This window comes from Podarcis cretensis, assembly GCF_951804945.1.
Source record: "Podarcis cretensis genome assembly, chromosome: 3".
NCBI lineage: Eukaryota > Metazoa > Chordata > Lepidosauria > Squamata > Lacertidae > Podarcis > Podarcis cretensis.
This window is the reverse complement of record NC_137172.1, coordinates 37487883-37721524: the sequence shown is the minus strand read 5'-3', so window position 1 is coordinate 37721524 and position 233642 is coordinate 37487883. Positions and strand designations below refer to the sequence as shown.

At 43.2% G+C, this 233642-nt stretch overlaps 1 protein-coding gene across 6 annotated transcripts; it reads left to right on the top strand.

Annotated features, from left to right (window-relative positions):
• The first annotated feature begins 9945 nt into the window (after positions 1-9945).
• DAAM2 (dishevelled associated activator of morphogenesis 2) lies at positions 9946-227022 on the top strand. Of its 6 annotated transcripts, none has more exons than XM_079969176.1 (27): positions 9946-10123; positions 27429-27565; positions 100381-100586; positions 128426-128515; positions 141611-141685; positions 146626-146720; positions 154090-154423; positions 160551-160661; positions 162045-162148; positions 163442-163508; positions 165189-165306; positions 166718-166856; positions 167155-167213; positions 168284-168468; positions 170955-171272; positions 178161-178268; positions 181459-181494; positions 182330-182436; positions 194771-194855; positions 196942-197048; positions 197808-197896; positions 198481-198649; positions 198938-199045; positions 201373-201433; positions 208209-208340; positions 218175-218345; positions 221470-227022. In XM_079969176.1, the coding sequence occupies exons 3-27, from the start codon at positions 100413-100415 to the stop codon at positions 221686-221688; spliced, it is 3261 nt and encodes a 1086-aa protein (XP_079825302.1). In that variant the 5' UTR covers positions 9946-10123; positions 27429-27565; positions 100381-100412; the 3' UTR covers positions 221689-227022. The 6 variants fall into 6 exon arrangements, with proteins under 6 accessions (XP_079825302.1, XP_079825306.1, XP_079825307.1 ...); XM_079969179.1 differs by lacking the exon at positions 9946-10123 and adding an exon at positions 11512-11643; XM_079969178.1 differs by lacking the exon at positions 9946-10123 and adding an exon at positions 11859-12003.
• Positions 227023-233642: the final 6620 nt, after the last annotated feature.

Sequence of the window (233642 nt, the reverse complement as noted above, 5' to 3'; positions counted from 1 at the left end):
CAGATGGTATGAGAAAAATTCCTCAGGTAAGGGGGGAAAATATTTTTTTACATTCTCTTTACATTCCTACAGCTGTTTTGTTAGAGCAGGGCTCACCGAATTTATGCAAATTGTAGAAAGTGCCTTAACATTTAAATGCAACGGCAAATAGAATGTATGATTAAAATAATGCGACATTCATGTGTATGAATAAAGTGTTATTACCTGCTGTTCAAGCTATTATAAGGGTTATAAGGCTTATTTCAAACCAGAATTTGCTTCAAAGTGGTTCTTTTTTCTTGGTGTTGTGAGTGGTTTGGACATGTGTGGTTTATTACTGAAGCAGGCAACATCTTTCTTGGCCCATAAAAATAATGCTTACCATACATCCACAGAAGACCTAGAGCACAGGTCGGCAAACTAAGGCCCAGGGGCTGGATCCGGCCCAATTGCCTTCTGGATCCGGCCCACAGATGGTCCGGGAATTACCGTGTGGATCTGCGTCAATCTGATTCTGATTGTTCAGGCTGTGCCATCCCCCCCCCCACACCCCACTGCTGCACCTCCTCCCTCCCTCTTCCTGGCTTCTCCCTGCCCTGAGGAGGAAAGGAGCTGGGATTTGATTGGTGCCAATAGCAGCAGTGTGATCACTCGAGCAGCCATCATTTAAAGGAGCCCCTCTGCGGAGCCCTTTCGTGCACCGCGCATCGTCCCTCCACTGCCACTGTCCAGCCCCCCACAAGGTCTGAGGGATAGTGGACCGGCCCCCTGCTGAAAAATTTTGCTGACCCCTGACCTAGAGGAATATTGGCACCATAGACACAAGAAAGTTAAGAATTGATCTTGAAAACTGCTTAACAAAGGTTTTTTTAAAATAATAATAATGTAAAGAGGTTTAATTAACACCACACTGCTTGATGTGTCAAGTAAATTACTTTTTTTTAAAAAGCAACAACTTCCCATCCCAATGACTGGACATCAAGCTTTGTTATATAGCAGCTTCTGATTTATTTATTTTCGCTTAGAATCAAAAAAGACATTGAGATGCCAGGGTTGCTTATCCTGCACAGATACACAGGCATAACAGCTTTCATTGGGCATTCAAAACTGAGGTTTCTCTGGTTGAATCCTGACTATTGGGAGCTATGCAGGAGATGCTTATCTCATAAGGTATGGCGGTCTGAAGCTCGGGGGGGGGGGGAGCAGTTTCACCTCCAGACTTCTAGATGGGCAGAGGTAGCCACTTGGAATCCCATCTAAAAATCCACCCACAAATTATCCTCTTCTAAAATTAATCCCACTGTTCCATGTTTGAATATAAGGATCCCATTCATATTTTTTACCATAACTAGCAGCCACCAATAGATTTATGTACTATAAATTTGTCTGTCTCGACCCTTTTTTAAAGTGACCTTTTGACAGAAGCTATACCTTGTGCCTGTTGCTACTCCATGTGACAAGTCTGATTGTGTTGAGGGAAATTAATGTCTCTCGTTTCAGTCTCAGTTTTCAGTTTCCACGATTCCTTTTTTAAATGCTTTTATTGTCTGACTAAAAGCTTATTTCAAAACGGAAATGATCCAGCCTCTGATCATTTTAGCTGCCCTTTTATATATGTTCCCCTGTATCACAGTATCATTTTTGAGAAGGGGACCAGAACTGTAAAGAGTAATCTGAATGTGGTCACACCATAGATTTATGTGACTTTATATAATACTCCTGTTAACATCCATAAGTCTCCACGTGGCATATATTACACCATAATTCTTTCTCCAATGGATATAAAACTACTTAATGAAGACTGGCTTGAAGGCTTATTGTCTTTGTGTCCAATTCCCAATCCTACTTAACTTGCCTTTTCCTGGGCTTCTTGCCATATCCCCCTTTCCCTATCCTGATGTTATATGGAGTTGAAACATCTACAGTTCATAAATGAATCAAATAAACTGTTGTGTTCACTTGTTATTAATGGGCAGTAAATGCAAGCATGAGCGAGTAAGCAGCAAAGGAATAAACACATCCAAGCCAGGAAAAAATTCCCAGGGAAATAATTTAGAGTTTTGTCAAACAACCTTTTCTTTGCAAAAGAATGATGATTTCCTAAAGCGGCATTGTATATTCTGGCACAGCAAGCTTTTTATATAATAGTTTTAAGTTTTAGTAACTTGTCTAATGATCTGAAAGTGATATGGCAAAGATAAGAAAATCAAGCTTAGAGCACCCCTATGAGGTCAAGAAACTGGATGAAACAATCTGTTTCCATTAGTGGGTCCAAGGTTTGTTTCTCCCATCCTAGTAGCATCCAACAACACTTTTGTAAGCACTAAGAAGTAACAAATCTGGTAGAACAAGGACAAATTGAGACAGCCCCAGTTATGTTTTCTTCCTTTGTAACCTGCCTGTGTGGAGCAGCAGGATTATTGGATCACCTGGAAAGAAGCAAAACGCATTTACTTATAGTCTCCAATACTAGGAGCATTCATTCTTTTCCTATTTGTTGGCAAATGTTTAGGAACTACTGATAGCAAGTAATCAATTATTTGATAGACTTCCCTACCAGTATAAAACAAAAGCTGGTACAGTATTTCTATTAATGGGTTAGGTAACCTCATACTTACAAAAGGATTACTTCCTTGCAGGTAAAATTGGGGTTGTTATAGTTCTTTATCAGAAAAAAATATCTCATTGAGAATGGGATGTTGAACAAAACTGTGTCATCTTCAGAAGTCACGCTGACCATAATTTTGCATGACATAAAAAATCTGCAGAGAGCTTTGGACTATATACTTCTGCCACTCACCTCTGCTTCTCTAGGGCAGCTTGATTTAAAACAAACCATATTTAACATTAACCACAGCCCATAATTTCAAACAACACAGCAAAATGTAGTAAAGAAAAAAGAAAAAGCTGATGAACTCCTTGCAGCCATGCTGGGAGAGGAGTTCTCAAGCTCACCAATAATCTTGTTCACAAGTTGCTGTTTCTGGTTCTAAGAAAGTTTATTGCATTTGTATTTTGATGTAACTGATTGTTCACCATCCCAAAATCCCCCGAAGAGCCGCACACATGCTCCACGCTGCTCTTTAAAGGGAGCGCTGAGCTGATCAGCCAGAAGGACGTTGATGGATAATGCAGTACTACGTAAGTGCTCTGTGGACTATGTAAGTGCTCTGTGGACCCGCCTGCATTCGCTCCATAAGACGCACACACATTTCCCCTTACTTTTTAGGAGGGGGAAAGTGCATCTTATAGAGCAAAAAATACGGTAAATAAAGGAACAAAATAGAGTTGACAGTTCTGTTGACACATAGTGTCAACGCTAGATAAGCACTAAAATCTATTTCACCCCAAAAATATAGTTCCACTGTCATTATTGACACTGCAATAGTTCTTAATTCTGATTTGCAGATCTGTGTACATCACCCAACAGCCTCATAATTCGGTTACTTGATATGCAGTAGCTTCCAATTGAGTTTGTACACTGGATCCACTGAGAAATATTGTAAGCTAGGTAATGTCCTATGATATAAAGTCTGTATTTGAGCTGATGTTTTGCACATTCAAGCCCACACTGGATGTTGTGGTAATGTGATGGATAATCATGTGTGAACTTGCCTCTTGATGTTTCAGAGATGTCTAGTACATCAACTGGGTAATAACAATTCATCCATGAGTAGGATGGCAGATTACATACATCTCCTGAAAACAAACTTTTATGGAAAACATACCAAATGTCACTAGTGCATGACCTTTCCATGTGCCTTGGTCAGGTGAAATCCATCATCTTAGAGGGCTAAATATTATTTTAGTGCCTTCCATGCTGGGTTCTGTAGCACTGTTGAGGCATTATGTAAAGAGGTTCCACAGAGCACTTACATAGTACTGCATTATCCATCAATGTCCTTCAGGCTGATCAGCATCCTTCAATTATCTTTATCCAGAAGCAAGTCCTAGTCAGCAGTGGTCTTCCCTTCTGACATTGATCAAAAGCTTCCTGTTGCAAGTTCTGTCCCTTTCATCCCCGCTTTTAAGTGTTCCCTGAGAATTACTGATGTATAACTTGTTAATTGTCCCTTGAACAGCCTCTGTTGATTTCTACTTAGTGTCAGTTCCTATTTGATTTAATTACATGTTCCTATTTAATTTAGTTACAGGCTTTAATTACATGTTTCCCTTCATTTTCTGCTTTTAAAAATTTATTCAATAGAATTGTTTTCTTTTGTTATATAAAAATGAGAGGAAATGTAATTAACCCCTTACCCCATGAACTGCGCAAACATTGATGGCCAGTTAAGAAAAGTGATTCTGCTAACAATTAATATATTATTCCTCTGTTATCTCACTGCCATGCTCAACAGGAAGCAATAAAAGGGGTAGAACCAGTGAACAGGAAGCTTTTAATTAAAGACACATGCACCCTGAAGTTTCAATAGTGTTGTCCATATTGAACTTCCTCACTAGCTTCCTTTCACATTCCACATCTGCTTCAAGCTTCAGATCCTCAATTTCTAATGTTCCACTCATTATCCAGCAGCAAACTCAGATTTGCCACTCACTGTGGTTTCATTTAGAGAGCTGCAGTCAGTCCCAACTTCTAGACAGGTTTAGTACATAAAGAAGAGAGCACTTTAAAGCTATCCATTCCATTGACTTTCTGCTAGTCCTCCCTTTTAACACTTCTACATTTTTCTCTCCCTTTGCCCTCCGAAAGCTCATCTACTACTTCATTTTCTCATTCCTATTTCTTTGACATTGCACCCTCCATATGGAAGGTATCTAGCCTCCCACTTTCCTCCAACTGTTTCACTCTCCTCCATAAGATCCAGTGTTTTAGGAAATAATTCTCCAAACCACCATGCATGCTTCTTCACAGCTATCTTGTTCTTTTCCACCTTAAGGTAAAGGTAAAGGTACCCCTGCCCGTACGGGCTAGTCTTGACAGACTCTGGGGTTGTGCGCCCATCTCACTCAAGAGGCCAGGGGCCAGCGCTGTCCGGAGACACTTCCGGGTCACGTGGCCAGCATGACATCGCTGCTCTGGCGAGCCAGAGCCGCACACGGAAACGCCGTTTACCTTCCCGCTGGTAAGCGGTCCCTATTTATCTACTTGCACCCGGAGGTGCTTTCGAACTGCTAGGTTGGCAGGCGCTGGGACCGAGCAGCGGGAGCGCACCCCGCCGCAGGGATTCGAACCACCGACCTTTCGATCGGCAAGCCCTAGGCGCTGAGGCTTTAACCCACAGCGCCACCTGCGTCCTCTTTTCCACCTTAGTCCAAGAAATAATTTATCAATCCCTGATTACTTCCTCCTCCTATCCATCTGTCCAGCATACATTGTGGCCCTCCCTGCAAGGGAGTATTTAATAAATGCTAAATAACGGTAGTATCCTCAGTACCCAAGCACAAAATGAAATGTTATTATAGGCTCCATAAACCTCCTGTTTGGTTTTTCAGATATTTGGGCTTTGAGTCAGTTTCTGAATTAGATTATATACATCAGTAATTTATGCAGGTATTCTAGACAGACCAAGAATTCCAGCATTTGAGGCTTTACATTTATGGTAGAAATTGACCAGCCAAGTGGATGAAGAAGGCGTTTTTCCCTACCCACCATCACACTCCATTTGTGAATGTTCCATCAAAAACTTGCCAGGTGCTTCATGTTTTCTGTTCTGTTTGCTTTGAATCACTGAGTATTTAACTACTGCTGGAGGCAGCATACCAGAGAAGGGATATCTACAATGGTATGACTGTAGGTTTTGTGGTTTCATTTCCTTTTTAGGAAGTGAAGGTAAGACAATAGATTCTTATGGTAGTTCCATCAGGACACACTTTCAACCTGTAAAACTCCCCACTTACAAAGTCTGTAAGACTCCTGGTTTACATAGCCAGCTCCAACAGTTTCAAGGCATTTTTTAATCTTAGTCGGAAGGGTGGTTTCCCCCCAATTAATGTATTGTTTTAAATGTTAATGTAGATGGGAGCTACCTTGCTTATTTAGTGGACAGATCATTCAATATTTACACGTGGAACAAGGAACTTGTGAGTCAAACTGTCTTTGTTCTTTGGTTATTGCATTCAGACTTTAAAGTAAGCCATGTTTTAGGTTTCATGCAATGAAGTATAAACTTGAGTCTAATTCAGAAGCTTTCTGTAGCATGTTTGCCTTCTCAGAGGCGGAGAGCTTTGGTGCGAAGGCCACATGTGAAGCAGCACCAGTGTGATTTAGCTAATTTTAACTATGCCACTGAAATAACCTTTAAATGCATGTTCCCTAGTGAAGACAGACTTGACGCCAGTTACATGGGGTGATTGGGTGCTTCTACAAAGTGATGCTCAGGATTTTCAGCACCAAAACTATCTTCCCTCTCTGTAGCACCAAGGTCATAAATTTAACTTGTGGATCAAGTCTTAATAGCCACACAGCTAGCCAAATAATGTTAGTTTCACACACAGCTTAGTATTCTGTGCACCTTCAGGCAATTATATAGCTATTAATGGAGTACTAACTAAGGAGCTTCTCAGACTGCAGTTCCTCCGGTAGTCAAAGTTTGCCCTAAAACAGCACAATGGCTGTGTGGATTCATTGACCCTTATTGCGAAAAAAATAGATAACCCAACAGGCAGCAATTGGTTTTGTCAAAATAACTTCGAAATAAGGAAGCAAAGTTTGTAAGCAAGGCCTGTGCAAAAATTGGTCACACAGATTAGTGTGTTCATTCCTTGTGATTCGACAGTTTCACCCCTCCTCCAGCTCCTAGGGACTGGGAACGGCATGTTTTACAAATTAATCTGAGGGAATTATGCATGAGTCATTGTGGACATTTCTCTTGTTTCCAGCTTTAAACAATGCTCTTTATTGTTTGTGTACTTATATTGAATATATGAGGAGCTGGTTCAAAAGGTAATATAAATAATTGCTCTGTTACCTAGCCATGCATGGATGTTCTCCTGAAGACAACATCTGAGATTTGTAGTCAAATCCATAGTTATTTACATATAATCTGTGCATACCCTGTTGGATTATCAACAGACAACCTTTGGTGTGTCATACAAGCATTTTGAAGCAGTGATCAACTTCTGGTCTCCAAAGACAAAACTAGAGATGACAAACTGGGGTACAAAATAGAATTGAAGCCCCAAGGAATTCACTCATATGGTAAAACTGCAAAATGTATAGTTATTTATAGCAAGCAGCTCTCTTAACTGGAATTTGTAAGATAGTGCTTGTTTGTTTCCTTGAATATCTCTAAGGGGAACGGCCTTGGCAAAAGTTCCTTGTTGTAGAACCAGCTTGTAGATTCCATGTGCTCACTTGGCTTAACAACGTTTGAGAATTTTTCCATTCAGTGCTGCTGTCCTGAATGAAGAAAAGCCTCATTCAGAATATCAGTCTTTTGGGTACCACTGCAATGTTTTACTTTTATTATATTTATATCCTGCCTATATTCCATGATGGAACTCAGGGTACCCACATGATCCACCATACACTGACAACTCAGACCCAGTTATCCTTAGATTCGGCAAAGTTTCTGTATGATGAATCAAGGTTGCTACTCTCAGACCATACTCTTACTGACAATAAAGGTTTTTACAGTCATTCCAGGAGACTTGCCCAGGACACATGAGGAATATACTATGACAACCTCCATTGTTTTAGTGTCTGATTCATATGTCAACAGGGTTGTGTAAGGTATTTTCACAAGGTCTGCTTTGCACTGATAATTTCTGTCAAGAGGAACCAGGCAGGTAGTGCAAATTAGGTGGGTCCTTCCTTCATCAATGTCACTGGGTGCCAAGAGCTCTGAGAAACACCCATACAATTTGTCCGATCTATGTGTGGCACGGGATCAAATCATGCAAAATTATCTCCACTGGAACTGTTCTATATGAGTCAGGCTTGATAAATGTGTTGGAAGTTGAAACAACAGGTCTTCTCAGATATGCTAATTGACTTCTACAGTTCCATCCCTAATGGAACTCTGATAAAAGTGTATAAAAACATAGTCAAAGTATTTGTGGCCTGGGGATAGTGGATAAAGAAAGGTTTTCCTCCCTCTCATATAAAACTAGAACTTGTGGACATCCAGTTAAGCTGAATGTTGAAGGTTTCAGGACAGACAAAAGAATACTTTTCCACACAGACATAGTTAAACTATGGAATTCGCTCCCCAAGGAGGAAGTGATGGCCACCAGCTTAAAAGAGAATTAGGCAGATTCATGAAGGATGTGGCTGTCATTGACTACTAGCCTCAAAGGATATGCTCTGCCACCACAGTCAGGCAGCATGCTTCTGAATACCAGTTGCTGGAAACCAAAGGAGGGGAGAGTGTGCTTCTGCTTGGCTTCTGCTTGGGGGCTTCCCATAGGCATCTGGTTGGCCACTGTGAGAACAGGATGATGGACTAGATGGGCAATTGGCCACCCAGCAGGGTTCTTCTTGCATTCCTAACCTTCAAGGCAATAAGCAACAATAATAAATAAGGTACCAGTGAACCATACAAACAATAAAGGCATAGACCAAATAAGGAAGAGCAGCAATACTAAATCTATAAAGAGTCATCACATCCCAAGAGATTACTCATTTGAAATGTTGGTCTGAACAATATTGTTTTTGTTTGGGCTCCCTCGGACGGTGGTGGACTCTCCTTCCTTGGAGGCTTGTAAGCAGAGGTTGGATGGCCATCTGTTATGGATGCCTTAGTTGAAATTCCTGCATTTCAGGGGGTTGGACTAGATGACCCTCGGTGTCCTTTCCAACTCTACAATTCTGTGATTCAAGATACGTTTTAAGGTGAAGTATGGCACTGCTTTTGTACAAGGGTTTAGGGTCAAATTACACTTGACATTTTTCTTACCTTCCTCCAGTACAAAAGTTCTTTTTAAAAACATGAAAGTTTTGAAACATGGTAGGAATATTCCAAATGTGTAATCTGGCAACATATTAACACACATATGCACACTTTCAGGCCAGGGATAGTTGTTGTTCCATCTCGCAAATGCCAGAGTTCTGCTTTGTATCCAAAGACAGGTTTGCAACCAGCCAGCCAAAAATAAGTATTTACATTTATAACTATATTTTAAGTGTACAGTTTAGTACGGTTTGTTTTTTATAGGATTTTTTCCCCCTGGTACCGAAAGCAGGAAAAAACCTGGAGACCTTCCTGTTATTAAGCAGAGACAATTTATTGAGTTACCGAAACTCAGGAAGCATCCAGTTCAAAACTATATAACTTGTGCAGTGATGGCTATTTGGAAATATAGATTAGCTTAAGTTACAAATTGGTGCTATCAGGGGGCTGATCCTAATCCAAGGAACAGAAAGCATGGAGGAAGCAGAAGTCTGGCTGTGCATGATGAGTTCAAGCCGAGGGGCCAATCCGTTCATTCTTACTTAAGTCTTATCAGATGTTTGGAGCAGTTCTGGGGTGTTCTAGCAGCACAGGGTGTGGGGTGTGCTAAAGAGGAACATTGGTTGCATGTGGCGGAGGCACTTTACATGCGCCCTCTGGAAGAAGTGGCTTTTGTTGCAGTCTGAAACGCCATGCTTACTGCGTTGCCCCAGCCTCACTCCCTGTACAAAGACAGCAATCCCCTAGCCTAGGGAAGGGGCGTGGCTCAGTGACAGAGCATCTGCTCTGCATACAGAAGGTCCCAGGTTCAATCCCTGGTTCCTCCAATTGGTCTGGAAACGGCTCCTGGAGACTAGCTGCCAGTCAGTGTGGAAAATACTAAGCTAGATAGTCCAAGGCACTGACTGTACAAGGCAGCTTTCTGTATTGCTATATTGCATTTGGAAAAACCTTCTCACATGAAAGCACGAAAGACGAAGATTCCCAAGGAGCTGCGATCCAAGCTTTTACCTAGTGAAACTTTAGCCCTTTTAAGCCATAAATATCTTGTAGAGGCTTCCTGACGTCACAGGCTCTTGCAGAGGGAGGCTGGTCTGAAAGTGAAAACGGCAGCAGTTCCACTCGGAGGACAGCATAGGCAGTGAAAGGAAAGCAGGGCGAGCAGTGCTCAGTGTGTGGACTTACAGGACTGCAGGAAAAGGAGGAATGACACAGAGACAAGGGGGTTGCATCTTAAGAGTGGCTGGTGCAGCAGCTCTTCTGGTCCCTGGCTGGGAGGAAAAAGAGAGAGGGTAAGCTCTATTTTCTTTTCTGAAGCAATCAAAGAGCAATCAGAGGATTTAGGTTTGGAACATAGGTTCTTAGTTTCTCTGAAATGCTACACACACACAAGCCGACAGCAAGTGGGTGCATGTTTGGGAGATTTGCGTGTGTATAAAACTAAAGCACAGATGCATGGATTGTATGCTTATCTTGAGTCCTCATCCAGACTTGGGTGCAAGAGGGGGGAAAGATTATGGCAGTGTTGCTTGTTCTTTCTCTACAGCATGTGAACCATTACAAAATCCCTAAAGATTTGATTTGGCAAGTGCAGCCACATTCCTGAGTGCACAACCAGTAGCCCAATTGGATCCAAATTCTACAGATTTCTGAGCTATGTGTGGTTTATTTTTAAATCCCTTCATCTGACACCTCCTCCAAGTGAAACTGTGGTGGCATAGCAGTGCTGTTAGAAAGTTTCTTTTTGTCCTATCATGTGTATTAGGCTCAAAAGGGAGAGGGCTGTGCTAAAGGGCTTGTTGGAGAAAAGGGTCCACAACCCTCACTGTCATTCTCAACCCTTGTCGTGTTGTTGGTTCTCTGGAGGGACTGAGAATTACACAAGAGGAAGACACTCAGAACTGCTTTTGGGTATTAAGAGTTGGATGCTTAGCAGGACTTGCGGAAGGGAGGCAAGCCAGTAAGAATAGTCAGAATGTTTGTTTGCATTGTTGTTTGGTGTTTTTTTTTAAGTGTGCACATCATTTGCAATAATGTAGAAGGGGACTAAGGATTTTCAACTCAGAAGGGCAAGATCAGCTCAATGAAGTAACATTTTCTGCTTCTGAAAATAAAATAAAGTATTTAACATCAAGGGCAGCCTTCGTCAACCTGATCCCCCCCAGCCCAGATGTTTTGAACTATGGCTCTCATCATCCTTGACTGCTGGCCATCTTGGCTGGGGCTGAAGAGTGTTGGGAGTCCCAACAACATCTGGAGGGCACCAGGTTGGTGGGAACTCATTTCGGGCTTCACAGATGAATTACTTCAGTTCAACCTTGTTTCCATCTTGGTCACAAGCCAGAACTGGAATGCAATAATAACAGAACCTGTCTCCTTGCAGATGGCTACAATGGGCAAGAAGCAGGTCATCCAAAATTAGTTCTCTCGCAACAAGCAAAGCAGCAGAACACAGTTTAATTATGAGAGATGCAATAGCAGCACATGATTAAAAGGACTTTCAGTGTCAGAAATAATAAAATGACATTAAAGATGGTTAAGAATGGAAGCAGGATCCTGCTGTTTGTCATGTCTCCCTCGCGTAGCAGGGGCCACTTAGTTCCATCATAACCCTTTAAATTGGATTAATCTTGTCATTCATGTTACAAATCAGATTAAAAGGAAAACAATAGCGGAGGCACCGTTGTTAATTCCTTGGGAAAGGAAAAAAAACAATTTGGCCATTAATTTTTCACCGTAGCATGACTGAGAAACAAGAAGAAGACGTGCACATTTCACATGGGAGGCTATGAATAACTCTTCTGAAGAGCAGGTCTGAAGTAGCTCTGTTTTATTATCTCCTTTCTTTTGGTTTACAGGCAGGGCTTCTGATCTCCTGCTCCCTCCGCCCTCCCCTCCCTCCTTCCCTTTTTCTCTCTGCATCTAAAAGCAATGCTTTTCTCTTTTCTTTTTTGGCATGCTTCATGATCTTGGATTGCCTTAGCTGGCTAGGTTTTTATTTATTTATTTGAAAAGCCTGTGTAAAACCTAAGGCAGTTTGGACACTACATTTGCTCCAGAAAAGCCAACACAACTTAATGAGTGGGCATAAAGGATAACTGAGCTGGAACAGGGATGAAGAGCAGGGGTGAGCAGGGGTGAGCTGCTTCATGCACTAGCAACCCTGAAAGAGGTGTTTTCAAGGCTGTGTTTCTGCTTTTATAATTCTACAAGGCTGCAGATATCATGTGTGTGTATATAAGCTGTTGACAAGGGAGAAAAGAATTAGATGGAAGCGGAGTGATGTTATATTGAAATAACTGATTACAGAACTTAATCATGTAGGCGAATGTAAGTTATTTATAGCTCTTGGAATCTCCTTCTGTATTGATGTGTGTAGTGTAATGTCCTCGCTGGCTGATGAAGCTGGCTAATGCTTTAATGGACAGATGTTCAACAGCTAATCTAAGACGACTTGCAATACAAGCTTGCATTGCTGAAGGAAAATAAGTTGCTGAAAAGGAGTGTGTGTGTGCATGCATGTGTGATTACCCTTGTGCACTTTGGTCCAAAAGTTTTGCCTGGCACTGCTATAATTGCATCTGGATTTGCAAAAGAGTAACACAGCGGTTATTATTCAGGGCTTCTTTCTCAGTGGGGTTTATTTCCAGTAAGTAGGCAGCAGCTTTTCCTAGAAGCACTGCTTCATAATAGACTAATTGAACAGGGCTGGCTAGTACCTCAAAGAGAAACATATTGTTAGGTACCAACCATATTTTCCATAATAAGAGGCTGAAATGCTAGATGATGTTTATTTACTGCATTTTTTTGCCCCACTTGTCGGTGCCCTCAAGGTGTTTGGCATCATTACAGGAGCTCGGTAGGAGAATTTCAACTGAGCCATGGAGTGGGAGGAAGCAGCCTGGCACCATATTGGTCTTAGATCCCATTCACACCATGCTTCTAAAGCAGTATCCCACCACTTTAAACAGTCATGGTTTCCCCCCAAGAATCCCAGGAACTGTTCTTTGTTAAGGATGCTGAGAGTTTTTAGGAAGAAGAAGAAGAAGAGTTTGGATTTGATATCCCACTTTATCACTACCCTAAGGAGTCTCAAAGCAGCTAACAATCTCACTTCCCTTCCTCCCCCACAACAAACACTCTGTGAGGTGAGTGAGGCCGAGAGACTTCAGAGAAGTGTGACCAGCCCAAGGTCACCCAGCAGCTGCGTGTGGAGGAGCGGGGAAGCAAACCCGGTACACCAGATTAGGAGTCCACTACTCTTAACCACTACACCACACTAGCTCCATTCCCCTTTCAGAGCTACTATTCCCAGAGTTCCCTGGGAGATGAGATTGACTCTCTGGGAAGCACCTTATGAATTTTTAAAATCAATAAAGCAATTCCATATGATGTGCAAAGGGAGCATGATGTGAGTGAGCATGCATTTGAAGGCTGAATCCTGAAACCTCTGGCCTGAGCCTTGGGAATAAGCCAGGTTCCAGAGGTGGAGCTGGATTCAAATTAATGCATGAAGGATGTCAGGTGCAAGAATAATATTTTTTCAGTTGAATTTCAGCACTCTCATAACTTCACCAGATCTGTTGGCTACTGCTATTTGCCAAATTTCTAAAATGAGCCCATTGAAAGGAGAAAGGAGCTGACAGCAAATACAATGCACAGGGACATTGTTTTGGCTCCTGCTAACTTCACTGACTTCACTTTGTTCATTATAAAATGAAAAATGGGCCAAAGTTGGCAAAGTGGCTGTGCTGGCTGCAGTAGAAAGGTGTGCTGCTCCTGCTAGAAGCTTTCAGTACACAGTACATACACAGTCACTCCAACCCTGGTTTTGTAGATTGGGGTGTGTGTTGCTTTTTAAAGGTGCTAGGCACTGTCGCTCTGTGCAGACTAAACTACAGTTCCCAGGGTTCTTTGGAGGAAGCCATCTGCTTTAAATGTATGGGGTGCACGCAGGCACAGTGGGGAACTGCAAGCTGGCTGGTAACACACCTATGACAATGTGACAGCTGTAATCATGAGGAAAGTCCCATTATTACTGTGTCCCCAGGTTTTAGTTGTTTATGTGTGGGGTGGTAGTGCTAACTGTGTTCATTGCATGGTAGAAGTTTCTTTTATCAGGAATCTTGCAATTTGGGGCTTTAAACCTACCCCTTTACCCCACCCCATTGTTAAAAAGGGGGTGGTAGGAATGAGCATGAGTAATTTGGATATGTTCTTGGTGAAAAAAGAGAGATTTGTGAGTCTGATATTTACCTGCCCAGAATGGGTATGTGCTTTGGTTATAATCTCATGATCCCCTCCTGGATCAAAACTCTGCCAACAAGGGAGCTGGGCATGTTTAGCCTGGAGAAGAGGAGGTTAAGGGGTGATATGATAGCCATGTTCAAATATATAAAAGGATGTCACATAGAGGAGGGAGAAAGGTTGTTTTCTGCTGCTCCAGAGAAGCGGACACGGAGCAATGGTTCCAAACTACAAGAAAGAAGATTCCACCTAAACATTAGGAAGAACTTCCTGACAGTAAGAGCTGTTCGACAGTGGAATTTGCTGCCAAGGAGTGTGGTGGAGTCTCCTTCTTTGGAGGTCTTTAAGCAGAGGCTTGACAACCATATGTCAGGAGTGCTCTGATGGTGTTTCCTGCTTGGCAGGGGGTTGGACTCAATGGCCCTTGTGGTCTCTTCCAATTCTATGATTCTATGATTCTATGATTCTAAGTAGCCAACCAGTGCTTATTTTCCTGCTGACATTGATCTTAAAGTGGAGAGAGAAAAGTTGGGTTATATTATTTGCTGACAGTGTGGCATTGGTTTGTTTGGAGGGAAGTCTGTCCTTAAAGATGTGGTGTCAATCTTGGAGTTTTTAAATGGCACTCTTGTATCTCACTTGTGAGCCAGTGTGGTAAAGTGTTGGGCTAGAACATGGGAAGCCAGAGTTCAAATCCCCACTCAAGCAAGTTCACTGGGTGACCTTGGGTCAGATACTGTATCTCACGGGGTTCTTCCCAATCAGAAGGTCAGCAGTTTGAATCCCTGCGATGGGGTGAGCTCCCATTGCTCTCTCCCAGCTCCTGCCAACCTAGCAGTTTGAAAGCATACCAGTGCAAGTAGATAAATAGGTACTGCTGCGGCAGGAAGGTAAGTGGCATTTCCATGCACTCTGATTTCCATCACGTTGTTCCATTGCACCAGAAGTGGTTTAGTCATGCTGGCCACATGACTCAGAAAGCTGTCTGTGGACAAACACCGGCTCACTCGGTCTGAAAGCGAAATGAGTGCTGCACACCATAGTTGCCTTTGACTGCACTAAACTGACCAGGGGTCCTTTACCTTTACCTTTTCACCTGTAAGTATAAAATAGGAAGGGGAAGAACCATGTCCACCACCTTGAGCAGCCTGAAGGAAAAGTAGAGTGTAAAGATAATAAGAAATAAATAATAAAGCAGTTAAATCACTGAATACGTTTGTATGGCTTATGCTTACTGGTGTCACAACCACAGGACCTTTTGACTTAATCATCTTTAAATCATGAGTAGATATACCCCCTTGGAAGTAGGGGTCAAATATACCCCCCATCTCAGCTGATCAATACCAGGGGACAATAATTGCATCTGTAGTAGATTTCTCTTTACTCTACTTTTTATTGTTTAAGACAGTGGGATACCACTAGATTTGCACAGCCACACATAGACATCTTCCAGATGTGTCATGACTCTGCTGCTCTGCTGACCAGGATTGCTGGATAACTTCCAGAGGCTCCCAGGGAGTTCCAGAAGAATATAAAGTCATTTCAGGGCAATTACGGATTGTTGAGAAATCGGAGGTTGCCATTTCCTGACAGAAGGAACAAGAGGTTGAGTTGGAACTGTCGTTCCCAAACCTTACATAAATGCGAGTTCTCAAACCCTGGGTCAGAAGTATTAGGACATGACCCATCTGGACTAGAACAAAATGTCCCCAATCCCAGTAAATAAAAAAGCCATGAAGCCTCTCTATCAAATGAAATACTTTGCATGAATGCAAGAACATAAGAGGAACCTGCTAGATCAGGACAGCAACCCATCTAGTTGAGCATCTTGCTCACACTGTGGCCAACCAGATGCAATAGGGAAACCCACTAACGGGACCTGCACTCAAGAGCTTGCTCTCCTCTTGTGGTTTCCATCAACTGGTATTCAGCTTGAGAGGGGAGGTTACTCTTGGATTTGAAATGGGCACCAGAAGCCCAGGCGGCTTCAGTGGTTTGGAATGCCTTTCCCAGCTGCAGCTAGTTAGCCAGCTGTTTCTGCTCCTTTGACTGAGATAGCTTGGCCATTCTCATTCATACCCTGGCAACCTCAGGTGTGGACTATTGCAATGCAATCTATGGAGGGTAAACCCTGAAGACTGCCCAGAAGCTGCATCCAGTGCAGACTATGGAAGTCAGATTGCTGTACAGGGAAATAATATGACTCCTGCACAGGCTGCCTATATGCAACTGGGCCCAATTTTAAGGTTTCAACATTAGAATATCAAGCCTTAAACAGCTTGGGACACAGATACTTGTTGGTGGTCCTGCCTATGATGAAGATACATTTGGGATAAGGCCCTTTTCCAGTTTGATGGGCTGTTCAATCATCCCCCTCATTGGTGACCTTTTGACATTAGTTGAAAACATTTTAATTTATTCATACTTTGGGGGACTTAATAAGGTGAACCATACTGGGCATCGGAATGCTATGGGGTTAGGATTTTGCTTGCTGTTTATATTTTGTTAATTTTAGATTTTGTTGTTGTTGACTAAAGTAGTATTTTATGAAAAGCTGTATTTGATTGATTTGTATTGTAATCTTCCCTGTGATCTGTTCTACAAAAGGCAGGGTAGAAACAAAAATAGACAAAGTATGTGAGGTTATCTTCTTTTCATCCTCACAACAACTTTGTTTGGTATGTTTGGGTGAGGGAGTATGACTGGCCTAATGTCACACAGAGACATTTATGGCTGTGCAGACCTTTGAAATTAGGTCTTCCAGGTCCACAGTGTATACCCAATTAATTATGGCACACTACTTACCTCCATTGTGACACCGCTGACTGGTGCTGGATTACATCTGGTTTTCAGATTCTTTAACTTTGGAATGCTAAAATGAACTGTGTGCTTCAAATATTATTGTGCCATGTTCTTAAGAACATAGGAAAAGTCTTGCTGGGTCAGACCAAAGGCCTATTTAGTCCAGAATCTGTTTTCCACAGTGGCTAGCCAAATATCTCTGGGAAGCCCAAAAGCAGGAAATGAGGACAATAGCCCTTGCCTGCTTTTGTTCTCCAGCTACTGGTACTCACTGACATAGTGCCTCTGAACCCAGAAATAAGGTACAGCCATCATAAGCAGTAGCCAGCAATAACCTTGTTTTCCATTTGTTTGTCTAATTTCCTTATAAAGGTCTCTAAATTAGTAGCTTTCAGCAAGTCTTGTGGCAGCAAATTCCCCCAAAAAATCTTGTGACAGGAAATTTCATAAATTTACTATGCATGTACTGTTAATTTCCTTGCAGTCCACCAGCTGAGTTGTCACTCTGTCATCTCCAATTTTGAAAAATGGCACAAGAAACAGGGGCTCATAAAACCCTAACCGCCTATAGGGTTTCTCTCCCAACATACATGGCACTTACTGTAGGTTTACAGAAGCAGAATTTCCTCTGCCCCAGAATTTAAAGTCTGTTTTTTAACAGTGTCCTGCAGCTCAGTTTTCCAAGTTGGGAAGACACATAATGGCTGCTGTACCAGTGTGGTATCATGACTGTGCTGTAAGCCGGCACTGCATGGCATTATGAACTGCCCAAGATATATTGACGATGCCTCAGTGTGAGTCAGCATACATCAATAGCTGGCTTCCTTGCCAGATGTAGCATAGTGGTACTAGCAGACAATGAAGAATGAAGCAGAGAAAGGGTGAGACAGGGCAGTGATTCACTTACAAAACTTCTTAATAGATCATCCAGGTGCCCCTCAGCCAGCCATTTAAGTGTGCACGCACTAATACCCAGCACAAAAGCTCTTACAATGCGAGTTCTACCATCAGGCAGCATAGAAGGCTGCACATGCCCACTGGCCAGGCCCTGGATGGAAGGCAAATTGCATTCTTAAAGTTACTCATATCTGCAGCCTTGGAGTATAAGGCAAATATGTAAGGTATGTTTGTGTGATACTTCTTTGGTATTTACTATGATGTGTTGTCATTAAGATGTGTATGTGTATGTGTAAGATCAGTGTTGTGTGATCTCCACAATCAGGACATAGCTGACTTCCTATGGCAAGCATAAGGTTGTTTCTCTATATTTTGTTTTATGCCACGTTCTCCATGATAGCCATTTTGTAGTATGTTCCATGACAGCCATATTGTGACTGGCACCCCTAGCCTTCTCCCCAAATTTGAAATGTGCCCTCTGGTCCCAAAAGGCAATGCCTGACATAGAGGAATGTGTCACCACCAGTGCTTTTTTTCAGGGGATATTCAAGGGTACAAGTACCCACACCTCTTTTTGTTGTTGTTAAAATGTGTGGCACTTACTGTAACAACTTCATGGTGAGTACTGGCACCTATTTTTCTAGAAAAAAAGCACCGGTCACCACAAATCGATAGGTCCCTGTAATTCTTCTGGATTGACTTGTTCTGATAAATTTACTTCCATATCATGAAATGGAGTTATAACCATGCCAAATCCTTCCTCTGCATATTAAAAGTGCTGCATCCATGGTGATATAATGAGAGTAACTATTTATAAATACAGGCAAAAGATACATGACTATATGACTTTCTAACCCCATTGTGGCACTTATTAAGACTACTTTCCATCCACTCATTCCCTACAGAATCATAACATGCCTAGTGCTACACCACCTCAGCAGCTGATAAAGAAACAATTGGCACACACACCCTCACATAGTGAAGTTTAGTGCTCATAAATCACAGCAAACTGTTGAAAACTAACTTTTTGCCCCATGTTGATAGATGCCATCTCTCCTTACTTTAGCATGCATACAAACAAAATATTCACTGTGCAAAACTGGCATGGGAAAGGTAGAGGAGGACTTTGGGCTCTCACATATCAGTGGCACCCTGTGTGACACTAAAATTGGTACCCTCTGCCTCCTGTGCTCTGTTCTACATTGTTATTGTGATGTCCTCCAGCACCCAGTGTGGCTAGACCAGTTGCACTACCCTAAAGCTGCCTCTCACCACAGAGTAGTTTTGCCACAATGAAAAGTAACACAAGAATAAGGCCTTAATGCTGGAGGTCCCTACCGACCCCTTCAGCTTAATACTTAGAGACAAGGCACTCAGTGAACTTCCAATTTTGTGTTGGAGAGTGGGGTTTCATAAAAGCACTTAGAAGCCCAGTAGTCCCCCCCCCCAAAAAAAAAAAACCCTCTGAGGCTTTTTAGGGATAAAAAGAAGGACCTAAAGGGACTTTCCCCCAGATGACAGGAATGATCAAAGAGAGGGCATGACAGGGTTGCAAAGGAGGAGGGAAGTGGGTGTAAACACCGAATCAATATCTGGGGGTCTGTCACATAGTAGCATCAAAGAAGGAGTCTTTGCTTACTTCCTTACTTTCCAAATTTGGAAACCTTAAAGCAATAACCCTGCCTCTAGGCTAACATTTCTGTTCATAGACTTTGAAGCTGACATTTGTTTTTGTTCAAGTTCTTTTTCTTTTTTCTTCACTGTGTCCCAAGATGACTCAAAGGCAGACGACATATTCCTTAGTCACTGAAGCCTTTCCAAGACCATTTGAATCAGGTGTTGGTCACATTTTGAGCCCCACTGTTTCCTATATTATTTAACGGCCTTTTGTGGATTTTCTTTTCTTTCAATAGTAAACTCTTTCCCCTCAGTTATCATGCCTGTATCTCCTATTCCAACCCCCCCCCCCTTTCATTTTGCTTGGAAAGAAGGGGAAAAATGCTTTTAGTCGTGTGATGACTGCTTTTATAGCCCTCAAGCTCCTGACAGGATAAAATTTACACAAAACCTAATGAGGGAAGCTATTAGCCTCTTTGAGGCCCATCGTCAGATACAATTTCTTTTTTAAGACTTGGGCTGAGGGCACATCCCCAACACATGTAATCAATTAAACAGATACACACACTTGCTGTTCCCTTCACAGGCAATCTGCAGAAACAGAAGTGGGGCAGCAACCAAAGGTCTATATGAAGTATAAACAAAGAGGCAAGACTTAAATATTTAAGTTACAGAGCAGCAGGCGGAGGCCTGAGGCCCAAATTCATACCTCCTAAGAAAAACCGACGGTCATGCTCCAACGGTTGCCCTCAGGGGCAAGGTTCCCAGTAGGCATAAGCTTCTCACCAAAGGACTCACCAAGCTTGCTGGTGCAGTGCAGTCCAAACAAGCCAAGCTCAAGCACAGGGAATCAGTCTAGGACTAAATACAATCCAGCGCAATATGAGGAAACAGTCTGAGGTCGGCATATAGGGAGTTCAGCAAACTACAGCACAGCCAGGAAGAGAAACCAAACAAGAAGGCAGAAACTTGTGCTGTTGTGCCAGCAACCAGGAGGCTCATGAGGGAGATTTTATATAGGTCGACCTCCTGGACCACACACTGACCATAGATCTTGGTTGTAAATGGGATTCAGGGATTGTTTACTTGCAAGCAGACTCTTTGCTCCCAAATGGACTTTGTCATGAATAGCACAACAACCCCTGGATCTGTACACACAGGCTATGCAGCCACTCTGCAGATCTTCTTCATTGGAAGTTTTGAAGTCCAAAGAGGTTTTTAAGGTGGGATAGACAGCTGTCATGGCTACTTTAGCTGAGATACCTGCATTGCAGGGATTTGGACTAAATGACCCAACTCTATGAGTCTATGTGAGGTGGGGAGTTCTGCCTGCTTGTTTGGTTGAAAGTTGCTTTGGGTTTCCCTGGGCAAGATAAAATGACTAACAAATTTAATTAATAATAATGACACCCAACTGCGACGATAGGGTTTGCTAGCAGTTCACTTTGGGCAGAGAAAATAGACGGGACAGCCCTTCTATTAGGCAAAATGAGGCACCCGCCTTGGGTGGCAAATCCTGGGAGACAAGGAGTAGCAGCAGAGATTGATCTGTGTGTACCACATGGTCCTGCCTTGCATGCCCTAAGCCAGCCTACTAACTTCAGATGTAGTAAAGGGTCCCACCATGGGTGTTAGGGGTAGAATTAAGCTCCAATCCAAGCTGCTTCTGTACATGGAAAGGGAGCAACAACATCATGTCCGTTGCCTCAGGCAGCAACATGTATTGGGCCATCTCTGAAGGTAAAGGCAAACTCACAATGATGGCTGCAGACCTGTGTGTCAAAATTAGGTCATTGCTGATTTCCTGTGAAGTGAGGGAAGAAATTCAAAGAGCAGCATGTATGGATTTGCTAGGGACCTTTTCCTCCTCTGCATAAACAAAACAAAAAATCTTGCTTCTCACACAGCCATTTTCTTCTGGTGGTGCTCTGGAACAAGAAGTAATTCTCACCCAGGAGAAAAACAGCTGTAGAGAAACATGGCTCCACTCTTACCTACTCCTGCTATGCTATACTTTACATTGTTACCCACTCCACACAATAGGAAATTGACATGGCCTGGGTTCTGACATACAGTGGTACCTCAGGTTAAGTACTTAATTCGTTCCAGAGGTCCGTACTTAACCTGAAACTGTTCTTAACCTGAAGACCACTTTAGCTAATGGGGCCTCCTGCTGCCACCGCGCCGCTGGAGCACAATTTCTGTTCTCATCCTGAAGCAAAGTTCTTAACCTGAAGCACTATTTCTGGGTTAGCGGATTCTGTAACCTGAAGCGTATGTAACCTGAAGCGTATGTAACCTGAGGTACCACTGTATAGGTTGCCACCTCATTTCCATTTTAACCATGCTTTGAATTTAAAGTGGTAGCCAAACTGTGCAAGGTTTATCCCTTCTTGGCTCAGTTCCCGTTGCTGGGTTAACTGCCTAATGATAGTGAGAGTCAGCGACGAGGACTGATAGCAACCATTTCATTCATTTCTTAATTGATAACATGAATTGTGTAATGTGTGAACCCAGCCTTTTCAAAGATTCCAGCAGCAGGAGGTATTTCCTGTGGAGGGAGAGCTACCTTATTTCAGTCTGATGATTCAAGGCTGATGAATCACAGTAGACCATCGAATCTTTGCTCGAATTCAACCAGTCCCAACCCTGGTTCCACTCCAAAAAGGAAACATCACTGAGCTGTTGAGGTTTTTTTTAGGGAGGAGGAAAGCCCCATTTAGGGGGGTTAAAGGCAAGGGGCAAAGGAGCCAAGTTACTCACAAAAAGATCGTTATGGATCAGAACAGCAGCAGAGAGAAAGCTCCGTCTTCCCTTACAGCAGGGGTAGGCAACCTAAGGCCCATGGGCTGGATGTGGCCCAATTGTCTTCTCAATCTGACCCATGGATGGTCCAGGAATCAGCGTGTTTTTACATGAGTAGAATGTGTCCTTTTATTTAAAATGCATCTCTGGGTTATTTGTGGGGCCTGCCTGGTGTTTTTACAGGAGTAGAATGTGTGCTTTTATTTAAAATGCATCTCTGGGTTATTTGTGGGGCATAGGAATTGGTTCATTCCCCCCCCCCCAAAAAAAAAATATAGTCTGGCCCACCACATGGTCTGAGGGACAGTGGACCGGCCCACAGCTGAAAAAGGTTGCTGGCCCCTGGGTTAAGGACATAAGAATAGCCCAAGGATTCATTTAGTCTGGTGTTCTTTCTGCACAGTGGTCAGCCCGAGGCCTATGGAAAGCTCAGAAGGCAAGAGTACAATAACACAGCCCACTGAAACCAATGAGCTATACAAGGACACAAAGTCAATATGTTGTCCCTTTAAACTCCTAAATAAGTATAAAGCTTTTGGACATCCAGGAAAAGGCTTGGAAGGTGTTTCGGTTTTTTGTTTGTTTTGTCCACCCTGAACTTCTTCTGTAGAAATGAAAGCAATAAGAAAACGTTATTACCTGACCCTCCCAAAGGCATTTGGTTCCAGCTCAGGCTGAATTTTGCACTATGCCTCTCATCTGTTTTTAGTTTATTCAAGCACCTTCCTCCATCTCAAAAAAGTTGTCCGTAACCGTTTGTGTCAACTTCTCTGTGGCCAAACACAGAGTGTGCAGGCCCTATCCTTTAAAATCCTTGGAATTTACATAACCCTCAATTGTAGCAATGTGAAATGTGGCTCTGGTTACAATAACAAGGGTTTAGGGAATGCGGAGAGAGATTTTTTAACTGCAAAAGCACAAAAGCAAAACAAAACAAAACCCCGCATACTGTTTTCATTTTCAATAGCCACGTGAGGACCGTCCTCTGGTCTTCAGCTATAAATAAATCACTGCTGTCATAGGAAGATGGAAAACAATTCACATTACTCTTTATCCCATTTTTCTTAAAGGTTACTTTTGCCCCCCGCTTTCCTTCATAAAGTAAAAGTGAGAGCTCATAAAGCAAATGGTGCCCATGCAGAAAAGGGTAAGGAAATAATTGTGACATTGGTTATTCCTTCTCCAGACAAATGCTGTTAAGTGCAGAGTTTGTGGTGTACAAACAATGCACTTCTAGATTTTGTGTTAGAACAAGGAATGAAAGCAGCTTCTAAAGTTTGGCTAATAAAGCAAATGTTTGCAGTACTTTGCTATAATTCTCTGCTCCTCCCCAGTTTACAGTTGATCCAGACTAGCATTAGAGCCACTTTCTCCAACCTAGTGCCTCCCAGAGGTTTTAGAGTGCAATTGCCTTTAGCCCCAGCCACCTAGGCCAGTGATGATGGGAATTTGAGTCCTAAACACCTGGAGGGCACCAGGTTGAGGAAGGATGCACTGGAGCATCTAATCCAGGAGCAGGCAGATGTCAGGCTTGCAGGATCTACTTTCTGTTTAAGTAAAACCCCTGATCCGCTGGCCACAGACTGATGCAAAAGATATTCATTTAGTATTAAAGAATTCTAAGCCCATCAATACCAGTACTGAATGGAGTTTGTTGTCCTTCCACAGAAAAATCCACTCCTGGTTATCCCAAAACATTCTTCACTTCAGTGGTATAATTTAGGGAAGACAGAGCTCATTGTGCTGTTTCTGCTGTCGAACAATTGGGAGTCATAAATCCTTGCCCATCAATGGCAAAACACTCTGGCCTCTGTCATAAAGGTTTATGCATCCCTTTTTTAAGGCCCATTACAAAGTTTCAATATGGCCTCCTTCCCTCAAAGATACCGCAGTCACATCCCATACATAGAATCTCAAGAGTCGCGAAAAAACAGTATCCATTTAAATTCTGAAATTACATTTTCTGCATGTCTGAAAAGAGATTGTGGCCAACATCCTCCTTCCTTTTGCTATTTTTGTTTAATATATCACCCAGCCTGAAGAACAACCCCATAAACCTAGCTAACTGTTTTGTAACTTTTCAGCTGGTTCTAATAAAGGTTTTATCCTGTCAGTATTTTGACAAGATAATAAAAAATGGGGCTATTTTAAAAACTCAAAATTATTGGTTCTTGTTTGTTATGTTTCATACAAGCAAATTGCTCTCATAATCTTTTTTTAAATCCGTCCCCCCATGACCATAAAGAAAACAATAACAATCTTTATATATATAAAATCTTTTGAGTGTTGTTGTTGTTATTGTTCTAATGGATCAACATGACTTCAAACATTTTATAAATAGACCAGTTCACTTTAAAGCTTTGCGTTTTTATGGTGTTTCTCATTGCAAATTCATAAATTGTTTCCCTGAAGCCAGTTTTTCTTTCAGGGTCACAACAAGCAAAATAGCTAGATAGTATAAGCATTCTTTGCTCTCTAGCAAAATGCATGCAGTTTTTGACGACTGTAGGCTATAAATCCTACCAGCAGCACTACTGGCTCCCACTGTCCCTGAGATCAATGACCCTGATTGTTATGGTAACGTTGCCCCTCCTCCCAGCTGGCCTTCTTTTCTCTCCCTGCATTTGGAACACTGGGACTGATAGGTCTTGAGAGAACCTGTCACATAAGGATGCTGGATTAGATGGACCATTGACCTGATCCAGCAGACACTTAGTATATTCTTATCTCTGTCCTCCGCCATTCCCCCCCCACACTCCACTTTTTCATTTTTTAAGTTCTTATAGAATCAGAGAATTGTAGAGTTGGAAGTTTTTTGTAAGCCCAATGGCAACCTCCCCGCCCCCCTCTCTATTGATGTGAGCCACGTTGAGAGAAAATCATTGAGCTAAAATATGGTAAGCAAATCTTTCCTGGCAACCTGGAGCTGTGGCGCAGAACATTTGCATTACACGCAGAAGGTCCCAGATTCAATCTCTGACAGACCATGGGAGACTGGAAAATCACACTGCCAATCTGTGTGGACAGTATGGAGCTTGATGTCCAATGGTCAGACTCAGTATAAGGCAGCTTTACTGTGTCGTTACCCCTTCATTCTGTACCCTCATTCTGTTGAATGGCTCTAGACTAACTCAGTCAAAAGACGGTTGTTCTTAAAGAGTAATGTGAAGCCAATTGTTTTAAAAGGAATTACTCAGTCTATTCGAGTCTGAAAAGAAAAAAAGGAGGACGACGAATGTGTAGGATGCAGTTCAGTTTTATTTAAAAGTATAAAAACCTTTTACAACAGTGTGATGGTTAATAGCAAGTGTATTAAGGGCTATCCCAACTAACATTATGTTTGAGATGACCACAATGCTTGTAAGTGGACAAACTTGTCTGACTTATGCAGATCATCACGGCTACACGTCAAAGTTCTTCCAGAGAACAATGCCTTGTCTTAGATGCTATTTAGTTTTGTTTGTCTTTTCATTCTGCTCACTTTACAAAGCTAACTGCTATGGGGAAAAAATACCACTGGAAAGAGTTAGCACACATGTGCAGAGGGGATGATAAAGAGACTAATGCTGTTTTACATCCATGGTTAAAAAGAGAAGAAAGCAGAGGGTTAGATTACTCAGATGTTCAAGTGCTGCTATCATCAGATGGCATAAAGGAACAGTGTTGGATTCTGATATCACAACATACACCAAGGACGGTCTGTGGAAATCAGTAGCTTTCCTTGAGAACCTAACGACATTGTATTATATTTCATGCATATCCCACCTTTCTCCAAGGAGCTGAAGGTGGATGCATGGCTTTCTTGCCTCTCCCCATTTGTCCTCTGGGAATTTGTGCTAAGAGGCAGAGACTGGCCCCAGGGACACCCATTGAACTTCAGGGCTCCATGGTGATAATGAACCCTGTTCTCCCAGCTCCTAGTCCAACATTCTAAATAGTATTCACACGCTCAGGCCATTTTCCAAATTCAGGTATGTCTATGTAGGATTTCATACAGCCACGAGCAAGACTTCTCCTAAGCAATGATAGAAGACATGTTGCTCATTTTATAAAGCAGAAGAGAGAAGAATCAAATTCTATTGAGCAAAATTTTAAACAGAGCCCATGTATGAACAATACTAGATATACAGAAAAACGGTGTTTACTAGATGATTTGGTAAATGCTTTTGCAAACATGATGCTTATTTTAGTACTTAAAGGGAAGTTGAACTATTGCGAAACAGCAGCCTTTTGTTTTATGATAGCTTCGTGAACATTTGATTAATTATGGAATATGTGAAGAAATGCACATGGGAACGGATTCCTATTGACTTTTCCCATGGTGAACTGAAAAGCCCTGGACCCAAGGAGGAGGTCACCGTGGGGAGTTTATTTCATGACAGCAATCCAGTTGGGGAATGTCTCCCAGCAGAGTTGTTTGGGTTTCTTTTCAAAATAGAAATAGTTCATTAGAAGTAAATGATTTGTAGCAGTGATTCTGGAGGAACAGACGTTACACAATCTGTCCAAAATTTTACTGTGGTTAATCGCAAGGACAGAATCATAAAGCAAAGAGCATTGCCAGTTGGTGTTTGGGAAGTGGTCAACAAGAGTATTTGCAGAACCGGATCTGAAGAAGTGGCTAGATAAAACTTGGACAAGGAAGATGGTGGCTGGATTTTACTTTAAGCCAAGCAGTGGGATTATGTCCTCCAATAGACCTATAGCATAGTTATAGCGGGTGGGCAGGCAAGGCCATGTGGCATACACAATTCTAACCTCCAACAGAAAGGTGTGGCAAGGAGGCTCAGGAGAAATTCCTTTGGTGAAGGCTGCCATCATTGTGCCCCCAGCAACTGCTGTCAGAGACAATTGCCTCATTCTGCCTAATAATAGAGGAGGTAACCACTAACCATGATGTCCATGCTTTGTCAGAGGCAGTATGTCTCTGAATACAAATTGCTGGGAATCACAGGTGGGTAGAATTCTGCTGCACTCTGGTCCTGCTTTCAGGATTCCCACAGGCATCTGATTGGTCAATTTGAGAAGAGGATGCTGCTCTAGATGGGACATTGACCTGACACAGCAGGCTCATCTCATATTCTTAAGTTCTTGTAAGTCGCAAAACATATCAAACGCCGAACAGTTGTCTTAATTTGGGGCCTTCTTCATATCCACAAGCACATTGTATGAAAATATACAAACAACCTTTGCACTGCTGTATACCATGTGTGTCAATTTCTCCAACAGATCATCTCAAGTGTCATAAAAGCTTCGGTCACTCACTGATGGGCATTGCCCGCCATCACGCCTTCGATATCTGAATGCATAAGGACCTAACCAGAAGGAGAGAAGAGAAGGAAACAAGGACTCTTCCCATCACACAGGTTAGTACTGAGAAGGATCATGCAGACCTGAGTTGGGGAGCCTGTGGCCCTCCAGATATTGTTGGACTTTGTCTCTACCAATGGCACTACTGACTGAGACTCATGGGAGTGGGAGGGCCTCACAGATTTTCCATCCATTTTTGTAGGCATTAATGGTGATGGCAAGTTGTGTGAATACTTTTAAAAGTATTTATTCTGTTAAAACTGTTGTGTTTTTATCTGGGCTGGAGACCTCCTGACTCACCACATAAGGAAAAATCATTACTGGTAGGCTTGACTCTGGATTTACAACATTAAAAACAAAACAAAAAAGCAACCATACAGGATAAAGACAAGGTGTCAGAAATATGAGTCAATGCTATTTCCTTACCTCTTTGCACACTGCTGGGGATATGGGCTAAAAATAGATGGATATATAGTAATATCATAATTTCTTGCAAAAGGGGAAGGGACGACACCCAACCTGAGATGAATACAGAAATAAGCTGTGTCCAGGGAAGCAATCCGTTACATGTTCACATTCAGTGAACATTTCAACCTGGGGAAAAGATTAGGAAGACGAGATATGGAGGAAATTACGGGTTTATGAGAATTTCCACATATCATATGACGTGTTAATGACTATATACAGCAGATGGAGAAGCTGCAGTCCTCCAGGTGCTTTGGACTACAACTCCCATCATCCCTGGTCATGTTGGCTGGGGCTGATGGGAGTTGGAGCCCAACAACATTGGGAGCACTGCAGGGTCCTCACAGGACCACAGGAAGCTACCTTGCACTCAGACCATTGGTCCATCTAACTTGGTATGGTCTACACTGACTGGCACTCCAGGGTTTCAGGTAGGAGTCTCGCCCAACCCTACCTGGAGATGCCAGAGATTGAACCTGGGACCTTCTGCATGCAAGGCAGATGCTCTTGAGTTACAGCCCTTTCCTCATCCCTGTTATATATATTCCAAGAAAGAAATGTATAAAGAGAGTTGCTCCCTTTACGCAAAGGCTGTGTGCTCTCCTGCAATGGCCATTCATTTCAGTGGGGAGTTTTCTGGATGGGTGAGCTCATGTTTAAGATCACCACCAGCCTCTTGCTCAGATCTGTGCTGCTTATATACCGTACTATTAAATGTTTGGGGGAGGGCAGGGGGAAGCAACCACTACCCCTCCTGCTTTGTCTTCCCACCTGTCCTGATGCACATTATCCTTCTTGGGAAGAGTCCAGTGGAGGATGGGGAAAGGACTTGTAGGTGCTGCCTTCTGTCTCAGTGCCTCAGATGCTGTTAAGTTAAAGGCAGTCCTTCTTAGCTTCATAATAAAAATATAATAATAATAATTTATTATTTATAGCCCGCCCATCTGGCTGGGTTTCCCCAGCCACTCTGGGCGGCTACCAATTCTTCTTTTTTCATCTATTATGGACATCTATTATGGACAGGGTCTTGAACAATAGGGACAGCAAGAAGGGGAGAATATTCCCACAGTACTTTGGATGTTATAATCTACTAGTAGGACCCGCAACAACAACAACAACAATTTTATTATTTATATGCTGCTCCAGCCACTCTGAGCAGCTCCCAACAGAATATTAAAAACACAATAAAACATCAAACATTAAAAACTTCCCTAAACAGGGCTGCCTTCAGATTTTTTCCTAAAAGTCAGGTAGTTGTTTATTTCCTTGACATCTGATGGGAAGGCATTCCACAGGGTGGGCACCACTACCGATAAGGCCCTCTGCCTTGTTCCTTGTAAACTCACTTCTCACAGTGAGGGAACCGCCAGAAGGCCCCTGGCACTGGACCTCAGTGTCTGAGCTGAATGATGAGGGTGGAGATGCTTCTTTAGGTAAAATGGGCCAAGGCCGTTTAACTGATGTTCCTTTTTTCATATGTCAATGATGCTTTCAAACTGTCACAATTTTGGAGGGGGGGTGCGCACGCACAATTCAATAACATACCAGTAAATTCAGGTTGTGCAATTATAGTTGACAGGGGGGCCACCAGTAACCAAAAGATCAGACCTTTTGCTATAAGAAAATTGATGGGAACACGCACAGGAAAGTTTTGGATCACACTTCTTTCAACATAGTGCCACCTAACTTTTCAGCAAAGGAATCATAAAAATACTCATGGAGTTTTAGCTTTTTCTCTGTTGATGCTGGTTTTACTGTCTGTGTTATTTATTGCTGGTTGTAAGTTGCAACTAATAAGTTTGATAAATAAAAAATAAATAAATCATGATGTGTGCTCATTAAATAGCCAGCATCATCTAATCTTCCTGCAAATAAATCAAGATGAATACAGGTCATTTGGCACTGCCCTAAGTTTATTTCATATGAGTTTAGGAAGCATATATGGTAAAGGGTCTAGAAACGAAGCCTTATGAGGAGCGCTTGAAGGAGTTGGGTATGCTTAGCCTGGAAAAGAGGTGACTGAGAGGAGATATGATAGCCATCTTCATATATCCAAAGGGCTGTCGTGTGGAAGATGGAGCAAGCTTGTTTTCTGCTGCTCCAGAGGGTAGGACTTAAACCAATGGATTCAAACAAATGCAGATGACAAGAAAGGAAATTCTACCTCAACGTTAAGAATAACTTTCTGACAGTAAGAGCTTTTTCGGCAATGGAATGGATTCAGAAGGTGGTGGACTCTCCTTCAATGGAGGTTTTCGCAGAGGCTGGATGGGCATCTGTCAGGGATTCCTGATTTGCAGGGGCTGGACTAGATGACTCACTCAACCCAGAATTCTGAAATGTTGATTCTATGAAAGGCAGAACTATATATTATCTTAGCTGCCCATTCATTCTCATATATATATATATATATATATATATATATATATATATGATAACTAACTAACTAAGAAGTAATAAACATATTTCCTAAACATGTCTGCAGTTAACATTAACCACACAGGGAGTGTTTGTAGGGGAAACTGACAAGTATGTGTTTGGGGGAGTGGTGTTGGTGGTATTATTTCTTCCGGTGCTAGCTAATTGTTCCCTGAAAATGTTTCCCTGAACTGTTTTTCCTAACACCAGCTTCTTCTAAAGGAGAAAAATTGTTTTAAAAAAGAAAAAGAAAAACAGAAGGAAGGAAGGCAAATAAGTGGGGGAAGCCCCCTTATGAGCCTGCCTATTTCCCCTTTGAAATGTTCTCAGTACTTTCAGAGGGGAGCCACAGAAACTCACATTTCCCTACTAACAGGTAGTTCTGCTCTCCCCGCCCCCCCCCAAGCATTCCATGTTTTAAAAGCAGGCAAACATGTTTTCTTTAGACCTCTGTCAACTCCCTGGAAATCTTAACTATAGAGGAATTCCTGTAAGTAAAGCCACATTGTGTGCCACACGCTAGCTAGGACCGTTTTCTCTACAATAGGATGGCAGGTATTTTCCGGGAAAACCGGAGTGGGATACAAATGGTTTTGGAGCCAAAACAAAACAATGGTCTGTGAAGTACAAGGCATGAATCAGGGTTAGCAGCCCACAATCTGCTATATAAAGACTTTGGGTAACAAAATAATTTATAAGTAAAGGTAGCAGTGTTGGCCTACAGGGGGTGGGAAATGTTTCTTTTCCCATTCATGCCTTGTTGAATTTTGGAACTTTCATGGCACCTATCCAAAGCACATTTGAATGTCTGATACCTTCTCCCTCTCTTTGTCTCAAAAGTCAGTGTGGGAGAGAGAGAGAACCAGCATGGTGCAGTGATTTTAGTATTGGATTAAGACCAGAGTGTTGGTATTGGATACCAGAGTTCAAATCACCACTCAGCCATGAAGCTTACTGGGTGACCCTGGGCCAGTCCCTGCTTCTTAGCCTAACCTACCTCACAGGGTTGTTGCGAGGATTAAATTGGGGCGGGGGGAGAAGCGTGCATGCCGCCTCAAGCTTCTTGCAGGGTCTTTGCTCCCGCCCTCTTTTCTACGGCTTTGTTTGCCACCTAGCTTGATGAAGAGTTCTGCAGAACATGAAAGCTTGCACACTATGAGAAGACCCTTGTTGGATCAGGTCAATGGCCCACTTAGCCGAACATCCTGTTCTCACAATGGTCACTCAGACGCTTATGGGAAACCTGCAAGAGGGACCTGACGGTGGTCGCAATCTCCCCATTTGTGATTTCTGGCAATTGGCAATCACAGGATACCTGCCTTTGAGAGCTGAGGTGTAGAACACTGTTATTGACCTAATAATGGTATTATTTGGAGGGAAAATTAAATCTCCCTCCTGGTTTCCACATTTAGGGTTTCACTCTCCTCCACACCTCCTCTTCCATTGGGCCTGTATAAATGCTTTTTATAGTGGGAAAAAATAATTTTAAAAAGAATCACGTTACGAACGTGTAATTTATTTGCCTACATTACCGGGTGCCCAAGATGACACACAAAGCGTATGTATGGCCCCAAAGGACAACGGTTCCTCCATCCTCATCAGCTCTTACTTTTGAGATGGTTCCTTTCAGTCTTACTTCGGTTTCCACTGTCAACTTCAGAAATGTGGAGAGTTGAGAGAAGAAACTCGCTAAATGAAAACAGATCTACTGGAAATGAGCACAAACTGATTGGGAAAGAGGAAGCAGGACTGAGCCAGGATTGGAAGTGGAATTGCTCGCTGAATCCAGATTCCAGCAACATTGTGCAGTGATATTTTTTCTTCTTCTGTAATGTTCTGTGGTGTTGGGGGGAATTCTAGAATATGGAACATCCTTTGAAACAAAATGGGGGGGGGGAGGCGGATGTCTGGTGTTTCTAAGTGGAGAACAAAGAAAGCAAAGAAACTGATCAGGTGTGATCAAGAGGGGGGAGCATGCTAAGCACTTTAGAAAAGGGACATGATGTGCCTCCACATAGGATTTACGCCCCCCCCCCCATTTGTAGTGGTAGGGTTGGGTTTGAATGTGATTCAGATCCCTGCTCAGCCATGAAGCTCGCTGGGTGGCCCTGGCAAATTGCAACCCTGCAGCACTATTATGAGGATAAGATGTGAGTTACTGTAAGCTGCTTTGAGCACTTGCTGGTAACACTGGCTATCAGCCGAATCAGCTGATGGATCCCAGAAATCTGAGCACAAAGATTGGCTCCAGATTCTCTAAGTGCCTAACGTCCCATACAGTCAGTTCAAGTCCACCATCTTTGAAACAGTTTGCTCTTTGGATAGGAATTTGCAGGTGCAGCTCATAACTGGGTATTTTAATGGAGTTTTCCCTCAGGAAAAAAACACATTTTATTTTGAAACGGATTGCTCTAATTAATTATGCCTACTTTGGTGCTATCCGGTCTGATTTTTTAAACAGAGATTTTAAAAGACATAATAGTGTATTTTCAACTCTTGATGAAGCATTTCTCAGTCATCCTGCCAGCACCTCCCGGACAATAGGGGATTATTGTCCCCATTTTGCAGATGAGGAAACTGAGACGAACAATAGTGACTCAACAGATTCACCAGGTGAACCAATGGCTGATGTGGGACATGATTCCAGGTCCCACATGAACATGCTGTGTATCAGCTGACAGTGTTTGCCAGGCGTAGCTCTCAAGTCAAATTTCTTTGACATCAGAAGTCACCCCATCCCTTCAGAGCAGGGATGCAGCCGCAGTGTGTCAGATGTAAGAGACACTTATGCCTTGTAATAACAATGTGTTGGCTATTGCTCACAGTTCAGTTCCCCCATCCACACAACATGGTGCTTAAGCCCTTTGTCAGAGGGAGCAGGCAGCCTGCCACAGAAAGTCCATCTACAATAGTTACCTTTGTCCTCAGTTTAACAATACTCAGATTCCTTTGTTTTGACAACTGATCTAACAAACGATTTAGACCAAAGGCTGATACAGAAGCTTTTGCAGAACACTTGGTGCAGAAAACAATTCCCTTTTATGGCATAATCTCGCTTTTGGAAATGTCCTGCTCTTGGGTTTTTGCACCCCTATTCTTCAAGCCAGATACATTTATATCCATCAGGTTCTTTGTGTGACCATTGCACTTCAAGGCACGCATGAGGGGATCGTTTCACTTCAAAGCATGAGTGAATATTTCTCTTTCTGAATCATGAAACCTGGCTTCCAAAGGAATCTTTGTAATGTTTTAAAAACTTGGTATTCTTTTGCAAAGGAACAGAACTATCACTAAATTATCTAAGAGACTATCATAGACTGCACATTTTCTTATCTTCAAGCTACACGTACAGTACAATGTAGGAAGTACATTGTGGGTTGTTGTTATTATTAAATAAAAGATCATTCCTTAATTCTCTTAATTCGCCCAGTGCTTTAGATATACATAAGTGCTTATTTCCACATACTGTCCTGAAACACAGAGTACAGTTAAGTATTTCCAAATCTGGACTTTGATAACTGTGGCTTTTTTGTCTGTAGCTAAGGTCACAGCCGCACCACACATTTAAAACATCCCTCAAAGAATCCTGGGAGCTGTAGTTTAGCCCTCAGAGAACTATACTTCCCAGAACCATGAGCAAACTTCCCTGATTCTTTGTTGGGGAAGCCATGTGCTTTAAATGTATGGCATGGATGTGATCTAAGTTTCTACATGTACCCAATACCTGATGTACCCAATGTTTCTACATGTACCCAATGTCCTGATCAGCGTTCAAGGGACTGAGCGTCAATCAAAGTCCTACTCTTCCCATTCCAAATGGCAGCTGCCAAGCTCTATTGCCACAGAAGCCTTCCTCCCCATCTCTCTTCTGCCTCTAGCACTAACAAATGTTGTGTCAAATGTTTTATTTATTTATTTTTGTAAACTGCTTAGAGGGTCTATTTACAAGCAAGGGGCATATCCATTTTGTATAAATAAAATCTTTGTAGACACGTCCTGGGAGCACCAGAATCAACGCCAAGTTACCATGGTTGTTCAGTAGAGTAGAGAAAACAGTGCCGTATTGTGATTGGCCTGCATTGCCACTTATTTGGCCAATATGTACCTTTTCTGTGGTTAGTTGGGCATCTATTCTAGACCAGTGCCAGTCTGCCATCTGTTTCCTTTTGGTCTAGGGAGGCAATTTCTGCTGTTGGATGGGAAACTCTCTTTTTTGTGCAAGAGTCAACAGAATATTGCCTTGTGGGTAGCAAGATGATATTTTCTCCTGTTTCTTCTGGGTGAGAGAGACTCTGAGAATGGCATCTTCCCCACAGCAGGAAGAGCAGGATTCTCACCCCTGCAGCCATTTCCCTCTTGGTGTTGCAGAAAGTGAGAAGGAAATTCTTTGGTCTCCTCTAGACTGTCAGTATTTTGCAAGAAGGATTCAACCACTTGCCGGAAATTAAATCGCTCTGTAGAAACAAATCCACTTAAAGACAAAGCAAGGTTGCTGGTTGGTTTTCATTTTGTTTTTTTGCAACTAGGAAAGTGATGGGGAAATGCACTAAAAAGTGGAGAATAGATGATTGATTGATGGGGAGATGTGTAAACTCTGTGCAAGCAAATTGGGATGAATGCTCACTATCATATTACCTCCCTACAAGCCAATCAGGATGCATCCTATAACTTTAAAGCACATTCAAAACTCTTTCCTTTTCTCAAGGTATTGTGGGTACTGTAGTTTGCTCCTCAGAGTTACAATTCCTAGCAACCCTCAGCAAACTATAGTGCCCAGAATTCTTTGAGGGAAACAATGTGCTTTGAATGTGCTTTAAAGGTACAGGGTGTACACAGCCATAACCGAACCCCTGGGTAAGCATTGCACAAGGAAATCAGGATGAATGCTCAACAAACAGGAGGCTTTCAATCTTTAACTGGGCCTAGCTTCCAGGGTGGAGGCATTCATCCATGTGTTGTTGAGTGCTTGTGGAGAATGAGCCTTGAGGCCTTTCCCCTCCTGCAATGGCACAGAGAATAGTTGTGAGCTGAAGAGCAGGGAGGTATGGAATCTTCCAGTGGCCCTCTTTGGGCTTCTGGTTGTGCGAGAACCTTCTGGGATGAATTGTTTCCGTAGGATGGGAGAAGAAGAACCCAGCTTCATAGAGTTGGAAGGGCTCCCATTTAGTCCAACCCTCTGCAGTGCAGGAATCACAGCTATAGAGTCCCTGACCATCCAAACTCTGTTTTGAAAACCTCCAATGAAGGAGAGTCCACCACCTTCTGAGGGAGACTGTTCCACTGTCAAACAGCTCTGTCAGAAAGTTCTTCCTAATGTTTAGGCCGAATCTCCTTTCTTGCAATTTGATTAAAAATTATTATTCATCAGTCACTTTTTTCCAAAAATGAAACTCAAAGCAACTTACACAAATGAACATTAAAAACAAATATAAAAAGAGGCTAGAACATCCTAAAATGCACAAATAATAGAAAAACAGATCTACACCACTAAAATTAAGATCCAAAGACGTGGGTGAATAAGAATGTTCTTGCCTAAAAATGCTACTGATGGTGCCAGGCGAGTCTCCCTGGAGAGAGCTTATCATAAAGTTGAGGAAGCTGTCTTACACTAATTCAGACTGCTGGTCCATCTGGGCTGGGGGTGGCTAATCTGTGGCTCTCCAGATGCTGGATGCCAGCTCCTACCAGCCTCAGTCAGGAGGGCCAATAGCCAGGAATGATGGATGTTGTTGTTGAGCAACATCCAGACAAGTTCCCCATCCCTGATCTACAGAGACTGCTAGTGGCTTTCCAGAGTTTCTGGCAGGAAGCTTTCCCAGCACTGGAGATACTGGGGATTGAGCCTGGGAATCTTTTGCAGGGAAAGCATGTCTGTACCACTGAGCTCTGACCCTGCCCACTCTACCATTGTCACATATTTTGGAAGCAAATTCCATACCTGAGCTGTGCTCTGTGTGACAAAGCATTTCTATCTGTCTTGCCCTTAATCTTCATTTAGCCTAATGACTGTGAGATCTAGTATGGTGGGAGGGAGAGAAACTGCAAACTTGAGGATCACTTGATTGACAAGGGGGCTATAAATCTGAAAGCTAGTAAGCCAACCAAATACATATAATATGAAGCAGGGTTGGAGTGGAGCATAGTCTTCTGATTCTTTCCTGTGCTTCATGCTAATGAATTAGCAGCTGCACTGAGACAATCCTCAAAGCCCCATGGCTACCTCTACCAACATGACTCTAACTCAGGGCATACAGAATATTGTCAGTGGTCCATTGAGAGATCACAAATGTGCGATTTGCAATAGTTTTTTTCCCCCAAGAAGCAGAGAGAGAGAGAGAGAGAGAGAGAGAACGAACCTCTGGCTTGTGGGTCTCACTAGGCCTCACCATTTTGGCCCAAAAGGTGCTTTCAGTCAAATTATGTCCACCTGCCTACACTTGATGTCATCTACAATGTCAGCTGTGGGGCAGTTAAAGGTGCCTGCTATGTCCCTTCCCCAGTGCTTCCTAAACCTATCAGTTGACCTATTGGTCTTTGGACACTTTACACAACATTCTGACCAGCTGCACAAAGTTTGTGGGGAGTTCATTCAACGCTATTTATCAAACAATCATTCGGATTTGTTTTCTTGGGTCAGAGCCATTGATCTCCCACACTACCCAGCGCCTTTCTGCATCACTTTCCTTACTGCGAAAAGATCTCCACCCCCCCCCCCAACCACACACTCCCGACGTAGCTTTGTGGCACAAAAGTGCCAAGTCTGTTTTGAGTGCCCCACCTGCGCTGACCTCTGCATCCCACCAGCAGAATAGCAGCAGATCGGGAGGGCGTCCCTCAGATTAAGCACGCGCCGCCGCGTGAAGACAGGGCTCCCTTCCCGCGGCAGCGCCCGGGCGCTTCTTCTCCTGCGCGCCCCGTCGGGGCTGTGGCCCCTTTAAGAGCGCGTAGCGCAGGAGCGCCTAGCTGAGCTTGCGGCGCTCGTAAAGCGGCCGCTGGCTGGACGAGGAAGCGGCGCCTGCTCTTTAGGCGAAGGCGAAGACGCCGCTGCAGCGCCAGCAGCAGCAGCAGCCCGCAGGCTCCGCCGCCCCTTTCCCTTGCCTGGTGCACTTGGGCGTCCAGGGGGCTTGGCTGGCGGACGCGGGATGGCCGCGCAGGAGCCCTGAGCTCAGCCGTTTGCGGTGAAAGCCAAGTCCGGAGATGAAAAAAAGCGCTGCTTGAGCTTCTGGGTAAGTCCAACCCAAGTGATCGTAGCTTTTTAGGGCGCTCTTTATTTTTAAAAAAAACATTCTCCGCAGGCTACATTTATGGTCTCTCCTGAGCAGAGCAGCTGCAAAAACACAAGGGAGAGAGCCGAGATGGGAAAGGAGAGGCTCTCGAGCGTTTGCAGCCCTTCTCTAAAATCAAAAAGCCCTTTCCCACGTTAGCTCTTGGGCGAAGGCAAGCCTGCCAGCCTGCTGGCAAAAAGCGGTGGATTAGAGGACAGGCAGAAGTCGGTGAGAAGAAGCCTTTTTGTTTCTATTTTTGCACGGAATAGGGAGATTATTAACAGTGCAATGCTGTGCATGTCTATTCTGAACTCATTGGGTACATGCAATATGACCACGGGGTTTTCTTAAGGAGACTTGTCATTTATATTTTAGTGCAGAATTGCACGTCGAGCATTTTTTTCTTTCTTGAGGCGGCCGGAAATTGTATTGGGAAGAGGTAAATCTCTAAAATGAAAGCGAAGTGGGGGTTGTTTTGAAGTGCCTGCAGATTTCTGAGTCGCAATCGTCGCCTGTAATTGAAATGGGCAGAAGCGAAGGCGCTGGGCAGCGTCCCTGGGTACAGTTCCCGCGTGGGTCGGGTAGAGGGCGCTGCTGCGACGCCTGGCGATAATCCGCCGTAAAACATCCAGGGAAGTTGGTAAAACTCAGTTAAGTGAATAATTCAGTGGTGATAATCTGGTAGAAAGGGAGTGGTGATTCATCAGGGCAGCGAGCACCGCAGTGCAGCATCGGGGAAGCAAACCCATTCATGATTTTGAGTAGATGAGTAGAGTTAGTCACGTGACGTGTTTTAAGAATGAAGCTTTGGCCAATCGGAATTAAGAACATAGTATTAGGAATTCTTGACACACCTTCCTGAAAGTTCATCCCTTTGATGCCCATAGGTACTACGGAGGGATATGCAGAGCAGCTTAAAACTTTGTGTTCTGTTGTTGGCAGTGCAGTGATGCATCTGGCTGGATCCTGGTTAAGGAACAAATTTGTGGATCTTCCCAAATAAACATACATTGAAAGTAGCTGTGCTAATTTATTTGGGGTAGAGGATCCAAAAATAACACAAAGCTAATAGTCATATTTTTATTAGGACCAGCTAAATGTTTAAAAGTTATGAGTAATCTGTCAGGCCCCCAAACTCTTCTTCTGTCTGAATGTTATGCAAAAAACAAAATGGGGAGGAGGGGAGAGAACCTCTCCAAATAAATAATGGTGCTTTTTTGGCCTGTTTTTGGGGTGGGTGTGTTAGCATCCAACCTTAAGAAGAGCTCAGAGGCAATTAAAAACACTTGCTCATTACTTTGTGACATTTTACTTCTAATAAAGGGATTGTCCTCCTGTTACTTTTGGACATTGGGATGTTTCAATAAATGTTTCCTCAAAGGGTTGTATTCTGAACAGGAAGAGAACCATGACAGGATGTGGTGTTGTCAGACATACGGTCCATTTCTACTGGCTATGTCAAACTGGATAGCAGTGGCTCTTGAGCTGATTTCTAATGCAGATGTGTGAGATTTCTTAACACACGGACCTGTGTTCTTACCCCGTAACTGTGCACCAACTATGGTCAAGTGCAGATGACAGTGAACTTGAAGCAAAAGAAACCTCACATTCATGTTCCTTGCTTTTTTGCTGATGTTGTAATGTTCCATGTCCTTGCTTTTCTTCGCTTTTGCATTACGTATAGTAATGCTCATTATTTGGACCCTAGCTCCTAAAGATGCACTTACTTGTGCATCGCATTGAAGACTCAGACAAAATGAACCTTTGAGATTTGTTCCTGTGGTATTGATACTGTTGTTCTGCTGGTGGGAGAGGACAGCCTGAGTGGCAGGTTGTTTTAAAAATACAAGGTCATCAGCAGTTGATTGTATCTTTAGGATATATCTGAGACTAGCTGAGCTAGGCCATTATAAATGCATTATTACCCACCCCTTTTTTTGGGGGGGGGGCTAAACCCTGTAAATTTAAAGTTACAAAGCTGGGAGACAATTTACTGATTTACTGCTGACAACATGAGCTGGTTGCATCTAATTCTTGGAAAAGCTGATGAAAACATGTTATGAAATCTGCTCATTCAGATCCTTGACATTTACAATTCATTGAGATTCCCCACCCCCACCCTCAGCTCGCGTTTATGGGTACTGACTGGTTTATTTATGTACATAAGAGTTGTGTGTGGGAAATTTAAGAAGATGCATGTGTTTTCAGACATACCCAGTCTTCTTAGAGGTATATCAGGGCCATGTTTTTTCTTCATCTTTATTTCATACTTGTGTCTTAAAGACAGAGGAGGGAAAGTATTGTTGAAAATTGAGAGAGCGGTTTTGGAATCCTAAGAAGTTGATTAGGCTTGTAAGGGAGAGAAGATGTACTCTTGCTTCTGTCAGGTTTTTCAATTGATCCATAGTCAATAACACTTTCCTCAAGCTGGGATTCTTCTTGTATAGATTGCTTATATTCACTTTGGAATGGAAGCATCATTTTTTTGGTTCAAATTTTGTCATGCGGACCTGCAAAGGAAAAAAAGGTGCAGAGAGTTTTAGGTTCTAGGAGGGTATAACTACTGTGGCCAAGGAAGTGACAATACTATCCCTTCCTTTCTGATGGTCACCAGGTGTTCCTTCCAGGAATGAAGACGGCTTGGGCAGCTTTCAGTTGCATGGCAAATGTAGTTTGTATCACAGGGCATAACATTACTTCACCAAATATCTGATTGACTGGGATGTGAAGCAAGACCTTTTCTGTAGTGGCACCCTAGTGATGGAATTCCCTTTCTCAAGGGGCCCAATTGACCCATTTGCTATTTGGACAGGCTGTTAAGTCATTCACACACACACCCCAAAAATGTTTGTCCTATTTTGCAAAGTATTGTTTTTGCTCTCACTTGGTTTGAGCGTACATTACCAATTGCTTTAGTTTCTGTAGTGAGCCACAGAAAAAGGTTGGAGAAAAATATTTGAAATCAATAAAATAGGGGGTGAATATTCCCCAGATACCCGCTCCCCCCACCCTCTTCTGCTGCATGGCAGGGTGTGTGGGAGCAATGAGCACCTATCAAATCCTGGCTAGGGAGAAGGCTTGTATCTCCCTTAACAGGCAATTCTGTTTTGGAGATCTATGGCTTTTATTCAGTACACCAGACTATTCCAACCTGATGCCCTTCTGATATTTGGAACTGCAGTTCCCAACGGAAACTGTTGGGACTGGGTGGGGCTGCTGGGAGCTGTAGTGCAGAACATTTGGCGAGCCTTAGGTTGGCAAAGGCCAGGCTACACCAACCTCCTTCAGGGACAACTGAAGGTGGCGTCAAAAGGGGGGGGGTACTTGTTTAGCATATTCACTAATATTTTAAAAAAATCATTGAATGAGTAAGTGCTGGGAAACCTTGCTTGAACTGTTTAGTACAAACATGACACTGCTTTCTGTCTTGGATTGATTTAAAAAAATATACAATTTCTTGGCTTCTGACATTTTTTTTCCCTGGGTGGTACACTGCATTTCTGTTGACACATGACCCCGAAGTCTCCAAAGCCTTTGAGTGAATTTGCCTCCTGCTGACCGTGGTCTTAGCAAGCTGACTGTCCCTCCGCTGCAGGATATCTACAACTTGTTTCTTGACAGGATGCCCTGCTAAAATGACCTACTTTTTGCACCCTGCCACCTGTTTTCTGCACTGGCATGCTGCTCATTCTGGTATGTGTGCATAATTGCAATCTGGTCCTTTTAAATGCTGTTTTATGCTTAGCAAGTGCAGTGACTGAAATCTTCTGTTCATGGAATGGCTGCGTTCCGGACAGAGCAATAGAGAGGGAAGGGCAATAGCTCAGGGGCAGAGCATCAGTGCTGCATGCAGGAGGTCCCAGGTTCAATCCTCAGCTTCTCCAGGTAGGGGTGGGAGAGAACCTGACCTGGAAATCATGGAGAGCTGCTGCCAATCAGTGTAGACAGTACTGTGCTAGATGGATCAATGGTCTGACTCTGTATAAGGCAGCTTCCTCTGTTCCTATTCCAGCTCTTTTGTATTAAATTAGAGGATCCTGTATCTCCCCACCATTCTTCTTTTTTTGCAATTTGCCTGTTGATACTACAGTAACAGATACTTTAGTGCTTATTACTGTAGTAACAAATGCTATCCAGCAAGTATCCAGTAGTCTGTAAGGGTACAGCAATAGAAAGTTCCTGCTGGATACCCCTGGTAAGTACTTCTGAAGTACCATTTTAACAGGCAATTTTATATGCCACCCTACAGTACCATGACTCCCAGGGCAGCATATAATTTTAAAAACAGAGACGTTAAAATCATAAAAACAAGACACCAGAAGAGTCACGGAAGCAAAACCACTAAAACCCAGCATGTCTAAAACCAGCTATAAAGCACATTTGAATGTCTGGTCACATTTCTTTGCTTGGTGATGTGAAAGGACATATTTGAGGTGCTGGGACTGGAAAGGCCCTCATTTCTCATGGTCATCACTTGCCTCATTTTGGAGGGTGGAGGGACGTGGCGGAGGCTTTGCATTTACTGAGTTTATTTAAACCATTTTTACCCTGCTCCTTCAGTCAAAAGATTTCCCAGAGTGACTTAAATAAGATCAATACACGGGTGTGTGTGTGTGTGTGTGTCGGAATTCCTGTCTTCAGGTTTATATTCTATATGGTCCAACACAAAAGGCGGGGGAAGGAATGAGGAGAGAAGAGGAAAATGACCTGACTTGTGTATTAGGTCTTAAAGTCACATAGTACGTCTAACAGGGATGGGGAACGTTTTTCAGCCAGAGTACACCTTCCAAAGGCTACATACAAGTAGTGGGCAGTGACAGAGGTGCCAGGAGGGTGGAAGATGTGACTCTTAACCTACGGGACCGCCTCTCCTGGTATGCCCCACAGAGGAACTTACGATCTTCAAATAAAAACACCTTGAGGGTCCCAGGCCTCAGAGAGGTTAGGCTGGCCTCAACTAGAGCCAGGGCTTTTTCGGCTGCGGCTCCAACCTGGTGGAACGCTCTGTCACAAGAGACAAGGGCCCTGCAGGACTTGACATCTTTCCGCAGGGCCTGCAAGACAGAGCTGTTCCACCTGGCATTTGGTCAGGGCGCAGCCTGACCCCCTCCTCTGGCAATCTTTACAAAGCTTTAGTTTATGGTTGCCATCAATTTTGATTTTAATTCATTTTTATAATGTTTTATAATGTCATACTGTTTTAATGTTGTTAGCCGCCCTGAGCCTGGCTTCGGCTGGGGAGGGCGGGATATAAATAAAATTTATTATTATTATTATTATTATTCGTTCTGTAGGCTATAGCCTCTTGTGGGAGAATTCTAAGGTTTTGCGTTGCTGGCATTTGACACTAGCGTTCTCAAAAATGCTCCCTTCATGCTTGTACATCTCATGTGACCACAGCTGAATTCCTTTAATTCCTTTTCATAGGAACTGAATTCCTTTTCATAGGATGGTTTAGACGATGCTCTGAACTTGGGCACTTCTGGGAAGACCACCCTCTTCCTTGAAGAGGGTGTGTGTCTGCTGCTCAGTTAAAGCCAAAATGGCACGTTTAGCGGTATAATAATGTACTCTGGGACTTTAGAGTGTATGTGAGGGATTACATCTTTAAACTAGCGCTGGGGCTTCTTTCACCCAAGGGCCACCTTCCATCATGAACAACCTTCTGGGGCTCTCTGTGAGTGGTGTTTGTATCCATGGGCAAAAGAGGGTGGAGCAATGGATGTGACTTCATCTTTGTTTAGTAGGCTACAAAGGCAGACAACCACCCACACCTATATTTGCCCTTGCATTCAGTCACAGTTCAAGAAGAAATTCCAGCCAGGCAACAGCACTCAAAAAGGATATGGAGGAGGGATAGTGAGGAGTATGGTCAAGTGAGAGGGGTGTGGCCTGAGGGAGTCCCAAGGAACAGATAAAGAAGCTTTGAGAGCCATATTTGGCTTCTGGGCCTGGGTTTCTCAGCCCTTCTTTAAATACTCCCCAGAAGCCAAAATCCCTTGCTCATGGAAAGCGGACAAGTCAGTTAGAAGTGTTCTGCAGAGATCATGCCAGGACAGAGAAGATCAGCATCCATATTCTAGCATGCCACTTTGCTGTTTGGAAGAAGAAGAAGAAGAGTTTGGATTTGATACCCCGCTTTATCACCACCCTGAGGAGTCTCAAAGCGGCTAACAACCTCCTTTCCCCTCCTCCCCCACAACAAACACTCTGTGAGGTGAGTGGGGCTGAGAGACTTCAGAGAAGTGTGACCAGCCCAAGGTCACCCAGCAGCTGCATATGGAGGAGCAGGGAAGCGAACCCGGTTCACCAGATTATGAGTCTACTGCTCTTAACCACTACACCACACTGGCTCTAGTGTCTAGACACTAGCCCAGGACCTAGAAGTATATTTTGTTCCCCAGCTGGTTTCAGCAGTCCTCAATCAGTTGCTGGTGAGTTCTCTTAATTTCTTAAATATCTGTTTCTTCTTCAGGCTTCCCCCTTACTTCTTGGAACCGACTGTGTTAAGATCCTTGAGCCAGATGGTTGTTTCTAAAATAGCTTGGCATAGTCTTGAAACAGGTTTTATTTGCTGTGTCTGTTTTTATAGGATTGGCTCAACAGCCTTAATCTTTTGCTCAAATAATATTTTAAGAATGCAAATGGGAGTTTGCGTTGCCAGGGATTTTAACTGTTTCCTTTTTTAAAAAACAAACAAACCCTGCACTCCAAACACAACAAAGTGTTACAAATGTCCATAATTTATTTATTTAGTTCTGCTGACGAAAAGATTGAAATGATGGTCTGCTTCTTTTACAAACCACATTTAGCTAACCATCTTAGTGATAAATGTGAAGGTTGGTGATGTGTCTCCTGCAGTTCCACAATCCAGCACCCACCTCCGTTCTCATGGTATATGTCTCGATATCTTCCCAAGTCCCCAAATGAATGAGACTTGCAGCATGCAAGACATTTTTAAAAGCCATATATTTGTATGGTGGTAGTGCAGCTGCTGTGAACGGGTAATGGGTCCCAAGCCACTCATTGAAGGCCAGTGATCTGACTGACCCTGAGGATGGCGTTCATATCCTGAGTGTAGCCCAATTAAAAACAACAACAACAAACTTGTTCTTGACAAGTGCAGGCCATGTCTGTTCCAGAGGAAGTGTGAGATTCCCCCACCTCTGTCATCTTACCCAACCCTACTCATCCTTCTAGGATTCTGGTATTCCATCGAGAGCAGCTCCATTCATGAACTTCAAAAAGATCCGAACTTCTTTGGCTGCTCATTAGGAGGAGCGGTTTTGACATTTTTTTTTTTAGCTCAGACATACCTTCCTGTCTTGATGGCCTGCGTATTATTATTTAAGGTGGCTCTAGCAGAACTGCTGACTTGTAAAGAGGAGCTTATAGGAAATGAAATGGATGCCAGAGCCATTCTTCTTGAACACATCGTTTCCCCACTTCCTGGCCTTTCCCTCCGGGGTCTCGTATTTGGTCTTTGGCAGGTTTGAGATGTGTAGGTGGTTGAAAGGTTGTCCAATCTCAGGATGATCTTGCCTGCTATAATTGCTGGTGCCTAATGCAATATCCATGCAGAGGAAGGTGGGCTGAGGACAGGCTGGAAGAAACCACCTCTGGCTTTTATGGTTTGGTCTCATTGGTGTTGTTTGCATGGCTCAAATGTGGCATTTTGTGGCTTCACAAATATACAATGTGGGTGCCATGTAGCAAAATTTGGCGGGGCGTGTTGAAGACGTCTGCAGCTCTGTGGCCAGTAATGTTACCTAGATTTGGCTACTATGCAGTGCGATTGTATGGCTGTGTTTATTTTGAAATCTGCTGAAATAACTGTAACTTCAGCTCTTGGAGCAGAATTTTTCCAGCAGTTGATGAAGCTGGAGGGCTCCCCAAATGGAAATGCTCTTGTGTTATCATTTTCAGTTAATTAAGAAAATAAACGGCTGAATCCTGATAGAGGTAGTTTTACAAATTCTGTGTATGTTGCTTCAACTCTGTGCTGGCTGCCCTTTCCTTTGAGAGAATCGGTTGCCAGAGTCCTGAAGCAGAACTGAGGGAGAGAGAGAGAGAGAGAGAGAGAGAGAGAGAAAGAAAGAGAAATACTGTAACTCATTTCTCTTCTAGGTTTATTAAGCGTGTGTTTGACTAAAGCTTTAAAAAGTGCCCAGAGAGCATGAACTGGAAACTCTTAGCCTCTGAGTGAGTTTTTGATGGAAACATTTTAAAGGATCAATTTTATCTGCTGGTACGGAAGCAAAACATTTTTGTAGCAACCCGATAATGTCAGTAAAATGACTTTGGATTGAATTGGCTGTGCCAAATTTTCGTAACAAGTAGAAAATGATACAGTTCCCTCTGTAAAGGAAAGGCAAATAAGAAATGGGATCAGGGCATTTTTCTTGGTACTCAAACGTCACATCCATTTTAAAAAATGTATCTTTTGTGCTCAGTTTATCTGAAGCTGCCACCACCTAAAAAGGTTTTAGATGCATAATTGCTAATGAATTAAAATCCTAACTTGTTCCTGTTAGTATGTATTGGAAAGGTGGGAAAAATCTCTTGCCACTGATTATTCTGATTTGAAGTGGTGCTGTTCCTTATCTACATTGAACACACTCTGTCTCCAATTAACTGAACATACTTTTTAGTATGATGTTCTTTTAGGGAAGCTTCCCAGCTTCCCAAGTGTGCTTAAGATGTGTGCCAGCACTGGATTTTTGGTCCTAATATATCCTATCACGTGGATGCCAGCCAAAGCATAATTTCAAGCCAGCAACTATCTCCATGATTGTGTTTGTATTTCCTCCAGTGGCCGCAAATCCAGAGGTGTCTGCCAGGTTGCTGCGATCTATGACATGGTTTACACTGATCTTTATCCGTAAGGTACCCTGCCCTTCTGCCCTGGCCATTTGGAGCACTTACCATTGCAAAAGGCAGACAAAAATGGTGATAGAACCTTCTTTTCCTCTTAAATCTCTACATTTCTGCACCTGTTTCATTTATAAACAGAGTTGTGAGACTCAGCAAATGGTCTTATCACTCCCATAATACTGTTTGATGCTGGCTGGACAAATAAGGCTGTGGCCAAAAATATGTTTGTGCAGTATTGGAGAGAAATTCAAAGCAGTGCCCAGGTGATCCCTTGTTTCAGCACAAGCATCTCTGCTTGCCTGACCAAACAATATCCCCACTCCTCCCCCTGTACTCTTCTGGGGGTTCTCCTGACTCTCCCCTTCAGAGCCAGTGAGGGTGGGGAAAGGAAGGGACACAAAGGGGAGGAGATAGGGTAAAAGACACCATGCACTAGCAGAAGCACATGGGCAGCTGAATAGCTGTTGATCTGACCCTTGGCATTGACACATAGGGATGTGATGGTGCATGGAACAGTGTTTTTTAGGACCACGGACAAATGATACATGTGGAAATTCACTGTATGTGGTTCACTGACCTTATTCATGGAATAAAAAAAATAAAAAAATTGTCCAGTAGCACCTTAGAGACCAACTAAAGTTGTTCTGGGTATAAACTTTCATGTGCATGCACACTTCTTCAGATACCGTAAGCTTATACCCAGAACAAACTTAGTTGGTCTCTAAGGTGCTACTGAACAATTTAAATTTTTTATTTATTTATTTCAACTGCGACAGACCAACACAGCTGCCTACCTGAATCCATATTCATGGAAGACAATCTTGCTCGGCTACGAGCGATTGCCAAAGAGAAGAAACTGAGCCCTTATCTTAGAATTGTGAGAATTGTGATTTGTTGTGCTGCAGCGTGATCTGGGGTAGATCTGCAGGTCAGTGTCGCTGGCTCTCTCAATCCCTTGCTGATTGTTGCGGAGATGTTGTGTGATGTGGTACAGATCACAATCATGTGTTTGAGATCAGGGTGGACATGCGACTTAGATATTATACACTGTATACAGTTTTGTGTTTTCATGTGTGTATGTTTAAAAGATAGCAACACACATTCCACCCCCCTTATTGTGTTTGATTCATTTCAACAGACTGGGATTTCTCTGAACCATGCTTTTATTTATTTATTTATTCATTCATTCATTCATTCATTCATTCATGAATTTAGATACTGCTTAATGCCGGAATAGGCCTCTGAGCAGTTTACAAGTGTAAAAACCAATTACACAGACATTAAAATCGAAGCATCCACCCTTAGAATATGCAATAAAACAATCTCAATAAAATAAAGCAATAATTAAAATAGGAAAATCTTGGTAAGAGATTTAGGAAATGCCCGTATGAAACAGGTGTGTCCTCAAAAGCCTCCGGAATGCCAATACTGATGGAGGTCTCTCATATTTCCGCGGGGAGTACCTTCCGTAACATGGGTACCACCAATGAAAAGGTCTGTGTCAGTGCTGCCACAAGCTGATAAAATGGTACCTTGGGTTATAAACACTTTGGGTTACAAACTGTGCTAACCCGGAAGTAGTACCTCAGGTTGAGAACTTTGCCCCAGGATGAGAACGGAAATTGCACGCTGGCAGCGTGGCGGCAGCAGGAGGCCCCATTAGCGAAAGCGCGCCTCATGTTAAGAACAGTTTCGGGTTAAGAACGGACCTCCGGAACAAATTAAGTTCGTAACCCAAGGTACCACTGTACTCAGTAAGCCATGGCACAATTAACTAGATTCCGTTTCTTAATCTTAATGCCTTTACAGAATTGCATAGTTTAAAAATTCCCAGAAGTGTGTTGGTAGGCGAGCACTTCTAATAATTCTTCAGGGGGGTAATGTAAAACTTTTTGGAGGCTCATAGATCTATGTTTGATGTTTTCCTAGCGATTTTTCCCGTAACGCCAAGAAAGAACTTGCAGTCGAACCTAAGTAAGGAACCCTTTGCAATTTTAATTTCTTGCGGGGGAATGTGTCTAGTTAGGGTCTGAACGAATGACATCTCTATTGATTTCTTTTTGTGGATAGGAGTTACTCAGCAGTCTACCGACTGCCTTGTTTCTCTCAGCAGGCAGAGAAAAGCTTTGCCCAGAGTACTGCCAAGAATAGAAGTGCCTTCATTTAAAAGTGAATATGGCTGCCATGGGGGAAGAAAATTGCACAGTTTCTTTTCTTGGAGCTGAGAAATATGTAACTCTTTACAGTTTGTTTCTGTCTCTTTGAGAGCTGATCAGATACGACACTTTTTCACCCTCTCAAAAGGCAAGAAAGTGAAGACAGATTCCTAGAGGATAAGGCTTATTGATGGCTACTAACCACAGTGGCTATGTTCTATCTCCTCTGTCAGAAGCAATAAGCCTCTTACTACCACTTGCTGAGAACCAGAAGTGGGGAAAGCACTGTTGCACGCATGCCCTGCTTGCAGGCTTTCTATAGGCATCTGGTGGGTCATCCTGGTGACAGCAGGATGTTGGACTAGAGGGGTCTTTAGCCTGATCCAATGTGGTTCTTCTTACATTCTTATAAGGGGATTAGAAGACATGTCTCTGCTTGAAGTTGGGAAGGGAAAGGTATGTCAAGCTGATTGAGCTGTGAGTTTCATACCAAGAGGCCAGGGATGACTTCCCAGTTCTGCTGCTAGATACAGTGGCGTAGCGTGGGGGGTGCAGGGGGGGCCGGCCGCACCGGGCGCAACATCTGGGGGGCGCTCTCGCTCTTGCACTCGCACTAATCTAGTGGAAGAGACTCGAGTGCTAAAATCCACGGGTTAGGGGGCGCAAATTACTTGCCTTGCCCCGGGTGCTGACAACCCACGCTACGCCACTGGCTAGATATTCATCTGGGGAACTTGTTTTCTGCTGGCATCTGTCCTGCCAAGTGCTATAAGTTTTAGAGAAAAGATGGAAACAGTTTGTTATGATTGGAGGTTGTGTACAGTATATATCTTTTTGTTATATCCTCCACCAGTGAGATCGCGAAAGATGCAAGGGATACTGAATTCTTTTTGGAGTTTTCCCTTTGGCCCTGCAGCCTCAATTGTGCTGCCTCAGTGTCAAAAGCTGTCTATGGAGGGAATGTGGGATTTCGTACAAGGGTCAGGATCCAGGCAAAAGCAAGTCATGGCTTTTCTGGTATCTAGCATCCTAACTGCCAGTAAGGGCTGTAATATATCAAATATGACTGGACCAAATTATGCTCCCTGCCCAATATTTTCTATTTCTCATTGATCTTTAGAAATGCTGTCTGTCCTCTGGATAAATAGGCAACAAATGTATTTCAGGTACGCAGATGAATTTACCTCAGGTAAATCCCATGCAAAGCTTTCAAATTCACTAGAAATCTCCGAAAACACAAACCATTCAGGAGAAGGAAGGGAACAGCCTGTTAAACTAGTCAGAGGCGGATGAACTTCTGTGCATTCTCCTTCCTCTGTTTAATTGATATCTTTATTCCCATGTAGCTTTTGGCCTTTTGCCTTTTTAAGGCTCAGGGCTTTCTGTGCTTCATGCTCTGAAACTGAAGGAGTAGGGTAAACTTGAACACCAAGTAATTTAGTGAAGCTCTTCCCACCCCCAGCCCCGCTCCACCCTTTAAGCCTGACTTTGCCTGATATGATCCCTCCTTTCATTAAATTATGTGCTCACTCAGATCTGATTCTGCCAGAAGTAAAACAAAATGTCTTAATAGAATCCCAGACAAGTGGAAACCTTTTGCCCCATAATTTCTGTCCCATTGGGTAATACAGCATACAACAAAAGCTTGTAGGAGGAAGTTTTGTTTCTCAGTGAATTTGGATGAAGCTCAGCAAGGCTCACATTGAATCAAGCGGGGGTCAACTCTAGAGCCCAGAGTTTGCAAACATGCTCCAAATCTGAAAACATGTTGAAGGAATGGCAGTGGCATCTTGCTTGAACTGCAAATTTATTTTGCCTTTCAGAGCAGCTAGCAGCTGCGTACGTTCTTATGATTTGAACATAGTAATGGAAAAATAGGGACGCGGGTGGCGCTGTGGGTAAAAGCCTCAGCGCCTAGGGCTTGCCGATCGAAAGGTCGGCGGTTCGAATCCCCGCGGCGGGGTGCGCTCCCGCTGCTCGGTCCCAGCGCCTGCCAACCTAGCAGTTCGAAAGCACCCCCGGGTGCAAGTAGATAAATAGGGACCACTTACTGGTGGGAAGGTAAACGGCGTTTCCGTGTGCTGCGCTGGCTCGCCAGATGCAGCTTTGTCACGCTGGCCACGTGACCCGGAAGTGTCTCCGGACAGCGCTGGCCCCCGGCCTCTTGAGTGAGATGGGCGCACAACCCCAGAGTCTGTTAAGACTGGCCCGTACGGGCAGGGGTACCTTTACCTTTACCTTTTCCTTAATGGAAAAATACAGTGGTACCTCGGGTTACAAACACTTCAGGTTACAAACTCCATTAACCCGGAAGTAGTACCTCGGCTTGCAAACTTTACCCCAGGATGACAACTGAAATCGCTCGGCTTGGCGGCAGCGGGAGGCCCCATTAGCAAAAGTGCCCCTCAGGTTAAGAATGGTTTCGGGTTAAAAATGGACCTCCGGAACAAATGAAGCTCGTGATCCGAGGTACCACTGTATGTCAATTTCAGTTACTCCAAGTTTCTCATTTTTCCAATCTTAATCTCTGTTCTTCACATTTCTACATCAATTTGCATTAAAAAAAGGTTCTCAAATTCATTTGCTTTAGTGAAGATTTCTCCTAACATGCATATTTTAGTGTGCAGTTTTGCCCTATGTATGCATATTTGCAAACATTTTCCCCCTTTATATCATGCATTTTTATGTATACTTTCCCTAATATGTGCATTTTAGTATACATTTCTGGGTTGGTGAACTGCATTGGAAAATTAGGAGAAGGGTGAATTTCGAAGGATAGTATTGTTTTGGTTCACATGTTACTAGGAAATGTGTTAGGCTTATATTAGAATGTGAACCAAACAGATTTCCTCAATCCCTAGTTATGGCCAACTGTGAGATCTGCATCTCAGTGGAAGGGCTGCAAGGTTTTTCTTCTCTTTAGCCATGTCCTGAGGTTTAACGCACACTTCTTTCTTTCTTATATTGCAATAATTCTGCAATTCAGACCATTATTTCTTCCCAAAGTGTGTAAAATCATTAAAAATAAATAAATAGAAACAGGCTCTGCATGAGGCTTATGCAGACAAGCTAAGAAGACACAGCACATGAGGAAAGGAAGAGTGGAGGCAAAGGGCTGAAGAAGAAGGTCAGTTCTTCATGGCCACAACAAAGCGGCATACATAGTCTACAAGCATTTATATTTAGTCCATGCCAGGTTGACTTTCTCTTGCTGATGGCCTTGCTTGAAGAGTGCTTGGTGACTCTTGCTCCTTTGGCCAATGGTTGGGGCTAGCATGTCCTTTCCCTTAGTCTGGCAGTCACAGGGCTGAATTCTACCAACGGCAAATGTTCCAGCCTATGTTTTCTTTGCCCATCTTCTCTCCTCCGCCATCATCCCATCTCCCAAAGCATCCCATTCCTCTTATTTGAGCTGAGCACAAGCCCATCTGTTCTTAACCACACTGCTGCTTTCAGCTGGGAGGGGGTTAGTTGTTCTGTCTAGACGTGATGATGGAAAAAAGCAGAGCTGATTTTCATTAGCATATTGATGTTTTCAAAATGTGTTGAAGGATACAGGATAATGATTCCCCGGGCTTCCGCTGTATGAAAAGTTTTTGAGCGGCAAAACATAATTTGCAGCCTTGCATTCTGTCGACACTCAGTAGGGAGTTGGGACTTGCTTGTGGATTGATGAGGCCAATGCTCGTCTGTGTAATGAAAGCCTTTTAAAACAACTGGAGGACTCATTAGGAAGAAGCAACAACAACAACAACAACAGAGAACTACATGCTCAGAATCGCTTACTGTCCCTTCAGTTCTCCAAACCTTTACATTATTGCAGCATTCACCCTCCAGGCAACATTATGCACAAACTTGATTTAACAGGGCAGTCCCGTGATCTTATGTCAGGAAGCTTCTATGCCGTGGTCACACTGGCAAAATGGTCTCAGTTACGTGCATAGTCCCATTTAAGCATTCCCAGCAATCGGGGTTCACACAGAACTGTAAACATGGTTGTGGGGTGTGTGTATAAAAAAAAAGATTTAAAGAGCTAGGAGAATTCTCACCAGTTTCCCAAAATCCAACTCCTAGGAAGTCATGAAATTTGGTAGTACAAATATGTATTGAGCAATATAAATATTATAACAAGAATTGGGGAAGGGCTGTTGATCAGTGGTAGAGTATCAGCTTTGAATTCAAAAGGCCCCAAATTCAATGCAACAGAAGTTGACTGGCTGGGGAAACCCAGCCAGATGGGCAGGGTATAATAATAATAATAATAATAATAATAATAATATTGATTGATTGGCAGGGACCTACCCTGCCTGTCAGATGCTGTTGTGGTTGCTCGAGAGTAACCAGGCAGGACTCCAACCTGTCTTTTACAGGCTTTATTTTGGTGCAAACTATTTACAGTGCAGAGCGTCATAAGTTCATGTCTGGCTCAATCGCTAGCAGAATCCTGGAGTCTGTTCTTGTACCTCCCCCAACATAAAAGTTTCGTCACCCCCAGCCTTTTCCGCCCCTCCCTGCGCCTCAAGCTACTGCGCATGATGCTTTGCAAGATTTTTGGAGGCTCCCTGTAACACAGTTTCCCCTCTATCTCTCACCTCTGTGCAGATGGCAGTTCCCTGACACTGCCCCACACAAATAGAACCTCTTGGCTTTCAAGCTTTAATCTCCATTTCTAAGTAAAACATGTGAAGATTGTTGCAGATATAACCACATAGAAAACTGCCATCCATCTGTGGATTTTGATGTCCATATCAGTGCCATTGGCAGTCAGATATTGTGGCCTTTGTTTTTTGGTCCAGTTAGGGTTATTTTGGGAGCTCTCTGGGCACTATCTGAATCCTGTTCATCACTGTGGGCCTTATTTATTATTGGTCTCTCTCCCCCTCCCCCCCACCCCCAGTTTTATGTATAATTTCTCATGAGCCAGCTCTTTAAAGTGGTATAAACCCCCAGAGTTTTTCAGCCTGTTATTTTCCCTTAATTCCTACAGCACTGACTATTAATCAGAACAACTTATGACAGTCGCTCTTACATCAGAAGACGAGCTAACATGGAATATGAGACTCTGTGGTCTTCATAAATTGAAAGAGGCAATTATCCACCCGTGTGGCTTTCCCCCAGACTAGTCCAGCATTTTCTATCTGCTGTAGAAAAGTTAACAGGACTGATGGGAAAAGCTGGTCTCAAAAATAGCGCTGCCTGTATAGTTCATTTTCCCCCTCCTTCCCCTTCTGCTCTCACACATTGCCCACATTCTTCACAGTCCTTGGGGTTCACAGTAATTGGAGAGCTGATTTTTCTATTGGAGCCCATATGAAAATTCAGCAAAGGGCTGCCTACTCAAGAGATTGCCTGGAAGATATGAGTGTTTCTGCTTTTGTTGTTATGTATTTATATCCCACTCTTCTGCCCTTAGAGCACTCAGAGCAGATTACAATTTAACATGCAGTGCAATGAATACAAGATAGTTCCCGAAACATTTTATAACCATATAATAATAACAACCATAAGCACCATAAGAACTACAAATAATTAGTCTAGGAATCAATATCAGAGCAACAAGGAGTTAAGCATTATAATGCCTGTTCAGTTTCAGTCTAAACAGGCCTGATTCTCTTTACCGGGGCGGGGGGGGGGGGAGAGAGTATTTTCGAGCCATGGCAACACCACTGAGAAGGTCTTGCCTCTCATCCTCACTTTCCCAGTGGTCTGAGGTGAAAGCATAGAAATAAACTTCTATAAAACCACACACAAGGGTAATGATGGTGATGGGCTCTACCTCTGGTGAGTGAGTGAGGTGATAATAAGGCTTTCAAGTCCTACTGAAAGTGTTTTTCCTCAACGCAATGGATTAAATACCAATGAAGAAACGGAAATGAGAGAGGGCGAAGAAGAGAAGCAGAGGCACGATGCTTTGCATATCTTGTTTGTTTGATGAGGATGATTAGTAGTATATGATGAGGGTGACTTGGTTTTGTTCTCCTGTGGTTTGATATGTGAAGAGGGGTATTCCTTGCATGTGGAACAGCTTCTGCTTGTACAAAGAGATCTTGCCCACCCCGTCATCTCCGCCACCAGTCTTAGATAATTAAGATCAGTATTTTCCTGCCCCAAAATCTACGTTCCGAGTTTCGTACCACGAAGAACAACAACAATGTAAATGTTATTTATGCCTGTGTGTGAAAATATTTTCTTTTAACGGCTCCCCATTGTATCTGCTGAGACAGTAGGTATTGAGCTCTTTTAATGTATTTGCTGTTTTATTGTAGCTATTTAAAAGAAAGCTATACTACTTGCCATTAGAAATAAATCTTGAGGTGGTTTACTTGATGACTCGGTTACTTGGTGGTCGGTAAGAACTAGAGTGATGGCACACTTATTTCTTGCTGAATGTAGAGGAAAGACTGATTGACTGGTATCAAGAGATACTTCCTTCGATAGTGGTCTGGAGAGAGTTAGGATCCAGCACTGAAAGCCGAAGGATAACCCAGAGAACAAGAGAAGAATTGGGGCCAAGGAGCAAGGCACACTAGATTTCAGGTAAACCCTGCTATTCAAGAATGGTTTAGATGGAAAAGAAAGTCCTTTACACTCTTCCAATGGCCAGTGGAGGAAGATGGAGTGAAGCCAGATCTGGTTCATATCTGAGAGACTGCCATTTTATATGACTCATCAGATGGGGCAGTAGTCAGCAGTCCTTGACAGTTTGAAACAAGGCATTCCCATCGTTATCACTTACTGTCTTAAGTCTGTGACTTGTGGTGCTGAGTGCCTTCTGAATTAGAGAGGGGAATAGCAATCTCATTTTTCAGAGAAGTGTGTTGATGGCTGGTGATGAAGGCACGGCCCATCTCATTTCAAATTTATTTCAAGATGCTTGATAGGAAGTGGGCCTTTAACGAGCAGAGGCTTTGTGGCTGTGGAGTTTCCAATTCTTGATTTTAATAGATGGCCTCAGTTTTATTAGAGGACTCCAATATATAATTTATGCCAGTGCAGAAAGGAAGGAGTTATCACCAGGGGTAAGGGAGGCTGGTTTTGGTTCCAACCTAGGGAGCCAGTAGCTTAAGAACACAGGGGAGCTATCCAAGACCCACAGCGTTGCTTCAAAGCTCCATTTAATACTGTCATATACGATGAAATGTGCATAATCCCCTTCTGTTTTTATCAGAAAATGACTGGCTTGCATTATGAATTTCAAAAGTCCCAGGTTATTAATGCAGCAGAGGCAAACTGGATGAAAGCCTGCCAAAGGCAGTCTTCTTCCACAGTTAACAAATGACCTCATTGTGGTTTTGATCTGTTGGAGTTCACGAGACCACCGATTTCCAAGATTTCTCTTGGAGGATGTTCACCCCACGATTAGGCATTTATATTCCTCTCCGTGTGCCTGGCTTTTATGGTATAAGCATATTTTGGTGCCTTTCCATTGAAGAAAGTGAATCAAGAGCTGTGTTCTGGAATGGGCTACGAATGCATGCCTGTGCAATGTGCCAATATTTGTGTGAAATGGAAGTAGCTGAAGGGAGGAAATGGCTTGCAGAAGTCTGGAGCTGTTGGTCCTTGATGGGCTACTGAGCCTCCCTAGATCTCGTTGCACTAGGTCCTTCCCTCTATTGCTGGTGTTGGTTGTCAGCATCCTAGTCTTGACTGCTGTGGTTTCTTAAGATACTGTGTGTGTGTGTGTGTGTGTGTGTGTGTGTGTGTGAATATGGACGGAAAATGTTTTGTAACTTGTAGCCTCTGTTGCTGGTAAATTCATAGGTTGAACCAGAGATTCTAGAACTGTGTGTGTGGATTGGCCCTTCACATTTAGCCCAGTGTGGACATGATGCTAAAAGCCATAGTCTGGACTATGTGACTGAAACTGGGCAAGCCTGTTGCTCAAGTGTTCCCCCACACCTCTTCTGCTTCCATGTTTAAATAAGACTTGGTTTGTTGTCAATGCCTGACAAGGGCAAGCTGTGATTAGTTTAAACAATGGTTTATTGAAACAAACCAAATTCAAATCACAATCTCTGATTCTGGCTTGTTTTTTTATCCCATGATTTAAACTAACCACTGTACCTGGTTTGAATGTAGTGATGGGTTGTCTTTTTTAAATTTTAAACCAGGAAATGGATACTTCCAATCTCCTCCTCTTTAGCTGCGCTGAAAGCAGCCATGGTGGCCAGGCATTATGCATTCAAATACTGATAAATATTTTGTTGTGCCCAGAAACATTTTGGGATGCAGAAGTTGCACACTTGTGCAGCTGATTTAATATGCAGAGGCGCTCCTTTTCTGACTGGGGATTTATGAACTCATGGCAAACACAGACCTGCATGTCATGTCTCAGCAGATTTAATGTGTTAAGTGTTAGAAAATACTCTGATTATATGTTTCTTCTCCCTCTCACTCCACTCTCCCACATCACATTGAATCAGCCATTCCAATCTATTTTGAAATTTAGCTGTGCAGTGGTGTCCTGGCTTAGATGTGTCAGTGTTCCCTTCAAAGCCGCCTTGAGATTTGGCTTTGCTTTGGATGCATACTGTACATGGCGTCAGTGTGAACTGGGGATGCAGAACAGAGTCTTCAGGAACTACATTCTTTCTTTTGGGCCATGTGGGGTAGCTGAGGTTTTTTGTTTCTCTGTGGGTTTTGGTTTCTTTAATACAGATAGGATGCTGTCAGCTCTTGTTCTTAAAAACATTGATTAGTGGGTTCTTCTGCATCAGAGGAGCAATCCAGGAGTTCTGATCCTGTGTGTGCTGGGGAACGTTCGGTCCGTGTGATGCAGAAATATCTCTGTGTGTGCAGATCATCTCTTTCCTAGAAAAGAACAGGATGTCTGTGAGTGGGGGGGGGGGGCTTTGGATCACAACCCAGAAGTCCATATCTGTGATCACTGAGCTCTTAAGTTGGAGTGTTTCAGCAGGCCTGATCTAAACTTCTTGTGGCTTCTAGATAATGGACGCTTAATCCTTTCGCACTTTATTTTATGGGAAATGAAATCTAGGGGCCTTAGCCTCTTACACTGGAGCTAAAGGATCTTCCCAGTGGCGTAGCGTGGGTTGTCAGCACCCGGGGCAAGGCAAGTAATTTGTGCCCCCTAACCCGTGGATTTGCGCCCCCTAACCCGTGGATTTGTGCCCCCTAACCCTAACCCCCAGATGTTGTGCCCGGTGCGGCCGGCCCCCCCTGCACCCCCCACGCTACGCCACTGGATCTTCCATCCAGTTTAACCTTTGAGTGCTGAGTAATTAACTGTTTTTTATTCCCCTCAGTTTCTTGAGATGATTCTGTTCCATAATCCTGTCTCCCTAAGTGTCTCTTTTCCTCATTAAGCGTTGTGGATGTAGCAATTGTAAAAATGTAGCACCCTGCTTGTGGTTAACGCTTAGCTGGAATGAAATATTCAACGCAGCAATAGAGAAATTAAAATAATAATTTATTTGTCAGACAAATAAATGAGAGGCACAGTGGTATATGGTTACCAAGCTCTGGCCTGCCCTCCTGCCATTCTGGCCAGCACTTATATTTCCTTAACCCAGCCCCCTTGCTCCTCCTGTGGCTGCCTCTGTCCAATCAGCCTGGTTGAAATTCCTATTGGCTGTTTGCTAGAACCAATCACAAAAGATACACCCATTTCTTTTTGCCCTTTTATGGGAAACAAAAAGCTATATATTCTTCTATCTATAAATGACAAATAAGTAGTAATATATCTTACATGTGTCTCAACAAGGAACCTTAATTACCAGCTCACCTCTTGCCCTCCTTGCCCTATTGCCCTCCAAAACAAATGGTTAATCTTAAATTTTTATCTTAAACAGATGTCAAGGATCTTGAGTTCACATCATCATTGAAAGATCTCCTTCTTTTGGAGGTCTTTAAACAAAGGCCTGACAACCATATGTGTGCTCTAATGATGTTTCCTGCTTGGCAGGGGGGCTGGGCTGATGGCCCCTGTGATCTCTTTCAACTATATGAAATAAGAATCTAGCATAAGGATTTAACATTTCTTAGTTTCTAAATCCTTTGCATAATTACATTTAAGCCAATATATTTAATACATAACATAAATAACCTTTTAAAAGGAAAAGAAATCTTAAAAGGATCTCAGTTTAAGAAAGAAACAACTTTAGAAAAAGACTTCCCAAAATACTCTCTTCCTTTCTGCCAGCCAGATGCTCTTGGCCTTTTAACCTTAGGAAAATATGGCTCAAGTTTAATGGGAGGCACATGGTTTTATTTTACTATTTACCAACTCTTAATTTAACCACTCTTTACAGTTTAATTGTACTTTGCAACATGCAAGGTCAGTGTCCTCGCTCTCAGCCTGTAATTCCCTTTTTACGACTTTGAGAATTGTTTTCTGCTATAAATCAGGGGGCCCCCTTGTCCAGGAGAATAAACATTGCCAAGGTTCTTAGGCAGCTGGTCTTCTGCCTGGCATGAAACATTTGAAAATCTTTAAGCTCATCTTAATATACAGGCCTTAATCAAAAATATAAGCTTTGATAAAAATGCAGGCTTATGATTAGATGCCTCAATACTACTACAGTGCTCATCATCCCCCAGCCAACATGCCCGGTGGGCAGTGATGATGAGAGTTGAAGTCCTGTAGCATTTGGGGGGACATAAGTTTGCCACCTTGGCCATAAAGTCACTAATGCACAAAGAGAAAGAGGGTATGTGTCCCTCCTTTGGAATGATCAGTAGCTAAATGTGAACAAACCCCCAGCTCCCCCCAAAACTATGTTAAACTTGAAATAAGTCTGTTTAATCATTATCTATTAAACTTGCTCCTATTTAGTCAGGATCTTGGAGACATCACCTGGAAATCAAGCCATCAGTTTATCTGTGGCACCTGCTGTTTCCCTTTTCTGTTTTGTTGTTGCATCTGGCTGATGGGCTGTGCCTAAGATTGCCAACCAGCATTAATCCTCCTTCTCTCCATTTCCACCTGCCACATCTCAGATGCCACTGAGATATATGGCTCAGCATTCATCTCAGATGGTACCTGGGGGAAATCCTTAATACAGGGATGGGGAACCCCACCTCTGGGGACCAAATGTGGTGCTGCTGGCCTCTCTATCAGGCCCTTGGGAGTCTTCCTAGGCTATACCCTTTGCTGACTCTATTGCCACCTCCATGTGTTTTTGCTTGGCTGGAATGGGTCCTTGTACTTTGAAAATGTTCCTTGCTTTCCGGGGTGGAGGGCAGAGAATGTGCGTAGGAATTAGCTTGCTGTGCGAAAGTAAAATTTGCATGTGTTGCTCTGTTCACTGGCATTTGTCCCTGGGAAGATTTCCCAGAAGGGAATTTGGCCCTCAGGCTGAAGCTTCCCCACCCCTGCCTTAATGCATAGGCAGGTTGGTAAGGGAACAGGTCCTTCTTTTGGCTAGGAGAAGTGAATGCCCAAGACCCAACTTGGAATCTTTGACCAGGTGTCTTAAATGGAGTGAGGTGTATGGAGACACATATACATGCTCCTCAGGTGTGTACTCCACACACAGAAAGGAGAAGGCATGCAGTGTATACCAGAATACGCTGTGCTGCCTTGCTGGTTCCAACTGTCCTGTTTTAATGCATCCCTCCCTTACACTTCACTTCATTCTGCTTTGTTGACACTCTTCAATTATTTTTTTGGAATGCCCTGTAAACAATAGTCTCCCCCCCCCCCAAAAAAAAAAAAGGAAGGAAGAAAGAAAGTTGTTTGCAGCTCAAGCCCACAACCACATATTCTGAACTGGAGGCTCCAGTGTAATCCATACATGCCACAAAATATGGTGGTAGAATCCGAGTGGACTGTACCAATTCATGTTGCTGGTTTTGGGATGCTCTCCAATGTACAAAAAATCCTGCGAGTTAAAAAATAGCGCCCTGGAGAGAAAAGGATCGTGCTCAGCCTGCTCCCTGCTGTGCTACTTAGCAGGGATTTTTTCTTCCTATGCTATGTTTGTTTTCCTGTGTTTGAGGGCATTAAATGTTCCAAGGTGGCAAAATATAGTCTCCCATCCACATCCTGAAGCCATACAAATCCATTTTACTTCACTAAGTGTGTAGACCAGGCTTCTGCCCTCTTGACATGAAATATATGAGAGACGGTTACAGAATCTCAGCACTGTGGGGAAAATCACACTGTAGATGCTCAGATGCAAGTCTACTCGACTGCCTCATATGCCATGGAATTTGACCTAGATTTCTAAGATGGTACCCTGGCTCCCATGAAGCTTTGTTCTTTAGTGCCACGTACACATAATTAAGGTGTGTCTTTTATCCTGTTGAGACCAAGCAGGTCAGAATGGAAGGGTGGGGAGGACAGAGGTCACTTAAGCCCGTTGGATGCTTTAAGGATGATGTGAGAAGGATCCTTAAGAAGCAAAATGCTTCTGAAGATACAGGCTGATCCAGTAGAATCCTAGTAGTTTGATGAAATCTACTGATTCCTTTTTATTAGGCCCGAATATGTGCTTAGAGAAAAGCATGTCCCTCTCCCAGCAACTGGTGGGGCCACTCCAGGGAGCCCAGCTGTAAACTTTGAGGACATCGCCTAGAGGTTTATTGGTCCTAGCCAACAGCTCAGATTCCTAAGTAGTTCTGTCATTCTTTTTTAAATGGTGGCTTAAGGGGGGAAATTTTATTTTGCTTGCTTAAATGTCTACATTTCAGTCTGTCTGATTACTGTGAAATGTATTATTTTCTGTTGAGTCTTACGCTGTGGTTAGCACCTACATACAAGGTTGTTGCTTGGATGCCAGAGTCAAAGGTGAACCTCCAAAAGCAGTGACCAGTCCTTCTCTGCTTCTACATTTCCTTTTGCTCCCTATGTCATGTGAAAGGCTAAATAAATAAAAATCACATGCTAAACATACACTGCATTGCATTAGTTTTCCAAAAGTGACTTTTACATCATGTGAAAGCTGAAATACAATGCAGAAATTAATGGGTAGGGAAACATTGGGGGGAATGGAGTAAACTGCCATGTGAATGCAGCCTACGTCCCATAACATGAAAATTAGCTGAGAAATGCACCCCATCTCTGAGCAGCAAAAGACTCTGGGGTTTCTGCATTTACCCAGGGCTAAGTTTCCTTTGAGTGGAGGTCAGCAGAGACACTGGTGTCTTTAGGATATATGGTGTTATTTACACATATGTGCAACTTGAGCATAGGATGGAGGGACTCACAGCACTGGCATTCCCATACATTTTGCTTTTCCTTGGGTTTCCAGGGGAGCCCCAAAGTCCAGCACAGAACAAAACATGTCTCTGTGTTTCCAGTTTCCAGCCTGCTTTCATCTCACTCACACATAACTCCAGCTAGCACTCTTCCCCCCATGAAAGGCCCACCCATTGATTTCTATGGCAACCTCTTTGGACTCATAAATCGTGGTACTTAACTAGCCAGCCAAAGCCATTACCTTGACAAAGGAATTGGTTTGGCAAGCTTTCCCTTGTTGTACTTTCTACCCTCACAGATACGGGATCACAGGTTCTGGAAGGGGACTCCATCCATACTGACACCCTCCCCCAAGCACATAACCATATTTTCAGCAGATTGTTGCTTTCTCATATTGTTTGTGCTATTTCTATAAACCCCTTCACATGTTATTTTTTTAGATATGTCCCTCAGATGAAGACTGCTTGTTATTCAATGGAGACTTGTGGCACACCTGGTCTCTGTGTGATAGTGTGAAACAGTGTTGTCTTACACACTATGCTGGGCAGAATTATAGCTGGGTCTGATGCTATACAGCCGTTGCTGGGGGTTTTGAATCCGTGTTGCTCCAACTCCATAATAATAATAATAATAATAATAATAATAATAATAATTTATTATTTGTACCCTGCCCATCTGGCTGGGTTTCCCCAGCCACTCTGGGCGGCTTCCAACAAAGATTAAAAATACATTAAAATGTCAAACATTGGAAACTTTCCTTTTTTTTAAAAAAAAACAAACATATTTTTTAAAAAACATATTTTATTAAATTTTAAAAAGGACAACAAACATAAGAAAAAACAAGAACAAATACACAAAAATACAAACAGGGCTTCCCTAAACAATAGGTTTACATAGATCTGTGGATGGGGAGAGGGCAAAGCTGTTGCCCTCACATTCAAAACCATGAAGCTTTCCTTGTGACAATAATTTGATGCTCCAAACCAGAGTAGTAGGAGCTGTTGTGTTTGTGCTGTTGTATCAGTTCTATATGCTTTCTTCTTTAGTCAGTTTTTATAAAGTGAAGTCATGCAAATGCATATATTTAAATGCCTGGCTGGATGAACAATTCAGTTTGACTTTATATGGTTACAAAGAACAGAGTTTGCCCTGCGTTTAATAATGGAGAAACTGTAAGCTCCCCATTCTCTAGCAGTGCCCTGTTTTCCTCATTGAGCAGCTTTATTACTCTGGGTAATCCAGAACAATTCTTGCGAGGCTGCATTTCCTTGTTATTTGTACCGCCAAGTACAGTGTTCTTACCTGCGGTTTCTTTAACCCCTCTCTGTTTTCCATTTGTATTTTCCTTCATTTCTTTCTGTGGTTAGACCTGGCATTGCTGCATGTCTGGGGGCAACTGAAACAGAGATCCTTGCAAAGCCAGTACCAGAGAGAGGAGCCAAGCTACAGAGGGATAGCTTGAGTAACGCAGGCACTGCCAGAGCCAGGAAAGGGCCAGTGGCTCCTTTTATCTCTTCAAAGAGCCCAGTACCAGAAATATTCTTTTATTTACCCAAGATAATACTGCTATCATACATAGGCTGCTTCTTAGCAGGCGTATATTGTGGGACCAGTGCACCTCATAAATGCCCTCACTGATAGATCACATGCATTGTGTGCTGTGAGCTGCCTACATGGGTGCAGTGGCGTAGCGTGGGTTATCAGCACCCGGGGCAAGGCAAGTAATTTGCGCCCCCTAACCCATGAATTTGCGCCCCCTAACCGGTGGATTTGCGCCCCCTAACCCGTGGATTTCCCTAACCCCCAGATGTTGCGCCCAGTGCGGCCGGCCCCCCCTGCACCCCCCACGCTACGCCACTGCATGGGTGGAATATTTTCCAGTTATGGTGACCTTCTTGTAAACAGATGCTCTCCTGCCTCATTAAAAAGGTAAAGGTACCCCTGCCCGTATGGGCCAGTCTTGACAGACTCTGGGGTTGTGCGCCCATCTCACTTAAGAGGCCAGGGGCCAGCGCTGTCTGGAGACACTTCCGGGTCACGTGGCCAGCGTGACATCGCTGCTCTGGCGAGCCAGAGCCGCACACGGAAACGCCGTTTACCTTCCCGCTGGTAAGCGGTCCCTATTTATCTACTTGCACCCGGAGGTGCTTTCGAACTGCTAGGTTGGCAGGCGCTGGGACCGAGCAGCGGGAGCGCACCCCGCCGCAGGGATTCGAACCGCCGACCTTTCGATCGGCAAGCCCTAGGCGCTGAGGCTTTAACCCACAGCGCCACCTGCGTCCCTCATTAACTTCTCCCAATTCACTTGTTCTTTCATACTGCAACTGCAAGTAGCACCATGGTATTGTCGTGGATATATGTTGGGGTTTCTACGACTGTCAGAAATGTATTTGTTTTAAGTTTAGATGCATAGAATTGTAGTCTTGGAAGGGGACTTTGAGGGTCAAATCCCCTGTAATGATCTCAACTAGATCATACATGACAGATGGCCATCCAACCTCTGCTAAAAAAAAAAAAAAAACCCAAGGAAGGAGAGTCCACCACTTCTCATAGAAGTCTGTTTAGATGCTCCACTGTTGCAGCTGAAGTTACTGGGCTTTGCATCCACCTCCTTCTATTATTGGGGAGTTCCTTCAATAAGTCAACTTCTTCTTCTGGCTTGCTGATGCTGCAGCCTTGAGCTAGTAGTTCATGTGTTACTGAGGCAACCTGAAAGCACAGAAGCTTCTCTGTGGCGTTTCATATAGTCATCGTGGGAAGCTCCAATCACTTTAAGCAGCCCTAATGATTTCCCAGTTTCCTAGGCCAAAGAAAAGGGTGAAGCATTCAGTCATCAAGACTGCAGAAGCTGACATGGGAAGCAGTGAGTGTAGCTTCTGAACTAAACTGCATCAATGTGGAAATGGACACTGTGTGACATACAGGTTTCACCTTTGAGAATAGTTCATGTGATTGCAGCACAGAGCTGATTTAAAAATTAGCATTGTAAGGAAATCCTCCTTAAAAATTTCCTTGTGGGAACCTTGTTGTTAAATAATGCATAAATAGGAAGTCTTCATTTTTCTTTCTTAACTGTTCTAATGCAAATACCCAGTTCTCAGGGGAAGGGAAGTGGCCCACAAGAGCACACACTCTTGTCTTTTAGGAACTAGTTTCAGCGGTAAATAGATATACCACATTTTCCTGAAGCTGGATGCCTTCCACTCCTTGTGTTTCAGAGCCAGATTCCTGGAGATGAGAGTTTCATTTGGTGTGAGTTGTGACCATGTTATTTTTAATGCTAATATTGCAACATACCACCATAGTGCTTGTGAACTTTTTTGGCTACTAATCTGCTCCTAGCCAACATGGATTTGCTTGCCTGCTTGCCTGTGTGTGTGTGTGTGTGTGTGTGTGTCTGGAACAAGTGGAATATGGCATCACCTTGGGTGGGTCATGTTTGGGGTGTTGCAGAAAAGTGTTGCTATGGTAATGTGATCACAATGGGCGAGGTTGGGTTCAAAGGCAAATTAATCCTTCAGAGCCAAGCAACTGCTGTAACTGAGCCCCACAGAGAGAGTACAAGAGAGTATATTTAGGGTCAATGTACATCTGATATGCTGTCCGAGCTTCGTTTCTGAGTAAGAGAAGAATGTGGTTGTGCAGAGGCACTTTTATTGTTGGTTATCAGGCTCTGACTAGTAGGGTGATTATTGGGATACAAAGGACGATCCAGTTGCTGCTGCCGGGCAAACCTTTGACAAGCATGTTCAATGGGGTGACCAATGGCTAGCCCACAGGCAGACTTTTCCACATATGGACAACTCCCAGCTCTGTCCCCAGCTATTAGGCATTCCTGTAAGCTGCAGAAGCCAAACTCAAATGAAGCACGAATAGCATCAAACTGGAATGTGCAACTGCCCATGGTATGGCATGCAGAGATGAGAATGGCTTCAGCCGTGGCAATGTGTCACTGTGCTTTGCAATGATGAGGCTCATGGTTTAGTGTTGATGTTTTGTTGCTTAAAAATCTCTCTCTCTGTTTGTTAGGGAGGATTTGATATGCAGCAGTGACTCAAGACAAAAATACTTTGGATTAGAGTAAATAGTTCAAAACGTTGCTAATTGTGTGGTGTGTGTGTGTGTGAGTGCACGCGCACACACAAACCCTTCCATGTCTTGAAAAAATGTGTGGATGGGGCTGCATGGGTTGCTCTGCCTGATGCCATTGTTATTCATTGCTGTCGTGCTCTCCTGACACATGCCTGGCCAATCAGCGGCCTTCCTTGTGTGTGCAGATATTTCTTTCTAATGAGTGCCCAGCAGGTATTCGGAGGAGCACGGTGGGCAGGTCTAGCCCACGTGCCCTGTAACTCCCCAACCCTTCAGATATACAGTGGTACTTCAGGTTAAGTACTTAATTCATTCCGCAGGTCCGTTCTTAACCTGAAACTGTTCTTAACCTGAAGCACCACTTTAGCTAATGGGGCCTCCTGCTGCTGCTGCGCCGCCGGAGCACGATTTCTGTTCTCATCCTGAAGCAAAGTTTTTAACCTGAAGCACTATTTCTGGGTTAGTGGAGTCTGTAACCTGAAGCGTATGTAATCTGAAGCATATGTAACCCAAGGTACCACTGTACCTTCACAACAAAGATTCTTCTTGAGGTCCAGTCCCTTGGACATACCCTTTGCCTACCTTCTGACACTGTGTGTATCTCACAATAGAACTATATCCTATTTGTAATTTTAATGGCGTTCATTTAACTGTGATTATACTTCAGACTTCCTTTTTATCTGATTTTCTGTTAGGAGCTTTCAATGAGAGGTAATGAAAATGACCAGAAGCAGAAAAGGGTTAAGTGCATCATTTTCAAGAGCCATTGGGGTTTCATCACACACCCTTGTATGTAAAGTGTGGCTTGGGCTGCTAGTAGTGAGGTCTGCAGACTATGAGCAATTCAGTTCATGGGTTGGAAAGATTTCACCTGAGAACCAGGATCTTTAGTTTTGGAACCAATATTAACAAGCGGACACATGAATAGGTTGCTACTCTATCTTGGCATTCAGCATTTTGCCCAAAGGCCTTTCTTATGCCCAGTTTCATTCCTCCTGTGTTTCTACAACATGCTGATTTGTGGCAGTAGAAATGCAATCAAATAGTGGCTGTTTCACCGGAATTGGTGACGCTGGACTACTTTACGACTGCAGCTCTTCCAGAACAAGGCGGCATAAATGAGAAAAGAACCCTGTATTTGCTTGTGTTTAGCCATTACCTGTGCAAGAGCCATATTAATCCTGCTGTTAACCTGGGATTCTGCTGGGGATTTTCCTCTGCAGTTTATTCCGCAGTAAAACAAAGGAAAGAATGCTAACAACAGATGCCTATTTAGACAGCTGTGGGGCTTGCTTCTGTTCTGCACATGAGGATAAACCAGGGCTCTTCCAGAACTTGCTGAGACAAAATCCATGTGCTCTGTATAGACAGTGAAGAATTACATTATGGCTTGTGTCTTCCTGACCAAAGGGGAATCTGAGGGCAGGATTTACGTCTCAGATTCATGTTGTTTTGCCTTAAATGTTATGTTTCAATCCCAGTGGATTTATCTGTAATAACATCCAAACTTAGTACAATAGACATTTTGAAAAGCTATTCTGCCACCATCACTCATAGATAGCTTTAATTGCCCAGGTCAGAAATTGAAAGCTGTTTGAACAGCACAGAGGGTAGCTATTTGTCCTACTTTACAGAAGAAAGCCATCTAATTGAAGGGCTGTCCAGTCCAAGATTGCTCCAAGATCTCTGGACTCCCTTCTTATAGTTTTTAAAGTTGCCTGTTGACAGTGAGCACCTGGGCAGCAGATCTGAGCAGGCTGAGTGGATTTGTTGATGTCTCTGATAGGAAGACGTGTATTGGTACATATGCCAAGCCTTTCTGGCAATGCTTTGTGTGTGTATCTAAAGCCCTGACATTTCTGAGGTAGAATTGCTTGGTTGTGCTCTCATGGGGTGGAAGGGGGCTGTACAGGGCCTGTGTGCAGAGAAATTGCACATATTCTCCAAATGAGCCTGCTGCCCCACCCACCTCTGGAGGCCTTGCATCATGATGACCTTTCCTGCTCTCTTTCTTGTAGAGTGGCACAAACAAAGCTAATGATTATTATTTTCGGTTATTACCCAGGCTCCGTTTGCAAAAACCGAGCCCTGTGCCCCATGAAAGAATGTTCCATCCCAAAATCTGTTTCGACTCTTAAATGGCAGACTGCTGCAAGCCAAATTTAAATGCAGATTGCTTTAATTATGGCAACTCCCAGGAGTTGGGAGGAAGCTCTGAGGATACCAGTTCCAATTCTTCTTCACTCTGGCAGGAATAATTAAATGTAGAAAAATACATTTATCTACATTTTCATCTCCTTCCTCAGAACAAAGGCTTCTGAGGGGGTCCTTTGAGTGACAGAACATCTGGGTGTTCTCAAGACCACCAGCAGCTGGTGCCACGGCCATCTCCACTGTGCATGAGCCATCAATGAGGTGATTTAGAAGGTGGAGGAGAGTTTCCCTGAAGATGTTGGTGGTTTCCCTCAGTGCTGCACTATAATATTTGTTTATCTGTGGATGTGTTCTCAGAGGTCCTTCACCAATTATGGAAACTGTGAGGCTACCAGGAAGCTACGCCCACTTTCCCAACTTGACCCTGTATCTCCGAGGTCCAAACGAGAGGTTAAGAAGATCCTTGCTGCATCAAACCAAAGCCTCACCTAACTCAACATCCTGTTGTCACAACCAGATGTCACTTAGAAGCCCACAAAGTGAACCTGAATGCAACAACCCACTCCCCACTTTAGATCCCCAGCAGCTGGTATTCACTGCCTCTGGCAGTGGAGGTGGAGCTTATATTATCTTGCTATCTGTGGGAGGATTGGTGGGAAAGAGGGAAAGGTGCTTAACTTGTCTTCCACCCATAAATTCTCTGCAAATGCCTGCCCCATGGCACCCTGCCCCCAACCTGGGCTGGCTTCTGAGACTGAGGCCTGTCTGGGGGTAGGGCTTGGGGCAGCTTCTGCAACCTTACAAAGAAAACCAGCCATTAGAGTAAGAGGCAAGTGTCTCCTACCACTAACCGATCCTTCCTGAAGTCCCCATTTTTCCGTGACATGGAAGACATGGGCTTGGATGCCACCTTTTCTTAAGTGGTGTGCGCCACAATTATGTGGTCCAAGGAGATGCACCGTGCCTAATTGTCACACTTTGAGTCTCTTGTCCAAGCTTGGGGCTTGGACTAGTTTTCCCACCACCATGCTTATTTCATGGACTAGCATTCAACACTCTCCCCTCAACATCTTGGCCGTAGCTTCTGGATATGTGTTATATTTCAGTTTTGTTTATGAAAATACCTCCTAATCTGGGAAGGTCAAACATTTTAACATGATTTTTTAATGCAGCCTTCTGCATAACAAAAGTCACAAGAAAAGTTATTCAAGTCTTGTTATTTCAACCTCATCTTATTAGGAACCTCCATCAATGTTTTTCTCCTTTGACAGCACAGAATCCTTCCCTGGCATTTGCTCCAGGCAGCTGGAATATGTTTGCTATTGTAGTATCTCCAAAGTTCTCAGCATGTGGGGACAAGGGATCTGCTACAATGTCTTTTCTCCAGGTGTTCCAGAAAGCAGGCTGGTGTGTGTGTTGAGGTCTCAGTGCTGTGCATCTGCTGGATGAGTTTAGGCCCAGCTCTCTTCCCCACCCCAAGCTTCCATTAGGCAAGCTAGATGAAAACCAGAAGCCATAGGGTAAATAGGAAAAATGTGTAGCAGAGGAAACTCTTTGTGATTAGGGAGCCGTTAACCAGTTATTTCACGTCCGGTTTGCTGTGTATTTTTTAAAAATTGTGCTCTTTAGTTGCATGAATTACTATAAATGGTGTCTCCGTTTGCAGTTTTTCCACATAAAGATTCCCCCACCTTCATTTTGTGTGTGTTTAATTTGGGCCTTGTTATAGTGATTCATAGGAAATAATTTTGTGTTTGTAAAAATCAAGTGGTAGGCCAGATGGGGTCTGTCTGGTGATCAGACAAGCCAATTTTCTAGACGACACCTTTTTCTGATTGGGGAAACCTGTGGCTCTCTAGGTGTTGCTGAAATACCAATCCCATTCTCCCTGACCATTGACTATTTTGGCTAGGGCTGATGTGAGTTAGAGTCCGTGAATGTCTATCCCCTGAAACACATTTACAGAATCCCTGCTGTAAACCTGATGATTGAAGTTTTAACATATATACTGACTTGCGTGTCATGGTTCCTTCATGGGAATATTTTGTATTAGTAGATTGTTCAGATGGCCAGGGATTTCCAACAGAATTCTCAGCCTGTCCCCAAGCTACATATCCCCGGGATTCCCTGGGTGGAAGGCATAAGTTTTAAGCATAGAGGAGAGGTTACCCTCATTTTATATTTTCGTTCTCTTCATGGCCATTCTTGTTAAAGCATCTGACAGATGCTGATTATTACCAGCTGTCGAGCGAATCACAGTAAGGATTGTGAGACCTGAAATGCAACATACATGCTTTGCATTAATCACAAACATCTGTGGCATGACAGCAGGCACTTATGAAGCATCCTTCTAGATACTGAAGTGTTGCACATGGTTTAGGTCAAGTGTAAGTGACATTTTCCCATAGACAGAGAGCGTTTGCATTGCAGTATCTTTTTTACTCTGAACACAGCACGTGCTGTTTAAATGACAGACTGAGAAAACCCAGCCCCTGGGCAACACGACAGAGATTCCTCTGCTGCCATTCACTGCAAACACTTGGGCCCCAGCTACACGATACATTTTAAACAGTATCATATCACTGTAGGCAGCCGTGGCTTCTCCAAAAGAATTCTGGGAACTGTAGTTTAAGGGTCCTGAGAGGAGAACCTGCATCCTCCTCACAGAGCCACAAGTTGCTGTTTTTTTTTCCTTTTTGTGTGTGCAGATCATGCAATGTTATATATTTAAATGTATTTTATTTGTAGTCTGCCAGTTCCTGAAACCTCAGGTGGGGTAAGGATATATTTTAGCCAAAAGCCTCATTATAGCTGTTGCAAAACCAGAGCTTTATACCTGAATTCTTCAGAAAGGTCATGTCATCCTAAGAGCACTGGAGATCTAAACCCCCTTTTTAGTTAGCATTTAAAGGTAAAGGGACCCCTGGCCCTTAGGTGCAGTCGTGGCCGACTCTGGGGTTGTGACGCTCATCTCGCTTTATTGGCTGAGGGAGCTGGCGTACAGCTTCCAGGTCATGTGGCCAGCATGACTAAGCCGCTTCTGGCAAACCAGAGCAGCGCATGGAAACACCGTTTACCTTCCTGCTGGAGCGGTACCTATTTATCTACTTGCACTTTGACGTGCTTTCAAACTGCTAGGTTGGCAGGAGCTGGGACTGAGCAATGGGAGCTCACCCCGTCGCGGGGATTTGAATCGCCAGCCTTCTGATCGGCAAGTCCTAGGCTCTGTGGTTTAACCCACAGCACCACCCGCACATTTAGTTTCATCATAAGAACTATGAGATTTTCGGAAATTGTGTCTCCTCCCACATGTTTCCATTTCTTGCTTTTCTTGCTAGTATGACACCCCCCAAAATCCTAGTAGTACACTAAGAGTGCAAAAAGCTTTGCAGTTTTGCAAAACGGATCCTGGTGACATGATGCTGGCAGGGATGCAGCACGAGGAATGAAAGTACTCTAGGCTGCGCTTTTCTACAAATGCCCTTCACATTTTACGTGTGGATTGAGGGCAATATTGAGGAAAGCCTAACTTTTTCAGGTTCAGCTGGAGAAAGTATAATGGAAACAGAATTGGGTTGCTCTCCCCTGAACATATTTACTAGGTACAGATAGGTAGCCGTGTTGGTCTGCCATAGTCAAAACAAAAAAAATTCCTTCCAGTAGCACCTTAAAGACCAACTAAGTTAGTTCTTGGTATGAGCTTTCGTGTGCATGCACACTTCTTCAGATACACTGAAACAGAAGTTTCCAGACCCTTCTATATAGTGAGGTGGGGAGGGGTATTACTCAGAAGGGTGGTGGGAATGGGTGATTGGCAGATAGCTGTGATGAGCCTGTTGACGACTCTTAACGACTGCCAACTTTGCTGCCACATACACCCGGACAACACCATTACTGGCCCCAACAACATCACACATACCATCTCGGGACTATTTAATTGTTCATCGTCTAACATTGTGTATGCAATCAAATGCCAACAGTGTCCTTCAGCTCTCTATATTGGACAAACAGGCCAGACCTTACGCCAAAGAATAAACGGACATAAATCAGACATCAGGAATCACAAGACAGAGAAACCAGTAGGAGAACACTTCAATCTCCCAGGACATTCTATACAAGATCTCAAAGTAGCTGTTTTACTACAAAGGAATTTCAGAAATAGACTGGAAAGAGAAGCTGCTGAATTGCAACTTATCACCAAACTTAAAACCATGGAGAGTCCTGGTCTGAACAAAGACCTTGGATTCTTATCTCATTATACATGACAAAGCCATTTTTCACCTTCTCACCCCTTGCTTTTTCCTGTAAGACCTATTGCAGTCGTTAAGAGTCGTCAACAGGCTCATCACAGCTATCTGCCAATCACCCATTCCCACCACCCTTCTGAGTAATACCCCTCCCCACCTCACTATATAGAAGGGTCTGGAAACTTCTGTTTCAGTGTATCTGAAGAAGTGTGCATGCACACGAAAGCTCATACCAAGAACTAACTTAGTTGGTCTTTAAGGTGCTACTGGAAGGAATTTTTTTATATTTACTAGGGAGTAAGTTCCATTGAACACAATGGGACTTACTTAAGTGAATAGGATTGTGCTGTGAGTATCCCTGGGTTGATCAGGGAGAAGTGATTGATACGGCAAGGGCCAGAAGCTTCACAACTGGCCCTCATTATGAGTGAATTCACTGGCACCTAGCTTGGGTTGATTAAACCAGTTAAAATTGCTGCTTTCAAAAATTAAACATCACTAGCCCTTTGTCAAATATTCTTAATGTGTGGGTGTTGCAGGTGATGCATGGAAGGAGAGAAGAATCGGAAGGCCCTGTTCCTGAATTCCTTACTGTGATGGTTTACTTATGCACAGAGCCAGTCCGTGCAAATTATGTGCACTTAGGTGCTCTCCATGCAAAATATAGAATACCACTTGGCATATACAAAGCCTGTGTAGGTACACCTGGTGTACACACACAGAGAGGAAACTGTATGCATAAAGGACTGATCAGTCTGTAGAGGGTTGGGGTTTTGTGATCCTAACCTCCCCCCAACCATGTTGATTATAGTAGTCCCATTAAACATAGCTGAATAGGGTAACTGTTAGCATCCAATGGCTATTTAGTCTTAAAAATTTAGTCTACTCATCACCTTTGTGATTATATATATATGTATATGCTACAGTGGTACCTCGGGTTAAGAATTTAATTTGTTCTGGAGCTCCTTTCTTAACCTGAAACTGTTCTTAACCTGAGGTACCACTTTAACTAAAGGGGCCTCCTGCTGCCACCGCACCACTACCACACGATTTCTGTTCTCATCCTGAAGCAAAGTTCTTAACCTGAGGTACTATTTCTGGGTTAGCGGAGTCTGTAACCTGAAGCGCCTGTAACCCAAGTTACCACTGTATTTTAAATTACCCTGAAGGTAGATCATACTTGTGAAGAGCCACTGTACCCAGATGGGCGATTCCCTCTGTTCCAGTGCAGATACATGAAAACGTTTATGGTGATATGGAGAAAATAATCTCTACCGCGCAGTAAACTACTACATGTGTGTGGCATACCTTGTGATAAAACCTACCATTTGGAACAGTTTTAATTATGTTGCCGCACGGAAATTCTGACATGCAGACTAGCCTATTTATTTTTCCATTACAAAGTATCCTCTAGGTTTTCACAGATACGGCTGATCCGGAAAGGTAGCAATCGGTAAAATTGCAAACCCCAAAGCAAATAATTCAACTCATTGCGAGGGGATTGTGCACAGCCAAGGGGGTTCTTTCACACTTGGAACTGATACAATAAAAAAGGAACATTAACCATTTTCTTCACGCAGAGTTTAAGCACAGGGTTATTGATCATACTCTAGTAAAGGGGTTGTAGAAGTGAAAATGTAAAGCAGAGGAGAGTAGGAAGGCAAAGAAATAAATAAGAGTTTGTTCAGTATTTTAGTCCTGCTGGCGGAATATCCTGACTTCATAGTGTTTATTTCCACCATACCTCCAAAATATAAACAGGACATCTTTGGGATGGTAATCTTGAAACACAGGAAATAGTTAGGAATTCTGAACATTTGTACTGTTGGTGAGACACGAGATGTTAGGCTTAAAGAGCGACAGAGCCTGGCGACAGAGCCTGCTACACAGGTGTCAGAATATCTCTGAAGCGGAATATAGGAAGTCCTGCTCAGAACCATTGTGATCTAATGAACACTCGGCTACCAGCCTGGTTATGAATACAGTGGAAAGGCTCTGAGTACGACATCAGACACCAATACTGTACAGTGAATATATATTTAAATGCTCTGCATAGACTGGAATGCTCTGCCTTGAATTCCCCAAATTACTTTTGAACAGACAGTAGCTACTCAGTGGTGAGGGGGGCGGGGAGGGAAAGCATCTTGCAAATGCTTGGATCAAATGCATTATTTTGATTGGTCTTCTGTTCCAGGGGGAAGAGTACCGGCACTGAAAATAGCTTCTAGGGCTGAACCCTCCAAAGCCCTGGTTCAAGTTAAGCTCTGCTAATTTAACTTGGTTACTAAACCACAACAACATGGAAGTGGAAAGTGTGCGTTTAATCTGTCATTCGACTCCTCTAAAAAGACCCATAATAGTCTTCCTCTGGTCTGGATTGGAGCAGAATTTGCTTTGCAGTGGTGGTTGTCGACAGTCTTTAGGAGACAGCTTTAGCTTCTTCCATTGTATAATGTAGAAAAGAGGAAGACACGAAAGCAGGGGAAGTGGCTCACTGGATCTTTGCAGCTTCTTTTTGCATACCGTTTCTGTTGAAGCAATCTGCCTTGTTATATAAACTGTTAAATATTTGGGGAGGTAAGTGCCACTTAAGTGGAAAATCATTTCTATCCCTTGTCTTTCATTCAGCAGGCTCATTAAGGACTCTGCCAAATGTACTGTTCTTGGACATCGCAGCTGCGAAGGGTGGTACCCTCTTTGCTGCAGTCATTGGGTGTTCCACATCAGCGCTGGACACATCTGGTTTCCAAGTTCTGGACCTGAAAAAGTGTTCCGAGGTCACAGATTGGGAGACACATTATCAGCTTTTTTGAGGCATTCCAATGTCCCTTTCTTCTTTAGCTATTTTATACGGGGATGAGTGAATTGAGGTGGGCCTGGAATGGATTCTGGGAAAACTGGAAATGGGCCTTATTTTGAAATTGGCTGTTATCTGTGATGCTCTACTAATTTCTTAGCAATGTGGAGTTCTTGGCCACCTAGATGTGGAAAAGCCCTATGTGACTAAAAAAGAAAAGAAAATCATAAATGTTTTGCCATCTCTGTTACACTGCAGCCAATACCAGCTGTGTAGACGCTTCTAAGTGATTCACTGGATTGCCATATGCAATGTCCATCACAACACTACTACTTTCCATTTTCTTTGTCAGTTACGTTTCCTAATATGCCTAGTTAAAATGCACAAAAAGCAGTACCCACATATATCAGTAAGAAAGAAGGATGATGATTTTTCTGACCATCTCTTTTAATGGGTAGAAATAATTTGCCAAGGTCAGATTCTGGATGTTGATGTTTAGCATATTAAAGTCACCAAGAGCAACCTTATATCATCATCATCATCATCATCATCATGTGGCATACCTTTTTTGAGAGTTTATCTCCATTTGGTGATATTTGGTGTATTTGTTACATTCTAGTGGCAATACTATTATCATTATTTTTAATAACATACACACAACTTGTGTAAGAAAATATTCGGAAGAACAGATTTCAACACCAGAACATTTTCCTTAAAAAATAAAGATTTAGGCTCTAAAATCCTGTTGAAAGATATGGGAGTGACTTCTATGTATGACCACCAGGAATTTTCATTGCAGTAAGTCTGGGGCTTCAAGAATACAGTACTGGGTTTGCCTCCCCATGACCAAGTTCAATAGCTGCTCTTGCAGCAACATAGGGAATATAGGAAGCTGCCTTCTACTGAGTCAGACCAGCAGATTACCAGTTGATCCATCTATCACAGAATCATAGAACTATAGAGTTGGAAGAGACCCAATGGGTCATCTGGCTCAACTCTCTGTAATGCAGCTAAAAATCTTTGACAGGCAGACATCCAACCTTACTTTAAAAAACTTCCAGCGAAGGAGAGTCCACCACCTTCCAAGGTAGACTACTCCACAGCTGTACAGTTCTTCCTAATGTTTAGTCAGATTATTCTTTCTTGTAATTTGAATCCTGATTTGGGTCCTACCTTCTGAAGGAGCAGAAAACAGCCCTTTTCCATCTTCCACATGACAGCCCTTCAGATATTTGAAGGTGACTATTGTATCACCTCTCTGTCTTTTCTTCTCCAGGCTGAACATAATTCTATAGCTCTCTCGTCCTAACTGGAGAAGCTGGGGATCAAACAATGGACCTCCTGTATGCAAAACAGATGCCCCACTGCTGTGCTACAACCCTTCCCAACATCACCTTGTGCTTTCTAGGGATTGGTGTCTCTCTCTGTACCACTCATGGGCATGTGCTAACTAGGTTGAGTAACCAGAAGGCTTTTGCAAGGCTACTGCTTGGATCGTGTTCTGCCTCCCCATCCTCTAGTATTCTCCTTCTCTGTTATGTGGTTGTGTGAGCTCCTGTTCAAAACTAAGAGCTCCAGGCAGCTAGGACACAGAAATATTTAGGTTCCAATAACCATTCCCCATTCTGCATGCTTATGCCCTACACATGAGTAATGGGTGATTAGGGCTTGTGACAGCTGCATCAATAGGAGTATAGCATCTAGATCAAGGGAAGTAATAGTGCCACTGTATTCTGCTCTGGTCAGACCTCATCTGGAGTACTGTGTCCAGTTCTGGGCACCACAGTTCAAGAAGGACACTGACAAACTGGAACGTGTCCAGAGGAGGGCAACCAAAATGGTCAAAGGCCTGGAAACGATGCCTTATGAGGAACGGCTAAGGGAGCTGGGCATGTTTAGCCTGGAGAAGAGGAGGTTAAGGGGTGATATGATAGCCATGTTCAAATATATAAAAGGATGTCACATAGAGGAGGGAGAAAGGTTGTTTTCTGCTGCTCCAGAGAAGCGGACACGGAGCAATGGTTCCAAACTACAAGAAAGAAGATTCCACCTAAACATTAGGAAGAACTTCCTGACAGTAAGAGCTGTTCGACAGTGGAATTTGCTGCCAAGGAGTGTGGTGGAGTCTCCTTCTTTGGAGGTCTTTAAGCAGAGGCTTGACAGCCATATGTCAGGAGTGCTCTGATGGTGTTTCCTGCATGGCAGGGGGTTGGACTCGATGGCCCTTGTGGTCTCTTCCAACTCTATGATTCTATGATTCTATGATTCTATAACACAAGCTATGGAATATTTTTAATGCTGATGGAAATGCCAGCACCATTGTGATAGTTGTTCATGCCATTCTACTACTATTCACTAGGCCTGGGCAATATATCAATATATCACCCAGGACCGGTTTGAGGAGCAGACCGCTGTGTTGGTTTCACTCAGCTGTTTATCACTGGTGAAACCACCACCACTCCTGAGTGGCGGTATATCGCCAGTCTGTGATGTTTGGCTGGTGATACACCGCGATGTTGAAAAGCTGATATCGCCCAGCCCTACTATTCACCTCCAAAGGGCACAGGAGTATAAACAATTTGCTTCAGACTTGCCAAGCCTCTTTGACATAAAGCTTGGTTGTTATTAAGGAAAACCAGCAGCAGAAATATCTATATGTGTGGGGTATATGTGTGTGTACACACACATTACATGCTATCTGTGAACCCTAGAGATTTAGGGGGAAAATGTTTCCTCACTCAGCATTAATCTAAAGTTCTTTTGTTTACTGATAAGAAAATGGAGAGCATTCCCAGTGCGACCTCCTTAGCCTAAATATTTGAAGATCTGATTGCAAAGGCATGAGATCATTTCCTGATTTGTACTACAGGGTAGCTGACCCATTGGCTTTCCTTCCACACCAGGGAGGGACAACAAGAAGCCTGGCTGTAATATCCCCACAGAGCCCAGCAGTTCAGAAAACTGATCTTCCCTCATTGCCCTCTGCTCCAGTCCCCCATGATTAATGGTTTTGCTGTTCAAACAATTTAGTAAGTTGAGCTCAACCTCATTCCTTTGAGACACTTGTCCTGATTTGGACAAATTGTTTGCTTTGGGTAGGAGCAATCATTTTAAAGCTTTGGAGAGATGTCACTGCCAAGTGTCGCCAAGGTTGGCTTCCCTGATATTAAATGGAAATGTCAGGACTAGGAGGGCTTTGCAGCAGCCGTAGAGCTCCTTTGTCCTGTTAATCATTTGCTCTGCCCCACATCCCTTTACCAAAACAGCTTCTTAGATTTAGAATGGGACATCATATTCTGGCAAAACTCATAAAGGATCACACTCAAAAGCAAGTGTTCAGGAAATGCTTTGGGTTTTATTAAGTGGATATTGGATTGGAAACTGGTTAGATGATTTGGGCAGCGTACACACTGTACATTTGAGGACATTTGAAACACATCCCCTCCTCAAAGCATTCTGGGCACTGTAATTTGTTGTTATATTATTAGAGATTTACTTATAGTCTGCCTTTTTCCCCTGATGGGACTCAAGGCATCTAACAGATAAAGTTTGTTAGGGGTTGCTGGGAATTATAACTCTGAGGGGTAAACTATAGTGCCCAAAATTCTTTATGAGAAAGAATGTGCTTTGAATATGCTTTAAAGGTCTAGTGTCTATGCAGCCTTGCATATTCTGTATTATAGTCATAGAAGCTGAGAGAGCTAGCAGAAGCCTTTGCTGTCAAAAGCAGACATTATGGAAGCTGCCTCATTAGTTAGTGGCCTTTTAGCTTGTTGCAGGCTATTCAACTATACAATAATGATTCCTTCAAAAAGTAATAATTAATGGGAACTTCCCATGCTAAACTGTTTATAAACAATGAGCTCAAGGCTGTGTATTTCAGCACAGGTAAAATACAACAGTGGAAAAAACCCCATACCTGATTGAAAATAATCCCTTGAAGATGATCATGGATTAAAACTACAAAGAAAAAGGTGCGGAAACCAATTTGTGTGGTAAAGAACTTCAGTTCAGGAAGAATGAATTGGCAGTTTCTTTTTGGAACCTCAGGGAGGAATTGTTGATCTAAGGTACCATTACAGATTAGATATTAGAGAGCAAATCAGCAAAACCTGATGGAAAAGGGCAGAAGCCAAGGAAGGCACTTTATGGGGATACTGTAAATATAGCCTGTTGTACCAGCAAGTCCTTTGCTAATCCACAAGGGTGGAGGGCCAAAACCCTTATCTACATTTTCAGTCCAGTCTGGTAGACACACGGGAGCAAAGTGAAGGATGCCAGTTGGCCTTAGAAAAAAGAGCTATGCAGCCTAATCCTGCACATGTTTACTTGGAAATGAGTCCACCAAATTCAATAGGGCTCACTCCCAAGTGAATGTGCTTGCAGCCATAATTTGCTGCCCAGCAAACAAAAAAAAAAATTTTTGTTGGACGCTTCTTAAAAATATACACACAAAGCAAGCCGAAATCTATCAGGCGGGACTCCTGCCAGCCAGCAATTCTTCACCGACTATTTAGGTTAAAAGTTCAATGGTTACACCAAGTTTCTGGCTTAAAGTCCAAACTTGCTTGCGTAATATTGAGGTTTTAGGGTCACTGAACCCAGATTATCCCTTGTCCAAAATGCTGAATGAAAACAAAAACAGTGCAATGAAATACTGTGCTTAACCTTTTGTTAATAGTTGAATTTGCAACGGGAATGCAGAATTGGGCCCAGAGAGTTTGGCAGTTCTGGAAGCTGCCAAGTTTCCTAGTTTTAAAGAGTATATTTGTACATGAATGCTTGGCATGTTGCTTTGCCCTTGATATAAACACCATACCTTTCACTAGAGTTCACAGGATTTTTTGGGGGGAGGAGAATGTCATTTAAATGTATGGTGTGTACCCAGTCATACAGAAACAACTTCTGGTATTTTCTTGAGGAAATACCTTTAGATTGGCCACAGCATTTAATCCTTGGTGTTTCTGCCTAAATCATTACAAACAAGTTTTTAAGCAGTACCCTTCAAGGTGATGAGTTTTGTATATTCACTTTCAAATGGCTATTAGAAATGGCTGAGCTGTAATAATAATAATTCATTATTATGGTCGGAGACCAGCTTGTGAAACACAAGTGTGACTACCATCCCAAAAGCAAAACCAACATTTAAAACAATATACAGCAATGGACACAGGTGGCGCTGAGGGTTAAACCATAGAGCCTAGGACTTGCCAATCAGAAGGTCGGCGGTTCGAATCCCCGCGACGGGGTTAGCTCCCGTTGCTCGGTCCCTGCTCCTGCCAACCTAGCAGTTCGAAAGCATGTCAAGTGCAAGTAGATAAATAGGTACCACTCCGGCGGGAAGGAAAACGGTGTTTCCGTGCGCTGCTCTGGTTCACCAGAAGTGGCTTAGTCATGCTGGCCACATGACCTGGAAGCTGTATGCTGGCTCCCTCGGCCAATAAAGTGAGATGAGCGCCGCAACCCCAAAGTCGGTCACGACTGGACCTAATGGTCAGGGGTCCCTTTACCTTTACAGCAATGGATTTAAAGTTTAAAAATGCAATAGGCGTATAAACCCTTAAAAACTTTAAGATAAACTACCATAGAGAAATGACCCAGAGTTGCCCATGGATCTGAGTTTGGGGATTTTCTTAACAAACTATTTTGAATCGGGGGATGGTCTGTGCCTACAGATCTGTGCGCAGAATCTGGCGACCGTCCAGGTCGTCTTGTGATCTTTGCCTAACTGGAGAAGATCGAAGTTTTGCTTTTCCGGGAGGTCACAAGCCTCACTAGCAGGGGGTCAATAGTACCTCTATATGCTTCATATGTGTTCAGAGCTTCCTATATCCCCCAATGGGCAGGCACAAAGTCTCTGGGCATATGGGAGTTTTTTAAAAGATCCTTCCAAGACCGGCAAGGGCAGAGCCGAGCTTCTGGCAAGTGTAAACGCCCTTCTTGCATTTTTGGATACGAGAAAAAAGAGATATGCTCCCAGTGCAGCTATATCTCTCTCGATTTCTACAGTTTTGTAGTCGGGGCACCTTAAGCAGTCCTCTTGTCTCTCAGTGTCTATAATTCTTTGCCTAACCATAGCTTTTGCTTGGCCCAAGCCCAGACTTAGAAGGGCTTGAGGGGCAAAACCCAGTTTCTGAAGAGTGTTCAGAACTGCTGTCTTCCAGCCTGACTGGAACTGGTCGCAAAGGATCAGTGGGGCTATACCATGGGGCAGCAGTTTCTGTGCCAGCCATTTACAGACTGATGTTAGGCTGATATGAGCCTCCACTCTCATCATCCCTGTTTCTAGTCTGACCCATGTGTTTGATACGCATCTGGGGACTTGTAGAAGGGCTCTAAGGAGTTTGGATTGAACTCTCTCTCGGGGGGAGAAAGCAGAGGATGGCGGGCCCAGAAAGGATCCACAAAGGAGCTGTGCCAACATTTTGGCCTTGTATAATTTTAGGGCTGCGGGGATGAAAAAGCCCCCTTGGGTTCTAAAAAATTTGAGGATACAATTTGCTGTCCCCCCCCCCCAGAGCTCCCAATAGAATTTATGTGTAGTTTGTTGGATCCTGAGGCCTGAACCACCATTCCTAAATACTTATAGTTTGAGACTTGTTCTAGTTTATGGCCTAGGAGTTCCCAGCTTCTGAGCTTTGGTTTTTCCCGAGAATCTTGGTCTAAATGGCTGAGCTATGCTGCAGCTTGCCTGTGTAAGCGAGGGAACGTAAGGACACAAATGCTTTTTTTCCACCCAAACCCTGTAAGATATTAGTTGTCCGAAAATAGTATGTTCTCAGAAGGGAAGGATAAACAAACAGAACCCCCATCCTTTGCTTTAAGTATTGGCTTGATTTTGTTGGTAACTACTGAAGTGAGTGGGACTGAGATCAGGAATTTTCTGGTCGCTGGTGGTGTGCCACTCCCAAATGCAGAACTGAGGGGGTCGGAAGAGTGTCTCCAACATGGCCACATCCCTAGGCAGCCTGTTTGGCTTCCCAGTGATGTGGCCTGTCTAGAAATACTTCCAGATTACACCCGACTCCTCTCTTAGACAACTGCTAAGGGGACAAGCTGCCTAGAAAAGGCCCACCCTGCCACAGTCTATATCTGCAGTCTTGTTTTAGAAAAAAAATTGAAGCCTCATTTAGGAAGCTGTTTGGAGAGATTATTTTGCTATTGTACTTAACCTTGGAACTTAATCTGCTTGGTAACCTTGCTTATTATGGAGCCGAGAAATCTATTCACTTTTTTGGATTACTTGTTTTAGGCTGCAATCCTATAAACCCGCCTTCCTCACCCTGGCGCTCTTCAGTCAGCAAGGAATGATGAGAGTTGTAGCTTACACTATCTGTAGTGCAGCAGGTTGGGGAAGGGCTGCTAGGAATCTGGGATCACCTTTCCTGTGAGTAAGTCTCACTGAAGTTGGTGAGACTTTACTTCTGAGTAGACATGTGTAGGGTTGCACTGTTAGTGTTAAGATCATGCTCAAATATTTAAATCAGGGATGGGGAACTTAATGGCCATCCCATACGTTCTTGGGCTACAACTCCCATCAACTTCGGGATGATTGGAATTGCCGTACAAAACATCAGGAGGACTGCAGCTCACTCTCTCTTTTTTTTCCAGTGGTGAGGGATGTGCAAGTCTCACAGATAAATGTTTTTCTGATCTAATGGTGGTCAGCTGGGATGTAACTTGAGATGTGTTGGTAGCTGGTGATGGTGTCTTACCTTTATCCCTTTAGAATAGTGGTTCCCAACCGTTTTGGTATGGTGACTCTCAAGTCCAAATTTACCTATTATAGTGACATTTTGATTTATTGTCACATACTGTATTTTTCCGTCTATAAGACGCCCCATGTATAAAGGTTGTTTTCTGCTGCTCCAGAGAAGCGGACACGGAGCAATGGTTCCAAACTACAAGAAAAAAGATTCCACCTAAACATTAGGAAGAACTTCCTGACAGTAAGAGCTGTTCGACAGTGGAATTTGCTGCCAAGGAGTGTGGTGGAGTCTCCTTCTTTGGAGGTCTTTAAGCAGAGGCTTGACAACCATATGTCAGGAGTGCTCTGATGGTGTTTCCTGCTTGGCAGGGGGTTGGACTCAATGGCCCTTGTGGTCTCTTCGAACTCTATGATTCTATGATTCTATAAGACGCCCCCTATTTCGGGGGACTCAGATTTAAGAAAATGGCCTCGGCACTATCCATGTATAAGACGCCCCCTATTTTTCGACATATGATAATTTATTAAAGGGGAAAACCTAGTCTTATACACGGAAAAATACAGTATATTTTGTACCATTGGCCTTTGGCAGCTGCTGGCTTCATGGATTTTAACTGCAAGTTTGCTTATTCCATGCAACACCCAAGCAAAAAATTACTTAATGACTCTATCAATATGGAATTTGTGAAATATTTATAGTACTCACAAAGTTATTTACAGCTTTGTTTATGGTGTGGATGCTTCTTTAGGAACACTTATCAGTCAAGGAGAGCAATTTTAAAAATATCAGCCCCTTCTCTAATAAAGTCAGTAAGATGAGAGGCAAATATTTTATTCTGCTCAACAGTTTTGCCCAGTGGTGTTGTACCCCTTTTCTCTAATCCTAGTTATTCAGGGGCTGAATATTATTCCACAACAGCAAGAGCAATGAAGCTACACATGCTCAAAAACACTCTTTGTACACATTTCTAAGACTTGCCTTCTGCTTAAGAAAAGAAGTTCAGGACCTGAACCTTAGCTCAGATTAAGCCCTGATTTTCAATACATGTTGGTTAGACTTTGGCTAGCAGTCCGCTTTCGCAATTGCCCTTCTGCTTAGAACTGGAATGATGGGATGATCATACGGATTTCATTGGATGGTTACTAGGAACTGTAAAATAAGACCATGCCTTGAATCTGCCAGTTCATTTTCCAACATCCAGCTTGCCAAAAGTAGCTAATGTGGTTTGGTTCATTCACATCATAACTCCCGAGGCAGAAAAGGTTTTGTTCTATTTTGTCCTACTTTGTCTGAGTGTGTGTTTTTGTTTTCATATTTTGCTGGTAAGAGCTGATCTCTGTGCTCTGGAAGACAACTTCCTGGCAAAAGCTCTGTTTGCTATTCACACCACTGGTTCCAGTGAGAAAGAGGGCTATACCCTGTGCCCAACTAACATGCTATCAGAGAAAAATGAAGAGAAGGCCATTGTTCTTGCTCTTACCCTGCCATGCTGTTTAAGACTGTGATAATCTGAGCCAGCAACTCATTGCAAGTACTGTAATAACACTGAGGAATGGACCAAGTGGTGGTGATTTATACAAGAGCATTCAACAACCAGAACAGTTGCTCTGTTTGGATTCCCATACAGCAAGTTACACTGAATAAATGAGGAGTGATTTAATCTTTGGGAAATGCAGAAATGGTGCAATTCACAAATCTGTTGTGCATAGGATTGCAGCCTTACAGCATAGTCATATATATGTGTTCACTTAGAAAGAGTAACTCTCACTGTTTTCAATGGGATATATTCCTTAGTAAGGCTGGAATCACAACCCCACTGGGAGTAAACCTTATTGGATTCAGTAGGGCCTATTTCTGAGCAGACATGGTTAGGGCTGCATTTTGGATGTGTTAGGTGTTTTTAGGGTGGCAGTTTGACTGTGCAATCCTACACGAATGTCTACTCAGCAGTAAGTTCCATTGAGTTCAGTTGGAGACCCTTGCAGGTAAGTGTATATAGGACCGCAGCACTAATAGACTACAGTCTTAAACTGGATTATCATCACTTCCCCAAGGCCCCTGGCCCCTTTTCCTTCCTTCTCCATCTCTCCCATGCCAGCCCCTAGAAAGCTTTCTCTGCATTTCTTTCCCAGAGCTGCTCTGGCAAGGAAAGAAAGGGGACATGAGACATGGCTGCCCTGCAGAGTTGTACTATCTTCTCCAGTTGGGTGTAAACACTTTAACTAATAATGTATAGTGGATAATGAAGCTATGGTTGCTTTTTGTGCCCATGTGTGTAAGATCTGTAGTGGTTTGTGTCTGTTTGCCTCCAGATCGCTTGCCCTGAGTCAAATGTTGTATATCTCTCTGGAGAGTGTCTGCAGTGACACGACTTCTCAAAGAGACTTGGATTATCCTGGGTTTCGATTGGCCATTGGGCAGCATTCATAGGATCTGCAGAGGTAGTGGTGGTCCTCTCCCTTGTTTGTTTTTTCCGTCCTTGGTTCTCTCTCAATCATAGAGGCCCCTGCAGGGAGAACAGCATCCACGCGCAACGGGCGCCTGCTCTCCAAATTAATGGCTCTGCGTATGTGGCCATGAGAACCCTAGCATAAATTCCTTTCCTTCGCAAAGCATAAAACTATCCATTTCCAGCCATTATGTAAACTGACTTTACATTGAACTTGCGGAGGATGCAGTTAATCTGTGCCTTTCACAATCACGTCATTGTATGGGTGTGAGCCCCAATGGCCTGGCTGAGTTTCACTCTGGGTGATTGTATTTGGATAGCCTACTGTTGTGTAGTACTGTTGGTGATGATGCAACATTAGGACTCTGCATGGCATTGTGGTCTAAATCTGAAAGCTACAAAAATATAGCAGAGATCCCTTATTTGGTTGGCTTGTGACTTGAAAGCATATATACATTGATTGTGTGTGTGTGTTTAAAACAGTCAACCCAGATTATTTCAAACCATTTATTCCTCTTTTCTTCACCTTTGTATGACCAACACACACACACACACACCACCAACTGAGCATCAGGCTTCATACACCTTTGCCCTAGCCTTTGCCCCTGTATCTATTTGGACCCACTCTAGATGCAATTGTAATTTATTTTAAACTTTTTACAATACTGCATTTTATATTGCTGCCCCAGGATCTTCTGGTGAAGGCTGAGGAGTAGTAGTAGAAATAATACTAATAGTAACAGCAATAATCTGAAGTGAGCGCTCTAAGCCACAAAACCTTATGCTACAGCGAATGGCCGTGCCAGTTTGTAAGGTGGCAAAGCCCTCCTTGTTGCTGTTTTACAGGCTATGATGTTGTCTTCACAAACAGACTCCATTAATGGGTGGAATTTAAGAATTATTTCTAAAAGGAAAGGAAGCAATAGTCTTACAAGTGGCTTATGATGCTAGTCCTAGGAATGGATGCAGAGAACTTTTCTGAGTAATTTAGCTTGTCTTTTCAAAATGATTTCTGCCTTCAGTTTCTTGGATGTTGCTCCCAAGCAATAACCTCCGGCTGGGCTAGTCCAACTAGGTACTGAGCAGCTCTTCAGGATTTTCAAAAAAATGACTATAAGTTGTAGAAAGAAGAGTTCATTGGGTGCATGCTGTGCATTAATTAAAAAAAAAACTTAAAGAATGGGATCTCCATTCCCTTCCCCTCTGTGTATTTCTCACATGAGCAGTCAGGTTGATTTCAAAAGGGATAAACTTGGAATTCCAGAAACTGAATGAAAAAGTTACATAGGTAACATTATCAGTATAAAAACGGTCACCTTCTGTTTTCTTCACTGCGCTAATGACACTGAATAGTGAGTGACAAATGTGCTTGACCCAAAACACTTTGTAATGTCACTTGAAATCATCTGAATGTTTGACTTTGGAAAGGTTCCAGTCCCTGGTTCTTTCTTTAACAATCAGCTAAATGTTCTTTTTGTGAGCTGGACTGGACCTGAATGTATTTCTCAGTGTTCTATGGGTTCATTTCTGTTTTGACAGTAAAGACCACTGCAGAATGAATGTAGCTTTTTTTAGAGGATTAAGAGGGTGATTTAAGCATCACCTTTCAAAAGTAGCCTCTTACAATCTTTCTACAGCTCTTCCTCACTTGTGAGCCAGCATTAGGAGGCATTACGAGGGTAATTTCAGTTATGCTGTTTGTTTCCATGAAGAAAGGATTTTAGAAGGTTTTGTAGGAACTTAGGATGGTGGAATTATCTTTTTTCCACAGCCAAGTCTTCTAGCACTCTGTGGTGTTTTTCCACCTTAAGAAGAGAAAATCCTATTTAGGCACTGATTCTGGAGAATAATGGTCAAATAAAGTACATTTGTGGTCTTATCTTTTGTAGTGCTTTAACTGCAATGCTTTCCTCCAGAGAATCCTGGTAATGGTATCTTGGTGACATGCCATGCTGATAATTATCTATAAAAGAGACATAGTACTTTCCCTTTTAAAATGAATTTCCCCAAGATTTCCTGGGGAAATGGAATGGATGCGAAGCCAGTCTTAAGTTGAGTTGAACATGTCAAAACTTCATTTCTCAACCTTTTGGTGGGCAGTTGTGAAACTAACCTCTCTGAAAGATGGGGCGATTGCTGTGGGGTTGTTTTTTTTGGGGGGGGGAGAGGGGTGTTTCTCCTTATCTTATTTACCCTTATGAGGTAGCTAAGGACTTTCCTCCCCCCAACTTTCCTGTTTAAACTACATTGCTGTGGGTGGTACAAGGCTGTTCCACAACTTTCACCAGCTGCCCTTTGTGGAATGCCACTGGAGTGATGATGCCACATTACATTCTAGGATGCCCAAAGCATTCCAGGAAGCGTGATCATTAGGAAATAGTACAGGTCTTTCTCCACAGCTTCCCAATTGCCACAATTCCTGGAATGCCTTGGGAACTATGCTGTGTGATGTAATGTGGTGTGGCATTGATCTCAAGACACTCCCAGAGGTGTCTGGTCACTGCAGAAAGAAGGATGCTGGACTAGATGAATCCTTCAGGTGATCCAGCAGGACTTTTCTTATGTCTTTCAGTGAGCTCTTGAATTCCAACCTTGCCACTCTTCTATATGTCACAATCCATGTCAATGGCTCTTCCATCTTGTTATTTAATGAGGGAAAGGAAGCTGAAGCTCCATATAAATTTTGATATTGAGGGATATAGTAAAGAGAGTGTGGGGCTAGGGAAGGGTGTACATAGAAAATGTTGGATTAAATCTGTTACGAAACTGTGGATTAGGACTTGATCATATCTATAGTGCTGGGCTTTTTGTGAATTTATGTATAATTCCTTTCTAGTCTAAAATCTGGGATTCTAACTGGTTGTAGTTAAAAGGTTTCCTGTTGGCCAACATCCACAAGGCTTTGCATTCATCAGTTGGTGTTTGCTGTTTGGTTTAGCCCTTTTCTGACCCCTTTTCTGACTGCTTATGCTGCTGATTTCTTCTAGTGTCTGCCTTAGTTGCCTGTTAAGTCTTTGCAACCTCTGGCTCTGCTTTCCAGCTGAAAACAGGTAGCTTCCTACAGTGTTATACCTGCAACTCATTTTCTGCTCCTTACTACTGAGACCTGTGACCTTCAAGCATATGATGCATTATCCATTTATGAAATGTGGGAAACACATTATTCTGACTGTTCACTCAGCCTTTCCATTTTTTTTTATTCATATCCTCTTGGAGCAGCTTTGCAACATAAAAACAAGGAGTAAAGTGCATATTTAAAAAGCAATGATCTGTCATTAAGTTAATTGGCAAATAAAATCAATCTGAAGGGCATACAGGGTGTATCACAGAATGATCCCAAAAGGGAGCTTGTGAGTTTAAACTGTACTATTCATGTTATTATGCCATGCTCCCAACTTGTAAGCTGAGACACACTGAGAGAGAGATACCTAAAATCACCTACTTGTTAAGTGGAAGTCTGAATCCCAATTTTCAGCACCAAAAAACTTGGCTTCAAGCCTATGTGTTGTAAGGAACTACACAGCAAATATTCTGGAAAAACCCTCAAAGGTTCAGTGTTTGATGCTCATCATATCCAGTTAAAGGAAAAAAGGTAGTAGAGGTTTCTGAATGAAACCCTAGTTGGAGCCTGTGGAGCCTGGTCCATTAGGGTAAGGGGAGCACCAATGTCATTCTGCCCTCCACCAGTCCCTACCTGCCCTACTTCCAGTCTAGCAGCTGATACTGGGCAACAGCTTATTCCTCCTTTGTCTTAGTGTTGTCTTTGCAGAACTCAACAGGAAGGTGGGTGGGGGAAAAACTGGACTCTCCTTGACTCTGGTTCTCCTTACTGTTGGCCCCTCACACTTATGCTGCACCACTCCAGTGAGCACCAGCAACCACCGGAATAGACAACGCTTTGATAGATGAACAAATAGTCTGACCTCATATGAGGCAACTTCCTATGTTCCCAAGACTTGAGCTGTGATATTCACCATGGGACTGATACGGTTGCAGCTAGCCTTGTTCCAGGGACACTATCTCCTTCATATAAGATATTCCCTGATTATGTACATTTGTCATGTACATGTACATTTGTCAAAAGCTGTACCATTCATCCCTTCATCCCTTCATTTTATCGGCAAGCCACTTTCCCATACACAACACATACACACACACACACACACACACACACACTGCTCAAAGTGACTTGCAACAAAGAAACAGGGATGCATTTCAAGCAAACAATATAAAAACAATTCCATAAAAACACAGCAAAACCAAAATATAATGACCGCTCCCTACATCAAATGGGGGGAGCCTTTTGCATGGTTGTGCGCAGCCCCCCGGATCCCATGTGGCTTCTGGTAGTATGGGCTGGCTTCGCCCTCCCCAGGCTGGATACCTGGAGGTCTCCACCTACCTCAGTCAATCGCCCAATCCTGCATGGGGAGGCGTTGCCAGGGGATTGGCCAGGTAAGGAGAGGGGCCGCCCAGCCCACACAAAAATGGGTGAATCTTACCTGCAAAGTGTCAGTTGGCTCCAGAGCTTCTCCCACCCTGTCCTCCCTCAGTTAAGCCTTCTTTTGCGGGTTAACCTCTTCTCCACAGGTACGCGGGCGCTGCTATATCATGGTCGCTGTTGAAGGGCCAGAAATGAATTTTCCTGCATTGGCAGGTTTTGCCTTCCCCATAGCAAAATGTCACAACTTTGGCGGTTTCAGGCCTTGGGCGGAATCTTTCCTAAATAGGGGGGGGCGTGAAGCGGTGACCCCCCCTTGTGGTGGTGATTCCAGGGTTCCCCATTAAAGGGGTCTTGAGGGGAAGCATTGGCCATTCGCTGAGAGGTGGTCATTGCTCTCTCTTGCGACGGCGACAAAATGGGGGGCAGGCTCTCTGCTTGAACATATGTTCTCCAGAGCCAGCCCAATCCCCACACATTCTGGATAACCCTGATCCCTGGCTGGGGGCTGGGAAGGATAAACGCCCAATGCCTGAGCCAAGGTCTCCCTACATCCGAAACTTAATAAAGTTGTGGCCAATTTTAATCCCATAGCACGTTGTCTTGAGGCATTATTCCACTCTGGAGTCACCTGGGGTTGGGGGGACTCCGCCTGTCCACGCAATAACATAAGAAACACATTTCAATGCTATAAATATAACAAGATTACATGCGGCATCCAATAGCAAAAATAGTAAGGAAGCTACACAGTTTCACCTTAGTCCTAGAAACAACCTTCTCATGATGTTGCTCAATGTTCCTCTCATACAGCAGCAGCAGCTTATAAGGCTTCCAAGGGCAAAGGATGGGGTATCTGGGAACACCCCTCCCATGAAGTAATAGTGCCACTGTATTCTGCTCTGGTCAGACCTCACCTGGAGTACTGTGTCCAGTTCTGGGCACCACAGTTCAAGAAGGACACTGACAAACTGGAACGTGCCCAGAGGAGGGCAACCAAAATGGTCAAAGGCCTGGAAACGATGCCTTATGAGGAACGGCTAAGGGAGCTGGGCATGTTTAGCCTGGAGAAGAGGAGGTTAAGGGGTGATATGATAGCCATGTTCAAATATATATATAAATATATAAAAGGATGTCACATAGAGGAGGGAGAAAGGTTGTTTTCTGCTGCTCCAGAGAAGCGGACACGGAGCAATGGTTCCAAACTACAAGAAAGAAGATTCCACCTAAACATTAGGAAGAACTTCCTGACAGTAAGAGCTGTTCAACAGTGGAATTTGCTGCCAAGGAGTGTGGTGGAGTCTCCTTCTTTGGAGGTCTTTAAGCAGAGGCTTGACACCCATATGTCAGGAGTGCTCTGATGGTGTTTCCTGCTTGGCAGGGGGTTGGACTCGATGGCCCTTGTGGTCTCTTCCAACTATGATTCTGTGATTCTATGATGTTACTCATTTCAATTAAGGGAGACACTTTGCACGTGCAAAGGAACACATATAAACAGCTGCAGTGACATTGACCTCATTGCTTTTATTTTTTGAAAAAAGATATCCTGGAAATATATTTGGACAGCCGCTAAAGCAACCAAAATACACTACCCTGCTGCACGTGTTTCTCCCCCCAGCCCCACATGGATATCTGAGACAGGGAAGCCTACTCGCATGGACCTTTATTGGTCCTGGAACCCTGCATGTAGAGGCCCATGTGTGAAGGCTTCCCTGCCTCAAACATCCACTCTAAAGTAGGAAGTAGAGCTGGGGTGAGCCACACATAATCCGAGGTTCTGCCCTATGTCTTAAGGGACATAGTATGTTTATCATGCAGGGACTATGATGAGCATTATTTGCAGAAAATCTCTTATAGTAGCTCACATGTTATGAATTGTTGGAACCTCTAGTTCAGGACCTCTAGTTCAGGGCTAGCTAACATGGTAGCTTCCCACGTTGTTGGAATACAACTCCCATCAGCCCCCGCTAGCTTGGCACTGAAGTTGAACTTAGTGTGGACTCCTGATCGGCATAGCCCACAGTACGCTCTAAATTAAGTGGAGTTGTACATTGATGCCTGTGTCTGGCCTCCCTTTCTTGGGGATAACGTGTCCATTCAAGGAAGAATTGGGAAGTTTTCTTTGAGTTATCAAACAGCACATGGTTAAGAATGATGGACATTGTCATTTAAAACATTTGTAGGGTACCGTGTTGACAGCCTGTGCATCAGTATGTGGAATGGGAATTCTGAGAAATGAGTTTTTCCCCCTGGTTCAGCTTTCCTACCCTAGCCAATGAAACAGAGAATGTAGAGACAGTGTGAGGGGAGGGGAGTTGCCCTGTTCTTATGAGCGTTTGGAGTAGATCTCCAGATATGTAGCTAATTGTGTTTGGTCGCTGGGCCAAGTGGATTAGAAATGAACACGTACTCCCTGTCAGAGGAAGAGGACATTGTTATAATTAGATCTCCCGGCAGAGATCCAGGCCTCTGCGCCTGAGCTGGTCCAGCCCATAGCCCTGGCTGAGTGGGAAATATCAGATTAAGGAAGGGTGGAAACGCTGGTTCAAGTGGCAGGGAACTGCTGTGTTGTTTGTAGAAAACACCAAGAATACAGAGCCAAGAACAGCTCAAAAGAAGAACTGCGTATAAACAGACATCTCTAGAGGGAATTCCCATTGATTATCTTTGTACACAACTTCTAAGAAGTACAAAGTCTTCAGTGCTTTATGACCATATTGCTCCCATGTCTCTGAATAAGTTTCTAAAATTATGCCTGGCATGGAGAAAGTGAATACAGAATTGTTTTTCTCAGTCTCTCATAATTCTAGAAATTGGGAGCATCCAATAAAGTTGAATGTTGGAAGATAAAAGGAAATACTTGCTCATGCAGTGCAGAGTGAAACTACAGTATGGAGGGGTGGCCACCAGTTTAGATCGCTTTAAAAGAGAATTTGACAGATTCATGGAGGGGAGGGCTGTTGAAGGCTACTAGCCATGATGGCTACTACCACAACTGAGTGCAGCGTTGCTTCTGCACACCAGTTGCTGGAAACCACAGGAGGGAAGAGTTCCCACAGGTCTCTGGTTGGCCATTGTGAGAACAGGATGCTGGACTAGATGGGCCATTGGCCTGATCTAGTGGGCTCTTTTTAGGTTATTAAGAATGCAAGTTTACTATCCTATCCTAACAGACAACTATAAACAGTAGGGTTTGGTGGGGGTGGGAATGCTGCCAGACTTTTAATTTGCTGGAATTATTACCCCCCCCTAAAAAATTGCTTGCTTTATATTTATTGTAATATAAGCAATTTAAAATACTTCACATAACCAAATGCAGCAGCGTTTTGGTTCCAATATTTTTTTCCTGTCCTGAAATTTGTGCAAGTAGCCCACAGAAATAATAAGACTAGAGTTGCCATCCTTTGGGGGCCAGTAAGCACATTTGGAATTTCGAGCCAGTGCTGTGGGTGTACCATTCCTAAAATGGCTGCCATATCTGAAAGAGTGGTTGACAAAACAGGTTCACAAAATGGTGCAGGTAATGACCCCCATCAGCCACTTCATTAAAGGGAGGGAAAAGGCACCTATATCAGCCACTGCTGCACTTCCTCACAAAAAGAAGCTCATTTCAGAACGTACATTTAGTTATTCTCTCTCTCTTTAATTTTAAGGCTTCAGGACACATAGCTATATTCAGACCTTGCTATCTCTGTTTTGTGTGTGGGTGCATACATGCGTGTATATGTGCAGTGCTTTTTTCCTGGGGTGACGCAGGGGTACACATACCCTTAAACAGTTCGTGAATTTAAGTTTGGCCTCATTGAGGGGCAGTATTTCAATATGAGTAGGAAAATGAGAGTACCTCTAAACATTTCTTTTAAGAAAAAAAAACACTGTGTGTATATACACATGTTGATGCTTTCATACCCCCGCCCCGCAACTTCTCAAACTTTTATATCTTTTTTTGGAACTGTGTATTATAAGCTCTGCAGCCCTACACAATCTGTCTCAGTTTATAAATTTCCAGTAATGCACTCCACCCTGTGATTCCTCCAGTGGTCTGTGTTTTTAAAACCTCCAGACACTCTTATGTGCCTACGCTTTACAACAGTCAAGAGGTTACAGTTTTCCCTTCATAGCGAGTGCTGACTCCAAGTGTGGTGGTGGGCTGGGTGCTGGAAAATGTTAGTGCTTCTAAATATAGATTATGTAACGGAGAAGGATGCTATAAAGCTTTTACTACCTTGCTTTTGGGGTAACTGTGCTACTTGTGTGAGCTCTATAACCCCCCCCCCCATCAGCCAGCCATGAAAACACAGAAGCTAAACTAGATAGCTGCCTGATGTCTCTTTATTGGGTTTCCCACTGGGTTCCATGCACATGTTCTTCTATGTTTAGGCATGGCGTCTACCAAGAAGCCCTGTATTGGGGAGCTTTGTGGAATATTCTGTAGCAATAGGGTCTAGAGTAGTGAAGGCTGGCTCATTAAGGTCTACCAGCTTTCATCTGCCCTCAGCCTGCACCCACCTGTCTGTCTTTTCACTTGAGATACCATCTTATCAGGAGGTCTGATCCACACATTGTATGAATCAGGCGTTTAGTGTTGTGGCACCTACTCTTTGGCACCTACTTTTTGAATATTAGATGGGTGCCATCTCTGTTGCCTTTTCAGACCTACTGTGGGCCTTCCTCTTTCAACAAGCCTTTGAAGTTGAAATCTTTTGAAATATTTATTGATTTACTACTTGTTGTTTGTCTCCCTGGGCTCCTTTGGGAGGAAGAGTGGGATGCTAATGTAAAAAATAAATATAATAATAAATACAACCATTCCAAGGCATTGGCTTTCACCCTTCTCCTCTTTAGTCTCAGTGTTGCCCTTGTAGAGCTCAGCATGGAGGATGATGGAGACAAAACTAGAAGGAGTTTGCCCTGCCTCTCATTGGCTGTGGCTCTGCTTACTGTTGAGCTTCCCGACTTCTGCCCCACCAGCCACCACTGGTCTATAGTTGTTAAGTCAAGGCCTGATCATTGACCCACCTTGAGCAATAGAGCATTGAATGGAATTGAGATCCCAGGACAGGCAGGTTATCTAGGCTGGAGCTGCCTTGACCTCACCACTACCAGGTGGCCAAAAGGGAACCAGGCAGACATAGCTTCACTTTGGGGTGTTTTGAGTCAGTCAGTGCTCCTGTGGCCCAAATGAATCTTTGGAACTCAACCAATCAGCAGAACCCTTGTATCATTTTTCATAGCTCAGGAAGCTGGACAGATAGCAGTTTGATTGGGTCACATCAACCAATGCACAGAACCAATCTGTACTTTCATTTAAGTTGTGCTGAACATATGATCCAGAAACTATACAGCTTGCTAATTCAGGGGAGGACCAGTTAATCTCTTCAACAAATCTGAAACCGTACATTGTTATTTGCTGCCTACAATGCGTATGAGTATATGATAGAATGTATGCTGCTCACCTGGGGTACTGACCATGGTACTACTTGAACATTTGATTCGCCAGAGTAGAATAGAAAGGAGGGTATCAGCTTTAAAAATGTTTCAACCTGCTTTCTTTCTGTTAGTCATCTAAGTATATTGGAGCTTTGAAGCAAGTGCAAAGATATTTGATATGTTATATGTCATCGGTGGGTGTAATTGCTGTGACCGCAGTAGAGCAGAGTCTTATTTACTTTGCGGTAGAGCAGCCTTCCCCAACCTGATGCCCTCCAGATGTTGTTGAACTACAATTCCCCATTCTCCCTGGTCATTGGCAATGCTGGCTGGGGCTGGTGGGAGTTGTGATCAAAAACATCTGGAGGGTGGCCAGCTGGGGAAGGCTTCAGCAGACAGCTTGAACACAATTAGCAGGTGTTTGTCTTGAAGATAACCGTAATAATGTAAAAGAGTAATGAATGCAGTTTGGTGGGGGAAAGCCCCCTGAAGCTAGTTTTGGGTTCTCTTTTCAAGAAGGTCCACTGGCAACCTAGAAGGACACAAAGCTAGCTACCGGTTGTGGTCTGAAAGAAACAATATTCTCTTTTGCTACTTGTTCTCCCAGCCGCACACGTACAGCATTGCATAATAATAACAGAGGCATTATGGCTTACTTCTGCGTGGGTGGCTTGGAGACGCCTGATCCCACACTAAACTGGCTTTTGACTTTTTGCACTTCAATTCCTACATTTGTAAGAATGTGCCTTGGAAGCCAGTGCTAAGGCTCTGAACGCCAGTCCTGCCTTGATGCTAGTATCCAGGAAAGCTGGGCTTCCTTTAGTTTGGGCTGCTTTCCTGCCATCTGCTAAATGGATTGGCAGATCATCATGGAGGAGTAAAGGAAGCACAAAACACATTCAGTCTTAAGTTATGTAGTGAAGGGTCCTGAGGAGTTGAGACAAATGAGGACATGGTATGTTAGTTTTGCTGCTACCACTGCGAAGTTAATTTTTCAGCCCGTGTGCTTGGCCTCTGCAAGAGGACAAGGCAGCCTTGTTCAGGCAAATAAATAAGACAGTGTGTCCCGGGGCAGGTTAGGGTGAACCAATAGCAGCACCCTGCCTGACAAAACTCAGCTGTGTTGCTGTTGCTTTGAGTGACTCTGCTCACCTGCCATCTCCTGCCTTTCCTCCCTTGCGCCCAGAGGAGCCAGACTCTTGAAGGAGCACTTTTAATTATTTACTCTCAAAATAATGGTTTATTCTGCAGATTAAGTGAAAAGGATAGAGCTCTTTGGTGGTGGAGGAAATAACACAAGCCTCCAAGCTGTCAAACAACAAGGCCCTTAAAAGGGAAAAATATGCAGCTTTGTGTGGACTGCACAGATCCTTCCTTTCAAACTCCTGGCAGGAGACTTCCTGTTTGGATGTACAACTCACAGTTGACATTGTATGCTGAGATCCAAGGACTTCCTTCTTTTTGCCCCTCCTCGTCTCTGACAGCAACCCAAACTCTTCATGCCCAGGTTATTTCATGCATAGACTTTCCTCTAAAATGTAAATCAGAAACCATGTGTTTGAAGTGATGAAGGTCTCCATCCAGCCTTCAAGGGCCGTCCCTTTGGCTTGCTTAATGGCCTCTCAAATTTTTGTGTGCATTCAGCAGTGCTGAAGAAACTCCTTTTGCTCAGACGTCATCTGCTCAAATGCAGCTTGAGGAGAACCTTGCTTGGTGTCCTGTGTCTCTGAGGTTGCAGTTAGAGGCCCAGGATTACCCGTTGTGGGCTGTGATGACAGCATGGTCAGTCTGCATGATGAAGTGGGAAGTGCAGTATGATGCATGCCCCCCAGAATAGCATGAACTGAGGTGTGTTTCAAGTTTTATGGAAGTGTGGAGGCCACAAGATTTTCAACCGCAAGCACTGGAATGCATGGAAGGGTAGGGAAAGTATTCTCATTTACCACTGTGATTGATGGTGACTGCAACATGGTGGATAAAGGGGCTGTGTCCACATAGTAGAGTTCAAAATCAATGTGCAGGGTCATCTTAGATAATGCTTATGCAGAAGTGAACCCCATTTAATTCCATGAGGTGTGTATAAAATTGCATTCTCACCAAAGAGTGGGTGCCATTTGTGTGAGTAAGCCTGCACAAGATTGACTTGCCCAAGTCTAATGTAGTGGGTATCTTGGCTAATATATTAGTTGCATGCTTTTAAATGAATAAATGAAATGCCTGTGACTTTCTACTTCTACTGGTTTAATATTAATACGATACTTTAATCGCCTGCTCCGTCTTAACTTTTTCCACCTTGGGAGCACTTTTAATAAGTATGAAATGCAGTTGATCACCATATTTCACTTAAAGATCTCTTCTGAAAGATCCAGGACAATTACTTTTTTTCAGCTGCGGTACTTATTCCTTCTCTCTCTCACACATACACACACACATATATATACCACCTCAAAAACATTTCCAAGAAGGAAAATACTACACCGCAGTTGATCTTGAATGTGCATAAGTGTGTTATATAATCTTTATCTTAGCTGTGCTTTTTTGTGTCAAATATGTAAGTTAGCTATTGTCAGTATACAATAGCTGAGTGATTTGTGCAAGATCATATTGTGCTGTGATATGAAATCTTTGTCTGAGTCGAGTGTTGGAATCCACCCATTGGCTCTAGTGAGTGGTCACAGATGTCCAGCATGACCAGGAATATTAAGGACAACTGTCAAATGCATAAGCCTCATTCCGATGTAATGAAGACGGAGAAGGGCTGTGGTTCAGTGGTAGAGAATCCGCTTTGCATGTAGAAGGTCTCAAGTTCAATCCCCAGCATCTCTAGGTAGCAGTGGGAATGTCCCTTGCCAGAAACCTCAAAAGCCATGGCCAATTAGTGGAGACAGTCCTGAGCTAGATGGACCAGTAGTCTGACTCTGTATAAGACAGCATCAGCTAGGATGGGGTGTTGAGATTAGCCACAATTTAGAGCTGGGATTCAGCAATGTATTTCCATTTGTTTTTAACCAGATTCTCTCTTCAGGACTACCTTGGTTGCCCTCTTCAATTTCTGGACCTGTTTTTAGACAAAAACATATGCAACAGAAAGGGAATATCATTAGTTAAAAATATCATTTCCCAATGAGCTGTTATCCTTCAGCTTGTTACATAGCGATCCAGGGAGTTGCCCCACCACGTATCGGTTAAATCTTAAGAAGTCGTACTCCCTTTTCTGTAGTTGGAGTTCAAGCTCAACTGGTTTATTCCACATTCTCCATGCATTATTGTTAGGACTGGGTGGAACTTTTGGACCAGCCGTGTTTGGGGGGCTTCTGGGGTTAGGGGGCCAGGGAGGGGGAAAATGCTTAGAAAGACTGGGGAAGGTGACTGGTTAGCTGTTGGGGAGCATTTCATAGGACTAACACACTATGGCTAAGGATTGATTTCCTCCTGTCTGTTTTTTTAAAATAAAAAACCAAACCTGGTCCATGCCTCTCCAAGTGGCAGCAATGTGTTATGCACTGTCCCACTAGACCCATGGCTATTTCTGCCTTTCAAAACACACTTCAGCAGCAGCAGCAGCAGCAGCTGGAAGGGCCAGGTGTGCTTATCCACTATTTGGAAAGAAGGGGAAAATAAACACCCTCACCCAAAAATTTTAGAATTTTGCTCTACTCCCAGAAGCCCATGATATCCCCCTATTAGGAAACCTTCACCCAACAGCAATAGGTGTATAGCAGTGGTAGGGAACCTTGGGCCTAGGGGCCAAACACAGCCATCCAGACTTCTCAGTTTGTCCCTTGAAACTCTCTCTAGGCTACCTTCATTCCCCTTTTCCCTCATTGGCCCTGCTCTACACCTTCCTCAAGCGCTTTTGCCTGGTTGGAATGCGTCCAAATCATAGGAGCCAACTCCTAGGGGCTGAGGTCCCTTAGGCCCCCTAAGTAAAATATTTGAGGGAGTGTTCCCCAAAGTTGATAGGCATTGTCTTAAAAATGGTGTGCATGTGACACATTTTGTGATCGATTACCTGCCCACCACCTTATTTTATTTAAGTTGGCACCCTGGTCCAAATGCTCCTTGCTTGCCTAGATGGAAAATGGAGAGTTGCCTGTCTAGAAACCTCTGGCTTTTGCATGGGTGGAATTTAAATAATTTTGGTGTACAAAAATCACAACCATTGCTCCTTCCACTTTTGCCTCTGGCCCCATCCATCACAGGCATGTGACACCCCACGCCAGAAATTTGACCATGGGTTGAAAATGGTCTCTGGCTCCTAGTGAATGAGACATTGAAATCCTTTGATATTCTGGTCCAGTGTCTCTCTGCTGTTTTAGTTTGAAGTTTGCTAGGCTCTCCTGTAGGACCCAAGTTCTTGTATTTAAGACTTACCTATATGTGGTGGGCCTTTGGTGTATGTAGTGTTTCCATTTCCTCCAGCTGGGATTTAGTTTAAAACCTCTTATGATTGCAAAATGTCTTTAAAACCAACAAGATTGCCCAGACATTCTAAGAGCTTTGTAGTGTCCTGCCATTCTTACAGGTAAAGTATGGGAATCTGCTTTTTTTGTTTTTTGGTTCGCTTGTTTTACTAAAACAATTTATTGAAGAAGAGATTATGCTCATTAACTAGAAGATCGATTTATTGAAAGATGGCCCCTTTTAGTTAATTTCTGGAATGGAAAAATTGAAGAAAACACTCATCCATATGATTCATTCTGACATATTTAATCTATCATACTCCCAGATCAATGTGAGAAACTTTCAGGTTGTGGAAAATATTTAATTTGGAGGTGTGTGCATAAGCATTTAGCACCTTATTCTTGATTTTTGCTCAGTTCTTGTATGTAAAGAAGGGGAAATTTCTCCTAGGATAAAAGTTAGTGGAAAAAAAGGCTAATAGCTATGTGAAGGACTCCTGTCAATATCATTTTGCCCCTTATCTCTACATTTAGTATTTTGTAATTGTCTTTATATAATATATTTTTCTCTCTGTATTTTCATTTTTATTTAAGAATAGAGTTTTGAGGTATTTATACTTCCAAATATATTTACACAAAGTAGTGTGTGTGGGTGTGGGGGGGTATTCAATAAAGAAACTCAGCCATTTGGCATTCAGTCTACCTCAAAATCATCCCCATTTCTTTTCAAAAGCTTGCTTATTAATTATCACAGAAGAAGCTAAGAAGGTTTGGGGTTCTTGGTTATATTTCTTTTCTTGCTTTCTCTGCAGATCATGATTGTTAGATAGCACCTCACATCACTATGACCATGGCTCCCCGAAAAAGGAATCGTCATGCCTTGGGGTTCCTTTGCTGCTTTGGGGGCAGTGACTTGCCTGAGATCAACCTCAAGGACAACAACCCTCTGCAATTCTTGGAGTTCTCTGTGCCAATCCCACCAGCGGAGGAGCTCAATGCAAGGTTCTCTGAGCTTGTGGTAAGTGTCACCCGCACCAGCCACCAGTTGTGTGTTTGCAATGATTTTTGACAACGCATGGTTTACAATTCTAAAAAACCCAATAACCAATTAAAAAACCCACCCTATAAATCAGGGTGGTCCAACAGGTCGATCGTGATCTACTGGTTGATCATGGGGCGTTCCTGGTTGATTCTGGTCAATCGCGTGATCCTGAATGATCATCCTGGAGAAAATCAGCAGGACAAGTAGAAGTGGGGATGAGCCCCTAGTCGTGTGCCTTAGTTTGGGCTGGTGTACTCTGAGTAAAGCTTAGGCAAATACTACCCTGACCCACATAGTTCAGGCTAATCCACCAGCACTTACTGTATTTTTCCATGTATAACACACACCCCTCCCCCGTGTATAAGACACCCCCTATTTTGGGGGGTTGAACTTAAGAAAATGGGGGGAGATTGCCCAGAGTTGTTGAAAATGGGGGGTGGATTGGCACGCCACAAAAGCTGTTCCCTTGCTGGCAGAAGCCACCAATCACCCGCCCAATTGCTGCAGTGACAGCAAATCAACACCAGCCCTTCTTGCAGCCACCAATAACACGCACAAGGCTAGCGGAAGCAATCAATCCCACATCACCAATATGCAATGACCTTGTGTAAGATGACCCCCCCCCCCATTTTTTAACATATTTTTTAAAGGAAAAACCCTTGTCTAATACACGAAAAAGTATGGTATCCACCATATTTTGTGCTTCTCTAAACCTTATTACACAGTTCCTAATATTTTAAGTGACCAAGATACAAATTTAAATAATAATTTGAAAGGGAATACATACCCATGTAAATACACATTCAAATGCATATTTTGAGAGTTGTTGGGTTTTTTTTAAATGTGGAAATGGAACAGAACTGTGGGTAAAAACATCAGATGTTACCCGATGGGGAGTAGACAGATTGATCCAACCCTAGTTTAATATCAGATGTGGTATGAATGTGACAATTGGCCATTCTGTCAGGCTGTGTACATACCATGCGTTTTAAACATACAGTAATACGTCGGGTTAAAGTCGCTTTAGGTTGAGTGTTTTTAGGTTGTGTTCTGCGACGACCCGGAGGTAACGGAATGGGTTACTTCTGGGTTTCACCACTCGCGCATGCGCGGAAGTGGTGGAGAGCCAGTGTGGTGTAGTGGTTAAGAGCGGTAGGCTCGTAATCTGGGGAACCGGGTTCGCGTCTCCACTCCTCCACATGCAGCTGCTGGGTGACCTTGGGCCAGTCACACTTCTCTGAAGTCTCTCAGCCTCAGTCACCTCACAGAGTGTTTGTTGTGGGGGAGGAAGGGAAAGGAGAATGTTAGCCGCTTTGAGACTCCTTAAAGGGAGTGAAAGGCGGGATATCAAATCCAAACTCTTCTTCTTCTTCTTCTGAATCGCGACCCACGCAGGTGCAGACGCCGGTTGCATTCTGCTCAGAATGCGAACGGGGCTCCGGAATGGATCCTGTTCGCATCCAGAGGTACCACTGTATTGGTTTCTGCCTGGGAGTTACACCTTCCAGTTCCCTTTAGAAACTTCATTTCACATGACTCTTGTATGGGGGGGTACACTTTAAATGTATGCTGTGTACACAGACTCAGATCCACACACCCCACTGTATAGGGTTAGGGTGCTCCAAGAAGGGTGTTTAATGTGGGATTGACAACTCCTTATGGCATGCAAGTCTTTTGCAGTATCCACAGGACATCGCTGGCATCAAAATGCCAGCCAGTATTCCCACCCCCCACTCTTTTATCCGGATTTACTGCTGAGTAATAAACAAAACCTTGTCGCCAGCAACCAGTTACCGATATCTCAGCGTCTCATTTGGAAATGAAGTCTGTGCCTGGAAGGACCCACACTTTTGGACCCACACGTTTGTGGAAAAATACAATACTTTGGCCTCAGTTCTCAAGGGATGCTGTGCTTCTGGGGTTTTTTTCTACAGTGATATTATCTTTCTATTGGGGGGAAAAAAAGGCATGTGTGAAGCACTCCCTGGATTGTATTGAAATCTGGATTCTGTCCAAGCTGGGGGGCAGGGAGCTATGAGTGTTTATGGCAGTGTTAGTTTGGAATGGAAACTAGGCTTGTAGGTTGCAGAATTTGCCTCCTGGGCCTCGCTTTGCCTGTAGCTGTGGCCTCTGCTCTGTATGCATTAAAGAAAGGCAGGCTGCATTTGTATTGATTGGCCGGGCTGAGGTTTTAATTGAATTAGAAAGGTTCGGTCTGTAAGGGGGCCAGTGTAAATCAACGACCTGGAAATGTTTGAAAAAGCTGTGTGTTGTATACTATTGTGCGAGTGCACATTACTAAATCATTATATATAGAGGAGCCTTTTCAGATGCAGACGGAGAATCTCTAGCAAGCCAAATATTTCTCTGGGCCCCTTGAAGTATGCCCAAAGGCTACAGTTTGGCCTTTGATATTTGCCATCTGCTTTGTAAAAAAAAGTACAATAAAATGCTGCTGCATTTGACTGCATTTATATTTATAAAAGCCATGAGCGTATCATTGCGTTAAGCTTTAAAATGTGAGTCAGTGGCCGTACCTTTCTTAAAAATATATATATGACGGCAGCAAAATCCAATCTTAACTGTACAAGGACAGGCAGATGTTCTTCTGATCAGCCCAGTAAATATTCATTACCCTTGGATGTTTTACCTGTGTTCCTGGAAAAAGTCTGCTGTGGGCCAATTGAATATATTTCTTTCTCTCTCTGTTGATTTTATCATTTTAATTCTATCCAAATTTCTGGCACGGGCTTTGAAAGCTCCACTGCATGCGAAGAAAGAGGGGAACATTGAGAGAGTTGTTCTTTTTCTGGGACCTGGAAAAAACCTAGCCTTTCTTTATTATATTCTCATACAGCAACAACGATGCCCTCCCTCTATTTAATTAAAGCACCAGGCTGACCTCCCACAGGAGAACTTACTATCTTCAGATGGGCGTCCTTTTCATCACAAGATGTACACTCTGACCTTCTGTACAACTGCTCATTTCTTTAGCCTTGTTATACTCCCATCCCAAAACACAACGACACTGGCTCTTACTTGGGAGTAAGGAAGACATTTTTATTCTGGCTATAAATGGTACAGAGATAGCAGCAAGCACAGGATCTGAAAGTCATGATTCCAATGTATACGAGCAAGGCAAGAGATGCAGAACTGAACAGGAGCAACAAAGATGTCACAACACTTGTTAGCACCCTCCCACCAAGCTTTTAAAGACGATGCAGGGTGAGCTCAATCGATCACAAAACTGATGTGCCTTATGAGACAGCCGTATATGCAAATGTGTGTTCTATCAGAGCTGGTGTATCTGATCCCTCCTACAAAGTTGGCACCTGGTTCTTGGTGCCAACACTGTGTCCTGCCCCTTTGACTCCACCTCCATCACCACTATCTTCTCCTGCTCAGCCCCTCCCACTGGCTGGTTGAAGTCCTCCCTTCCCAGTGAGGCCCTGCACTCCAGAGGAGGGGCACTGGGGTGGGCCGGGAGTTCTGCTTCCCCCTCTCCAACATCTTGAGTTACAAGGGGAGAGCCACCAATCCTGGGTACCAGCCTTTAAGCTCATCATCTCCTTCCTCCTCCTCTTCTGACTGGGTTGCTGAGCCATGCCAGATCCTGATGGACCCAAGGGGCCTGTGACAAACCTTCTGTTAGATTAGAGAAAGATACCCTGTATTTTCATCACACGTCTACTTCTTACTGACATTTCAGAGGTAGAAAATCTTGTGTGTGCTGGCATGTCAGAAATTAAGTAACCAGAGGTGTGCTTAGCTGATTATTGACCTCTGTCTTGGTCTCTCTTGTTCTTTGTCATCTTGTTCTTTGGTTTACTCATTTCTCCTGCTACGGTAGGTTTCAACTCTCTTCCTGTGGACATTTTGCTTGAAGTGCCGTAATAACAGATGAACTATAGCATTTCCCTCACATGCCTGCCAGACATAGTGGGCTCCTAACTCCCATTAGCTCCAGCTGGTATGGCCAGGGGTCAGGGAGCATGGCAACTAGTCAAGCAACACCTGAAATGCATTGGATTGGGGAAGCCTTGGCTAAAATATCTCCTGCTCCCCAGCACTGTCAAACATATTTGCCTCACTTCTGACATCTCCGTTTATGCCTAGCAAGATACTTTTTGTCTATTGTGCATATTGAGTTCTGGGGTTTATGTTCTGAGCACCTTGCCTGAATCTGACCTTCTAACTTTTGCCATGAGCTGTGTGTGTGTCCTGTTCTCCACAAGTTTAAGTCTTTGTCAAAGGATATTGATAAAAAATGAGAACTTTGAGAATCTCTGAATGCTCTGTAATCTAATGCTCTATCTCGGAAACCAGGCATAGCCTCTATTTCTGGACAAACTCTCAGATGGAAATGACTTTTTTGAGTTATTGTTTATCTCTTTTCTCTGCTCCTCCCACCCACCTCTGCCCTAACTCTGTGGAGCAAAGCATGACGGCCTCCCTGTACTTCAGAGGATGCTGGTATGGCAGGTCTGCACCCCATCAGTGGTGAAGTTGGCCCAACGCCACCACTTCAGTCTGCCTTGGCTGGCTCCCTGTTTTTCTCTTCCCATCTGGCACCCTGCACACAGCTCATAATGAAGTGCTGCTGTAGTTGGTGGTCTACGCAACATGTGCCAAGCTGGTTGTGTGCCTGCTGGCAAAGGGGCCATTGTAAGAGCATATGTTTTTCTTTGTGCAGATTTATTGACTGAACAGGAAACAGAGGAGGATCTGGAAGAACTTTTTTATTTTATTTTTACATTAGCCACAAAACAGGGAGAATTGCTCTCCAAATCCCCAGCCCCTTTCCTCAAAGGTAAAGGTGCCTTAAGATGCTATGCCTGGATTGGGTCTTGGTGTTTTCTCTCCTGATATATGTTTGTGGCAACCCTGTGCCTTTTGACATTCACAGTTTTATAAACTGAGTTGCTTATTACCGGGGACGGAAGTGTAAAAGTTGCCTACAAATTGTGCAGATTTGAGCTGTTAAAGGGCTCATAGCATAAGCCAGTAGCCAACTTGGAAACGCAAGAGGAGGCCGCCATGGAGCAGGGTATTTGGAGTGGGGGTGTCAGGAGAGTAGCACTTTTAAGCGTTAAAATTAATAGGGATTAAGAATTTTGTACACTGGGGTTATACCTCTCTTCTGTTCACAGCTTCTGGTCTTCCTTTTCATTGTTTGCCCATCTCTGACCTTGCCATAACCCTGCTGTGGCCCAATCAAGGTGAGCGGCAGCAATGCCAGGGGTGGGAGAGTGCCTCTGTGACTCCACCCCACTGCTGTTGCTACACCTTAGCTTATAGAAAGAGTATGCATTATGGATATTCAATTGCTATTGCTGGTTCCTGTTGCATGTATATGCCTAGTGGTGGACCTAGGCCGTGAAGCTTGAACCAGAAGCAAAGTCTGCGTAACCACTGTTATATTCTTCAATGGGGTTGTTTACAACAACATTTACAACATCTGTGCTACTGACTCTCAAACTGTGGGATTGTTGAAATATGTACAACAACAAAATGAATCAAATTGGGACTACTAGACCCTTTCTTTAAAAAAGAATGTGGACTGATATCACTTCTGGAGCCCCTCTGGGATTAGGGGCCCTGAAGCTTAAGCTTCATTAGTTTCATAGTAAGGTAAAAAGTAAAGGCAAAGGACTCTTGAATGGTTAAATCCAGTCTAAGGTGATTATGGTGTGCTGCTCTCATCTCACAGCTATTTATCTACTCACCTCTTTATCTACTCACGTTGAACTGCTTAGTTGGCAGAAGCTGGAACAGAGCAAAGGGAGCTCGCCCTGTCGTGCGGATTCGAACTGCTGGCCTTCCGATCAGCAAGCCCAAGAGACTCAGTGGTTTAAGCCACAGTGCCACCCTGCATGTGGCACTTAAGTTGTAAATTCTGGAAGGCTGCAGTTGGTAACTACATAATTTGTGGGATTGTGACTGCCCAAGCCAGGTTTGTGAAAGCAGCATAAAATTGAAGCCAGTCTGCATTCTGACTTGTCTGCTCACCAAATTCCTTGCTGAGTTGCTCCCATAATCTTTGTGCTATTTAAGGGGGCACGCCCCCCCCCCCGTGTTGTGAGTGCCATGGAAATGCCTAAACACTAAAAAGAAAATGACGTTAAAGGCACTAAATCTTAGAACACCAGTATTGCTTCACTCTCTTCAGATTTCCTCTGCTACTTCCATTCTCTATGCTAATGCATTCCCTTGATTTACATAAGAAAGACAACAAACTTGAATCCTTTGGGGGGTTGTCCCTGGGAAGTATTTTCTGTTAACCATGTATTAAATTAATTGGCACTTAACAATTGCAGAACATTATACCTTATACATTATACCTTCCGTCCCCATGCCCAGTTCTCAGTCAAAACTTCATCCCTGCTTGCTATACCTATAAGTAGACATGATTAGGAATGCAGGTTAAAGCAGCAAATGAAGTTAAAAGGGTTTAAAGAAGAGATGCCTGCATATTTACCCCGAGTCAAGTCTTGAAAAATAACTTGGATCACTCCTCAAAGCCTTCATGCAAAGAAAGGCAAGCTTCATTGACCTTCCAGTTTCTGCCTATTGAATGTAACATGGAATGCCTCTCTGTTTGTGGTACCTTGCTCTCACTGTATCTCACTGTTAAGTCCAGTCAAAGGCAATTATGGAGTTGTGGTGCTCATCTCGCTTTCAGGCCGAGGGAGCCGGCATTTATCCACAGACAGCTTTCTGGGTCATGTGGCCAGCATAACTGAACCACTTCTGGTGCAATGGAACACCGTGACGGAAAGCAGAGCGCACAGAAAGGCCGTTTACCTTCCATATAAATGGTTGTTTTGGGGGGGGAATTATGAAGTGAGTCCCCAGTCATATGTGTGAGCCAAAAATGGGTCCTTGGTTTGAAAAGACTGAAGGCTTAAACCTTTCATATCTCTGGACCTTCTTCTACTTAGGCTGTTGGCCAGAAACCTCTAGCAGATAAGTTTTGTACAGTAATAGGCTTGGGGAGGGAGGACAGGCAGGGAAAGATGCTGTCCAGGACGTTGTTGTGCATAGATAGTTGTGCATAGATAGTCCTATGAAACTGATCTGGAATTCAGTACTGCAGAAGAAAAACAGCAGCTCCCTTGTCTTTCCGTTTAGATTGTAGATGGGTGTTTTCAAAACTTGTCTATCTCCTCCTGTCTTCCTCGTATCCCATCTAGTGGCTTTCACATGTGGGGGATTTATTTCACACTTCTGTAGCTCTTTTGCTAGAATATATGCAGTAGTAATGAGGTGTGTTTAATGACATGCAGAGAGCTTTCCCTTCCCCACTGAGTAAACAACACAGCCTTCCCCTCAAATGCAATGTTGAGAACAGAGAATCATAGGAAGCTGCTTTGTACCAAGTCCAACCATTGGTCCATCTAGCTCAATATTGTCTTACACTGACTGGCAGCAGCTTTTCGGCATTTCAGGTGGGGGCTATTTACAGCCCTACCTGGGGATTGAACCTGGGACCTTCTGCATGCAAAGCAGATGCTCTGTCACTGAGCTATGTCCCTTCCCCAATGGTATAATAGAATCAAACCTTTGCACCGTTGTTTTGTTTTTTTAAGGGAAGAAACACCGTAAAGGCTCAGTGTGACTTTTTCCTTTCCTATTTTGAATCACATTGCTTCTGTATAGAATAAGATTAGCTGAAGCCTCTGAGAACGCAGCAGGAGCTGAATGCTGTGGAATGGCTATTAATAGTGTTTAGTGTGCTAAATTGTACTCCAGGCAGGTCAGCTTAACTTAGGCTGAAGAAGGGGGTGGTATGTGAATGCACACTCAGTTCTTTCTTTCCGTTTGCCTCTTGTTGTGTGTATATATATGCGGTTCCACCTCCCTGTCCCCAAACTCGCATTAGGAAATACTTCAGCAAAATGTTTGGCTGTAGGAGTGTCTGTCAGTGCATAAAACAAGTGGAATGAAATTGTGTTCTTAGAGAAAGGCATTGTCAAGATAATGCTTACAAAATGATGTACTTTTATAATACCTTTAAACTATTATAAGAATATAAGAAGAGCCCTATTGGATCAGGAATGCCCACTATATATGGAACCAAGAGACCGATTTATAAAACCCCTGCTTACAAATGGAACGCACTTGAACAGGGTGGAAAGGGTGAAATGGCTGCTGAGTGATACTGTTGACTTCGTAGCTTATAAAGTAGCACTATATTCGTTGGCAGCTAAGAAGATCAGGAGAAAAGAACTAGATAAAGTAGCGGTCAATTGCAAAGGTGATTCAGACATTGAAGCTGGCACATTTTACTTGAGAACCCCCTGCTATTCTATCATATGCAACAAATAATTTCTAGGAGACGTGATCGTGGTTTACTGTATCTGCAGTACCTGATGTTTTTATGGTTTTTATGGTTATTATTGCTTTTCTTTTTGTTTCCTTTGTGAATGATTCCATGACCTTTGGCTAGTGCAATAAAGTTGATGATGATGATGATGATGATGATGGATCAGGCCAATGGCCCATCTAAGCCCAGCATCATCTAACCACAGTGGCCAACCAGATGCCTGTGGGAAACCCGCAAGCAGCATCTGATCACAAGAGCCCTCTCCCCTCCTGTGATTTCCATCAGCTGGTATTCAGAGGCATAATGCCTTAGGCAGTGGAGGTAGAAAATAGCCATTATGCCTAGTAGCCATCGATAGCCTTCTTCCCCATGAATTTGTTCACTCATCTTTTAAAGTTGGCCATTGCTGCATTCTGTGGGAGGGAGTTCTATAGTTTTTATCTATGCGCTATCCTGAATGTTCTAGCACACAGCTTCATTGGAACTCCTGTCATGTCACCACCGTTTCTCTAAACTGTTGTTGTTGTTGCTGCTGCTTAGTCGTTTAGTTGTGTCCGCCTCTTCGTGACCCCATGGACCAGAGCACGCCAGGCACTCCTGTCTTCCACTGCCTCCTGCAGTTTGGTCAAACTCATGTTGGTAGCTTCAAGAATGCTGTCCAACCATCTCGTCCTCTGTCGTCCCCTTCTCCTTGTTTTCTCAAAATAAGAAGTCCCAAATGCTGCAACCTTTCTTCATAGGGGAGTCGATTGACCCACTTGATTCCCTTTTGGTTACCCTTGTGAAGAGATGTCCTTTCTTCACAAGTGGGAGCAACAGAAAGGGATCTGACACCTGTGAGAAAACACAAGGGGGGAGCACAGCAGTAGCAGGCTGTGCATGAAAGTACTGCACTTTTCCATGTATAACACATCCCCTATTTGGGGGGACTAAACATTAAGAAAATGGGGGAAAATTGCCCAGAGTTATTGAGCTTTTACACTCACCCGCCTGGCCAACGCTAACACTCACACGCCTCCTAATGTCTGTCCCATTGCCGGCAAAATCAGCCTATTGCCCGCCCAATTGTCGCAGCAACAACCAATCAGCACCACCCCTTGCTGCAGACACCAATAACACGCTGCAGACCATCTCCGGCTCACGGCATCAACCAATCCCACGTCCCCCCTAGGCACTACCCATGTATAAGACGACCTACAATTTTAAACATCAATTTCTGTAAAAACAAAAACAAAAAACCTAGTCTTATACACGGAAAAGTATGGTAGCTTAATTCCCAAAGCCTTAATATGGTAAGAATCTGAGAAATAAGAATGGATCTATGAAGCAGTTTTCCAAAGTGAGAGAGACTGATGTTTAGCACTTATTGCAAATGAAATATACACTTTTGTCTACACTAGGGCTGGGGAAACCCAGGTCTGGGAGCCAATGTGGCCCTTTAGGTCTCTAGCCATCCCTGCTTTGTACACACTTTGAATGCCTTTCTTTGCCTAACTGGAATGTGCTCTTCAGCTAGGATGGTTACTCTTGCTTACCTGGATAGTGAAATTAGCATTTGAATGTGCAGAAACTTCTGGCTTTGTATATGGTTGGAATGTGATCTACTGTGCAAGTTAGAAATTGCAGCTGTTCCTCCACCCACTTTTGCTTCGCGCTCTGCCCATCACCTGCATGTGGCCACCAGAAGGACCCAGCCCTTGGGTTGAAAAAGGTTCGCCTCCCTGGTCTACACAGATAGCACCGATGTTCTTTTGCATGTACATTCCCCACTCATTTCAATGCACATGTTTTTGGGTTTTGAAGCACAGGATCTAATTGCATAATGAAGGGTGAGAAGGTGAATTTATCAGTAGCAGGATAGAAGCGATCATGTTATTATGAATGGCACTACAAGGGGGTTTCCATGACCAGCTGTATTTAATTTATCACTGAAAATTAAATTACTGGGGCCTGTGATCTTCTTTTCTAATGTGGTGTTTATTGATTAGAGTACCATGGATACGATTCCCTTAATACTGTTGTACGGAGGCTGTTCAGCATTACATAACAGTTAACTAACAATAAGCCTCTCAGACTAAAATTGCCAAGGGATTTTTGCGTAGTCGGGGAAGAGCAATCTAATTTGGAGTTTAGCCAGTGGATTTTCCTGAGTCATAAAGTGCCAATGGGATTTAGCGGCTAATGGCTAGGTGTTGTGACTGCTTCAGAATTGCCCTGTGCACCAAGTGCAACTGCTGAATGAGCCTGCTGGTCCACAGGGAATTCTTGACCCATTTATTTAAGCAGGCTACTGAGTGGAGGGAACTCAAATCATCATTGCAGATTACTGTAATGATTCATTGTTCATTATTGTAATATAAAACAGTTTGCTATTTCACATGTGATAAAAGCTTCACTGCTGGAAGACCTCACACAGAGATCTTGTCATGCCACATGTGCAATATTTTTCTATGACAGTGGTTTGAACATTCAGCTGCGAATTGCCAAGTAATGAGTTCTCAGCAGATGAGATTTTGAATATTCATGTGCGAATCAGCTTTTATTGATCAGCTCTGTATTTCAAGTGCTTAATAAATACTGCATACAGCATACCATGGCTTCTCCCAAAAAATCACGGGAACTGTAGTTTTAAGGGTGCTGAGAATTGTAGCTCTGTGAAGGGTAAACTACGTCTCCCATGATTCTTTGGGGGAAGCTGGGTGCTTTAAATGTATGGTGTGTATGCAGAAAAAGTTGCAAAGGATATTTCACATTTATTGAATTGATTGTAAATATTCATTGTATACAAAAAAGGTGGATCCAACCTGAGCCCTTCCCCCTTGATGGCTCATATTTTTACACTATTAAAACATTTCTTGACTTATGCTGCAAAACCTGATGATCCATATGCCAGAATATTTAGAGCAATAAATGCATGAATGAAGCTGCAATTGCTGTATTTTATCCTTGGATGTTAAATGAAATTTTCAGTGTGTTGTGGCATCATCTTTATTGCAGCAGTGTATAGATGCTTCCTTGTGGAGTGGCCCCTTTAATCTAATGAAAAATAAACATAAACAGATTTATATGGGCCAGAATCCAAATCTGAAAAGGAAACAAACACTGGCCTGGTTATCATAGGCCCTCTAAAAGTACCACCATTTAACCTATTGTCAGTTCCTTCAGCCAACATATTATTGCATTAGGTATTGCAACAGAAGCACCCAAATTCTTTATCAGTTCTTGCCATAACCCAGAATCCAGTGATATTCTCCCTCTAAACAGGAAGAATTAGGCATTTAATTAACTGAAAAATATTCTTTCCCGTGAAAAAAGTGTTTTGTGAATAGTTGATGGGAGGGGCGGAGATAATGGTGTTTTTGTTAGTTATCTCCATTTAATCAATTAATCACCCACGTTTGCTGCTGAACAATGAGCCTACTTCCTCTAATTGTTGAGCAAATTGTAATGTGAAAAGTACACAAATCTGTCATGGAGCCAGCAATTCACTACCGAAAGCAGAGCACAGTCATTGAAGAGCGTGAATTATTGTACCACCCAGTTGCATAGCTACTCTGTGGTTATCTCCCAGGCAACACTTTGTAAACGATTCCAGTGATGGGTGGATTTTGTGTGTGTGTGCATGTGTGTGATGGCTAAAAGTGTACTTGAATGTCTGATTCTTGCTTGTCTGGGGTGCTACACTGGAAGCACTTTTCTACAAGTGATTCCTGCAGAGCCCAGGACTATATCTGAATGACTTGATCATATAAATGGTGTTGATTGCATGGATATTTTCCATGGAAGGGAGGGTGTAAAACCCCATAGGCTCAATCTAGCCAGTTTACTTGCATCATTTCCATGAATCTCTGTTCACTGTGGCTGCACTAATATCTGTAGGACATTTTGCTTTGCGTTAAATGGCTCCACTTGAAGTCTTAAAACATCGTAAACGGTGTTTTGTTTATAGGACTACCTGCTCTGACTTCTTTGCCCTGTCAGCTAGGAACTGAAGATAAGTCACAGAGGTGCCCCAGCAGTCTATCCTTCTGTTGCCTGGTGATCTCTCACTTTGACAAGTTCACTGATAATTTTGAGCCAGTGCTGAGTCAGTAGGTACAACTTCGGTTTGCACCTCTTTGCCTTACAGGTGAAAAGGGTGGGCTTGTATGTTTCAATGCTTTTCCATTTTGGAAAGTTCTCTGAAAGTTGGAAGCAAACACGTGTGTATGCGTGAGGTCTAAGCTGTATATACTAATTTACTACATGCATCTAGCATATGCTCCAACATTTCCTGAGAGGAATTTGGGACATCTCCTGCCCACTCTCCACCTTGGCTGGTGCTCTCTCTCTCTTTCCCCACTGCCACCTGTGGCCACAGGTGGAGGTCATGACATGGCAAAGGTGGCAGAGGCCGGGGCATGCCAGAAGTGCATTGTTGGTGCACATTTGAAAAAGTCAACAATCTCTGCCTGGACTGCACTACCACCTGCGTGCTGGGCCGTCCCCCTGCTGTCGCCTGCAGACATTGCCTGCTGTGCAGCAGAGGCCATGACACAGCCGAGGAGGCTGCAGCAGAGTTTGGATTTTGGATTTGATATCCCGCTTTATCACTACCTGAAGGAGTCTCAAAGCGGCTAACATTCTCCTTTCCCTTCCTCCCCCACAACAAACACACTGTGAGGTGAGTGAGGCTGAGAGACTTCAAAGAAGTGTGACTGGCCCAAGGTCACCCAGCAGCTGCATGTGGAGGAGCGGGGAAGCGAACCCGGTTCACCAGATTATGAGTCCATTGCTCTTAACCACTACAGAAGAGCATTGTTGGCATGCTTCCAGAAAAGCCTGTGCTGTGCCACTGCCTGTGTCCTTGAGGAAAGAGAATAGAGGGCCAGAGAGGATGACAAAGGAGGAGTGGCAGTGCTAGTTTAAAGTAGGCCAGTTGAGGGAGCTGAACTGGGGCCACTTTGGTTTTTCAGGCAGGGGTGCTCACCGTTTTTGAGTACCCTTGCTTTGAGCCATTTGTGGGGACTGGGAGCCAAATAATTTGAGCGAGTTTATGCAGTGGTGATTAATGAGCAGCAACTAATTAAATGGTAAACTGAATTTCCTCATCTCACTGGCTTTGGCAAGCTCCTGCAGTGTTTTGCATGCAAAAAGGAGCTGAAAGGAGTGGAACAGCAAGGTAGCTTTCAGTATACTTCTAACCACATTCAATCAGAAATAAATCCTGTTGAATTTCAGTGAGTCTTAGCATTCCAGTCTATGATGCTTAGGAGGGTGGCACCCTTTAAACATTGCAGAAACACCACGAGAGGGTCAAGGATATTTATATCCTATTTTTATTAAGGGTTTTAAGGCATTTTCTCTCCCTCTTTCTCTCTCAAGTGACTTCTGTGAAAGTATAGTACTACATGAGAGAAACAAATTCTGAGCAAAAAAAACCTGAGGATCTGGTATCAGGATTCCATGCTGACATTGGAGCAAAGTGTAGGTTGACACTCTCTCAGCTCCCTTTGAATGATTCTCATTACTAGGCCTCTCGCTCTTCCTCCGGCGCTTTTACATAACACTGTTAGAGAATTAAAGGTTAGCCAAGGCTGCGTCCTGCGGCCAGTGTTTTGCTCAACAAAGTCATTTGGTAAATAGGATGCCTGCGAGGAGATGGAGTTGCAGAGGAAGCCAGAGGGTGACACCAACGCCCTGCCCTGGAAATGCAGCCTGCTTTTGGCACAGGGCTCTTGCTCGGGTGCAGCGATTGTCTCCCCGCACCCTCCCTGAGCCTTTCCTGGACCACGTTCAGTGCCATGAGCCAGCAGACTTTTGTTTGAGCAGGAAACGATCAGAGAGGTGTGTGCCTGTGTGCTTTGGCTTGGGCTGAAGTGCAAATTGCTGGAGTCTTTTCTGAACTCATTAGTGTTAAGAGAGCTGAAGCAGAGGGAGGGGAGCGGGGACCATTGAAAAGGAAAGGGTATGGGCGGGGAAGCCGGAAAAGTAGCAGCTATTTCCTAATAACCTTTCCCACACCTAAGCTTCCCTGACAGGGGCTCATCTGAAGGGCCCTGGCATCAGAAAACAGACAGAGGAGAGGAGGAGGAAAGGAGGGGAGGTGTAGGGGCGAGAAATGGGAAGTGAAGTTAGGGGATGGGGGATTTCTGCTGAACTAGCAGTTGCTGAGGTCATGTTCTGTTAGATATATTATTGCCCAGAGGTTTATATAGGGTCATTCTAGGTATTCTGCGTTCCTCAGATGCAGTGGCAGATTCAACTGTGCTGAGATGCTGAGTAGTACGCAGAAGGCAAGAAATGTTCTGTTGCTGTACATGTTGGGAAAATGATGTTGTGGCCCTGAGGCCTTGAATAGAGTGTGGCCTTGCAATAATTGGCAGTGATTCATGGTCATTAAAGTCAGAGTCTGCACATGTTTATTCTTGAACTTCTCTTAGTGAAATCGGACAAACCTTGAAGTTTCGTGTGTCTGCAAGGGATGGAGGCTGAAAAGATTTGGCTGTGGGAGTTACACAGACATTTTTCTAGAGGGTCTGGATTTTGTTGAGCTCAGGGCTGGTTTGTATACTTTGGAGGTTGCTGCAGAGCCAGTCGATCCCCACAAGCTGCTCCCCATACATTCTTGTAAGCAGAGGATTAGAAGGTGCCATGTGTTTCTCCAATGTTCTCTCACTCCAAAGGAAGTGATTCCTGCAAATTTATTATTTCTGTTTTTGGTTTTTTTATTTTGCAATTCAGCCAAAAAGCTCTCCCTCATCAGCAATGCAGATAAAGCTTTTGATGGCTGCTAGTCATAATGGCTACATCATCACCACTACTTTCTTTTGTATGCTGCTTTTCCACAAAAAGAATTATGTGGCTTAACACAGTGGGGACAACAATAGCTCACAAAAGCAACAATCTTGAGAACAATTTCACAACAACGGCAATAATAAAACATCAACATATAGCAAATGCAACAGCAGATTAGGTTGAACAAGTGAGCGAGGAGGCAGGGAGTGGGAGGAGAGCCTATAGATCATTACATGTTGTGTAATCTAAAATCAATACATAAATCTTTTTTTAAAAAAAAGAAAATGCAACTGCGTATACAGATCAATATTTCAGCTCTATAAATGTAACAACATTACACCTCCTGGTGGCAGCAAAAATAATAAAGGATTTTGAACAGTTTCACCTTAGTCCTAGATGATGACTACGTTGATTCTCATAATCATCATTATGATAATCCTTGTTATTGCAATTCATTTATTAATTGCCTTCTAAACCACTGTGTCAAGGCAATTTGCACATAGAATAATTATAAACAGTTAAACACACAAAGACAACTGATACATTTAAAACAAAACTGAAGCCCTAACAAATAGACATTCATGCAAAAGACCCATTTATTCAGCTAGAGAAACCTGTTCTAGAATTTCTGTATCCCCTAGAAATTAGTGTAGAACCAAGTTACGTGATCATATGTCTATGTTACTTCTAGTATCAGTAGCAGCTTCTGAGTACCAGTGGTTTGAGATCAGCAATGTGTGGGCTATTCCCTTCATGTCTTGATTGTGGGAAACAGGATGCTAGACTAAATAGGCCCTTGGCCTCTCCTTATGTTTTTCTTTTGATCCAGCTCCTCAGTTTACAGGTGCCCCCCTTGCCAGCTTTTTGAGCAGGGTGCAGAGGATGTTCCCTGGCTCAAGCTGCTGGGATGAGAGGGGAGATGGCCAGGAGATGGAATATGGCCATGAAGCAAGTTAGCTGGGAAGAATCTGCGCGCGCGCACACACACACACACACACACACACACACACACACTGGGATGCCAGTTGGCGGTCTCTGATCGGTAACACTTAAGAGAGAGGGAAATCATTGCACAGGCAATAAAATTAAGCCCATCATCAAAACAAAATTTAAAAAATCCCTTCCGGTAGCACCTTAGAGTGCTAAGTTTGTTATTGGTATGAGCTTTTGTGTGCATGCACACTTCTTCAGATACACTGAAACAGAATTCACCAGACCCTTACATATAGTGAGAGGGTGGGGAGGGGTATTACTCAGAAGGGTGGTGGGAATGGGTGATTGGCTGATAGGTGTGGTAAACCTGTTGACGACTGTTAACGACTGCACTTGGTCTTACATGAAAAACCAGGGGGGTGAGATGGCTAAAAATAGCTATATCATGTATAATGAGATAAGAATCCAATGTCTCTATTCAGACTAGGTCTCTCCATGGTTTTAGGTTTGGTAATAAGTTGCAATTCAGCAACTACAACAGGTTTACCACACCTATCAGCCAATCACCCATTCCCACCACCCTTCTGAGTAATACCCCTCCCCATCCTCTCACTATATATAAGGGTCTGGTGACTTCTGTTTCAGTGTATCTGAAGAAGTGTGCATGCACACAAAAGCTCATACCGATAACCAACTTAGTTGGTCTCTAATGTGCTACTGGAAGGAATTTTTTTATTTTGTTTTGACTATGGCAGACCAACTGTAATTAAGCCCATAGTTTGTGTGGAGACCTGGGAGGCAAATGCTCAGATGGAATCCGCTCATTTACTCTCAGAGCATTTGCTCACAGGGTCACGGCTTCTCTAGAGTTGTTTTATGGCATGAGGCACATCCCAAAACTATGATTTCCTTTGCTGTGCATGGAGGAATGTGCCTGCCCAAGCACCGTCACTATGATGGCTATGTGAGTTAATGCACAGTCAGGTCACTTTCTGTATATGGGATAAGTATATGGAATCTGAAGGCGAAGACAGACAGGCGTTCTAAGTGCGGGGAAAGTGGTTTTGGTCACACGCTCGCTGTTTTTTTGTTGCAGGCATTTGTTTTCAGGGCAGAGAATATACACTCACTCAACCACTTCCACCGCAGTTAGAATGCCTGTCTGTCTTCACCCATAGCTTTGCTGCAGTGAGGTATTCTCTTGGGTGCTGTTCCAGAGTGAACTCGTTGCTTCTAAGTGTGAAGTGTTTAAAACAAAAAACTGCCCTCCTAAACTTTGTGTTTCAGGTCAGTCTTAGCCACAGGGCCAGTTCCATCATTTATTGGGCAAGCATCTTGTACACTTCTTCCTCCCCTCTCCTCCTTCCATTCTGTGTAGACATGGAGCTGGTGTATCCTTTTTTTATTTTCAAAAATCCTACAGTTTTTAATATAGGGCAAATTCGAAATGACAGTAGTCATTTCAAAGCCCTTTCACTCTCATTGAAATGGGTTGTTTAAATTCATTTATCCCCGCTCCTTGACAAAATGATTAAACACTTTCCTTTCTTTAAATCCTCTTACTTTCTCTAAACCTCTTTTTCTGCTCTTATATATTCTCATTATTATTTTTTTAAAAAAATATCTACAAAGGTTCTGGTCTAATTTCTATTGCTGTCCCAAGTACTTCTGAGAGTGCTCAACTTTCTTGATTGACGAGATTGATCCAGACTATAGGAAACCAGCGTAATTAACCCCAGAGTAAATTAGGCCATTGTAATTTACCCCTATTTCAAACACTATTCAGGAACAGGGCTACCACTGGTTGAGCTAGCCTGAGTCTGTCAGAGGGAAAACAAACCTTTAAAGTAGACTTTGACTTACGCCATCCTTTTCCCAGTGTAACTTCTACAGGGTTGTTAGGGGTTAAATGGAGTTCAGACTAGGGGTTTGTTTTCTCCTGCCCCATCCCACTCTGCCCTGCCCCCACCACTTTCCTGGAACACCCCTTTTTCAGGATTTGCCTAGCTTCAGCTTGGCTGGCTTCACCTGAGCCCTGGCTAAGCCCTGGTTGCGCCAGAATGGAATACTTATGCCAGTGTTCCTCTGGCTGAACTGGGATAAGGGACTTAAGCTGGCTGAGCTCAGAGTCAGCTGGAGACCCCCTTGTTCCAAACTCTGCTCATCCTGGCAGATCTGGGGTTTGCATTGCTCCCTAAATGGTCCTGTGCCTTGCTCACTTACACCAGATTTGCTGTGTCCTCTGCCACAGAATATAAACTCTCCAATCCACCCCTTGTAGACAGGGCTGGAATGGAGTATAAAGCACATTTTAAAAAAAGTATTCCTTGGGCTGTTACCAATTCAAGAATGCATCTGCGAGGCAAAATAAATCCTTTGTTTGCCATGTGGTCCTACTCAGTTCGCTTGTTAACACCGTAACAGCTATGCTGGATTAGATCCTAGTTTGGAAAGGACCACAGATTGCTGGTACTCCTTTAGTCTAGATGTCAGAGCTTGTTCAGCATACATTCAGTAATTCTACAGCTGCCCATAAATGACAAAGCTGAGACCTTGTTTAAGTTTCCCTGAGCCTCCCCCCCCCCCTCATAGTGGTGACAGAGTGAAAGGCTCTATGGGGGGGGGGAGGGCACTTTTGCCCTGGAAACTGCAGCTACACCTGTGGAAAGCTCAGCAGGCCTAGATCCAATCCTGGCAGTATGCCCTGAGGTAGGGTAGAGGCAGATATGGATCTGCTCAATCCAAAACTCCTCCATGGGGATAGAAAGAAAGAAAGAAAGAAAGAAAGAAAGAAAGAAAGAAAGAGGGAGGGAGGGTGTGAGGAAGACACCAATCTCCACCTGCTGCCTGGCAGGCATGAATCATCCACATTTTGGAAGTGACATATTGTCTGCCACTTCACTGTTCTACTTCTCCCCTCCTGTTAGGATTGCTTGGCCCAACCTGTAGCAACTAGGTCAGAGCATTAGCTCATCTAGCCCAACACTGGGTGATCCTTATCCGCATACCCGGTAAATATGTTCAAAGAGCAGGGCACTTGTGAAATTATCCATGCATTTAACTGTGGTTCACTCCCAGGAGAAAGGTTATATGTGCTTATTTCATTGTAAAGTGTACAAAGGAACAGTGTCTGAATAAAAGGTAAATTAACACTTGTTTGCAATGAAGGTGGAGTAGAGACAGTCATTTAAAGGAGGGGGGGGATATCCTTATGCAAAGAAATATTTAACCCTCTGTGTACTTGACCAACATATCAGGTACTGGGTGCTCTTTCCTGCTCTTACAGCCTGGTGCTGTGCAGATGTTTTGGACTACAAAACAGCTTGATGGGAATTGTAGTCCAAGCGTATAGAATGAAATACGTGAGCAGAATGACTTCCATTTGCACAGTGGAACTTTCACACACACACCCTCTCCTGCCCCTGTGCACTTGCACCCATCCCTCAGTAGATTTAGTGGAGAGAGGGAGGGAGAAGGGAAAAGGTAAAGTTCTATTGTGCAAGTGGATGTTGTTCTCCTTATGCAAAGCACTACTTAGTGGTACATTGAATCAAAGCATCTACAGGATCCCAGGTTCAGAGCCAAATCATGTCAAGCCAAACCAAACCACGGCTTAGCTCCAAGTAGCAGAGCAGCAGAAGACCAGGAGGAAGAACAAACTGGCATGATTTTTCCTGTATACCGACAGTGCTGGCACATTCATGCTTTGGCTTAGCTCAGGGGTGGGGAACCTCAGTCTTAGGCCCCAAATGTGACCCTCTCTGTCTGGCCCTTGGTACTGTCCCCAGTCTGCACCCCCTTCTCAGTCACCCCTTCTTTCCCCAGATGTCACCCCTCAGTTAGCCATGGTTCTTGATCATCGTTGCCTAAGTATCCTTGAATTGTGGTAATGAGTCTTGCTTGTCTGAATGGAGGATAGAGAGCTGTGTATCACTGTGAAGAAACTAGCCTATTGTAAGGTAAGAAGTACAGTGGTACCTCGGGTTAAGTACTTAATTTGTTGTGGAGGTCCGTTCTTAACCTGAAACTGTTCTTAACCTGAAGTACCACTTTAGCTAATGGGGCCTCCAGCTGCCACCACGCCGCCGGAGTACGATTTCTGTTCTCATCCTGAAGCAAAGTTCTTAACCCAAGGTAATATTTCTGGGTTAGCTGAGTCTGTAACCTGAAGCGTCTGTAACCTGAAGCGTATGTAACCCGAGGTACCACTGTACATTCATTTTCACTTCTGGCCCCACCCACTGTTGACATGTACCCCCTGGAAGGTTACCTGGAAGAAAATTTGGCCTCGGGCTCAAAACGTTTCCCATTTGTGATGTAGCCTTGTGTGCAAACTGGGCCAGTCTTGTTCAGTCACCCTCTGTGGGCTGATACGTATGTTGCTTCCTGGAGTGGCAAAATCATGGTCATTTTTTGCAGTGAATAAGAAGTCATTTTGTTTGAGTACTCTTGCTTGGTGAAAGCTTGCGTTTGCCATGACGGAGTCCCTTGGAGGGTGGAGGAGACCCAAATGTAACAAAAAATGACACATTCCAGTGGAGCCTTCCCAGGACTGAAGAGCATTTTCCATCACAGACTAAATGGCAACAGTGGCCATGGTGAGAATCTTCTGGTTTTGGGGAAAACCATGGAGACGTGCAAACTGAAACCAGTTGAGTCTGAAACAAACTATAAAAGTTCGGATGTTGGTACAGAAACTCCTGTGCAAAGCACCACCTAGGCTCCACTAAATGACCATGCAATTATAAAAACCATTCATTAAAAGTGGAATGACTGGTCCTGTGAGAAGCTTCTTATAGCAAGGGTTCTGTCAAAACCACCTATAAATAGTAAGAGCTAGGCTCAAGCAGGAACACCAGATTGACATAAATGCAACATGAGTTACTATTCCCAAAATGAAATGAAAACATTCCTGTGAGAAACACGTCCTCCAAACCCACGCCCCTCGAGTTTTTAGGGGTTTGAAAAAGAATTGTAACGATGGATGATGGGGGTGGGGGAAGGAATCCAAGAATCACAAAAATGTGGCTAAAATTAGAGTATTGGGTGTGTTGAGATTCTGAACAAAGATTGTAGCATCATACTTGGAAGCAGCAGGGGGTAAAAATATATGAAGTGCAATCCACATTGGAGGGGTTTTTTTCCCTTGTTTTGACTTAATAAAAAGCCACAGGCTATTCCCAATGAGAGAAGAATGGATATACAAAAACTTTTGGAATATGCAGAAATGGCATATTAGAAAAAGAATATAGAATTAAGATAAATAAATAAAAGCATAAGTTAATTTAGAATATGCAGGAAATTATAAAACAAATTTAAAGAACCACAGAAAGAGGAGGCAGGAAGTCAAATCGTTTGAAATGTTATAATTTCTGTAAAAGTATTGCAATGTATGCAAATGAAAACTATAAATAAAATTATATTTTTTTTAAGCCACAGGCTACAAGCCAGTGGGTAATTCTCCTGCAAAAAAAATCCTTTGAAAGGAATGGGAGTGAGCTGCTCAAGAACCCTACTCCTCAGCCGGGATGGGGAAGAAATTTTGTTCAGTTTGCATTTAAAGCCAGGTTTATTGAATTTAGACTCTAAAACAATATGGGAACTGAAATTCAGCCATCCTTCAAAATCTGCATTTATCCAAATTTTGTGATGCTCTTCTCCAGCCAAATAATATTTTCAGAAATGCATATATTGGGGGGGATGTGCCTAAAAATGAATATATTAGTAAAAACAGCATACAAAAATGCCTTATGATCAGGAAAAACTGTTAGCAAAAATGTGTGCGTTAGTAAAAAGAAACCGCATACAAAAAAGGGTTATCAGGAGAAATTTGCACTAAAATGCTTAAGAATTTTCACGAGGATTCTTTTTTAATAATAATAACAATTGTTGTTCTTTAGTTGTCTTAGTTGTGTTTGACTCTCTGTGACCCCGTGAACCAGAGCATGCCTTGGAAACGTTCCATTTCTTCTCAAAGCTTCTCCTTTTTTATATCCATGGAGTTTTCTTGGCAAAATACTGGAGTGGTTTGCCAGTTCCTTCTCCAGGTGGATCACATTTAGTCTAAACTCTTGGCTATGAACTGTCTGTCTTGGGTGGCCCTGCACAGCATAGCTCATACCTTTTTGGCAGGGGCGTCTTACCCATAGAGGCTAGTGGCGCGGGGCACCAGGGCGCCAAGTTCTGGAGGGCAGCAAGGAAGAGGTGGAGGCTGGACGTGGTGCCTCCTGGCATCAGTTCACTGCCCTCGTCTGCCTCTGCCATGCCAAAGCAGCATCGTGCCTGGAGCCTCTGTTTGCCATGGCCACCACAGCACGAAGCAGCCAGCTGAGCCGGGAGGCGAGGCAGCATGTCTAGCCTCCACCTCTTCCCCGCCGAAGGAGCCACCCCCCAGCCGCTGCCCGCCTCCTACAGCCCCACCGGTTGACAACTCTGGAAAAACGGGGTGGGGGGCACCGCCAGAGGGAGCTTTGCACCACGGCACTGGATATGCTTAAGACGGCCCTGCTTCTTGAAGTTATTCAAGCCACTTCGCCACAACAAGGCAGTGATCCATGAAGGGGAACAACAATAATAATCACCAATTGCTGCAGAAATGTAGAAAAGTGCATTTTGGATAGGCAGAGTGGGAAACGGAAAGAACCAAAATGGGCAGATTCTTCGATCCCTACTCCAGAGTTCCCCTTAAGTGCAAGGAGGCTTGTGTAGGAGGTTCAAGAACCTCAGTTCGTGGGGACCAAGTGCAGCCTAGCATTCCTCTCTGTCTGTCTCTCCAGAATCTCCCTAGGTCTCATCCTGACCATACCTTCTCCACACCTTGCTTTATTCCTTTTGTCTGGCTGGAATGTGTTATTGAAGTGTGATAATGCTGCTTGCTTGGATGGAGAGATGTGCGTATGTATGTATAGAAACCTTTCATGTTTGAGTGGCTGGAATGTAGCCTATTATACAAACCTAAGAGTCCCACCCATTGCCACACCCGCTTTTTTGCCTTTGGCCACACCCACTACTGGCATGTAGCTGTTGGAAATTTGTCTATATGGGAAAGCAGCCCTTGAGCTGGAAATGTTTTCCCACCCCTAGAGTATCAAATCTATCTTTTATGCTTAACGTCCCGCGGAGCTGAAGGGCATAACACAACATACCCTCTTAGGTTTCCTCTTCCTCACTCTGTTTCTTCCTTTCATTTTCATGAGTTTTTCAGTCATTTCAGATCTGGGCCATCTTCCCCTTCTGTTTCAGGAATCTGGTTTGGAAACGTTTTCTGCTTTGGGTCCAACTCCCAAACATTTCATGTGTTTTATCATTGAAATTCTGCCTTGGCCATATTAAAAGTGAAATTAACTGACCATATCCTCCCCTCTGTAAATAACAAAAAATAAGGAAATTGAAAATGGAACAGATTGTTAAAATATTCATTGGACTGTTCTTTTTAAAATTCTCCCTGAGGCCGTCGTGGCACATGTCTTCTTAATCATGACTTTACTGTCGTATCTGCAATCTTGGAAGTGCTAACTTGAGAGCCAAGTCACTGATTCCAGTGCGCAGGAGGCTGAGCGTTGGCAGTTTGGCACAAAACTTTGGACTGAAGTCTTCTATCCAAGAAGTGGAAAAAGAGATAATGCATTCTTGGAAAACAGATGGAACAGTGGCTGTGCTTTTTTTTAAGGGTGTGTGTGTCGTTTGACGTATGAATAACAATTTTATTTTGAAACATTGAAAGGGCTGTTCTTGTTGGGCAGTCACATCTGCAGCGCCTTGTTTGTCTTCAGCCATCTTCAGAGCTCTCAATGAAGACTGACTGTTCTATTAATTCACCCTTAGCATCTCACTTGGATGTATCTTGCCCCATTTGAAGCATCTCAAACATAATCATATTGTGCACAGTATTACAAAATATTTTCTACCCCTTCCAGGATTTAATAGTATAAAAAGCAAGGTATGTTAACTCTTTCTGTAGGAATCATATACTGGGAGATGCAAGTGGTCTTCTAGGTCTAATTGTGTTTTGAGTGCTTAGCCTTAAAAGAGAGAGGGGGGGGAGGGAGAATGAGCTTACTGTTGCCTTGTTAGAGGCACAGTGATGTTCTGCAGTGAAATAAGACGGCACAGTGAGCTGCATTGGAACGCGCTCTGCCCACAACTTAGGACAGGAGTGGAGAACCTGTGGCTGATGAATGCTGGAGTCCAACTGTTGTTGGGGTCCAGCTTTCCTCAGCCCCAGCAACATGGCCAATGGCCATGGATGATACCAGTTGGAGTCCAGCAACATCTGGAGGGCTACAAGACTTCTGATTTATGGCTATGGACAATGGAAATGTTATACAGTGGTACCTCAGGTTACAAACACCTCAGGTTACAAACACTTCGGGTTACAGACTCTGCTAACCCAGAAGTAGTACCTCGGGTTAAGAACTTTACCTCAGGATGAGAACAGAAATCGCGCGCCGGTGGCAGTGGGAGGCCCCATTAGCTAAAGTGGTACCTCAGGTTAAGAATGGTTTCGGGCCAAGTATGGACCTCTGGAACGAATTAAGTTTGTAACCAGAGATACCGCTGTACGCCTTCACCATTACTTGCCTGAAGGAGCAAAGTGTGTTGAAAGAACCTGTGGAACTGTACCTTTAGCTCTAACCCTATGGTATGTGGTTCCTCCTTCCCCCTCTATTCATGCTACTGCATAGATGTCAGAGGTGTGGCCATTCACTTCCATGATCATCTGCTTGCATTTATGCGTTAGCAGTTTATCTGGTGTTTTGCCAGCAGAGCAGGTCTGCCATTGAACCCAGATCTCAGGTATAGCACTATACCCTAAATAAATGTGATGGGACAGAGACTGTGTTCTTTGTTGAGGTTCTCCCCAGCTTTATAGCCTGTTCTTTATCAGGGATTACCAACCACTCAGAAAAGCAGCACCAACTGAATACCAAGTCCCTTTATACTTGAGGCAATTGGCCTCCTATTTACCCAGGCATAGAAGAGTTTACTTTTTGGCTGCTTAGTGGAAATTACTGTCATTAATTATACTGATGTGAGGTGGAGGGCAATGGTGAAAGAGTGATTACTTGGTTTCATCTGGAGATTGTATTAGGTAAGCCTTCAACAACCTGGTGTTCTGCAGGTGTTTCAGACAGCAGATGTTTGGTAAAAGCCATGTTGGCAAAAGCCATATAGGGTGTTATGCCCATTATTTTAGAAACATTGTCCATTGTGTAGTGGACCATACCATATTTTTCTTACTTAAAAACAAACAAACACTGGAAAGGAGGAAAGATGGAGATGCTTGCCCGTTCACCTTTTTAAAGTTTTGGTGTCCAGCCAAATGATCTCCTTGCTTTTGCAGGAAACTCATTATTGTGCCTTCTAAATCTGCCGTATAATTACATGACCAAATGCTATTTTCCTTCAGAGGAATGAGCAAACTGAATTTCATAGGCAACATCCGCTGAAGTCTTGGAAGCTGTTGGATGAATTTACAGTGTTAGCCTTCAGGTTTTATTCAGCCAGTGAAAATGGTTAAGCAGCTTCTTAAATTTTGGGGTTGCTTTTTTTGGCGTGGGAGTGGGGGCTAGATGTTCTGTCATTCAGATTCCTTCCCTCCACATCCTGCAAAGGGCTGGACATTTATAAAATCTCTCAGCTTGCTGTTTTGACAGTTGAACTGACAAAAGTTCTTGTTTAAGTAGCAGCCCACCAGTTTCTTAGATGTGTTTCTATGATGTACGGAACAGAATCATGTTAGTGTCTTGACTTTTGCCAAGTAAGCAATAAACTGGCATTTCCCTTGAGTGGTGGAGCTTTTGTGAAGGATTTTGCTGAGTTGACCCAGTTCATTGCTTATGTGAGCCATGTAGGACTTCTCTTTCTCTATTTGGCCAGACGTAATATTGACAACATCAGAAGTATACATGGCTTGACATCCTTTCCACAAACTTGCAGTGTTCTCTCTGTCCTTAAGACTTGACACGCAGTTTCTGCCTCTCTTTCTCTCCCTCTCCTCTTTCCATCGCTCTAAGAATGTGCTCCTGGCCCAAGTTAATTTTGTATAGCAAGGAGGATAAAACTTGCCTTGCCTTGCTTGGCTGCCCTCTTGTTTGGAAACTCGCTCTAAACATTTCCACATGGCTTGCACTCTTCACGCAAAGTTATATACATTTTGAAAAACCCTTTCCCTCCCACTCCCCTGGCTTCTCCTACCTTGGGCTGTTGGCAATGACCTAGCCTTGTTACTGTTTGTGTTTCTTTTGTACCTTTCTGTGGCTGAAATCTCTGTGGGCCTTTAAATCTGTCAGCAGCCGCTACCAGGCTCAGTATGCAATTTTAGCTCACTGTTTTCACAAGTTTCTGGATCCAGAAAGTTTTCCAAATGAGCCATTGTGGAGCTGTCTTAAAGAGGTATTGTTCCTGCTTTAGGGTACGGCTTTATTTTTTATGGCTCAGAAGTCCTCACAATGTCACCTGTGGAAGGTTTAGCCTGGAGAAGAGGAGGTTAAGGGGTGATATGATAGCCATGTTCAAATATATAGAAGGATGTCACATAGAGGAGGGAGAAAGGTTGTTTTCTGCTGCTCCAGAGAAGCGGACACGGAGCAATGGTTCCAAACTACAAGAAAGAAGATTCCACCTAAACATTAGGAAGAACTTCCTGACAGTAAGAGCTGTTCGACAGTGGGATTTGCTGCCAAGGAGTGTGGTGGAGTCTCCTTCTTTGGAGGTCTTTAAGCAGAGGCTTGACAACCATATGTCAGGAGTGCTCTGATGGTGTTTCCTGCTTGGCAGGGGGTTGGACTCGATGGCCCTTGTGGTCTCTTCCAGCTCTATGATACTATGATTCTAAGGTGTCACATTGGGTTACCCCTGGTATGTATGTATGTATGTATTAATAATAATGATGATAATAACAATAATGAAATTTATATACCGCCCTATACCCACAGGTATATGGATGCAGCTATATATAAAAGGATTAGATGATAAGTTTGGTAAAATTCTTTACTGAGGTATATCCCACTTTTCTGTAGGTTCAGACAACCTTTTCCCTAACCAACATTCCTGAAGCTGGATCATTGGAATCCAGGGAAACTGGGTTATCAGAAGAGGCCCAGTGTTCCCAGAATTTAGCTTCCTGAAACCTTCATAGCAGCAGAATCCATTGTGCGTGGGACTCTTTGGAAGAACCTAGTTTCCCTGACTGAAAAATTCTTTACTTGTCTGAAAGCAGACTGTGCTTGTCTGAATCCTGTCCTGGTTTGAGATTGCCTGAGTTGCTCACTACTGAGTAAAGTTGAATGTGAATCTATGTAATTATGTGCATAATTTTACCTTTGTAAATACTAGATTTACCTCAGTAACTTAGTGGCAGAACAGGATAAAGAAATATAATCCAAAATCATAGACACTTAACAGACTGAAGAAGCCTGCTCACACTTATGCATAGGACTATAAGCCATCGAGTTTGGAGAGTATATTATCTGTTGAATTTTGTAATTTAGGATCCATAATGGTGCGTTATAAATCATGCTCTCTGGCAGGGCTCTTAATAGGGACCTGCTGCAAGGTTCTTCCTAGGCCAAGGAGAGGGAGGAAAGTCCTTGTGTGCTTAAGAGTTCAGTGCATAGTTCCCAAAGACAACACTGAAGATGAGTTAGATATCCTGAAAGAGTCAACTTTTAAGTTTTAATTTTAAAGTTTCTTCAGCTGAAGGTAAGGAGATAAAGGTGGCCTTGGACATCCTCTGCAAAAATATATTATTTATATGTTTCTTTTTTGTCCTCTCCAGGATGAATTGGATCTCACCGATAAGAACAGAGAGGCAATGTTTGCACTCCCACCAGAGAAGAAATGGCAGATTTACTGCAGCAAGAAGAAGGTACTATCTTTAGTTTAATTGAATCACATAGTAAACTCTGCATGTGTGGATGATTTGAACCATATGATTATGTGCATTTATCAGGGTTGGTCATTGACATTTGAGGTGGACCAGTTAATGACTCTGCAACATACCCAAGGCTGGCCAGGTTACTTTGGCACCTGAGGCAAAATGTCCCTCTTTGAGGCAGTAAAAAATGCAGCAATAATAAATAGCCAAAACTTTTCTACCTTTTCATGACACTCCAGACCAGCTGCTTCAGGCAATTGTCCCACTCTGCCTAGTGGCAAACCTGACCCTAGCATTTACCATTGGCCATCTCCATCATGATAAATCATTTTTTAAATTGAGAGCATGCCTCCCCACCTTTCATACGCACTGCCTGCCTGGCTAAAACAAGCCGCAGTATTTCTGACTTGGTAAGACCCAATTTTTACTTTGAGCACTATCCATGGGATTCTTGCTAGTCTTCCTATTAATTCATAGGTCCTGTGGAAGGAAGGAAGGAAGGAAGGAAGGAAGGTGCATTTATTTCATTGGAGCTGCTGGTGGCATTTTCTGGGCCTAGTAATGCTGTTTGTATTTAGCCCTCCCCTGAGGGGTGCAGTCCCTGGGGGCACAACAGCTTCTCTGATCACTCCCTCCTCCCTTGGAATAGGTTCACCTGCACAACCTTCTCTGTGGCCGTTTTTCTAGGCAGGCTAAGTGAGCTAGTGGCGAAGGATCTGTTTATTAGCCATCTTGCAGAACGGTGCATTCCATCCATCGGCCAGCCAGGTTTGACAGGAAGCAGCAGCCTTTAACATATTTAATATGTCTCTTAGATTTACTGTATTGCTTCCCCTCCCCATTTTAAGAGGAGGAGAAGCAAACTGGAGTTCTTTTATCTGAAGAGGGCAATGGACTGAAAAGGCTCTTGACTTGCAGGCCTGCTAGTTTAATGAATTAATGAATCAAACCCGCTAGTTTAGGCATGGGAGTCCTCCTGCCCATTCACCCACCTGCAAGCAAATACCTGATCCTTCAAGGTGAGGAGGGAACTAAGGGTCAGATGCAATGCTTGCTGTATTATGAAACTGGCTGTGGACAGCACCCAGTCCTAACTGAACTGGCTCACCTAGTTCCATTTCTTGCTTAGTGTGAACAATCTTTCGAAGGATTCCACTAAGTATTTAAACCTCAGCTGGTACTGTACAACTTTCCAGGCAATTTAGCTGGTCTTGTACAACTTTCCCCAGGAAATTCAGGTCATGGGAATTCACATCTCTCTCCCTATGTGCATATTATTAGTAGTAAGTCACAGAAGAGGCTGTGCGGGTAGGGATAGTAATATGACGGTATTATTATTGTGTGGTTATTAGTCATAGTAGTGGTTGCAATAATAGTGATCTTGTATTACAGTTTATTCAATGACAAAGACTGCTAGGAACTTAACATCATTCTTGAGGTTCTTGTTTTGCTGGTATTGATGATTGCTATGTTTTTAACTCTATTTTTATTCTGTTCCTAAGTTGCTTAGAGACTTCCTTGTATTAAGTGACAAATACTGCTTTGGAGGCCTGTGGACCAAAAAGTGGTGTATAAATAAAGCATAACACAGCACCAATCAAATTAATAATAAATGAATAAATAAACAGCAATACTAATAATATAATTGACTTTTGCACGCCTGGGTCAATCTACATTGACTCTCATGTGTGGGACTAGACTCATCAGATTGCTTACTGAAGCATGTACAATTTTGTGTAAAATGACTTTTTTAAAAGCACAAACAGAAGCTCAGGAAGCCATCTTTGCAATGCTCTATAAAAAAACCCCATCCATGCTGAGATTGGTAGATACTCTCAGGCCTTGACAACCACATTAGGGCATGACTCTCACATTTACACAAGTCAATACAGATGGATTAAAATATGCCTGGAGATGGGCATCATCATCAAAGGTATAAAAATTATTTCTATGTTTGAGCATTACTCTCTGTGATGCTGCATATAGGAAGGTACCATGGCCATCTAGTTTGGCATTCTGTTCTCACAGTGGCCAACTGGATGCCCATGGGAAGCTCACACAGCCCCCCCCCCAGCAGCTGGCTCTGATACTGGAGGCAGGAGCGGCTGGCACAGTGGGATTGTGCCACAGTGCTACCCTACTGGGAGAAGTGTTGCTGATGCTTACCTGGACAAGGCAGGGCAGTGACAAGTTTAGGACTTCATTGGAGCACAGGGGAGCCAGTCCAATGTCACCACTAGTACACCTGCACCACCCTGATCTCTCCATTATCCTGGCCCCAACCCTGCCCTGTTCAGGTCAGCAGCAGCAGCACTGCCAGGGAGGCAGCTTCTGGGCACCACCATGCCAGCTGGCAGCTGCTTTTGCTTGGAGTGAATATCTAGCTGTAGCATTTAACAGGCTTCATCTCCATGAATTTGTTGTTTCAAACAGTGCAGATCGGTGGCCGGATCTACATCTTGCATGATAGCAAATTCCATAACTTTATTCTGTGCGAAGTGCCCCTCTCTGTCCACTATTCAGCTTTCTTAATAGGGATGTTGCTGCAGTTGCTTGCTGATTTTGGTTGTCCTTTCTTCACTTTCCCGAGATCTACAATATCCTTTTTCCGGTACAGAGATCATAACTGTATACAGTATTCTAGGTGCGGTTCTTCCGTAGGTTCACAGAAAGGTGTGATATTGACAGTCTTCTTTTCAGTCCCTTTCCTAATGATCCCTAAGATGGAATTTGCCTTTTTCACAGCTGTTACACACGCTGGATTGTCGTTTTCATTTCAGGATTGTGGCCCATCTATATTAAGCCTTGAGACCACCCTTTTCCGTAGAGGTTGATTAGTGTGTCCTGGTTTCTGGCAAGATACAAAGGCAGTGGGGGTGGGCTTTGTATATTGTGCCAAAAATCTGATTACATGAGAGGGCTTGTGGTTACATAGTGGTGATATCTCGCTCGGATCTTTCTTTGCCTTGCTAACATTGGTACTATTGCTGGGACTCAAGACAAAAGTTGGGACCTTTGTTGATTTTGGTGCTTTAGGTATTAGCAATAGCTACATAACAGTTTCTACCAGGAGTAACCCAACACCCAGTGTTCACTCTCATCAAATCCCTTCTTAAAACACCTCCCCTATGGAGATTTCCAAAGAAAACCTTCCATGAATGTTCATCTGGTCTCATTTAAAGACATAATGCACCAAATGAAGGTCACGTCATCTTTTCTCTCAGCATGTGTGTGGGGAAGTAGGGGGTGGATGGAAACTCCTGAATGTGTTTTCTGTTTTGCATTGTGTGTGCTCTTTGTGGTGGGAACCATGTTCACACAATGTCAAGCAAAATGTGGATCTACAATAAATTAGGACAGTGTCGGAGTTAGGGATGTCGGAGAATTCCAATAGAAGCAGAAACGGATGAAGAAATTGCCACTGTTTGCACATTTGCTCAGTGCCAGGACCGGATTAACTTCATGCAAATAAAGATGACAATTGTTGAGACTAAATTTCAAAGCTGTGAATATCTATCACTGTTCACAGTTATTTGGTTGTAGCCCCTGACACTTAAAAAAGTTCTTTCACTGCACATGAAACAGTTTTTCTCTGCGACACATTTGGGCTACATGTTCACAGCTAACCTGTTGAGGGATCACTATGTCCTGCGAGTGTTTGCTTCATAATCTATATTCTTATTCAATACTTTATTGGCTACTTTTGTTTTTGTAAATTTTTGCTGTATTTATGGGGATCTGTCTTGGTATGTGTTGTTGCTGAATGCCACAAAATACAATGGCCAGCCTGATGTTGCTGAAATACAATACAGTATTCACATTTTCCTTGCTATCATCTATCCCCAAAGCACATACCTCCAAGCCCTCCGCAAGTCAGCTTAGTTGAAGATGTCTTGCAGAGAGACCTTTTTGCCATAAAGGTGTTCATTTGGGCATCTCCTCAAGGTTAGTGGGCTTGCTGCAGTGGGCTTGCTGCAGTGGTAGTTTGGTTGGAAGCCACCCAGAGTGGCTGGGAAAACCCAGCCAGATGGGTGGGGTATAAATATATTATTATTATTATTATTATTATTATTAGTAGTAGTAGTAGTAGTAGCAGTAGTAGTAATAGTTACCTCTGAGCTGCTGCAAGGACAATTTGCAGGTAAATCAGTGGATGCTACCACCTCCATTTTGATTGGGATGATATCTGCACGCCAGAGCTTCTGGATACAGACCGTGCCACTTTAATCCTTATTAACATATTAAAGTGTCATTAATTCTCACTATGCTGAAGTGTGTGTTTGCTGGCCCTTATCTGATAATGTGAAAGCTGATCCTAAGAGGACCCATCAGCAAAGGTTTTCAGAGATGATTATGGTGGAGACACATCTACAAAGATGGCGCTTTACAAACAACAAGTTTAACAGGTCCTTACCTCAAGGGATTTTAAGGAAGGGCATCACAATGAGAAAGTTGAGTCAATTATTTATTACACCTAACATTTTACAGGCAAGGTACAAAATTTAAAAATGACAACAGAGCTCTTGTCTAGGAAACCAGAAATGGAAGTTCCTTGAGAACCATGTTGGCAATTCCAAGTCTACTGTTTTGTAAATTACACGTGTAATTATTAAACTTATGCACATGTCCTCTGATTGGTAAGCAACAACATCAACAAAGTTCTGTTCTCCTGGCCACTTATAGTACCTGAAAGGTGACAGATATTTTCTGGTAAAGCTTTCATTCGTGTTTCACTCTATACTTGCTGACATCAAGGAAAAAGCAATTTGAACTCTTTCTCAGGAATCCATCTATGTGCTGACATTCCACTGAAGAATATCCACTCCTAGATAAAACTCTGAAAATGTCAGCCATATTCTGGGGAACAGCAGAAGGGATGAGAGTTCTGTTTTTTCTCTTGCGCTCTCTAACTTTCTCAGCTTAACTCACAGTTTCCGTTATGCAATGCTGGCTCATTTGTTTATCTTAAGAATGGAGGTCGCTGAGGGTCAAGCCCTTGAAAATTATATATTTATTTTTTAAACCTGAAGAATTTCTTTTCTTTTACCATGGGAAAGGCAGAGAAGATTTGCAGCTTCTCCACTTCTCTCCCCCCCCCCCAATTTTTAAAAAGCTTACAGATGTCTGAAAATCTGAGGTCCAGAATAACTTCTCTTAGAAATTTAGAACAGGCCTTCAAAAGACCAGGCTCAAACTGTGAGTGTAGCTAGTCAGAATGTTCCACACAACTGGTTATTTCAGCCAAGCTAATGGCATTTTTGATATTATCAGAAGTTGCTTCTCCCATACCACTCTTGGTAATATTTGAAGGATGTGAGTCATGTAAGTAGGGCTGGAAAAAATGTTTACCTTCTGCATCCCATGGGGTGACTTTGGCATGGGAAGTAGCCATATTCTTGTCCCACTTCCCATGTTTCTGTTACTTCAAATACTCTTGAGAGCAGTCATCCCTAGGCTGTCTCCCTTTGGAACAACTGCTAATATATAAATGGGCTCTAAGGTCCAAGTTTCACAATCTTTTGAGGTTTTCAAGGATAAAATTTTCAGTGTTTCATATTACCAAGGTGTCACTTGACAAATGTAGTTATCTCGGCCAGGTGGTGATGTTTAAAATCCTTAGATTTTAGGTATAAAGAACCTTCTTGCTTAACCTAAGGGTGGTGACCACAGATGTCACAGGAGGCAAGTGAGGGGAGACCTCCACTGCGACCTCCTGCTTACTCCTCCAGACTGGCTGAGAGATGGCTTTGGCTGGTTCCTAGAGCCTGATGCATCAAACTGATTGCCTGGTGCAAATGTATGGAAGAAGCTGGTATTTTGGTTTTCATCATTGAAATTACATGATATCAGTGTACAAACCCGCATTTTGACAACAGATGTGGAAAAGGAAAAGTACATGTTCCCAGGGGTATTGATGGGCTGTAAGCTCCACCGTAGGATTGAGTGATCAGTTGAACAATAATGTTAATAGCAAGAGACAGCAGAGAAGGGACAGGAAAAATTAGACACTGGTTTTGCATGCGATGAATTTGAGGTGTTGGCAAATCATCCAGAATGAAATGTTGGAGAGGCAAGTGGAGATGTGGGATTTGATTGAGGGGGAAATTTTGATGTCACTGGAGTAGAGGTTGCACTGTCAGAGGAGAGAGAATTGGCAAAGGCCAGGCAAAGAGCCTTGAGGGGTTTTGGCAGAAAAGGGGATTAAAAGGAGAGAGGGTCTACCACTTTCAGAGATGGAGAATAAAACAGAGCTTTGGTATGTATGAAATGTATAATTGTGGACTGGGCACCATCCAGACACATTCAGGCACTTTCAGTACTGAAACACATTATCAGCAAACGCAAACACATGATCAGCAAACTCAAAGAGTATTTGTGGTTAGAATTTACAAAGTGTGTGATCAAATAGTTTATTGATCCTTCATAATGAGTTTTTAGAACAGTGGGGAGAAGGGTTTTAGGCTAGCCGCCTTAGCGTGCTAGAAAGTAAACCTAGACTTCTATTATTCTCCACTATGCAAGTAGAGGTGGAAATAGTCTTTGCCAAAATTACAACAATGTAAGTTTCACATAAGAAAGGAATGAAAAAATTGATGGTAGTAGAAAATAAGTTGTAAAAATGAGAAGGATTATTATTAATTGCATTTCCAGCTAGTCTTTGCCCTCATGTTAAGGAAGAATTTCTAACTCTTGAAATACGATAAAATGGGTTAAAAGGGCAGGTTTTAAAAATGTGTGTGCTTAAATAAAGTTTTATAACCTTTGCAGAAAACATGTGAAGTCTTCCTTTGTCAGATCTCCAAAGGGTCATTTTGTATTAAGGAGCTACCAGTATCTTCACAATTCTAACTTAATGGGTGAAGGGGACTGGTTAGCAGGGAATCCATAGTGGAGGAGGCAGTCTTTATAGGTGGTTCTGTAGAACCCCTCATGACTGTTGCTCTATGGTGCTGGTTCTCGGAGCAAGCACATCAACTATGAATAACATACTCACGTATTTAAACAGATGTATACCTATATCTGGTAGCTATGAATGGAACAGGGTTCTCAAAAGCATGTGTGCAGTTGATGAGAGCCCTGCTGGATAAGACCAAATGCCTTTCTAGCCATCTGTGTGTCATCCACACACAACCTATTTGGGGCAGAAAACAGCAATGTAATGTTTGTGTACCATGCTGTCTTACAGCCACTGCAAGAGCTGTCACCTTCCAACATTTTGACTTCATCCCCAAAGGCACACTCCTTCATTGTTTCCTGATACAGACGGATGCCAGCATATACTGACCTTTAAGCTACTCTTGCATTTGGATTGAGGGGATGGGTATCTACCTTTTTCTCTCAAATATGAGGAAGTTTTTATTTTATTTTTTTTAAATGTAAGCTAGTTGCACAGCAGTTTAGAGTTTCCTAAAATGGTATTTTCCTCCAAAAACACCCATGGAAGGGTCTGTACCAGATACAGTTATTGTAAAGTTTAAGCCTGTTTTAAACATTGCAATTACACAGTTTATTTAAATCAGAGTCTGAGGTCTCTCGAAATGCTTGGGTTTTTTAAAAAATAAACCCCAGTCTTCAGATTTCACATAATGCACCCAGACATTAGCTCCATCCAGGTCTGGAATGCTGGACCATTTTGAATGCCTTGCTGACTGCTGGGTAGCCCTGATTGAAAAACAAAACAAAGGTTTCGGATTCTCTTCTTGTATACCTAAGCTAGTTAGGACCAATTCATTTGAAACAGAAATAATTATTATTGTTTAAGTGAAGCATGAATTGAATTCTCTCTCTGTGTGTGTGTGTGTGTGTGTGAGAGAGAGAGAGAGAGAGAGAGAGAGAGCATGAGCATGTATGTGTATAATGTTAAAAGAATGCATAAACCTTTCATCCCACATGTTCTGGAAAATGTGACAAGAAAAAGTTTGAGGAGCAATTGAGATAACTGTGGGTTACATTTAATATATTGCCACTGTATTTTGGAGTAAGAGGATCTCCTAGACAGTCTCTCAATGGTTACAACATGAGGCTGGTGCTCAGCTGAGATAGGCTCATTGTCACCTCGCTTTCTGGTACCTGATAGGGATTGGGCCCACAGCCACCCTGTGACAATAGATGCTTGACTCTAATAAAACCCACTTCTCATGTGGATCTTCACTATTGCACTGTGAGTCTCTAATCCTGATTCTCTGTGTTCCCATTTACTTCTGTGAGGGGCATGGAGACTTGGATGGAAGATAAGGCTATCAGTTTCTACTTGCCGTGATGGCTATGCTCTGCTTCCACACTTGGAAGACAGTTATGCTTCTGAATTCCAGTTGCTGGAAACCACAGAGAAGAGTGCTCTCGTGCTCAGGTTCTGCTTGCAGGTTTCCCGCAGACATCTGGTTGGCTACTGTGAGAACAGGACTAGATGGACCATGAGTCTGATCCGTCAGGCTCTTCTGATAAGCCATAGTGCAGAGGAGTTAGCACTTGACTGTGTTAATGCTGGCCTTGATAGCCTTTCTGTTGTGGCTGTAACGTGTGCTCTGACCTTAGTATATACTCACTTATTGGGGCAGGGGTGAGGGGTACCAAATCTGTAACCACAGTAATAGGCAGATGAGCTATTATGCTAATATAAAAAAATGTACAATTGAGCATCACAGACATGTCTTGAGTTTTGAAAGATTAAATCACTGCTTCGAGCGGCTGCAGTTTTGCAGCTCCGGCTTACTTTGAGCAATTCAATCTCTACTTCACGTCACAAGATTGCACATAGTGTTTGATGCCGGTTTTTCTATCTACGCTATTAAATGCGCATATGAAAACTCTTGCATTCTGGTTAGCTAAAAAGCAGTTTATTCAAGCCTCCTTCTCCTTCCTGTTCAAACATATACATATGGAAAAGTGAGCCAGAAAAGGTTGACCACATTCTAGAGAGGCCTGATTCTCCCTTCTATCAACAAAGAAGAACAAGCTATGCAATTCAACTGTTAACTTTTGTTGCTAGGCCTTACTGCTGACTATTAGAAATCAGTTATGCACACCTATTCTTCACACTGGAGAGGTCTATTTTTCATAGTCATTAAGCTGCTATTTATCGATGAATATTCACAGTTTACTTCACAGAAACTGAAAGGAAAGTTTGCACACATCTCTTGCCCATTTCTGGAAGGGACAATTATTTCCTTTTGCCTTCAGAACCCTTGGGGAAGATGTATCAGTAAGTGTCTAACAATGCTTTGCAAGTGCTTAATTGTACCTTTTGGGAAAGAGTGCATTGCAATTGCTTCTTCCCACTGATTAACTTGGACCATTTGGTCTGTCCTGCTTCAAAACTGAAGGCTCTTGTGACTTGCCTGCCTTAGGAGTTGTATATACTGTATGTGTGAGAGAGAAAAAGAGTAAGAAAGAAGTCTGGAAAATCTTGAATTTGTTTCAAGCTTCAGTTATAAATGTATGTTGTGTCCTATAGCTTAGGGGGAAGAGGCTGTACATATTTTGCACATTAATCAGAGAATGCCAGCCAGTAGAAGTATAATTGATCACAGCCCAATGAGGCGAGCATCCCTTAGTTTGAAGAATGTTCCATATTTCATAGATTTGAGGGGGGTGGGGAGAGAGAAACTAAATCAGACCTTGCAGAACTGGGCCAAGCAATGCAGCAGCTGATTAAAAGTTGTTTTCGTTGTTGAATTCAGCCTAAAGAAATCTGGTTTTCAAACAAACACTAGCCTCAAATCTGTCATCTGCCTCCCTCCCCCAAAGAATAAAACAAAGCATGGTCTGGTCTGTTCAAATCTAACTAAAGCATCCATGACAGATGGCCATCCAACCTCTGCTTAAAAACTTCCAAGGAAGGAGAGTCTACCATTCTCAAACAGCTTTTACTGCCAGAAAGTTCTTCCTGGTGTTTAGATGGACTTAACGGAGAATCCATAAATACCCACTGAATAGACCAACTTCTGTTTGTTTGGTTTCTTGTTTCCAGTGCTGTTTTATTTTTGTAAAAATAAAAATGGGATGCTGGTACTCATATCTTGATAAAAGTTCTGTGGGTGCCACCACAACATGTTTGCCATGTGCAACAAAAAAGAGGTGATAGTACTCCATGCCAGTGAGTACCATCACAAATACAAAAAATCCCACTGCCTGCTCTAAACACTCACTGAAGACTGTTGAATCTCCCAGGTCCCATGTTGGAAGGGGGGCTATTGAAGACAGTTAGCTTCTGTACTTAAAATATATGTTGACTGCATTGCAGTCATCTGGAATTGGAAGATGGTTCTCATATTGATTATAGTGTTGTTGCATTGGGAAGAATGAGACAGCTGCTTATGAAATACTGCAGATTGCCATCTGTTTTTAAATTTAATATTTACACTATTCAGTGGGAGTTTAAAGTAGGCTTTTCTATAATATATTCCATTCATGCCCTGCTCCTGTAGTTGGGTAATTGTTTCCATATATTCTAGGGTTGCCATACCGGCATTTTAAAAAGTAAAAACCAGGACACCCCAAAAGTTGTTGAGCTTTAGAGAGTAGGGCCAATGTGTTCCTTCTGCATCTCCTTGTGCACGAAAGCTCTCCTCCCCACCATTCATACTAAGTTGTCTTGCAGTCATCTGACACAAGAGTTTCCTTGCTGATCCAGGTTCTGAAATACTCAGTTTTGTGTTTTGTGTTTAAATGGAAACAGTGCCATTCCCCCAGAGAGCAGTAATTTGTGGGCCTCTCCAGACAAATTCTGATTCTTATAAATGTTCACCCAGCAGCTGGCTAAGAGGAGAGGTGAGATGAGCCATTATTAAACGGTATGAATAATTGAATCTCAAATACATCCCAAACTCTTGTGTCTGCAATAATGGCTTTGGTGGACGTAAAAAGGGGTTTCCTGTATTTGCTGTAGATAGAAGAGCTTATTTGAATAGTAGCTGGTCAATATTGTCTTAACTCATTTCTCCCACACTTCGTAAGCTTGCTAGAATAAAGGTTGAAGTAGTAAAATGTTTTGACACTTAGAACAAAATCACCCTTGTGATTATTTCAGCTCCTTGTATTCAGTAAAAACTAAAGTCTGGAAGTGGATACAGGGAAATGGGTGTGTGAAATATCTACATCCAATTTGTATTCAGGACTGATATTTAGTAAAGTAATTTTTAAAAATTATTATTATTATTATTATTATTCTCAGAGGAAAAAGGAAGACACAAATCTGCCTAAAACTTGCATTTGATATGCATAGATGCAAATTTACAAATAGTAATTATCTCTAGGACTCAACACATTACACCATAGTGGGGAAGACAGCAGGTGAAGTCTGCAGGCCAGGCACTGCTAACTATGGATGGGCAACTTCAAGGTTCCTGCTCCCCCTTTGTGTTATTCCTTATCTTTAAATCATACTTTGCCTCTAAAATAGAGAACTGTCCTTTGACAGCCCTTCCACGTAGAGGACTGTAAAGTAGGACACAAGACCAACCTAGCTCCCCCTCCCCTGAAAACAGGGATAAAAATTAGTGGCAAATCCTTAGACTAGACTCACAATATGATTGATAGTTAATACATGAAAATTGGTGGAAAAGAAAAGAGAGGATAAATTTAAAAGCTTTCTCTACCTCAATCATTTATAAATGAGATTCCATATAAGCATAGCCCTCTTTGGAATGACCTTTATTTAAGTAGGCATAGATTAGCTCTCTGTGTCTGTTCTTGTATTCGAGTCATGATACGATTACAGTATTATCTAAAAGTAATGCACTAGTTATCAACTTTGTATTGTGTGTTTTTTCTATGAACTGAAGATAGATATACTTGATATGCACAAACAGCAGTTTTCGTAGTTATTCTTCCTAATGTGAGCCCCATTACATAAGTTTGCCTCTGTAGGGAGGCATCACATGGGAGGAAGCACCCCAATGACTGGAAATATTGAAGCTCCATGAAGCAGACACAAACTGCTCATCTAACCCTCTCCTCCCTTTAAGCAAAGAAAGGGCTGCCATTTACTCATGGCACTGTGGTACCTTATTGTTACTTGCTAGTGGAAACAAGGAAGCTGGAAGAGCTGTGTTTAGCCATTTGCTTGAACTTGCAATGTTTAAAAGTGGGGACAGGATCAGGAACATGCTTACAAGCCCTGCATCTCAGTGGGCATCAGCCCCAACCTTCCTGTCTTAAATGGGGGAGGAGTGCAGAGTGCTTCTACTCAGGTTCACTTGAACACAAGTAAAACCCTGGATACAAGTTGCAAATAATATTCATAAGGGAGAAGCAAACTACAGTATCTAGCCCAGCATAACATCTGACTTGGAGATCATGGTTTGTTAGCATTAAAACAGCAAATGCAATTCAGTGTAAACAAGTGTAAAGTGATGCAAATTTTGGGTAAAAAATCCTAACATATGCTCTTACAGTGGTACCTCGGGTTAGGAAATTAATTCGTTCTGGAGGTCCGTTCTTAACCTGAAACTGTTCTTAACCTGAAGCATCACTTTAGCTAATGGGGCCTCCTGCTGCCGCTGCGCTGCCGGAGCATGATTTCTGTTCTCATCCTGAAGCAAAGTTCTTAACCTGAGGTACTATTTCTGGGTTAGCGGAGTCTGTAACCTGAAGTGTCTGTAACCCAAGGTACCACTGTATAGGGTTTGAACTGCTGGCAGTGATGATGACCAGGAAACATATCTCAGATGAAGTCATGATAGATACTTCAGTGAAAATGACAACCCAGTGTGTGGCAGCTCTGAGAAAGGCAAAATCCATGTCAGAAATCTTTAGGAAAGGGATTGAAAATAAAATTGCCAGTATCATAATGCCATTACACAAATCTGTGGTTGAGAACATTGTGTACAGTTCTGATTACCACAGCTTGAAAGGGATGCTGTATAGCTCTGAAAAGTTCAGCAAAGTGCAACCAAAATTTTAAACAAGTTGTAGCAAATCACCCTGTGAGGAAAAAGTACAATGGTTGGGATAAGTAAGTTTAGCAGATGACATGACAGAGGTGTGTAAAATTAAGTATGGTGCAGAAAGAAAATAGCTTGGATGATAATGATGATTGTGGCAATATCTTATATATCTCATATAATTTTGATTTTCTCTTTTCAGGAGCAAGAAGACCCTAATAAGCTTGCTACAAGTTGGCCAGACTATTACATTGACCGCATCAACTCCATGGCTGCAGTAAGTACCTTGCAGCATACTGTCGAAAAGTTGCTTTCTCTGAGAATATTGTTGCCTTGACCATTCTGACATAGTGGGTTAGAGGCACTGTCATATCACTGGGAGTTTTCCCCACTCCCAGATTGTGGTAGGGTCTGACTTCTCAGAGATATTCTAGACCCCTTTCCTGAATTTTCAGCCTTTGTGAACAGTAGAGTATGTCTCTATTTTATTTAATTAATTTATGTGTTTAATTTACAATAATGGTAACATTCAACTAACTATTAGAGTAGATCCAATACAATATGGCTAAGTTAGGTCCATTTGTTTCAGTAGGTCTACGCTGAGTCAATACCACCCTGAACCATCATAAACATTAAACCACTTGTGGAAATCAGGGCTTTTTTCAGCAGGAACTCACTGAAACTCAGTTCTGGCACTTCTCAGGTGGGTCCCATTGCCATTATAAGAGAACAAGGGAGGCATTCATAGTGAGTTCTGGCACCTCTTTTTCTAGAAAAACAGCACTGGTGGAGATAAGAAGGAAAAGTGTGCAGGCAATATTCTACCCAGTAGTTTACTAAGAAGTAAAGTTGTTTCCACTTTGCAGTGTTCTTGCCAATGAGTGGATAGACAATGGAAAAACAATATTAGGCCTCCTTCTAAAAATATATCTTTGATTGGAATGTAGGCAGCTGCCTTACACAAAGTCAGAGCATTGGTTCATTTAGCTCAGTACTGCCTCCACTGATTGGCAGGGACTCTCCAGCATTTAATGCAGGAGTCCCTTCCAGTCCTACCTGAAGATGCTGGAGACTGAATCTGGGACCTTTTGCATGCAGCACACATACTCTACCACCCAGCTTATAGCCCTTCTGGCTGTTCTGGTATTATTCCCTCCTTGCCCTCTCACTGCAACATGGAGCCATGGTTGAAGTGGGCCCAGCCAACATGTGCCATCCACATGGTAATCCACTGGAATGGATCTTGGCACTAATGGGTGCTTATATGGAAATGGCTGCCCTTTGCTTCCCTCATTTCTTTCCCTCTCTCCCAACATCATGAGCACGTGAACGCTTAGACATTCTGCTTTCTGTCTTCAATCGTCTAAGCTTAGCAACCCAAATAAACCCATTCCTTGCTTTCCTGTGGAACAGAAAAGTTACCTTTACACCCCCATGTTGCTTTTGGAAGCTTGTCAATATCGGCACTCCTATATACATACATACATATATATATATATATATATATATATATATATATATATATGGTTTGCAAATGAATGATAGCTTCAGAAGTAGCTCTTTAGAGCCACAGCTATCCTGAGCACATGACGTTTAAAAGAGGGTGTGTGTGTGTGTGTGTGTCAGAGGTCATCAATACAGCTGTTACACATTTATTTTTCATGGTTTGGAAATGATTTGCTTGCAGCACAAGAGCTTTATAGAGCAGAAAAGAAAATACGTCTTTCAGCACATCTCAAAGATGGACGTGAAATCTACTCGGGTCATTTTTGTTTGCTTCTCTCTGCCCCACTATTAATGATAGGGAACCGGGGGACGGGGCGGAGACAGAACAGTATAATCCTATGTGTGCCTGCTCAGAAGCAAGTCTCATTGAGTTCAGTGAAATTTACTCTCAGGTGAGGGTGTATAGAATTGCAGTTCAAATTAAGGTGCAGGCAGATTAAAAGGAATGAGGAGATAGCAGATCTAGATGGTGATGATTCTGCAACATGCTCTGAGATGTAGATGGGGTTGCCCTCCGTTTGATGGGGCAGATATGTATCTTGGGGGTCCTTCTGGATCCCTCACTGTCATTTGAGGCAGACGTGGGCTCAGCGATATGGAGTGTCTTCCATCAGCCTCAACTGATACGCCAACCTCCCCTGTCTGGACAGGGTTGAGACACCTCCTAAAGACCCATCTTTTTAAGCAGGCATTCCCTGACTCGTAAGATCATTAATATTTAACTGCATGTTTTAGAGATGGCTTCTCTGTTTTTATGGATGCATTTCTTTCCATTGTGGATTTCAAATGTCGTATATGCATCTCCCTTTTCCAGTCTTACTGTGTTTTATGTAAATTGCTTAGGGATTTTGCATATTAAGCCGTATATAAATATTATTGGTTATGACCATGGTGCTGCTCTAGCCCTCTAGTGCTAGCTGCAGAGGTTGTGTAGACCACCTACCTACCACACTCCGTCTTTGATAGGGTCATTTAGGTAATCCCCATCGAAGTGGTGTCAGGTAAGCACCACCCCTAGAAAGCGAAGGTGACAAAGTCACTATGTGAGGGTTTTATTCTTTTTTAGTTAAAGTAAGGTAAAGGGACCCCTAACCATTAGGTCCAATCGTGACTGACTCTGAGGTTGCGGCGCTCATCAAACTTTACTGGCCGAGGGAGCCGGCGTACAGCTTCCGGGTCATGTGGCCAGCATGACTAAGCTGCTTCTGGCGAACCAGAGCAGCGCACGGAAACACTGTTTACCTTCCCGCCAGAATGGTACCTATTTATCTACTTGCACTTTGATGTGCTTTCAAACTTCTAGGTTAGCAGGAGCAGGGACCGAGCAACGGGAGCTCACCCCGTCACGGGGATTTGAACCGCCGACCTTCTGATCAGCAAGTCCTAGGCTCTGTGGTTTAACCCACAGCGCCACCCACGTCCCTTTCTTTTTTAGTTATTTGCATATAAATTGCCATGAAGTCATTTTGTTGTGTGGTCACATGACAGAGCAGTCATGTGACCACACAATGAAATGACTTCATGGTAAGGAAGTGAAACAATTGTGGAGGCCAAGACTGTGTAGAATTGAGAAGAACTTTTTGCTGGCAGCAGCTTCTAATTGTCTATAATTATCCCAGAATGCTGGGATTATTTGGCTCTGTTTCGTTTTGGATTCAGGAATCCTTCAAGTTCAACAAAGCTCTAGTTGTATAGTCATGGCACCCTAAATCATAGGGATAATACAATTCAGTATATGTTTCAAAAGTGGGCACTGGTGGGCCAACCCCCTTCCCCGGTGCTGTAGAAAAAAGAGAGGGTGCTGATAAGCCACTGCAGAAAGGAATACAAGTTTAGCTCCAGATCACATTCTGAGGAACCTGTCATTGAGGCTGCATCTTCCTCCCAAATAAGCATGATTCTCTAGGACAGGAATAGGGAACCTTTGGCCCACAGATATTGCTGGATTCCAACTCCCATCAGCCCCAGACACCATGGTTGTTGGAAAAAGATGTTGGAAATTGGTGGGCCACAGGTCACATGACATGCTAGAGTGCTTCAGTTTTGTTTTGTTTCTGGCTTTGTGGAAGGGATGTCGGCACAAACATTATTTCCTTGTTTTCTATCAGTTCCTCTCCCTGAGAAGAGGAGGAGGCTTGCTCCATTTAACTGAGCAAATCTGACTTTAGCATGAATCAGTGTATGTATCTCCCTGGAGTTAAATCCAGTTCCCTGTGCCAGCTGCAGAGTGTATAAGAGTCACATTGCTTCATCAACTGACCACCCTGAAGATTTGACATGTGTTGGCATGGCATGAATTGCAAACACAAAGTGACACAGAAGGGCTTGTGGAGAAGCGGGGAGTGGGGCAAAGAGGCTCTCCAAGAAAAGTGAGATTTTATCTGATTTGTGCTGAACACTGCATGAAAGACTTAGCTGTTTGTAAGATGTTATTATAAGTGCCTTGGAAGGACGGAGCATGGCTGTTTCTTCAAGCTCGCCTTAGCTTTCATCACAGTATATTCATTCAAAATGGACCCAAAGTGAAAAACATGATGTGCTAAGCATATTTACTCAGAAATGAGTTGCATTGAATTCAACAGGGCTTCTATTCCTTTGTGATTTTCTTTTAACCTAATAACCACTCTTAGGATTGCAGCTTTAGTTAGGGCCAAAGCAAATGATGCTTTAGCTCTGTATCTGTGCTCCTAAGCACATGGTTCTTCTTCTTGTTGTTGTTTTAAAAAGTCAGCTTACCCTAAATGGTTAGGAGGTGATGCTGCCTGGCCCTGTCCTCTTCACAATCCAGCTCTTAGCATTGGTGCTGGGGTGAAAGGCTTGACCCGCATGGCTTGGCCTGTGGAGTCACACACTAGCCAGGACTCCAAATTGGCCAATTGCAGGCAGGCTACTGTGCAGGCCCTCCCCAGGGGCGGAGCCAACTGCGCCTGTGGGTCCATGTGTCTGTGGGTCCACTTGGGTCCATGCTTGGGGTCCACTGTGCCTGTGGGTCCACTTGGGTCCATGCTTGGGGAATAAATTGAGGTCTGCCCAGGCCTCCTCACTAAATTCATCACCAGATCTCCTTCCTTCAGATATTGACTGTTTGTGCATGCAAGACCTTGCTATAGACTTCATTGGCTGCCATATTCTGAGCCAGGCAGTAATTTTCCCACTTGGCAAATTGGCTCTGGCCCTGTGATTTTTGCCTACCTCATTGCAAGCTAGGTTCCCAATCCAATTTGGGATCCTAGTTATAGGAGGAGGGTTTCCCTACTGTGGTCCTAATCTGTGTTGGCGGTCCCATACTGGTGTTTGCAAAGGGGTGAAAGCTCCCAAGTAAAGTGCATGGGAGTCTCCCCCTTATCTAAATTGCTTATTCTGGAGGCACAAACTGAATCAGGACCTTGGGCGGTGGGGTAGAAGGAGATTAAAATTCCCACACTGGAATTCTGACCCATATCAGCCACCCCACAGTGTCCATTTGGTTAAAAGCAACAACTTTGCACTTAAAGACACAGACTTCTTTGGTCCTTAGGCAGAAGCTCATTTTTACCCAGCTTTGTTTCTGGAGAAGACTTTGCTTTCTTGGTGAGCTTCCCAGCAGCATCTCCAGTTTAGTTTGGCAAAAAACTCTTGGGGATGAATCCTGAGTTGCTCAGTAGCCTCAGATTTCTCTGAACTTCCGTCCAGTGCTGGATTTGTCACTGTTTCTTTGCCTCATCCAAACAGATGCAGACCTTGTATGCATTTGATGAAGAAGAAACGGAAATGAGGAATAAAATAGTTGAAGACTTGAAGACAGCTCTGAGGACTCAGCCCATGAGGTAATTATCCATCCTCTCTCCCCACACCGCACACTTCTTGGGCCATGAGCTGAGATCAGCTAACATGGAGAAGTATAGTGTTTTGACTGTTCTCTTAATTTGGTTCTCTAAAATCACAGAGGGAGTGTAGTTGTCATGACTGTGGAGAAAAGTTCTTTTCTCTCTGAGGTTAACCAGTATGGAACTGTTGAAGGGATGGGGGAAGCTCAGGGAATCTGCACGGCTGCATTCAAACCTGCCAACTTTCCTCTGGATCTAAAATACGGCAGTGATTCCTAAACCACATGTCGTCATCATTAGCTTCTTCCTTTTTGAACCTGCTAGATCTTCCATGTCAACCTTCCCTCTGAACCATCGGATGTGCAATTTGTGGCCCAAGGTCACAATGATCTTGATGGAAAAGAGTTCCACTAAAAAATGCAAGCAATTATCACATATTATATACATTGTTCCAGTATAATATTATACACAGATAAATTCCATGTTTCCGAAAGACACCAGCACAGGAACAGATACATAAAACAATGCACATGACTGTCAAAATACTTCGGTGTTTATACTCAAAAAATGATGATAAACCTAATGAAATGAATGAACTCATGCTACTTGTGCCTATTAACTTTAGTGGGTCTCCTTTGAGCATGACAAACATTGGATGCAGCCTTTTATATACATTTTTTTGGTGTATAATTTTGCATCTTATTAACTGGGATTGTTATTTTAACCCAACAAATGCATGAGGGGCTTGGGTATAAATGAGCACTTGATGCAAGAGGCATTCTGATGTGAGCAAAACTTGATAATGTGGCAACTACCAAATTCCTTATATATTAAAATGGTTTATTCCTCCATCCTATTCCTTCGGATAACCTGCTCTGCCTCTTCTCCCCTTACTTCATACATATTCCTTTTCTTCGTATTGCTTAATCTCCAATTCAAGGCACCTGGGCCAACAGCAGTCACGGACTAAGTTTCTCCCTGTCTAGAATTACCAGCAAAACATTATATTCTTTTATACATATATTTGCAATTCATATTGCATTCTTGGCAGTTATTCTAAATGGTGAACATGCTCCCTTTTTTGGCCATTAACAGGTGGGCTCCCTGTCTTCCCTGATCAACTGCAGACTTCATTTGTATTTGATAGGATTGTAAAGTGATAAGGGAACAGGCTAATCCAGAGGTTTACTAAATTAATGGTCATAAAATATAATACAATCTGTTTGCAATCTTGTTAGGCTGCAGTAACTAATGAAGTGCTGTTAAAATCAGCTTAGTAACAACCTGGAAGCTATCCCAATTGTCTGGTATAATAAAGGAAAAAATGGTAATTAGGGGTATAACCATGTTTGCTGAGATGGAAGGAGCATAATATTATTTATGTAAGGAAAACAGTTGTAAAAAAAAGTGGACAGGCAGAATCTGCATTGCAGGATAACAACAACAACAACAACAACAACAACAACAACAACAACAACAACAACAACAATTTACTTATACCCTGCCCATCTGATTGGGTTTCCCTACGCACTCTGGGCAGCTCCCAAAAGAAAATTAAAAGCACAATAAAACGTCAGACATTAAAAACTTCCCTAAACAGGGCTGCCTTCAAATATCTTTTAAAAGTACGATAGTTGCTTATTTCCTTGACATCTGGTGGGAGGGCATTCCACAGGGCGGGCGCCACTACTGAGAAGGCCCTCTGCCTGGTTCCCTGTAACCTCACTTCTCGCAGGGAGAGGGAGCATAGAAAGAAGCCATTGGTCTATCTAGCTCAGTATTCTCTCCCCTGATTGGCAGCAGCTCTCCAAGGTTCCATACAGGAGACAATTCCAGCCCTGCCTGAAGATGGTGGGGATTGAATTTGGGACCTTCAAGATGCTACAACACTACCCTTGTTGCTTGTTATTATTTAATATTAATAAGATTTTTCATTTGTAACTAATGGTGCCTAATGGCCATTAGTCAGCTGCTGCTTTTCGCATCATGCTCAAAAGAGAAGAAAAATGTTCCCACTTGGTTGTTATAGTAAGTATGGGGTCATCTCACCTCCACAGCCTCCATTCACCATGCTATTCTATCACTCCCGGAAAGTCTATTTTTTTTTTAGAGACAGGCTTCTCTTTGTGAAATCTGTGGGAGTGGGGTATGGGAATTCTCCACTCAAGGACAGCTCCCCCCCCCCAAGCATTACATTGGCTGGCTACTCCCGACAGCAGGCATTTATTTCCTCTGTTTATAACAGCCCTAATGAGTGTCAGCACCAGCACCCACAAACTGTCACATAAAGTCTTTGCTCTTAAATCGCTGGCTACAACCCGAAGTACTTCTCCCCCCGCTTCTCCTTAGCCAAGCTAAATTTTGAGTTAAGTCCCCACGTCTCAACTAATTTCCAGTGACTCAATGTGTAAGTTGCCAAGTGGGCTCCGTGCCAGTGACTGATGAGTGAGCCAGTTCCCTCTTTAATGGGAAGGCTGCAATGGAGGGACCCATGGCTGCATCAGATCCCATTGGTGAGCCGCTTTGTACAAAGGCCATCAAAATACTAGGCTTGGAATTGAAGAAGAAAGCCTGCTGTTTGGAGTCCCTTCAGCGCTTCCTTGATAGTAGCAGTGTATACTTAGAAGCTGCAAAGTTACCCAGCTGATGGAATCTGGGGTACCAACAGCAGTGTCTAGATTGGGCAGGGGAAGACTTGGGATCTTCCAGACATTGTCATCGGCCCCAGACAGCAATGGCTATTGGTTGGGAGTGATGGAAGCTGAGCCATCTGAAAGGTCACAGGTTTCCTATCCCTGACTCATTTTCTAATCATGCCTGTTTCATTGGTGGCTAAGCTTTGCACATCATGTTCATCTCTATATCCTTGCAATAATAATTGCTAACTTTGGGTAGAGTTTATATGGCCTGCTGACTTAATTAGAATTTGGATTGGTTATCGTCTGCCAAAGAAGGCCAACCTTTGTACTGAGAAAATCTGAATTGTGTGCTTGGAATAATTGCAGCAAATCAAGCACATCTGCAGAATCTATTCTGCTTCCAAGATCTTTTGGGATTTGTGGGAGCAAAAGTTAAGATGACTGGAAAGAGCATGGGATGTGTGCATCAGTGGCCATGCTGAGGTTCAAAGCCCTGGAGAAATTGTGGGGGGTGATGGGAACCCTGTGGAGTTTAGTATTTCATATAGGATGCTAAAACCCTTAAGCAGTCTCTCTTCTCTGCATTTTGAGTTTTCACCCAATGTTCCCAAACTGTTCTCTACATCCAGCTGATTCTTGATTTTGTTTTGAGGGGCTTCATAAAGGGCTGTTTTCTGGAGGGAAATCTCTAATTTAGATGAATCTTAGACACACATGTGGCTGAGGTTTAGTGGCAAAGGAATAAATAGACCAGGCTGCATCATATTTATTTGATGGGGGTGTTCCTTCCCCACCCACTGAAGCCCTTTATTCTTTTTAAGAAGCAGACCTGGCAGTTAAAGAGATGCCATGTTCATGGTACATGGTACAGCCTGGTTCAGTTTGTTACTTTTTCTTAATGCTGAGAATCATAGTTCCGTTCTGGACTAAGATTTCTCTCTGGATGGTGAACAGGCCCTTTGGGATGTAAGTGTCATAACAGAACCAACTTTTGAGAGCAGCAGCTGAATGCATCCCTCAATTAGGAAAAGAAAACCTATTGTACAACATAAGACACTATGTGTGCTTCAGCTTTAAGGCACAGTAACAGATTGGCCCAATTACCATATTGCTTAGGGACAAACCCACAATAAAATGAAGGAAACGATTGGAAGGAAGTGAAATTTTCCCTGTGAGTTGCCGCCATAAACAACGGGGGTTATTAAAAAAATCAGGCTAGAAGCATATGGGAAAGCTGTACTGTTGGTCCTGTTAGTCATCAATAGATCTTGGAGAGGCAGAGTAAAGTGAAAAAGAAAATTTAAAAAAGCTCTGGTTGGGAACAGGCAGGACCTTTTGGGATTGCAACGGAGCTTTCATAAAGAAAATGGAAAGGTGTCAAGAAAGTTAGTTTCCCCACCTGTTGCCAAGAAATATTTCCACCCTCTTTTATTTTTAAGGACAGAGGAGTGCATCCTTTATTTTGGCCGAGTTTTGCCTTGTCACACTTCTGATAACCTCTGCTCTATCTGGTAGATTAAGCCTATTCTGTTGCCAAATTCAGGAAGATCCAGGATTTGTTAGTGGTGTTCTTGCCTTCTCATGTAAAGGATCTTTGCTTCAGCTAGATTGGGAAACTTTACTTTGCCTGTGGGTAGGATGGGAATATCCTGCCTTCCACACAGCCTCATTCTTTACTAGCAGTGGTACTTCTCACATGGAGGCTGTGACAGGCTTTATGTACCACTTCCGCCAGCTAGTTTTGCAGTGTGTACAGGGAAGTGGTGGCCTGTCTTTCCCCCAGAACATGTCAGATTTAAAACAAACCACCCTAGTGCAGCTTTAAGGAGCAGATTAACTAGTAAACTCTGCTTCTAGGTGGGATCTCTTGTAACTGAATACTCCTTCATACAAAACATTTCCATGTTCTGTGCATATAGAAAGCCAGGATATTAGGGAGAAGGTAGGACTAGAACCCCTTTTTCTGGATTTCTAGTTTTTTTATGTGTGGAGTTTATTGTTTCTATTGAGGAATATTCAGTTATGGAAGTCCCACCTACACTCTGAAGAGGTATAACCACCAAACCCTTTTATACTACCAATCCTATAGCAATATACAGTATGTGAGAGCTAGGCTTAAGTCTACTATGCTGTGGACCAGGTGGCAGTGCAAAACTGGAGTGTCTTTTTAAAAATAAATTTATTTATTTGGTTTTTCAGATTAAAATTTTACAGTCACATATCCAACATACAACATCAAAACAAAATTCCAAAGAATCTCCTGGACTTCCCTCCTCCCCTTTGTGGGCCCTATTGTTAATCATTTCCTCCTGCATCTTTTATAATAATCCAAATATTTTACCTCTCCATTGTGTCCAAACTTCACCATTAAACTACAAGTATTATTCCAGTCCTACTAACGATTTTAACTGTTTGCAATGTTTTTTTAAGGATAAATTATAATTTCCCGCTATTCCTTATTTAAATTTCGGTATTCTTGATTTCTGATTCTTCTGGTCATTTTAGCCATTTCAACATAATCCATCAACTTGATCTGCTATTCTTCTCTGCAAAACTGGGGTGTCAGGCAGATGTATTCGCTTTGCTTTACCCTAGCCTTCTGCAGTCATCCAGATATTTCGAATGACGAAACTACTCTCATCCTCCAGTCCAAAATATCTGGAGAGCACTAGGTTGGAAAAGGCTGCTCTGTGCCACAGTTAGGTCCATAGCCCATCTCTTCTTGCTCAGGCATGCTATAAACTCCTTGTGACATCCATGCCACAAACTGGCCACACTCTGTTTAGGTCATAGAGAATACAGTGGTACCTCGGGTTACATACGCTTCAGGTTACATACGCTTCAGGTAACAGACTCCACTAACCCAGAAATAGTACCTCGGGTTAAGAACTTTGCTTCAGAATGAGAACAGAAATCATGTTCTGGTGGCACGGCAGCAGCAGGAGGCCCCATTAGCTAAAGTGGTGCTTCAGGTGAAGAACAGTTTCAGGTTAAGAACGGACCTCCGGAACAAATTAAGTACTTAACCCGAGGTACCACTGTAGTTACAACATGTGGAAAGGTTCATGCCATACACTGCATATATTGAACCTTAAAAACCATGGCAGAAGCATAAATTCATTTAGAGACACAGGTGATTACCAGAATTACAGTGCAAATGCGAAGATGCTCTTTAAATGAATGAACTGCGTATCGTACACCAAACAACTTCTGCCTTTTCTGGAGAAGAGAAATGCAAGACTAGAAATGTTCCGTTCGTTGCTTAAATCAGCTGAGGCTGGAAGTGAGTCCTGTTATTCTCAACAGATCACATCACTTCCATTTAACACATTTCTGTGTATTTGTGGTATTTGTGTTTACTCTCAAGGCTTGCCTGCATGGACCAATTTTTAAAGGTCAGGCTTAAAGAGGCACCAGACCTCATACTGAACGTATTTTGGTTTTGCCTGGTTTCTGGACGAAACCAACTGGATGAAGTTACTAAAGGGGTAGATCATAAGACAGTCAGCCAATCTGGCCCAAGTTCTACACAGACTCTCAAATGTCCTTGTTGGAGCGAAGAGAGCATACCCCAGATCCCATATTACTGGTGTATATTTTGTTTATATATATTATGGGAGCAAAAGCAAAGCTTATATGTAATATGTTAAGGAGGCAATCCGAAACAATAGGATGTTTTGGAGTTGTGTGATCTGCTGCTGCCAAGTCTCAAAACTGCAAATATGTGAATTAGATACAGTGCAACCCTATACAAGATGCAACCACTGTGCCAGAAGCACTGAAAATGTGTCGGCTCCATCCTTGGCTTGAATGGCTTCATACTGCTGATTTCCATTTCAAAGGCACTTATCAATGAGTTATAATCATTTCTCTCTCTCTCTATCTATCTATCTATCTATCTCTCAGAATTGAGCTATTTGTTTTATTCATTACACGGCTAAAGCTATAAAGCAGGGATTGGGGACCTGTGGCTTTCCAGATGTTGTTGGATGTAGCCAGCATGGCCAATGGTTGGGTTGATGGGAATTGTACTCCAACCACATCTGGACATCTAGAGATTCTCTGTTGCTTATCAAAAAATGTCCACCTCTCAATTCGTAAGGGATTTGTCCTCACTTGTTGCCAAGCACAAAGTAGTTCTTAAACCATTCAAACCTAACCATGGACATTTTGCTTGATTGCAATGTTTGTAGTAATGAATAACACATACATCTTGCAATCCTCTGCAGCAAGCCTAGAATTAGGCTATGCAAACAGCATGTGGTAAAATTCTTCCTGGACTGCAGATCACCTCAAGCTGGAGATGGGAAAACGCATGAATGAATGCTTTCCCAGATAAAACAATGTGCATAGAAATTAGATGGGAAGGAAAATATTCTAGCTTAATTATTCTTCTCTGAGTTTTTCCACAAGTAGCTCTCCCCCCCCCCCTGCATGCAGGGGAATGTCCAGATACAGGACTTCTCTCACCTGCTATCAAGACCCTAACATGGTGCGGTAAAGAGGCAGGCAATTTTACTATTTGATCAGATGCTGATGTGACCTGGCCCTAATGTGCAAACATTTTATTTCATTCTTTATACTGCTGATGAAAAGGTTGCGAGGATCCTCAGGTTACACTGGTATATATGTGGTTTTTTTTCCAGAGTAACGTGATAAATTAGTTGTTCAGTTCTCTATTCTTACACACAGGGTCTTGATATTATTTCCCTCTTGTTGCCTCCGTTCAGGTTTGTGACGAGATTTATTGAGTTGGATGGCCTGACCTGCTTGCTGAACTTCCTGAAGAGCATGGACTATGAGACGTCTGAGAGCCGCATACACACATCCGTTATAGGGTGTATCAAGGCTCTGATGAACAACTCCCAGGGACGGGCGCACGTCCTGGCCCATCCAGAAAGCATCAATATAATCTCTCAGAGTTTACGGACTGAGAACATCAAAACCAAGATTGCTGTGCTGGAGATCCTTGGGGCGGTTTGCTTAGTGCCTGGAGGTCACAAGAAGGTTCTGCAGGCCATGCTTCACTACCAGGTTTATGCAGCAGAGAGGACAAGATTCCAGGTAAATCTAGCATTTGGAGCAAACCATTGCAGATGCTATGTTACGTTTAGAGTGGGCTCTTGATTATTTTAATGTTTATAAAGCAGAATCAGACAGAATCGGAAGACAGAAAGCTCCACTGGGAGCTTCCCCACCACAACATCACTAATTGAAAAGATACCAAGGTACTTTAGCTGTACTCAAGGCCCTTCTCTGTGTACTGTGCTCTTGATATATATTTTTTCACCTAGGATTAATGTTTTAAAATCCCACAGCGTGGCTACATGTCACACAATGAGTATAACATATAGTTAAGCACTGAAAAAGGAAGTGTCAACATGGTTGCATTCATTGATTCATGCTGCTAGTCACGATGGCTATGCCCAGATGGGTTTTAACATAGATCCCTATCTATGCGATGTGCATCAGCTGTTTGGCCCATTTGGATTGTCCCTGAAGATTCTTCTCCAAGTGAGCCATGCAGGCAAGACTACAGCTTGACTCCTGACCTGACCATTGCAAAGATTTACTGGAACTTCAGTTCTATCACAGTGTGGAATCATGAAGCTAAATCAAGTTAAGGAACATGCTTCATCTCCTTCCCTCCCCCTATTCTATGTAAACAGGGATGCTTATGTAGCAAATATACTGCAGTATTGCTATGTAAATAGATGTAGAAACAGGGGTGCAGTTTAGTCTAGTGATTGCTCTTTGTTTTTATAAATATATTTACCTGTGCACGCACACTTGGAATACCCCATGAATAAGAGAGTTTGGTTTTGGCTATGGTTTTTAAGCAGTACTCAAAACTTGTTTTAAGGATTGCTGTTTTGTGAGTTGGGCATTAGAAGCTCAGTGGCTCAATGCCTGTGATGTTTGGAAGGCAGTTGTCTCTCTGTGTGTATTTGTGTGTGTGTGTGTGTGTGTGTGTGTGTGAGAGAGAGAGAGAGAGAGAGAGAGAATATAATTTACTGCCTGATAACTAATCTGAGGAAGGCTTTCTGTAACTTGTCTCTGTTTACATTGGAGGTGGCTCAGGCTGACCTTGTGTGCTTGACAGGGATTTTTGGTCGCGCATGGCCCTGACAACGTTCAATCAGAGTTTAATCCTTTGTCCCAACTTGACCGGGTTGCTATGCCAAATAAACCCATATGCTCTTGTGAGCCTAACCTCACTCACATCTCTTCTCTCTCTGTGTTGTTGTATTTTTAAAGAGACTAAAACCATCTGAAAGTAATGGGGAAGGAAAGCCACTTCTTACCCAGTACAGAGAGTAGCATGACTCTCTGTACAGAGTACAGCTGGTCCTTTGATAAGTTGATGTTAATAGCTTGCAGAAGTTTTTATGAGCCTCCAGAGAGCCAACTCACTATCTCATCCATGAATGTGTGGAATGCACAAATAATTACCCGTCAAATATTTTTGGATGGGGAAAAGAAATTAAAGATGAATGTTCTCCTCTTTGTTTTCTTAAGAGCAATGAGGACGTGCTCCTGTTTGTGTGGTTTTTTTTTCTTCCTCCAATGCTTGCATCATGCCCAAATGGTCTTTTCTGCAATGTTCCTTCCTAGAGGCCAAAGTTAAACTCATGCAAGGTAACTTTGAATGCCTTCAACTCATCTTTCTCCCTTTGAATATTGGCATCAGAAGTGCTGGTGTCAGCTATAATAGATGCAATAATTCAAATCTTGAATATTCAGTCAAGGGATGAATTCTATCATTTTGGACTGTTTCTATCATTTTGAATGCTCATGTAGGTCTAAAGCAAGGGTGGTGAACCTGTGGCTCTCCAGTTGTTGGTGGTCTACAGCTCCCATTATCCCTGACCATTGGCCAGTGCTGACTGGTGCTGATGGGAGCTGGAGACCTACTTCATCTAGAGAGCCACTGGTTCCCCATCCCTGGTCTAAAGTCTAACTGTTGTAGCAAAGGGAATCTTTTATTACAAGCACAATGAGGGGATAATGTTATGTCCTCCTCTGCTCAGAATGTTTTTGAGGTAAGGATTCATCTGCTGTCCATGGTGTCATTCTGTTTCCTGCTGACCATATATGTTGACTCCGTGTGATCTTGATGCTCATATTAAAAGAAGTCAAGAACAGGAGATTGTTATGTAGCTTCATAGCATCTTAGGTTTGATACTTTTACTGTTGTTGAAATTCAAAAGTATCTGCTTCCCTGCTCCTGGCGCTGGGTGCAATAAACCAAAAGCCTCAGCTTGTCCTGTTTTCTAAACTTCAGCAGGTGATTCATTTCTCTCCAAAAAACAACAACACCCCAGGTTTGGACAATATAACAAGGCAAGGCTTGTGTTTAGTTGCTTCCAGCACAGCATAGCTAGGAGAAGAGAAGGAATGAAGCAGGAACCCTGCTCACTTGTGTTAAACCACAGCCCATGTTTAACTATGGTTTAACATGACATGCAAATGCAGCCTGTGAGTAGAACACCACTAAAACAAGTTAAAGCATTTTAAACAGAAATGAAAAGAGCAAAGGGACCAACCAGAGCAATTAAAACATCAGTTGGTGCTGTGGGTTAAACCACAGAGCCTAGGACTTGCCGATCAGAAGGTCAGCGGTTCGAATCCCTGTGACGGGGTGAGCTCCCGTTGCTCGGTCCCTGCTCCTGCCAACCTAGCAGTCCGAAAGCACGTCAAAGTGCAAGTAGATAAATAGGTACCGCTCTGGCGGGAAGGTAAACGATGTTTCCATGTGCTGCTCTGGTTCACCAGAAGCGGCTTAGTCATGCTGGCCACATGACCTGGAAGCTGTACACTGGCTCCCTCGGCCAATAAAGCGAGATGAGCGCCGCAACCCCAGAGTCGGCGACGACTGGACCTAATGGTCAGGGGTCCCTTTACCTTTACCTAACGTAATTGAACATGGTTAAACGCCAGAGAAATTAATGATTTTTATTTTTTTTACATTTTTAAAAGCCTAAAATGTGTAGGATGGGCCTAATTCAACTTCTTTTGGGAAGGAATTCCACAACTTGGAATATTAGTTAAGTCTCGGCCCTATGATTGTTTTTGCTCTCTACTTTTCCTGTCTCTCTGTGATTCTGCAAGCATTCACATTATGTTTGTTCAGAAGTTATTTTCATATTCCCACTTGTTCCTTCTACCTCCATCTTTTTTTTATGTTAATGTTGTAGTGATGAATTAATGTAAGGCCTCATCTGTCTAGAAGGAGAGAAAAAAACTCAAGTCCTTCCAATAATGTCAGAGGTGCAAGAGAGAAGCTCTGAGCTCTCCTCTCCTCACTCACATAATTTCAGAGTGGCAGATGTCGTTTGCGTTTGCATATGCTGAAAACTTCTGCTGAGTCCAAAGGAATAGGATTGACAATCTCTCCCACCCCCTGCCCACCCCTGTCTGTTTCTGCAGCTTGCTGAATTGGTTGCTTTTATTTGACTTGCAGTGTTTGAAGTGCTTACTCCTTTTAAAATAAAAAATAAAAAAGAATGATGACAACTTGAAGAAATGGTCCTGGCAAATGGGAAAATATTGAATTTGGTTGAAGACCAAAATAGCTTAGGTCAGAGACAGTTTCAGATGGCGGGGAACACAAAGCTGAGTCTTGTTCTTAATTTGCCCACCAAGGAATAGAGAAGTAACATTCACAGTTTGTAGAACAGGCTTAGAGATGAAAACCTAGAGCAGGGTAGAGGTGAAATGGACTGTGTTTCAGCTGAAGCTAGTGCATTAATGTCCCAGAACAACTCAGAGCTGTTTAATAATATTAAGTCTTAAAAGACACCAGTCCAGACCTAAATTAACTTTCCCCACTGGCTTCATATGGGGGCATCATCTATCATTCATGTCTTCCAGTAGCCACTCTTAGGGATACTTCTGAAATCCACTGTCTCCAGGTTTCTCCTTGGATTTTTTGAATTCTAAATTTGGGTGATGGTAGCATAATTAGTTTGGCTCACATTTTATTGCAGTCACGCCTAATTATCACTTCCCAGACCAATGTGTGAATTGAAATGCAGTTATCCTTCAAAATTCACGCTTCTCCAAATTTTGCAATTGCAGGGCACCAACATTTGCAAAATATCTATATAAGTGGAAATTATGTGCAAAAGTGTGTGTGTTAGTAAAGATATGCAGACAAATACTTTGTCTGCATATCTTTACTAACCGTGCCCTCCCACCCCACGGAAAAATATGTGTGTAGAAGCAGAGTGCTAGATAGAGTCTCCAGAGGTAAAACATGCTCCTTTGAGGATCCCATTATGGAAGTATGTGAACTCAAATTTATTGTAGGCCCCTGGCTTTCTGCTGCCCCCTCTCCCATGTGCTCTCATAACCATTGGCTGCCTTGTCCCAACTTCCAAGTTTCATGTGTGACAGAAAAACAACTATGGATCAGTGTCAATCCTGTCCAGTAGCAAGGGGTGAAGAAACTTATTAAGCAGGAAGGAAAAATCCTTACTCAGCATATCTGGTCTTGGTCGTCAAATTAGCTGACTCTATGCTAAAAGCAATTTGATTTAGTGCTTCTGCACAGCCGGTTGATCTTCGAAGGGTGCACACTGTGAATCTATAACAGTCTTCTGAAAGTAATGAAGGGTGAAAGTGCATGTAGAGAGGAACGGGGCTGTACTTTAAGCATCTCCATGCATACACACCCAGCCACGTGTGAGAAGGACTTGCCCAGTGCACCAGTTCCAGCGTGTGTGTATAGGGAATCCATGTGATTGGGACACCCACACAATCAAGTTTCCTGGTCAAATGGAGCCTCCTACTCATGGGCAAGAGGTCATGTGTTGGGATTTCTTCTCATACAACTATGCATACGATGCAGGGGTGTGTGGGTGTGGGTGTGTGGGTGTGAGAGAGAGATGTGATATTCTGCTGAGGTACAGCCCATATCCTATCAAACATCCTGCTTTAAAAAATATTGGATTCTGTATCATTAATTACACATTAGCTATGAAGAGCAACTCTAGAAAACTGTCAAGCAGACAAATCTATAATGTCAGCAACAAGACGTCTGCAATGGTTGCTGCATAGCCTCTTGGTCTCAGCTGTTCACTGTTACTAAGCTACTCCAGTGAGGAGGAGGAGAAATTGGCCTTAAAAATAGCATCTACATAAACCAACACTGATCCAATAGAAAGCAGTGATTTCTGTAGGTATGGTACTCCACCACTAGGAGCAATAATTAAAACAGATAACTTTCACAATGCAAAATTTCACAGCACTTAAGACCCTATTTTCTTTGGTAGTTTTGCCTCATGTTTCTGTCTTTCATGAAGTGAGGCATGAAGATCATGTACTGAAGACTGCTCCAATGTAATGCAGTGTATAAATATTAGTGCAGTTAATGAACTGAATAATTATAGTTGGTTTTATCTTTCTTGGCATTGATTTATAATTTGTGTAGTAACCCTAAGAGAGATCCATGGCAGCTTTACTTGCTGATTCCTATTTAGCTTTTTTATTTTCGCATCCATTATCAACAGTTGGAAAATCCACTATGGCCCCATGAGTACTATGCGTTTTAAAAAGTATCATACCACTTCAAACTATCATGGCTCCCCTCAAAGAATTCTGGGACCTGTATTTCATCAATTGTGCTGAGGAGATAATTCCCAGAGTTCCTTGGGAAGAGGACCTAACTGTTAAACCACTTTGAAAATTTTAGCTCTTTGAAGGGAATGGGGCATTGTGTCCTTGATCTGTTACATTTAAATGTAGTTCTATATTATCGATAATTTTGTAAATAAAAAGTTGCCACATTGTTAGAAGGGACCTGTGCCAGGTCCAGTTTGTCCCACAGGCCAGGCGTTCCCCATCCCTTTTTAAAATTGTGGTGTTTCAAAGTTCTTGTGTTCATGTTTTGTTTTAATTTGGTTTATTGTTTTATAAGCCATCATGGGAATCCAACTGCAGGATTTAACATTCCAACCTTCAACAAGCAAATAATGTGAAGCAGAAAATATGTTTTTGAACCATTTTAGGTTATCAAGCAGAAATGTTTGTCTTGTATTCACAAGCTTCTCTCATAGCCTCTCTTCGCTCTCTTCTAAGCATTTCAACAATAACTTGCGCTCTGTGTGTTTCTGGGCAGGAGCTATAATGAAATTCAGCATTACAGTGGTAGAGAGTGCATTACTTTCTCCCTGCTCTTCATTTGCAGTCATTACTCAATGAGCTTGACCGGAGCCTGGGGCGATATCGAGATGAAGTGAATCTCAAAACTGCCATCATGTCCTTTATTAATGCTGTTTTGAATGCAGGTACTGGTGAGGTGAGTCTTTAACAGAGTTCGTTGCATTATGTGGGTTTGGTTTTATTATATGTATATTTTATTATTTGTAAGCCACTTTGAGCCTTTCTTTTTAAAAAGTAGGGTATCTATCCCATAGCTCGGTGGTGAAGCACGGTGGGATAGCTGATAGGAACAACAGGAACTGATGAAAAGTAATTATTGGAATCAGCCTGATCCCCTCCCCCTCTTTCCTTTTCCTTCTGTGATGGAACCCCTATTTGGGGACTTCCCTGGCTTTTTTTCTGGCCCACGTAGGACCAGTCTGGATAGTTGGCCTTGGTGAAGATTTGACGTTTTTCTCCGCCCGGTTTTGATTCTGGGCTTCCATTGAAATGAGGCTGCATTTTAAGTTGTATTTTAAACCTGTTTTTAAGTTGTATTTTAATCAATTGTTTACATGCCTGGTGTTAGCCGCCCTGAGCCCGGTCCTGGCCAGGGAGGGCAGAGTATAAATAAATTATTATTATTATTATTATTATTATTATTATTATTATTATTGCCACATGATATAATATGCAATGAAAAGGACCTGTAGGGCATTGACAGAGCATCTGCTTTGCATGCAGATTGTCCTAGCTTCAATTTCTGGCATCTCTAGGCAGGCCTAGAAATGTTCCATGTCTGAACCCTTGAGAGCTGAGCTAGAAGGACCCAATGTTCTGGTGATGTCAGGCAGATTCCTATGTTCAGAATATATAAATAAAGTTAGTGCTGGTTTTCTTCCTTCCTTCCTTTTGATGCTGGAAATTGCTAGCCGAAACCCAAATGTAATGAATTGTGCTGTGGTTTAATTATATTGTGCCAAAGCAGGGGCAGGCAACCCTTTTCAGCCAAAGGACCACATTCCCACATGGGCAACCTACACCTAGGGTGGATGTGGTGAAAGTGGGCGTGGCCAGATACACCCCACTCCATCCTGCATCCAGGTATGCAAGTGTTCAAGGACACATTCCAGACAGGTAAAGGCACTACAGCAGGGGTGTTGAGGGATGTGGCCTGGCCAAAGTTTGAAGGGCCAGACAGAGAGGCCTGGAGGGCCTTATTCAGTCCTCAGATGTGAGGTTCCCCACCCTGCCCTAAAACATTCTAAATTCTCCTGTCCCCTCACCAGAATGGCATCAGAGTTATACCATTTATACCAGCAATATAAATTGTATCAATATCAATATCATAAGCTGCCCACTAGCACAGTATAGCCCCATCCCTCGTCCTGCTTACCTGTATTTCTGCCAGCTGGAGATGCTAGGAAGTGAATCTTAGTGTATGCTTTGCCTCTGAGCTATGGCCTCTGCTTCATCTTATCTGAAGTGATCTAAAGCCCTTGATATCTGATGACTTGATCTATTTTTTTCTTTCCTTTAGGACAATTTGGAATTTCGATTGCACCTACGATATGAGTTTTTAATGCTGGGCATTCAACCTGTTATTGACAAGCTCAGAGGACATGAAAATGCAACGCTGGATAGGTGAGCCATATATGCTGGGAAGATAATGAGGCTGTTATGTACTCAATATCCAGTGATGGACAAATTCCCCTTGGCTTGATGTGGGAAGAGGTTCACAATTCACACATACACATACTGAGCAAATGTATTCAGGTAGATAGCTGTGTTAGTCTGATGAAGTTGAAATAAATAACAAATTGTCCAGTAGACCCTTAGAGACCAACTAACTTTGTTCTGGGTATAAGCTTTCATGTGCATGCACACTTTTTCAGATAGTGAGCAAATGTATATTCCAGTACAGGTAATTTCTGGAGTTCGGGCAACATTACTATTGATAGCTACACCTTGGATTTCACAAGCAGCAGAGTCTACTCTGAGATGTTGTATCCATATGTCATACTGATGGGAAGGTCAATCAACATGGATTGAAGGCCCACAGACTCTGTAGTGCAAAGCCTGGAGTCTTAAGTGACTGGATGTGATCCCAACAAACACATGTCCCATGCACATCTACTGTAAATTCTCTGTGCACATTCACTTTTAAATTACAGTAGTGCCCCGCAAGACGAACGCCTCGCAAGATGGAAAACCCGCTAGACGAAAGGGTTTTCCGTTTTGGAGGCGCTTTGCAAAACAAATTTCCCTATGGGCTTGCTTCGCAAGACGAAAATGTCTTGCGAGTTCCTGTGGGTTCCCCCCCCCTTTTTCCCCTTTTCCTAAGCCGCTAAGCCGCTTATCAGCTGATCTGCTGATAAGCCGCTTAACAGCTGATCGCTAAAAGCCGCTAAACCGCTAATAGCGCTAATCCGCTAAGCTGTCAATGGGCTTGCTTCGCAAGACGAAAAAACCGCTATACGAAGAGCCTCACGGAACGGATTAATTTCGTCTTGCGAGGCACCACTGTATCTGTATGCGCACCTTAGTTCATTTCAGGGATGTTGTTTCACTGTACATGTTGTTTGACTACAATTCCCATCATCCCAACTTGCCATTCTGGCTGAAGCTGATGGGAGTTGTCAATTGCTGTATGTTCTAACAGCTTCTCGGTAGGTCCCACTCCCAATTCTCTTTATGTATTTATCATTCATTTTGGATTTAAAGTTCCATTGAAATACTTTATTCTGTGGGAAGCATAACATTGTGAAAGTCAAAACTTAATATAAGCTCATCAGACCAAGTTGAATTAAGGAAAAGGTAGCATCTTACCCTTTTTATCCTTTCTTTCAGTGGAAAACAGTCTTTCCCCATTCACACAGCTTGCACTGTTGCAAGCAAGAGATGGATTGTATGACTTTATTTCATTCTGTCTTCTAGGCACTTAGATTTCTTTGAGATGGTAAGAAATGAAGATGACTTGGAACTTGCAAAGAGGTTTGAAGTGGTGAGTGTTTCTCTGGGAAGGCTTTTTATTTTTTTAAAAAAGACAGAAAAGCTTTCCTGTTTGCTTAGGCTGTTTAGTATAAATTTATATGTTTTTTTTCCATTTTTCCATGTGGTGAGGATCTGATTTTCTCACAACTAAAGAGATATGGGTTACTCTGTTTCTTATTTACAGTGCAGACGAAAGAAAATAGCCAGCAATGTTGACTGGTGGCACTGGATGAATTTAGATGATGTCAGGATTCTGTCTCTCAACTTCATGGCACCAAATACTTAAAGCTCCTCTGTCTAGTTGTTGTTTGTTCACCTGTTTGTAATGTGGTTCCTGTTCCAAGTATTTAGCAAATGTATTGGAGAGCCATGACAGGCTTGGACTTGGATGTTATGGAAGCTACTGGCTTGGCTCATCAGATTGGCCCCCTTCCATCTGTTGCTGTTGCTTTTTTGCTGTCTTTTGGACCTATAGTCTGCCTACATTCTGGAGTCTTGTTTTTAGATTATCTTGGACTTTACTCACTTAGAGCTGGAAGATGCTCCTTTGTGGGATAAATTGAATGTTCCTACAAGCTAGATGTTTGGAGTGACTCTGGTCTCATACCTTCTTGACTCTATGATGTAAACTTCTGTTATTTAACCATACATGGAGCTTCTAAATTCAGCACCATCAATTATAGAGTCCCAGTGGACAGCTCCCTGCTCTTTGAGCCAAGCACCTGCCCCAGATTAGCTCTTGAGTTTCCAGTGAAGCTCTCTCTCTCTTTTTTTACAAGCAACAAATAGCACACCAAAACAACAATGTATGGTGCTTTCATGATTTCAGTCAACACTATAGCTATGGAATTATGCTGCTTTTATTGCTTGTCCCTTAGGTTTAAGGTGTTTGCTTTTTTTTAAATTGCAGAAGCAATATAATTTTTTGATGCATATTAACCTTTCCTGTTGTCAGCTATAAAGCATTTATTCCATATAGAAAAAGACTGGTTGTGTAGAACCACACAGGGCAGTTCTCATGGGGTGTAACAGGATTTGTGTCCCCCCCCCCATCCTTCCAAAATTTATCTGCCGGGTAGGAGTAGCACCACCAAAAGTCAGGTTCCTTCTCTCTCAGGCAAGTGGAGTAGCATGACATGTTGCAGTGAGGAACTAGCTCCTTCAGTACTATGGACTGAGCTGAATTGACCTTCAAAATCTCAGTGTTCAGTGATACAAAAATGCTACCTCTTGTGTTCAGCAAGCAGCTCATCCTCATATACACACACCACTTAGTGCTGCTGAGAGCAAGGTGTTATTATGTGTGCTTGTACCATCCCCATGTGGATGAGATGGTTGGACAAAACTCTGGGAGGCAGTGAAAGACAGGAGTGCCTGGCATGCTCTGGTCCATGGGGTCACGAAGAGTCGGACACGACTAATCGACTAAACAACAACAACAACCATCCCCATGTCTTGCCTTGTAAACCATATTCTGTCCCTAATTGCCTTAGACTCAATTTGTCACCACAGTAACCCATCACTGCCAAGCCTCCTTCCCCCTCTTTTTCAGTTTGAAGCATATCTTCACAAATGGTGGTGTGCATTTCAGTCCTTCTGAGATTTTAATACTAGATGCCTCATAGGATTTCAAAACCAGGAGAATTCTCTTGTTTTACTCTGCACCTTCCCATGTTTCATTTTGCTATAGGCACATATTGACACAAAGAGTGCCTCGCAGATGTTTGAGATGATCAAGAAGAGGTTGAAGCACACAGATGCTTATCCATATTTACTATCTGTACTCCAGCACTGTTTGCAAATGCCTTGTGAGTATATTTCTTCTCCCTGTGGGTACTCAGAATTCCCTGATTGGGAAGTTTTTCGGAATGACAGAAGTATGGCTTGTTGAATCCTTAACTTTCTGGAGCTTTAGAGAATTGGGCTCCCCTATAGTGGAACTCTAGTCAATCCACTCTTTTTTTCCCTGAGCCCTACTTTCCATTGTGTTGTTTAGTGAGAAAACTAGCCAAGTCCATTCATATGAAAGTCTCTAATCTGACCATTGAAAATATTCTTGAAAGTATTTGAGGATTGGCTGGTGAAAGAAGCCAGATGAGTTACTCAGTATGAGTAGGTGCTTAGTATACAGCCAGAGTGAGGAATCTCAAGCCTAGGGTCTGAATAAGGCCCTCCAGGCCTCTCTATCCAGTCCTTGGGACTTTCCTAAAGCCACGCCCCTCACTAGACTTGCACTGCACTCTCTTTGAGTGCTTTTGTTTGACTGGAGCATGTCCTTGTGATAATGCCTCTTGCATGCTTGCACGAGGGATTTCTCATATTTCTTCTTCTTCTTCTTTGTTTCCACTTAAGGTCTCCAAACATGAAGCAGCCACTTCTTTAAAAAGTAGTAGATGGATGCTGTCCAACTGGAAACCAAATCCTTCTTGATTAAATTATTGTTTATTAAGAAAGGCAAGAAAGGACATTTGTGCTCAGGGTCTGAGAAACAGGTGCCACCTTTAATTGACACAGAATGAAGTTTTTTTTTTTTTAAAAAAAAAGAGAAAACTTGTTGCTATTAAGTGGGAATTTCATAGAAAAGGCTTGGTTTTTGCTTGGCACCGCATGGGAATGGATAAGTAGAAAGTTCCCATGCCTTAATTAGAAAATCAAATTAGTAATTTCTCTTTGAGGCATATGATACAAATATGGGGATTGAAAGCCATCTGATTGAATGGCCTAGTAACGGCAGATTAGTTGCTTCCAATCAGTACAGTTAGGCAAAGGCTTGCTGTAGGATCAATATCTGCCAGGAATATTTGATCATTTCCACTGAAGTATAAATTTGGTTTCAGTAGCAAATATGAGATTCCTAATCCATTATAGCTGGTTTCAGAAATTAGGTTTGAACACAAGATAAAGGAACTGGTCACATCTTCACAAAGTTCTCTTTCAAAGTGAATTCATTGAAGCCCCAATGAACTAGATAGTACTGATTTTTGTGAAGATATGGTTAGGATTGCACTGTCGCTTGATGATCACATCCAATGTGGCTCTAAAGGGAACTCACTAAAATAATGAATGGTGAACATACAAAGGTCAGAATGGCTGAAGTAACCACAGTAGGAACCAAGTCATCAAGAAGGGCTCAGTCTTAGCATTCAATGAAAATTTGCAGGGATTTTCATCAAAGCCACTTATCTAGATGCATCTCATCACTGGCATTTGTCGTTGCAGATAAACGAAATGGGGGGACGTTTCAACAATGGCAGCTGTTAGACAGGATACTGCAGCAAATTGTTCTTCAGGATGAGCGAGGGGATGATCCTGATATAGCTCCTTTGGAGAACTTCAATGTCAAGAACATCATTAAAATGTAAGAAGCATGCCAACTGCCAATATCCAAATATTATGCAGCATGTTAAGGACAAGGCCTGCTTTTATATGACATTTCATCAGCATGGAGATAACCATTCTTTGTGGATAAATGTCATCTTTTCATCTGGTACAATTTGCATTCACATTGAGAATCTTAATTTTACCTTAGTAGGTTAGTGATAGTATTGAGAATGAATCCCACCAGAAATTAGCTGGTTTTTCCCATTCTCCTAGGAATATTTGTATTTAATTACTTGGGTATAGATCTAAGCTGATCTGGCTTTATCTCCATTCAGGTTGGTAAATGAGAATGAAGTGAAACAGTGGAGAGATCAGGCAGAGAAATTCCGAAAAGGTATGTGGCCGTCTTATACTCTGGATAATAGAGAGGGAATCTGATTGAACCACAGATCTCCAGGCAGTGGAGGGAATGATAGGGTTCTAGGGATTCATGATTGTGTAGGCCACTATTTCTCCCGTTTTATAGATGTGAATTGTGGCTAAAGGATAGGTGACTTAACCCAGTTGCCTACTGGGTGAGCTAGCATTTGAATGCAAATCTGATTCCGAGATTTTGATAAAGCTTCCAGATTTTGGGATGCCTCCTCATTAGAAAACACCTGCTGATTCTCATCAAAAACTGTACCTGCATCTATATCATAGGTGGGTAACCTGCGGCCATCCAGATATTGGTCGACTCCAGCTCCCGTCAACCCCAGCCAAAATAGCCAGTGGTCAGGGATGAGACAAACTGTGATCCAACACCTGGAGAGCTACAGGTTACCTTCTAGTTTTAATGCAACTCCTCAAACCAAGCCGTTTATAATCATAGAATCATAGAATTGTAATGTTGGAAGGAACCCTTAGGATCATCTAATCCATGGGTAGGCAAACTAAGGACCGGGGGCCAGATCTGGCCCAATCGCCTTCTCAATCCAGCCCACAGATGGTCCTGGGATCAGAGTGTTTTTACATGAGTAGAATTTGTCCTTTTATTTAAAATGCATCTCTGGGTTATTTGTGGGACCTGCCTGGTGTTTTTACATGAGTAGAATGCGTGCTCTTATTTCAAATGCATCTTTGGGTTATTTTGGGGGGGGCATAGGAATCCGTACATTTTTCCCCCTTCAAAATATAGTCCAGCCCCCCACAAGGTCTGAGGGACAGTGGACCGGCCCCCTGCTGAAAAAGTTTCCTGTAATCCAACCACCTGTAATGCAGGAATACACAACTGCCCCATACAAGAATCAAACCTTGGTGTTATCAGCACCACACTCTAACCAACTGAGGTATCAAGAATCAGCTTTTAGAATGTCTGGAAGTTTACAATTATGTTTCTTACCCATTGTTCCCTTTATTCATGGCTTTTGACTGAGTAGCTTGTCTGAAATCATTCATCACACTTTGATCTTCTTTCCACTGCAGAGCATGCTGAGCTGATGAGTAGGCTAGAGAAGAAAGAAAGGGAATGTGAGATAAAGACCCAGGAGAAAGATGAAATGATGAAGACGCTGAATAAAATGAAGGACAAACTGCAAAAGGAATCTCTGGAGCTACGTCAAACCCGGGACCAAATGACCGACCTTGTAACTCAACTCAATGAGTTCTCGGTAGGATACAGAGATTTTTCTTCTCCTTCCATAGCATGCACAAACACAAATGACCGCTCCCCGCATAAAACTGGGGGTGACCTTTGCGTGGACGCGCACAGCCCCTGGATCTGGAGCGGCTCCATCATCATAGGCTTGGCTTTGCCTTCCCTCAGGTGGGATACCTGGAGGTCTCCGCCTACCCCAGTCAGTTGTCCAATCCCACCTGGGGGAAGCGTTGCCAAGGAGATCAGGCCAGGTAGGGGAGGGATTACCTGCCCACACAATAGAGGGAGGATCTTACCTGGGAATCCTCACTTGGCTCCAGAGCTTCTCCCACCCTACACACCCTCAGTTAATGCCTTATTTTGCAGGTTAACTTTTCTTCACAGGTTATGCAGGTTAACTTTTCTTCACAGGTATGCGGGCGCTGCTACATTAAGGTCGCTGTCAAAGGGCCGGAAAGGAATTTCCCTGCATTGGCAGGTTTTGCCTTTCCTGTAGCAAAACGTCACAACTTTGGTGGTATCAGGCCTTGGGCGGAATCCTTTGTCCATCTTCCTCTGTGCAGTGGCGATACCAGGGTTCCCCGTTAAAGGGGTTTCTGAAGGGAGGCTTTGACCGTACGCCGAAAGGTCGTCATTGCTCTCCCCTGTGGCGGCGGCGTAATGGGGGCGGCTATCTCTGCTTGAACATATGTTCTCCTGAGCCGGCCCATCCCCCACACAAACACTGGATAACCCTGATGCTCCCTAGGTCCCCGGCTGGGGACTGGGGAGGGAGAACGTCCAATGCATGAGCCAAGGTCTACCCACATTTGAAATTTTAATAAAGTTGTGGCCAATTTAATCCCATAGCATGTTGTCTTGAGTCGTTATTCGACATTACAGGGGGGACCGCTCGGGATCTGGGGACTCCGCCTGTCCACGCAAAAGAAAAGAGATATAGTGAAGTTCTAATTTTGTACATCTGCCCATTTCTAAAGAGAAAGAAAAGTTTGCAAGTAGTTATACCCTTGCTGAAAGGGTATCTTCCAACTCTATGATTCTATGATTCTATGAAAGGTTCATAAACCCTCTGATAAAGAAAATAGAATCAGTAGCCATACATCAAATGTTTTCCATTATTTTATTTTGCTTATCGCTTCAGTTTTAGTTTATTCCTTGTGGGATTATGCATGTGTTATGCTGTACCAAACATGGGTGGCGCTGTGGGTTAAACCACAAAGCCTAGGGCTTGCTGATCAGAAGGTTGGCGGTTCAAATCCCCGCGACAGGGTGAGCTCCCGTTGTTCGGTCCCTGCTCCTGCCAACCTAGCATTTCGAAAGCACGCAGTAGATAAATAGGTACTGCTCTGGCGGGAAGGTAAACAGCATTTCCATACGTTGCTCTGGTTAGCCAGAAAGCAGCTTAGTCATGCTGGCCACATGACACAGAAGCTGTACGCCGGCTCCCTCGGCCAGTAAATCGAGATGAGAGCCACAACCCGAGTCGTCCACGACTGGACCTAATGGTCAGGGGTCCCTTTACCTTATGATGTACCATAAGGTAAGTGCTGTGTTTAGTTGTAAGTAACCCCAACTCTCTCTGCCCATTGATCTGTCTTGGGGTGTCTCCAGCCTGCTCTAATGCATAGGTGGCTAACCTGTGCCCCTGCACCCACAACAGCAGGATGGAATAGAACAGACTTTGCTAGGTGCCTGAATGATAACACAGATGGTGCCAGAGAAATGGATATGAAGGGGTAGGTCCATATTTGGACACTACCATAAAAAGTCCCTCTCCCCAGCAGCCATGTGCCTGATGTAAGAATTCAGAATGTTCCTGCTGTTGTAGGATGGAATAGAGCTCCCATATGGGGCTGACATCCTGTTATATTTGCTGTTAGTCTGTGTTAGCTTTAAAGCCTGACCAGAAGTTCTGCAGTGGACAATTTTTGAGGAACCTTGAGAAGTCGAAAGCACATCTTTGAGGGTGGCAGCAGGGGAAATATAACAAAAACATTGCAGAGGTGAAGACCTTACCAGAATATTGTCAGCAGAGGCTTCAATGTTTTTTCAAAACTTGTTTTGCTGCATCCATGTTCCCTCCCCTCCACTGATGCCTCCCTGAAGAGTCCTACATCTTGGGAGGCATTGTGGGGGAGGATAAGGCCACTGAGCTGCTATGCTCTGCCTCCATGGTCCAAGGCAGCAATGTTCCTTAAAACCAAGGGAGGGAGATTTCTCTTGTCCTCAGGTCCCTCTTACAGGTTTCCCATGGGCGTCTGGTTGGCCACAGTGATGGTAAGTTGTTGAACAAGGTGGGCCATCGGCATGATCCATCACTGAGAAGCACTGACATTGTGGCAAACATAGATAGACAAAGGGAAAAGGATTTTGCCAAAATTCTTTCCTGCTGCCTTTGAAAATGCCAGAAACTGTCCCTCTCACATGCCAAACATCTGGCCTGAGAATGGACCTGTTTTTGATGCAACACAAATCAGAATGTTCCCTTTTTATTTTCAGCAAGGGGGCAGCATTTCCTTCCCTCCTCCTCCTCAGCTACCTCCTGGTGGCCCGTTTGCCTCTTCTCTACAAGCTCCGGAGGTTTTGCCGCCGCCTCCACCACCACTTCCATTCTCCAGCTGCCCCCCTCCGCCTGCTCCACCTCCTCCCCCAGGAGGACCTCCTCCCCCTCCCGGAGCACCGCCTTTCTTCAACATGGGCGTGCCTCCCCTTTCCTCCGCCACCACCTTCAGCGGCACTGGGCCCAGTCTGAAGAAGAAATCAACCCCACAGCCGTCTCATCCGCTGAAGTCCTTCAACTGGGCCAAGCTGAGTGAGGTAAGGGGAAGGAGAGCCCTTCTGTGTAGATCTTGTGACTCTTGGTTAGGTTTACCGTATATTGTCTGGTTATTGCTATTAAATCGGTTGCCAGAGAAGGAATTTCTAGCTGAATAACCTTCAGGCGCAAAATGTTGTGGGTGAGCGTACAGGTGCTCACTGAAAGCCCTTGGCAATTGTATTAATTTTATATTTGGCATCTTTGGATTGCTCTACATTTTAAAAGACGTGCTGATGGATTTTGGATTGAGTGACATTTGGACTCGACCTACGCACACACACACACACACAAGCCAGTCTGGAAGTAGTAGTTCCATTATAAGTTCAGTCTCACATTCCAGCCTAGCTCATAATGGGCTTTGCTCCTGGCTCCACCCTTCCTTCTGGCAAGCATACCCTTCTGAAGGTGAGAGCATATTACTTAAAGCCTGGATGCATTTGAGCATGCCCAGGAACATCATTTCCTGACCAAGAGTTGATGAGATTTGAAGTTCTGCAAATCTCCCGATCAAATTCATTACATTTGGTGGTTCTAGAAACTTAATCTTTCATACCCCTGAGAAGAAAGAGAATATGCTGAAGTGCCCCAAGGTTTTAAAGATAAAGTGTAAAATGCTTCTCCTTCCTTCCTCATTATTCATGCCCCCTCTTTGAAAGGACCAGGTTGATTCAGATGTGTGTGTGTGTGTGTGTGTGTGTGTGAAAGAGAGAGAGAGAGAGAGAGAGAAACACTGAATAGTTGCAGGGATGATTTCTAAGAAAAATGCAATATTGATGACAGCTTATGCATTATGTAATCATGCTTGAATACAATTGCCCTATTCTCTCCCAACCCTAGTAAAACTCTTCATAGCACATCCTTCTGGAGGAGTCTCCAGACTGATTTTTGCATGGCACATTCATTCTGTCCAAGATCTGCAACCTCTCCCACCCCTATATTCCCTCCTACCCCTGTTTCTCTCTTGGCATTGTTGTTTTCTTTTTTTAAAAAAAGGAAAAAAACACAGATTGAACAGCGTCTGTGTTGAATTTGGGTGACTGCCTAGAAATCCACACTCTTTTTTAGACTCCAAGTCACTCAGGACTCAACTCAGGCATTTGGAATGAGTGTCCTGGGACCTCTGGAATGCCACAAGAATTCTCTCTCTCCCTCTCCCCCCCCCCGCCATTTCTTTTAAAATAAGATGAAGTGAAGTATTTGCTGCTCCGCCTGTGCTTGTCTGTCAGAGCCACGTGGGGCTGTGGGAGAGAATGTAAGACAGGGATTTATTTTCATTTTCAGAACACAGGACTTAGTGCTTCGAAGGAAAGATGTAACAACTACACAAACACACACACTAGTGGGAGGGGAAAATAAAGTAGAGAGGGACACACAGGTGTTTCTCTTTAGCATGCAGCCACCACAGACTTATCCTCCCCTCTGGTTAAGAGTGGAGGCAGCTGTGCTAATAATGGGGGCTTCAGAGATGAATGCAAATGCTATTTTGGGGCCTGCAAGAATAGTATTGGGAGGATATGATAAGCGTTTGCCATGATTAATATTTCTGGTTAGTGAATGCTTTGCTGTTTCCAGAGGTGGTGGTTCTTTAGCTTTAACTAGAAAGCTATCACATTCTATTCTTTGTGTTGTATTTTGTACAGGCCATGTGCTGTGGGGTGCTTATTTTTAATGTTGTGGGAGGGAATTTATTTCATCCCCTCACTGTCCCATCTGAAGTGGGACAGGGCTACAGTATCACTCTTCAACTCACACAGCTTGTTTTTCTCTTTAAAGTGGCGGGTTGATTTTAGTTTCAAAACTTCAGGTTGTTTGATTGCTCTCTAGTCATGTTCTTATAAGAGGCCTTGAGACCCCACCATCACCACAGAGCAAAGAATGCCATGTGAAAAATTCATGATCAATTGCTTTTTTTCCTCCTTGTACCCCTTTCCCTTACCTAAATTGGAACATGCATAACACCCAGAGCTGTTGCTTTCCTAGGGAGGGAGGACAATACTGTTGTTTTTCCCATGAGGGGCAGTTTGAGGGGGGGGGCAACTTAGATGGAGGAGAGAGTACTGAAGAAGGGGATAAGTAACCCTTCTCCTAGATCTGGGTTTCCCAAATGTGGGTCTCCAACTGTTTTTACCATCCCTATCATCCCTGACCACTAGTTGTAGTCCAAAAACAGCTGGAGACCCAAGTTTGGGAAACCTTTTCTTAGATCTTCAGCTATGAGCAATGTAGGGAGGTTTTTTTCCCCCTGCAGCTGCATTTCAGTCAAAGCAAAAATGTAGGAAGATCCAATCATAGGGTTGTATTCTGTGTAGCACTACGGTGAGCATTATATTAGCATAAGGGTTGCTCCTTGCACAACAGAGCATTCTCCCCTTCTCCTGCTCCTCACCCTGAACATCCCGTAAATCTGATCTGGGCTTCCCGCCAACTCTTCAGAACAGATTTAGGGATGGCGATAGGCGAGAGGAGAGGGTAGGAAATCCTATGGTGCCATTGCTCACCCTTGCTCTAATGCAACTATTTAGTTGCATATTGCCCACAGATCTGAAGCACAGCATGTAGTTTGGCCCTCACAAATATTAACTTAAACTCTGGTTCAGCCTTTGGTCCACCAGCCCATCTTCTATGACCAATAAAAATAAGAGAGTAGTGTCACACCATATGGCATCTGGCAGATGTCTATTCCAGTTCCTACTGGCTATTCCAAGGAATTAATTGAGATTGTACAGCCTAACAGGAACAATGATAACTGATGAAGAAATCTGGATTTCGCAGTGGGAGGCCTACCTTTTTACAATGTAGGGTTGCAGGACTTTATTAGGGTCACTGTTTAACAAAGGAGGAAAATACAGCTGTATTGTTTATCTTAAAGATGTGGAAATGTTTTCCAGTTCTTGTTGTCAAGCTGTTCAATTTACATCACTCTTGGGCCGCAAGAGGAAGACTTCAAAAAGAGCTGGGGTGAAGGATGCTTTTGTTTCCAGGGAGAAAACTGCAACAACTCACTAATTTCCCTTGACACCCTTACTTTTGTTACATTAACTCAGTCAGAAAAATTTGATACTGAACACATGGAAGCATTGCACTAACTTGCCTGTGGTTAACACCTTCTATGAAATGACTCTTTAGAAACCTTAATACCAGGAGCAGCCAACATGGAGCCTTGCAGACATTAGAACTGAAATGCTTCGGCATTCTGGAATAAATGTTTTGCTTGCTTCCCAGAAGGAAATGTAAGGCGTACATTTCAGCTCATAGACTCTAAAATGACAAATAAAATCCCTAGGGTATCCAAACTTTTTCCAAAGAGGGCCAGATTTGATGAAGTGAACATGCGTGAGGGCCAACCTAAGTTGTTGAGCTTTTCTTAGGATTGAAGTTGAGCTTTGTTTACAATTTTACCCCAGGATATATACTGCTACAGGGGCCTGATTAAATTGACCAGCAGGCTGCATTAGGCCCCTGAAATGGACTTTTGACGTGCCTTCCCTAGATGGATGAAATTTTGGAGACAAAGACACTTGAAATGAAGGGCCACGATGAAGAACAAGGAAATAACAAAATAAAGCAATCCTTGTGGATAGCTGTGGGGACTTAGTGCGTAATTAATGTACCTGACGAATTCAGAGTTTGCAAGGTTGAGGAAGTGAACAATTTATGCTGAAACTTGTACTGCCTTTTCAGTGAAATAAGGACGTCCCATTTCCTAGCAAGAACTCCCTTCAAAAGTTCACAGTAACCTGGAATGTGGCATTTGCTTGGGTACAAGGGTATTCTGTTAAGGGAGGGGTCTCTGGCAGAGATGGCGAACCCTCCAGATGCCATTGGACTCTAGTTCCCATCAACCGCAGCCAGCATGGCTAATGCTCGGAAATGATGGGAAGAGTAGTCTCAACAACATCTGGAGAGCCACAGATTCCCCATTCCTTGTCTATGGTTTCGGCCAGGGAAATAGCCAGTTGCACTATAAAAAAGTAAAGACTTGGCAATGTGTCTCTTCTGCTGTCTATAGCCAGGCCAAAAATGAATGATAAATCACAGTCCTCAGCATGTTCTTTTGATCATGAACAGGCCTTGCATCTCCATGTTCAAAATTCATTCCATTTTCCTTGATTCTCTTTTCATGGCAAAATAGAGATTAGTGCATTTGGGGCAGTTGACTGCATGCTTGGGTTTGGGTTTATGATGCAGTTTGCTAACAAGAGGGCATAGAAACAAACCATTTTGTAGGGAGGGATCCTGCTATGACCATTCTCTGTGCTTCGCTTATCTCTAGTTTCTCTCCCAGAGGACTGTACTATATTTCAAGTATGTCAGTGCACAGTGACATGAGGCAATGGGATTGTACAATGCATTTGAGAAACAAATCCTCTCTGCAGGGCCAGTTCCTTATAAAGATGTACTCTGGTTAATTGCGTGTGCTCCAAATACTTTTTGCTTTATGTCTTAGGCAGTCTCTGGGGAGTCCTGGGAAATTCTGTTCACAGGTCTGATTTCTCATAATGGACTAAAACTTTTTGCATAGCAGAGAAGCCAGATAACTAATTCTCCAAGGTTCACATGGAATAAAAATACCTCATTAAGCGGGGAAATGAAATGATGCACAGATGAAGTAACTTTTTTTTAAAAGAACAAAAAGAACAAGAATTTGTTGTATTTTTATATTGCTGATTAGCGACCATGACTATGTTTCTGGAGCTAAGGGAATAATTTGTCATTAGGTGAATCTTTTGTTTCACTCGCAATACTCAGTCATTTTGACTGATGAAAAGCAGCTATAAATTTCTTAATCCATAACTGAGCAACGAGAATGCAGTGTAGGGAAGTTGTCTGTCCCAGCCGTCCATTTTCCCATGAGTAAAAAGGGTCAGCACAGGAATGGGAGGCTTCCCTCCACCGGGAAGTTTTACACAGGAATGTCAAACCAGGCAATAATAGAGAAATATAAATTTAGCCAATAATATCTGTTTATTTTTTTCATTTGTACTATTCAAATGGTAAAAACAGTGTTGTTTTTTTTTCTAAAATTGCTCCCCCAAAACTTGTTTAACTTGTTGCCTTACTAAAGTAAGGCATAATTCCTTAAGTAAAGGCATAATTCGGTTTAGAATAATTTGGTCCGAGGCCTTATCATTCAGTGACATGCTATTCTACCCAGTATTGAAAATAGGTTGGGCCAATTCTGGAAGGTTAAAGAGCTATTTAGTGGAGACAGCCAGAGAAAAAAATGAAGTTTTGGTGACAGCAGTAGACATAGCAAAAGGATGGTTTGGTTTGTCTTCCTTAACTCTCATGGTGGAACCTGTGCTGTCTCATGAATATAAGCGTTGCTCCCATGGAAAATTTAGTTTTCCAAAGTTAAGCTTTTGAGCTTCTCGCTCCATGAAGAAAATATTTAGGATTCTCCCTGAAGAAACGATGCACTTCTAAATAGCTCCAGTAATCTAGGGGCACACAGTCAACTATGGTCATCTCAGCTCCACACTTCGGATAAGGACCAACACTTTTCATGAGTGTGAGCACTCATATCTTGATAAGTGTTGTGGGTACCAGCATAAAATGACTGCCATGGGTTGCAAAAAAAGAGGTTATGGTATTTCATACCAGCTAAAAAAGCACTGATAAGCGAGTACAGCTTTGCAGACCAACCAGCCACCTCAAGACAGTGCAAATGCACATTGCTGTGCTTTTTTTTTTAACTTCTGTATTTCTTCAAAAAACCCTTTTCCTTCCTTTAATCATCTTATTCCTTAAAAGGCTCTGCTTTTTTTTGGCTCTGACCATCAACTTGTTTCCTGTGTTTCCTGTCTAACATAACATATTTCTCTTGCTCTTTTTAATGACTGTGAGTGGGAAATGGAGGCTGTTCCTAATTAGTTCAATAATGAAGTGTTAATGCACTTGGTTGTGTGAGTGCACTAGAAGGAACTTTCAGGCCAGGAGCCTTTGAGAGGTCTCTTTGGTAATCTTTTCTTTGGGACCATAAGACACCACATGCTGTGAAAATCATCATTGTTGCCAATGTGATTTCCTTGAATTCTCCCCCCCCCCCCCCATGAACATTTCTGTGTTCTTTTTAAAGTCTCCAGTTCTTTAGCATAAAATTAACAATTTTACATTAACAGTGCCTTTGTTCATTGATGTTGGGGACACTTCACAGTTAAACAAAAAAACTGCAATGAAATTCTTTTGCAAGCAGATTTTAGAGTGCAAACCAAGAAGCAAGGCTCAGTGGCTTCCAAACAAGTGTGGATTCATAAGGCACCTTTAAAAACATGGCTTCCATATCCTGTCTTGTTTTGAAGCCATTAACCATAGTATCTGGCTCCACAATGGGTGGGATTCAACGTTGCACTATTACAGATGTTCCGTCTGCACAAAAATGTCAGCTTTCTAGACAGAACATACCAGTCTCCTCCCCCTGTGCTGTTCTGGGGGGTTCTCCCGACATGGGGGGGGGGGGACACAGGTGTGTGGGGGGGGAGGGAAACCCCATGGTACAAGTTGGAAGCCTGCTGATGGGGTTCAGTAGGTGAATCCCGCCCAGTGCAATGGGAAGCTATGGTTAAGTGATAGATCCTGGCTTGTTTTGCTACTTACAGGATATAGCAGATGAAGAGAGCTTGAACATTAAGCCACCATTTCTGGTTTAGTATTACATGTTACAGTGTTAACTGTAATTAAACGGATTGGGAGAAGACTGCATAATGATACACTCTCATCTGATTCTTCTGTAGTGCACAATTTCCCTCTGCCTTTTCCCTGCTGACCTTAACTGGGGCTTGACCATAATAATTCTCTCTCCCCCCCCCTCTCTCTCACACACACACTGCTTCAAGCCTTCATTATTATTTGTTCCCTGAATGTTTCTGTATCTCTTTGGACTGTAGGAGAAGATACATGGCACAATCTGGCATGAAATTGATGATTTAAGGGCTTTCAAGATGTTGGATTTGGAGGATTTTGAAAAAATGTTCTCAGCTTATCAGAGACACCAGGTAAGGCGTTTTCCTTTCATTTCCTGTCACTCTAAACCCTGAGCTTCCTGGGCTTCTTTGCAGAAATAGTTTCCAGGACTGGGTGCACCAATGGAGAGGAGCAAGCAGTGGGGACGGTTTTCTCATAGATTTCAAAGTAAGCAAGGCCAGCTGCAGGTAGGAAGGAGGCAGGACTGAGCAAGGTTCCCTCCAGTTGGCTCCCTCTTCCATCAGTGAGTTCTGTTGGGCACATCTAGTGGGGCACTGGGGAATCATGAGAGTTGGGCCCTCAACCAAGCCATCTGCTTTTGCTTGGAGCAGCGAGCTGAGAAATAATGTAAAGCATGGCCCAGAGGTGACATTGGCAGTAGTCTACCTGACAGTGGCTCAGCAGCTTCCCAGGGATGCTAGATGTTGACCTCAGCCTCGAAGCTAAAAACAGCTGTGTTTACATTATTTTGGATTAAAGCAGGATGTGTAACCTGTGGCCTTTCAGATGTTGCTCAACTGCAACTACTATCATTCCTGACCATTGGCTGGGGCTGATAGGAGTTGGAGTCAAACAGCATCTGGAGAGATACAGGTTGACTACACCTGCTTTAAACGCTGCAGTTGCATCTAAAGGTAAAGGTAAAGGGACCCCTGACCATTAGGTCCAGTTGTGGCTGACTCTGGGGTTGTGGCGCTCATCTTGCTTTATTGGCCGAGGGAGCCGGCGTACAGCTTCTGGGTCATGTGGCCAGCATGACTAAGCCGCTTCTGGTGAACCAGAGCAGTGCACGGAAATGCCGTTTACCTTCCCGCCAGATAATTATATACTTGCACTTTGATGTGCTTTTGAACTGCTAGGTTGGCAGGAAGTTGCATCTAACCTTAGTGCAAAATAAAGGGACAAGCAAGCAAGCAAGCAAGCAGTTATTTGAACCTGTAGCTTGCTTGGGGTTCTTATTGTTCTCTCATACTTGATCTTTGTATCCAGTGCTACTGATTTTGTGTTTTCTTTTTTTCTGTTATGCCTTAGCTCTTGCAACCCTACTTCTCTTGAATAAAACTTTCTGAGCAATTAGAGCTTTCAGTAGTGAGATTGGATTAGTTTGGCTGGGGGAGGGGAGTCACTTCTCTTATTTCCCCCTTTCTTTTTCTTTCCAACAAATGAGTTACAGATTATAACATTAGCAACATTATTTTAACAGCAGCTGTTTATTAGCATTTCTGTCTCCTTTTCTTGGAAAGCAAGTCACCTGCATTCTGTCTGCCTCTGATGACTGAAATTCAGCTAGAACAGTACCATGGAGTTTTGCCCTCCCCCCATCCTGCCTGCTTCCCAAATTCTTTCCTAACTATTGGAATGTATTCCAAAAACATGGTCTCTTCCAGTTGTCTTGAAACAGCCTGCTGTTGTTAAAATGACAGTCCAAAGGTGCTTTGTAACCTAAATAATTCCTATCTAATCATATAAAGTGGTGGACCCTATTGTATGTATTTCCCTTCTTTTAGTGTGGTATCACAAACAAAATACAAAAAGAGCTATTTCTAAATTTAAATCCTCTGACATTTTGTCCTGTTCCAGCTATTACGACATGGAACCAATGAAAGCTGTTAGTGAATAAATCCATAAACTTCCCTGACTACAACACCTCTTAGTTCCCCCTGGATTTGGGCCATTTTATTTGTGTGAATCTCTGCAAAATGCACTTTTTGGAGGACAAGAAAGTTGTGAAGATTTGGCTGGCCATTTCTGAATTAACGTGGAAACTTCAGTTTCCATTCTGCCTTGGGTTTCCCTGTTTTCTAACTGGCACAGCTCCTGCCAGTCAGTACAACTTGCCACCGACAGCGCACAGTCTGCTCTGTCTCTAGGTGCTACTTGAGATTAATCTCTAGCCCCCTTGGCCAGGAGTTCATGAGTGTCTTGCTGCTCAGTTCAGAAGGGGCCAGGCCTTTGTAAGCGTTCCAACTGGATGTGTGCAAAGGATCAATTTTTTTGCAGGTACTGGGTTTGAAAGTTCACAAAAAAGCTCAAAGGATTCTCGCAAATGTGCCCTTCATTATCTCACCTTTTCCTGCCCAGAAATCTACCTTTGGGCAGGATAGGGCAAGGCTGTATAGGCAGTTGGGTGATCCCCAGGCCCTGGCAGGGCATCTCATCTCACTGGGAGCTGAGGCTATAAGTCCCAGAATCCTTGACAGAAATGTTGTGCAGACTTGTGGTTCCCATTACAGTCCTCTGTTGGGACCTGGAGAACATCTACTACCACCTCCTTTCCATACCCTAAGATAGTTTTCTGGGCCTTTGGTAAAGGAAAGACAGCAGAAGCGTGCAAATGATCGCAGCTCTTAAGACTGCAGCTTAAGATCCTAGCTTGTTCCAAACCTGGAAAGTTCCTGCTTGAATGTAATGGGGTGGCTGGTTATGTGAAGACATCCTAGTTTATCATGGTGCACCAGGAAGGGACATTGCAGGGGCAAAAAGCTTGTGGATATCTCTGCTTATAAAACTTACTTAGCCTGAATTTGTGACTTTTAAACTTTAAACAAATGCATCCAAATTCAAACGTCAAAGCAAATCCTAGTTCTTTTGTTCTTGAGAGAGAGCATGAATGAAGCATTTCTTTCTTCAGTGCAATTAATATGGTATTAATATGTCTCTTCCCGCTTTCCTTTATATCAAACTGCTCCTTCATCCTTTGAAAAGACAAAGGGTCTGTTCTCCCCTCCCTAGAAATGTATCTGCTGTTAGTTATAAAAGGATGAGACAATATTACTCAAATGCTTAGTTTTGAGTAGAATTTACTTTGAACTCCCTGACTAATCCTTGTTAGGCTATTCAGTGCATTAATTCCTTGCTTTAAAATATTGGTTATATGGCTGTTGCAGAAAGGAGTTCAGAGGCTTAGACTGCAGTTCTTCAACTCAGTAGGACCAGCTGTTCTGAGCAGATGTGCAAAGGATTGCACTGATAATTACTGTCTGCAGTATTTTTGCACAAAATATGCAAGCTCACTGCTTATGTACGTGCCGAGAGAAGAACAGACCTGGATGTATTTCCTCTTTGGTTCTTTTCATATAAAAAAGTCATTTTGCTGGCATAGCATTTTAATCACTTAGGAAACCCAAATGCTGTTGCTTTGGTAAACTCTGTGCCTTTTATTGCTGTGGCTAACTGTTGGCATGTTTCCTTCTCTGTTCTCTTCGAATCCTGCCTGAGTAGGACCTGCTAACTAACCCTCCTTCTTCCTGTAAGCAGGTGAGTACTGTCTGTCCTCTGTCTGACTTTCAGAGTTCTATTCCACTGTTTACATTAGGAGACTCAGCAGAAGCAGATGCACGACCGACACTGTTTACTGCATGAGAAACCCTTCACTTTTATTTGCACTTTAGCAGGTGGAGAGGAGATAATAAGGATTTCTTTGCATGAATTTCAAGGGAGGGAGGGAGCATGGAAAACCACTGTCCTTTTCATGTATCTTGCTCCTTTCCAAAGATCCTGCCCGGTGTTTTCCTCTTTGGGCAGAAGCGGAGAGATTTTATTCAATGTTCACTATTTATTTGTAATCCACAAGTGGAACCTGATTTAGCATTGCTTGGTTTTTTTGGGACACATTGTGTTTCTTGGGGTGCCAGGGCATGCATGGCACCATAATGCATGTGGTATTTTCCTTACTTCTTTTTTTAAAAAAAATATTGTGTTATAAAATTAATTGTGCTATAAAACTTTAATTCAACCTGCACAGGCAATCCTGTTTACAGTGCTGAGAAAGAGAGGAGAAACAGACCTACTTTATATATCTAGACATATGCACACACACAAACGCACATATAATCCTCAGTGTTTGTAAATGTACCATTATCTGCAAGTAAATGTTTCTGGTTTAGCTGGTGAACTAGGACAGAGAAATCTACCCTAGGCTTCCTTAATCTTCCCTTTCATTACAATCCTGCATCTCAGAAGGATTTCCACACAAGTTCAACTCTTTGGGCTTGGAGCACTGGCTAGCCAGTGGCACTTCTGCACTGGCAGAAAAAAGAGGAGGAAAAATATATGGCACTGATTTTCATGGTTTTTAAAAAACTATTTATAGAAGGAAATGGGATCAACTGAAGATTTGTACCTGTCCACCCGAAAGGTCAAAGAGCTTTCTGTGATCGATGGCCGGAGAGCACAGAACTGTGTCATCCTCCTTTCCAAGTAAGTTTGCTTGAACCTGAACTTATTTGGGATTTGCTTTCTGGTTAGGGATATAAGACAGCATCATTTTTCATTTCACCTTATATTTGTCACATGCAGCTCTGTTTCTGTTCCATTGCAGTTCATCTTATGCAAAAAAATTTTTTTTACATTATTTATCTTATTTTCCACCATGGTGAAATTACACAAGTTACCTTTTCATTACATTATTCCACCCCATTCATTTAATTGCAAAGGAAACAGTCTGCAAATGACAGGAACACAATCAATTTCTTCTCATTTGCAGACTGAAAGCACTGATTTCTATTCTGGACATGGGACAAACAAGTTAACACTGGTAATTTCTATTACCATTTTCATTTTCATTGGAATTCTTTGACATAACTATTTCTGATTATGGTAAATTGTAACAATGCAAATTATGAAATGAGGCAAGTCATGTTTTTAAAATGATTTTACTGTTTACTTGATTTTGTATTGTAAGATGGCCAAGAATATATTTGAAGAGCAGGATATGAATTCCTATAATGACATAAACAAATAGGATTGTTGGCTCATTAATTAGTTTATGCATTGCGGTCTAGCAGATTTTTTTTTTTTTTTTTACTTCCAGTGCTCATATTCCTCATTGCTGTATATACTATAAGCTGCTTGCATCAAATCCCTTTTAAGCAAATGCTTCCAGTCTAAAGTGTCATAGTCATAAAAAAAAGAGACGAAATGACAGTTTGGTATATTAAGTACAATAGTTTCTCAGTCATTTTTTCATGTCTTTATAAATAAGTGTTTCAACTGTTAACACTATTTTTAGCCCTTATTATTTTTGCAATATAATCACATTTGCAAGTATAATAATATGCAAATGCTTTATTTGCACATGAGCTAGTGTGCAAACAGATGGTGCATTGGCATTTTTGGCATGTGTTTATAAGTAGCTGTCCTCTGTGCTTGGCAGCAGCAGGGAAACCAAGGACTGAATTGTTTAGTTTTGGAGATGAGACTGCCATTTCTATTTTTAGGAAGTTTCAGACTAATTAGTAGATATGTCATGACTGCGTGGGAACCTAGGTAGCTGCCTTTCGCTGGAGTCACAACTTTTGCCACATCTAGCCTTGTATTGTCAACACTGACTGGCAGCAGCAGGCAGGCAGAGAATCTTTCCCAGCCCTACCTGGAGATTCTAAGGATTGATTCTGGGGCCTTTTGCAGGCACTGAGCTCCAGCCTTCGCATCTGAAGCAAAGCAAAATAACAGATTTATCTAACTTTAAGGGTTGCACCTGACTAAGTTGCACTCAGAGTTAGACCTTGTGAAATCATAGGTAACTTAAGTTACTCGTGACTACCTTAACTCTCCAGGGAAGTTTGCCTGGCATCTTCATTATACACCTTTACGCGCCAGGCAAAAACATTCCTTTCCAACCAGGCCTTTGGTTGATCCAGTTTACATCCTATGCCCTTTTAAGGTGTGTTCTTTTGGGGAGGGGCACTATTGGGTTTTTGTTTTATATTTGTTGGGTGTTTTGAGATTTTATGTCTTGATTTTATTCGGTGAACCGCCCTGAGACCCCCCCAGGTACAGGGTGGTATATAAATTCAATAAATAATAATAATACAGTGGTACCTCAGGTTAAGTACTTAATTTGTTCTGGAGGTCCATTCTTAACCTGAAACTGTTCTTAACCTGAAGCACCACTTTAGCTAATGGGACCTCCTGCTGCTGCCGTGCCGCCGGAGCCCGATTTCTGTTCTTATCCTGAAGCAAAATTCTTAACCTGAAGTACTATTTCTGTGTTAGTGGAGTGTGTAACCTGAAGCGTATGTAACTTGAAGCGTATGTAACCCGAGGTACCACTGTAACTCCATTTCTTTTAATGGGTCTCCTCTGAGCAGGTAGTGTTACAGTGTAAGTGGACCTAACAGAAGTCCATTATTTCCAGCTACTAGTTTTAGAGGCTAAGGAAAAGAGGCTGTCTGAGAGGGATTTCTCCAGGGCCATCCTGTTAGTCTGTGGCAAAGTTGAAACAAAACAAAACAAAACACAAAATACAGCAGCCCTGCTGGGAGGCTGGGACTCTTACTTCTCTGAATCACTGCCTGCCCAGCATGTTAGTAAGGACCATTTGGCTGAAATTAACAACAGTGTAGGTGCTTCAAAGATTACAAGAAGAGCACTTGGTCTCACAATATGAGACCTCTTGAAAGACCTACATTGGCTCACAGTACATTTCCGAGCACAATTCAAAGTGTTGGTGCTGACCTTTAAAGCCCTAAACGGCCTCGGTCCAGTATATCTGAAGGAGCGTCTCCACCCCCATCGTTCTGCCTGAACACCGAGGTCCAGTGCTGAGGGCCTTCTGGCGGTTCCCTCAATGCAAGAAGCCAAGTTGCAGGGAACCAGGCTGAGGGCCTTCTCGGTAGTGGCACCTGCCCTGTGGAATGCCCTCCCACCAGATGTCAAAGAAAAAAACAACTACCAGACTTTTAGAAGACATCTGAAGGCGGCCCTGTTTAGGGAAGCTTTTAATGTTTAATATACTATTGTATTTTAATATTTTGTTGGAAGCAGCCCAGAGTGGCTGCGGAAACCCAGCCAGATGGATGGAGTATAAATAAATTATTATTATTATTATTATTATTATTATTATTATTATTATTATTAAATTCTGACAGAGGGGAGACAACAGAGATTGCTAGATGGAATGGTAGCAAACTGGAAAAGAATGTTTCTGATTTCGGATTAGGAGAGGTGTTTTTAGGAGGGCTTTGGAGGAAGAAAGAGTTTTCATCCAACATATCTTCAGGGAGGTATTTGTCTTAGAGTGCAACTGTGTTGACTTTTAAATCCCCTCTCCTGAAGGCACTTGTTCCACATTATCATTTAATCCCCCTGGCAGAAGGCAGCTACACTGTTACTTGCAAGTTATTACTCAGAATCCAAATAATCACATTTGTTGAGCCTGTAGCATAACTGGAAGATATCTTGGTAAATCCTTCCACACTTGAACACAACTGATCCATAAACCATTATCTGGATTCATCTGGATTGTCATTTAATCTGAATTGGGAGCTTGTTTTTGGCAGTGGGCATCTCCCGCGCCACTCCCTTAACCTCAGCATCTTGTTCCATGTTTCAGCTAAGGCCTGATTAAATATGTTTTAAAATGGCATGCAAGCAACAATGTAAAGGGATTTTGTCACTCAGTCTCTTGGCTCTTCTGGCTTCTTCCTTGTCTCCTGTGGACTAGTAAGGCTTCAGAACGAGAGCCTGGTGGGAGGACGGTGTCCCTACGTGCTGTTCCCCCAGGCCTCCCATGGAGTGCTTGGTAGGACTGCACTTTTGAACATTGTGAAAATGCAAATGTGTAAATTGAGAGCACCACATTACATCCCGAGCACCATCCCCTGCTTTCAGGTGCCCCCTCTCTCTTTCAACAGCTGCTTTCAATTGGCTGTAAACATTGCATATATCTTTGCAGCTTATTCCCCTTCTGTTTACACGGTGCTGTCATGCCCTTTAAAGTGAAATGGCTGCACAGAGGGTTCCCCTGCGCGCACACACTACTTGAAATGTTTTTGTTTCACTAACACTGTCTTCGAAAGGGTTAGGCGGGGCTCGTGTTTCATAGACCTAAGAAAGTGAAAGCTGGCTGGTGCAGGAAATAATCATGTCTCCTTTGTCCCCACCTTCCCTTTTCACAAGACTGGGGAAGAAGGTATCAATCAGAGCAGATGAAAATTGGATTCTATGCTGGCCCATGTCGGTGCAGAGTGGAATTTGTAGCGTTCTTCAGAGTCACTTTTCTCCTTCTCAACACAGTACAGTGGTACCTCGGGTTACAGAAGCTTCAGGTTACAGACGCTTCAGGTTACAGACTCCGCTAACCCAGAAATAGTACCTCAGGTTGAGAACTTTTCTTCAGGATGAGAACAGAAATCGCGTGGCGGCAGTGGGAGGCCCCATTAGCTAAAGTGGTACCTCAGGTTAAGAACAGTTTCAGGTTAAAAATGGACCTCCAGAATGAATTAAGTTCTTAACCCGAGGTACCACTGTAGTTGAAAAGTAATGCAGCACTGCATGCCATATATTTTGCTCTTAAATGTGTGTTTAGGATGTCACACAAAAGGATGTCACATAGAGGAGGGAGAAAGGTTGTTTTCTGCTGCTCCAGAAAAGCAGACATGGAGCAATGGATCCAAACTACAAGAAAAAAGATTCCACCTAAACATTAGGAACAACTTCCTGACAGTAAGAGCTGTTCGACAATGGAATTTGCTGCCAAGGAGTGTGGTGGAGTCTCCTTCTTTGGAGGTCTTTAAGCAGAGGCTTGACAACCATATGTCAGGAGTGCTCTGATGGTGTTTCCTGCTTGGCAGGGGGTTGGACTCAATGGCCCTTGTGGTCTCTTCCAACTCTATGATTCTATGATTCTATGATTCTCTCATGCATATAGTGAAATTTTCTTTCATGGGTACATATGCAATGTTCAATAGACCTTTGCGTATGATGTTCCTGTGCCAATTAATATAAAGATTGTGGGCTGTATCCAAACATATTTCTCTGCTGGCAAAAGCTTCCTTGACCCAGCAGGCTTTGGCTGGGGAGGGTGGGATATAAATAAAATTTATTATTATTATTATTATTATTATTATTATTATTATTATTATTAATTGATCTTCTTCCCTTTGTAACCTTGTGTGCCCCTTTGCCAGATCTGCTACAGAGGGGTAGCGGTCCCTTTGGAACCCAGGCCTCAGGGTTCCCTGAGCTAGAAGGATTGGTGACATGAATCAGTATAAGGCAGCTTTCTATGTCTGTGGGCATGGGAGAACTAGGGGAATGATAGGTGAGATAAGTGTTTGCAGTTCCATGGGAGCAATAAGAGGTATACCAGCAGACAATGAGACTGATGGTGCAGTCTTTTGGTTTGAAATGCAATGGACCTAGAATCTATTCAGCTTTATAGAATGGAGTCCTTGGTGTGACTTAGAAAGACTAGACCTCCTTAAATCGGGAGCAAGCCAGATTTCAGCCCTTTTCAGGAGCCATTTGTTCCCTTGCCTTTGGAGCCAATCCCCCATCTTCATTTTCTGCATCAGAATTTAGGCTATAATGCAAACCCCTCTTCCCGAGGGGAAGTGCAAAGGAAGATCGGCATTGCATGTATGGTGCACACTGCTTGTAAGGCTCAAAGCCATGAACCTCTCAGACGGTTTTTCTTTCCTTCGTTAAAAAAAAAAAAGAGCTAACTTATTTGATGGATTACCTTACCTCCATTTCAGTGCATAGTAAGCTCTCTAGTTAAATCAAGCAAGCCATGTGAAGCTATCCTGTCTTAAATCTCTATCAGCAGGCTATGTGCTCAGCTTAGCTCTCCATATATCACAAAGCCTTGTGTGGACTCATGTTTCCCCCCCCCCACCCCTTTTCCCGGAAGCTTAAAATATTGTCCAAAGCCAGCCTTAACGCAACCTGATGCCTTTCAGATGTTTTGGACTTCCGGTTCCCATCATCTCCAGCCAAATATGGCCAGAGTTTGCAGTCCAAACATCTGGAGGGCACCAGGTTGGGGAAGGCTGATCAAAGCTGTGCAACCTGAGGCTTAAAATGCACTTTAGCATCTCCCACGCTATTTGTATTGATGTCAGTGGCAATGCGGGAAATAAAGCGGATAAGAAGTATTTGTAATACAAATGAGCCTTCTGGCCGGTGTAAGATTGATACTCACATTACAACCCCAGTTGATGGAAGTACTTCTTTAAACTATAGGTCTGAAAAGCACCTTGCCTCCCTGGTGCTGAAGTACACAGATCCTCTTTAAAAACTGCCAACAACCAATATATAACTCCTCACTTCCTAGCATCATAGCAGTAGCTTCCTTGTAGTAAGCCTCCTCCATGGTGCGATGAACAGATGTTGCCTAGTTTCCTAGATGAGGCTGCTGCTGCTTTATGACTAATGTTAAGGCCCAGGATTTCTCTGTCATCTGGAAAGTCAAGCCCTGGGGCTTTCCCCCCTCTTATCAAACAGGCATAAATCCAGAGGGGCCAAAGACCCAGGTATTAAGCCTCAATGGCAGGCTTCCTCATCCTCGGTCCTCCAGATGTTTTGAGACTACAATTCCCATCATCCCTGACCACTGGTCCTGCTAGCTGGGGATCATGGGAGTTGTAAGCCAAAAACATCTGGAGGACCAAGGCCTGCTCAATGGTTTATTGTCCTTTTTCTGAAACCTTGTATTCTTGTCTCTCTGACCCTCTGCTTAGTCATCCATAAGTGGTCTTCTGAAACAAGGAAGTGTTTAACAGAAGGCAATAGTGAAGTTTTTTTGTTGAATAGCTATGATATGATTCATATAATACTTGCCCCGTGGACACTTCGGTCCCCTTTCTGCAATCTGTCAGGTTCTGGCTATGAGCCTGCTGTTTTCTGTAAGATGAGCTGAGCTATATCAAATTGGGAACTTTAAGAATGCGCTAAGCTGGCGGCTTGTTTCTTTACCCAGCTTTCCTTTGCAGTGTTGAGGGGTCCATCAGAATGGATGGAGATAGTGCTTGCTGCTCAATCCCTGCAGTGAGCGAACTGGCATTTGTCGCATTGTCGTACTTTGCATGATTGTTGCAAACAAAGAAACTTGACTGCAGGTGTGACGTGCAGGTGTGTAACAAGGTGAATAAAAATGATGGGAGAAGAATTAAGATGACTTTTCCCTTTGAAAATTCCCTTATTTTTATCTACGTATTTCTTTTCACCTACTTCTGCCATCTATATGAGCTAGTATTAAAGTTTTACTCAGATTGAAATCTGAGTAATTGAAATCAAACATTATTAATCTGAGTAACTGAAATCAAACATTACTAATTTTGGTCCATGCATTTCAATGGGTCTACTCTGAGTAAAACATAGTTGAATGCCACCTCATGTTCTTTACTGTTCAGCACTAAGATATCCCCTTCTCCTACCCGTATAAAGAAAGAGGTGATCAATGAGCAAGGTGAGCATGTAAAATCCAGGGTGTGCTCTTTAAAATACTTGGAATTGGGACTCCTATCCCGTCCTCCAGAAAAATAGTATGCCAAGAAGGAGTCTAACGTTTTCTCTGAGAAGCTGGTGTGTGTGTGTGTGTGTGTGCTGACATGCAGGGATGTTTCTGTAACTTGGAGGATTCAAACTTATGAATCCCACCCCACAATGAAGTACTACAGACCCAGCAAAGTTGTACCAGCTGATTTTCTTTGCATATTCATATCAGCCCCAATACTGTTCCTTTAAGAGAGGGAGTTGTTGGACTTCAACTCCCATCAGCTCCAGCTTCATGGCCAGTGGTCAGAGATTAATTGGAATTTTAAGTCCAACATAATATGGAAGGCCACCAGTTGCTCATCCCTCTTTTAAGATGGGCCTCCATAGGCTCATGAAGGTATCTTGTTGATAGTTATCACAGAGGGGAAAGGCTGAGTACATCATGAAGATTTAAGTAGGCTTTCTCCCATCCTAGAAATTATGGCCATGCAGCTTCACACATGTGGCTGCTCACAGACAGCTGTTGTGCCGATAGAGCCTCCCCATTTCTCTCCTCTACAAAAAAGGGAATTCTCTTGTGTCCCTATAAGTAGGAAATGCGCATGCAGAAAAATAATCTTGTGGGGCGGGAAAGGAAGCCTGTTAATATGCATCAAATGCCTTGCTCTCACCTAAAAGCTTTCTGACCCCTCCATTTGCTACGTGAAGTCTTGGTGAGCAACATTCATGGAGGGCTGTGTGCATTGGTGCTTTGCATGGCTTCATTATTATCTATCTCGATTGTATGGTTTATACTGATAAGGCAAATGAATTGATTATTAAAGGAGAACATATCCTCCTTTCTCCCAAATATGAGCATAAGCGTATCCTGGTGGTTTTGAGGACAGGCGTGGCTCTAGAATAAATGGCCCTGCCTACGTTTGTGGCAGCGCATCTTCCATCAAAGCGAGCACAGCTTAAAGATGGAGCGGCAGCATAGCACTGCGCTCCTTCTCTCTGAGGAGAGATGGCTGATGAATGTGGAGTGTTTTCTGCGTGAGAGTTTTGGCAGTTAGCTTAAACCCAACCAGTGGCCATCTTGAAGGAGAAAAATGAGACAGCCACATCTGTGAAGTGTGCTGTGATGCAAAAAAATAAAAGGCAAATCCAGCATGACTCCCAGGCATATTTGGAATAAGTCACTGTCTCTTTTCTCCCCTCTCCCCCTTCTCTGTGCAAGATGGCCAAACAATAAGCCACTTCATGTCTACTGACATTAAATCAGCTGAGGTGTCCTGAGGAGCTTAGTGATGAATGAGGCTATAGAGTCAATAGGGGTCATTCATGTGTCCTAAGGGAATCAAGGCAGGGGCCGGCTAAGTATCATTTTAGGAGCATTTTGATAATAGTGCAGCTTCAGCTCGACTTGGAGATTACTCAGACATCTGGGTCTCGCCAGCTCTGCGTGACTTAATGTGGTGGGAAAGAGAAATAAGCAGTGTCTTATTTCCCCCGTAATCTTCAGAAACCTACCTGGCCAAGGTTAGAAGTCAGGAAAGTGGTGAATATAATTAGCAGTTTTAACTGTAAAAGCCCAATATAGGGTCTCAGCAAGCAGAAGAAAAAGGAGTCGTAGGTGCTGGAATGTGGCAGACAGGAGAGCAGGGTGATAGTAGAATAAGTCACAACAGAATGGGCCTCAGGCTCAGACAGATCTTGCAGGACAGCAAAGGAAGGTAGCAGACGCTGTCAATGTAGAACTTCTCACAATCTTACTCACACTTTCTTCCTCTGTCAGTGAGTCACATACACACCACTGGTCCCCCTTTTACATAGCTGTCAACTTTCAGATTTGAAAATAAGGGATCAGCAGCCTTGAAAATAAGGGATCAGCAGCCTCACCTGTCCCAGGGACAGTCTACAGGATATCTAACAATCCAGGATAGCAGCAGGAAGCAGTGGGAAACGGCGCTAGAATAAGGGAATTTCCCACAAAAAAGGGAAGGTTGACAGCTATGCCCTTTTACCAACTTACTGGCTTCAGCAGCTGCAAGCTTCTTCCTTAGTCTGTGCACGCAACATCGAAGCGCATTGGTTCCCCCAAAGAATCCTGGGAACTGTAGTTTATCCCTTGCAGAGGTACATTTCAAAGCACCCTTAATAGACTGCAGTTCCCAGGATTCTTTGGGAGAAGTTGTGTGTTTTAAAGGTATGGCGTGTACACAGCCTTACTCTGGCAGCCATCTTTCTTTTGGGATGAGTGCATCTGGCACTGAGTCCCTGTTGCAGTGTGACTTGCTCCTGACTTAAATGAGAAATTTGATGAAACCTCATATTTCTCATGAAGGTTTTTAACTGAATCTAGAAGGGTTACATCCCTACAATTTTTCTTGGATTTTTGAGAGTGTTAAGCTCGGCAAAAGTCAAATAAGTAAATGTATGTTATGGTTGTGCATAGACTAATTCAAGGGTTTGTTTGTTTGTTTGTTTTCCAATTAGAGCAGAAATATTAAGGTGCTGTATCTCAGTCATTTCTTGGTGGAATTTTTTGCTTTTAATGGGCAGCTTATAAGTGTTCACCATGTAATCTTGTTATGATCTGGACAAGTCACCCGGATTTTACAACGATTACAGGATGTAGGCCTCAGTATGCTAGAACATTCTTTGACGCTTCTGCCTTCCCTATACAAGTTCTCCTCCTCCTCCAACTTTCTAAAGAGTATACACGGATTAAAATATAATACACCCCCTGCCCACAGACTCATCACCTGATAAGATACAATATAATAAAAGGGAAATGGTTTGGGAGGGAAGAGGTAAGCGAGCAAGTTTGGGTACCAGTTCTTGGAAATCATGTAATTTCAGCAGTATCATTTGATTGGGACAGATGGGGTGTTTCATCTTCAAAAGTACCTTTGGGTTTTAAGAGCTTTTTTGTTTTTTTGCCTTGCCAAAAAAACCCCTATATTTTTCACTTTAAAAATTCAAAGGTGTTGTTCAGTGTAGCCCTACCGTGTTCCATTCTGCTGCTTTTATGTGCCAGCAACCGCTTAACTTGGGTGTGATTCCATAGATTTTGTTTTTTAGTAAACAAATAAGAAGCAGAGATGATGGTGCTTCAATTATGCATACAGTCTGGGGTTTGTCAGTTGTTATGCCAGTGGGAGAAATCTATATTTGGCTCCTATAAAACCAGTAGGAAAATCACTGCTGATACATATCCAACAATGAGATATGACTTATTTAGTATTTCTCCTCTGGCCGTAATCACACTTTAATGTGGTGTCTCCGTTACAACCAGCACCCCCTCTTCCCCCAAGTAGTCATCTTCGCTCAACCCTGAGTGGAAAGATTCTAGGGATCTGCTTTAGGTTTTTGTTCAAACCAGTTCACCTGTTTTTGCTTAAAAAGCAACACATCTGCTTTATGTTACTGTTGGCTATTTTAAGATCCATTGCGTGGTTAGTCAGAAGTTTTGAAAAAAACAACAATAATAATGAAAATACGTGATTAACAGCCCTTTGGCCCAATTGCTCATCCATTTCTAGGTGTGAGAGAGAGAGTAGCGCATTTGTGGTTGTGTAAGTTGCAGCTGTGTGCTGGCTTAGTATATTCTGAGGGCCAAACTAGACAATAAGTTATATAAATATGTGTCTCCCTAACTGTAGAACTTCTTTTTCTTTTTACAGGGCCCCTGATTTGAATTGAGACTCTAGGTGGGGCATATGCCCTTTTTTAACCCTTTCCCCTCAGTTTGGCTTCCCCACGCCAGCAATTTGCATAGAGAAATAAAGCTCTCTTTGAGACAAATGAATAATTTGTCAGTGCATGGACAGGCCCCCAACTCTAGATCTGGATTAAGCCCTCTAATCTCCACATTAGGGTACTGATACAGATCATCTACTACCTTGGCAATTGGTATATGCTTATATCCAACAATCGTACACTTATACTAGCTACATATCTCAGCTTAAGTGATGTATTTGGCCCTGAGATTAATAGACTCTGCAGGGATCTTTGAGGCACACCTTAAGCTCCATGTATTCACCTGCAGACTTTCAGTGAGTCTTGTTGAATTGCATCTTAGAATGGGACCATGTAATTCTCTGTGATAGGAGGACAGGTTGCCTGAACCAAACATTTCCTTGTTAGTTGCTTAGTACAGTTGCACAAGCATTTCGGTTTCTTAGATTTCACTGCTCATGCTTTTAGCATTTTAAATCTTGAGATAACTGAGCACCTTGGGAAGGCATCAAACTGTCGGGTTTGGAAACTGAAAACATGGTGAGGCCACAGTAACTATGACCATAGGCAGGAGCAGCACAGATTTCTCTAGAGTATCTTGCTTAATGGTTCTGAAATTCGAGTTGGAGGGGAACTTCTCTTGGGGATGTAGGAGGGTAATTCATTCTCCATGGCCTCTTCGGTTTTTGGCTTCCCTGCTGAAACTGATGCCAAGTGGAAGGATGAGTGTTATGATTTTCCATACACAAAGAGGACCCATTATCCATTCAATATGAATTGTGTGTATATATATTTAGATGAAGGAAAATGACAAAATAAGAGTAATAGTGGAGTCTCTCTCTGACAGCCTGTTCTATGCTTCAGTGCATAGTTGCTGTAGAGCATAGTTTCCAGTTGCAGCTTCCTAGCTCGGATATAGGGCTATACCTTGTCTTCTGGGTCTATGCTATGCATTGGCTGAAGGGCATAAGTTTGGCCTTACATTTTTGAATAGCTGGAAAGAGCACAGCTCAAATTTTAAAGGTTTTTATTTTTAACATAACCTTCCATGTTTTAATTACTAGTTGCTGATTATATTGGGCAGTGTTAAAATGTGTTAAATATCTCAGGCTTAGTACTGTTTCCTGTCTGGGAAGCATTGACATTTGTTTATTCACTATTCCAAGACTATGAAGGCAACAAAAAGTGTGGAATTTTTCAGTGTTTCTTTTTTTATTTTTCTGCAAGGTACTATAAATTAGACTTTGAAGGCTCCGGTCATGTGTATCTCCACTGATGTTTTCCTTATGCATGGAGGTTCTTTCACCAACTCCATTGGGAAGTTGGCCCTGTGTGAATAGACCCCCCCCCATATATTGTGATTGCTTAAAGTTAATTCCTATGGTAGCCATTGCCAGTCACTCAAGAATGGAGGGGGGGAAATGTTTGCAAGGTTTAACTTTTGCTCACTCCTATAGATCTAAGGGAAGTTTTTACGACAGAATATTGGCTGAACTTTCAGATTGATCAAAATTAGCCATGCAAGCAATAATAATAATAAAATATTATTATTAATAAAAATAATGGGGCAATATTGATGTTGTTAAAGGTTGAAGCTATCCAATGAGGAAATCCGACAAGCAATCTTGAAAATGGATGAAGAAGAAGATCTTGCTAAAGATATGCTGGAACAGGTAATATGCTTTGTAAGGGCTACTAAACATGTTGGTTTTAATGGGAATATTTCTCATCCTCTTTTCACTCATGTCATGCTACTCATTATCTAGAGCAAGGGTCAGCAACCTGTGGCTTCCAGATGTTGTTGGACTGCAACACCCATTATCCCTGACCATTGTCCATACTTCATGGTGCCTCATAAGAGTTTGATTCCCAACAGCCTCTGGAATACCACAGGTTGCCCCACAGTGGGCCTTACTACAACTTGAAGGCAGCGTTTACTTCTTGGAATAACTGCATTTGGCTTTGAAATGTAAAAAAACATCATCTCTCCAACCTAACACTCACATCATGTTAATATGTCAATTTTCTTCAGAGTTCCTTCATAGCTGTTGGTCTACTAAACTAATAATAATAATTTCAGATGAACCAGTATTAATTTACTATTGTGAGGGAGGGCAGTGCTGGTCCTAAGACTTAAGAAAGAAAGAAAAACAGAAGGAAGAAAGGGTAGTGAAAAAAAATATTTAGAATTGGGGGTGAGTGAGGTAATCTATGTATCTTTTAAAAATGGTGTGCTGAGCTAGTGTAGGGTAATGTATGGCAGTGTGGTGGCCTCATCTGATATTTAACCTCAGCCACAAACTTACCAATTGCCACTATACTTTATTTCAGTTGCAGGTGATGCTTTGGTATGCTGTATTGTTTTTAACACTGATTGGGAGCCGCCCAGAGTGGCTGGGGAAACTCAGCCAGATGGGCGGGGTATAAATAATAAATTATTATTATTATTATTATTATTATTATTATTATTATTATTATTATCTCATCTGTGTCATTATTTTTGCTATGGTAGTTTTAGTCCTTTAAACCACCAGGTCTGCAATCCTATATACCAGGCATCTCCAGCCTTCGGCCCTCCAGATGTTTTGGACTACAATCCCCATCATCCCTGACCACTGGTCCTGTTAGCTAGGGTTCATGGGAGTTGTAGGCTAAAACATCTGGAGGGCCGCAGGTTGGGGATGCCTGCTATATACACTTAACTGGGGAGTAAGTCCCATTGAAGGCCGTAGGTCTTACTTCTGACTAGATAGGCACTATGAGTTCTTTTACATGCTAAAATGAGATTAGTATCTCCCTTTGGAAGGTCCTTTGACTTTCTGTTGAGCCAACCTGGGCATTATAAGTATGATCAAAGACTGGGATATAAATCTGCTTAAATGAATAAATATTCCAAAAGCTCTTGGTTTGTACATTAGCTTGGTGTTGAGAGTATCCACAAAGAACATTGCATTCCAGTTTTCAGTGTTCTTTGGCTATTATAGCTTCCTGCACTACCATTATCACATCTATGGATTGCTGGCATTTAAACTGCTCCTTAGTATAGAGGAGGGAATGATAAAAAGCAGAACCATTGTCTGATGTTTCTTGCAGGCTGTTTGTTTTAGCAACTAGGGAGCTTTTGTGCGTGTGTGCGCGCGCACGCATGCGCAGAAGCACACACACAAACATACACACGCTTTGCCAGGCCAAAACATTACTCCCACTAGATATGTAAAAAATCTGTCAACGTATGAGCTTTTAAGTTCAACACATGAATAGGAGCCTCTATTTAGCATCTGCCCAGTCACACTGATATTGTTCATTGTCTCCCCAGGGCAAAACCATTTTTTTAAGTTGGGGGGGGGGAATAGTCAAAGCTTTGTGTCTACTGGAGGATGAGTGGGCTCAACACTTTTAGGGCCAGATTGTACTTCATTTACACCCAGGAGTGGCCATTAAGGGAGTTCTTTATTGGACATACACTGCCTATAGCTGTTAGATATGGGAAATCCTATATGGAATTTGAAAGTATCTAATGAAGGTCACAGAGGGGAGAATTCAAGTCAGAGAATCCAACCAGATGCTTCAGAAAGGTCACTTGTATGACCACAGCTGCCTTGCTTAGAAATTACAGTCACATGGGGAATTCCAAGCAGCATTTTCTTACAATAGGCAACCCTATTAGTTGACTCTCCTGCTGTCTTCCCCTTGCCCTGATTATGGTAGTTCCCTTATGCTGTCTTTTTTTCTCCTTTTTCTCCCCACCTGTGGTTCCAGCTACTGAAGTTTGTCCCAGAGAAGAGTGATATTGATCTGCTGGAGGAACACAAGCATGAAATTGACCGCATGGCTCGGGCAGACCGTTTTCTTTATGAAATGAGCAGGTGCATATATACTACATATAAATGTCTCTGTCTCTCTGTGTGGTGTATCTGTAGGCATGGCAGGAGGAGGGAATAAGAGCAGGGATGTTATTCAGAATCTCCTGTTTGCTTTTTCAAGCTGTTGTACTTGTCAGCTAAAATTGTTCACAAGCCACTAATAGAAATCCCTTTATCAAGATATTGCTGTCCCAGCACTGCATAAAATGTTGCCGTCTGATGCCAAAGACTCATGTTGGTTTTGCCTATGAGTGCCCTTGATGGAAGGAAATATTGGAAGCTTGTTAGACTGAATAAATATATTTCTATGCATCTGGATTCTCTCTCTCTCTCTCTCTCTCTCTCTCTCTCTCTCTCTCTCTCTTCTTCCTTCCTTCCTTTTCACCATTTCAAGTGAAATGATGACTGTTAATGATGGCCCTTAGCACTCTGCTGTACTATACAGTATCTTAGTGCTCAAAGCCAAATGGCGGATGATGTTTCTTATACTCTGCCAGCCACCTTATTTATCCCACTCACTGAGGCTTTAAAGCATCCTCTAGTTCAGGGGTGGGGAACTTGTGGCCCTCCACCATCATTTCTGACCCTTGGCCATGCTGCCTGGGGCTGATGGGAGTTGGCATCCAACAGCATCTGTTGGGCCACAGGTTCCTCATCCATACCCTGGTCATTTTAGGTTTTGTATAAATACGAACTGCGCTCATAGTGGCTTTGTTTTCTGGGGCTCCCTTGAAATATAACCCACATCTTTCGCTACTTTAGGATTGACCACTACCAGCAGCGGCTTCAAGCATTATTCTTTAAGAAGAAGTTCCCAGAGAGGCTTGCAGAAGCGAAACCCAAAGTAGAAGGTAAAGCGAAAGTTTTCAGAGACCATTGCAGGACTTGCAAAAAGATGCTGGGCTGTAGGCAACTGAGTCGTACTCAGAGTAAGCCCGTTGAAATGAATGAACCTAAGTTAGTGGCGTTCATTAACTTCAATGGGTCTACTCTGAATAGGAATAGCATTGGCTGTCTTCCACTGGGTAGTGTCGCGGTCAGTGCAAGGCAACCACCGTGTGGTAGGTCCAGTCACAATTCTGACAGTGTAGTTTATATTGCCTGGCTCCTCTCTGTCTCTTTTATTAGCTAGACCACCATCCTATGTGAGACCCACTCTGCCTCACTTGACAGTAAATACCAAAAAATTTCCGCTTGCTGCAGCTTCTGGTTTTCACTTTGAATGGAAACCAGAAGTTGCTGTATATGCTCTTCACTGTAATGAAAAAGCTCTTTAGTGACATTCTTATACATTTTTGATTCTCGAGGGAAAATGACTGGGGCAGGGGCTGTTTGCCTTGGGACTTGGGATTTGGAAGAAGGATGATTGCCTCACATTTGCTGATTGAAATGGCACCACTCTGTTAACGGAATTTCTTATCTCTCTCTCTTTCAGCTCTTCTCCTGGCTTCCAAGGAGCTCACACGTAGTAAGCGGCTGAAGCAGCTCCTGGAAGTCGTTTTAGCCTTTGGCAACTACATGAACAAGGGCCAAAGAGGAAACGCCTATGGCTTTAAGGTCTCCAGCCTCAATAAAATAGCAGACACCAAATCTAGCATAGATAAGTAGGTTTATTTGCTTACTTGCTTGTTTATTCCTTATAAATATTTTTATGTTGTTCTTCATTAAACATTCTCTGTTGGATGGGTGGGTCCAAGTGAAATATTTTTTGTTGCTGTTATAAAGAGATATGTTTGCTTTTTGTTTACATGGCTTTTATTAAAGAAACATAAATGCTGATGCTTATCTAACCCTGAACTGGTGAGCCTGACTTCATGCCAGACATCTTGCATGGCATGTCAGTTATTCCAGATATCCTGTTTTTTTGCCTCATTCATATCTGTTTTTCTTAGGAACATTACGCTGTTACACTACCTGATTATGATCTTTGAAAAGAACTACCTAGATATTCTAGACATGCAGTCTGAACTACAGCATCTTCCAGAAGCAGCAAAAGTCAAGTAAGTTGGGGGCTGGGGCTGGGGCTGGCATTAAAAATTCAACAAAGGATGGTTACTAGATCATTGTGTTGACATTTGCTCATTCGGCAACCTGACTAGAGGTGACATATAATAAGGTAAAGGTAAAGGTACCCCTGCCCGTACGGGCCAGTCTTGACAGACTCTGGGGTTGTGCGCCCATCTCACTTAAGAGGCCAGGGGCCAGCATTGTCCGGAGACACTTCCGGGTCACGTGGCCAGCGTGACATCGCTGCTCTGGCGAGCCAGAGCCGCACACGGAAACGCCGTTTACCTTCCCGCTGGTAAGCGGTTCCTATTTATCTACTTGCACCCGGAGGTGCTTTTGAACTGCTAGGTTGGCAGGCGCTGGGACCGAGCAGCGGGAGCGCACCCCGCCGCAGGGATTCGAACCGCCAACCTTTCGATCGGCAAGTCCTAGGCGCTGAGGCTTTAACCCACAGTGCCACCTGCGTCCCGTGACATATAATAATGTGTTGTAAAATAGGCTGTTAACCTGCAGTGAAAAATGGAATATGATATGTACAGCATTAGTGGCTAGATGTTGTAGATTCACATGATGCTGCAGCAATAAATCTGCTAGCACATTTGCAAAGCTAAGCAGGGTCCAGATTGGTTTCAAATTGGATGGGAGACCATGTGTTGAGATTGCTGCATTGCAGGAATTTAGGCTGCATGACCCTTGGGGTCCCATCCAATTCTACAATTCTATGTTTCTGCCACTTTTTATAGCCCAGTATACTATTGCATGAAAAGCCAACAGTTATCCCTCAACATTAGTAGTTTTCCATGGATCTTTATGGTCACTTTTTATTCAACTAATCAAAAGGGGTTATTTTACTCATGCCACAATGTACAATTCTTGCCTGGGAATAAGTCCCATTAAACTCAGTTTCATTTCATTTTCACTTTTTTATTACATTTTAATCTCACCTTTCCTCCAAAGACTTCAAGGTGATGAACATGCTTCTTCCTCTCTACCCATTTTCTCCTTACAACAACCCTGTCAGGTAGTTTAGGTTGAGAGGCAATGACTGGCCCAAGGTCACCCTAGGAGCTTTGTGGTCTCCCAGGTCCTAGTCTAACATTCTTAATCACTACACCATGCTGGCATACTTCAGAGTGGATGTGCATTGTATTCTGCTGTCAGTTTTTGGGAGGAGGGCATAATAATGTCGGTGGGGAGGAAGAAGCTGATCCTCTTTAGATGATTATTCTGGTGCTAGGTTCCTGCCTGTGCATTAAGCAGGTAATAGTTAAGCAATGGAATTCCTGTCCTGCCTTTCTGCACTAGGTGCCCAAGGTGACTTAAGAACAGAAAATGATTAAATTTGTTAAAAGATACATACTAAAAGAGAAGGTAAGAACATAAGTCAAGATGTCAGGGAGTGGGCAGAGGAGAAATGGTGGAGACTGCTTCTCCAGCCTGACCCTTCCAGAGAAGGAGGAGACAGTTAAGAATTACAACAGGGGTTTGAGGAAGGTTACAACTCAGAGGCAGATGAGCGGAAAAGCTGGGAAATGGGAGAGGAGGAGGAGGAGGAGGAGGAAGAAGAAGAATCATCAGGGGAGAGACAGCTGAATGACTCAGTGTCTTTAGAAAGCATTGCAGCCCCCGCCCCTTCCAGAACCTGGTGGGCATTGAAAGTAGGAGAGCAGAGACCTCAAAGGCGAAAGGCTCTTTCCAGCACCCGTAGCGATGACTCATGAGGAACTGGGAGAGACGGAGGGGGTGGGGTTTCACTTGGAGCAACACCATTACTAAAAGTGGCTGCATTTCTAAGCCTATCTCTGTGAATATTGAATAAATAGCATTGGTAAGAACTTTCCTTGTTTTATCCATTCCTGGCAACCTACTGTGGGGGGTTGGATCCTCTGACACCTGACACAAGCAGAATGAAAAACTAGTCAATAGCAAACAAATAACCAGTCCATTAGTCCCCCCCAAAGGCCTCTGTTGAAAGGAGAAGCAGAAGCTCTCTGCTTGATATAAAGCTGGCCATGTCATGTCAAAATTGGGCATTTCATTTATCCAGAGGCTGAAAGGCTTATTCTCTTCTGAATAGTGTGGGATCTTGCATGTGACTGCAAGCAGCCCAGGGTCTGAACCCTCTTATTAAAAGATCATGCAACACAGAATGGACCTCTTCTTGCCACCTCTAAGGCATCTGGTGTAGGGCTGGGGCCGGAGGCAGGATACCAGACTGGATGGACCAGCGATCTTTACTGCCTCACCAGTTCCTGTATTCCCATGTAACACTGCCCTTTTTGTTTTCAACTGCTGTATGTCTCTCTGTGTCTCCTTGCAGCCTGGTGGAGCTGGAGAAGGAAGTGAACAACATAAAGACTGGATTGAAAGCTGTTGAAGCTGTAAGTATTTCGTGGTTTCCAAATACTCACTCGGGAACTCGGGCACTGTGTTTTTGGTGAGAGAAGAACGAGCTTTTCTTCTTTTGTCAAGCACCGCCTGTTTCCCTAAAACCGTCTCCCGTAGGGCTGGGCTGATGATATTACCAGATGTACCCCTTAAGAAACTTGTTTGATCTGCTACTGAGAGCTGGGGGAATGGGAGTTTGACAAATGACATGCCCCAAAAATGTTGGAACACTTGCTTTTGCTTCTTTCAGAGAGGTTTGGTCTCTGAGCAGGTGTTTGGCGTGGCCTCTGTGGACAGGTCTGAACGGGTGGGGTGTAGCCTATGTATCAAAGCATTTAGCAGTGGCCAAAACATCTGCCAAGGAGGGAGAAAGGCAGGGAAGCAAGCAGGTATGGAAGTGGTGGTCACACAGCTGTACGGTGCTGCAATACAACCAAGGATGGGGGGGAAATACTGATTCAAATTGTACTTGGCAAACCTACCTGATTCACTTTTTCAATACATGAACTGAAGCTCAGCCATCCTTCAAAATTCGCACTTCTCAGAATTTTGTGATGCAGTTCTGCAGCCAAGTAATTGAATAAAAATGCATATAATAAACATGCTTTTAAATGCATGCTTGTGAAAATAATATAAAAAAAGTTCTTTATTAGGGCAAATGGCTTTGCAAAAATGTGTATATTAACAGACATCCACACTAAAATGCTAAAGGGAAGTCCATTGCTAGATCTTTTGCCATGACCATCTTACAGTTAGAAACCTGTAGTAACTTTCTGTGGCACTTGTAGCTCTGTGAATGAGATGTCCCTTGCTGAGAATCCCTGTAGACCAATCTGCTGAGAGTTGACTATTTTATTTTATTTTTACTTTGCCTTTTCCCTAATGGTACTCAAGGTAAAAATGTAGAAAAAGCAATATTTTTTTTTAAGAAAAAATAAGCATTAATATAAAGCTATATACAGTACATATATAAAATCTGCTTAAAACATGAAAACAATTACAATAGAAATTGCATGACACCAGCCCTTTCATTAAAGCTGCCAGTTCTCAAAAACCTATTGGAAGAGGAAGGTCTTCACTTGCCAGCAGAAGGACAAGGAGGAAGCTAGTCTAGTTTCCCCAGGGAGGGAGTTCCAGAGTCTGAGAGCAGCCACCAATGGGGCCCAAGATCCTTCAAGTGGCAGAGGACAGGTGGAGCATTGTCTCTCACACCAAACATGGCTGTCTGTTTCTTTTCCCTTTTGCCCACCCCCTGCACCACAGGGTACAGCCTGGCATGTAGCTGCCTTACACCAGCTTGTTCTGTCCATCAAACTCAGTATTGTCTACTACTCTTGTCATGTCCAGGGATCTTTCCCATCCTATTCTGTATGCAAAACACTTGCTTTACCTGTGAGCTGTGGTTCCTGCCCTGACTTCCCTAGCACATTTCTAGTTCAGTGGATCATGCATCCATAATGGAGCAGAGAAGGTACCTTGTAGTTGGTTGTTCAAAACAACCACCAATTGAATTGCCTGCCTACTTTCTAGGGAGTAGCTCAGTGCTTTCATTTTCTACTCAATGTTATATACTTGGGGATAATCACTGTAGAGCTCTGTTACTACAAGCCCTGTGAATAGAATCACACTGGACAAACAAGGAATGGAGCCAACGGGCTTTTGCAAAACAGAAAGGCTCAGTCATACTGGGCCTTCTCCAGGGGATTGTGGTCTGATGAACTGAATGTAGGACCTAGAGCCAAGAACACCTACTTTCTCCTCTTGGCTGTCCACTTGCTTTTCTGTGTGGCCTTCATAAAGTCATGCTACTTCTGCCTCCCACCTGTGATTTGGGATGACTCTTCATCATCATCGCTGTTGCAGCAAAAATACGTCAAGCAGCAAGAACCAAATATCATTGCAAGGCTAAATTATTACATTGTAAAGTTTATCATCCAGTTCATTTCATCTTATTAAAAAGGTAAAGGGACCCCTGACCATTAGGTCCAGTCGTGGCCGATTCTGGGGTTGCGGCACTCATCACACTTTACTGGCCGAGGGAGCGGGCATACAGCTTCCGGGTCATGTGGCCAGCATGACTAAGCCACTTCTGGCGAACCAGAGCTGCGCACGGAAACACCGTTTACCTTCCCGCCGGAGCGGTACCTATTTATCTACTTGCACTTTGATGTGCTTTTACATTGAATTATTTGCGAACACTGGGGCTGTTTTGAATAATCTCCCCAACTGAAGATTCATCTATGTAGGGTACTTTGGAGAGGAAAGAGTGTGGTATTAATGCCAAAGTTTAATGTATGGATCTACTTCAGATGTTACAGATATAGTTGTAGTAACGTACTCAGCATGGGTCTGTGATATATACCTGCTAATCCTGCAGTGTGTGAAGTGACCCTTAGTGGTGTTAGTTGTGTGAGTGCAGCACAGGGTATAGACCGAACACAGAATTTTACATTCATTCTCCCTGGACTGGAGAGCATTATTGCTCCTGTATGAATAGCTGGTGACATCAATAGTATCTCAATATGCTAGATAGCCAGGGAGTTAAGGTGCCCTCTCATTCTCACTCCCGACCATGGGGAGTAGAGTGGTGGAACCAAGTATTCCCTGAGTACCTGCCCCCCCCCATTTACACTGTAAATGACTTCTCTCAGTTTGACTTCTCTCAATTTGCAGGTTCAAGATCACTGTTAGTTGACTCAAAACACAATGTTCATAGCTTTTTAAATAAAATGCTATTGGAGCTGGCCTTTTTATTTACAGTGCAAACATAGCATGATCTTGTGGTAACTTCTGGAGCATGCGATGCGAGGACTAGAGTTAGAAGGCATCTTGTCAGTAACCTGGTCCAACCTCCTGTGGATGCAGGAAACCTACTATTTCAGCATCCCTGAGAAGTGGCCATCCAGCCTCTGCTGAAAGTCCTCTAACGAAGGAGTCCACCACCTTCTTGATACAGTTTGTTCCTCTGTATTCATCCTTTTTCTTGTAGTTTGAGCCCATTGGCTCGGGTCCTGATTCTGGCAAGAATTTTTTTTTGGTTCCATCGCTTCAATGCATTAAGCCAACAGTTGGCTGAGTGTGGGGTGCAAGCCAGGCCATTGGAAATGCTGCTCAGCGCTCGCTTCCACGGAATGAAATACTGTTCAGTGTGCATTTTCAAATCTCAAGTTTCATGTGGATTCACAGCGGTTGTGGCAGAGCCAGTTTGCATGATGAATATTGAGGAGGTCGCTCTCAAGTTCTGACTTTGTTCCTTGACAAGCTTGCCCCACCCCTCTCCAGCAGGCACATTTCCCCCTGCATGCTAAGAAAGCTCTGTGTGCCCAGAGCTCCTCTGTGTTGGCTGTTTCAGGCATCCAAGAAATTACAGGATAGTTGCAGCTGTTGAGTGATAAACCATAGATTCGGTTTGGTTTCAAGCTTGTGAGTTGTTTGCCCAGTGTCCTTGCAGTACCTTCTCCTTCCCTTTCTTGGGCAACATCTTTTTCCCATTCATACACCCGTCCCCCTCCCTCCCACCTCTGTTTAGCCTTGGCAGCCAGCACCTTCCCCTCTTGCTCATTCATTTCACTGCTCCCCCCACCCACTTTTGGCACGTAAAAATGCAGCACTATAGCAACAATGGAAGGTCCTTGTTGGGAGTGGACTTGATGGAAGGGGGGAGGGAAGGTGCAACTCTTGACTGCGTTCCAGCGTGTTCTCGCCACAGTCCTGGCTCTGACAGTTGAGAGGGCTCTTCAAAGCCCCTTATTACAAACACAGGGCTAAAAATAGGTTCACAGTCAGCTGCTCAACAGAGGCACTTTGTAATCCTTCACTTCCCAGGGCTGGCAGCACCATTTTAAAAAATGAGACTTGAGTCCAGCTCTGAAAAACTTCAGAGAGTGAAGTAGGCAATGCAAAGTATATCAAAATGCAAATTCATAAACACTCTTCATTCTCTGTGAGCCCTGCCAGGGCATCCATCTGCCTTCTTGCCAAATGTGTTTGTAGCTTTTATGGCGAGTACTCAGGTTTTTTTTGTTTTTAAACCTGCACTAACTCTGACAGAGGACGAGATGGTTGGACAGTGTTCTCGAAGCTACCAGCATGAGTTTGACCAAACTGTGGGAGGCAGTGGAAGACAGGAGTGCCTGGCGTTCTCTGGTCCATGGGGTCACAAAGAGTCGGACACTACTAAACGACTAAACAACAACAACTCTGATAGCGTAGATTTTTGAGCACAGTGTCCTAACTTTCACTTCTGAATTTTGCAACTCCCTGTGAGAGTTGTTGTTCAGCAACACCTGGAGAGCCAGAGTCTCCCCCCCAAACCAAACCCTGTGCCATCTTAAAGAGAATATCTAATGCCCCAGACAATCCCAGCACAAGATAATGCTTCAGTTAAAACTGGGGGTATTAGTAAGCCATCATTGTAGCCAACATCTTTCTTACAAAAGGAAAAAGATTCCCTTCCCTGAGGATCTTGCAGTCTAAATGCTGATAGGAAGAGATTGGAGAAAGAGAGAGGGTGGCATGGGTAGCTAGCTAACCCTGACAAAGCACAATTAAAGGTTTTGGGGGGCTCCCAGCTCTAAATGCGAACAACCCCATAATATTTCCATGTATTGTATAGTTGACTTTCATTTCTTCCGTCTGCATCCCACCAGATTCCAAGGAACTGAAGGTGACATAAATGGAGGTTACGTCTCTCCATCCTCTAGGGATGGACAGATCACGTAATTTCTGGCCCTAGTCAGTTTTGCAGATGTTAACTCACAAACCCATTCCATCCCATTTCTGTATTAATATGTGATTTTTTTAAAAAAAATATGAAAATTTGAATACATGTTAAAACACATCCTTGAACTTGTGTATTTAAGTATGCAGTTGTACTAATGGGAATCCAAGAAACTTCTATTTGATCCTCTTATCTTCACAACAACCTTGCGAGGCTGATTAGACTAAGAGTGTGTGATGGGCCCAAGGCTTGCCATTGAGCTGCATGATGAAAAGGCGTTTGAGCCCAGGTCACCCTGTTTCACAATCTCAAGAAGCTTAAGTGTTCAAAAGTCAGTCTGTGCTCACTCAGTTGTGAGATCCAGTTCTCAAGGCACTCGCTTCTGTTCCAGGCAAATAAGTCCATTTGGCAGATAACCTGAATATGGAAGTTCAAGGCAGCACCAAACTACACATGCTCAGAACTGCAATCTCAAAAAAAGAAAAAAAGAAAAAGAAAGTGGGAGATAAACCGCTATCTGATTAACGATTAGTTTCATTTGGTTTGGAGGAAATCCAGCATGCTATAATGGTTGCACAAAGGCAACAGAACACCCAGAGGTTAGAGCTTATGCCTTGCCCATTATCAAGCCTTGTGGTGAATGGAGTTGCTTTGAAAGGAAGAGTAAGGAGCACTTGATACTGTCCTTGACTGACCTCCTGAGGTCATTCAAAGCACTGACAAGCTTGTTAAGAAAGAAACATGTCTTCCAAGTCACATTGGTGCAGGGTCTTTCACTTTTGTTGCAATGTGAAATAAAAGTGAAAGTTGGGTACTTTAGACTCTGAATGTTCTTCATTGTTTTGATGTTCTGGGAAATACCGTGTGTATGTGTGTTACCCTTAGCGCTTGCCAAGTGATTCAGGAATGTGCTGTTGTGGTGGTTGTTTTAAAAAAGATCTTGTTTAATGGAAGGGGAAAGGATCTTTTCCTTGATAATGGTTAAATTTATGCTGTCTCATATTGTCTTATGTTAGCCTTTACTTGGCCTGCAGTGTTTTTGTTTCCTGTCTGCTTAATGTTCCTCTTTGCTTCAGTCTATTCCCAGGCCTTCCATCTCTTGCCCCCCCCCTTTCATCATCGCCACTCTGATTTCACTGTGTACCACTGGTAGCCAAGATGGTACCGTCCAGTTGTTGTTGCATTACAACTCCCATCAGCCCCAAGCATTATGGCCAATGTCTAGGGATTATGGGAGAGCACTGCACGCGCACACACAGAGACACATTCAGGGAACAGCTATGAGACAGCCAGGCCTTCCCAGACTCTCCTATGGCAATGAATCACAGAGTTGGAAGGGACCACGAGGATTATCTAATACAACTGCCTGCAGTGCAGAAAAATTTTGCCCAACATGGGGCTGACACCTACAACCCTAATGGACCCTGGATATGCTAGGTGCTGAGCACTCAAGCAGAATATTTCTTGCTTGTTTGCCTGTACAGTCATACAGTTGCTTCAGGATGAGCGTTTTTGGGTTGCGCTCCGTGGCAACTTGGAAGTAACGGAACGCTTTACTTCCGGGTTTTGCCGCTCATGCATGCACAGACACTAAAAATGACGTCACACACATTCGCAGAAGCGGTGAATCGCAGCACGAGCAGACGCAGGTTGCGTTCGCTTCAGGATGCGAACAGGGCTCCGGAACAGATCCCGTTCGCATCCAGAGGTACCATTGTATATCTCTGTAAATAAAGAGACTAGAAACTTGATTTTAAAAACAAAACAAAACAAACAATTCCTGAAGATTAAGGGCCAGAGCCAGGAGGACAGGTAAGCCACCACAGGGTCTTGGCCTGTGAACATAGGAATCAATGGTAGAAATTTGATTTGAATTGCTATGTGCTCTGCCACCAGGAATGTTTAAGAAGTGCCTTGTTTTGTATGTCCCAAGCCTTGCTGCTTCCAAAGCTGCCCAGCAGACACATGGTTGCTTGGTCTTAACAGTGTGGCTGCACCTGTTTTAATAATTTCGCCAGTCAGTTGCTCTGATCTTCCTCTTTTCTTAGGAGCTGGACTACCAGAAGAGACGTATGCGGGAAGCTGGCGATAGATTTGTCCCTGTCATGGGCGACTTTATCACTGTAGCCAGTTTTAGCTTTTCAGAGCTGGAAGACCTTCTGAACGATGCAAAGGATAAGGTAGGAAAATGCTTTTTAAATGTTTGTTCTTTGAGACGGTCCTCCAACCCAAAGCACATACCAGGCATGTAACTTTGTTTTCATTTTTAATGGGCTGTTGCACAGAGCACATATAGCTGTTCTTCACTGAGAAAGGAACATTGTCTGCAGAAATGATGGCTGCTTCTTTTCCATGGGGCAATGGGTGGCTCTTTAATAAAGGTCTGTAATTATTGTTTGAATGGCACGTTTGATTAGACAAAGGCTATTAAACAGAAATGCTGTGATAATGCAACTTACCTGCAACTTCCAAATATAAATACATCCTCCAGTTACAATTGGGTAGACTAATTTTTCATCTCCAGAACTAAGGTCCCTTCCAAATATCTAGCAGTGACCCTCTTTGCCAAGATGAGTTCAGTAGACCCAAAGGTACCATTCGTAGGATACTTCTGGAAAGACAGGAAAGCACTGAAGAACTAAAACTGTGATAGCTAGCAAGGGTGCATATACTGGAAACTGGGGCTTGTATTAGCTTCCCAACGTATCACCTGGAGCAAAACAGACGCTTCTTTTCCACCTGATAACATTTGTGTTCGGAGAAAAGCATGTACATCGTGTCCCAGGAGGCAAATTGTAAAGCAGCAGGAGAGTAGACCTTCAATTTATTTGCTCCTGACTAGAAGTTGGCACAAATCCTTCAGTACCTAGGGTGGGGAAGAAACATAAGAAAACGTTATAAAGGCACAAGAATGTTTAAAGGAGAACAAGTCACAATGTAAACAAGGTGTAACAATGGCAAACGTGTCCTGCTTTGCTAGTGTGATAAAGGCAGCTAATAGCACCAAGTAAGTCTGTTACACCTTGGCCCATTTTTTCTCTTTTATGTAAGGAGCTTGAGAAAATACAGGCCCTTTTGGTGTTGTGGTGGAACCTTGCCTGAGTGGCGAGGTTTCCTGATTTTCAGCCACTTCACATTACAGCTGAAGTTGGTGCTTTCTGTTATAAGTTGATCACATCACATCACACCCCTGGATGCTTTGGACAGTTATTGTCTCTGCAGCATGTGAAATGCCCCTTCTTTCGTGAGCTACATCATGTAGGAATTCATATTTTGGGGAGCCACTGTTCTCTAACTCATCCTTGTAGGACCAACTGTGTTTTGTAGCAGAACCCTGATATCTACCTACTGGAGTTTGGTGCAAAAGAATAAAAGAATTCTGAGCCCAGGAGTTTGTTTTAAATAACAGATATGCATTGAGCTTACACATTTACCGGTATTCCATACAAAACCCCCCTCCAGCGGGGGGCAGGGTCGTTTGGTTGTTGCCTTTCTTAAACAATTGAGAGCAAGAAATCCTTGCTGATCTACTTCAGATCACCCAGAGACCCACCAGTAGATCCTAGGCTACCTTCTACTCAGCCCTGCTCTAACCCAGATGCTTTATGAGCCCTTTAGCCTTGTGCTCTCATCCATTGCATTTGTTGGGGTTGTGGAAAATATTTTCCTGTGCCATCTGATGTACATCTGTTATTCACCTCACTTTTAGTTTGCTAGTGAGTCTGTTTCAAATAGTCACTGTGCACTATTAGGAACATGGCTGCTAGTGCCATTGTAGAGATGGGGAGAGCAGGACTCTGTTCAGTTCACATTGTAATGTGAACTTACCAGACTTGAACTTCCTGAAACAATATGTGGACCAAATGGCAGTTATCTTTTGAAATTAAAACTGCTCCAAATTTTGTGGCGGAGTTAGCCAGCCAAGTAACGTGTACAAAAATGGATATGTTTAGGCAAATTATGCATAAAAATCTTAGTGAAAATAACATGCAAAAATACACACATTAGGGGAAATTGCTTGCAAAAAAAAGTGCATTAAAATGTAGGATTTTCATTAGGACTTTAAAAAAATCACGAACTGAAGCAGAAATGTGGAGAAGGAAATTTAAGATTGAGAAAATGAGAAACAGAGAGAGACTGAAATTGACAGATTCTGCCATGAGGGGACAGCCAAGCTGTTCTGATCTGCAGGGCAGCGCCACCCAGTGGTGCTCTCAGGTAATGGTGCTGCTGCCTGGGCCCCAGCTTGACCTTCCAAGTGCAGCGTGTTTAGCCAGCTGTTTAATCCAGCCCTGCTATCTTGTATCATGACACATGACAGGGCCTCACTCTCTACGTTATGTTGTTTCAAAATGTGCCACAGCCCAGCTCTGACCTTTTAAAGTTATAACTGTCTCTCTCCTCTATGAGTGTGTCTGTTTTTCATGGCTAAGATGAGTTGCCTTGCAGCGTAAAAAACAAATGCAAAAGGGGGGTTTTAATTTTAAAAAATGGGAAATGGAAATGTTATAAAAATGAAATACACAGAGTGTTTTATCTGGCTTTCCTCAAAATGAATGTCCTTTATCTTAAAACAACAAGCCTGTTATTTCAAGCTGTCAGCTGTCTGTCTTTGAGCCCCAGGTTAATATAGGATTGGTTTGGATACTGTTCACATATAGCACTTTGCTTCCCAGACCCTTCACTTTGTGTTTGGTTTCTCTTCATTAACAGGACCTTTGTTCTTGGGTTGTTTTCTTGCTTCTATTTCTGTCTGGATCCAGTGGCCTGAGGGAATAAAATATATAATGAGCAAGCAAAAGGGAAGAATGAAGGAAAGTTAGCCAAAATTTACATTTCCCTGAAAAGGCCTGGTGTTAAGTGGGGATGCTAACCAAGCTCAGTTTCTAGGGTTGCTTAGTGGGGAAAGGGCATATTATCCCTCACACAGAAATCTCCTTAGCCAGGGCAGGAGCTCAGTGGTGGAGCATCTGTTTTGCATGCAGAAGATCCCAGGTTCAATTCCTGGCATCTCCAGGCAGGACAGAGAGAGACTGCTGCCGGAAACCACTGAGAGCCACTGCCAGTGTAGACAGTACTGAGCTAGACGGACTAATTGTTTGACTTGGTATATCACAGCTTTCTGTGTTTATATGTTCAGATTCTAAGAGCCTAAGGCCTTTCTCTCCCCAGCACATCACAGGTAAAACAGACTCTCTTTTAATCACAGCTGAAATCTTCATTGGTACAGTGTGGATGTTCAGCTCCTCATGACTGATAGGGTCCTGCCATTTAATACTTTCCCGTATTTGAGGACTAAAACAGTATCATTAAAAGCAAGAATGAAAGAGTCCAATCTAATGGCAATGCCTAGCTCTCAAGGGATGCGGGTGGTGCTGTGGGTAAAACCTCAGTGCCTAGGACTTGCCGATCACATGGTTGGCGGTTCGAATCCCCACGGCGGGGTGAACTCCCGTCGTTCGGTCCCAGCTCCTGCCCACCTAGCAGTTCGAAAGCACCCTTAAGTGCAAGTAGATAAATAGGTACCGCTTTATAGCGGGAAGGTAAACGGCGTTTCCGTGTGCTGCGCTGGTGCTGGCTCGCCAGAGCAGCTTCGTCACGCTGGCCAAGTGACCCAGAAGTGTCTGCAGACAGCGCTGGCTCCTGGTCTCTAGAGTGAAATGAGCGCACAACCCTAGAGTCTGTCAAGACTGGCCCGTATGGGCAGGGGTACCTTTACCTTTTTTTACTTGAGGACACAGCCGCTCTTCTTCTTCTGTTTTGTGAGAAAGGGCCAGACTACGGTTTGTGCTTACCTCATATATGGGGGTGCCTTTCCTACCATAATAATATACCCTCCAACAATCCTCAGAAACTAGGTAAAGGTAAAGGGACCCCTGACCATTAGGTCCAGTCGTGACCAACTCTGGGGTTGCGATGCTCATCTCGCTTTATTCGCCAAGGGAGCCGGTATACAGCTTCCAGGTCATGTGGCCAGCATGACTAAGCCGCTTCTGGCGAACCAGAGCAGCACACGGAAATGCCGTTTACCTTCCCACCGGAGCGGTACCTATTTATCTACTTGCACTTTGACATGCTTTCGAACTGCTAGGTTGGCAGGAGCAGAGACTGAGCAACGGGAGCTCACCCCGTCACAGGGATTCGAACCGCTGTCCTTCTGATTGGCAAGTCCTAGGCCCTGTGGTTTAACCCACAGCACCATAGGGGCACTCTTATTTTTACACCAGTAGAATGTCCCTAATTTCTGAGACATGTTGTGAGGAATTCTGAGGTTTTTGCTGTTGTTGTTGTTGTTGTTGCTGCTGCTGCTGAGATCTACAGATGAAGGGTGGCATGCAAATTAAATGAATAATAATAAATAATGTTAAATGTGGGGCATAGTGAGGGGAGGATTACCTCTTTCTTTTCCCAGCCCCAATCAGAACAGAAACCACCCAGCTTTGGGTTTTAGGTGTCCTGTTTCTAGGAACACCAGTATCACTGGCTTGTGGCATATTCACAGGGAGGGCCAAAGAGCAAGGTTAGGTCACACTTCATGAGCCAAGTCTAGGACAACAAGGGGGAAAGTCTGTACTGGTGATTTCTGCTTAGATCAGAGCTGGGAGAGGAGAAGTCAGACTTTTCTTACTGCATGCTACGTTTGCAGTAGGAAATGCACTAATCCCATGTGTGCGCCAGAAATTAAACCAATTAAAATAAACTAAGTAGTTATGCAGTATAATGCGTGCTTGACTTCCAAAGACTACCTCTGAGTTGTGAGCTTTGGAGAATCATAACATAGCCTAGTGAAGAGAAACAGATCCTGCAAAACAACAGTCCCTCAACACAGCGGGGAATGCCCATATCATGCCCCATGGCATGTGCTTTACAATGCCTGAGAACCTGAGCTGCAGGTTACCCCACATAATGCTTAATCCAGCTCTGCGAATGAGAGCTTTCCATCTATTTGTGTTAGCTATGTCAGTATCTTCCAGTCATGTATCCTTTCCATCACTTGGTGCAATTTGTTTCTGGTGTTCCGAAGATTAAGAATCCAGGGTTTATTTTCATCCCAAACCGGATTTAATCATACTGGGGAAGGAGAATCAGGTTCCTGGTTCTGCTAAGCTAATTGAAGTGTCTCCCCACAGCAAAGCCAATCATGTCTGGAAGTGGCTGCATGCACATTTGCCAACATAATGTTCTCAACGAGAGATGCTTAATTCTAATTGCTATAACATGCCCCATCAATCTGTCACTCCGTACAATCATGTGCGCAGCTACTATTCTTGAACCAAGTTCCTTTTCAGCTTCTACTGGAGGAGCTCACAGCTTTCACTCCTCATCAAGCCCTGAGCTGCCTTTGGAGCCAGGAAGGGAATATTCTGTCCTTAACAAAACTGGAGCTATTTCTCATGCTCACTTTACTTTCTTACTTTCTTTCCCCACCCCCTGCTTTTAAAATAAAAATAATTTTGTGTGTGTGTGTGTGTGTGTGTGTGTGTGTGTGTGTGTATATATACACACACACACACACACACGCAGATGTGCTTCCCAGGACCTGAAATTGCTCCATTCTCAATGGTCTCTCTGTGTTTGTTGAATCAGGAGTGCTGTCTCCACCATGGAAACTTCTTGCAACTGGCCAGTACGGACGGAGGCCAGAAGACTCAGAAATTCCACGATACTGTTCCTTTTAGCAAGAAAACACTCATGAATGTGATTTTTATCAACACTGAAATGGGTCTTGCTTTAAAAGCTTTGGCCATTAAACCAAAGAACAGTGACAGTCATTGGGATTAAACACCTTTCTGTATATGGATCTGGCTTAATGAGCACCGAGGTCTAAATGGGAAGGAGCACAACATCTCACCCATCATGATGTAGAAATGCACTGCCTCATCCTTGTCCCCAATGATCTTCCCCCTACCTTCTGGTGAAGGACCCCTGGTCCCCTCTTCCAACCGAAGAGGAATGCAAATAATGCGATTCCCCCATCATTATCTGATTATCTCCCTCTCTCTCTCCAGTGGGTGTTGGCAGCTACTGCTTTCCTGGCACACCATAAACAGGAAGCAACAGCAAAACTACATTTACTTTGTGTATTACAAAGCAAAAAAGTAGTTCCATGTTTCTGTGTTCATATACTGAGGGTGTAATGTCAGAATCAGGCTTTCTCCTGATTCATGGTGGGTTCTGGAGTCAAGGAACTGGGCAGGTGGGTATGCATAGTATCAGCAAGCAGCATTTAAAGGATGGGGACAAAAAGCCGCGAGTACAGTAGGAATTTGTTGCCAAGTGTTGAAACACGTCTGGGAAGCATTTCACAGGCAGCTGGGATCAACAGGATCCAATGAACAAGGAAGGGGGACCAGAATTCAGCAGGTTTTCTGAGCCAAGGCAGTACCAATACAAACCAGTAAGTCTTTATCAACCAGGGTTGCCTATACTGTACAGCCTTAGAGTCAGACACAGGTCAAATTTCAAAATGCTTTTAAGATGTCCAGGTCTAATTTCTGTGTTATCTAGAGCAACCACTCATTTCTTAGTCCTCTTCCCAAAAATCAAACTGCTGAATATGCCAGTTACTGTGGAAGTAAATGATGCCTAGGTTGAGGTTTCATTAAATGATGTTTGAATGGCCAGATTTATAATAGTCACGAACCTCAGGCTTCCCTAAGAAAATATTAGAAATCCTAACCACCAAATACCTTTCCTCAACCTACTTTGGCCATTCAGTATGGGTAAAGTAGTCTATTTTTAGCCTGTCACTTTAAATCTTATAGGCATTAGTGGATGATATATTAATAGAATTGACTGACGTGTGCAGGGAAGCAGAACAAGACTGAGCAATCAAAGCCCTACTCTCAGAATGGTGCTGTAGACCAGCGATTTGGCTGTGAAACAGACTGCAGTCTGCTTGCAATGAGAAGAATATGCCCCTAGCAGAGAGGCGCTTGAACACACAAAGTTGTTGGTCAGTCAGATTGATTTTACTTGTGGTATTGTTTTATTGGGAACTGCTTTGAAATTCTTTTGTGTTTGTGAGACGCTGCATATAAATTTAGCAAATGAAAATAAATATGGGAGTCAGTACAGTGGTACCTCAGGTTACATACGCTTCAGGTTACATACGCTTCAGGTTACAGATTCTGCTAACCCAGAAATATTACCTCGGGTTAAGAACTTTGCTTCAGGATGAGAACAGAAATCGTGCTCCGGCGGCGCAGCAGCGGCAGGAGGCCCCATTAGCTAAAGTGGTGCTTCAAGTCAAGAACAGTTTCAGGTTAAGAACGGACCTCTGGAATGAATTAAGTACTTCACCCGAGGTACCACTGTACCTAAAAGGCGAGGATAAATATTCCCTAACATCTTGAAATGGCTCAGATATTGGTAGAGTAAAGGTAAAGGGACCCCTGACCATTAGGTCCAGTCGTGGCTGACTCTGGGGTTGCGGTGTTCATCTCACTTTATTGGCCGAGGGAGCTGGTGTACAGCTTTCGGGTCATGTGGCCAGCATGACTGAGCCGCTTCTGGCGAACCAGAGCAGCGCACAGAAACGCCGTTTACCTTCCCGCCGGAACGGTACCTATTAATCTACTTGCACTTTGATGTGCTTTTGAACTGCTAGGTTGGCAGGAGGAGGGACCGAGCAACGGGAGCTCACCCCTTCGTGGGGATTCAAACCGCCGACCTTCTGATCGGCAAGTCCTAGGCTCTGTGGTTTAACCCACAGTGCCACCCGCATATTGGTAGAGTAGGGGAAGGCAAATATACAGCTGTTCTTCTGAATGACAGCCTTGCATTTGTCACCATATCTAGTTTGGCATAATAGAAGAAGGATCTGTGAAGGGAAGAAGAAAGCAAGCAAGTTCAGAGTTTGGGTTTATTTGCTTTGAAAAATAATGGCTCAGCCAGTTTCGAGATGGAAAGGGAGCTGAGTGGCAGACAGTTCTTCTCAGGGTACACAGAGAGTGCCTTGCTGTGTTCCCTTTTGCATTTTGAGCATTTAACCATTTGCAGGAACAATCATGCCCAGTCTTGATGGCATCTCACGGAAGAGAAATGTCCCCTGTGTTATCCTTGACCATGGCTTCTGCCATATGAAACTCTGCATTGCTCCCTTACATAAAAGGAAGCATAAGCCCACAGGCATTGCTCCAGCTTCAGTAGCATTGCAGTGTCAGTGTTTGGGGGATGAGCGAATGACAGGACCCAAGAAACTAAGCAAAGCTGTCTGCAGTGGTAAAGATTTTGACACCCCAGGGAGATCACCATTTGTGATCTCAGATGAGATTATTGTGTCATTTCTTGTAAGTCAGGCAGTTTCTGGAAAGAAACTGTGGCAAGCTGGGGGGTACACAAGCAAGCTCAGTTTGTAATGCACACAGGGTTGCAGGGTTAAGGGCCTGTTATCAGGAGGATGCACTGGAAAGGGAGATTGTACATTTTGTGTCCAACAGAGAGGCTTATTGAGGTGGTGAAAGTCATGTGTCATGAATAAGCTTGTTCATTTCTTCAACTGCTGTGAGGACAAAACTATCGTGTATCTCATGATATCCATATCCATGGGGGTGTGGAGGAGAACCAGAATGGCAGGGTCCATGGAGTGTATTAAAAAATGGAATATTTAGCAGACCTAACAAAAACAAATGTAGGGGGGAAGGACTGGTGAGAAAAAATTCAGTGGTTGCTGTGATTTCACCAAATTAAATCATGGCTGCCTTGTGACAGATGCATTACCAGTTGGCAGCTACCAAATGCTTCTTTTAGCCTCTGCATTCTCCTTATAAAAGAATGAGAGTAATGTCTCCACACTGTCCATTCTTATTTACTACCCTCCCCCCCCCCACTCATCAACCACATGGTCTAGCCACTGTTTCATTTCTCCTAGGAAACAACCTTTTATATTGGGTGTGAGGTCTCTTAAAGTAATTGCCCAACAAAATCTCTGTATCAAAATGCTGTGTTGTTCCTGTAAGAGCCTCTTAATTCTGGCTTTGCAGGTAATCAGGAGGGAAAGAAGTTGGGCAGAACCTGGATGCTGTTTAACCGTTGCCACCAGCATTTCTGCACTGGGGTTCAGAGTTGAATTTATACCTAAGGTGTTGACGTACCTGACCTGCTTTGTTGTTGTCGTATAAGTGTGTGTGTGTGTGTGTGTGTATGAGAGAGAGAGAGAGAGCGCGCGCACACAAACCACTGCTCAAGCCTCACAACTGACAGCCTCAGTATCAAATTCTTACATTCGTGTCAAAGCTTATCCCAGACTCCTTCTGGTGTCCGTTTGCTTGTTCTAGGAAAGGGGTCTGCAACCCGCGGCCCCGGAGCCGCATGTGGCTCTTTTACATCTTTGCCGCGGCTCCGGGGCGGATACTAGCGAGGGGATGAGGCGCATTGTGTGCCCCGACACTCCCCACTGAGGTGGGCGCTGTACTGGCTTTGACGTTGCATGGGGGCGGTGCGTGCGTTAGTCACGCACCATCCCGACGTCACCTTCCCGCCCGCTGTCAGATCGCGGCTCCGGAGATATATTTGTTTTAAATGTCGCAATGGTTTTGCGGCTCCCAGGTTTTTTTTCTTTGGAAACAGGTCCAAGTGGCTCTTTTTGTCTTAAAGGTTGCAGACCCATGTTCTAGGAGAAATGTTGCCACCAGTTCTGGCTCGCTTGCTCATTACACCAAATTAGCAATGCAGCATGGTGCCTGGCAAATGCCGGCTGCCACTTTATTGTGTCTCAAGATGGCCTCATGATGAACGAGAGCTGAAGCCTTAGCTGCTTTATGCTTATTGTGTGGCCTGCCCTAGATTTTGCTAGCCCAGCTTTCCAGACTGGTGAGGCAAAGGGACCATTAAAATGACAAACCCAATCCCTTGGTCTGCTGGGCATTTTTGGGAATCTTCACTAGCAATAAAAAGGGGGGAAAATGCATTTCACTTCATAACACACTTGTGCCTTTACTTTCCCGTTCTAATTGCAGTGTGTCTGTGGTTTTTTGGTTTTTTTGTTTAATCTTTCTTCCTTTCCCTGACAGTACGCCAAGGCGCTGAAGCACTTTGGAGAGCATGAGGGGAGGATGCAGCCAGATGAGTTTTTTGGCATCTTTGACACCTTCCTGCAGTCCTTCACAGAAGCCAAACAAGATCTGGAGAATATGAGGAAGAAGAAAGAGGAGGAGGAGCGGAGGGCACGCATGGAAGCCATGGTGAGGAGGACTCAAGTGTGTTGGAGGAAAAAGAGAGCTTTCTTCTGGGAAGTCGTTTCTCCCAGCATCTTGGGAAGTCTAAGGACAGCGTGTGCTGAGGGACATGTCTTCCCTCTGCACTCCCACACACAGTGCGGCCAGCTGTCCTGCACCATTGTCCCATCTAAGCTCATATCCTGCCTGCCTGTTGGCCTCTCATTCATGCTCTTTGCCACAAACCTTCCTTGTCCCACATGCTCTGTGTGGTAAGACTCTGTCCCTCTCGCCCACCTTTCAATACCACAATGTCTACATGCTAATAAGAGACAATGCACACTGTGCCGTACAGACAAGAATGAAAATACAGTGGTACCATGAGTTACAAACGCCACAGGTTACAAATGCTTCAGGTTACAAACTCCGCTAACCTGGAAGAGTTACCTTGAGTTGAGAACTTTGCCCCGGGATGAGAACAGAAATCGTGTGCTGGCGGTGCTGCAGCAGCAAGAGGCCCCATTAGCAAAAGCACGCCTCTAGTTAAGAACAGTTTCAGGATAAGAACGGACCTCTGTATTGGCTGTTTCGAATTAAGTTCGTAACTAAACGTACCACTGTATTGGCTGTTTCCAGTGAGAAATAGAGATAAATACCAAGGGAAGGTTCCACTGTTTGCCATAGGAAGCATGGAGAGTGACAAGACGCAAACGGAAAAATTCATGATTTCCATTGAATTAGATTTTAATAATAGATTAATAACAAAATTATTATTATGATTATAGATGATGAAAGGTACTATATTCCATTATTTGCATTTAATGGCATGACATCCCCTTTGACCTCTCCTGAGTCCAGTGCTTCAGCCCTTGACACCAGAAATAGAATCTGGCACAACACCAGCCCTGTGGTTCTAGCTCTCAACCACTCCCCTCCCATTTCTGCTGGACAAAATGTAAAAATATGGGAAGTCCAAATACGGATCTCCATGCATACAGCTGGGGCAGACTGTTGTCTGTTACCTTATGCAAGGAGACACCTGACATGCAATTGATTTCTTACTTGCTGTCTTCCAAGAGCTATTGCAAGCTGCCTTTTGGTTTGGTAGAGCCGATTCCTTCAGCTGTGTAATGCACCAGTTCATTCCCTTTGCTGATTCTGCCTCTAGAGCGCTAATGTTTGGATCCCCAGGGGTTCATGTGAACTGACCTCCCTCTCCTAACCTTACTGCTTTCCCAAGCCTGAGAACAGTTCCTCAGCATTCTTCTGCCTTGTTTCATGTTGCCAGCACTTTAACCCTAGCAGTGATGGTCACTCCAGCCTTGCTAAGAATGAGGACTGCTTTTCCGAGTCCCCTGTGAAAACACCCTTGTTTTCTCCAGCTTAAAATGAGCTGTGGGGGTGATGTGGGGATGTAGGTCTATTTTGAAGAAACTCTTTCCCAGTGAATTAGTATGCAGCTGTGCGTGGTTTAAAATGTCATGAGCCCATAAGTGTGAAACAACAATAAGGAACAGTTTTAGAAGTGTTGAAAGGCAGACTGTCCAACACACAACTGGAATGGGAGGAGAGGGCAGACCCCTGATTTTCAGGAATGAGAGGCACTGGCAGGTCCTCTGTACTGGAATTTAGGAGGGGAACAGTGGGGGACAGAAGGACTGTGTGTGGCCAGGGAAAAAAGCAGCCCTGGGGTTTCTGGGTCACAACTTGGGATATATTCCTGACTCCAGTGAAATCAGTGGGGTGTTATCTACTGAGTTCAAGTATAGTCAGGGTCACATTTTGACACCCACTTCCTGTGTGGGTGGGAGGAGGAATGCATTTCTCTCTGTCTCTTCCTCCCAAACATTTAATCACACAGGGACGGCCTGGATTTGAGGCAAAAGGTCCTGCTTCACTGTTTATGTTTTCATCAGCAAGAGTCACATGACCCCCAAAGCGACTTTCACAATCACTGCTCCTTTATTCACGAGTTGTCACACTGGCTTTTATAAAACTGACTCATAAGTGGATTGGGGCTTCCAGCCAGAACGTTCTCTTTCAAAGGGGTTCCATGCTCACTTTCATTTTAGATTTGACCTTAAAGGAATGCCCCCTTGCTTTCTGAACTCATGGGGAAGATATCCTGGGCTGCCACTTCATTTTTTTTTTTTTTAATATTTACTGAAGAATTTCTGCACCTTCAGTTTTGTAAAAGCTGCCAGAGTGACCAATCAAGCAAAATAGTAGAAATTACGTTTTAAAAATCAGTTATGCAAAATCGTAAACATGGTTCATGGCGGTAGAATCCCTAAACCAATATATAGCCTTCGTTACTAGTAGGCACTGATACCTTTATCTTCCCAGAATTCCTCTACAGCTATTCCCCCCCTTTAAAGCTAAGTTGATGTCTATCAGTACATCTAGTAGGAGTGAGTGCTATTGTCTAACTGTGCTTCTGTGTGAAGAAGTACTTCCTCTTGTCTGTCCTTCACCTTCCCACATCCAGCTTTTGGATGAGCATGGTTTCTAGGGTTGTGAGAGAGTGGGAGGAGAACCTCTCCATCTCCAGTTTCTCTTACTAGCATAAATAATGATACACACCTCTATGATGTGCTTCCTTACTCACCTCCCGCCACAAAAAAAGCCACAGACCTTATACTTTAGAAGTTTGTTTTTTCAATTTAACAGCATTTATAAACCACTTAATATCCTAAAATCTCCTAAATTGATATAGAAAACGGCAGCATAAGAACATGAAAAACAGATACAAAATAAAAACCAGTAGGATGCCCATAAAATCTGTAATGGCTATTATATTACGTTTGCATGTATATTATGTTGCTTGTTATGTTATAAACCACCTTCTGATTTGATAAGGGGCAGCATATAGGTTTCCTAACTAAAACAGTATCATTAAAAGCAAGAATAAAAGAGTCCAAGTTAATGGCAATGCCTAGCCGTGTTGTGTGTGTGTGTGTGTGTGTGTGTGTGTGTGTGTGTGTGTGTGTGTGGTTTGGGGTTCAAGTTTGTGGTTCAAGAAACAACTAAGTCTATAGATCTTTTATACAAGGTGTAAATATCTCTTTATTGACTTCAGCAGTACATTTTTTTTTATACATCCTCCGCCAAGTTTAAATCCATGTATATATGTCTGTTTCTCCCTCAACAGCTAAAGGAACAGAGAGAGAAGGAGCGGCGGCAGAAGAAAGCCAAGGCTGGCAGCGTCTCTGAGGAGGGAGGGGGAGAGTTTGATGATCTCGTGTCTGCTTTGAGGTCCGGCGAGGTCTTTGACAAGGACTTATCAAAGCTCAAGCGCAACCGCAAGCGTTCAGGGAACCAAAGCTTGGAGACGAGCCGGGAACGGGCAGTGACAAAGCTCAATTATTAGAGGAAGAGGAAGCACAAAGGAAAGGAAAGGACAAAACAAAGACTTATTGCCGCAACAAAGAGTCAAACAAGATGGCGGAGGCTGGCCAATATTCTTCCCCGGGAGACTTGTCTATCTGGTGGCTTTGTTTACTGTTTCCAGGATGTACGGGCCTTCCCATCTTGGTTATAAAAGTGCCTCTCTACAGCCCAAGGGATTTGTCACCAAAACGTTGCTGTTTGGTAGACAAGTTTGCTTCTTCACATTTCCCCTCACAAGTTCAGCCTGGTCCCAGTGGTGGAAAAAACAAACCATTGGGCCTTCTGTGCCGATTAGTTATGTGGGGAGAGACTATGGTTTACTCTGTGCCAAAGTGTACACTTTAAAAAAAGAAGTTCTCCATCTATCTGAGAAAATTAACAAGACATTTTCAGTTTGGTTTGCTAAACCCTCCTGCCCATCCTTCACGCATCTGTTGTGGAGTGGTTCTACAGCGCTGCAGCTCCGCTCTTCCCCTGGATTTACAAAAGGCCATTGGTCGAAGCCTGAATGATGTTTTTCGATCTGGAGAAATGTTACTTAGTGGCCTATATCATATAAAGCAAAGCAAGTGATGCTGCGTCAGCGGAAGTAGATGGGACCGCTCAGCCGAAGAAGACAGACAGACTGTTTGTGACACTCCTTGTTTTTTCCCCAGGAATCATGGATATTGAGTCTTCAGGGATGTGCCCTGAAGAGAAAGAATGAGGGAAGGATGAACCACACTCGGAAGAGCGACCACAATGGGTTTCGAGCCAGTTCAGTTGTCATTGCTGAGCAATGTGGTAGGGAAAGGGTGGCAAATAAGAATGTTCACAGGTGTAAATCTACATCATTTTGTTAGCACAATAAAAATGGTTATTGGGACTGGCAGAGGTAGGATATTTTTTTTCTTTTTTAAACCCAGACAAATGGAGTTTGTCTGGTGGTTGGAAATGGGAATCCTTTTTTGTGTCGGCAGCCATAACTCTACTGGGATGAACTGGAGCTTACACTTTAACAGGCTGGCCTTCTTGGAAGCCCCAGGTCTCCCGGAAAGGGCTGCACGATTTTAATAGTAGTAGTAGTAATAATAACACGCTGCATTGGTAGATAGCTGGGGTGTTCGAGGACATTTCCATCTGGAAGGGAGTGATGGTAGACTCAAAGGTGGCTTACCCCAGTGGACTTTGATAAGAGCTCCAGAGAGCACATGTAATTAATCCAAAAATAATTAGTTGTTCCACAGTGGAAACTATCTAACACACAGCCGGAACAGCAAGAGGGAGCATACCAATATCTTCCTGTTTCATTGTACCTATATGGCTATATGGCAATAGAAGCATATAGTGTTAGAGTCCTTATTTATCATAGAGGTGAACAGACTGTTGCCTTCCTTCAAGTGAGCATAGGAAAAAGAGGCGAGAAAGATCTGGGTGCTAAGCATAGCGACAGATGGTCATGCCCATTTCTGGAAATGAACGTGTCATCTGTGAGTGAGAAGTCCTTGGGACTCTGAGGAATCCTGAAGAGGCTCAAATTGTCACTTTACAGAGCAATGCTATGACCTCTTTGTGGGTGGGAGAAGCTGTGGCAGAACCACCACATCTGGCACTCTGCAGGCTCACTGCAGCCGGGGTGGAAAGTGTGGGGCAGCTTTTCTCCCTGCCTTTTGACCTTCCCCAATTCCAAACTGCAACCTCTCCCATAATGCCCTGCTCTTGTCGCCACTACCAGTGGGGAGCCATTATGCAATTTCTGTGGCCACACAGTAGACCTCTGTCTCTGCCAACCCGTGGGCCTCAGCCACCCTCCCAAGCAGCATAGGATTGCCCCCCCCCTTATCATCTGCTTTTTGTTTGTATCAAAGTGTTATTTAATTTCAAGCTTAACCTTGAGTTTGTAGAGCAGACAGCGTCTGCATCTTGAGCACTGCCTGATCATTATTCTATGCAAACCATGTTAGAAAATTGTAGAGGGAGGTTGTTGGTCAGAACATCAGGAACACTAAATCAGGTATCTAGGAACATGCAGAAAAGAGAGCGAGAGAGAAGACAGAAGCTGCCTTATTTTAATGTAGTGGAGTCTGAGCCTCCCATTTCTGAATTTCTCTGTTATGACATTCCAGAATCCAGCACTTCTGCTTTGACACAGACAGTGAAGAGCCGGTTACCTTACAAGGGCTGGCTGCAATGTGCTCTCCTTTACTCCTCCTCCCTGTTTTGAAGGGCCCCTTTTTTTGAAACAAACCCACTGCAAATAGACCCAAGCACTTTTTTTTTTTAAAGTTATTTCTAAAAACTTTTCTTTTGGGGTGTGTGTGGGAATTTTACAAACTTATACTTTAGGGAGTATTCTCCCCACCTCCAAAGATGATGAACTAGACACTTTTAAAAGAAAATGTAATTGCTATCTCAAGCTTCTTGCTGAGCTCTGTAGTGGAGATGTAGTACTGTGATAATATGTATTGTGGACATAAGGTGAGACTGAAGCAATATGTGCCATAAAGGTAAAGCTACCCCTGACCGTTAGGTCCAGTCGCAGACGACTCTGGGGTTGTGCGCTCATCTCACTCTATAGGCCAAGGGAGCCGCCGTTTATCCGCAGACAGTTTCTGGATCATGTGGCCAATATGACTAAGCCACTTCTGGCAAACCAGAGCAGCACACAGAAATGCCGTTTATGTGCCATAGGGGGAGACAGATGAGTTTAGTATGCAGAAAAGCCCGAGATAACATTTCCTCTCCAGAATATAAACATTTGTTTTCTTTCAGCACCGTCTTTCCCCTCTTGCTTAGTTTCTAAAGACTTAAGGCCTTCAGAGAGATTAATTACAAAGGATAGATCCCAATTCACCAGCTTAGATTCATCTGTGACCCTCTTCCTGAATGTGAAAAAAGAGAATAATCTGATCTATGTTTCTGTTAATGTGGTTTAGTCTTATGCTGATGCCATTACCATAACCCCCATTCTTTCTGGTTATGAATCGGAGGAGGGCCAGGCTGGAGCCTGCTGGTGGCTCTCTCTGTCAGTGTCCCATTTCAGAGGGGCACCCCCTCCATTTTGGGTGGCAAGGAAGCTTACTTGGTGACAAGCAGCAGCAGGTGGCATGCAGCAATCACTTAAAAATGAATAAAATAAAAGCAAATGCATTAGACCTGAATCAGCTTAAATCCAAAGCATTTTTCCCTCTGAAAAATAAGTTGCAAGTTCTTTAGTCGGGCTGTAGGACCAGTGCTAAGGGATGATGGGAGTTGTAGTCCAACAGCACCTGGAGACTATAACTCCCTTTAGACTATAATTCCCAGCAGCTACAGCCAGTGCTGGCTGGGTCTCCTGCGCGTTGTAATATAAAACAATGGGGAGGCACCAGTTTGGGAAAGTCTGATCAAGAGAATGTTTGAAAACACAAAATCCAGGAGTGTTTTAATGACTGCAGCCGGACTTTGTATCTTCTCAAATCTAGCTCTTCAACTTTTCCTAATACTTATGCATCATCACTATTGTTTGTGGTTGACAACAAATAGAAAACCTACAACAACATACCTTCTACTGTGGACTTTGGTTGCAAAGTGTGTCAATGATGTTAGGACTGGGCTATGTGTTCCTAACCCAGGTGGGCGTGCTAATCCAAATGCATCACCAGTTAACAGCAATGACAATACAGTAACAGTTCAGGTTTAGAAGTCTCCTCTGTTGGTTAGATCCAAAGGTTCATCTCCTTCCAGCCAATGGAGCATTTCCCAGGGAAAAGCATTCCAAGTTTGCAAGGGGTAATAAAAACCAAAGTTTGAGTCTGCTCATCCCAGAATCTGGGTGGGGGGGAAATGGCAAGGGCTTAATGAGATATTTCTCATTTGGAAGATAATGTTTGCAGGTCTTTTAGAAGTATTATGTTTATGTTTAATGAAGTAAAGGAGAGCAAAGCACTTGTCCTACAGAAGATCTGTGGTTCTCCATGCCCACCACAACTTCGTTGCGCAGACCTTTTTCTTTCTGCCACCCCCCCCCCCAAGTTATAGCCCAATAGCCATTGAAATAGGTTTATATCTTATAAGTTTCCATGAAGGGAAAGGAGATCAGTTGTACAGTTCTGTTATGTACATGATGTATGCAGTTCTGTTTTTTTTTTAATGTTCTAATAATTAAAAAAAAATACAATTTTAGGAATGTTTTTAGGGGAACCCTGTAAATGCCACACCTCTATTTATTTCGCCTTATTTTAGTTTGCTATTTTTGTGTATACACCGCATTGCAGCCATGACTATTGAGACTGCACCAGTATATTCGGAGCAAGCAGAGTTCCATAGTTGGCACTACTCAGGCAGGATAGGTGAGTGGGCCGGGCTTCCATTGAAGGAAAGATTTAATGCTCAGGAAGCCCTCCCTGCACCACACACCACACACACACACATTAATGTGTTGCAGAAGGATGAGGAACATGTGACCTTCCAGCCTTAGCCAGCATGGCCAGTGGTCAGGGACAAAGGGACTTGTGGTCCAATAACAGCTGGAGGACCACAGGTTCCCCATCCCAACAACAAACAACCTTTTTGGGCAACCATAACACAAATCAAGTCCAAAATATATGCCATTGCTGGCCCAGCACACACAGACAGTTTCTCAGTGCCCTTGTGTGTTTTTTCATCACAAAGCTGAGCTGTAGAATGGGCAGCAGTGTTAAACAAGAGAAGCAGGTGCCTCCAGGTGTATGTGCAAAGTCTTTGCATCTGGTCCCCCCTCCCCAGTAGAATGAAGATGTGCACCTTCTGTTTTCCTTATCTTCTATGCAACAATGTCACTGGCTCAAGGGCTAGTTCCATGAACACAGCCAGCTACATCAAGGGCAAGGGAGCTGTGACCATCCAGATGTTGTTAGATTATCCTTGACCCCTGGGCCATGCTGGCTGGGGCTTATGGAAGTCCAACATCGTCTGGAGGGCTACATGTTCCCCACTACTGAAATATGTTATTCTGGCTTGACTAATCAAAACCATTAATATAGGTTAGGTTGCCACCACTATTCTAGCTCAGAATTTTCATTTATAAAGGGAGGAATTCTACCATTTTAAGAGGTAACTAATCTGCCTTACACCATCTTGTATATGAACCTGGCAAGTGTCCCTGCCCAAGAACTGCTAAGAAAACCTGTGCGTGTGCGTGTGCTTGCATGTTTTCATCTTGCTCCTCTAATGCTTTGGTGTCTCCTCATTTGTTGGTCAATTTAAGATTATAAATGAAATTAAATGTACAAAACCTGTAGCATCCTTTTTATCTGCACCTTTTTATAAGAATATAATGTAATACTAAAAAAAAATTAAAGATATATTGCCCCTATTTTATTCCACTGAGTTATTTTGTTCGGTGAGCCAAACAAATTTAAGCAATAAACTCTATTAATGTTCACTAAAACAAGCATTATTTTATTCTTCATTTCACAGCAACACCTTAAGGTTGGATTGATTCAGTCTCTACCTGTGCTAAAGTCTACATCATCAATGCAGCAAGTAGGATAGTGCTATAATAATAATAATAATAATAATAATAATAATAATAATAATAATTGTACACATCTCATCTGGCTGGGCGGCTTGTGTAAAAACATACTAAAATATTAAACACCTCATACCAAAAGAATTACATATGAAAAACTATGACACTAACCATCGAAGAATGCTGTTTCGCAACTTCAACACTAATTGTATCATCACCATCATCATTAATTTCTATTTCACATTTTACAATACAGCTTACAAAATTGAATGCCATGCATGTTGATTTCGACTCACAGAGTGGAACACCCCCTTGCTTTCCTCCTTTAAGTTCTCCAACTTGCTCTGGGGGATTCCCAATCTTGCAGAGCAGATTCTGGGGGCATGTGAAGGACGTAAGGAATGAGGGGAAAATCAGAGGCCCATGGTGTCCATTCTGTTGTTAGATCAGTAATAAATCAGCAAATCTTGCTGATTTATTACTGATTTCACCCAAAAGCTATAAAAACCAAATGAAATCAAAGCACCACACAAACCAGCCCCACCACAAATCCACCTGGAAAATCATGTCAACACAACTTTGTTGTTTAGTCATGTCCGACTCTTCGTGACCCCATGGACCAGAGTCAACACAACTACATCACAACTAATCATAAAAGGCTTGCTCTGTTCTCCATAGATTGAAGAGTTTCTCCTCCTGCCTCCTGTGCTTCATACGTCTTGTACAGCCACATTTATACACAAAGCAAGTAAGACCACTGCAGTTAATGACCATGTCCACGGGCAAGTAGAACATCTTTCTTCTAAAGCACTTCCCAACCAACAAGCTACTGGGCAAAGCCAACAGCTGCCAATGTAGAAAAGAGTTTTCTTGACAGTAAGAAAAGGATGTATGTAGGTATTTGTTCAAAATGCAATGGCTGGCTGCTGCTTGATGACAGTTGAGGCCGGAGCCTTAGGACTCAGGTTCTTTCAGACAACCTATGAACGTCCAACCATTTCTCTCTGCCCTCACCCATTCTGCTCTCTTCACTATTGCCATGTTCTACAATACCACAACTGGCTCTGGAAACCACTCAGAAAGTTCACAAAATGGCTACTCAAAGAATGTCCCTAGCAAGCTGGAACAGCATCTAATTCCTTATGGATTTTCCAGCTCCTTAACAATCATATCTTGAGTCTGGAGCAACATATCCTGGTCTCGTTCCTGCTCTTCAGCAGAAACAAAAATGAAACTTCTCAATAAGCACCAGCTCACCACAAGTACTGCTCTCCAAATGGAGCAGTCTGGGGTTTCAACCACAGCTGACTGCATTCCCCTTGGCAAGTCCAATCATTTATGCCAACTGCCAAGTCTGGGTAGTGGGAGTCAGACAAAGCACGTCCCAGCATTGCTATGGGCTGAAAAGGAGAAACTCCAAACCGGCAATCTTAATCTCATTCATAAACAAGCTTCTTTCTGGGTGTGGATGCTGCCAACTCCTATCTGTTCTCCATTAATCTCCCCCCATCCCGCAAGAGAAAAGGGATTGGAGTATAGCAGGAGAAGCAGGGGAATTGATTCTGGCACAGAAACCATTTGAGCTGTCTAGGTTTTATCCCAAACCAGAAACACCTAGATCCAAATTGTGCAAAGGGAAGGGAGGCAATCAAACAAGCTTCATAGTGTAAAAGTGAAATGGGCCAGGGTTTTCTCATGGGAGAAAAGGCAGACGAAACATACATATGGTAAACATTCATTCCAGCCCTGTTAGAACCCCAGAAGGAGAGATTATCTAAAAATAATAGTGTCTGAATCACAGATTGGTAGACCTGAAAGGAATTTGTCAGTGATCTCATCCAAACCTCTACTGTTCATAACCAAATTTGTTTATTACATTCACATTCCATCTTTCTTCCATCATGGAATTCAAAGTACCCCAGAGGTCTCCTATCCAGTGCAATCCCTGCTTAGCTTCTGGAAGATGGTGGCCTTGGATGTCTGCAGACAACACCCTCTTCCTTCCACAGTAGCCAAGGGCTGGGGGAACCTGTGCCCACCAGTTGTTATTGGACTTCAGCTCCCATCAGCCCTAACCATTGACCATAGCTGGTTGGGGCTGATGGGATGTGAAGCCCAGAAACATCTGGACAACTACAGGTTCCTCATTCCTGGACTAGTCCATCATCATACAGACTATGTTACATCAGAAGGAATGAGGCAGATCAAACCAGATGTTCCGTCAAGACAAATGAGAGGTTCTGAAGAAAACTTAAGTTTGCTTCTCAACGAAAATTCACTCTTCCGACTGGAAGATTTCTTTATAAGCCCCTTTACCTGGTTTTTGTTTTTAAGCAACTTACTTATCAGCCACATAAATAAATATTGTTTCCCTGTTGTTTAAAGCTTCACATGAAAATATTATGGAGGCCCAGATTCTCCATTCCAAGCCCTTCTAGAGCCTTGATGCTGCATTTCAGACAAGCAAAATTCCCGAAACACCTTTTGAAAACACATATATTACAGTACTCCAATGGAAAGGTGAGTATAGCTTGCATGTGTCAGTGCGACTGGTTCCTTGTTCTCCTGTGAATTTCTCAGTGTGTACAGCATGTAAGATGGAGAACAGACCACAGGTGGGTACAGGTTATGCCCCCAAGTAGTGCTTTTTTCTGGGGGGATGCAGGGATACGCATACCCATAAACATTTTGTGAATCTAAGTTTGGCCTCATTGAGGGGCAGTATTTCAATATGAGTAGGAAAATGAGAGTAGCCCTAAACGTTTTTTTAGAAAAAACTGTGTTGAGCTTCAGTCTGACAGCATTTATCCAACCAATCACAGATTTCAGACAACCACTCATGTCTCTTCAGTGAAGTCCCTGAATGAGCTTCATTACAATATACATGGCACCTATCTCCCAAATGGTGAATGATCTCTCTCACCATCATTTGTAAAAGGACATTTCCTATCATTTCCTTCAAGGAAGCCGTGGGGTAACAGGTAGTTCTACCCCTCCCCATTATCCCCACAACAAACCTGTGGGGTAAATTAAGCAGGGATATAGCAACCTTCAGCCAGTCATTCAAGGAGCTTCAGGTCTGACTGGAATTTGAACTTGGGGTCCTAGTCTGCCGCTACCCACTCCACCATAGTGTCTCTCATACAGATGTTAAACAGCATTTCTCATCTGCCACACTAAAATACGGCAACCAGAATCAATTGCGCAAATAAAGCAGATCCCCCAAATTTGCATTATGAGCTCCATGCACGGGATTTGAGCTTCTGTCATACAGAATTTGGATCTTCATTCTATTCTGTGGCCAAGAGAGTAATTTGGCAAAACATTTCATCTGGAAGAGAGGAGAGAGGAAGCTTGCAGTCATTAGGATGCTGTTTTTATTTTGCAGCAGTGATAAATCTGCCATCATCTGAGAGATGCTAATCAGGTCTTTGTTTATTGAGAAGGGGAGATGGGAGGGAAGGGCCACGGCTCAGTGGCAAAGCATATGTTTTGCATCTGCAAGTCCCAGGTTTTAAATACCTGGCAACTTTGGATTTTAAAAAACTGATCTCAAGTAGAAGGATCACACCCTAAAGTACTGCAAGGATAGCTTTCTACAGTACAACAGAGTGTACCAAGACGAGTCCTTGAAATTCTAGGGTTATGCAAAGGGCAAGAGATGATTCTACCAAATTTGGAGCAGGGAAATTTTCCAGAAGCAATGGTGGGGGTTTTTGTGTTTTTTTGCCAATGCTTGTTCTCTTCACCAAAGGGATCTCTCCCCACCCCCTCCCTACCTTCCACACTTCTGCCAGCTGCATTTAATTTTAGCCGTCTCACTATCTTGGAGCATCTTCCTCCATGGAATGCAAGTTCTAAAGTAAATAAATAACAGTTTGTTGATGTAAAACCGCTGCCCAGAACCACACGGCAATGAATACAGCAGCCAGTTAGGCCCTGGTTCGATCCACGTGGAACCACTTTACACAGCTGCTACAGCAGCGATGCAATGCTGCCGCCTCCTTCCATTCCTACTTTCTGGCTCCACTTTTGCCAGAGGCTCCAGGAAAAGAAACACAATAATGAGGCACTACAATCTATGCCATTCCCCTTTAGCTGGTTTTCCAGTACAGCGGTACCTCGGGTTAAGTACTTAATTCGTTCCGGAGGTCCGTTCTTAACCTGAAACTGTTCTTAACCTGAAGCACCACTTTAGCTAATGGGGCCTCCTGCTGCCACTGCACCGCCGGAGCACGATTTCTATTCTCATCCTGAAGCAAAGTTCTTAACCCAAGGTAATATTTCTGGGTTAGCAGAGTCTGTAACCTGAAGCGTATGTAACCTGAGGTACCACTTTACTACCCTTATTGGCTAGGTGCAATTAATGTTTCTATTTGCTTTGCACTGGCAACAATTATGGCACTGTTATTTTCGCTGCTCGGTTGAAACATCTCTTGCGTTTTTGTACAACGCATCGAGTCTTTCTGAGAAAGGAGTCTTAAGAATTTTAATTTTAAAAAGCCGAGGGTCGAAGAAGCAATGGCTCTCCGGTTGTTGCTGGGCTCCAACTCCCATCAGCCCTACTCCTGCATAGCCAATGATCAGAGCTGATGGCAGATCTAGTCCAAAAAAACCATGTGGAAGGCCACAGATTCCTTAGCCTTGTCCTAGAAGGCTGAACTCTAGAGGCACTGCCAGGACCACCCTGGGAGATTTTGGATATTATTGTAAGCCTATAGTAAAGCAATTGCCAACACTCCTCTTCCCCACTATATTGGGAATGGGCCAAATCACAAACAAAGCATAAAAGTTCATAGTGGATGGGCGGCAGAATCTTGTCAACCCCCCCCCCCCAATACTTATCTGGCCCAGTGCTTAGACCAGCTTCAACCACTGCATCTAGAACAACAGGTAAGGAATGGGAGGAAGACAATATATTCAATAAGGGCTCTTCGTCTCCTTTCTCAGCAGAACTCAGCTCCTAATTTTATTTGAAATAGTTCTCTCAGGTAGCCCCACACTGGTCACATCACAACCCACCCACTGAAGACCAACGGTTGGTTACCTCAGAGGCTACACAATTACAGCTCCACAGGCAATAAAATGTGCCCCTTATCCAAACCCAAATCCAACATTCTCACCACCAACACAAGGTATTTGTGTAGTCCTTCATGTCTTTTACTCATTGCTGTGGGGTGGTTCTTCGTGTATCCCATTACTGTGCAAGTACGATACTTTTGGCTGCGTGTCAAGAACATTTCTGAACCACTGGAAGGTTTGTCCAGGCACTTGCCTTCTGTGCCAGCAGGACTCTTACAGCTTTGCCTGAATTCTCTGTGAACTCAAAAGTACAGAGGCTCTGGCAGCATTCTGCCTTTTCCATTGACCACAACTGGGAGTAGACTTGGGCAGAACGGAGTCTCTCAAATTGCCAGCCAGAATAGGAGACACGAGACTTTGTGGGTAGCAAGAGTTATCACCTCTCCACAGTCATGTTCATTCGGTGAAACTCTGCGGACACCCTCCCCTTTCCCCTCTCCGAGTCGATCTGTGCCAACAACCAATGCCACACACAGTTACAACTTCTAATATTTCTGTTGAGTACCATGACTTGGCTGCAGAGCCACAGATTATTGAAGCTTAAATCTTGAGGGAAAGCGGGCTTGTTTGCTTTCCTGAAGTAAAAGGACATTGGCCTGGAGGTCTGTAAAAGGAAACCAGGGCACTCTGTCCAAAACATTAGCAAAAACAGCACATACTTTCAGGATAAAAATGTGCCATTCATGTAAAATACTCAAGGAATAATCTGGCCATTTACCCAAGTCTGGTTTTACTCAGCCGTACTACCAGAGAGCTCAGAAAAACACAACAGCTATCTTGTTAATTAATCAACAATGCTAAAATTAATCTGTAATTTTGTTTACCTCGTGGTGTCAGCAGCTGCACTTGGAACCTTGACACCCTTAATCCAACCATCCTTAACCCCTGAAAAAGGAGGAGGCGGCTACTTCAGAATCAAACAAGAATAACGGTCATAGATACTGGAACATTAGTATACAGATCATTTCACCCCTTTTGTGTCTTGCTCTATTCCTCTTGCTACAATTAGAAAAACACAAATATTACCAGCCCTTTTCTTATTCCCTAGAACTAGTAACACATTGCTTAGAGAAGGGTGCAGAAATCTGAGGCATAAGCACTTTTCAAATTACATTTTCTGCCCTCACCATCTCTTCTTAACCCTGTTATGCTCTTCCTTGTGCTTTTCTATGCATCCCATAAATTTAATTACTGGTATCTTATCAAATCCCAAGTCTTTGAAGTCAACTATCCAAGCTCACCCATTTGAAAACCTATTGTTAATTAACCCTCCCCTTACGTCATCAATCCCCCTTTCATGTTTATTTTGCCTGGTTTTAGACATCAAGCCTAATGGACAAGAAGATAGTTCTGGCTTATTGTTGACATGCGGGAAAACATTT

Bases quoted from the DNA above. Each gene is read 5' to 3' on its own strand.
- DAAM2 (XM_079969180.1), top strand. From the start codon at position 100,413: ATGACCATGGCTCCCCGAAAAAGGAATCGTCATGCCTTGGGGTTCCTT. The intron at 166,857-167,154 runs GTAAGAAGCATG...ATCTCCATTCAG, and splicing joins GTCAAGAACATCATTAAAAT to GTTGGTAAATGAGAATGAAG. The intron at 208,341-218,174 runs GTAGGAAAATGC...TTTCCCTGACAG, and splicing joins TGAACGATGCAAAGGATAAG to TACGCCAAGGCGCTGAAGCA.